At 44.6% G+C, this 288,358-nt stretch overlaps 3 protein-coding genes and 4 pseudogenes across 6 annotated transcripts; 4 read left to right on the forward strand and 3 right to left on the reverse strand.

The window, feature by feature from the left end:
* The first annotated feature begins 12,992 nt into the window (after nt 1-12,992).
* Nucleotides 12,993-165,940, forward strand: LOC147427423 (uncharacterized). Of its 4 annotated transcripts, XM_086497699.1 has the most exons (5): nt 12,993-13,152; nt 13,255-13,381; nt 48,943-49,122; nt 102,650-102,795; nt 160,419-165,940. In XM_086497699.1, exons 4-5 carry the CDS (start codon nt 102,672-102,674, stop codon nt 165,476-165,478), a joined length of 5,184 nt encoding a protein of 1,727 aa, XP_086353825.1. In that variant the 5' UTR covers nt 12,993-13,152; nt 13,255-13,381; nt 48,943-49,122; nt 102,650-102,671; the 3' UTR covers nt 165,479-165,940. The 4 variants fall into 4 exon arrangements, with proteins under 4 accessions (XP_086353825.1, XP_086353824.1, XP_086353826.1 ...); XM_086497698.1 differs by lacking the exon at nt 48,943-49,122; XM_086497700.1 differs by lacking the exons at nt 12,993-13,152; nt 13,255-13,381; nt 48,943-49,122 and adding an exon at nt 88,845-88,984.
* On the forward strand, nt 113,450-114,304 carry LOC147427424 (uncharacterized; annotated as a pseudogene).
* LOC147427425 (uncharacterized) lies at nt 114,011-116,185 on the forward strand. Its single transcript, XM_086497702.1, has one exon. The coding sequence runs from the start codon at nt 115,124-115,126 to the stop codon at nt 115,811-115,813; it is 690 nt and encodes a 229-aa protein (XP_086353828.1). The 5' UTR covers nt 114,011-115,123; the 3' UTR covers nt 115,814-116,185.
* Nucleotides 165,941-197,046: 31,106 nt separating the features above from the next.
* Nucleotides 197,047-200,492, reverse strand: LOC147427426 (uncharacterized; annotated as a pseudogene).
* Nucleotides 200,493-217,490: 16,998 nt separating this feature from the next.
* Nucleotides 217,491-220,268, reverse strand: LOC147427427 (uncharacterized; annotated as a pseudogene).
* A 2,074-nt stretch (nt 220,269-222,342) lies between these two features.
* On the forward strand, nt 222,343-225,065 carry LOC147427428 (uncharacterized; annotated as a pseudogene).
* Nucleotides 225,066-264,000: 38,935 nt separating this feature from the next.
* Nucleotides 264,001-271,386, reverse strand: LOC147427429 (protein MALE DISCOVERER 2-like). Its single transcript, XM_086496707.1, has 13 exons — nt 270,680-271,386; nt 270,109-270,241; nt 267,366-267,437; nt 267,136-267,279; nt 266,889-267,029; nt 266,637-266,756; nt 266,473-266,558; nt 265,969-266,394; nt 265,683-265,876; nt 265,414-265,546; nt 265,126-265,283; nt 264,755-264,970; nt 264,001-264,643 (listed from the first exon to the last, which is right to left on the reverse strand). The coding sequence occupies exons 1-13, from the start codon at nt 270,774-270,776 to the stop codon at nt 264,389-264,391; spliced, it is 2,175 nt and encodes a 724-aa protein (XP_086352833.1). The 5' UTR covers nt 270,777-271,386; the 3' UTR covers nt 264,001-264,388.
* Nucleotides 271,387-288,358: the final 16,972 nt, after the last annotated feature.

The following is a 288,358-nucleotide window of genomic DNA, read 5'->3' on the forward strand; positions in this document are numbered from 1 at the left end:
GTACGTGCAGCATGGCACCGTATTGCGTGGCTTGAAATGCATTCATCAAAGCTAGCTGATGGCATTCAGAGGACGATGAGGTGGGCGAAGGCTAACGCACCACTCAAACAACCACCTGGATTTTCTTGCAGTGTGCATGTGGCTTTCTTCTCTCTTGAGTCGACCCAACGGTCTGCCACGATGTTGTGCTTGGATTTGATGGCTAAGTGTTATCAAATAGCGGTGCCCGACTCCAGTCCCTTTGCAACCACCTATGGCCTCCCTACGCAAGCATGCCATGTAGCTGCAACAATGAATGCCCACTTGTATCGTGTAGCCTCACGAGTCGAACCCAAAACAAAAGGGCAAGTTGACACTAATGCAAAGAATCTCCATCCGCAAGTGTTAATTAGTAACGCCACCTCTGGCAAGCAATTTTTCTAATCCTCCCCTTCCATCAGACCGAAGGAAAATCCTCTCAAAAGCGGCCTTTGACCCAATGCTTGGGCATGCTAACTGATCCTATTCCAACGCGCAAATTATTGTTGGAGTTCAAAGAGATGGAGCTCTAGGATCTCTCTTTCAAGGAAAAACCCCCTCTCCAAGTGATGCAACAGACCACATGATCTGTGAATAGAGCCTCATGACACCCTTCCATCAATGTGCAAGTCTCTTCAATTCTAGAAGCCTCAGATCCCCAAAAATTGGGTGCCGGTACCTTGATGTGGCTGGAAACTAAGATCAGTTCAGCCAAACCCTTCGCATTAACCCACCTACTATTGTGAACGTTGACAGCTAGTTGCTAACCACAATCATGTCACTGCAACAGTGGGACATCTCACCTGATGCCTGAGCTTTGACCACGTTGGTGACAACAGTAGCACCTAGTTCTTCTCTCCTCTCTGTCGAGACTCATGCTCCTCTTGCTCTTAGTACATGTGGATTTGCTCTGTGCTGGTTCTAAACAGCTTGTAATAGTTGGTATGAACAAAGGAGCCTGTGGCTTCCAAGTATTATATTTTGGGGCGAGTAAGGAGATAGCTTTGACTCTCCCTTTATTGCATATTAGTTAGCGTGGCTGTTTCAATGCTTTTGGTGAGGGTGTAGTCAATGGTACATTATGTCTTGGACATATAAGTGGAGGTTTGGGGGCCAATAAATGGTGTGAGATTGGATAGTAACCAATTCATGGGTAGATATTGGGGCTCAGAAGGGTATGTGTACATGGCTTGCAACATAGGATTCAAAGGGCACCTGTGGCATTAAGAACGAGTTGTTGTATCAAATCAATATGCCAATGGATCCAACGCCACATGTGAACAAGGGTCCAATTCCAACCCCACATCCTAGAGGCTAGCCACCTCAAATTTTGCCTTGCCACCAACTCCCCTTCTCCATTTGCCCGCTCCACCACCAATTTCCTAAGAGCCATGTGATATGCTCTTCTTATGTTGTTTCATCAAACCTGCTACTGCATGCTCACATTGTGGTTCAATTTATGCTTCGTATGGGGTGCTTGCAACTATCAGATAGTGGGGTGTTGCTTTAATCATTTATCATGTTGCCCATTTGACTACCCTATTCGTGATGGAGGACTATTGTCTCGAGGTAGGACCACAGGTGTTTTGGTCTTATCGTGCGTGCAATACCACTAAAACCCGACCTTCATGTGCCATGTCTTCCTCTCCCTCCTTCCTTCGCCAGATCTCTCTCTCTCTCTCTCTCTCTCTCTCTCTCTCTCTCTCTCTCTGCTTTCTTGGCAGCCTTGCTCCCCTACACGGTCATTGTCCCCATGCCCCTTTGGTCCTACAATCTACGACAATCACCACATGCTCTACTTCCATTGCACACACATGCTCTTGGAGCGACAAACGAGAGAGAGTGTGCGCCTACACACAGATAGAGAACCTTACCAAAGATCGCCATTGCCCAAAACTAACTCATGTTGCTGTAGCAACGATTTTCCCCTCCTCGTGGAGTACTGCATGGATCGGGACAATGGATTTGTGGTGATCTCTAGCATTCACACTTCATGGAAGACCTGGCTGCAAAGCCACACTTCGTCACAAAAAAAGAGGAGCCAATCTCCACTCTTTGTAGGGACAGAGAGACAGAGAATCTTCTGAGGTTACCTATGTTGGAGCGGACAGACTTCACACCACAGGTTCATTTTCATAAAGAAGAAACCTTTATCTGTGGAGCTATGGAAAATACAGAGGTATGGCTAGATGGACAAGGTATTGATAGTATTGGTGCGGTTGGTACTGGGCTACAAAGTGTAAGTTTTCCACCTCATCAATAGCATGCATTTTCTTGAAGAGACGAGTGGACCAGATGAATGTGCGTTTGGGCCGTTTGGCTATACCTTTGATGGAGGTCTATGTGTTAACCCTCACGGCTCACGGACACCCTATCACCTACAACGGATGTTGTAACCTACAGCGGACATTGTATTATTTATTTGGTAGAGTTAAGTACCGGGCTTGTCGGTCCAATAGGAAAAGGGTAAGAGTGATCGCCGATGAGAGGCACACTCTAACTGGAACATTCAAGGGATTAGTTGGCTAAGCATGGGCGCCCAAGTGTGAATGGGGCGAGCTCATATAAAAGTCAACTAAACCTAAAATTCACTCATTCTCTCATTTGTGCAATAGAAGAGTGCTCTTGCTCCATCTCCATCTTCTTCTTCTTCATCTCCTTGTGTGTGTGTGTATGCGTGCGAGAGAGAGAGAGAGAGAGAGAGAGAGAGAGTGTGCGATCAAGCATTGCGACGACGGCACGACAGCGGCGAAGCGGTTGAGCGCGGCGAAGCGGCAGCTCCTTCTTCTTCGCGGCGAGGAATCCTCCACGAAGCAAGCGTAGAGCGGTGAGTGACACACCATCGCCTTCTTTGAGCTTACTAGTTTAAGCTTGTTGTGTGCTTGGAGCCATTTGTGGCTCGCACACGGTGTATCGGCAAGTTCCTTGCATTGACACGTGCAACATAAGCACATATTTTTGGTGCCATTGCCGGGGAATGCCGTGCATTAAGCTCGAGTAGCACTCTATGCTTCTCTGTGGTGCAATTTCTATTGTAGGAAAGGTAAGGAAGGAGGGTGTGAGTGTTGAGAAGAGGGATTTGGTGTTATACTGTGTGTTTTTTTTGTTAATGGAGTTTTCAAAGGTACTGTGTTTATTCTCTGTGTATTAAGGTTGTTAGTTTTCTTTGTTAATGGAGATTTCAAAGGTACTGTGTTTATTCTCTGTGTATTAAGGTAGTTAGTTTTCTGTGTATAGTAAGTAGGAAGTAGATTAGTGAGAGTTAATAGAGTGTGTTAGTGTGTGAGAGTAGGTGTATTAATTAGAAGTAGGTAGATAGAGTGTGTGTGTGCTCTCACGCAGGCCACGGCGACCTTATCCTTTTTTTAAAAAATTAAAAATTAAAAATTAAAAAAATTAAAATTTAAAAGGTAAGACCGGGATCGAGAATATCTCCCAGACCCAAGCCCAAGCTTACGCTCAGGCCTAGGCCTCAGTCGCCTTTTAAAAAAACGAATTTTAGCTTCACATGTAGCTAAAAATCGATTTTTTGAGGACCAACGGAACGTCAAATGCCCGAAAATTGTGCTGTAAAGCACACAGCGACCCTCTAAGTGATACGCTCGTTTCGAGCTATCACAACACTTTAATCAAAAAAATCAAACATTAAAAACATAAAAAATACGAGTGAAAACGGACGCTTAAAAAAGGTAAGTGGTTAACCTTCGAGATTATTCGCCGACGCTTGTAGGGTGCCAAAGGCACATGCATCTGCGCTCTGGTCGTGTGCTAGAGACGAAGCAACTAGAGAGAATTTCGACTTACACGAGTTCTCAATATCCACCTACTTTAGGTTCCGGGCCCTCGACGGGGACCCAAGGTAGTACAAACCAAGACCCGAACATAGCGGCTAGTGACTCTTCCTCTAACTACGACGTCATGGAGGGTTTCCCAATGCCTAATCCCGATAGCTCAAGCCAAGACATGCATGCCATAGGTCCTCGGTCGGTCCGGCCGAGTGTGCTTAGCCGCCTGAAGGAAACCTTTAGTAGAGCCACTCGCTCCGAACATGGAGCTAATGATGTAAATGAGGGGGGTGGGGAAGTAAATTCTCCATTCGTGACCAACGTAGACCCTATACCGTTAGCGAATGTGCACGTGAATACTTCATTCACTGCAGCTCCTGACTCTTCAGAGTTATTTCCCTCCGAGGTCATATTACCCGATGGGTGGTAGAAGCCTTGCCGAAGTGCAAGAGGTTGAGCGATATATCCTTGCAGCGAGGGAAAAGGAAGTCAAGAGCTTACGCAAGGCGGAGCAACGAAGAGAGTTAAAAGATAAAGCTCCTATGTTAATATCCTTGCTAAGAGAGCAATCAAGTGCTCCTGATTTAGCAACCGCTAAGGGCCAACCCCTAGAAAGCAACATTGCATCTAGCTCAAAGGACACCCCTAGCACCTCAATCCTAGATGGAGTGTTCTTAAATGAGAACTGGGAGTACGAATTACAAACAGAGACTCTGACCGACCTATACACAGGTCACACTTATCATGTGGGTTGGTTAGATGTCCTACAAATCCACAATGGGTGCTACTAGTGTGGAGGATCAACAACAAAGAGTTTGTGACGTCATCCATAGGGTCATTGAGTTAGAGAGACAAAACAAGGGGATCAACATGCCTTCAACGGGTCTCATGAGATTCTTGGATATAGGGAAGGCTAAACAACCGACCTTATCGCAAATGGAGACTCCCTCGGTAAGTCCGATGGATCCCCCATATGTTGTTTCTCCAGGAGTCTCAGTGCAATCTGAGCCCACAAGTGATAGCTTCACCTTTCCAAGTCTAGCTCATCTTTCCCTTGATGACACCACGGCTACCATGCCTACCCCAATGATGGGCATGCCGAGAAACACACCATGGACCTCATTTGTTAGTAAAGCACCACTACATGGTAGCTCAATGCACAACAGTACCTACAAGTGTGTACCAATCGTATGCACCTAAGGGTCATCACACTCATATAGTCCCTACCCCTCCCATTGTTTCAACTACCTATGCTCCACAACCACAATACACAAGTTCTTATTTCCATGGGACTATATCGGCTAGCATTAGTATGTCACATATCGGCTAGCATTAGTATGTCACATCCGATGTCTGCTATGCCTAGGGCCACCCATATGAACTATGGACCACCACATGGCACAACATCGTACCCAACGTGGAACCCAAGGGCTTCCTATGCACCAAGCCCAAGGCCAATACCTACTCCACATATAGTCTTTGGAGCACCTTCACCCACGGTGCCTGCTCACTTAGGTGATTTGGCAACATTTGCTCAAGCTATTGGTTGATCTATTGCTGAGAATATGTGTAACACGCCTGATAGAGAGCTTAGAAGTAAGGCAGTACAAATAGCCAAGCTCACACAAAAATTTAGTGGAGACGGGGATGTGAGAAAGCATATCGAAGTGTTTGAACAAATATGCGATTCTCTAGGAGAACACAATGACCTACATAAGAGCAATGCTTTAAGCCTAACCTTAAGTGGAAAGGCTGGGGATTGGTATAGAACCCTAAGGGTGGAAGAAAAAACGATTTACCCTACTCTTAGGAGACTGTTCTTAAAAGAATACATACGAGAGGGAGTGCTTTGGGGTGTAGCCTCTCAGCTCCAGAAAGCCCAACAAGAGGAAGGAGAGTGGTGAGAGACTTTATAAGTCGCTTGAACCATTTGAATTCTCGTTGTAATCCAAATGAGCGCTTCAACAATAACCAATTGCTTGATAGATTCATTAGGGGATTACGGCATGAGGATATCTACAATGGCCTAGTCATTAGAGGTATCACCACTTGGGAAGCAGTCACCACCAATGCGATCCAATTGGAGGATAATTTAATGATTCAAGGAGAAATAGTGTCTATTGAGTATAAATCTATCAGCTCACAAGCATCGGGGCATCAGTCAATGACCCTAAAGCCTATTGCTAAGGAGCCAAAGATATCTGAGATGACTTTAGCAGATCTCACCAAGGCTATTCAAGAGAGTCTTAGAGACAATCGTGCTCCGCAAAACAATCATATGTATCCAAGAAGGGAGCAGCAATGGTGCTCAGTATGCTATGGACCGCATAGCACCAGTGAATGCCCTACTTTTAGAGTAAAATTCAATGGGAGCTGCAATGCCTATGGGAGGTATGGTCATCAAGCTAAGGATTGCATAGTATTTAAGCACTCGATGGCCAATAGACCAACCTTAGCATGGACAGACACACCTCGAGTGCCTGCATTGATGCCGGCCCCACCTCTTGAACAAACATCACAACACATGGTCCCTAGGGCCCAAAGTGTTGTTCAAACAACACCTTTACCACCTCCAGTGCTAGGACCGCAACCACCACATCCGAGAATCACTTCTGTGAATCAAGTGGGTTGTGAGTATTCTATTTCTTGTTTGGAAGGCTGTGAGGAAGATATAGATCCTAATATCGCCTATGGGATGGATGTGCTTGAAGAAAGTCCACAATACTACATGGAGGACTATTGGGGACAAGTCAAACCTATATATCAAGTAGCTGCTCTTGCGGCAAGAGGCCAAAATATCAATTACACTGCTAAGAGACCACCTCTTCAATGCTATGAGTGTGGAGGTACACATCGTGTAGCCGAGTGTCCTATTAGGCTACAAAAGAACGCCACACTAATGCAAACCAATCAAGCGAGCATGTCTACAATGTCGATACTCATGTGTAATCGATGTGGCATAGATCATTTGATTTCCCAATGTCCAAATAATCCAAATGCACCGAAGATCACGCCATTAAACTTGATTGAAGTTACCGAGGAGCCATCACAAAGTACACCCGTGGTACCAGTAAACGTACTCACACGATCGATGCTCCAAAAACAAAATTATATTCTTGAGGAAAGAGACACGGCATCAATTGCCCAATCTCAGAAAAAGAAGAAAACAGGAAGAAAGAGATCGCAAAAAGCAGCGACGTCAGACCCCAGTTCAAAGACCAACATAGGGACTGGTGACGACCCCGTATATTTGAACGACGCTGAAGAAGATTCTGATTCAGGTGAAACCATGGAGACCAAAACGACCACTAACATAGAAACCAACAAGGAAGATCTTCATGAGCCACAATGGCCAGGATCCAAAAAGAAGATAGGAACTTATCCAAACCCTACAGAGGAGATCGAGCGAGTCAAGCAATTAAGGAGTTGGTAGAATATACCCAAAGGAATCTAGAACCAGCACCTAGGAAGATCCAGATTACAGACACCGTGTTCCCTACGCAACAACAACCTCACCATGTCCATAGACCCTTGGACATACCTAGTGTCATCCAAGAAGAAAGTGACTTAAAGTCATGGGAAAGTGGGCGTACTCACTTATTGATGGAAAGAATGTTTATAGAGGGACTACCTGATCCTATCGAAGAAATGGAGATCCCATCTTCCCCACGTCAAGGGACTCAAGGCCAAAAGGTTCCGTTAAACATTGCCTAATTGATGGATTTCATGTCTTCAGAAGTTAGGACCACCATCATGTCCAAACTATATAAAGACCCTGAGCTAGTCTCAGCTCTTCGAGCCTTCCTCAATGGAGAACTGAAGTTTGGGCTACCACAATTTGCACAGATGGATGGAGCTGGGGAGATGCCAATAGAGAAGGAACACTTAGATCCACAACCCAACCTAGATGAGAACCTTGTTATAGAAATACCTGTTAACAAGTTGGGACAATACTTTGAGCGTGATGAATCCAATGCGACCATACCAATCACTACTAAGGGATGAACTGTGAAGGGAATCCTTGATGGTGGCGCTGGGGTTAGCATTGTGACTAAAAATTGCTGGGAGACTATGGGAAGACCTCACCTTGCGACCACAACCATAGTAGTGAAGATGGCCAATGGGTCTATTGTTAAACCTATTGGGATGCTAGAATATCTCAAGATCAAGGTCTTTGGACATAAAATATGAGTTACCTTCATTGTTATGGATTTCTCCAAACACACTATGGCATCGGAGATGATCTTAGGACATCCTTTCATGAGGGAAGCAAAAATGGTGCATGACTGGTCTAAAAACCATGTCTACTTGCAGTTCCAAGATTCTGTTATTCGAGTGGATCTTGTGACGGGTCAAGCACATCCTCTAGGAAACAGGTTTATAATTGATCATAGATCTGACACCACAGTTCACTCGGCCCCATTGCAGTATTGTTACACGTATAAAGCGGACACTGATGTTGGGGAAGATTCTCCTTATATGGATGTATTACCTGGGATGACTGAGTCGGACAATGTGGATTGGGTCCACCTAGAAGCAACCATAGACACTTGGGGAAATAGGGGGACGACCTGGGTAACACCAGAGGGGGATGAAATGCCCGTACCCTTAAATATGCTACGAGCAATGCATATAGCTTCAGACTCATCCTAATATAACGAAGAAAACTTACAAGTGGGTCCCTAAAGCTTCTTTAACGACCATAGCTAGTGCTAAAAAACAAAATCGTTATAAGAAACGTACCACTCGCTCCAAGAAAAGTAAGAAAATGTTGCGATGGATTCCTAAACGACTATTGGCAGCCCAAGGCTACTATCAAGGAAATGATCAAATCTGGGTGCCAAAACGTAGATTGTGTTCTTACCTGTCACCTGACCCATGCGAGCCCAATCCTGTAGCTCCAAAATGAATCAACGATCGCGGAAAGAAAAAAATCACAGAATGCTACACACCCGTTCCAGAGCTAGTTTGGGTACCGAAGAAAGAACAATTTGTTCCACCTAGCTCAGGAAGGGGGGAGTCCCATGAAGCTTCTAGCTCGTCATGTAATGCATCCATAGAGGTAAAAGCTTCTCCACATCCTCCATCTACAATAGTGGACCTTCATGAAGCTACAAAGGAATCCACACCTCCCAGTGTTCAAGAATCACCTGATGAACCACTTCAAGTTCGATCTTGGGAGAGTACCTTACCACCCTTGCAACTGGATGAGGCACCTAAGGTAATTGAAAACTATTGGTTAAAGCCTTCACCTATAGCAACTTGGAACAACTGGTTTCAAAGGGTGACGACATCATTTCAAACGGTATGATCTACCCAAGGAAGGGGGGAGTGTTTGTTGACATCCATCATTCACTTGCTTCCCTCTCAACCTTCCTCCCTGACCTCTTAATCTCCCATCTTAGGGAATGTACATATAAAGCCTTATACTCACAAAAAACAAAAAAAATAAAGAGCAAGAGCAATTAGCAAACAAGTATGCACAATAAAAGTCAAAACATTGACTCAGACCTACACATTCGCATCCGATACACTGAAACAGAAACTTATGCCATAAAACACCTTTGATCCTCATCACTCGAGTAATGGAGGGTAGGAAGGATGAGTACAATAGGAGTGTTTTTGTTTTAGAGTTGAGTGATTAGCAAAGTTCTTTTTTCCATTGATGTGCCTCCTAGAGGTATTCTTTGTGTTTCCTAGTGTGTACAGGAGCGTGTTGCTGTTGTTAGGATTTGGACCTTCATGGAATCTTTATCTCGACTCACTCTTCAAATCAAGCGCGACCATTAACACAAACAGGTGTTTCTTGTCCATTAGCATTGCCCCTTATCTTTTTTGCATCTATGATTGTCTGCTTTGATTGTGATTGGTAGCATAATATCCAACACATTTGCTTAGTATCAAACATTAAATTCAATGTAATTTTTTGTCATAATCACTTGTCTAGATTTAAAAATCAAGCAGTCCGACTAAGCTAGTTTGACCAAGCTAGGTGTTAGAGATCTTCTCTTAATACCATGGGGAATGCCTTCCTAATAATCAATGGTTACTTAGGTTCTTAATCCGATTTAGGTAGCATTGTGTGAAATGTACTAGGGCTTTCTAGTGGGCTTGACCCTATTGACCTTTAGCTTAAGTATTATAAAGGGAGTTTACTAATGTGATGAGCCTGGGGAGGGTAACAGTGTTATATGACCCCCCAAAGTTACAAAATTAAAATGTTGAAAATGAACAAACAAAAAATCAAAGTGCCACAATGTAAAATCTTAAGCTGGAAGAAAAATCTTAGCTTGATTGGGTACTTCACTCACATGTATCGCCTATGGTACTAGAGCCCTAGAGGTTCCCAGTGTGGGCGCTTTTCCTTGAAAAGCAAAAAACCCAAGCCATACAAAATAAGCACACACATCAAAATTGAATCACTGTGAAAAGACTTTGGGGGGTCAAAGAAAAGGTAATCAGTCAGACGATGATTTCATGAGAAATTCCTTTTATCGTAGCTTAACTACAAGGTCTTTTAGGTATAGCCTCTAGTCAGTCCTCGAACATGAAATACTTGGCTCTCGCGATTAAACAACTTAATTGACCAGAGAAAATTAAGAAGCTTACCCATGGTATTAATAGTCGATCTCTAGTGCCTTTCGACTGTTAAATTAGCGACCCCAGACTTGTTTAATTTTTTACCTTTACATCTGTTTATGCATTTGATTATATTGCAATTTAATGTTTATTGTTAACAAATCGTTTAAAATTCTGTTACCAATCAATTTGTCTGTCTAAAACTTCATATGCTTTTTAATCGCTTATGAGAATGCAATTACTGTGCCAATGTTGTTTGATTTTGCAGTGACTGAAGAAGGCTAAGGACATTCATCTCAAATGCTCTTCCACCTCGACGAACGAGCTTCAACTCAATAGCTTCTGAGGACGGAATCTACATCAGGAAGGGGGGCATGTTAACCCTTACGGCTCACGGACACCCTATCACCTACAACGGACGTTGTAACCTATGGCGGACATTGTATTATTTATTTGGTAGAGTCAGGTACCGGGCTTGTCGGTCCAATAGGAAAAGGGTAAGAGTGATCGCCGATGAGAGGCGCACTCTAACTGGAACATTCAAGGGATTAGCTGGCTAAGCATGGGCGCCCAAGTGTGAATGGGGCGAGCTCATATAAAAGTCAACTAAACCTAAAATTCACTCATTCTCTCATTTGTGCAATAGAAGAGTCCTCTTGCTCCATCTCCATCTTCTTCTTCTTCATCTCCTTGTGTGTGTGTGTACGCGTGCGAGAGAGAGAGAGAGAGAGAGAGAGAGAGAGAGAGAGAGAGAGAGAGAGAGAGAGAGAGAGAGAGAGAGAGAGAGAGAGAGAGAGAGAGAGTGCGATCGAGCATTGCGACGACGGCACGGCAGCGGCGAAGCGGTTGAGCGCAGTGAAGCGGCGGCTCCTTCTTCTTCGCGACGAGGAATCCTCCACGAAGCAAGCGTAGAGCGGTGAGTGACACACCATCTCCTTCTTTGAGCTTACTAGTTTAGTCTTGTTGTGTGCTTGGAGCCATTTATGGCTCGCACATGGTGTATCAGCAAGTTCCTTGCATTGACACGTGAGACATAAGCGCACACTATGTCACTGGACGTTATTGTGGGCCCCGGTTCAGACAGTTGAGCTCTTGGTGCGGTGGAAATTAGGTCGAAAAAGTACCTTGGATTCCGAGGAAGTGGAGAGATCAAATAACAGTTCTACATTAGCTGACATCGCAAGTCAAGTGGAGGCGTATTCTTTTTATCAACAACTTGATTGCAAGCAACCAGGACTGTTGGGGGGTTACATGCAGCAAGGGGAAGAAGGTGAAATTACTTTGGTATACGGGTTGGTGTTGGATTATGTATTGTATTGGGATTTGTGCTGGGTTGATGATGCGACAGTGCGAATCATACGAGCTTTTCAATCCACATTCCACAACAGGACGGTGGCTCTTTTAGTTTTGTACATGTGGGGTTCCTTTGTAATTAAACAAAGCTTCATTTAATAAGATGTAACCAGGTGGAGAGAGAGAGAGAGAGAGAGAGAGAGAGAGAGAGAGAGAGAGAGAGAGAGAGAGAGAGAGAGAGAGAGAGAGAGAGAGAGAGCTAGCTATGTGTCAACAGCAGTGCGAAAGCAGAGGGATCTTTTAGGCATGTGATTGATGGGGTTGACCACGAAGAGATATTGCTCTTTTAGGTGGTGATGGTGTTTGGCAGCCAAATGTGCTTTTTGGTCTCTCTCTGTCCTTGCTGCCCTTTAGGGTAGGCTCCAAAAAGAGCAATATCTCTTCGTGGTCAACCCCATCGATCACATGCCTAAAAGATCCCTCTGATTTCGCACTGCTGTTCACACATAGCGCTCTCTCTCTCTCTCTCTCTCTCTCTCCGAGGCAATGTAGGAATGTAGCATATTGTTCAAATTAAACTAGTGGTCTTTTTTTACCTTTCATTCCTAATCTAAAGCCAAGGCCTCGTGATTTTATCACTTGTTTATCATTGTTTTGAGCTAAGAGAAAAGAAACAACAAATTTTTGAAAAAATCTATCATGTCATATTAATCATTATTTTGAGTTGAAAAAATAACTCACATCAAAACTCATGAATAACATAAATTTTCATTATGCTTCTTTTCAAGGTATCAAAAGAAATCATATGAAAATAATCATTATTTGAGTCAAAAGAGCAACCCATATAAAAATCTCATCGTTATTATCATTATTTTGAATTTTTCTAAAAATTTGTTCCTAACAATGAGATTAGTAAGGCCCCTGTCACACATGAGCAACGAATAAGGCCGTAAAATCAAAACTTGGGTGCTTGGCTTGTCAGACAGCGCGGACAGACACTAAGTATTTACTTTTCTAGATTAGTAGCATCCAATAGCTGTAGCCCAAGTGGTGCGTGCTTCGCGATCTCTGGCTGTCGTGTCGGGTTCAAGTACTTTGGATGAATTTCGCGTTGCTTGTTTTGCGGCTATCCGCCAATGAATGAAGATGGGCGAGGGGTCTGTTGCGAGAGATTTTGAGGAGCTGTGGACGACGTCTTCACCCGATCATTTTTTGTCCCCTCATCCTCACACACATCCGGGCGGACGGACGTGTGTGACAGAGGCCTAAGTAGAACCTCAAAAGTTAAAACCACTTGAGTGTTGAACTTTTACAACACCCACCCCCACTAGCGGCCCCCTTTCTCTCTCTCTCTCACACACACACACACACACACACACACACCACGTGCGCCGCAGACACATGGACAATGCATGGAAAGCTTGCTGGCTTAAGAAATTCAAGCACTGATAACTCAGGGTGGAGGTCTGAACTCAAGGTGAGTCCCTCCCCTACATTAAATTTTTGTTCAATTCCGAGGAGAGTGCAAATAACCCAACGAGACAACGAGCTGAATAAACATTGCCACATTTAATTGCAGCTGTCGTTGTAGACATCAGGGAGGGGAGTCTTGGTCCCATACGCAGAATTCTTGTGTGCGCTTTGCAAGAGCAGATTTGTCTTTAAAGAATCTTCAGCATGTGGGCAATGGATTAACGCCTCCTTTGGTAAGTTTGAGCCCTTCTGATGAGGCTTTGTGTTGTTCAAGGAGCAAGCTGCGTATTGGTCTACCTCTCTATCAGATTGCCACATTAGAACTGCCAATTGCATCATGATATTTCTATACTTAGCTTCATTGTTACAGCATTTGCATGTCTTTTGTTTCAGATTAGGTCTGGGATCTTGGAGCATTCATGCTTACACAGAAGTTTGCCATTAATAGCATATTAGAGGGGTGGAACAATTGAGTTGGTGAGCTTCTGGAAAGATTAGTGATCGATAGCTAAATTACATTGCTAAAATCTGCTGTAGTAATTGGCTCGATAGCTACCGGACTAATCTGGGACAATGCTCCAGAACATATGATATGATGAATGAGTGTAGACAGCCATACAAGCGTCTTTGTGCACAACGGGTATTGAGGAGATCATAGAACGCCAGGCCTATTGGTAGAAACAGGCAATGGAAGACGAGGTGCTGACACGGACCGGCCTTCGATCCGGTGGATACCTCCTCCGATCTTGCTCGACTCGTGTAGGATCCTCTGTCATGTGAGAACACTTGCAGTGCCACATCACATTTGGTGCTACAAACAAAGTTTTTGCCTTCATCCAACAGTTCGATGGCCTTTGGAGATGAGGGCTTCACAGAGTCCTCCAAGCTACGCCATGTAGCTATGTGAAACCGGCCCGTAGGGCGGTAGACTTAGGCTTTTACCCAAAACTTTACTTTAACTGTTCGACACAAAGGAACTTCACGAATAAGCCAATTCAACACTTCAAGACAAACCATGGCCTGGCAGCTAGAGTGCTACCAAGCAGACAATGACACCTTGTTGGCTCCAAAGACTGGCGTCCCTTTCGGTATTTTTTTATTCTAATTATACTTGAGAAAAACCTATAAACTTCTATAAGCTCTCCCACTTTTATCGAGCTGAAATTCCTCTGCTCTAACCCGATTTTGGCAACATAACCAAAGTAGAAGTCTCCACGGACAAAATCCGAAGTACACTTTCCACGCACTATAGAGCACTTTACAAAACTTGGCGAGAAATTACAGCTCACTGAATTCTTTGTTTTGCGCTCTGATTCGCGTGCCGATCACTTCTGTGGATTGCCCTCGAGCTCTCGCATCTGTAGGGTCACTTGCTCCTTGAATTAGATGAGATTCTTCGCGGGAAATCTCTAAATTCTCCTGTACAAGCACTCAATGCTTTCTCGAGGCTCCCGTGGCAAATAAGCGATCTGAACGCTTTCACCTAACCCTCACCAAGTTGTCCAAACCTGTCCATGGCTGTAATTGCAGGTTTTTAACCCAATTTTGCCAGCATAACGGCGCAAATAACCTTGTAGGTCAAAAGAACACGTCAAGGACACTTTCCCTTGCGGTATGAAAGCTTTCTAGTGAGCTGCAGGTCAATTTCAGCATGCTATAATTTTCTGTTTTGCCACTGTTAGGTGCCTACTGCTATGTACATGCATCCCAAGGCCTTTCCGAGGCTCCCCTGGCGATTCCTTGCAGTTTAGGTGCGAAACCCAAACCTATAGGAAAACACAGCAGGCTGTAATTCTCTGTTTTGGACCGTTTTGAGCGGAATATTCTCTGTTTTGGACCGTTTTGAGCGGAATGAGTATGCCTACGCGTGTCTCAGGTGCTCCCGCACACAATGGGACAGATCTCTTTTAAATCGGACGAGTTTTCATGCGAGAAAACTCTCCGTTTTCGCATTCCTTCGCGATGGGACTGTGCGTACCTGAAGGGGATTAGCAATTAGCTAATCTGGTTTTTGCACATAAGGCTCTTGCCTTGGCAAACGCGTATAAAATCCTCATAACTGTACATGGTCATCTGAGAAGCCCAACTAGAGGGGCATTACCATATGTGCAAAGGAGAGAGAGAGATGCACGAGAGCAAATCGTCGCGCTACATAGAGCAAGGAAAAAGGCAAGCTTTCCATTTAAGCTGTGATCACCTGCACCCACTACTCACACACATTGTAGCACACTTATGGGCTAAAATCAGCCCTCTCTCTTGAAATGGGCGTCCCCTATTGCTGATGCTTCTGGCAATTGCATTTGGAGCCGCCATGTGTCCAGTTTGCCTCTTTTGAGTTAATTTCCTAGTATGCACCAACTTATAAGTGTCGCGAGGGGCCTAAACGACTTTGAACTGTGCCTAGACACCCTTTTACTACTCGGATTCGAGAGTCTACAGGCGTGACCATCTCGTGGCGACGTGCCCTTCCCGACTGTGGGTGAAACTCTTGGCTGTTGGCCATTTCACACTGGCCACGCAATGGCCGGTCATTTGCAACTTAAAAAAAAAGGTTCCAAAAATTAAACAAAAATCATCGCAAAGAAACCAACAACTCAAGTTAGCAATTGTCATGTCCTCGTGACATACCGCCCTCTTAAAATCTCAAACGCCCTCAATTGCGTGCCATATATACATGCCATAGATGATTTAGTGTTGTAAGCATCCTTTTATCATCGCATGTATTTGCAAGAAAGATTGTCAAAACATGGGTACAAATGACTTAATGAGACCTTCATAATTTTGTCAAACAATGTACACTGCTATTGCACTGAATCACCATGAGTACATTTGATGTGCTAGTTCTATCATTACCTCTCCTTTGCAGACGTTGGGTTGGGGCATACGTAGGCTGTAACCCAAAGGCCTCAAGGTAAAGTTGCAATACATTTGGTGACTCTGACAATTCATGCTCTTCCATCCACTTTGTATCCATAGGTGGATAGTTCTTGAACTTCACCAAATAGGATCTTGCAACTTGTGTCTTAACTTTTACCTGTGTAAGAGGCTGTTGCCTCTGTAAACGAGCATAATTCCACAACACTGTAGCGTACTACTCATGATCAAGTAAGCTCAAATGTCAAGATGATTTACCAATGCTGCAAAGAATCCAAGCAATCGCCTTAGAGAATCGGTGAGCAGCGTGCCACCTGCAGACCCACATCACTCCGCCAAGAGATCTAGTGGCCAACCTACCACCTTGAGACCTCTCCCTATCTCATCTTGGTTCATACTTGCAAACCTTAAAAACGTAGTAGAAAATCAGCCCTAATTTGATCACTTTTTGGCAGGGCGAACATGCGGAATTTCCTGTCTATTCTGTGAAGAGGAACCCTCTTCCCTGGTGTCATCCATCCTGTCAGCCATAGTGTAATTCCAAGTTCCTGTGTTGTGTGTCTTCACCAAACCAACCGAGGCTCACTTCTTGAGGTAAAAGTGATTCTGTCCTGGCAACGGAACCATGAAACTGGCCCGTAGGGCGGTAGACTTAGGCTTTCACCCGAAACTTTACTTTAACTTTTCGACACAAAGGAACTTTACGAATAAGCCTGTGACTGGAATTCAACACTTCAAGACAAACCACGGCCTGGTAGCTAGAGTACTACCAAGCAGACAACGACACCCTGTTGGCCCCAAAGACTGGCGTCCCTTTCGGTATTTCTTTATTCTTACTATACTTGAGAAAAACCTATAAACTTCTACAAGCTGTCCCACTTTTATCGGGCTGGGATTCCTCTACTCTAACCTGATTTCGGCAACATAACCAAAGTAGAAGTCTCCACGGACAAAATCCCAAGTACAATGTGACTTTCCACGCACTATAGAGCACTTTACAAAACTTGGCGAGAAATTACAACTCGCTGAATTCTCTGTTTTGCGCTCCAATTCGCGTGCCGATCACTTCTGTGGGTTGCCCTCGAGAACTCGCATCTGTAAAGTCACTTGCCCCTTGAATTAGACGAGATTCCTCGCAGGAAATCTGTACAAGCACCCAATGCTTCCCCGAGGCTCCGCTGGCAAATAAACGATCCGAACGCTTTCACCTAACCCTCACCAAGCTGTCCAAACCTGTCCATGGCTGTAATTGCAGGTTTTTGACCCAATTTCGCCCTCATAATGGCGCAAATAACCCTGTAGGTCAAAAGAACACATCAAGGACACTTTCCCTTGTGGTATGGAAACTTTCTAGTGAGCTGCAGGTCAATTTCAGCATGCTGTAATTTTCTGCTTTGCCACTGTTAGGTGCCTACTGCCATGTACATGCATCCCAAGGCTTTTCCGAGGCTCCCCTGCCGATTCCCTACAGTTTAGGTGCGAAACCCTAAACCTGCAGGAAAACACAGCAGGCTGTAGTTCTTTGTTTTGGACCGTTTTGAGCGAAGCGAGCACGCCTACGCATGTCTCAGGTGCTCCCGCACGCAATGGGACAAATCCCTTTCAAATCGGATGAGTTTTCACGCGAGAAAACTCTCCGTTTTCGCATTCCTTCGCGATGGAACTGTGCATACCTGAAGGGGATTAGCAATTAGCTAATCTGGTTTCTGTACAGAAGGCTCTTGCCTTGGAAAACGCGCATAAAACCCCCATAACTGTACATGGTTATCTGAGAAGCCCAACTAGAGGGGCATTACCATATGTGCAAAGGGGAGAGAGAGATGCGCGAGAGCAAATCGTCGGGAGAAGGCAAGCTTTCCATTCAAGCTGTGATCACCTGCACCCACTACGCACACACACTGTAGCACACTTATGGGTTGAAATCAGTCTCCCTCTCTTGAAATGGGAGGCCCCCTCTTGCTGATGCTTTTGGCAATTGCATTTGGAGCGCCATGTGTCTAGTTTGCCTCTTTTGAGTTAATTCCCTAGCATGCACCAACTTATAAGTGTCGCGGGGGGCCTAAATGACTTTGAATTGAGCCTAGACACCCTTTTACTGTGCGGATTCCAGTGCCGACATGCCCGACCATCTCGTGGCGACCTGCCCTTTCGGACTGCGGGTGAAACTCTCGGTTGTTGGCCGTTTCACACTGGCCATGCAATGTCCGGTCATTTGCATCTTCAAAAAGAGGGTCCCAAAAATTAAACAAAAATCATTGGAAAGAAACCAACAACTCAAGTTAGCAATTGCCACGTCCTCCTGACTCTATGCACTTCCAAAAGTTTGCTTGTCAATGGTGGGCTAGTCTCCGTGGGAATGGCGAAGCCCCAAGAACATGGAAAACTCTACGAGTTTCCATATTGAAGCAATTCCTTGCAAGCGATGCCAAGGACAAAGTGCTCACCGAATGGTGAAGTTTGAAGCTACTCTTCAACGAGTCTATCCACAAATATGTAGACAAGCTTTGGGATTTACATCTCAAAGCTACAGTCTTTCAAAGGATAGACTCCGTCGAACAAAAGCAACAATTTTGTGCGGGATTACCTGAAGAAATGGCCAAGTATGTCAACTCACAATGGCCTAGCACTATCACCGATGTCATCCACCACACTATGGTTGCTTCAAGGATGAATTTCCAAAAAGAGTCGAGAAGAAATTTCAAGCCATGGAAAACAAGGATCGAAATGAAGCTAAAGGGAAGAGCAATGCTCAAAACTCTTTCCAAGGCAACACCAACACCAACAACAACAAGGCCAAGGAGATAGGAGCTTATAAAGGTAAAATAAGCTCTCCCGAAGAATTAGAGGCCTTTCGTAAAGACCATAAATGCTTTTAAGTGTGGGGAGCAAGGGCATGCTTATCGTTCTTGCCCCAAAAGAAACGTATGCAATGACATTCTTAGATCTTCCATGATTGAAGCTCCAAAATAGGATACTCATTGCAAAGGCTCATCCCTTTCCTATGCTTGGGGAAGGGTGAGGAAGCATGATGCCCTTATTCTCTTTGACCCTGGCTTTACTCACAACTTTATATCCAAGGAGTTGGCCACAAAGCTGGGCATACAAGCTTTCTAGATGGGAGATACGGTCACTGTTGATGGAACTTTCAAGGGACAACAAGCCTCTGTCACGCCCGTAATTGGGAAGTTGAGGTTTCATTTCCAAAGCTATGTCGACAAAGAAGATTTCTTCATCTCCCCTCTCCAACATGAGGATGCTATCCTAGGGGTACTATGGTTCAACCGCATGGCTGCCAACATAAAGTTCCTTGATAGGAGAATCTACTTCACCTACAGGGAAAAGAGTATGTATATAGATGCTAATGAGTGTGGTCGTACTATACCACTTGTAATTCATCTGTTTTTGATAAGTCAATGAAAAGCTCTGTTTCTACGTACATGATTTTTGTCAAAGAATCCACTAATGACCCTAATGTTTTAGGTAAAGATGAGAGGAATCAGAGTTGTCTAATTTCTTAAATGGATTCCAAGATGTTTTAATCGAAGGCATCCCTGGAGAGCTACCTCCAAAACGAGGGGATGATGACCATAACATAGAGCTTCTACTTGGGAGCTTACCGCCTAATAAGCCTTCTTATAGAGTTTCTCAAGCTCAACAGGAGGAGATTATGAGGCAAGTGCATGAACTGGTAGATAAAGGGATGGTGAGACCTAGTTCCTCTCCCTTTTGTTCACCAGTTCTTCTAGTGCAAAAGAAAGATGGCACATATCGCATGTGTGTGGACTATCGAGCACTAAACCGTATCACTATCAAAAATAGATTTCCTGTACCACGGGTAGAAGATCTGTTCGATAAGCTACAAGGCTCGACCTACTTCAGTCGGATTGATCTAAAAAGTGGCTATCATCAAATAAGGTGTCACGTGTGCACTTCACTTATGCCATGTGGACATGCTTCTGCCATAGTCTAGCGTCAGTCTTAGCTTAGGACTGAGCCTAGCACCTTGTGAGCCTCTAGCAGGACGTGCATGTCGAGGCAAGTCACACTTCCATACCCTCTCTTGCACAAGAACAATCATTTCATCATGCAGGCATTTTATTGCGTGAACCACCTCTTATAAGTAAAAGTGACTTTTGGAATTCTTTTTGTAAGTTTGTTGAAAAAGTAGGTAGGGCAAATTGCTAAAGATATATAAAAGAAACCCATTGGGCACTCAAGAAAAGCAGAAGAAGCAGGGACACAAGGAGGCAGGCACCCAACAGGCAGGCAGCACCTCAGCAGGAGCCCTAGCGTTTTCTCAAGAAGAAGAAGTCCGAGATCAGCCTGGCGTTTTCAGATTTCAACAGACAGCCCAACATTTTCAGTTTTCAGCCTTAACGCAGTCGTCGTTGACACCTTCGACATCGACATCGTCATCATAGATCCCTATCTTGACGACGACACCTTCGTCATCGTCATCGCAGTCCCGGACTTGACGACGACAGCATCGTTGTCATCGTCACAGTCACCATCGTTGTCGTCGTCGACATCATCGTCATCGACATAGACCAGCAGTACCTGTCGTCGATATCATCGTCTTAGAGATAGACCCCGTCGTCGACATCACCGTCTTCGACAAAGAACTGTCGTCGACTTCACCGTCATCGACACAGAACCGTCGTCGACTTCCCCGTCTTCGACATAGTATCGTCGTTGACTTCATCGTCGTCGACAAAGACCCTTAGTACCTCGTCGTCGACTTCATCGTCTTCGACATACACCTCGTTGTCGGCCTCCCCGTCTTCGACATAGAACCTCAATACCTCAGTACCCCTTCAGTACACCAGTACCCAGCATCAGTAGCGTCAGTACCCATTAGCATCAGCATCTCAGCATTTAGTCATTGTATCAGCATTGTGCAAGAATAAAGAAAGTACTTGCTTTGGCAACAGAGCAAGGGGGCCCTTGAGGGTTGGGACCCAACATCCCTGTGTCGTCTCTTTTCTCTCTCGCTCTCGTCTCTCTCTTTTAGTTCAGTTCAGTTCTTTCAAGTGAAGTAAAGTGTCCCTTGTGTTTGTGTGCAAAGTACTAGATCCGAACAAATCCTTATTCTCTTCCGTTGCACCTGACATTGGTATTAGAGCTTTGTGCGTGCTTCGGCTTCGCGAACTCAAGGGAAGAACCATCAAGAACCTAAAGAAGAGCCTCAAGAACCAAGAACCCCAAGGAACCCAAGAAAAACCATCAAGAACCCAAGAACCCAAGAAACCTCTCCCAGTTTTTTTACCCTGAATAATCTTTTTGAGTCCCGACCATGGACTTACCAGTTCCCATCTTCATTGCCATGTCTTTGAAAGAAGATCGACATCGGATACACGAAAACCCAGATCTTGAGTACCAGGATCTCCTAGCCTTGTATGTGGATATGGAAGGAGTTGGAGACAGGATCCCTAACCTCTTCTGCATTCACATTCGCATGTAGCGTGCATCCATTTCCCTCGTCATTGAACCTTTGGAAAGGACTCCGGAACCACACCTCAATCCATCAACACCGGTAATGTTTTCACCACAGTCAGTGTACGGAGAACAGCTCTTGCTACAGCAAGGAGAGTCAGCCCAGGCTGATATTCGGCAATCGTAGTAAGGTTGGACAGTGACCCTTACACGGTGTTTTCATCGCTAGCAGTATCCACAACACCCGCAGTACCACCAGTCTTGGTTCGGAGGAATCTGCTTTTGTTTGTGCATCCACAGCATCAGAAGCATTCATAAGTCAGCAGCAAAAGTACAGATAGAAGTTCGGCAGCTGTGCCTCACTTTTAACAGGGGGGGATGTCACGTGCGCACTTCACTTACGCCACGTGGATATGCTTCTGCCATAGTCTAGTGTTAGTCTTAGCTTAGGACTGAGCCTAGCACCTTTGTGAGCCTTTAGCAGGACGTGCATGTCGAGGCCAGTCACACTTGCACACCCTCTCTTGCACAAGAACAGTCATTTCATCATGCAGGCATTTTATCGCGTGAACCACCTCTTATAAGTCATTTTATTAAAAGTGACTTTTGGAATTCTTTTTGTAAGTTTGTTGGAAAAGTAGGTAGGGCAAATTGCTAAAGATCTATAAAAGAAACCCATTGGGCACTCAAGAAAAGCAAAAGAAGCAGGGACACAAGGAGGCAGGCACCCAGCAGGTAGGCGGCACCTTAGCAGGAGCCCTAGCGTTTTCTCAAGAAGAAGAAGACCCAGATCAGCCTGGCGTTTTCAGATTTCAGCAGACAGCCCAACATTTTCAGTTTTCAGCCTTAACGCCGTCGTCGTCGGCACCATCGACATCGACATCGTCATCGTCATCGTCATCGCACATCCCTATCTTGACGACGACACCTTTGTCATCGTCAATGCAGTCTCGGACTTGATGACGACACCATTGTCGTCATCGTCACAGTCACCATCGTCCTCGTCTGTCGTCGACATCATCGTCGTCGACATAGACCAGCAGTACTCGTCGTCGACATCATCGTCTTCGACGTAGACCCCATCATCGACATTATCGTCTTCGACACAGAACCGTTGTCGACTTCACCATCATCGACACAGAACCGTCGTCGAGTTCCTTGTCTTCGACATAGTATCGTCGTCGACAAAGACCCTTAGTACCTCGTCGTCGACTTCATCGTCTTCGACATACACCTCGCCGTCGACCTTCCCGTCTTCAACATAGAACCTCAATACCTCAGTACCCTTCAGTACCCAATACCCAGCATCAATAGCATCAATACCCATTAGCATCAACATCTCAGGATTTAGTCATTGTATCAGCATTGTGCAAGAATAAAGAAAGTACTTGCTTTGGCAACAGAGCAAGGGGGCCCTTGAGGGTTGGGACCCAACATCCTTGTGTCGTCTCTTTTCTCTCTCTCTCTCTCTCGTCTCTCTCTTTCTTTCAGTTTAGTTCAGTTCTTTCAAGTGAAGTAAAGTGTCCCTTGTGTTTGTGTGCGGAGTACTAGATCCGAGCAAATCCTTATTCTCTTCCGCTGCACCTGACGTAAGGATAGTGAATGAACATATCATAAAGACCGCGTTTCGCACAACGTTTGGTCTTTATAATATCTTGTCATGCCTTTTGGCTTGACAAATGCTCTAGTCACGTTTAACCGCTTGATAAAGAAAATCTTTCGACCCTACCGTATGTTTACTGGAGTGTTCTTCGATGATATCATCATCTACTCCAAATCCATTGAGGAGCATAAGCAACACCTCCCAAGTAATTTTTCAAGCATTGAGAGAGAATAAACTTTTCATTAATCCAAAGACGAGAGAATTTTTTCCTTAAGAGATTCAATACTAAGGTCACATTATCTCTTAAGATGGTATCCGTATGGATCCAACAAAGTTAGAGGTAATAAACGGATGACCTAACCCAAGGAATCTACATAAGCTATGAAGCATGTGTGCATACTATAGACGCTTCATAGCTAAGTTCTCCTAAATAGCAAGACTGTTACATGACTTGACACAGAAGAATGTTAAGTACGTATAGTCTGCCAAGGAGCAAAATGCCTTTGATAAGCTTAAAGAAAAACTTACCTCTCAACATGTGCTTACACTTCCGGACCTCTCAAAACCATTTGAGGTCCAATGTGATGCTTGTGGAGATTGCCTTGGAGCAGTCTTGCTTTAAGAAGGGCATGCCATAACATATGAGAGTCGAAGACTCAATTGCGATGAGTGTGTCTTGGGCATCTACGAAAAGGAGCTACTAGCTGTCCTACATGCCCTTGATACATGGACTCCATTCATCCTACGAACGGATCACCAAAGTCTTAAGTACTTCACGACGCAAACCAAGCTCTCCGACAAACAAATGAGGTGGGCAAATTTTCTTTCGCAATTCAATTTTCATATTGGAGACATTGCTAGCAAGCACAATCAAGTAGCTGATGCACTATCACGACGGTCAAGGGCCCATGCGGTGTCCATAGCAACTCAAATGATCTATCTTCCATGATAGATGAGTATGCTAGTGACCCTGATTTTAAAGATGTAATTTCAGACCTTGCCTTAGGTAAGAAAGAAGAACCATTCACTTTGCAGGATGGTTATCTTCTCCATGGCAATCGGCTGTGTTACTCACTCTCTTCGCGAGAAAGTAAAGTATGAGTCCCATGCTCCTCCCTATGCGGGGCATAGAGGAATTCAACCTACTCTTTGAGGAGTAGAGACGTATTTCTATTGGCCTACCATGAAAGTGGACATACAAGAGTATGTTTCCAAATGTGTGGTATGCCAAAAGACCAAGTAGGATAGGGGGAAGCAACCTGGATCACTCCAACCATTTCCAATTCCCAATTCACCATAGAAAAGCATATCCATGGATTTTATCTTTGGATTGCCCAAGTCTATTCATGGAAATACGGGAATATGGACAATAGTTGATAGGTTTAGCAATTAAGCACATTTCATACTTGTCAAGAAGACTATCAAGGCACACCAAATGGCAACCCTCTTCATATCCCAAATTTTTAAACACCATGGCTTGCAAACATCAATAGTGTTGGATAGAGATCCTCGAATGACCAGTAATTTCTGGAAGGGTCTCTTTGAGAATATAGATACACGGCTAAATTTCTCTTTGGTCTATCGCCCACAAACGGATGGCCAAAGTGAAATAGCCAACCTTACGATTCTCGATCTACTCAAGACTTATGTTACAGAAGTAGATCAATGTGCCTAATGGGAGAAGTACTTACCTCTTGTAGAGTATGCGTACAATAACACTGTCCATATACTACAGGGAAGGCTCCTTTTGAAATCAGTGATTGAAGACCTAAAAGTCCCTTGCTACTTAAGGTACATGGGAAGATCTTCGCCGCTGATGAGTACAGCCGAGACCTACAAGGATCTTTTCAAAAGATTAAGGAGGCTATATCCATCTCTCAACAAAGACCAAAGGCTGCTGTTGACAAGCACAGAAGGGCCTTAGCCTTCAAGGAAAATGATTGGGTCCTACTGAAGTTTCCCAAGGCTCGACTGAGCCAAACTACGGGCAAAAATCCTATGGGCCACCAAAAGTATTATGCTAAGTTAGCAAAAAGATACTATGGTCCTTTCCAAATCTTAAAAGCAATCAACGAGATGGTCTATCAACTCAAGTTGCTCCACCATTGGCTCATTCACAATGCTTTTTATGTGAGCCTACTCAAGCCTTACAAAGGCGAGCCACCAAAAGAATCAATAATTGTGGATCCGCGAGAGATCGAAGATCAAGAAGAGGTGCTGCAGTCCGAATCGATTCTTCGACACGAAGACAAGGTACTAAGACGTGGTAAGATTATCCGACGGTATCTTATTAAATTTAAAAACTATCCTTTTGAAGATGCTAGATGGATGCAAGGAACACAACTTAAGGATAATATGAACCTTGTCAATGCTTACAATGCTGTAACTAGAGCAAGCAAATGTAAATACTTTCTAAATGAACAATGCTTTTGTCTTATAAGACTAATTTTCTTTTGTGCACAAATTTAAATAGTATGCATGTTTAGAATCATGTGTGATGACGACGTCACTCAAATACCAAGTAGAATTTTTCACTCTACTTTGGGAGTATGATATGGACTAAAGAGTAGACATGCTTGCGGCAACTAAGTCTCCCAAGCACCAAATGGACTAGTCATTCATTCTAGAATGATGTCGTAGGGTAAAAAGAGATTCTCTACCCGCTAAGAAACGTAGACTAATGACTAAGACTTTATCTTTTCTACCTCATAGTCGAGGACGACTATGGCTTCAAGAGAGAGGTAATGTAATAAAATTTAATATTTTCCTATTCCAAAAAGACTTTCTCATATTGAACTGATCATTTAATATGGGGGAGATGAATGAGAACAAGATGTAGAATATAGACATGTGCATATAATATGATATGGACTAAAGAGCAGACATGCTTGCGGCAGCTAAGTCTCCTAAGCATCAAATGGACTTGTCACGATTGTGACTATGTTGCAGTATTACATACACTCCTAGTTGCAGATACGCAAAGTGCCATGCCAAGGAGAACCCCTACGCTTGGATGGTCATGACCCTTCGCTCAAGAGACGTACCTCTTCGCCAAAAGCCACACTCCTTCGGCGATTGGTTACACCCCTTCGCTTTACGGGTGCGGCTCTTCGCCCAATGGTTGCAGCTCTTCGCCGAAAGGATGTGTCTTTACATCTAAAGTCATGTCTCTTCACCAGGAGACGGGTCTTTTCATTTGTGTCTCTTCGTCTTCTATATAAGGAGCCCTTGTATCACACATTCAATCAATCAACACAGAGTCTTCTAAGTCTTGTTTCTGAGTACAGTTCAAGTTTCTTAAGTCTTAATCATGAGTTTAAGTACTTAATTAAGGATTAGTAACTAGAATCCTTACATTGGTATCAAAGCAAAATTTTTCCCGGGATCCGAAGGTTGTGAGTCTCTCACCCTGGCCGCTACACTCTCCCTCCCTCTTCCGGCGTTGCATGGAAGCAGAAGAAAGGTGGTATACACACAACTATGAGCATGAGGTAACTTGAATTTTTTTTCAATGTTATGAATAAAACAGAGAACACAGATGCGTGTGTATCGCGTACCTGGTGAATTTAGGCTGGTGACTCTTCACGTGTCCCATCCCTTGGGTGGTAACCCTTCGAGCCCACTCTCACACCCCTTCATGTGAAAGGGCACGGACCTAGCAGGCAGCCACACCTTCGTCCATGCGCACCCTTTCCCCAAGGAGACGTACCGCTTTGCGCACCCCTTTGTGGGATGAATTTCAGACATATGCTGGGCTGAATTCTGGAAACGCTAGGCTGATTGTTGAATTGCACCTCTGCTCTCGCACCCCTTCATGCGAACACACTCACAGCAAGCAGCCTGCCCCCCTTTTCTTCTGAAGCGACGCACCACTCAGTTGAAACGCTGAAACACTGGCTGAATTTCTGCGCTGGAACAATTGGATACTTGACTGATTTCAACGCTGGATAAATTCTTACGCTGGCTGAAAACTTACACTACAGAGTATTTTTACGATGGCCGGAAATTTAGCCTTAGAAACTTCCTTTTAAGTTTTGTCCGCCGGATCTAATTAGGTGCACGGCCAAACTTGACTGACTTACCCCAAAATTTACCCAATTTTTTAAAAGCCCATGTGAACTCACTCACTTGATTATATAAACCCCCAAATAAACTAACTTAAGAAAACAAAGAGAAAACCCACAAGATCAACATGAATTCACGCATTTGTTTATTGCCGGCGTCACTCTCTCTTCCACTCTCCCGTGTTGGCGCCTTGTGTGCACTTTGCGCTCGCGAGACATTTTGCCGTCATAGCCAAAGACGACTTACATATTCCGGCAAAATTTCTTCGGGAACAGAACCCGAGATTATTACCCGACTCCAGAGCTGGAACCTGTTCTAAACATAATTTCCGCTCCTGGAGTACTCGTCCCAGAACTTGTTCCCAGAATTTGCACCTGTTCGTTATTCCCTTTGAGGTGTAACCATGCCGAATTCTCAAGACGGAGGTGGTCAATTTGACGACACCCTTACTCTTATCAAGGAGCAGATGGCCACACTTTCCCCAAGTGTCGCATCACTACACACTCGTTTGTGTCAGATGGAGACGCAAAACAATTCTCGGAATCGTCCTACAACTTCTCGGACTACACATGTTGGTTCAACACCTTCTTCCGAAGCTTCAGTGGACGAACCAAACGAACCAGATCCAACTGAAGAGGTAGACAATCGCGAACTTCAATTACTTTACAAAATTTTTAATGTTGCACAGAAGAAGAAGCTTGATGCTAAACTGCGGGAGCCGTATAATGGTCACCGCGACAAGCGCGTGTTGGACCAATGGCTATTCAAAATGGAGGTCTACTTGTCCAACACGGACTTGGTCGAGAGTAAAAAAGTTGCACTTGCTAGTTCTCTGCTCAAAGACACAGCATTTCTTTGGTGGCAACGACGGGTTGCTGATGGTAAACACTTCTTGGGATAAATTCCGGCATGCTATTCGCAAGGCGTTCGAGCTTGCCAATGTGGATTTTCATGCCCGGTCCTCTCTTCGCCGCCTGAGCCAGATAGGTTCCTTGGTCGCGTACATCACAGAGTTCCAAAGGCTAACTTTGGAGATAGAGACCCTTAGTCCCTCTGATAAACTTCATAGCTTTATCGACGGACTTGAATCCAACCTGAAGGACGATGTGCACAAATACAACCCTGACACCTTGGATGCTACAATTACCTATGTGGAGCGTCTTGGCGATAATCGGTGCCCTACACGGAATTTTCTCCCTGGTGACAGATCGTCAAATAGCGCTCGCTTTCACAAGGCGATCGGAGAGAAATCTATAGCCAAAGTAAGCAACATTAATCTGAGTTCAAACAGCAAGCCACAATACCTTATTCAACTTCAAGGTTCTATTCTCAAGATCAACAATCTCAAAGCAGATCTTCCTTAAATGTTCCTCCACTTGAACGTGGTAAAGGATGTGATTTTTCTCAAGATCGGCATTCCAATACTCAGCAAGGCTCTTCGTCAAATGCATCTTCGATTTCAAAGAAGGAAGGATCATGTACTATTTGCGGTGGTGACCATAGATGGTATCAGTGTCCAAAGATGGTATCAGTGTCCAAAGAGATCACATCCATCCAATTTGAAAAGAAATTCCAACGCGGAAACATCATCGAATGCTGAACAGCCAGCATCTGCTCAAGATAAAGGAAAATCAGTTGCAATACAATTCATGTCTCAGAGGATACGACTATTCTCATGAAGCATGGTTAGTGCAATTCTTCGGTTTTGGAGCCTCTCTCAAAGCAAGCATTGAATCTTCTTGGAACTCTCAACGGTCGTTCCATCAATGTTTTGGTGGACAGCGGATGTTCTAATAATTTTGTCAGCACTTAGATAGTTCAACAGCTTGGTTTGCCAACTTAGAAGACATCTTACTTATATGATGTGGAATTAGGAGATGGATCAATTTTGACTTGTGATCAGACAGTTCGACAGTTGCAGTTTGGTATTCAAGATTATGTAGATCAAGTGGATTTTGAAGTTATGCCTTTGTCTTACTACGACATGATTCTTGGTCAGCATTGGTTATTTCAGTATGATCCCGCAATTAGCTTTTGAGGACATACTACCAATTTGTTCAAAGATGGACGTGAACTGATTTTACACGGGCTTTATCATGCGGAACTAGTGATTCAAGCCTCACATGTACTAGTCAAACGACATGATACAGAGAATTATGAATGAAATATGATCTCCGATGCAGATGCAGAAATTCTGCTGCGGTCTCTAGAGGGGTGAGCCAATCAGTTGGTAAAGCCTCTGTAATATCCTGGCACATGCTCTGCGTTCCCCTCATGCCTCGTAGCTGGATTCTCTGAGCCTCCTCAGTCAAACCTAAAAACTGAAGCCAGTCATCGAGAGTGCAGGCCGGACCCTCTTCCATGGGACCCCAAGAAACATGAGGCCTACCACCAACTAGGCGGCCTCTCTGAGTGCTAACCATGGGGTTCCAAACAAGGGGCTGTATCAAGCGCTCCTCCATGCAAGTGGGCTGATGTTGCTCCAGGCCACTCCTCAACTGCTCCCAAGACCTAAGCAGGCTTGCAGCAAACCGATTCTCCAGCCTCTTGCTCAGACCAACTGTGCGCATCTCTCCACCTGATGGAAGGGCTCCAAGGGCCTCATGTATGAGGAACTTGTGCTCAAAGCTGGTGAAGCAACAACTCCTTCCAGGGCTCCTCCCCTGGAAGCAGTCCTCTGGTCATAAACTTCCGAAGAAGGGCTCTACTTTGCTGTGCTAGGTCGATGATCCCCAACCCCCCTTGAGAACATAGTAAGGTGATAACCTGCAGGCTACTTTGGCCCCGGCCTAAATGTGTGTCGCACCTTGACGAAAGAAAGTTCCTTATCAGCCTCTCTAGCTGGCTGATACAGGAGTTTGAGAAGATCCAGCAAGACGTGATGTACCACATAGGACCCAACAGCACCTGGTTGTCCCTTACAACTCTGCTTGCCAAAGAGAGTCATGCCGAGCTCCAATGCAACAACTTCCTCCTAAAGGACAAGAGGATGGGAGCAGCCTGCTGCTTAGGGGACAAGTCAAGGCCAACCTGACGACCGAGATAACGAATTGAAGTCCTTGGGGGGGGTCCATCTGAAACCCTCACATGGCGACCAATCAGGCATAGGAGCACTGCCAACCCAGAAAGCTACTGTCTTCCTCCAGTTGATCAGTCCTCCTGATGCACAACAAAACACCTCAAGAGCTTGCTCACACCTGTGTAGATTGGCCTTCTGGCCCTCTAGGTACAAGGCTGAGTTGTCGGCAAACTTAGCTTCAAGTAGCTCGTCTCCCCGAATAGGGAGCTCTAAACCACGAAGCCAATCTACTGTGAAGTCAAAAATCTGTTCATCGTCTCAACATAGAACAGAAAGAGGAAGGGGGCTAGAGTGCAACCCTGTCTGACCGAATGTGTGAGCATGAATCGTTCCCCTCTTCCCACCTGTCTGTGGGCACACTTGTGGGAGCTAACACACCTCTAATCCAAGCATCTGAGAAACCATCCTGTGTAGAGTGCCCTCGAAGAAGATCTTTTGTAAGCCTTCTCAAAATCGAGGAGTATCACCATATCCTCTCCTCGAAGACGCGCGAGGGCAAACGCCTCCCAAAAAGTGAAGATATTGCCAAGGATACTACGCTCTTTGACAAAACGTGTCTGGTCCCATGTATAATGCTCTCTTGTAGTGGTTGGAGGGGAAGCTCTAGTCTCTGACGCATCTTCTCAGTAATAAGGCAAGGTATTTGTGCCCAAACCTGCTCTCTGCATGCAACCTGACGCTCTAACGGAGGCTCAGCTGAGAGCAAATAATGGTAAAAGGCAGTAGCAACGACACGCATATCCTCTAGCTCTGAAGAACTGACCCATCGGGTCTCCTCAGCTGGCTGACATTGGTGTGCGCATGGCAGTGTCCCACCGTCTCAAAGAACTCCCCGTAAGTTTGTCACCCACTTGGGTCCATTAAGATGCCTGCTGATGGAAGACAAACTCATGACACCACGCCTCAATGCTTGCCAGCTCTTGTCGAGCCTGCTGCATCTGCTCCTCTAGCCAAGGACTGTGTGGATGATGCTCCTGCATCCTCTGCAAGGAAACAATGCCCCGTCGGAGATGCTTCTCCTCCTCCCTCGCTACAGCCAAGCGAGCTGCAGAGTCATGGAAGAAGAAGCTACTATGCTCAGCTAGTCCAGAGGCCACTTTACCAACAGGGGTGTCCTTCGTGTCCAAGCTCTCTGTCCAAAGTGCGACCGAACGCTGTCTAAGCTCTGGATCTAGCAAGATCCTCTCAGAGATGCGTAGCATCATGCTCCCCCTCGTGTGTTTGTCTGTCACATTGAGAATGACTGGCGCATGGTCGTAGTCCCTGCCAGAATGCAAACGGATCTACCCATGTCACAAATGTGGTCATTGGCGTAGAAGCGATCTATCCGAGATAGATTAACTCCTACTCTGCGGTCAAAGTGAGAGAAGGACAAGCTGTTTGGGGGCCTCACAAAGCCTAAATGCCACCAAACATCAGAAACTCTCAAGGTCATACATAGACGCTCCCAAGTTGCCAACTTGGCCCCGTGCACAATAGCATGGCTGCCTCCAATTGTGTCAGAGGGGTCCTCCAACATGTTGAAGTCTCCCCCAACACACCACTGCTTTGCATGCGGCAAAGGCTCTACAATATGAGTCCAAAACACTGCTCGTACATTTGCCACATTGGGTGCATATATGTTTAGGAAGCCCATGAGGCAACCCTGAACCTGCATAGTAATCCATTGAGCCCTGCTTGGCACAATAATACCTCTGCCCACAATGGCCTGCTGCCATGAGTCTGCAATAGTCACACATACCTCTCCCTGGATACCACGAGGTTCAAATGCAGCCGACCAAAACGTCTCATAGCGACCACGCAAAATCTGACTACATCGTCTAATGCGGCTCTCACAGAGATGATGCTCCTGAAGCATAAGAATATCAATCTCACCACCCACAAGGCATCGTTGAAACTCCTGACGCAACCGACCCCTCTGGCACTGAAACTGGGGCCCTCCTATTCCTTGCAGATTCCATGAGACAAAATCCTCATGGAGTCAGTGAGAGAAAATTGATGCTGCAACAACAGCGAACCTCGCTATCGTTGAGGTTGCCTTGGATGGGAAGTAATCCGCATCCGAGCGACTCCAAGATAGGTGTGACTGTAAAGACTGTCCAACCCAAGACCAAGAAGAGCATGCTGTCTGTCGGGCTACCTCCTCTGTCCAGGAGTCCTCATGTACATATACATACCATGCTGGGCTCTACATGTCAGCAAAAAAGTGTACCACATTGTGTCTACATTCTGATGTGTCCGAAGGTGTCTCCGAAAACTTGGCCAACGGCCACAGAGTCTATACCAAATCTGTAACCCCCAAGTCTCTCGTGGATGAGAGAACTCGAGAGCGTGAGCCTGAAGCCAGTCCATCACGGAGTCTAGAGTCCACTTAGACTGGTCCCTACCACACAGAGGAAACGAGAAACCAACCGCCGTGTCCAAGGCCTCTATCCCTCTAGCTGCAAGAAATAGTTCGTGGACTCTAAAGCAAGCCGCCTCAAAGTCTGGTGAAGGGTCGCCAAGGAATTGTGCGAAGTCGCGAAGAAGTCCCACCGGCGACGGAGGTCGAAACTCGTCAATTCTCGAGGGACTACGACAAAGGGTGACGTGTGTACCAGAAGGGGGGTCCGCAGGAATGTCTGCTTCTCCCTCGCCAGGCGGATGGTGGCAAAAGCGTTGCCAAGAGACCTATGGGGGGGGGGGGGGGGGGGGGGGGGGGAGATGGAGGCGGGGGGGCGGGGCGATGGGTGGCACGGAGGGAGGAGAGGCTGTCTGTGGTGAAGCTTAGGTGGAGGGTGGAACTATGGCCTCGTCCTGTTGTAAGGGGTCAAAACGAAAACCCACTGTTGCTGGCCTAGTGTAGGACGACCACTAGGAGGGCCAAACTGGTGTGGTGGTCCCTGGCGACGACAACCACGGACCTGTTGCCATCCCTCCTGTGCCTGGGAACGAGGCTTGGAGGAGGAACCTGCCTGAGCTTCCTCTGTCTCTGTCTGCTATTGTATCTGGCCAGCCACGGACCTGTTGCCATCCCTCCTGTGCCTGGGAACGAGGCTTGGAGGAGGAACCTGCCTGAGCTTCCTCTGTCTCTGTCTGCTATTGTATCTGGCCAGCCTTAGGAGGCTGGGTCTGGGTCTTTGCCAAAGTCCCTGTCCATTTAATGCAACATTTGGACGCTAAAAGGTGTCTAGTTGAACTGGTAAAGCCTGTGGAACAGGCGTCCTAACCACCTGTTCGTGGACAGAAGGAATTTTTCTTGGAGCCCCAATTGACTCTGCAACATGCGAGTGCTCCCTGCCTTGCTGAGACGCACAAGGGACCTGGGCTTGAGCCTCAACAAACTCTCTTGCATGCGGAAGTTACCTTGTTTGCTGTGACATTGGTGGCGCTTGCAAAAATTTCATAAACCTAGGATTCTGCACCAACCGAGAAAACATATTCACAATAGCAACCAACTATGTCCTGATGCATCCTCTTCTAGTTGCCTAGTCATAAACCCTTGACCTTGTGGAGCATTCAAATCAACAAAAGGTATGACAGGGGTGGCCGTGAACTCTCGCCACGCTCGAACATTGGAGGAGAAACAGCCTGTTTGCCCTGTGAAGAGGAACTCTCTTTCCTGGTTTCATTCTCTCTGTGAGCCATAGTGTAATTCTGAGTTCGTGTGCTTTGTGTCTTCACCGCAAACCAACCAAGGCTCACTCTATAAGGAAAAAGTGATTCTTTCCTAGTGATGGAACCATGAAACGGCCCGTAGGGCGATAGACTTTAGGTTTCACCCGATTCTTTACTTGACAAAATTTACTTCAACTTTACAACACAGAGAAACTTCACGAATATGCTTGTGACTAGAAATTACACTTCAAATTTCAAAGAAAACACGGCAAGAAGCCCATGCAATGGCTTATGAAAGTAGACAACTTAGGATGCAAAATTGCATGTCTCTATCTACAAGAAGAAACTTATGGCCGTGATTTACGCGTTGTCTACCTGGAAGCATTATCTTCTAGGAGTGGATTTTGTGATCAAAAGCGATCATCAAAGTTCGAGTATTTCCTTACGCAACGGAAACTATTAGAGAAACAGATGAGATGGGCCAACTTTTTGTCCATGTTTCACTTCGAGATCCCTTCATACGGCTGGGAGTAAGAACTTGGCTGCGGACGCACTATCTAGACGGCCTAGGGTGAATGCAATTACTTATGTGTATCACTAGGAACTGGAATCAATCCCGGATTTGTATCCGAACGACCCAGACTTCTCCTCCATTTGGAGCAAATTACAGACCGGAGAGAATGAGTATCCCTATTTCATTTGGGATGGTTACCTCTACCACCACCAAGCAATTTGCTTGGCGGTGCCATTGAGGAAGAAAATCATCGATGAAGCACATGCTTCGCCTTATGGAGGTCACCGGGGTATTCTCCCTTCGACCTTCGCACTGGAAAGATATTTCTTTTGGTCAAGCCTTAAAGAGGTAGAGGATCCCTTTTTACCCTACGACATCATTCCAGAATGGATGACTAGTCCATTTGGTACTTGGGAGACTTAGCTGTCGCAAGCATGTCTGCTCTTTAATCCATACCATACTCTCAAAGTAGAGTGACAAATTCTACTTGGTGTTTGGGAGACGTCGTCATCACAAACAAGATTCTAAGCATGCATACTACTTAAATTTGTGCACAATAAAAAGAGAACTAGTCTTACAAGACAAAAACATTGTTCATTGAAAAAAAATATTTATACTCTAGTGTAGCATTGTAAGCGTTAACAAGGTTCATACTATCCTTAAGCTGTGTTCCCTGCATCCATCTAGCATCTTCAAAAGGATAATTTTTTAAGTGAATAAGATACCGTCGAATAATCCTACCTTGTCTTAGTACTTTGTCTTCATGTCGAAGGATGGATTCAGGTTGGAGCACCTCTTCATGATCCTCGATCTCAGGCGGATCCTCAATCATTGGTTCTCTCTTTGCTCAAGATGAGTGCTCCGAACTGTGCTCAAGGTTCCTTTTACTTATGGAAGGGAGAGCCTTCCGTTTTTAATGAGAGAGTGCAATGGACACAACAAAGTGAATGGACACTATGAATGGACGTGCATGAGATTGAGAGATAGAGAAGAGAATATGACACCAGAGATGTTGTGCAACCCTCCTCCGAGGGCCCCACTCTCGATGGCGAGAGTGGTCTACTATTGATTGCACAATCTGATACAATGAGGCTGATGCAAATCTAATGGCTATGTCGATGTTGACGGTGTGGACGACAAGGACGGGACTATGGCTGAAAACTGGATGCTTCGATGCTGATTATGGCTGGATTCTGCTCCCGTCAAACTCTGTTGTACTGCTGAATTTGCCTTGCTGAAAACGCAGGTTTGGCAATGCAAAAACGCTGGTCTGGGCTGCTGAAATCGCCCTAATGCTGTTGACAGAAAACGCTAATGGCTGTGCAAAACGCAGGTTCATGGCTGTCCCAAAACGCTGGTTATTGCAGTGGAAAAACGCTGGTTTGTGGGCTGGAAAACGCTGAACAAAAACGCTGGTTGAGGCTGTCCAAAAACGCTAGGTTGAGGGGGGGGGGGGGGGGTCGTCTTGCTGAGAAGGTTCTCCAGAGGCCTGTTGCACTTGAGTGCCTGATGCTCTCCTTCTTCTTCTGCCAGATAGTGCTAGTGCTAGGTTGCTTATATATTATCTTAGCAAAATTGCCCTACCTAGTTCCCAATAAAAGTCACTTAAAATAATAAGTGAAAAATGTCAAAAATAGGTTTAATGCACTAGAAAATTCCCCTGATGGATTCTGATGGGAATGTTGATGATCATGCTGTGTGCAATCGGAGGATATGCATCTAATTTAAGTGACTGGTCATGCACGGTCTACGAACAGACTCACAGAAGTGCCAGATCACTTCCTATTCTAGATTGACTTGACTGATTGAACCCTGGTCATGCTGTAGCTTGTCCACGGACACATAGGGTTGGATGTGTCACGTGACACATTGTGTATGAGCCAATGATTGGGCAGCTTTAGTTGATAGGCCATCTCGTTGATTGGTTTTAAGATTTGAAAAGGACCATAGTATCTTTTTGCTAGCTTAGCATAATACTTTTGGTGGCCCGTAGGGATTTTACCATCGTTTGCCTCGATCGAGCCTTAGGAAATATGAGTAGGACCCAATCATTTTCCTTGAAAGTTAAGGCACTTTTGTGCTTGTTAGCAGCAGCTTTTTACCTTTGTTGTGAGATGGATATAGCCTCCTTAATCTTTTGATAAAAAAATATTCTTGTAGATCTCGGCTATACTCATCGACAACGAAGATCTTCCCATGTACCTTAAGTAGCAAGGGACTTTTGGGTCTTCCCTCAATGATTTCGAAGGGTGCCTATCGTGTAGTACTATGGACAATGTTATTGTACGCATACTCTACAAGAGATAGGTAGTTCTCCCATTGTGAGCGTTGATCTACTTCCGTGATATAGGTCTTGTGTAGATCTAGAATCGTAAGGTTAGCTGTCTTACTTTGGCCATCCGTTTGTGGGTGATACGTTGAAGAGAAATTTAGTCTTATACCTAGATTCTCAAAGAGACCCTTCTAGAAATTATTGGTCATTCGAGGATCTCTATCTGACACTATGGATGTTGGCAAGCCATGGTGTTTGAAAATCTGTGATATGAAGAGGGTTGCCATTTGATATGCCTTAATAGTCTTTTTGACAAGTATAAAATGTCCTTGTATGCTAAACGTGTCAACTATTGTCCATATTCCCGTATTCCCATGGATAGACTTGGGTAATCCAAAGATAAAATCCATGGATATACTCTCCCATGGCGAATTAGGAATTGGCAATGATTGGAGTAATCCAGGTTTTCTCCCTCTATCATACTTGGTCTTTTGGCATACCACACATTTTGAAACATACTCTTGTATGTCTAATTTCATGATAGACCAATAGAAATATGTCTCTACTCCTCGAAGAGTAGGTTGAATCCCTCTATGCCCCGCATAGGGAGGAGCATGGGATTCATACATTACTTTCTCATGAAGAGAGTTAGTAACAGATAGCCTATTGCCATGGAAAAGATAACCATCCTGCAAGGTGAATGGTTCTTCTTTCTTCCCTAAGGCAAGGGCTAACATTATATCCTTAAAATGAGGGTGAGTAGCATACTCATCTATCATAGAAGATAGATCATTGTAAGTTGCTGTAGACACTGCATTTACTATCGGTCGTTGTGATAGTGCATCGGCTACTTGATTGTTCTTGCTAGCAATATGAGGAATATGAAAATTAAACCGCGAAAGAAAATTTTCCCACCTCATTTGTTTGTCGGAAAGCTTGGTTTGCGTCATGAAGTACTTAAGACTTTGGTGATCCATTCGTAGGATGAATGGAGTCCTCAAAAGATAATGCTTCCATGTGTCCAGGACATGTAGAAGAGCTAGTAGCTTCTTTTCGTGTATGCCCAACACTCGCTCATCAAAATTGAGTCTTTGAATTTCGTATGCTATGGCATGTCCTTCTTGAAGCAAAACTGCTCCAAGTCCATCTCCACAAGCATCACATTGGACCTCAAATGGTTTTGAGAGCATAGTTACCAGGAACGGGAAACCGGAACGGGAACGTGGAACGGGAACGCCGAACAAAATGCCATTCCCTGTTACGGGTACTCACGTTTGAAACACGGAACGGGGATTCGGAACGGGAACTTGGAATGGGAACGGGGAACGGAGACCTGAAAACGGCCATTCCCTGTGACTATGTTTGAGAGATCCGGCAGTGTAAGCATAGGTTGAGAGGTAAACTTTTCTATGAGCTTGTCAAAAGCATTTTGCTCTTTTGCAATCCATGTATACTTAACATTCTTCTTTGTTAAGTTATGTAGTGGTCTTGCTATTTGAGAGAATTTTTCTATGAAGCGTCTATAGTATGCACACACCAATAAAGCTTCGTAGCTCATGTAGATTCCTTGGGTTAGGCCATCCTTTTATTACCTCCAACTTTGTTGGATCAATACGGATACCATCTTTAGAGATAATGTGACCTAAATATTGTATCTCTTGAAGGAAAAATTCACTCTTCTTTGATTAATGAAAAGTTTATTCTCCCTCAAAGCTTGAAAGATTACTAGGAGATGTTGCTTATGTTCCTCGAGAGAATTGGAGTAGATGATGATATCATCAAAGAACACTCCAGTAAACTTGCGGGGGGGTCTAAAAATATTCTCCATTAGAAGGTTGAATGTGGTGGGAGCATTTGTCAAACCAAAAGGGATGACTGACTCATTAGCATCTATGTACGTATTCTTTTCCCTGTAGGTGAAATAAATTCTTCTTTCAGAAAATTTCATATTGGCAGCCATGCGGTTGAACCATGGTGCCCTTGGATAACATCCTCATGCTAGAGAGGGGAGATGAAAAAGTCCTCTTTGTCGACGTAGCTTTGGACATGAAGCCTCAATTTCCCAATCAAGGGAGTAACAGAGGCTTCTTGTCCCTTGAAAGCTCCATCGACAGTCACAATATCTCCCATCTCGAAAGCTTGTATGCCTAGCTTAGTGGCCAACTCCGTTGATATGACGTTGTGAGTAGAGCCAGGGTAAAAAAAAATAAAGGCATCATGCTCCTTCAACTTTCCCCAAGCATAGGAAAGGGATGATCCTTTGCAATGAGTATTCTCTTTTGGAGCTTCAACCATGGAAGCTCTAGGAGTCTCATTGCGTGCATTTCTTTTGGGGCAAGAACGATAGCCATGTCCTTGCTCCCCACACTTGAAACATTTAGGGTAAATGTCCCATATTAAGGACACTCAGATCAGGCCGGCTCAATCAGAGTCTATGCTCTGTCGTTTGAGGCATGGAGTAGTTCATTTGGGAGCTCATGAGGTAGGCATCATGCAAAAGAAGCGCGTCGTCGTACGATGGAGATCCCGTCACTTGCGTGACACAATTTCGACAATCAGTTCAACAAAACAGAGAGCCGAAAGGCGGACACACTTGGGGGAAAAACAAGTACAATTCGACGAGAGGGCTTGATCTCACGATCTGACGGACCACAACTCTCTGTGAGCGTATGAGATAACCACTTTTCCGTACCGGCTTGTATGTCTACTGGTGCACCAACTGTCCTTTGTATTGGGGTAAGGATAGGTCTTGAAAAGGGCGTGTCTCGTAATTGGCCCTTTTACCCTATGGTCTTTGCGAAAAGCTTCTAACTCGAGGAGAGAGTTTATTTTTACCTTTGTAAACTCCTTTCTCCTTGGTCTTATTGTTGTTGTTGTTGCTAGAATTGCCTTGGGAAGAGTTTTGAGCATTGTTCTTCCCTCTAGGTTTATTTCGGTCTTTAATTTTTATGGACTTAAAATTCCTTTTAGCCCCTTGTTGGAAACTGATTTGTGAAGCAGCCATAGGTGATGGTCCTAGGCCTTTGAGAGTTGACATACTCGGCCATATCTTCAGGTAGTCCCGCACAAAATTGTTGCTTTTGTTCGGCGAAGTCTATCTTTTGGTAGACAGTAGCTTTGAGATGTAAATCCCAAAACTTGTCCACATACTTGTGGATAGACTCTTTGGGAGTTAGCTTCAAACTTCGCCATTCGGTAAGCAGTTTGTTTTTGGCGTCGCTTGCAAGAAATTGTTTCATTAGGGAAACTAGTAGAGTTTTTTATGTCTTGGGAGCTTCACCATTACTTCGTAGACTAGCCCATCATTGTCGGGTAGACTTTTGGAAATGCATAGCTACGTGACGTAGCTTGGAGGACTCCGTAAAGCCCTCCTCTCCTGTCACGTGACACATCCAACCCTATGTGTCCGTGGACAAGCTACAGCATGATCAGGGTTCAGTTCAGTCAAGTCAATCTAGAATAGGAAGTGATCTGGCACTTTTGTGAGTTTGTTCGCAGACCGTCCATGTCCAGACACTTAGATTAGATGCATATCCTCTGGTTGCACACAGCATGACCATCAAATTCAAGTCAGATCCCATCAGTAGCATTTTTACACTGCATAGACCTATTTTCCCTATTTTTGACATTTTTCACTTATTATTTTTAAGTGACTTTTGTTGGAAAGTAGGTAGGGCAATTTTGCTAAGTTTGTATATAAGCAAACCAGAGCTAGCACTTTCTAGCAGAAAAGGCAGCAGGAGCACCTTGCTCAACAGGCAACTTCTCAGCAAGACCGACCCCGCGACAACTCTGGCGTTTTCTCTCATCAGAAGGCCTAGCGTTTTTGCACCAGATCAGCCAACATTTTTGCACTTGCAGATTCCCGGCGATAGTAGACAGCAGATCAGCCCTTGCGTTAGCAGATTCCCATAGCAACACAGCAGATTTCCTAGCGTTAGCAAATTTCCCCGCACGGTCAGTTTTCAGCCCTAGCGTTTTTGGTTTGCAGATCAACCTTAGCATTTTTGCAGATCATCTCGACAGAATCAGCCATAGGACCAGCGTTTTCAGTTTTCAGCCTTTAGCACTCGCAGTACAAGTCCCGAACCTGGCAGATCTCACCTTCCCGCAACAGTTCCTCCCCGCACGGTGGGATCCATCGAAGTTTGCAGATTCAGCCCGGAAAACGCAGATTTCAGCATCTGCGTTTGTTATGTCCCGCTCACAGGAGAGGGGATCTAGCCCAGATGCCGTTGGGATGGGCGTCTAGTGTCCGGGCGGACGTAGTGCGAACCCGGCCAGTGTGGCCGGCCATTATTATAAAAGGGAGGCCAAGGCCTCATTTACAATTATCGACCCCATTGGCAGAGTGCCAGTGGTTAGCCCGTGAGGCTAGGAGTGCGTGAGGTCACCTCGAGGAGGTGAGGCCGGGTGGTATGGGACGCTTGGTCTTACAGGTGTACGCCTATGTCCTCGGACGCTGGCCCCAGCACGGGGGAGCTGCCGGATGGTGGCTATGGTCGGGTGGTTTGTCTGACACGTGTGTAGGCGGTCCGTGTAGCCGGGAGATCCTATCCCCTTGTTCGTTTCATGGTATCAGAGCCGGCTTGGCTGCACGAAGGACTGTGTGCACACCTACAGCGTGGTTAGAGTCGGATTATTACCATTTGATGCCATCTTTGATGATATAAATGTTTAATGAATTGTTTTCTTCTCATGAGCATGGTTGCAGGTGAAATTTAATGTGTGTTTTGCTGATATTTGATAAATTTCAACAATTTAGCGGGCGGAAAAGTTGGGAAGTGTAAGTTTTTTATTAAATTTACTGATTTTTGACAAAATTAGTGAATTTCTTATTGAATTGCTGATTTTAGTTAAAAAAATCAGCATACAGTTAAAACTCTCTGTAATGTTCTCTGTGCGAAGGAGAGAGAGAGAGAGAGAGAGAGAGAGAGAGAGAGAGAGAGAGAGAGTGAAATCGTAGGAAGAGAGAGAGGGTTGCTTGATTCTCCTTCTCGAATGTCTCCAATGTGGAGCAAAGGGCGGAGCAAAGAGAGAAGGCTGCTCTCTGTGTGCAGTCCTGAGGTCTTGCGTTGCAAAAGAAGATAGAGAGAGAAATCGTAAGCAGAGGGAGAAAGCGTAGGAAGAGAGAGAAAACGCCAGCGTGTTATTTTCTTGCGTGGTTTGCACAAGCGGGCACACGCCTGGATTTTTCCCCTCTCTCCTTCCATGCATCACCTGCCTGGCGTTCAATTTGCTTCTTCGCTGGTTTTTTATTTACGCTGTTGGTTCAGCTAGCGCTGGATTTTTAAAAAAAGGGGGGGACACCCTTATTTTAAGTTATGGCCAAGCCCTTTTAAATTTGGACCTTTTTTAAAAAATATGTTTGAAACCTGTACTTCATTAAAAAAGTCACTTACAGAGACTTCAAAGTTTACAGAGAACTCATTTTCTCAAGTCTTCCGCTTCTCTCTCGCGGTTCCTCTCTCTCACCTGCTCGCGCTTTGCGCTCCCGCGCTCCCGCCATCACCTGCTCGCGTTCAGATGCTCACGCTGACGCGTAGAGCTCTTCAAACTTCACCTTTTCGCGACCGAAAAGTACAGAAAAGGCTCGGTTTCGCGTGAAATTTCTCGTTTTTTACGCACTTCGCCATGGATTTCTCCAGCTCAGATGTGCAGCGTGACGACGCGCCGGGTAACATCCAAATTCCATTTACGCATGCTCTCTACACATGGATTACAAGCACTTTCTAGAGTTTCGACCAGCGTGTTACCGCTCTAGAAAATGCGAATGTTCAGACAAACCTTCGCTTGGCCTCTCTAAAAGGGGTCGTACAGGGGCTCAGTTCCCGACTTTAGAAAGCCAGAAATGCTTCGGTTGCTGATGCAGTGAAGAAAGGGGCTTGCTTCGGATGTGGCCAGACGGGTCACCAAATCAAGGATTGCCCCAAGAAGAACAAGACGCAGAAACCGCAAGGCCGTCCTTTGGTTCAAATCCACGAGATCTCAGGTAACTCTGATGTTGTTCGAGTTGAAATCCATCATTTAGCGCACAGTTCATGCACTAATTGTGCTTTTAGCACCAAAGTGTTTGATAAGCACGATCTTCTCCGTTTCCTCGGGAAGATCAACGGTCACGACGTGACTGTACTCCTTGATAATGGAAGCTCACACAATTTTGTGGATGCAAAATTGGTGCAGAAACTGAGCCTGCGGCGGGCGGACGCGGGACAGTGACCATGAGTATCGCGTGAAGATGGCTCGTGGCGTGGATACGGATGTATGGAATCGATGGTTCCAGACTTGTCGCTCGAGCTGGCTGATTACAAAGAGAACCTGGATTTCCACATCATGCGCCTGGACAGAGCAGATGTCATTTTAGGAATTCCATGGTTTTATGATAAACAAGACTCATTGTATATAGACTATGTACATCACTCTCTTGTTTTTGTTAAGCAGAACATGCCTCATGTATATGTGTCGCTTTGTAATCAGAAGTTTGTAAATAATAAATTTGCAATACCAATGGTTACTGCTTTGGAAATGTATAAAGAAATAAAGTCTTCTGATGTTGACTTTTATCAATAAGTACCATCTGCTTGGTTTGATTCATTAGTGCTTGGTACTTCTGTCACTGAATTTCGTAAAAATGTTTCATGTTCTTCTATTGAACTTTGGGATTCCGACGAATCTAACCTTATCCGAGAAATCATGATTGGTTTCAAGGATGTTTTTCCTGATGATCTACCTCCTGGCTTGCCGCCTTCGAGAGGAATAGATCATGGCATTGAGTTGGTGGCTGGTAGTCAGTCCTTCTCAAAGCAACCCTATCGGTTTAGTAAAACCGAGGAGGACGAGATTCAACGACAGCTGAAGGATTATCTCGACAGGGGTTTTGTTCGGCCTAGCAAATCCCCATGGGGAGCGCCAATGCTACTTTCTCGAAAGAAGGATAACACTATGCGCTTCTGCGTGGATTACAAGGGGTTGAATAAACTCACTGTTAAGAACAAGTATCCGCTCCTTCGCATGGACGATCTGATAGATCGGCTCCATGAAGCGTTGTATTTACCAAGATAGACCTGCGATCAGGCTATCATTAGATACGGATAAAACTGGAAGATATTCCCAAGACTGGCTTCCATACGCGTTATGGTCACTACGAGTTTTTGGTCTTGCCTTTTGGTTTGACCAATGCTCCAGCTGCGTTCCAGCAGATGATGAATGATCTGCTGAGACCATTTTTAGGCAACTTCGTTGTTGTATTTCTCGATGATATCTTGATCTACAGCCGAAGTTTGCCTGAGCACCTAGTGCATATACGCACTGTTCTCGAAGTACTGAGAACTTAGAAGCTTTATGCTAAGGCTCTAAGTGTGAATTCTTTAAGAAAGAGCCTCTGTACTTGGGTCATATCATTACTCGCGATGGAATTCGCGTTGACCCTGAAAAATTGGATAAAGTGCGAAATTGGCCCATTATGAAGAATGTACGCCAAGTAAAGTCCTTTTTAGGCTCTATTGGATTCTTTCGCAAGTTTATCAAGGATTACTCAAAAGTTGCTGCTCCGCTTACGCAACTTTTAAAAGGAGGGGTGAAAGGGCCGAAGACTTCGGGTCCTTATCGTAAAGGTAATCCCCCTGTTGTCTGGAATGAGCTCGACGAGAGATTTCGGACACTAAAGCACTTGGTGACTATTGCGCCAATATTGCACATTGTGGATCCTAGCAAACCGTTTGTGGTTGAAACGGATGCTAGTGATTATGCTATTGGTGCGGCATTATACTAGGATGGACGTCCTGTTGTGTTTGAAAGTAAAAAGCTTTCTGACGCTGAGAGTCATTATCCAACGTATGAGAAGGAGCTTTACGTCGTAGTCCATGCCCTGAGGAAATGGCGGCACTACTTGTATGGCTCTACGTTTGTTGCATGGACAGATCATCACTCCTTGCGCTATATCTGTGATCAGGGTGATCTCAGAGGCAGGAAGGCTAGATGGGTTGAGCTTATGCAAGAGTTTGACTTTGAGATCCGTTATAGAAAAGGATCGAGCAATCAAGTTGCCAATATGCTCAACAGGATTCCTGAGGTTAATGCCTTGTCTATGGCTGAAATCTCGACGGATTTCTATCTCTCTCTCCGAGGGCTATGTCGTTTCGATGGCTATTTTGGCAAGATATGGAACGAGGTCGAGGCGTGGCATGACTCGTATACAGGCTTGGGTGGTCCGGAGACCCAAGTGAGTCGTGCCGGAGAGACGAGACAGCGACAATATTCCATTAGAGGTGGACTATTGTTCAGAAATGGTAAAGTCTGCGTGCCGGAAATTGATGAGATTCGACAAAGGATTTTGTGCGAATGCCACGATGTTCCTAGCGTTGGGCACCCAGGCATCCAGAGAACTTTGGCTTTGGTCAAGCGATATTTCTATTGGCCAAGGATGCGCTCTTACATAGAGAGCTATGTGAAGAGATGCGCTCAGTGTCATGTCAATAAGGCAGAGCGCCTTAGGAAAGCTAGTCTGCTACACCCATTGGAAATCCCAGATGCCAAGTGGCAGAGTATTTCCATGGACTTCATCGTTGGTTTGCCAAATACTAGTCGAGGCAATGACGCTATTTGGGTTGTGGTCGATAGACTCACGAAAATGGCAAAGTTTATACCAACGAAGTCGACAATAAAAAGCCATGAGTTGGCGGTTTTATTTGTCGATCAGCTTTATAAGCTGTATGGTCTCCCAGAAGATATCGTCAGTGATCGTGATACTAAGTTCACTGGCTGATTTTAGTGAGATGTCTTGCGCACCTTTAGACGAAGTTGAGTATGTTGTTTTCTGACCATCCTGAGTCCGACGGACAAACTGAGAGGATGAATCAGATGTTAGAGGACATGTTGAGAGCCTATGTCTCTCACAGGTAGTTTGATTCGGAAAGGTATCTTCCACAGTTAGAGTTTGCCTATAATAGTAGCAAGCATTCAGCTACTGGATTTAGCCCATTCACGCTGATGTATGGATTTGAGCCTAAATCCCCGATTGCTATTGGCTTAGAGAAAGTCAAGGAACGCCAAGCTCGTGATTTCTTGTATGAAATGCAGGAAATGCTCGAATTGGATAAGGATAGTATAAGAACGGCTCGTGACCGAGTCACTACTTATGCTAATCAAAAGAGGTCTCCAAGGATTCTAGATGTGGGACAATGGGTCTATCTGAAGATACCCAAGGATTCCAAGACTATGCGAATAGGAAAGCATTATAAGCTTTCGGCTAGATATTGTGGTCCGTTTTTGATCACAAAGAAAATTGGCCAAGTTGCCTACAAACTGGCTCTTCCTTCGGATGTTAATGTACATCCAGTGTTTCATGTCAGCTGCCTTAAAGTGAAATTGGGCGAAGCAAACGTTGTTGTGCCTATCGAGGAAAATATATGGCAAGATATGCAAATTGAGTATATTCCTCGAGAACCAGAAGCAGTTTTAGATCATCGTACCCGTCATTCGCGCCAAAAGGCTTATGACGAGTACTTAATTAAATGGAAGGGTCAATCTGAAAGGTTTGCTACTTGGGAACCTGTTAGATCTTTGAAGGCTCAATATCCCCACTTCATTGATGAGGACATCAATGGTTCTTAAGGGGGGAAGTATGTTATGTCCCGCTCTCACAGGAGAGGGGATCTAGCCCAGATGCCGTCGAGATGGGCGTCCAATGTCCGGGCGGACGTAGTGCGAACCCAGCCAGTGTGGCCGGCCATTATTATAAAAGGGAGGCCAAGGCCTCATTTATAGTTATCGACCCCACTGATAGAGTGCCAGTGGTTAGCCCGTGAGGCTAGGAGTGCGCGAGGTTAGCTCGAGGAGGTGAGGCCGGGTGGTATGGGACGCTCGGTCTTACAGGTGCACGTCTACGTCCTCGGACGTTGGCCCCAGCACGGAGGAGCTGCCGGCTGGTGGCTATGGTCGGGTGGTTTGTCCGACGCGTGTCTGTAGGCGGTCCGTGTAGCTGGGAGATGTTATCCCCTTGTTCGTTTCAGCGTTCTCAGCGTGTCGTCGTCATACCGTCGTCATTGACATCGTCAGCGACATAGATTCAGAATTCAGCAGATAAAGATTTGCAGATTCAGCCCTTAGCGTTTTCAAATTTCAACCCGTCTCGTTGTCGTCCTCATCGTCGTCGACATTGTCGGCAAGTCCAAGCATTGTAGAGATTTGTACAATCAATAGTAGACCGCTCTCGCCATAGAGAGTGGGGCCTCAGGAAAAGGAGGGTTTTTACAACGTCTCTGGTGTCGTGTTCTCTTCTCTATCTCTCAGTCTCATGCACTTCCATTCACAGTGTCCATTCACTTTGTTTGTGTCCATTGCGCTCTCTCACTAAAGGAACGGAAGGCTCTCCCTTCCGTAAGTAAAAGGAACCCTTGAGCACAGTTCCGAGCACTCATCTTGAGCAAAGTTCAAACATTCATTCCGCTGCACCTTACATCGCCAAAGGCCGTATCAATTTGTTGGATGAAGGCCAAAACTTTGTCCATACAATCATAGGAGAGAAAAGAGATGCTCTTTCCTCCCTCCTTGAACTTCTTAAGCTTGTAGGACCTTTTCCAAGCAGCATAGGATTTGTGATGTCCTCTCCTCTTGTATTCTCTAGGAGAAAAACCACTGCTTCCATCGTAAGAGGAGGAAGATGATAAAGATGGAGAAGGGGTGACCTCTTTTTGGCCTTTTTCTTCTTTTGATTCCTCTCTTCCTTCTCAGAATTACAAGGAGGACTATACAATGATCTTTTCCTCTTGGGAGGAGTTGGGGATCGTCGAGATTGCCGTCTTTGCGGAGCCACATCTTCCGAAAAACTTGGAGATTCACTTCTTTCTCTTTCACAGGATTCATCCTCTTCTCTCACCGGAGAGTCTTCTTTTGGGAGTCTCAACGTTCTTGGGGAGTTTGGAGAATCCCATGAGTGCGAAGTTGTTGGTTAACTTCGGCTTGCAAAGCAGGATTGTCCATAGCTTGTTGCAACCTAGTAACAAGATAGTTCACATACATGGGGGCATCATTAGTAGCACCTTCATGTGCAAAATCAAAGTTGTCAATATTCATTCTACTCTCTTTATTATTGTTAGCCATGCTAAACTAAATTTATATATATGCTACTTTGTGCTTTGGCAACTTCAAAACTTTAGTTGCTACTCTTCTTAACTTTTGAAAATTAGCTCTCAGGCAGCCACACCCATGGTTTAGAGACTGTTGATTTAAAGAGTAGTAGAGAGGGTCTAATAGTGCTCAATTGATTATGGTTCCTGCTGAGCTTACTAGTAGCCCAATAATGGTTAAGCCAAAGGCAAGCCCTGAAAGACTCTATTATTAAGTCTATAGTTCCCAAGGGTGTACATTGAACTAAGTTCTTTTCAACCTCAATAATAAATCCTTGTCTCACTTACCCTCTTGTAATGAACAGGTCCAACCTTTTATGGACAACTTAAGGACCTCTCTTCTTAAGCAAGAAAAGAGAAACCAATAGCTCTGATACCAATGTAACGGATTTACTTTGCTTTAATATTGATTGTAGCGGAATTAAAGTAACAACAGTGAGCATTTCCTTGAGAGAATTCTTAAAGAGCGTAAAGCGAGTACTTGTTTAAAGGTAGAAAAATGAACATTATACCTAGTTAGCTTGGCATGAACAATACTTGCAAAAGAGAGAGAGAATTAGAGAAATTGACAATAGTTGAGGACCAGATTTACTTGGAGCCGGTCCCTTCTCCAAAAGACTTTTATATTATAGATTCTTCAATGAAGTATGTGCTACACATTTTCAAAAAGAAAAGATTAATGAGCATCATTTGAAGATGCTATCCCACTGGAATTCCAAACAGCGACTTGAAGGCTCTCTCTCTCTCTCTCTCTCTCTCTCTCTCTCTCTCTCTCTCTCTCTCCATTTGCATGCCAGCAACCACGTGTGGCTCTCTCTCTCTCTCTCTCTCTCTCTCTCTCTCTCTCTCTCTCTCTCACACACACACACACACACACACACACACACACACACACACACACACACACACACACACACACACACACACACACACATCAAAGCTCTCTCTGCTTAGAGCACGCACAGGAGCCTTGGGCAAAATCTGGTAGGTTAAAAGTCTCTTCTTCTTCTTCTTCTTCTTCTTCTCTCTCTCTCTCTCTCTCTCTCACACACACACACACACACACACACATCAAAGCTCTCTTTGCTTAGAGCACGGACAAGAGCCTTGGGCAGAATCTGGTGTACGAGGCTAGGGAGAGAGAGAGAGAGAGAGAGAGAGAGAGAGAGAGAGAGAGAGAGAGATTGATACCTCATCTTTGCAAGCACAAGTCAATTGGCTATGGTGGTAGATATGCAGGGCCACGTCCATTTGCCAATTGGAGGAGGAGATGACGAGAAGACAGAGCAGGAAGGTGAGGCAAATGCAAATGCAGGCATGCGCACTGTGGATGATGGCTGAGGCAGCACAACCGAGCGCCCAGAGGGGGAATAAAGGAATCTTGACACTAATGGAATTTCATTTCATTCGTGTGAGTATGTCTGTTTGATACAATACATGCTTTGTGTTCCTTGAGACCTTGTTGATGCAATGAAGATGGTAAATTTCATGCACCAAAGCTATGCCCGTAATTACCTTGCAAAAACATTAACTTGTCCTCGGCCTTAATTCCAAGATCTCAAAACACCTTCAAAGGTGGAGAGAGCTAGCAGGGAGTGAGGGAAGGGAAGAGGAAGAAGATGTAGCATACGATAGAAGTAGTTTCCTCTCATATCCTTACTCATAGAGCATAGCATAGCATAGTAATGAAGATGAAGAAGATGGTAAACATTGTTTGAAGCACGACTCTTGGTTGGATTTGCATTCCATAGCCAAGAGGTGTTGGTGTAGGTTCTCAACTTCTCAAGCTTGAAGAAGGAGATGGAGTTCTTGCTCAACACAATGAGAGAATGTGTGTGTGTGTGTGTGTGTGTGTGTGTGTGTGTGTGTGTGTGCGCCCAAAAGCAACCCCCCCACTTGCCTTGGTCGACCCCTCCTGCTAGCTCATCCTTTCACTTCATTGGACCTTGCCAAGCTTAGCCAATCACATGCTTTAGTCATAATTAGTAATAGTGATAGCATTTGGACAAGTGTCCTCCTTTTCCCTTTGAGAGAGAGGACTTGAATAATTAATTAATTAATTTAAATTCTCATTGGACCTCCTTAAAGGCCATCCATATGCTCGAATAATTAATTAATTAATTTAAATTCTCATTGGACCTCCTTATAGGCTTTAGGCACAGTATGAGGGCAACCTTGTAGGGGCTTGACATGTGTCCTATATACCTCTTGTGGGAAGGGTGTCCCTTGGGTGAGTAGTAGTGTGTTCTCTCTCATCCCCTACTCTTGGGGCTCGTCCCCTCCTTCGTAGGCAACATGTTGACTTCAAGCATCTCAAGCTCCTTGGTCATCAAGTACCTCAAGCACCTTAGTCATGAAGTACCTCAAGCACCTCAGTCATGAAGCACGACAAGCACCTTAGTCAGCTCAAGCACGGCAAGAACCTCAAGCACATGCCTAGCTTGCCTAAGGTCTAAAGTGCCTAAAGGTCCTAGGTCTAAGGACTTTTAACACTAACCTTAGGAGGTCTTTAATGAAGCTAACCCTAAGGTCTTTTAAGCTCCATTACCTACTCATTGCTCTTTGGTAGATCATCTCCCTTTTAGGTTACAAACCTGTCCAATAATTGGTCCTAGGATCAGGGAAGGAGAGAACATGGAGTTAGGAGAAGTCCACACTCCAACAAAACCTCCTTGAACTGTTGTCATTGTTGGCTAAGGGTCTGACACCACATCCTCCACCTCTAAACCTCATCCAGGAAAGTCGGATGATGAAACAAGTAGTGCTGGAGATAGAAGTATCCCCCTCTGTCTGTCCAAGCCAACTCCAACACATGCATTGGAACATGCACGTGAACTGCTGCATACCGGATGAACAAGGGTTAATTAGAGCCGAAAAATCAAAGAACATCCTCTGGTTCAAAGAGGAAAGAAATCCCCCGCTATCATCCATAACTCACAATGTGGTACAAAATTGCAACCGAATCATCAACTTGCTACCCATCGGATAGGTAGCTCCGTCGACAATTCCAAGAAAGACCCGCATTTGCAAAAGGCACAACAAATCTGCCAATCCATCTCCTCGAAGAAAACACAGCTATAGTAACCTGCTCCAAAAGTGTTGAAGAAAATGCTACTGCTGTTCAAACACTTCTCTCTGGAAAAGAAGCTGGAAATGAATAGCTCCCTCTCTAGATCCAACAACCTGACTCCATCTTGGAAAACCAAAGCAATTTAGCACTGCTACACATCCTATAGCCTCCATAGAGTTCCCCTCGGTGAGGAGAGGTCGGGGTAATCAAGGGTAAAGATGGGGAAATCGTAGACGAGGATCCAAGGCTTCCACATACCCAAATTTGTCCCAAACTTGGAGAAAACCAGGAAAACAAGCTCTCTCGATCAAGTCCAAAACGGCACCGGATCAACCGAATTCAAGCATCTAAGGTGGTCGTGACACCTAGGGCTCTGATACGATGTCAAAGGTGGCAATGGAAGATGCAACGAAGACAAGAACTGGCTCGTGATCCGGTGGGCACCTCGACTCCGATCTAGAACACCTCCAATGCTACACATGAACAAGGCACCTGTGGAGAAGAGAGATCAGTGAGGTAAAAAGAGATAGGACATCTGAGAGAGAGAGAGAGAGAGAGAGAGAGAGAGAGAGAGAGAGAGAGAGAGAGAGAGAGAGAGAGAGAGAGAAATGAAATGTTATATTAACGTCTTCAAAAGGCCAAAGTGACCTATGAGACCAAAAAGTTACAATGTGGTGGATCTGATACAAAGTCAGAGTAACAAGATGACAATGATAGAAATGACAAAATGACTGTAGCAGGGCTACAGTGTCACTTCACAAGGCAGACAGTTGGACAGTTGGCTACACTAGGTCTGGTTCACACTGGACGGACTCTCTGGACGGACCTCTGGTCTAGGGAGTGACACGTGGCAGGGTACCTACCCACGGTGGTCTAGTGGACCTAGTGGCCAGGTCACCACATGGCTGACATTTATGAGCCGTTGGTGATGATTGTACATATGAGTAGTCGTTTTGGGCCAGTTCTATTATCTGGTACGTAGTCGTCTATAGTGGGTCTTACACAGAGCACTGCTTCACCATCCGTGCACACCTGAGCCTCGACACCCCCATTTGTACCTGTGAGTCCTGGGCTGGAGCTGAGTGTGCTGCCACGCCAGAGTCTGTACATGGTTCTTTGAGATAGTAGAGTCCACATGTTCTGGTCCACTTTTGTGTCTCTGTTGTTCTGTTGTTATCCATTGTTTCTGTGTTTCATTCTGTTTGAGTGAGTTTCCATCTGTTGAGTGAGATTGTCACGCACATTGCACTGAGGGGCACCCACACTGTAGAGAGCACGACACATTATCCGCGCTACAGGTGCTCTCATTTTGGCGATCACGGTGGGACCTCAACTGAAGTCTCACTCTGTTGAGTAGCTGGTTTCTTCGCTTCGCCTGTGGAGCCTGTTGGTCTGGTCCAGTTTCACCCTTGACAACTTAATCTAGTTGGTCTAGTCTCTCGCCTTGCTGGTTTGGTCCTCTCTCGCCCTGGTCCACCCAGTCCTCGTCCTGGTCTAGTCCTTCCTCGTCCTGGTCCAAGCCAAGTGGTCTAGTCACTCGCCCTGGTCTAGTAGAGTCTAGACCAATGTTCAGCCAAGTGAAGGTTGTCTTGCCCAAGTGAAGGTCTTCTTGCCCAAAGCTTGGTGGGGTTGGCGGTTATTGCATGACACATACAAGGAGGTCATTGGAGCGTCAAAGTGCACTACTGAGTCCTCTGAAGTACTACCACAGACGACGTCAACCCTTGGTGCCTAGTAGAAGCATATTAACCCCATCACCCATACCTACTCATACGGCTACCTCCATTTCTTCGACCGGTTCTACATCCTCCAGGTCACCTTCTTCGGTAAGGCTCTCCCCCATTTTGTTACAGCAAGCTAGTGAGCAACAGACTCAGGAGCAAGAGGCCATGGAGGAGCTCATAAGTGTTCTGGCAAAGGTGAACATCTAGTTCCCTACCTTTAAAGGTCTCTCCATAGCAGAAGCCGCCTCCACGTGGCGGGATTGGACGTCGACTAAGTGCTTCCCAAAAACTCAATGGGGGGACCACGTACGGTTGAAAAACCCTCTCCGTGTGTAGGAGTAAAATCCCAAAGGGGAGGGGGGAGGACATTAGTGATCATAATGCCTTAAAGACGAGTATGAGCTGCAAAGCTAGATCGGGGTGGGTTGAGACTGGGAGAATATGGAAGGCAAGAAGGATGGTCGGACCTAGGGAAAGCCCTGTAAAAATCATCCGAGGATGTCGAACGGACCTATCCAGGGAAAGTTCTGTAAAAATCATACAAGGATGTCGAGCGGACTCAAGGGGGGAACACCCTGAACGCCCAGATACTTTCCGTCGGTTTCCAACCAACCCCCCTAGGTTTAGAGGCTCGGCTTCTCATATTTGAATGCAAGGGGAGAAGGAATGTACCTCATGACACAACCGGTGGCAGCCAAGAGGGACACAATCCCTGGAGGACCGCTTGGGGGGAGAGGCTTTTGGCCGTAATTCCGCACCAACGGTATGAAACACTTACCCAGTGGAAGGGGGGACGGTGACGGCCTGAGACCAGAACCTAGACTGGTGGACTGTGAAACGAGGGACGGGTGAGGTGAGGCGACGAGTTCCCCTGACCCACTTCATTTCACGACCCACCAGCGGATGGGTGTTTCATACAGCTGAGGTTGGTGGGTTGAAAGCGCTCCTTGTGTAACCTTTCCGCTGGTCCCCCCCTTGACTCACGGAGAGAGTAAACTCCAAACTAAAGGGGTGGCGGTGACGTCCTGAGACGGACTAGTGGGTTGTGAAACGGGGGACGGGTGAGGTGAGGCGACGAGTTCCCCTGACCCACTTCATTTCACGATCCACCCTCCCTCGGGGGGGTGCCAATGTCACCCTCCACGGAACAATCAACGCTTGTGGAAGGGTGGGTGTGCCGTGAAACGGGAGACGGGTGAGGTGAGGCGCCGAGTTCCCCTGACCCATCCCATTTCACGGAACACCCTCTACTTCGAGCCAAAATCATGGACCCTCGGGCTTGGTGATCCACCCGCAAGTGTACCAACTACGTGATGAGTTACAGTAGGGTGTGGATTCTAAAGTCTTGCTAAACACGGGACCGTTATGGACCACACCCAGATCAAGGACCCGCTTGTCCCTCGGTCTCGCCCACCGATTGAGAAGCAAAACGTTGTGCGGATTGTACCGATACTTCATGTGAATCCACGAATTTAGAGGATGGAGTTGATTCGTCAACACGTTGGCAGTTGTGACCATGAAATCTTACATGCAGGATAACCATAGTCCGGAAAGTGGGTTGTCGATCCCCCGGGAACGACATACCTAACCCGGACCCCTCCAAATTAAAGGTGAACAACCTGTTCATTAAGTATAGTCGTGCATTTTCTATGAATTCACAACCATATTATATAAACGATCGAAGAGCACCAGTTAAGGGTACTTGGGCTGACGTGGAAGAGGGCTGCTACCAGGTACCCTCGGGGAGGCGGGCGCTGGGAGCTTCCCCGAGTACTGCAAGCGACAGCACCCCAGAAAATGGGGAGCGGGGCCCCGTTGGTCGCTGCTACGGTGAACACGAACTCACAGAAACCGGGAAGGACGGGATGAACCAGTGCGTAGCGGGGCAGCAAAACTCACTAGCTATGGTTGAGACTGGACGCCTCACAGTTAACTCGGAAGGGCAACCATCTGAGGAGCTGAAGGGCGGGGGCATAGACCAAGATGGAACGAACTCAACAAGGGAAGTACATTGAGGTCATGAATGCCGATCAACTTCAAAACAACAGGCTAAGATCCTTGTCGATACCCGAGATTGACCCGGTCGCCGCCCCAAGCAGACCGGCTAGAGAGGAACGGGTAATGATGAGAGGCAGGCTTGGGAGGGGTGTTTCAGAAGGGACGGTTGGCAAGCTGTGCATTTGGGGCGCTAATGAACACACCGAAGTGTCATTCAGCAAGGCCTTGAGACGCGCACTAAGATCAACCTCCCTGTTTGCAAGTATTGAGCTTTTGGATCGATTCCTTAACAATCGGACGGGGAGCACCCGCTTTGATGTTTTCACTTCTAGTAAACAAGCAGCCCTAGATGTCCTCCAGGTCATCCAATCGGAGAGTAGGCTTAGGTGGTTTGCTAAGATCTCGCTTCCTTTCGCTAGGAGAGATAGGAACCGTTTGAGGCCGGCAATGGAAGTGTTGAAATCGCCGATCTTTGCCACGCTTAACATTAATGGACTCCGGTCGAAGCGGGGGGAGTTGGAGTACATAATGTTACAAAAGACTTGGAATGTGGTGGGTCTCCAAGAGACTCGACTATTTCAGGGTGCATGGCCCCTTAGAACGGCAGGGTATTCGACATTCCAAGTGCCAGGGTCTGATAAACCAGGGGCCAGGGGACTTGTGACCCTGGTTTCCCAGGAACTCAGAGCCTTTGAGTTGGGAATGTCGGACGTAAACTCCTTGTTTGTTCAACTCTTTCCTTTAAATATGAAGGATGGTTGGATTTATGGAAATGTTTATGTCCCGTAGAGGCAGTTAGTGGATGAACGAGCAGACGTCTTAAGCGCGTTAGCTTCGAAGCTTCGTAGGTTGGGCAAAAAGGGCCTTCCTCTCCTGATCGGAGGGGATTGGAATCTTAGACGGCGCCCGATGAAGAGATGGCTGGGGAGTGAAGACCTTGATTTTAAGATTGTCCAAACGAGAGGCTCTGGACTCTCGTATCACTCTTCCCGTGGTAAAGGACGATCAGACATTGACTTCTTTTTGGCCAATGATCTGGCCCTTCAGTTCCTCGGCCATGCCAGTGTCCAGAGATCGGTGGATGTTTCGGACCACTGGCCTGTTAAGGTGAAGTTGGTGTGTGATGCGGTGTGTGCGGAGCCTCCCCCACCACCCCCCCCCTCCATTGATGCGACTAGAATTGAGCCAACGGCTCAACTCTTTTTACACCACAACTTCTGGGATTCCCTACCAGAAGCAGCGGAGGAGGGGGAAATCACGCAGGCGGCGGTGAACCGTCAGTCGAAGAGCTTTGAGGAGGCAGCTGAAAGAGTCTCTCGAGATGTTGGTGCGTTCTCCGTAAGGCCCCCCAAGAGGCCTAATAGAGGCTTTAGGCTAGACCCGAGAGCCCGGAGATCCATCAACCGAAGACGGGAAGCTTGGAAGTCTCTGCGGGATGCAGAGAGTGATTCCTCTAGTGAAGATAGGGCGTGGAGGAAGTTTGTTGAATGCCGAAAAGAGGCGCGAGCTGAAACGAAGAGAAGCGAGAGAGAGGCTCTCAAACGATTCATGCTCAAGAGCGTCGAATTGGCAAGACGCAAGGAACGGTATGCTTGGTGGAAGCATATGAAAGCCGTTCTAGGGGGGAGCAGAAAAGGAGGGCCCGCTCAACCCCTAAGAGACCAGAACGGCGAGCTGCAGGCGGACGAAGAGAAGATCCGAGACATTTGGAAGGATCATGCTTCTCGCGTCTTCGCCGATCCCTCCGGGCACAGCAAGGACCCAGAACACTGGCAAAATCATGCTGTGCGACTTTGGCCTAGAATAGAGGACATCAATGACTCTATTAGATGGACTGAAGCTCGAGAGGTATGCCGCAAGATCAAGCGGCATAAAGCAGCTGGGATAGATGGCATTCCCCCTGAATTTTTCAAGATCCTTATGCAAGACAAGGGAACTAGATCGGATCGATTTAAACCAAATACAGACATGGGAAGAGCAGTCTTCAAACTGCTATGTACTTGGTTTGATTCAGGGAAGTTGCCGGAGGCATCATCTACCTCGGTAGTGGTGTATATCCCGAAGAAGGGTGATCTTTCTAATCCGGACAACTACAGAGGGATTTCTCTTATTCCAATCTCTCTGAAGCTCTTGACCTCACTCGTGATCAATAGGATCTCAGTGAAACTTGAGGAAAGAAACTTCTTCTTGCGTGGTCAAGCCGGATTTCGGACTCAGGAGGAATGTGTGGCACAAGTGATTGCCTTGAAAGAGATTGTGCTCAGACGAAAGGTTGTTAAGAAACCGACGTTTGCGGCATATATTGACTTTGAAAAGGCGTACGATACAGTGCCACACGAGGCGCTCTTTTTAAAGATGGAAGCCATAGGGATTGGAGGTCGTTGCTTGAATTTCTTTCGAGCCTTGTACCGATCTTCCAAGGTCAGAGTGCGGGTGGGAGCGAAGTTGAGTGAGGAGGTCCAAATCGCCCGTGGCGTGCGTCAAGGGTGTCCCGCGTCGCCTACTCTCTTTAATATATTCATTAATGACATCTTGGATGAGAGTGCGACTGACCTTGGGGTGGCTATTCCAGGCCTACTCCTGAAGATCCAGGGCCTGCTTTTTGCAGATGATTTAGTTTTATTTGCGGAGTCTAAGGAGGAGTTGCAGGCTAGTTTAGATAGATTGCATAGTTGGGCGGAGAAGTGGGGGATGAAGTTCGGCATAAAGAAATGCCAGGCGACCGTGTTCAACGGGGACCTTGAGGACTTATTGCCTTCAAACCCCACATCAGACCTGAGGAGATTCAGGTAGCTTCGGAGTATAGGTACTTGGGCATCTTAATAGACAGCGAAGTCTCGATCGATACTATCCTTAAGGATAGGATTGAAAGTGCACGTAAGTCTTTATATGCCCATAAACATCTTCTATGCTCTAAGAAAATTCCGATGTGGTCAAGGTTGGCCTTTCTCAAGGCGTGCGTCTTCCCAGTGGCGACTTATGGAGCGGAGATTATGGGCTCACATGACATGAGGAAGTTGAACCCATTAGAGACGCTTATAGCAACTGGAATGAGGTGGGTAGTCGGTAAGGCCGCGAAGTCGAGTTCTGTGGCAGCAGCAACTCTTCACCGGGAGTTAGGGCTCCCCCCCGTACCAGCTTATTGTGCAGGACAGAGGGTACGAGCTTTTACCAAGTACGCAGGTCTAAAGACTTGGATTGCAGATTTGGTTAACAATATACCAGAATGGAACCAATTCAAGAAGTGGACCTGGTGTAAAAGGACAAAGTTTTGGGGGTAGAGGTATATCAACGGCGCTTCTGTTGAAACCGCAAGACAGGAGAGCTGGAAGCTCTGGGAACACTCACATCAATGTGTCTCCCTTGATCCTTATATCGAGAGGAAGTATGAGGACACGCGTGGATACCTCTATAGGCAGAGCATTGGGAAGAACCCCGGTGGGATGGAGGAGAAAGTCTTGTTACTAGCAAGAGTGGATGGCTTAAGGCTTAAGGATAAGATTGAACGGGCACAGTCGAGGACTTGCCCGTTATGCGGAATGGAAGAAGGTTCAAGGTCACTTACGAACCTGTTGGTACAGTGCCCTGAACTGGACAATCTCAGAAGCTCAATACGACCCTGTTTGGAACATGCTAGACGGCTGTTAAACAATCCGAGCGGTGAAGATACCGAAGTGTTACTCCTGGGAGGGGAGATTAGCGGAAAGCGATTGCCAGGTTGGGTTGTCCCCCGTGGGGCCCATAATGGTCGTCGTGGACCGCAGCTGAGGAGTGCCTATGCGGATAACGTTGCAGCATTCCTCTGCGGGGCCGTACCGCGATACTACAATGCTCTGGCCCGTGAGGGTGTTTGAAGCTCGTAGGGCTTGTAGTTATTGCGTACGGTGCGGTCTCGCCTAACATGGTCCTGGGGCTTTCCGAGCGGGCCTTGGTGACCATGGTTGGCCGGATCGGGATGCCTCCTTTGAGCCGACGCCCACCTTGGGTATGGTAGTCCTACCGGACATCCGCTGGACGGGGGCCTTTTTCTACCAGGCGAAAATCTTGGAGTACCTGGGCAAGATTCAATACGGTCTGTGAGTTACAAGGGTTTGTCCCTCTCTCTCAGCCTTGGTTCTTAAATGCATCACTGAATTCGTTTGGTGATTTCCCGACGTTACCCTCGGGTGGCGTGACTAACAAGGGAACATCGATTGACTAACATGGCATGAAAAGACTTTTACTCCCCCGAGGGGGAAACTTGCTTCCATTCCCCGTTGACATGCCACGATACGGCATGGAAGCGCTTTTCCCTTTGTCGGCAAGTCCGCAAGGTAATTTGTCTTTGACTCGTTTGCGTGCACGCGAAGCAAAGGCAGTTCCTTGCTGGCTTGCCGGCTCTAGCCCAAAAAAGTAAAAAGTAAAAAGTAAAAAGTCTCTCCATAGAAGATGCAGACGACCATGCTCGGAGGTTTGTCTCTCTTTGCAGAGGTTGTGGCCTCAACAGAGAAGACGCATACTTGGTGCTCTTTCCGTCCACCTTGGATGGTCTTGCAGATAAATGGTACAGTCAGTTTGCTGAAAACCACTTTACTACTTTGACCATGCTAAGACAGCAGTTCTGTGAAGCTTTCCGACCAGGGGATTATCAAGAGAAGATTCTAGATGAGTTGGCTAACCTGTTGCTCCAGCCCAAGGAGACATTTGCAGAGCTCATGACCAAAACAAAGTCCCTGGTCGCTAAGCTGCCTCAGCAACCAAGGGAATTCATGGTGAAGAAGTGGGTAGAGAAGGCTCTGCCTAAGACTTCTCAACAAAAGCTCAGAGAAAGTCTCCGTCCTGAAGCCAGTCTGGAGGACTTTGTTGCTACTGCTACTAGAATAGAGGGAGCAAGAAGGCAGTTCACTGACTCTCCTCAGTTAGATACTGCCCCTGTACTCGTGGACAGTCCATCAGACCCCTTGTCTTCTTTACGAAGGGAACTGGAAGCCCTAAAGTTACAGCGGGCCCTTCAAGAAGAGAGATCCTTCTCTCTCAGACAGGAGAAGCCTCCACATCAAGAGGCTTATGATCAACTTAAAAGAGAGTTAGAAGAGCTCAGGTCTCAGCAGGAGACTAAGGCTATGTGGGGGAGCAGGAGAGAGAGCCCACTTGCTGTCCTATGCAATGAGAGTGAAGGAGAAGGGGAGAGAGGCGCTGAAGATGCACACGCAGGGAAAGGCGTGAGAGAGAGAGAGAGCTCGTTGGATTTTTGGGAAAAAGCCACGCTACATTTCTTTTGGGCTTCACATTTGAGTATATGAGTAAGTGACTAGGGGGCCATTCACACTTGGGCCCCCTCACTTATAAGTCTTTTAACTTATAAGTTAGTAAATACAAGGCACTTAGGCCTTTATTCCCTAACAACCTCCCACCTAAAGGCAATGTACCTTGGGAGATCAAAGAATCAACTAACTATGATACATCAGCTGATCATGCACTTACTCATCCAACACTCATCATCTGACGGCAATATGCAAACCGCTCTGCTGGAAGACTCTTGGTCAAAAGATCTGCAGGATTGTCATCTGTGTGCACCTTGACAAGTGTAATGCTCTTGTCATCAAGCACACTCCTGATAAAATGATACTTCACCTCTATGTGCTTTGTCTTGGCATGAAAAACAGGATTCCTTGCAAGCATAATAGCACTCTGACTATCACAGTGTAGCACAGGAACCGGTGACTTAATGCCAAGCTCTTCTACCAAACGCATGAGCCACAAAGCTTCTTTGCATGCCTCAGTGGCAGCCACATACTCAGCCTCAGTGGTAGACAAAGCAACACATTTTTGCAGTCTAGAAATCCAAGAAACTGCACCTCCTGTGAATGTAAACACATATCCAGAGGTAGACTTCCTGCAATCTGGATGTCCAGCAAAATCTGCATCTGTAAAGCCATGCACAGATGTCTCACTCTTCCCAAAACAAATGCACAAGTCTTTAGTGCCTTTCAAGTATCTCAAGATACATTTCACTGCTTCCCAATGCTTTTTGCCAGGATTGCTCATGTACCTGCTTACCACTCCCACCGCAAATGCAATGTCCGGACGTGTAGCAACCATAGCATACATCAAACTGCCAACGGCTGATGCATAAGGAATCTTGGCCATTTCAGCCCGCATATCATCTGTGTTTGGGCAGTCATGTGCAGTCAGTTTTACATATGGAGGCAGCGGAGTACCAAGTGCCTTTCCCCCATCCATATGAAAACGATGTAGCACCTTATTGACATAATCTCGTTGAGATAGATACAGACATCTGTTGGTTCTATCTCGAGAGATACGCATGCCCAAAATATGATTAGCATCACCAAGATCCTTCATGTCAAAGCGATTCTTTAAGCTTTGCTGTAATGCATCCAACTCCGTGACATTTTTACCCGCAATAAGCATGTCATCAACATACAAAATCAGCAATAGAAGAGATCCATCACTTGCCGTTTTGATATACAAACAGTGATCAGAATTACTTCTTTTGTATCCTTGAGACCTCATGAATGTATCAAACTTGTGATACCATGCACGGGGAGACTGTTTCAAACCATACAAGCTCTTCAAGAGTCTACATACTTTCTTCTCTTGCCCCTTTGACACAAAACCTTCTGGCTGCATCATATAGATCATCTCAAGCAAATCGCCATGCAAAAACGCTGTTTTGACTTCCATTTGCTTTAACTCCATATCTTCAGAAGCAACCAGGCCTAAAACAAGACGTAATGTGGCAAGCTTTACAACAGGAGAAAAAATCTCATCAAAATCCACACCATGCTTTTGCTTGTACCCTTTAGCAACCAAACGTGCTTTGTATTTAGAAGAAGCATCAGATGTGACCTTGGTCTTGTAAACCCATTTACATGGCAGAGCCTTATGCCCTTTAGGCAAATCAACCAAGTCCCATGTATGGTTTTTCTCCAAAGACTGCATTTCCGAAACCATTGCTTTGAACCATTTCTTACTGTCTTCACGTTGCATAGCCTCTTTATAGCAAGACGGCTCACCACAATCAGTAAGCATGACATAGTCCAAAGACGGTTCATATCTATCGGGGGGCCTTGTCACCCGAGTAGATCTACGCACCCAATGATCCATAACAGGTGGATTTTCAACCTGTAAATCATCAAAAACAGCAGGCTGTTCAGCCGGTTGCATCGCAACAACGGGCGGTCTAGGAGCATCAACCTGTTCCCCTACCTGTGGTGCATCAATGGCAACTTGTTGGGGCTGATTTTCAGCAGCTAATGGCTGATTTTCAGCACCATTTTCAGCATGTAAAGGCTGCTGAACATTGGGCCTTCTTGGCTGTCCATATGTAACATCTTCACGAAAAACAACCCGGCGCACTTCCTCGACCTTTGTGGGCTGTTTGTGCATGCAATTCTCATTGAAGATGACATCATTGCTGCGTATGATTTTCCGTAATGCGGGATCCCATAATCTATACCCCATTTCACCATCCTCACCATATCCTAGGAAAATGCATTTATGAGACTTTGGTTCTAGTTTGGTGCGCAGTTCACTCCGGATGTGAACATAGGCCTCACAACCAAACACTCTTAAATGTGCATATGAGGGTGGCTTGCCAGACCACACCTCCTCAGGCACCTTTCCACCCAAAGCCTTGCTAGGTGAGCGATTAATCAAGTGAATAGCTGTTTGCACAGCTTCTGCCCAAAAACCATGAGGTAATGCAGCATGTGACAGCATACTCCGAACTTTCTCTTGGATAGTCCGGTTCAACCTCTCTGCAACTCCATTCTGAGAGGGATTAAAAGGAGCCGTGAGCTCTCTTTTAATACCTTTAGTAGTACAAAAGTCAATAAATGCTTTTGATACATACTCCCCCCCATTGTCTGAGCGCAAAGACCTAAGCTTCTTGTCAGTTTGATTCTCAACAAACGCAAGAAACTTCTTGAAAGTATCCAAAACATCGCTCTTAGCACGTATTGGATACACCCACACCTTACGTGTAGCATCATCGATAAACGAGACAAAATATTTCTTTCCCCCTAAGGACAACTGTGGCATTTCACATACATCGGAATGCACTAAGTCTAACCTGTCAGACTTCAAAGAAATAGACCTTTTGTGCGGTGTTTGACTGTGCTTACCATAAATACAATGCTCACAATGAGAAAAATCAGTATACCTCAAACACGGCAAATAACCACAACGAGACAGAGTTTCCATTCCTCTTTTACTCATGTGTCCCAACCGGCCATGCCACAAAGAAACACTTGGCTGCTCGGTTACGGCGACAACATGGTCACGCACACTAGATACATGCAAAGGATACAAAGTGTCCGATTTACAACCCTTGGCTACAATCCGGGCCCCTTTACAAATTTTCCACTTGCTATCACCAAAAGTGGTGTGATAGCCTGCATCATCTAGCTGCCCTGTACTAATCAAACTCTTCTTGAGTTGTGGCACATGACGCACTTTGTGCAAAACAAAAGTCATACCATCAGCAAAGGAAAACTGGACACTGCCAATACCTGCAATGTCACATGCATAGTTGTCTCCCAAATAAACAGTGCCCTGCACCTCACCTGAGTACTGTGTAAACCAATCCCTATGAGGTGTTACATGAAAGGAGGCACCTGAATCAAGAATCCAAGTATGCATGTCCACATCAGAACCCATAGCAAGGGTATATGCATCCACAGAAGAGGCATTGAGTACATCAGATGTAGAGAGTTCTCTCTTGATGGAAGAGATGAACAGGAAGAACACCACAGGTGGGTCTTCTAATGCATTGCACTTGAGAGGCAGGTCTCAACAGAGGGAGAAATATGACAATAAGGACAGGGCACGCAGCAAATCTCGTAGGAAAGATGTTGTGTGTCATCATTGTGGAAAGAAAGGGCATTATAAACGGGAATGCTATGAGTGGAAGAAAGAGAAGAACAAGGGTGCTGAAACTGATGCAAAGGACAAGGGAAATGCCAAGAAGAGCACTGTGTTGATTGAGTACATCAGTGCTGCTGTCACTGTCACAACTACTAGCAACATTGATTTCCTCAATCAACACAGTGCTCTTCTTGGCATTTCCCTTGTCCTTTGCATCAGTTTCAGCACCCTTGTTCTTCTCTTTCTTCCACTCATAGCATTCCCGTTTATAATGCCCTTTCTTTCCACAATGATGACACACAACATCTTTCCTACGAGATTTGCTGCGTGCCCTGTCCTTATTGTCATATTTCTCCCTCTGTTGAGACCTGCCTCTCAAGTGCAATGCATTAGAAGACCCACCTGTGGTGTTCTTCCTGTTCATCTCTTCCATCAAGAGAGAACTCTCTACATCTGCATACTTAAGTGACGCACTTGAGTTACTAAGAGCTGTCCGGAATACATCCCAACTCTCGGGCAATGTGCATAGCAGAAAAGTAGCTTTGAACTCCTCATCAATCGTGAATTTCAGCTCTGTCAGTTGGCTGAAAATAGAATTGAATTCATTGAGGTGCACTGACATGTGCGTGCCCTCCTTCATGCGGAGATCCATAAGCTTCTTAAGCCAATACACTTTACTGGCAGCACTCTGCTGTGCATACAACTCGTCTAAACGCTTCCACATGCCCCATGCTGTTTGCTCATTCTCTACATTGAAGAGGAAATTGTCAGACACCGAAAGCATGATCGTGGAGCGAGCCAACTCGTCCACTTCTTCCCATTCTTCAACCTCCATATCAACCGGTTTCACACCCTGTAACTTAATAGGTTTCGCCTGTTTCTTCTGCAACATCACATTATAACATTGCTTCTTCCATATAGCAAAGTTATGGGCACCTTCAAGCTTGCGAATGTGCAACAAATTGCCACTTTCACTGCTAGAAGCCATTCTGAGTGATTGCAAACACTGAAACCCTGTTTTGCCGACCTAAACACGCCCAAATGTGCACAATCGGGCAAAAAACAGCTTGCTGTTATAGAAAAACAGCGAGCAAATTTCACGCGAAATCACCCCAAAACGGCGTACATTCACTGCCAAACCCTTACCAAAGGTTTCCACAAGGTGTATACATCATTTGCTTGCTGAAATTCCCTGTTTTAGGGCAAAAATCAGACCTGTAAACACCTGTTTTGCTGAATTTTCAGAACCTTGTTGGTGGAAACACCTGTAAGATTGACCTGTGAGACTTGCCCTAATGAAATTGCATCAAATTGACCCCGAAATTGGTCAATTTCAGCAGAAATAGGCTGCTGTTCGCCAGTTTTTGAAACCCTAATTTTGGGGAAACTGTCACCGGAGGTCGATTCTACACGGTGAGAGGATCCCTTCGCGACAGAGTTGATCGAAAACGGTTGAATATCCTTCCCGCAGCGAGCAAAAACAGAATTCTGATCTGTGTTGCGAAGATGGCTCTCTTGGAAACCCTAAAGCTCTGATACCATGTGTGGGGGAGCAGGAGAGAGAGCCCACTTGCTGTCCTATGCAATGAGAGTGAAGGAGAAGGGGAGAGAGGCGCTGAAGATGCACACGCAGGGAAAGGCGTGAGAGAGAGAGAGAGAGCTCGTTGGATTTTTGGGAAAAAGCCACGCTACATTTCTTTTGGGCTTCACATTTGAGTATATGAGTAAGTGACTAGGGGGCCATTCACACTTGGGCCCCCTCACTTATAAGTCTTTTAACTTATAAGTTAGTAAATACAAGGCACTTAGGCCTTTATTCCCTAACAGGCTATGGTATGGTGTAGTTCATGCCGCTCTCGAGGACACCCTCCACAGGACTGTCCCCTTCGCTCTTATTGCCACTTCTACGAAAAATCGGGTCATGAAGATAAGGATTGCTACTATCTAAAGGGATTGCACAAAATACAGCAAAGTCTTGGTCCTACTCTCCAACAGGGGTTAGCACCAGCATCCAACATGGTTTCCCACTACGGCCATCCCAACTACATGCCACCTTTGCTCAATACCCCTGCTGTCCAAGGTATGTCAAGTACTTTCCCGACTCAAAGTTTTTATAATGCTAATGCCACCTCAACCCCTCAGAGCTTCTAAACTTCAGCTTCCAACTCCATGCAACAACCACCTCGTTCCCCGTTTCGTCCTTCCAATCGGCCCATACTTCGCTATAGATGCGGAGAATATGGGCATTATCAGAGCAAGTGTCCTTTACTTGAGGGGTCCCCTCCTTGTCGTAATTGCCCTGATTCGAGGGATCACTACAGTAAGGATCGTCCCACGCAAAGGGCATCACGTCTTCAGGCTCGACTCAGAACCATCAAGAATTCACCTCCCCGAAGATAAACTTGATAACTGTGAACACCGTGCCTCAACCATCACCTGCTACTCATGTGGTTAAGCCACTGCAAGTGGAGGAGCCTGCTGGTGTCCTTACTCGGGCACAAAGAGCAGCTCTTGGTCTCAGTCTGCCCACAGGTCTACCTCGCCAGTCCCCACTTCCTCAATCTGGTCTACCTGACCCAAAGGACGAGTCCTTCAAAATTGCTCAGAGCAAACCAACTTCCCTGCTATCTGACATTGATGGAGCCTTCTTGGAAGCAATGGCTGACTTGGAACAGATTAAGGTCCCAAAGGGAGCCCAGTTCGAAGGCGCGAAGCCCACAGCAAAAGTCATCTTGAAAAATGCTTTTCAGCAGGTGTCACTATACGACATGCTAAGGCTTGACGAAACACTCAGAAGTGACACTCTGTTAGTCATTCAGTCTCTGTACCCGGGGGCTGGGCCTAGTGGCAGGCACCTCCCTGTACAGCCCTCAGAGTCTTATTTGATTTCCTATCCAACTGCTCCCCTCACCGATTATAAAAGTCCTCGTCTCACTGGATCTATTCTTGGGCACCAGCTATCCGGCGTCATCGTTGATGGTGGATCTGGCATCAACCTGATGCCCGAGTTCACTATGTTAGCTCTAGGTCTACAGCCTACTCGCCCTGCTCCCTTTACAGTTACATTGGCCGACCAGCGGACAGTCTACCCAGTGGGCATAGTGGACAATGTGCCTCTGCAGGTACAAGACTTTACTTTTTTAACTTGGATTTTGTTGTGGTTCGTCTTCCCCAGGTTGAGGGCGAATTTCCTTTGCTCATTGGAAGACCATGGCTGCGACACACTAAAGCACTTCATGATTGGGGAAACGACACAATGTGGATACATACTTCTGGCTCCTCGATGCAACCCATTCTCTTAGAAGGTGGTATGGATCCCGTGGTGCAGCAAGTTTCTTTGTCAATGGAAACCAAACCTGAACAAGAACAACCTACTACACCTGAAGGGTCAGATGAAGATCTGTTGGAGTGGTTAGAGGCTACCAAATCTATGCCTTGTTATGGAGTCTCTATTCACTCTTTGCATGAAGGTACACCCTCTTCTAATGTTTCCACAGTAACTAAACCCAATGAGCCACCTGAGTCTATGAAGAAGCATAGAAGCAGTAAGAAATCTCGACCACAAGAGTTCACCACCCTTCAAACATCAGCCTCAGAGATGTCTGCTGCTACGACCAGAACGAAGCTCTGCTCTGGGTCTGGCGAACTCCCTTCACAGAGCCCGGCCTGCTTGACGAATTCCTTACTCTTGATAATTATCTTGCTAATGATAGTTCGTTCTGTCCTTGGCCCTTACCTTGCTCATCATGGTCTGCTACCTCTTCTCCCTTTCAAGCATACAACCAAACGCTCCCCAGGCATCGGCCTGCGTCGTTCGGAGGTTTTCTAGCATACAACGGAATGCTCCCTAGGCATCGGACTGCGTCGTTCCGAGGTTCAAACAATACCAAAACAGTATTTCTCACTTCTCCACCCGAGAGTACAATCACCAATCAATGAAACCATTATTAAAAACCAGAGTCAAACAATTCAATCGGCACCAAGACAGGTTCAAAACAGATAGCATCCATTTCAATCAAATTCCAAACAGGATCATCAAACAAGTTCTCAAACAAAGTTGCAGACAAAATTCAAATTTAAAAAGCAATGTCAACATCAACCGAGCTCGAAAAGTCGGTTGACTTTCCATCTTGAAACGTGCACCAAAAATTAGGGTTAGGTTCCTTTCATGAGGTCGTAGCCGAGCACAGCATGGTCCATCAGCTCTTGGACAGAGTGTTTTCGTTGGCGGCGATGGTAGTCCCAAGATAGCAATCGCACTGGATCTCCAAGGTCATCTGCTCATGAAGAGACATCTACTGAGAGATGTCTAGAAATTTTAAGTTATAATTTGCTAGGGTTTCCATGGCAAGCATTTTAGGATACCCCACTCTGCCAAAAGTTGCACTTTGAAGGAAGATGTCAGAAACCATATAACTTCGGGCGATTTTTTTTTTTGAAAGCTTCCAAGTCCTTGGAAGCGTGCTGCTTGGTAGCTATAGACATTTGCATGGTACAGTCTCTGAGAAAAACAGCAGCTCGAAACAAATTTTGGAGCCTTCTCTTGCAAGTGATCTTAATGGTTTATGCCCTGTAATACATGAGCGGTGAAGACGGGAGCGCGCCCGATGCGCGATGAAGTAAGGGTGGGAGTGGCTGATAGGTCCTAAAGCCGATCACAAGAGAAAACCCAAGGGCCTCCAATACCCTCTTTCAACTTTTCTGTGGAAGCAATTGTTATGTGCCTCTGTGTAGTTGTGTCAAATCAGGGACATGGGGGGGGGGTTGATAGTGGAGGAAAAAATGCAGCAACGTTTTAAAACGCTGCCTGCGCGCCAAGGGGAGAGAGTGTTGTCGCTAGCAAGGAAGTGAGGCCAAGCTGTCACCAGCATTTCAAAACGCGGTCAAAGAATGACGTCGTCGCCCAAGCCGCAGAGAGTGTTTCACCACGTTGTTGCATGTGATGATGTTGCCCTCGCAAGGGGGTCTCCAACGATGGCGTTTTGAAACGCTGGTTGTGGTGGCCCAAGTTTGAGTAGTGGAGAGGCACCGCGTAGGGGCAGAGGGCTTTGGAGTGCTCAAATTGGCCAGCGTTTTAAAATGCAAGTGTCACAAACAGGAGTGCATAACAAAATAAAATACATTCGGATAAATAGGATTTATCACTTATTACTGAAGCCAGAGGATATAGAGAGAGAGATAGAGAGTGAGAAGATCGACACAGTACTGGGGACCAGAAGATGGGTTGGTCCCCCCCCGTAATAGTATCTTTATTACTGAGGAGAAGTCTATACAAGCACTTGAACCGAACGTATTACCACGTTCATTCTAGAATAAGACTTGATGGTTCCCGGAAGCCTCAGCTTCCGATTCCTAGGGCAGGACCCTATTCCAAGGAACTTCCGTTCCTTATTCCAATTCCTCGAGAATCAAGGTTCTCGCCTTTGGATCTCACCTTCCAAACTCCGGGCATGGCATCCCTGCAACTCTTTTCCAACTCTCTTTCCAGAGTCCTCTTCCCGCAGAACAACTCTGCTTTCCCGGACACGAAGTCCTTACTTGGGAATCCCAACTTCCGGATCACAACTTGAGAGACTACCTCTCTCCGATCCGTGGTTCTACTTTCCAAACTCGAGTACGAAACCCCTGGGCTGATCTGGCTCTAGTTCCTCAAAGCGCTTTTCTCCTGCAGAGGCTCATACCTTCCTTTGCTCCTACTCCCTCACTAAGAGGAAGTACACTTGCAAACAAATACTCAAAGTTCATAACATGAAAATCGTTACCTTCAAAGTCTCGACGCTCGAAATGCAACTCCGTTTTCGAAAAGCAATTCCCCGGAAGAGATCTCTCCATAGAAAATTCTCTCTTCCAATCCTACACACAAAAGAGGTGTGTTCTCGGGTTCCTTCTCGTAAATCAGCCCCGTCTACGACGTTTATGGGCTGAAAACAGAGAAAAACAGAAACTTGTCGCAATGGAAACACGCTTCGTAGGCACTTCTTCGCGAGGGAACTCGCGCACTGGGTCTTGGCGACATCTGGTACACTTGGGGCAGCCATGGGCATCACCGGCAACGTCTTCTCTACGGCTGAAATTTGCAGCAGCATCTCCTCCTTGCAAAGATTGGTCCTCCTCCTGAGTAAGGGCATGTGATGCTTTTATAGCTCCTAGCCACGGGCACGAATAGCTGCTCGCGTAGAGATCGCGGCCGTTTTTTTTTTTTCTCAAAATTTTCATTTTTTTTTTCACTGCTCTGCCAGAAAAAAAGAGAGAAAACGCTGGCTGATCTGTTACCTTATTTATCAGATGGCTGCCCACTTATTAAGTGGGCGGTCGGTCACCTTTAAAAATGGTCTGAATCTGTCAAAAAACTCAATAAAACCTTATAAGTTAAAAACAATGCTTTCACAGCACTTCCCAGGCGTCCCTGGATGCAATCACATGCACAGTTGCAATGCAGACATAGACTTCCTTGCGAGAAAGCATCTGCTTTCCCGAAAGGCAATCCTGCTCTGTTTTTCCTCAAAGTTTCCTCTGAACCCATCTTCATTCAAGTGCTTGCTTTTTCCTTGTGCACAATTCTAACACAGTTCGGAATTTCCTCCCGACTATGGATATTCCCTTTCCGATGCACCCGTCACCCACCTTGTGACGCATCAGGAATACCCATCACCTAGTCCTTTCCTATCGAATTTATGGTACAATCTCCTTCACGATGCTCTATGTCACCCATCCTATGACGCATCAGAGATGTCCGTTCCCGGATGGTCGGATACTTCTTTCTGATGCTCCCTGTCACCCATCCGATGTGACGCATCAAAAGTACCCGTTCCTGGTGGCCTTACAGATATTCCCGTTGTCAGTGTTCCCGTCATTACTTTAAATGACGCATTACTTTAAATGACGCACTAGGAATACTCTGTACTCGGATGTCTCCAGTGAGAAAAGCCCTCTTACTTAAAATTCCAATAATTCACTTAGAATTATTTTTCCTTGGTGTTCCAAGCGAGAAAACCCTCTCACTTATAAATCCAATAATTCATTTAGAATTATTTTTCTGTAAGATAAAGCCAATTTAGGAACATCCCTCTCACTTATAAACAGTTGTTCTCAACTGTAGAGGTCCAACTGAACTACCCGGGAGAAACCGGAAAGATTCCAAATCTTGCTCAATGGTGAGTTGAGCTAGTCCTTTCTCAAAAGAGAACTTAAAAATTAAATTAAACAAAAATTCAATAATTCAATACTTACCTTACCGGTTCATGTCTTTTCTCTAGGACCTCGAGGATATCCTTCACCTTTCATTAAAGTTACGAGCCATGTAAGAACTCGTCATTCGCGTCTTTCCAACAGATTGGAAGTTTCCTCATCCGAGAATCTGTTAACTCAATTCCACCTTCTCAATTCCGAGAAGAATAAACCTTCTAGAAATCAATCTAGGTCTATGTCCTTGCGCATAACCTTGAGCTATTAGTCCTGAGGATATTAAACCTCTTGTGTCCTCCCGCAAAGGGCATGTCGAGAGCATTAAGCTCATGTGAATCTTCCTATGGCAGAACAAGTGTCATCTTACCAAAGTAAGTTTTTATTCCGGGCCTTTGCTTTGGGTAGGCCAATTGTTCTGATCGAAAGTTTCCTTATCTAAGACTCTGTTAATTTGATTCTGTCTTCTCAAATTCGAGAAGAATAATCTTCCTAGAAATCAATCTAGGATTTGTCCTTGCGCATAATCCTACGCTGTTAGTCCAGAGGGTATTAAACCTCTTGTGTCCTCTCACATAGGGAATGCCCAAGTCATAGAGCATTAAGTTCGATGTCTTTCTTCCACAATTTGCGATCACCTTAAAGAAGGTTCTTGTTCCAGGCCGTCACTCAGCGTAGGCGGACGGTTCTAGTCCGAAGATTCCTTGTGCACTACAACACTTCCTTCCAATTGTTTCCTCTTGCGAGTTATTACCACCAGCAGTGATTTCCCGACACCCATTAGCGTCTCTTCCTTACAAAATCATAAAAAATGATTCACCTTGCGAGCATCAATGACGAATTGCAAAATCTCAGGTAGATAGGATTCTAGCCATAGCATTTTCTGAACGTACGTTCAAACCCGGTTCACAATAGAGCGAACCCTCTTTGAATCTCAAGGATGTTCTCCCATATGTAATTCTTACCATTTTGAAACGGTTGGCGAACTATATTCTTACGAACATAATAGTTCGAATTTATTCCAGCAGCGTGTAAATGCTACTTGACCTGCTCATGGAGAAACATATACCGCAACCAAAAGTTGCTACTGTAATAGTAAAGGCACATAGCGTACTCAATGATCAACGACCATCGGAAAACCTCTTCTTCGTAGAGAAACTCAAATTCCTTCTACCAAACACATCTCAAATAGAGATTCTCGTGTCGGAATATTCTTGCGCGCAAAAAGGCGCTCAAGAGAGTATAACAAACTCTCGTCCGGTTCCTTGGCATAGGTCTGCATCTTCGTGTGTTATCCATGTACTCAAAAGTGTACATAATTTTTAAGCTGTGTTAAAGTTTCGGTGAACCTGGGAAATTACCTTCCCTTCGTAGAGCGAAGACGCTCAACTTGATGATCACTTGGCTCAATCTTAGAGCAAAATCCGGTCATCAAATAATCTAGGATTTTAATCTTTGGATTCCTCAAGCACAGGCCGTAGTCGTCGCTTGTTCCTTCCCTCCTAAAGAGAGTGTTCATTCACTTGTGCAAAAAGCACTACCATATCTTCCCTTACCGTGTAGGGGGTGTGGGCTTAAAGAGTACTCAAGCTTCATGAAAGCTTTTCTTTGCTTGAAAGCTCAGAATGGTTCCTTCATAATTTCCTACCCGCAGTAGCAGGTAATCTGTTCGAGAATTACCTGATACTAGATCAATTATGGACCTTCCGGATGGTTAAGCAAAGTAGTTCATCGTATAAAACAATGTTCCGACTCAACCCTACTCTCATAAGCACTCAAGAGTGATCAGTCTTGGCTAGACTTATGCAATCCTCGTGCGAAAAAGAAAACGCGCTTTGTAACTTCCTCAAAGACGTAACTTTGATCAGACCTGCCCTCTCACTTGAAGTTTGAGGGTCTTCTATTCAAAAAACTCAGGAGTTAGATTGAATTCCCTTACTCCAAACTTTCTCCGGATAGCAATGTATCCTTCGAGGAGAGGTAACAAAAATTCATTGTTTCTGTGTTCAATGGTTCTCGTCCCACTGTGGGGATTAGATTCTATGTACACTGAGGTGTACACTTTCAGCTTGTATTGCTGTCTCCACCATCTACTGCAAAGTATTTTGCAGATGGGTTTACAAAATTTGGGCAAAAGTCTCGTTAAATTTGTTCATCTTTCCTTCCTTAGAGAGGATCAAGAATGGAGCTACCTTGGCAAGAGTGAACCACTGCTTGCTTTGACTTGCTCGTGTTCCTATTGGGAAAACCGATCCCAATCTTCTTAGATGCCTTCCTCAAAGTGTAGAGGAAAAAAATTTTGTCCAAAAATTCAGCCTTGAATTGAATCCAAGTCTTGTTGTAAGTTCCTTGCAGAGCTTTGGTGTACCACCAAGTACTTGCAATCCCCTTGAGGTGTTTGGTCACATGCCTCACCTTCGACGCTTCTCAGAAATTGCGGTTTGCAAAGGCAACTTCAAACTGTCCAATGAAAGCAGTAGCTTTCAGGACATCTTCCCTTCTGTCAAAAGTATCAAACTTGACTGGTCACTGGAGTGTTCCTAGGTCTAGAGACCTTCTTCATATCCTTCCCAAAATGACGAGATTTCATGGCTATAGTTCTGGATTGACATTCATGGATATTTTCTGGATTCTGAAGGATCTCGAGCATTCCGCTCCTTGGATTCTCTAGGTTCTTGAGCATCATGCTCTTGTCACATTCTCAGAGAATCCCAAGTCTTGTGTCGACTTCTTGCAGAGAGAAATTTTTTTTCCAACTCTGCGAGCTTTTCCTGCAGGACTTAGGTTTCCGCCTGCTTACTGCTCTCTTGGCTTGTCATGGCTTCTTCTCGTATCTTCCCAGATTCGTCCTCCTTTACAGAGAAAGAGAGGAGACCATGCTCTGATACCACTGTCACAAACGGGATTGCATAACAATATAAAATACATTCGGATAAATAGGATTTATCACTTATTACTGAAGCCAGAGGATATAGAGAGAAATAAATATAGAGAGAGTGAGAAGATCGACACAGTACTGGGGACCAGAAGATGGGCTGGTCCCCCCCTCGTAATAGTATCTTTATTACTGAGGAGAAGTCTATACAAGCACTTGAACCGAACGTATTACCACGTTCGTTCTAGAATAAGACTTGATGGTTCCCTGAAGCCTTAGCTTCCGATTCTTGGCGCAAAACCCTATAACTTCCGTTCCTTATTCCAATTCCTTGAGAATCAAGGTTCTCGCCTTTGGATCTCACCTTCCAGACTCGGGGCATGGCATCCCTGCAACTCTTTTCCAACTCTCTTTCCAGAGTCTTCTTCCTGCAGAACAACTTTGCTTTCCCGGACACGAAGTCCTTACTTGGGAATCCCAACTTCTGGATCACAACTTGAGAGACTACCTCTCTCCGATCCGTGGATCTACTTTCCAAACTCGGGTACGAAACCCCTGGGCTGATCTGCCTCTAGTTCCTCAGAGCGCTTTTCTCCTGCAGAGGCTCATACCTTCCTCTGCTCCTACTCCCTCGCTAGGAGGAAGTACACTTGCAAACAAATACTCAGAGTTTATAACATGAAAATCGTTACCTTCAAAGTCTCGACGCTCGAAACGCAACTCCGTTCTCGAAAAGCAATTCCCCGGAAGAGATCTCTCCATAGAAAATTCTCTCTTCCAATCCTACACACAAAAGAGGTGTGTTCTCGGGCTGAAAACAGAGAAAAACAGCAACTTGTCGCAATGGAAACACGCTTGGTAGGCACTTCTTCGCGAGGGAACTCGCGCACTGGGTCTTGGCAACATCTGGTACACTTGGGGCAGCCATGGGCATCACCGGCAACGTCTTCTTTACGGCTGAAATCTGAAGCAGCATCTCCTCCTTGCAAAGATTGGTCCTCCTCTTGAGTAAGGGCATGTGATGCTTTTATAGCTCCTAGCCACGGGCACTGTAACTAAGTCAGACTTTGTAAATAATTAATTTATTTACGAAAAAAGAATTATATAATTAGTTGTGTGCACACCAGAATAGACCTAGCAGTTCTAAGGCCTCAGGTGAGCCTAAATGCGGGCTAGAACACCTCAGAGGGACCTTAGCAGAAATTACCTTGAAGCCCTAGTGATTGGGAAATCGGGTCTTCAGAAAGGGGTAAGCAGTAGCCTCAGATTTTAGGCTCAGGAAAAATACGCGCGTCAGTACAAGCACATGAATGAGATGGGGTCCTTAGAAGAGTGACCCTAAGGCTAATAAAGCTAATAAAGCCTTAGGGTAAGTTTCGTGAAATTAAATTTAACGGTCCGTGCCCGGGCGGGCGGCCGGACAAGTGTGAACAGGTAAAGGCGGTGCAGTGCCCGTGCGGCATTGCGCCGACAGACCTTTGGTGTTCTCATAAAAGAATCATTGGTAGCAGTTGTTAGTTAGTTGCACATTTTTTTAATTAATGAGCTAGAAGTTTTTAAAGTCAAAAGTTGAATGGTTTTTAAGTTTTTAAAGTAAGTGTGCCAAGTGGCACACTTACCAATGCAAACTAACTCTCTCTCACTCTCACTCTCACCCTCTCTCTCTTCCTAGCGCCCCCTCTCCCTGATGGCTATTTAGGAGCCCCCCCTCCCCCATTTTCAGGGCTGGCAGTGCACCTACCCCCCCTAATGTGAGCGTGCTCTATGCGGTGGAGCCCTCCATTGAAGCTTGAGAGCAGCCCCTTGTGACATATGTGGTAGCCTTGTGCTCCCATTGTCAAGAACAAGGGATCTCACAGTCATAGACACCTTCTGGTGAAGTTTCATTGCGAGAAGCTGCCGTAGACGCTCTCTTAGCAGAGTGCGGCTGCTGTAATTCTCTGTTTTCAGCCCCTAATCACCTCGATTAGGGCTGTTTTCAGCAGATCAGCCATAGAAATTCTCTTCTCTCTCCTTATCCTAAGTCTACATCAAGTTTGGCGCAATTCCCTCGCGAAGAAGACCTCTGTTTCGGCGTAGGGGTGTGCACAGGTAAGAATTTCAGGTTATGTGCAGAAAATTACAGCAAGCATGTGCGTGTGCATTTTGCTCGTTTCTCTTTTGTGTTCGATGCATGAATGAATGAGCATGAAGGCAACACATAACGAAAGATGGACTCTCCTCTGTGAGAGCTTCCGATGAGCTGTTTCGGAAGATAGACTCTCTTTTCGAGAGCTTCCAACCAGTCTCGCAGAAGAGGGGAAATCCCCTAAGCAGTAAGAAAGTGGAAACACTTTCTCAGTCAGTAGTCAGAACAGAACAGAAGAAAGAATAGAGGACGGGCGTATGCCCCGTTCCTGTGCTTGTAAAGATTCTCCCTTAGTAATAAAGATATTCTCTTCATGGGGGGGGACCAGCCCATCTTCTGGTCCCCAATGAAGTGTCAAGTTTTCTCGCTCCCTCTAATTCTCTTGAGTATTTGAAGTGCAATTAAACGTCAGTTTACGCTTCCGTATTTTTGTGACAGTGGTATCAAAGCAAGGTCCTCTCTCTCTTCCTGAAGGGATTGACGACTCTTGGCAGACTGCAGAAATGGGAGGACGCGAGATAGAGTTCTCTCTCCTTCAACAGCAGGTGGAAGAGTTGCAGAAAGCTCTCTCCCATCCAGAAGTCCAAAAGATTCTCCATACTCTTGAAAAAGGGAAGGAGAAAATGCCGATGGGGTTGGGAGAAATCCTGCAGAACCCAAAGGCGCGACAACCAAGAAAAGATCCTTTGATTGGAACTTCCCGCATGCACGAGAGGCAGAAGAAATCTCCAGAACGTCATGTGCGGTTTGATCCAAAAGTTCAAGAGCAGGATCCCCCTGATTCCCCTCAGTTCTCTTTCATGAAGGATCTGGAAGACATAGTTTCTCCGGAAGACATGTTTCTCGACGATCCGTCGCAGCAAGAAGTACATTCAAGGGAAAGGACTCCTGTCCCCAAGGAGTCTAAGCATCGAAAGAAGGAGCACCATAAGAAGAAGCACCACAGGCAGAAAACATTCAAGTCGGGAGATAAAGATGTGAAATTCGACACCTACAATGGATGGCGTGATAATGACAAAGCTTTGGCTTTCATCCGCCAATTTGAAGTTGCATTTGCTGAAGGGAATTTTAAAGAAAGATCCAAGCTTCGCCATGTTAGTTTGTACCTGAAAGGCCCCGCCAGCAATTGGTGGTTAACCCTTATCCTGGAAGATCGCAAACCCCAAGATTGGACCGCTTTCAAGAAGGAGTTCTATGCACAGTTCCTTCCTCTAGACTATGAGGAAGAGGTAAAGAAAGAATGGGATCGACTTTCACAGTTAGAGAACGAAACTGTTCCACGCTATGTGGATAGGTTTTGGGACGTTCTCTTGAAAGTCACTCCATTCAAGAAGATTGACGATTCGGAGAAGATGCGCAAGTTTGAAGCAGGTTTGCATGAAGCCTTGCAAAAGGCTATGAAGCTTTACCCTCGAGGTAACTTGCAGATACTTATGGAATCAGCCCGCATAACTGATGGAATACATGACAAGGGTACTCCCAGGAAGATGGAGCAAAGCACTTATCATGCTAAGCAGAAGGCTCTCCATGAGCAGCCTACCTCTTCTACTTCTTCTCAAAAGAAGAAAAGAACCGCCTCCGAAGCAGAAACAAAGCCAAATCAGCCCAAGAAAGGGAGATATCTCTCTCTTGCTGAGTTGCGAACATACATTAGTGAAGGAAGATGCTTCAAGTGCGGACAAGTTGGTCATATGAAGGGTGACTGTCCTACCAAACCTCCACAACCACCCTCTTCCAATGCAGTCCCAGATGTACAGGGAAATACAACCAAGGATGGAAAAGAAAGAGCTCTTCTCAAAGCATGGGGTAGTATCAACAACCAGCGGGCTCTTATTTTGTTTGACCCTGGTAGTACAGACAACTTCATCTCTACCAAGCTAGCTGACGACCTGAACTTGCAGCCCAATCGTTTTGGAGTCTCTATTCAAGCGCAATCTGCTTTCAAAGGGCAGAACTCAAACTCTACTCCAATCATAGGGAAGTTGAATCTAAAGGTCGACGACTACAAGGATCAAGAGTCTTTCTTACTAGCTTCACTTGAAGGATGCGATGTTATCTTGGGAATGCCTTGGCACTACAAGATGCATCCCATTCCTGACTATGTTCAAAAAACCTTATCTTTTGCTCAAAAAGGAAAGGAGTATCTTGTACTTGCAGATGCAGGTTATTGGCGTATTCCTATCGCCAACCACATTGCCATCAAGAAAGAAATGAAAAAGTGTGTTTCAGCGTACTTGATTTTTGCAAGAGAGAGAGATGTGTCTGTTTCACAACTTTCTTCCTCTTTAGAGCAAAAAAGACTCAAGTTAATAGAAAGATATAAAGATTGTTTTGCAGATGAACTTCCAAATGAACTCCCACCTTCGCGACCTGAGGATCATACCATTGATTTGATCCCAGGAAGTTCTCCTCCAAATCAGCCCCCTTATCGAGTTAGTCTAATGCAGCAAGAGGAAATTCTCAAGCAGGTTAACGAACTTTTGGAGAAGGGCTTAATAAGGTCTAGTACTTCTCCATATTGTTCACCTGTCTTGCTAGTATAGAAAAAGGATGGCACATTCCGCATGTGCATAGACTATAGATCTCTAAACAAGATCACAATCAAGAATCGATTTCCAATCCCTCGAATTGACGACATTCTTGACAAGTTACAAGGAGCAAGTGTCTTTAGTCGTATAGACTTGAAGAGCGATTATCATCAAATCGGCATAGCTCCTCAGGATGTGCATAAGACTTCATTTAGAATGATAGATAGAATCTTCCACTCATATAGAAGTTTTACAGGCGTTTTCTTTGATGACGTCTTAATCTTCTCAGAGTCGGAAGACGAACACTATAAGCATCTCGCCTTAGTGTTTGAAGAATTACGCAAACACAAATTATTTGTGAATGCTAAGAAGATTGAGTTCTTTCTAAAAGAAATCCACTATTTGGGCCATATAGTATCTCACAACCAGGTGAGAATGGACCCTGATAAGATTCAAGCAGTTGTAGAATGGCCTACGCCAACTACAGTACATGATGTACGAAGTTTCCTCGGCCTCTGTTCTTATTATCGGCGTTTCATTCGAGCTTTTGCCGCGATAGCAGGTCCCCTCCATGACCTGACAAAGAAGCGGATTCCATTCCATTGGGGGTCTGGACAAAAACAAGCTTTCGAAAAGCTTAAGTATCTACTCAGTCAGGGACCTGTTCTCACCGTCCCTGATCTTCGCAAACCTTTCGAGGTATACTGTGATGCATCTGGAGATTGTGTAGGAGCAGTTTTGAACCAAGAGGGTCACGCGATAGCCTATGAAAGTCGGCGCCTTAAAGATGCAGAGTTGCATGCCTCCATATACGAAAAAGAGCTAATGGCAGTAATTCATGCTCTTTCCATTTGGAAACACTATCTATTAGGAGCTGATTTTATTATCAAGACAGATCATCAAAGTCTTCGCTACTTCCTTACACAAAGAAAGTTATCAGAAAAGCAGATGAGATGGGCCAACTTTCTTTCAATGTTTCATTTTCAGATTTTACACACTTCTGGAACAAAGAATGCAGTTGCAGATCCTCTCTCCAGGCGTCCAAAGATCAATGCACTAACAACAATTTATCATGAGGAACTAGAATCTCTCAGCGAGATGTATCCTCAAGATCCAGACTTCGCCACAATTTGGGCAGATCTTCAAGCTGGTCACTCAAAGCCACCTTATTGTATCAGGGATAATACACTCTATCGTCAACAAGCAATATGCATAGCTCAGCCCTTACGACAAAAGGTGATGGATGAAGCACATAATTCTCCTCATGCCGGGCATCGGGGAATTGCTTCCACCACTAGTGCCCTCGAAAGGTATTTCTTTTGGCCAACACTCCGTGCGGACATTGAAAAACATGTACGTGAGTGTTTAGTATGCCAAAAAGTGAAATATGACAGACATAAAGTTTATGGCAAGCTTCAGCCGCTCCCTGTGCCTAACACGCCATGGGAAAGTATTGCCATGGATTTTATTACGGATCTTCCTCGATCCAAGAATGGAAATGATGCAATCTGGACTATAGTAGACAGATTCAGTAAGCAAGCCCATTTTCTTCCAGTAAAGAAGACGATCAAAGCTGATCACATGGCTAGAATATTTCTAGCTCAGATTTTTAAACACCATGGATTGCCAAAGACTATTGTGAGCGACAGAGATCCCCGCATGACTAGTCTATTTTGGTAGGCATTGTTCGAAAACTTGGGAACTAAGCTTGATTTTTCATCAGCTTATCATCCTCAAATAGATGGTCAAAGCGAAATAGCTAATGCCATTGTTTTAGATCTCCTCAAGTGCTATGTTTCGGAACGACAATCCGAATGGGAACAGTACTTACCAATAGTTGAGTTTGCGTATAATAATACCATACATTCAACTGGTAAAGCCCCTTTCGAATTTATGTATGGGAAGCCACTCTTACTTCCTATTATGGTGACCAAAGAAAACATCTTCGCCGTAGATGAATTTGTGCGCAATATTGATATTGCCCATCAACAAGTAAAGCAAGCGATTCTTCGTACTCAAGAGCAACAGAAGAGAAAAGCAGACAAGCACAGAAGGAATCTCAATCTTGAAAAAGGACAATATGTCCTGCTTCGGTTTGAGAAAGCTAGATTGAAAAAGCGGATCGGCAAAGGTAAAGTTGTCAAACTTTCCCATAGATTTTATGGCCCTTTCAAAATTATAGATAAAGTCAATGATGTGACTTTCAGATTGGATTTGCCTTCTAACTGGCGCATCCACAATGCTTTTCATGTCAGTCTCCTCCGACCCTATGTTGGACCTCCTCCAGTGGCGCCCGTACAAGAAGATCCTCCAGAAGTCGAAGAGACTGAGGAAATCCTTCAACTTGAACAGATAATACACCACGCGGAGAGACAACTCAAGTCGGGGAGTCTACATCGAAAGTATTTAGTCAAGTTCAAGAATAACACTCCTTTAGATGCAAAGTGGATGACTGAGTCCGATCTCAAGGACTACCCTGACATCTTGCACAGTTATGTTGACGCTCTACAGTTGAGGTCAACTGTTTAGAACCAAGAGGGATGTAACTAAGTCAGACTTTGTAAATAATTAATTTATTTACGAAAAAAGAATTATATAATTAGTTGTGTGCACACCAGAATAGACCTAGCAGTTCTAAGGCCTCAGGTGAGCCTAAATGCGGGCTAGAACACCTCAGAGGGACCTTAGCAGAAATTACCCTGAAGCCCTAGTGATTGGGAAATCGGGTCTTCAGAAAGGGGTAAGCAGTAGCCTCAGACTTTAGGCTCAGGAAAAATACGCGCGTCAGTACAAGCACATGAATGAGATGGGGTCCTTAGAACAGTGACCCTAAGGCTAATAAAGCTAATAAAGCCTTAGGGTAAGTTTCGTGAAATTAAATTTAACGGTCCGTGCCCGGGCGGGCGGCCGGACAAGTGTGAACAGGTAAAGGCGGTGCAGTGCCCGTGCGGCATTGCGCCGGCAGACCTTTGGTGTTCTCATAAAAGAATCATTGGTAGCAGTTGTTAGTTAGCTGTACATTTTTTTAATTAATGAGCTAGAAGTTTTTAAAGTCAAAAGTTGAATGGTTTTTAAGTTTTTAAAGTAAGTGTGCCAAGTGGCACACTTACCAATGCAAACTAACTCTCTCTCACTCTCACTCTCACCCTCTCTCTCTTCCTAGCGCCCCCTCTCCCTGATGGCTATTTAGGAGCCCCCCCTCCCCCATTTTCAGGGCTGGCAGTGCACCTACCCCCCCTAATGTGAGCGTGCTCTACGCGGTGGAGCCCCCCCTCCCCCATTTTCAGGGCTGGCAGTGCACCTACCCCCCCTAATGTGAGCGTGCTCTACGCGGTGGAGCCCTCCATTGAAGCTTGAGAGCAGCCCCTTGCGACATATGTGGTAGCTTTGTGCTCCCATTGTCAAGAACAAGGGATCTCACAGTCATAGACACCTTCTGGTGAAGTTTCATCGCGAGAAGCTGCCGTAGACGCTCTCTTAGCAGAGTGCGGCTTCTGTAATTCTCTGTTTTCAGCCCCTAATCACCTCGATTAGGGCTGTTTTCAGCAGATCAGCCATAGAAATTCTTTTCTCTCTCCTTATCCTAAGTCTACATCAAGTTTGGCGCAATTCCATCGCGAAGAAGACCTCTGTTTCGGCGTAGGGGTGTGCACAGGTAAGAATTTCAGGTTATGTGCAGAAAATTACAGCAAGCATGTGCGTGTGCATTTTGCTCGTTTCTCTTTTGTGTTCGATGCATGAATGAATGAGCATGAAGGCAACACATAACGGAAGATGGACTCTCCTCTGTGAGAGCTTCCGATGAGCTGTTTCGGAAGATAGACTCTCTTTTCGAGAGCTTCCAACCAGTCTCGCAGAAGAGGGGAAATCCCCTAAGCAGTAAGAAAGTGGAAACACTTTCTCAGTCAGTAGTCAGAACAGAACAGAAGAAAGAATAGAGGACGGGCGTATGCCCCGTTCCTGTGCTTGTAAAGATTCTCCCTTAGTAATAAAGATATTCTCTTTATGGGGGGGGACCAGCCCATCTTCTGATCCCCAATGAAGTGTCAAGTTTTCTCGCTCCCTCTAATTCTCTTGAGTATTTGAAGTGCAATTAAACGTCAGTTTACGCTTCCGTATTTTTGTGACAGGCACGAATAGCTGCTTGCGTAGAGATCGCGGGCTTTTTTTTTTTTTTTCTCTTAAAGTTTTCATTTTTTTTTTCAATGCTCTGTCAAAAAAAGAGAGAGAGAAAACGCTGGCTGATCTGTTGCCTTATTTATCAGATAGCTGCCCACTTATTAAGTGGGCGGTTGGTCAGCTTTAAAAATGGTCTGAATCTGTCAAAAAACTCAATAAAACCTTATAAGTTAAAAACAATGCTTTCACAGCACTTCCCAGACGTCCCTGGATGTAATCACATGCACAGTTGCAAAGCAGACATAGACTTCCTCGCGAGAAAGCATCTGCTTTCCCGAAAGGCAATCCTGCTCTGTTTTTCCTCAAAGTTTCCTCTGAACCCATCTTCATTCAAGTGCTTGCTTTTTCCTTGTGCACAATTCTAACACAGTTCGGAATTTCCTCCCGACTATGGATATTCCCTTTGCGATGCACCCGTCACCCACCTTGTGACGCATCAGGAATACCCATCACCTAGTCCTTTCCTATCGCACTTATGGTACAATCTCCTTCACGATGCTCTATGTCACCCATCCTATGACGCATCAGAGATGTCCGTTCTCGGATGGTCGGATACTTCTTTCCGATGCTCTCTGTCACCCATCCGATGTGGCACATCAGAAGTACCCGTTCTTGGTGGCCTTACAGATTTTCCCGTTGTCAGTGTTCCCGTCATTACTTTAAATGACGCACTAAGAATACTCTGTACTCGGATGTCTCCAGTGAAAAAAGCCCTCTTACTTAAAATTCCAATAATTCATTTAGAATTATTTTTCCTTCGTGTTCCAAGCGAGAAAACCCTCTCACTTATAAATCCAAAAATTCATTTAGAATTATTTTTCTGTAAGATAAAGCCAATTTAGCAACAGCTAGACACGGGGGGGGGGTTGATGCCAGCAACAAGGGAGGGAGTGAGACCTCTTCACAGGTTCTCTTCATGGTGAATCTCCTCTTCACAACAATGTTGCCTTGCTCCACTAGGGTCACGGAGCACGAAGCTTTGATACCATGTCAAAGTCGACGATGCGGAAGCGTAGAGACCAAGGGGAGAGAGAGAGAGAGAGAGAGAGAGAGAGAGAGAGAGAGAGAGAGAGAGAGAGAGAGAGAGAGAGAGAGAGAGAGAGAGATGAAATGATATATTAACGTCTGCAGAAGGCCAAAGTGACCTATGATACCAAAAAAGTTAAAGGGGGGTAATGAGAGCTGATACAATGGTACAATGGGTGATATAAAAATGGTAGGTAGATCAGGGGGGAGAGAGAGAGAAATGAAACGAAGATGTTATATTAACGTCTTCAAAAGGCCAAAATAACCTGTGAGACCAATTTGTTACAAAATAGTGAATCTGATACCATGTCTGCGTACAAAAGAACTAGAACAAAAATACTACTACTACTACTACTACTACTACTACTAGAATCCATCCTCATCTGCACTCTGGATGTCGAGAGAGTATTGCTCGAATCCTCTGCTCTGCAGTCTCCGTCGATGCTGTGTAGCCCCTCTCCTCAATCGTGGCCGTCTAGATCTCCGTAGCTCCAGTGCTCGGTCAATGAGGGTGCCGGTAGTGGTCGAGTGAGTGTGGGCCGAGCTCTGCAGTGGTGGCTGCTCTTCCGACTGTCCCATATCTAGTGAAAAGAAATCTGTAATCTGTCTCTCTCCATCTCTCCCTATTAAAGTGTCTCTATATCTAAGTAACTCAAGTAGATATAGCCCAAGACATCTCTGATCCTCATAACTCATGACCCTATAGAAAGGACTGAAACCCTCTCTGAGTAGTGGAAACGGCCCCGTATCTCATAGTATACTGTGCAATGACATATGTAATGTAGCTCTGTCTTTGGCTCTAGCTAGCATAAGCGGCATATCCTGCTGTCTATTGGTATCCCTCCGAATCTACCAGTCTCAATCTCCAGCTGATGTGAGGATGTGCGTATCTAACCAATGGCACACGGCAAACCATGAGACATATGTGTGTCCATGTAGTTGGGTCGAATCACAAACCCATCTCATGTGAGGTGGAGAAGATGCTATCTATAGAAAGACATCTTCATGTCCAACTCCTGTGGCGGCTCTATCCATGTCCTCCTGTTATCCAACTGAATTATGTCTTGACGAATGAGTCTAGTAATCTCCACCCGTGTAAGAGACATCGAGGGTGCTTGAAGAGAGTATTGGAAAGGGGGCAGCCTGTCCATGGTGAAGCCATGCGTCTGAAACCATGATGTCATCTGTGCATACCAGCATGAAGTGTCCCCGTGAAGAGCTAACTGTCTGGAAGACTCAAGGGCCAGTCTAGCATATCTGTCTCTAGTAGTATCCCACAAGCTGTGCACAAAGGAGAATGATCTGGTAAGTGCCTCAATCTCCATAGGAGGGGCAGCTAGCTTTGCTCGAATGATAGCGTGGGGTACGGAGGCCTTGGCTCTGATCAGTCGAGAGATCATAGATACCAAGGGCCTCTCCATATGTCTCCAACCATCCTGGCAAACAAAAGGTCCCCATATCTGCACCCCATACAACATATTTGAGGCTAATAAAGTATCAAAGAGCCATAACTTTGTCCAAGGTTTCTGGAACTGAACTTGCGAACACATCCTCTCCAAGCCTCCCAAGGCCGCAAAAGCTCTAGTCATTCTAGTCTCTGCTGCTCTACCCAAAGAAAACCTTGGCCCAGTGAAGACAAGCCCAAGGTAAGTGTATGCATTTGTATACTCTACAATCTCCTGACCATATGTGAAAGTCAGTGCTGATCTCCTGATCCGCTGTGGTTTGGTGTTAAACACCATAACCTTGGTTTTACCAAGGTTTACAGACAATCCACTATCCTCTGCAAAACTTTGTAATGCATCCAACTGTCGCTGCATACCCTCTGGTAAGTCAGAGATCAACACAATATCATCAGCATATAACAATGGGATCCACGTCCCTGCCAGCTGGGCACCTCTATCACCCTCTCTGTCAATGTAATCAGACACCTCATCAACATACATACCAAATAGAGTAGGAGACAATGGGCAACCCTGTTTCACCCCAATGGTGGAGTGAACTAAATTAGATATACCCCTCCGGAGTCCGTACATGTCCCATCACTGATCTATATAGAGCCATAATCCCCCAAATCAACACTATGGGCACCTCCATCTCCTGCAGTCTGCGCATCAATTGAGCTCTTGGTACCATGTCAAATGCTTTGCGGAAATCCAGAAAGCTACAAAAAATCCGTCTCCCATGTGACGTGCCCTCCTCAATGATGGCTCTGAGTGTCAAAATATGATCATGAGTGGAGAAACCCCTCTTGAAACCGGCCTGGCCCTTTGCTCGTACACCCTCATCCTCTCCCCAATTACTCAACTGCTTCTCAAGAATGGATGCATACAACCGTGTCAATGTGTACCCAACCATAATAGTGCGATAATTCCCAGGCTCTGTAGGATCACCTGCTTTGAAGATAGGCACAATAGTAGACAACCTCCAAGTCTCAGGTAAAACTCACACATGGCACGATTGAACAACACTGCAAGAACCTCTACCATCATATCTCTAGCATGTGTAAAGTGCTCTGCTACTAGACCATCTTGATCATATGCCCTGCTGGTCCTCATCCTGTCAATGGCTCTCTTTACCATCTCAGTGGTAAAGAAGGTGCTGGTAGGTGGGCATCGCTCTGTAGGATCTGGAAGGGGTCCTTGTCCAGGAACCGTAAGGAACCGTATATAACAATGAGGCATACTGGCCCCACACATCAGGACAAGAAATCAGTGGGGGAGGGAAGTGCTCATGAAAGAATGGCCATGCCTCTCTTGAGTCTCTACTCAAGAACAACTGATACAAGTCTCACTCCATTTGGGCCAAGTAAGCTCGTTTCTTCCGTCGGACAAGGTGCCGGAAAGCAATCCGAGATTGTCTGTAAGTGATGACTTTGAAAAGAAGATCCCTCTGAAGCTGGGCTCTCATCTCTCTGCACTCCTCATCATACCAACTATTATGGGGCATGCTCTCAGAATATCGCCTCCTACCCGGCTGAGTGTGTGGGTATGCTTGTCTCAGTCAAAAAAGTGGTGCACTCCTCCACTGAGAGGCTAGGATCATCTGTGCATAGACGGCTATAACTCTCCTCTGTATAAACCGAGTCAGTCTCTGGTGTAATTGTATAACGGGTATGTGACTTGCCTCCTGATGTTTGGGTTGTACTATACTGAAATGAAACAGACAATGTCAAAAGTGCATGAACCATTACTACGCCCACTGGTTTGGCTCCCACTATAGAATCCTGAATACAAGGAATAAAGCTCGGTTGTGCCATAACGTAATCCACTGTACTGGCCCCGTGTCTGTGTGGAAAGCATGTGAAACCGGCTGCTCCAGGAAATCACTGTAAGCCATTAAGTATGGCTAACCCATGTGTAGTCGTCATCTCCGTGAGGTATCTCCCATACTCCGTCTGCTCTCTGTCATGTGAGCATCTTCAAACCCCAACTCACCCACATCCATCTCTCTAAGCATCTCATCTGAAGTGTCGTAGAAGATTGTCTGAGAGTTGCCCGTTCGGGCATTGAAGTCCCCTAGGAGGATGATATCACCATCCCTAGAAAACTCCCATATATCATTATCTAGTATAGAGAAAGGCGACTGTCCTCTGGATGCAGCATATATTGACGTACTGGGGGGAAGTACCATATGGCAATGTATAGAAATCGGCATGTCTCAGCTCTCAGCCTCACCCACATGTATCTAGTATGATCCTCTCCGTACAATCTGTAGTAGTGGTTGTAACTCCTCCCTAAATAGCACTGCTACTCCTCCTGAACCTCTACTCCCATGCTTAGATCTCATGACTATCCTGTGGGGGACTCCCCCATCTGTATCCCACCACATATGGCATAAGCTGTCCAAGGGCCTGATGAGTCTCTGAGAAGAAAACAATGTCCCCGTCTCTGAAACTGTCCTCAAAGGCACCAACGTCCAACCTCATAGATCCATTACAATTCCAAGTAGCTTTCTTCAGTGTGGTCCCGTAGGTCTCACACCGTCATGTAGAGTGCCACTCTACAATCACCTCTCGACTATCTCTGTAAAAGGCCATCTTTCCCTTCTCCCTTGCCGCCGTAATCTCTAGCATTACCTCTCTCATATGCGTAAGCTGTGAGAGAATGACATTATCACCGAGGAAAATACTTGTCTTCTTGAGAGTAGGCCTCTTTCTCAAGAATTCCTTCTTCTCTTCCAAGGAGGGGGAGCGTAGTATGAGATCTCTCCCTCTTGAAGATTCTCCTGGGCCGTCACATTGTGAAGTTTTCGTCCGAGTTACGACCAGTTGATATTGTGCTAATTCTTTCTATCTTTTGTGGTGCGTATGCCCTATCAACTACCTCATTTTTGTGCTAATTTTTCCGATTTAATGCTTCTTTTAGTGCTAGGCTTCATTATGGCTGAGTCTGCCCTTGATCTCCGGAGTCATGACAGAAACTCAGCACGCTGAACTTTGTGTTGATGTATGCTCATGTGTGTGTGTGTGTGCGTGTGGTGTGTTGTGTTGGGGAGCATATGTTAGTACCTAGTTCTACACCCACTATTGGGGACTGACGACGTTAGTGGGGATGTCGTGGTATTTAGTCAATACTATGCATGATGGAGCTGATGGTTATATTGTCTTGTGGGTGACTACCATGGGTCTATACCTTGCACTTTCCTTCAAGGGTGAATCTGGGCTTATCTTGGATTCATCTACGTATATTCTCCTGGGCCATCACTCTTCTTGCCCACTCTCCATGCCTTTGTGTGTAAAGGCTTGTCCACCCCCATCATGGATGTGAGGCTTGTGACCTCTTTTTCCACATTGTTTATGTCCTTGAGGCCAGTTACCCTCACATGTAGAGCCCGCATCCTCCTCCTTTGTTCCTCTTCGAGGATCATGTTAATAAGAGTGGGTGTACAAGGAGCTTCCTTACCTTTCTCTTTCTTGGCAACCAATTGATTTTTCAGCCTCTTCTACTTTCCTTTGTGTTGCGGAGATGACCGCGGCCCATGATTTCTTCTCCTCACCTACCTTGATAACCCGTATTTCTTCTCTAATGGTATTCAATTCTTCCATCATAGATGGCTGAATTTCGCCTTCATCGAGCCGCCCACTTTTTGCTTGTAGATTTCGCAAAGCGATCCTCCTACACATGCCATCTCTTTCTTCGGTCCATCTTTGAAGAATAGTGCTCCTCTCCTTCTTCCACTCTTCCACTTCGTTTCTCCATTATCTCATTTCCTTCTATTGCCGACATCCTCTTCCTTGTCCACATGAAAGAGGCTTTGTGGGCGGCCGACGAGGGATGCGTCTTCTTACACGTGGGGGAAGCCGTTGGCCCTTCTACGATGCTTCCCATGAGAGAGAGAGAGAGAGAGAGAGAGAGAGAGAGAGAGAGAGAGAGAGAGAGAGAGAGAGAGAGAGAGAGAGAGAGAGAGAGAGAGAGAGAGAGATGAAATGAAATGAATTGTAATATTAACGTCTTCAAAAGGCCAAAATGACCTATGAGACCAAAAGGTTACATGTGGTGAATCTGATACCAGGTCTGGGTACAAAAAGTACAAAGAATTGAAAAGAAATTAGTAGGTAGGGGTGGGGTGAAAGCTGATACAAAGGGAATAGAAAATGCAAAGGGTGAGCTGATACAATAGAGCTCTATGACAATCGAGGCATCATATACATATACATCAGTATCAAGGATGGCTCCGATGTCGCGCCAATATGGTATGGATCCTCTGTTGCGAGAGAGAGAGAGAGAGAGAGAGAGAGAGAGAGAGAGAGAGACTAAAACAACAAAAAAATACAACAAACCCTAAAAAGCAGCAAGAAACGCTCGTGAAACCTTAAAAAATAGCAAAACGAAGATTTGAAACCCTAAAAAACTGCAAAAAACAATGGCAAAACCTTAGAAAACAGCAAGAACCGATGACAAAACCCTGAAAAATAGCAAAAAACAGTGACAAAACCCTAAAAACAACCAAAAAGTAATTTCAAAACCCTAAAAACAGCAAGAAGAAGTGAGGAAACCCTAAAAGCAGCGAGAGACCCATGAGAGAGAGAGAGAGAGAGAGAGAGAGAGAGAGAGAGAGAGAGAGAGAGAGAGTCCTGAACCTACCAACCTTGGCAATGAATAACTGATGTGTATACAATGGGGGCTGAGGGTTGCTTATATAGCAACTTCTGTAACATGCCCTACCTAGACTTTGACAAATAAGTAAAATAAATACCTAAAAGCCAAACTAAATAATGGGATCACATTGGGCAGGTCACTTGAGATGCCAAAACTCTAACAGAGGGGGGGGGGGGGGGGGGGGGGGAAGGACCAACCCATCTTTTGGTCCTCAACGCTATCGATCTTCTCCCTTCTTAGTCTCAGTCAAGTTCTATTTATTTTCAACCTATTTATTTTTCGTGTGCTATCCCGTTTTGTTACAAGAATATCACATGGCATTATGCACCTCCCTAGTGGTTCATTCTACATTCATCATACAGGCAACCGTGATGTTCACATAGTCCTCACTTTGTTATAAATGACTGCAACATTTTGTCTTTTTAATGTGAATCCGGAGTGACAATATTTTTTGCATGTAGACATTTGTGAGAGATTAAAGTGGTGTGGATTGATGGCTAAATAAGTGAGGATGTGGGAGTATACCCCGCGGCTCAAGATTTGGTTCGGAGAGAGAGAGAGAGAGAGAGAGAGAGAGAGAGAGAGAGAGAGAGAGAGAGAGAGAGAGAGAGAGAGAAGAAGACGATTTTTAACATCGTAGGAAACTATCCCAAGAGACCTTAAAGATCTACAGTTAAAGAGGTGAATGCTTATATTGTGGCCCAATTTGTTTTCAATTGTATCTGCTGCTGTTTTGGAGTGCCAGCATCCATACCCCCCCCCCCCCCCCCCCCCCTCCCCCCCCCCCCCAGAAATAGAGCTCCACCCTCCCCCCTTATATACCATGTATCTTGTATCCATAACCCCCAGAAATAGAGCTCCACCCTCGCCCCTTATATACCATGTATCTTGTATCCTAGCCTCCCATGGATCACCCCCTTATCACAACACCACTTTTTGTTACTTAGTACTTTTGTCCTTTCTTGATAGATGGAGGACACACGTGTATATATGATTTGTCTCATAGGCCGACTTCGGCCTCTAATAGATGTTTCTTTCTTTCCTTCTCTCTCTCTCTCTCTCTCTTTTTTGTGGAAAAATCAGGGCTGTATATTACTGAGTACAATATAATCCCCAACGGATGCCAAAATAGCCTATCACGTGGGGTGTACAAGCTGAATGTAAGGGTGAGAGCCACTATAGTGACAACTCGACTAGAACAATCTCATGGTGGTCTTGTGTAATGAGTGGAGGAGAAACCACCGAGGGGGGGCATAATGCCATGTAATCTGACCACCTGTAAGTGTGAAGAAGAGTGGAGATCGGGCCCAACGCCGAAGGAAGGCAAATCGACGAGCCTCGGCTGCTCTAGATGTACCTGAGGAAGAATCCCACTGCCAAATCAGGGTGTGAATGATGTCCAGCCAAATGGCAGTGAGGATATCCGGAAGGAGCTATGGAGCCGCACTGAGAATGTGAAGACAACGAGCTCTCCAAACATTCCATAGTGTAATGCTAGTGATGACTGAGAAGATTTCATCACGTGTCTGAGGATCCCCCTGCCAAGCAATCTGTGGTAACATAGCCAAAGTCCCTGGCCGATAACCAGTCGAGGTAAGCATAAGAGCTGGATCTGTGTCTAAGCCCTCGTAGAAAAGATGCGGTCCGAGCATCGGCATCAACCATGAGACAGATCCCCAAGTGAGAAATCCATGGTGAACACCGGCTCTGCTAAGTAAAAAGCAAACTGCTAGCCACACTACATGTGAAGACGAGCATGACCAAAGACAATGTGCAGGTGACTTAGGAGGTCGCAAAGGACAGCGAGTACATAACGGATCATGACCCATAGTAGCTAGCCAATTCCCAACCAGTGTGACATGAAACGTTTGGTGGTTTCGGTCGTTTTGGGGTTTCGAGGTTTTGAAACGTTTCGTTTCATAGCGTCAAAAACATGAAACAAGTTTCATAAACGACATTAAATTATATATTATTAAAATATAATAAATATGTATACAATGTAGCACACGACTCTAGACTTTAATGTCCACAAGAGAGAGAGAGAGAGACGTGCTCACTACTCAGTGCTCACTGCTTAGAAGCAACTTCAAGTGAGCACGATCAAAGAGATGTTCAGTATTGATGAAAGTTAAAACACAGCCACTAGTTTCATGAATCATAACTGATGCATCATTGATTCATTTAGCAAAGTACTTCTATTGAACAAAGTTTTTGGAAAAAAAGCCCCAATTTTAAACGTTTCATAAAAAATGCCTGTCCTTTTCATGCGTTTTGGCAAAACGTTTCATAGGTTTCGGGGTTTCATCTGCATGAAACGCGTTTTTATGTCACACTGGTCCTAACTGGAAGTCCTGCATGTGCAATCATCCACATGAGAAAAGAAATACGACGAGCCGCATGTAAACCCCAGATGGCTAACCAAAACTGCTGTAGATAGGCATGGGAGAGACCTGAATGTAACCAGAAACGCATACGAGTGGGCTGCTCTGGGTGCTGTCTCATCAATGCTAATCTTCCAATTCTGACAGTGTACTCAAAGAATGATACAGGTGCACCGGTGGGGTTAGAGTGAGGCCAATGCCACTCTCCTGGGTCCCAATAAAGCTAAGATAGGGCACGACCCTCCCACATCCAAAGCCTCCAAAGTGCGGCATCAACGGAAGCGAAATGGGGGTCAACACAACGACGCTTCCCGCGGGAGCCAACTACTCGTATGGCCTCCCATCGAGCGCCGGGGTAGACAAGGTGTGGAGGTGGTAGCATATGTCAATCTAGCATGAATCCCCTGAGAGTAGTTAGTATCAACTGTGAACAGCATGGTGTCTAAACGAACTAATAAGAGAGTGTTTTGAGCAAAGAGACCTTCCCAGCCACTATGTGGAGGCATCTGAACCGTGCCTCGCATGACTGCGTCCCACTGTGAAGAACCGCGTAGTCAATCTCAAGGAGTCTGTCTGTTACCCCGCGACCAATGTCATAATGTTCTGCCACAAAATCTGCATCCAGCATACGTGTCTCATGAAACAACCGCATTGAGGCAGCAGGGCGAGTGTCCCAAGCAACCCAATGAATGCGAGTCCTCTCTCCAAGCTGACGGGGTGGATTAACCGAAGAATCAAGAACTGCATCATTCCAAATGAGAGGTTGGCGCTCACGACATGAGGGAGGTGAGCGTATGATAGCCCGTCGCATGGAAACCCAAATCTGAAGGAGCGATCGGATGAAGGGTGAGAGAGTGCTGGTGAACAAGGGGGCATCCGTAAAGAGAAAACGATACCCTACATGCCAAGTATGACCATCTCTAGTGGCGAGGCGTGGAGTCGCTGTGGAAAGAGCGGCCTGAAGAAGCATCTTCCAAGGTTCTTCGTCGGGAAAAAGACCCCGAACAATAAGCTTGGTAAGAAGGGCGCGGCTCTGTAATTCTGGATCAATTATGCCAAGGCCTCCCTCTGACCTAGGACGAATAATCGTGGACCAGCGAACTCGAGCACGAGTATCAGTAGTCCCATCTGTGCCACTCCATAAAAAGTTCCGCACTAGTCTGCGGAGCTGAGCAATCACACCAGAATGTAGCATCCAACAAGAGGCCGTATACCATACTGTAGCCAGAATGACCTGGTTGGCGACCAATGCACGGCCAGCCAACGACAGATGACGTGAAGACCAATGACATAGCTTCCTGCGAATAGACTGTAGTACGGGTGCAAACTGCTACTATGAGGAAACGTCAAAACCAACCTGAAAGCCCAGATATCTGCATGTCTGACCCGACTGCAGCCATGTGAAACCATCAGTTACCCCCCAAGTAGGTATGTCATCACTGCCAACCAGTAATCCATAAGATTTATGCCAGTTAATGCGTGCACCACTGGCAATGCAAAAAACCTCCAGGGCCTCCCGCATGGCATCAAGAGCTACTAGCAAATAGCGCAACATGAGCATAGTGTCATCAGCAAACTCCTAATCGATAAGGTCCGGAGCTGAAGGTACTGGCATGGTCAAGCCACAAAATGCATGACTGTGAGCACGAAGAAAGTCGGACATAGTCTCTCCTACAAACAGATACAGATATGCTGCTAAAGGACAACCTTGACGGACAGATCGAGAAAGCTCAAAATTGCGACTGACACGACCACCAATAGTAATAGCACTGCTGGCGGTCCTGAAGAGAGCGGAAATGCCTGATATCCATCTCGAAGGGAAACCCATCCTGGCTAATGATCCTTCGAGAAAGTCCCACTCAACACAATCATATGCTTTCTCGAAGTCAAGGATGAAAAAAGCGAGAGGTTCAAAAGATGATCTGGCCCACTCTACTGCCTCATAAAAAGTGAAGATATTATCCAGTATGCATCGATCCATGACAAAGCCTGTCTGAGAAGTATGAATAATATCTGGTAAGAAGGGTCGCAAGCGATGGCTGATCAGTAACGCTAATATCTTATAGACTGAAGGGAGTAGGGTAATAGGTCTCCACTGACGGAGCTGAGTGGTGTCACCCCCTTTCGGAATAAGAGATATGAGACCTGAACAAAGATCCGGATACATATATCCTGATGCAAAGATGTCTTGACAACCGCGAAGCAGTGGTATATGCAATACATCCCAATAAGTAAAAAAGAAAGCTCTAGTGAGGCCATCCTCTCCTAGACAGGAAGATGGATCTAGGCTCTCGATAGTAGCATGAAGCTTTGCAAGTGTGAATGGAGCCAACAAGATCTCTGCCATAGTGTCTGTACAATGACGTCGGGTGTGATGCCAGATCTGCTCACGGGCAAGTAAAACCTCAGTAGTGCATACATCAGCAGTGAACAATGCCTCAAAATAATCTGCAGACATATCAAGAATAACATCAGGATGTATATGTAGTGTTCCCTGAGCATCGCACAAAGTCCGAAGGGTGGTGCCAGGAGGGCGCTCTTTATGCGCAACGAAGAAGTCCTTATTCATTCGATCAGCTTTAGCTATCCAATGAGATACTGAAGCATGATGAGTGAACTTAGACCTAGCCTCCTGTACGCGACGAATTTCCTCTGTGAGCTCTGTCTGTCTAGAGCGAGATAAGCATCCTGAGGCCACTCCTCAAGCAAGCGCTGTGTGGAACCAAGTGGAATATGGAGATCAGACTCGCGTACTCTCAACTGACGATGAATAATAGCGGTCTGATCACGGCAGTAAATACTAGACTGAGTAATGCAGTGGGCAAGGAACTCTCCAGGGGGACCACAATAAGAAGCACCCGTGGACCATAAGTCACGAATCTGCTGCTGCAAAACTTCAGTGGTGAGAACATTGTCAGGGATGCGGCAGCCTCGTCTCTGTGCAGAGGATCTAGTGAAGGAGATAAACAATGAGATGGGTAAATGATCTGAGAGGCTGGTCCCTCTCCAAATAGTAGTAAATCCACCTAGAGCTGCTGCCCAAGGGCCAATGTAAAAACGATCAAGTCGCTTTAATAATCTTCCCTGTTGTCTCTGAAACCCCCACGAGTAATGAAGTGTAGCAGGGTGGTGACCAAAAGAGGGTATGTGCCAGGCGTCAACACCTTGAATAGCTAGAAGAAATCGATCCCAAGCTGGCTGCTCATCGGGAGAAATGGATGATAGAACTGGAGGTGTGATGGATCGCCAGTCAGAGTCGCTCTCGACGTTGTTGAAGTCGCCTCCAACAACCCAAGAGTCTATAGCAGGGAGAACAGCAGCCAAGGAGGACCAAAAAGTAGCTCTCTCCCGAGGAGTAGTGGGTGCATAGACTGACATAAAACCAATGATAGAGTCCAGAATCTGAATAGAAACATAGACTGCTCTGCCAGTGACAAGTGTGCCATGCTGCTGAACTGAGGCCAAGTAACGTGGCCCCACTGAAATGCATACACTGCAACTGTCCATGAATGCCCAGAGCAGGCTCCCAAAAAGTGTGAGCGCCCGAGGGCATGAGATTACCAAAGGGAGTGACAATCTTATGCTCCTGTACTAGTAATATATCCATAGTGCCTACTACATGAGCGTGTAAATCTCTGCGAAGTAAAAGCTTACGTGAACCTCTTACCCGAGAAGTCTGTAAACCATTAGCATTCCAAGAAACTACATGTAAATCCATAGTCTGCATGAATGAATTGGTAAAGCATTTGACTAACTGCGCATCTTCTTGGAGGCAGTTGGGCCATCCAAGGGGTGAGCTTCGGGCGGTAGGAAAGCAACCCGCAAGCCCTCTCTAAAATATGGTGTCTCATTCCACGAACTGCGGACCTCAGCTTGTTTACATTGCATTACCGATGGTGCAGCTTTGACACCCCAAATGCGCATAGACATAGGAAGCACCACATCTCTCTCTCTCTCTCTCTCTCTCTCTCTCTCTCTCTCTCTCTCTCTCTCTCTCTACATTACACTTGCTACATGATGCTTCAATTGACTCTCAAGTGAATGAAGCTTTTCTACAACGCCAATGTATTACGGCTTGGGAGAAATCCGGTGGGTCACGCTTCATACATTACACCACCTATATTGCCCCCAACTACAAAACCATGTTCTTCGCTGAGAGAGGAAACCGTACTCACACTTACATGCTTGAGCCTATTCCCTTGTCCGCGATACGCACTATCGCAGCAATTCGGCTTAGCTCCCATTTCCTTCGATGCGAGATAGGGCGTTGGGGCAATGGAGAAGAGTCAAATCGATTGTGCACATTATGCTCACTGCAAGTTCGAGAGTTTGAGTACCACACACTACTAGAGTGTTCAGCTTTTGATCACATCCGAACTTGCTTCTCTCACATTTTCAGCCATAACTTAGACCTACACACTTTCCTCTCCCAGCCAAAGTGTGGGCTCTCCATTGCAACTCTCATCACTACAATTTTGGAGCATCGAGAGTCACTCATCAGCCATACACATACTACATCACATTTAACTTTGGTCCCATAGGTCATATTTGACCTCCGAGGACGATAATAAAATCTATCTATCTATCTCTCCCTCTCTCTCTCTCGGACCGCGTGAAGGCTCAAGATGAGGAAATCGCACTACTCAAGAAAGAGCTTGCAGAGGTGCGATCGCAGAATGTCCTTGAAGAGGGAGAGCTTTAACTCTCAGTAGTTGAAGAGCTTAACACGATTAAAGAACAAGTGCGGGCCATCAAAGAAGGTGGGGAGCAACAAAACGAAATGACGACCCCGTGGGTAGATGTCATCACAAAGACCCAACAAAAAGCAGAAAAGGCCGAAAAATGGATCGAGATTGTCAAGAAAGGGAAAGGCAAGGAAATAACCCCCACCCCCACACCAACCATCATCAACTTGACACTAGAAGAGGAGCAAAGGAGACGTGTGCGGGCCTTACATGTAAGGATATGTGGCCTCAGAGACCAAGATAATGTGTGGAGGAAGAGGTGAAAGAACTCATGACTCTGATGGGGGTGAACGAACAGACGCATACAAGGGCCTGGAGAGTGGGCACAAAGAAAAGCGGAAGCAACGGAGAAACCTCGAAGGAAAGGGCACTCATTCTCCGCTTCCCATCCATGGAAGCGAAGAAGGATTTCCTGAAGAAGAGACCGACTCTAAAGAAGACTGGCATCTTTCTTGGAGATGACCTCATCCTCTCGCAGATTGCTCATATGCAAGAAGTAATGCCGGAATTAGAGCAGCAAGGGAAAAGGGGAAGATTGCTTTTTACAGAGATGGAAAGGTGGTGATATTGGAGCGACGTCCCGCATGACGGTGCGAGACCCATAAAACCACACTAAAGATGGCAACCTGGAATTGTAACGGTTCACTTCGTCTTGATGTAGGGGCCTTTGAGGATAGCTTCACAAGGAGAGACATCATCTTCTACTCGGAGACGCATCAAGCCCCTGAGCAATCCATGCCACAGGTGAGCAGATATAGATGGGAGACAGCCTACAGACAAGAGACCAGATCGGAGCATCGAGGACGAGGCTTAGGGGGAGTGGCAGTTTTATTTATGGAGGAGTTGCAGCCATTGATATATATAGCGCGCAGGGATGAGTTTGCTAGGTACATGTGGGTGAGGCTCAGGGTAGAGACGGGCAGATACCTCTACATTGCTATCTGTTACTTTCCCCCTAGTACGTCAGTATATGCATCACCTAGGGGACAATCTCCCTTTGCTATTTTGGATAATAACATGTGGGAGTTTTCTAAGGATGGTGACATTATCATACTAGGGGATTTCAATGCTAGGACTGCCCACCACCAGACAATATTTTATGATACTTTCGAGGAAATGATTACGGAGTTGGACGATACAGTGATGGGTCTATGCAGATTATCACAAGATGAGGAATACATGGAATATGGCAGATACTTGATAGATATGGGAACCGCACATAGATTGGCCATTTTGTGCGGATTACTTGCTTTCCACACCGACATGGTGCCAACACAGTGGATTATGTTATGGCCCTCATTCCATTCTTTCAAGATTTCATGGTGGGCACTAGAGCAGTTGATCATGCTATCTTGTCCTTCACCCTGACGTTTCAGTTCAGCACAGCTCCATTAGGAGAGGTCCCTACACACATCCGGTATACCTTCATGAGGGAGACAGACTCTGTGTATATGGATGAGATATATAGGAAGCTATGCACCGAGGAGCCAGGACGGCCACTAGATGAACTCACTCAGATACTGACAGAGACGCTCCATGATGTAGCATCCGAAGCATACCCCCACAACCAGCCTACACGGAGACGATCTGGAAAAATGCCCCAGAACAGTTGGTATGATGAGGAGTGGAGAGATGAGGATCAAGTTATAGAGGGAAGTGCTCATGGGTATTCCCACACATAGACAGTCACGGATTATCTTTCGCCGCCTAGTGCGACGAAAGAAAAGGGCTTATTTATCCCAGCTAGAGCAAGATCTGTATCAGTTATTTATAAGTCAGGACTTGGGCGAAGCATGGAGGCTATTCCACGAACATTCACCACCACCGGCGGTCACCTCCACCGAGACATGGGGGGAATATGCCACATCTCTCTACACAGCACTAGGACAACCACCTCTACCGGACCCACTAGAGACATGCCCGGAGACATGTTCTTTCTTTACTGCCGAGAGGGTAAGGAAAGCTATTGACAGGATGAAGACAAGGAGAACACATGATCATGATGGTCTGGTAGCAGAGCACTTCATCCATGCGAGGGATATGCTCGCAGACCTCCTGGCTATGATGTTTAATCGAGCCATGTATGAAGGCTTCCCTGAGACTTGGAGTATGACCACGATTGTGCCTATTTTCAAGTCAGGAGATTCCATGATTCCCGGGAATTATTGCACCATCATGGTTGGGCACACATTAGCTAGGCTGTATGCATCCATTCTTGAACAAGAGCTGAGTAGATGGGCAGAGCGAGAGGGCATAAGAGCACCAGGGCAAGCAGGTTTCAAGAGAGGTTTCTCCACTCTTGACTAGATTCTGACACTCAGAGCTATTATTGAGGAGGGTAGACACCATGGCAAGAAGATCTATTGTTGCTTTGTGGATGTCCGCAAAGCTTTCGACACAGTGCTGAGAGCGAGACTCATACATAGATTACAGGACATGGGTGTGCCTACATAGCTGATTTGGGGGATTCTGGCTCTATACAGGACAGTGATGGGGCGGGTACGCACCACTGAGGGAATGTCGGACATGGTCCTCTCCAATATTGGAGTAAAGCAGGGATGCCCCCTATCCCCGACTCTTTTTGGGATGTATGTGGATGAGTTTTCGGACTATGTAGAGCGTCAAGGGGACAGGGGGGCTCAATTTGTTTTGCATTGCTAGGACTTGTTATAGTTCATTTTTGGTAGCTTCTGCATGGTGTACACATCTTCCTAATGTCCGCCCAACTCGCCCGCCCTTGCACCTGCCTTTTGATTCTTTGAACTCCTCTCTTTTGCTTTGCTTGATCTCCGCTCTCCACTTTCCCTTGCTAGTTCTTTGAACGGCCTCGGGCTCCCTTCACTGTGGGATCAGCTTCTTCCATGAGGGGGGGAGACAATAGCGAGGTCGCTATTGCCCTCTCTTTTTTTCTCAAAAATTTGGGGCCCCAAGGGCCGCGGGACTCACCTCTAGTGGGGTCCCACGTCATCAATCACTCTGGGTGCAACCGCTTCACCCCCATGTGGGCGCACCACCCCTGTCGCCACCCCATCGGCCAAAAATCCGCCGCCTACGCCCTGCGTAGTACCCACGGCCCCCTGTAGCTCCCACTCGCCATCACCATAGACAACGGCTCACAAGCTCTCCACAGCCCTCTTGTGTACTAATGGGGGCTCATGGCCCACATCATATAGTGCGTTCCCCCAATCCTCCATTGCGCATTTGTTACTATATGCTGATGATATTGTGCTGATCTCTGACTCACCAGAGGGGATGCAACGTCACTTGGATGCTCTGCATACATTTGCTCGTGACAGTGGATTGTCTGTCAATCTGGGGAAAACCAAGGTTATGGCGTTCAACACCACACCACAGTGGGTTAGGAGGTCGGCACCCACATTTATGTATGGCCAAGAGATTGTGGAGTACACAGATGCATATACTTATCTTGGGGTAGTCTTCGGTGGACGGGTGTTTTCACTAAGGAGAGCATCAAAGACTAAACTGACGAGAGCATATGCAGCTTTGGGAGGACTGGAGAGGATGTGTTCGTAGGTTCAGTTTCAGGAACCGCGAACAAAGCTTTGGCTTTTTGACACTCTAGTAACTCCAGCTATGCTCTATAGACTCTAGAGTTCAGGTATGGGGACCCTCAGTAGACCACCATGGGAGATCTGGCAACACAGATGGATGGAGATGTATGGAGAGGCCTCTGGTCTCTGTGATCGCTCGGATGATTCGGGCTAAGGCCTCAGTACCACATGAGATTATCCAAGCTGAGCTACCCCCCCCCCCCCCCGTGGTGGAGGCGTTGACGAGATCAGTTTCTTTTATGCACGGTCTATGGGATCTCCCCAGGGACAGATACGCTCGGCTTGCCTTGGAGTCATCTCGACAACTAGCTCTACAAGGCGATACAACATGTTGGTATGGACAGATGACGGCATGGTTTCAGTCGCATGGTCTCAAGATGGATAGATTACCTCCGCTTCAATACTCTCTGGATGCACCCTCCCTGTCTCTCACACGGATAGAGATCACAAGACTCATACGTGAGGATCTGATTCAACTAAATACCAGGAGCACATGGATACAACCGACACAGGAGTTGGGCACGAAGATGGCCTTCTACAGAGAGCATCTCCTCCAACTCACGGAGGACGGCTTTGTGACTAGGCCTGCATACATGGACACACTCTTATCTCATGGGATAAGATGCGCTATTGGACAGATACGCACATCCTCACATCAGCTCCAAATCGAGACTGGCCGATTTCGAGGGGTGCTGGCAGGAGCTAGGATATGTCACCTATGCAACGTAGAGCCAGAGACAGAGCTGCACTACACATGTCACTGCCCGGCATACTATGAGATACGTGGCCGCTTCCATTGCCTGTTCAGAGAAGGGTTTGGACCTTTTTCTAGAGTCATGAGATACAAGGATCAGAGGTGTCTCGGATTGTTCCTGCTAGAGGTGCGCAAACTTAGGGAGAGCTTGCTGAGAACATCAGAGGAAAGACAGTCTCAGAGATGAATCACAGATTTCTTTCCACCAGCCACATAGGAGAGCCAACGGAGCAGTCATTACAACAAATCTCAGAGCCTACTCATACTAGAGGTACACTACTTGATCGAGCCACGGAACTTGGCAGATCCAGACGTCCACGACCTCGGGGGGTCTCCCACTACAGACGAAGGCTGCAACAAAAGATATAGATCACTCTAGCTCGACATGCAAGACGCCCTACCAGAGTATTGACCATGGAGGAGGTCGATGAGATCCGATAGCGACCAATGAGAAATTTCATCTGAACCCACAAACACACCCCCCCCCCCCCCCCCCCCCCATTTTCTTTCTCCTTAGCGTCTTAGTGTTAGTTCTTTGTACCTTTGTAATTTCCGTACTTAGACATGGTATCAGATTCACCAATTGTAACTTTTTTGGTCTCATAGGCCATTTTGGCCTTTTGAAGACGTTAATATAACATTTCATTTCATTTCTCCGGCCTTTAGGATACTGAAGTCTCTACTATCAGAGAGCTCCATTGTATCAGTCCCCTCCCCCCCCCCCCCCCCCCCCCCCCCCTTTTTATCAGCTTTCAACCCACCCCGTACTTTTTGTACCCAGACCTGGTATTAGATTCATCACATGTAACCTTTTGGTCTCATAGGTCATTTTGGCCTTTTGAAGACGTTAATATTACATTTCATTTCATTTCTCTCTCTCTCTCTCTCTCTCTCTCTCTCTCTCTCTCTCTCTCTATGTCATTGCACAATGTATTATGAGATACGAGGCCATTTTCATTGTCTATTCAAAGAAGGTTTTGGGCCTCTATCTAGGGTCATGAGTTATGAGGATCAGAGATGTCTTGGGCTATATCTACTTGAGTTACACAGGCATAGAGAAACTTTACTGAGGAGAGTTGAAGAGAGACAACCCCAGAGACAGATCACAGATTTCTTTACACTAGATATTGTACACCCAGAAGAACAGACAGAGGAGCAGCCAACAGTGGAGAGGTCTGCCCGCACTACTGGCATTCTCATAGACCGAGCATTGGAGCTATGGAGATCTAGACGACCCTGATGGAGTAGAGGAGCTACACAGTTTCGAAGGAGGCTACAACAAAGGATTCGAGCCATACTTTTTCGTCGTCTAGAGTGCAGATGAAGATGGATCTCTATGAAGACGGGCCTCTACTTCCCTCCCATATTGTCTACACATTGTACTGCTTAGTTCACTTCACGCCTTTCACCTTTCACACCTATCAGCTTAGTCTAGGATTCCGCAGTATTTATATTTTGTTATCCTAGTTTAATTTATTTTGTTAATCTGACTTTGTATCAGACACACCGCATTGTAACTTTCTGGTCTCATAGGTCACTTTGGCCTTTTGAAGACGTTAATATAACATTTCATTTCTGTGCACTTCCGCTGTGAATTCTGGCAACTTTGCTTGTTCACTATTTTTGTCCCCATCTTTTCAGTAACTATTAAAAGAAGGTAATTTTTGGGATTTGTATACCCAGTTCTTTTGTCTGTAATGAGTGCAGATCTCCTTTGGTTGTTGGTGAGAAAATGTCATGTGTCGATTTATCAACTTAGTGAATCAATTGAAAATGTTTCTAAGCTGTATTCTGGAGTCTGTAACAGTGGCAAATGTGACTTCCAAAGTATGGATATTCACGAGTTTTTGGCATCCGTTGGAAAGAGTGCAGTAGCAAAAGTCACTCGGGGATTCTCAAACGCTCGAACTAAGCAGTCAAAGTGCCCTGATACTGTTTTTGTGGAAGACACAGGTAAGTTTGTCCCTTTCATCTCTACCTTGATTTCTGGAGTCATGACGTACGCTGGGTGTTATGTATGCTCAAGACGAAGTTGATGGTTATATTGTCTTATGGATGACCACTATGAGTCTATAGCTGCACTTTCCTTTATAGGTGAATTTGGGCTATTCCTGGTTTCATTTAGGTATATATCTACCTTGGTCCTTTGTGTGAAGGCTTGATAAGAGATCTTTGGTTTGACTGCCAAGTTCTCTCTTAAATTAGAAGCTTTTCAGGCAACCCGGTCTTGTGAAATTTTACTCCTTTGGTGTGTAGTAACTCAACCTTACCACAAATTATTAGGTTAGAAGTAAATTGTCATGTCCTCTACTTATAACCATTTAGAGGTTTAGTTTTGGAACTCAGATTTAGCGTTACCGTTGCATCTGCATATAGATGTCTTGATGCTCACGAGTACTTTAACCTCAGACAATTGTTACTCTAACAAAAACACTTGCTTTACTACTTATTGTCGCTCACATGGATAAGAAAGAACTGGTTATTGTGCTGTAACTTGATATTTTTTTTTTTCCAAGAAAAAGATCCTTCTATTAGTTAATGAAAACTGCCCATAGGGCTACAACCACCTCTGCAAGAGAGGGCTACAACAAGCATGATGGGGAGACTCTCCCAATGAAAAAACAGCATATATACAATGAGGCTAAATCAAGAAATGGGAGGAGGGAAGAGCCACACAGGTGGACAGTAGTGCCATCTGAGCACCCCCTGGACTATAGTGTAGAAAGGCCCAGGGCGCCAGAGTCGAAGGAAAGCCTCGCAGCGCATGCAGAAGAGCCACACAGGTGGACAGTAGTGCCATCTGAGCACCCCCTGGACTATGGTGTAGAAAGGCCCAGGGCGCCAGAGTCGAAGGAAAGCCTCGCAACGCTCCTGCATGCGGTCGGAGCTGCCCTGTAGTCCCTCAAGTTGTCCTATGAGAGTATGGATCAGCTCTAGCCAAAAGTCATGAACAGTCTCTGCTGGTGGCACACGGTGAGCCTCAAAGATGCGGAAACAGCGGGCCCGCCAGATGAACCAAAGTGTTAGGCCACTGATGAGTTCCCAACACTCCTCTCTCTCACTGCACCACTCCTGTGGAGTAAGCTCTGTAGCAGGCTGAAGTGTAGGTCGCCCCCCCTGCATCACTATCATCCTGCTGGTGGAAGATAGCTCAAACTGAAGTGCTGGGCCCGTGAGGGTGGACCAAGCTGCTGCCCCCCAAGTGTATTGTCGAGCCATGGAGAGAGCAGGCATCAGCCGAAGAACTCGTAGCCACACCTGCTGGGCCGAGGGACAGTCCCAAAGACAGTGACGTTGACTCTCCACCAAATGGTCACAAGCTGCACATGTGGCTGAGAGACCACTATGCACTAGCCAGCTCCCTGCTGCTGTGGCTCTATGTGCGACCAGCCACTGAAACAAGGTGACTCGCCTCGGCTGTCTGGAGTCCCACAACCTCTCCCAAAAGTTTGCCAAGAACTCGACTGTGAGACCCTCCTCCTGCCAATGACGTGCTGCAGCGGGGAGGGCCTCTCTCTGTGCTACTAGTATATGACGTCCCAGTCGAAGAGTGTACTGAAAGAACGAGACTCCTGGGTGGTCTGCAGAAGAGAAGGGGTCCCTCCATAGCCACTCACCAGGATCCCACTGTACTTGTGCCAATGGACAACACTCCCAAGCCCATAGCCTCTAGTGTCCTGTCTCAAGAACTGCTAGGTCAGGGTCTATGACGCAGGTCCGTCCACAGATGCCCACTACTCGGATCCTCTGAAAACAGCACTCTGCTACTTGCGGGGCCTCTATTGCAACTCGCTGTAGTCGTCCCCCACCCTGGAGCTCGAAGAACAGGGCTGAGACAGATTCTGAGCAGGCCCTGACTGAAATGAGAACCTCCAGTCGTGTGAAGGCTCCCATCCACCGGGGTGCTATTGGCTCGAGAGGCGTGAGCCACTCAGCTGGAACTGACTCTGAGATGTCCTGACACATGCTCTGCACCCCTCTCATGCCCTATAGCTGGAAACCCTGCACCTCCTTTGACAAACCTGTGAAGTCTAGCCAGTCACCTAGAGAGCACGCTGGACCTGCTGCCATGGGACCCCAAGAAACATGAGGCCGACTACCAACCAAGTGGCCTCTCTGAGTGCTAACCATTGGGTTCCAGACGAGGGGCTGCCGTAGGCGCTCCTTCGTGCACGTCAGCTATCTCTGCTCTAGGCCACACCGTAAGAGCTCCTGCTCCCAAGATCGAAGCAAACTCACTGCGAAGTGGTCCTCCAGTCTCCTGCTCAAACCAACTCGGCGCAACTCTGTAAAGATCCATCTGGTCGAAGGTTGCCAGGGGCCTCTTGACTGAGGCACCCTAGCACGAAGCCTCTGCAGCAAGAACTCCTTCCAGGGCTCCTCTCCTGGAAGAAGTCCTCTGACTACGAACTTCCCAAGAAGGGCTTTGCTCTGCTATGCTGGATCAATGATCCCAAGCCCTCCCTGAGAACAAGGAAGTGTGATGACCGACCAAGCCACCTTGGCTCGGGCAATCTGAGTGTCACAACCTGACCAAAGGAAGTTCCTGATCAGCCTCTCTACTTGGCCGATACAAGAACTTGAGAAGATCCAGCAAGAAGTGATGTACCACATAGTCGCCAACAACACCTGGTTGGCAACTACTACTCTACCAGCCAGCGAGAGTTGTGCTGAGCTCCAATGTAGCAGCTTTCTCCTGATGGACAGGAGAAGAGGAGCAATCTGCTGCTCGGGGGACAAGTCCAAACCAACCTGACAACCCAAGTACTGAACTGCAGTCCCTGGGGGAATCCACCTGAAACCCTCTCCTGGCATCCAATCTGGCACAGGAGCAGTGCCAACCGAGAAAGCCACTGTCTTTCTCCAGTTGATCAATGCGCCCGATGCACAACAGAAGGTCTCCAAAGCCTGCTCACATCTGTGCAGATTGGCCTCCTGGCCCTCTAAGTACAAGGCTGAGTCATTGGCAAACTTAGCGTCCAGTAACTCATCTCCCCGAATAGGGAGTGCTAAGCCCCTTAGACCAACCTGCTCTGACACCAAAAATCTGCTCATCGCCTCCGCATAGAACAGAAAGAGAAAGGGGACAAGAGGACAACCGTGTTTGACCGAGCGTGTGGGCATGAAGCGCTCACCTCTACCTCTTGCCAAAAGCACCTGACTGTGAGCCTGTCTGTACAAAGCTGCTATCCCTCTGATCCAAGCATCTGAGAAGCCCATCCTGCGTAGAGTGCCCTTTAGAAAGTCCAAAAGTCAACTATGTCGTATGCCTTCTCAAAATTGAGAAGAAGAATCACAAGGTCCTCCCCACGGAGCCGTGCGAGGGCTGAAGCCTCCCAGAAAGTGAAGATGTTGTCAAGGATACTATGTTCCTTGACAAAACCTGTCTGAGTCCCATGTATAAGGCTCTCCAAAAGTGGCTGAATCCTCAAACTCAGAGCCTTGGCAAGAATTTTGTAGGCTGAGTTGAGGATGGTGATGGGGCGCCACTGTCGAATCTCATCCAAGGAGCCACCCTCCTTTGGAATGAGGTAAATCAAGCCCTCAGTCATGCTATCAGGCATCACTCCTGTGTGCAAAATGTACTGAAAGGCACTACAAAGATCTGGGCCAAGCAGGTCCCAGTACTCCAAGAAAAAGCTGGGAGTCAGTCCATGGACAGCTACCACGAGGGAGGGCCCTAAGATCCGTGTGCAGCTCCTCAAGCTGAAGTGGCATCTCTAGCCTCTGGCGCATCTCCGCAGTCACAAGACAAGGCATCTATGCCCAAACCTGCTCCCTGCATGCATCCTGCCGCTCTGACTGGGGCTCAACCCCGACAGTAACTCACGGTAAAAGTCAGTAGCAACTGCACGCATATCCTCGGGCTCACAAACAACTGACCTATCGGGTCTCCTCAACTGATTGACCTTGGCATGCGAGTGCCGAGGTCCCACAGTCTCAAAAAAAGCACCTGTCACTCTGTCACCCACCTGAGTCCACTGAGATGCCTGTTGGTGAAAGGCAAACTCATGACGCCTCTCCTCTGTGCTAGCAAGCTCCTGTCGAGCCTGCTGTAACTGCTCCTCCAACCATGGACTGCCTGGATGCTGCTCCTGCATCCTCTGTAGTGAAGCAATGCCTCGTCTGAGACGCTGCTCCTCCTCTCTCGTTGCAGCTCGGCGAGCCAGAGACTCCTGGAGAAAAAAGTGGCTAAGCTGAGCTAGGCCTAAGGCCACTCTGTCTGCAGGTAGAACCTGGCTGTCCATGCCCTCTGGCCAGAGAGCCTCTACCCTCTCTCTGAGTGCTGAGTCCAACAAGACCCGCTCTCGGATGCGAAGCGTCGTGCTCCCTCTCCTCTGCCTGTCTGCCACTGTGAGGATCACTGGTGCATGGTCCAAGAAGGATGTCCCTGCAAGGATGCCCATTGATCCCCCTAAGTCACTGAAGTGGTCACTAGTGTAGAAGCGATCTATCCGCGATAGATTCACTCCTCCCACTCTGCGGTCCGATGTAGAGAAGGCAAGACTGGCTGGAGGCCTCACAAAGCCAGAGTGCTGCCATGTATCCGAAACCCTCAAAGTCATACACAACCTCTCCCAAGCTGCTAACTTGACTCCATGCACAATAGCATGGCTGCCTCCAATCCTGTCAGAAGGGTCCTCCAACATGTTGAAGTCCCCTCCTACACACCAATGGTCAGCCTGCGGCAAAGACTCAACAATCTATGACCAAAACTCTGCACGAGCACTCGCCACATTGGGCGCATAGATGTTCAGGAAGCCCACAAGGCCACCCTGAACCTGCATAGTAATCCACTGAGCCCTGCCTGGCACAATAATCCCTCTGCCCACAATGGCCTGCTGCAATGAATCCGCAATAGTCATACATACCCCACCCTGGATGCCTCCAGGTCCAAAAGCAGCTGACCAAAAGGGATCATATCGTCCACGCAAAATCTGACCACATCGCCGAATGCGGCTCTCACACAGATGGTGCTCCTGAAGCATAAGGAGATCAATCTCTCCTCCCACAAGGCAACGCTGAAGCTCCTGACGCAATCGGCCCCGTTGTCGCTGAAACTGGGGCCCATCTAGTCCCTGCACGTTCCACAAGACGATCCTCATGGGGAGCGAGAGAGAACAGATGCTGCCGCAGCAGCAAGACGAGCTATCTTCGAGGCTGGCTTGGATGGGGAGTAATCTGCATCCGAGCGTCCTCTAGATAGGCGAGACTGCAGTGAGTGCCTAGCCCAAGCCCAAGCAGAGCGAGCTGTGCGTAAAGCAACCTCCTCTGTCCAGGAGTCCTCATGAATGTATACATAGCAAGGCAAACACTGCGTATCGGCAAAGAAGTACACCACAATGTGCCTACATCCTGCTGAGTCTGGGGGTGTCACCGCAAACTTGGCCAGTGGCCACAAAGTCTGCAGCAAATCTGTAACTCCAAGTTCTCCCATGTGATGAGAGAACTCGAGAACCTGTGTATGCAACCATCCCAACGCTGAGTCGAGGGACCACTCTGTCTCGGCCCTACCATAGAGGGGGAAGGAGAAACCAACTGTTGAGTCCAAGGCCTCTGTCCCCCTAGCGGCGAGGAACAAAGCATGGACCCTGAAGCAGGCTGCCTCGTGGTCTGTTGCGGAATCGCCGAGAAAGCGAGTGAACCCGTAGTCGAAGAAGTCCCAGCGGCGTCGGAGGTCAATGCTCGTCAGACCACGAGGGATAGTTGCAAGGGAGGATGTCTGAATCTGCAGAGGGGGCTGCAAGAAGGGCTGACCCTCTCTCGCTAGGCGACTCGTGGCAAAGGCGCTGCCAAGAGATCTCCTAGCCGCCGGCGAGGGACCAGTCTCCTGAGTCGACTGTGGAACTGGAGCAGGAGGGGGAGGGAGAAGGAGCTAGGGGGAGCGGAGGAGAAAAGGAGTGGGGTGGGGTGACAGAGGTATAGGGGCGAGGTGGAGAGGCGACGGGAGCAGAGGGCGGGGGGGAGGATGAGGAGTGAGGAGGGGAACTCTGAAGGGGGAGCGGCTGTCGAGGGTGAAGCGGAGGTGGAGGCTGCCGTAGGGGACTCCTCCTGCTCAAGAGGACCAAAGCGGTTCCCCGTGGGAACCCACTGTTGCTGAGTAGGCAGCTGAGGGCCACTCTGAGTGCCAGGTTGTTGCGCTGTGGCCCCTGGCGTCAACGGCCACGGGCCTGCTGCCACCCCTCCTCCGCTGGAGCCCCAGGCTCGGAGGGTGGCTATGAATCTGTGCTTTGTGCCGCTGACTGTGGCTGCGGGCCAGCCTTGGTAGGCTGGGGCTGAGGCTGAGGTGCAGGTCGTGGCCTCCTCCATGGACAGGCCTTCGCTAGGTGGCCCATCTGTCGGCAAATGAAGCACTGGTTCGGGAGGCACGAGTACTCCACACTCTGTCTAAACCAACCTCCACTCACCCGAGGCAGAAGGATGACCTTCGGGAGCGTGTGGGTATCTCTCACCAAAACTCGAACTGAGGGGATGCCAGCCGCCTTGGCAGCTACTGATGCTGCCGTACGAGGTGTCTCCAGGACAGTCCCGATGGTGGAGCCAATCCTGGAAAGAAGTGGTGGGTACTCCCTCCGTAAACCCGGAAAGCAGACTGAGATGGGGATGTCTGCCTCCTCTACTAGCACATCCGAAGTCGGGTCAAAACCATGTCGCCACTGTTGAAAGTGGGCGCGTGATGCTCGGATGGCCAGTGGACCCATAGCTATGACCTTGGAAGCCATCTCGGAGGTCTCGAACTCGATCTGATAGTACCCCCGTCCGAGAATCTGGACATCCAAGATCTTGCCCACCTCTGCGAGAAGGCGGGCCTGGAGAAGGTCTTGCAGCTCTCCTCTGCTAGGTCGGCTGTCGAGAATTTTGCAGATGACCGAAGTTGCCTGCAATCGCTCTACCTCAGCGGCTAGGCTTGCTTGCTCTGTCGGCGAGAGAGCAAGTCGAATGGTGGGCTGAGCGGGGTTGGGCGAGGGGGCTTCATTGAGTCCCTCTGCGGTGGAGCATGAGCCGCCATCTGTGTCTGCTACCGGTAAAGACAAGGTGGAGGATCGTCGACGAAAAAAGGGGGGGAAGACCTGCTGGACCGAGCACGTCAATGGTGCTGGCGACGCCCGTCAAGCAAGAATGGAGAGGGAGAAGGCTAACGGAAAAAAGCAGGCGAGGGGGGCGGACTGGCGTGGTTAACTGCGGGAACGGCTTCGGGCTGGCAGGGCAACGGGCAGCAGTGGGGGGCAGCGCGGGGGGGGTGGGGGGGGGGGGGAGCGGCTGGGGGCGCTGGCTGAGCTGAGCAGCGGGCTGCCAGGGCAGCAGGCAGCAGCAGGGGTAGCGCGAGGGGCAGGGGGCAGCGCGAGGTGGACAAGCGGGAGAGCAGCGCGAGGGTGTGAGTGAAGGCGATGGCGCAGGGGGGGAGAGGGGGCGGGTGCGAGCAGCAGCGAGCCGGGACAGAGATCTAAATATTGTCGCTGTAACTTGATATTTTCTTGGATAATTTTTTCTTCTGTTTGAAAATTTCAATGTGATTTTCCCTGCTATTAGCTTTGGATCCCACAAAAGCGTAGAACAAAGAGCTGTCTTCAGTTATCATTTGTCGAAGAATGCGAAAAGAGTGTTACACACTTCAATTACTTTTGGTTTCTTAGCTTCATGCGTGCCTTGTGGCTACCTGATTTGTTGGTACTTATGTAGGAGACCTTTCTAGAGGAGCCCTCAAACTTTGACAGTTTTATTGACCTTTGGAAATGAACGACCTTTGTCACCAAGATAGGTCACCCGTGGTAGTCCAAAGTTTGCTTAATTGGACAATCATGTTTGAAACTCCAATTTTTGGTTTGATGAACGCTCGTTGCTCTTCAAAAAACTCTTGTATTATTACAATTTAACTGCATTTCCTGGTACTGATATCTCTGTTCAGAGAACCATGTTTGGACTGCAGTCATCTGTTGGAATAAATGTTGCTCTTTTACTAACTCATATTATTGTCATTTAGGTTCCTTTCTTGAGTTTGTCCTAGTATTCATATCCCCAAGGTATCGATGAGATGCGCTCAACTCTTAGATTTCACATCCGAAATTGCAACAGGTTATTATTATGATAGCTATGTCTATCTATAGTGGTGCATATACCGTGTTGGCTACCTTTCGCTATATTTACATCAGTGCATTTTTTCAGGGCTATGACTTCATCTTGGCTTAGTTTGTCTTCCATCTCCTTAGTCATGGTAGGAACTTAGCACGCAGACCTTTGCATTTATTTATGTGTGGTGGGGTTTTTTTTTGGGGGGGGGGGGGTGTAAGTAGGAAAGCTTATATTAGTATATAGGGAAATGCCCATCACCACATTTTCTTCCCATGCCCTTCTCGGACGAACCCTAGAAGCTCTCTCTCTCTCTCTCTCTCTCTCTCTCTCTCTCTCTCTCTCTCTCTCTCGTCTGCCCTTGCCCGTCAAGTTTTCTCCCGTCACCTTTTTCAACCTTCAATACAAAGGGGCCTCACCCATTGAGTCACCCCCTGTACGGCTATGGCAAAAGGGGCCACAAAGGATGAAATGGCCAAAATGGAGGACAAGCTACATGCCACGATCAAAGAAAACAAGAAATTGACCGACTCCGCCATCACCACTATCATCAACCGCCTCTCCAAACTTGAGAAAGAAGTAGAAGTCTTGAACAAAGAGAAAGAAGAATGAGCAAGGGAGAAGGAAGACAAAAAGAAGGAGCTTGAAGGATGGAAGAAAAAGAAGGAAGAGATGCATGAGCAAATGGCCATCCTCAAGGCCTCAATCGCATCCCTTACCCCCGAGGAAGGAGAAATCAACAAGGACACAAAGGAGGCCATCAAAGAAGAACTCACTAAAGCCCTTATCGAGAGCCTGGAAAACAAGCTTGAAGCCACAAAGGAGGGATGGGTAGAAGTGGTCAAGAAGAACCTCAAGAAAGAAGCGAAAGAGGACGCTGACAAGGAAGAAGCTCTCCTTGTACACATCACCCTTGAAGAGGAGAAGATGCGGAATGCCCGTCGCCTCAACATACGAGTCACCGGCATTGAAGAAAGGAAGGAATCCACCCCCGAGAAAGATGGTAAAACCTTATGCAACACACTTGGTTACAAAGTAGAAGACCCAACCCCCTGCACCAAAGCTTGGCGAGCCGGCAAAGACCTCACCAAGAAGAGGCCTCTTATACTCCAATTCCCATCGGAAGAAGCACGCACCCTTTTCATCCGAAAGAGGGTAATTCTACGAGGTCTCACGGGCACCCCATCTACCTAGATGACGACCTCACAAAAATGCAAGTGGAGCATAGAAGAGCATGCATGCCCCGGATCCAACAAGCACGCAATGAAGGAAAACGAGCCTCCTATCGCGACGGCCGGGTCATCATCGATAGCAAGGCCGTAGCAGAGGGACTCGCGGCCTATGGGACACTATATGAGGAGATACACATGGCAGTTTGGAACTGCAACGGCTCTCTGTGGACACACCCAGGGAGATTGGAGGAGGTGATGCATGATAGAGACGTCATTCTACTCATAGAGACACATGAGAGCTCAGAGAGAGGTCTACCCCGAGTACAGGATTATCAGTGGGAGTCTACACACAGGAAGTGCACACGGCACAACACCACTACAGGATCTGGCGGAGTAGCAGTCCTCTACGGTCGCTCACTCCATAGCAGGATACGGATAGTAGCCCGTGACCCAGGAGCACGCTATATGTGGGTGCGGATTGAGCTCTCTGATGAACACATTCTCTACATTGCCATTTGCTACTTCGCACCCAGTGGTTCTAGATTTGCACAGACAGGCGGAGGAGAGACAGATGAGGCTCATACGCAGGGAGGAGAGGAGGAGGATGATACACTTTCACCATATGCATGTCTCAGGGAGGAGATCATGGAATACTCCAAGCTTGGAGAAGTTTTCCTCACGGGAGACTTCAACGCCAGGACACAGAGCAGACAGTGTGACATCTACGACTTTGACGACCCAGAGCTACTCTCCACCATGGAGAACACAGAGGCAGAGAGGTTTTCCAGAGACACCACCACACCGATACCGTACAGGTGACATCTACTTCGCTTGGGATCACAACACCGTCTCGTTATCTACAACGGGATGGTGCAATGGCCATCATCTGGAGGCCTGACTTGCATACCACCATCAGTCCCCAGCGGCGGCAGTACAGTGGACTACATCATCGGCTTCAGAGAGGCAGCTCGCCTGCTCACATCCTTCACCATCCCACCACTACCTATTGGGGCTGACCATGCATATCTTGCCCTCTCTTTCACTAGCTCACCCATCTCACACATACCACCCACACTCACACCACACACCGCCATACATTTCACACATGAGGTAGCTAGAGTTTACTCATCGCATGTCTACGAGGGGATCTACACTCTCGACCCAGATACACCACTCTCTACACTCACTAGCCAGCTTTCCGCAGTTTTACACACCTCAGTCCTCAGCTGCTTTCCACATACTACCCACATTGGTAGACCTCCACCCTCTGGGACGATGCCCCAGAACCGGTGGTACGATGAGGAGTGTAGGGATCTATACAGGTAGCTACGGGCTCGACGAGCCTTGGAGAAGATCACTGAGAGCGAGGTCCGGCGAGAGATGAAGGCCATCACACGCCGTAAACGGCGGGCCTTCGAAGAGGCACAGGAGCTTGAGCTATACCACCTTCTCATGAGTACAGACTGCGCCACCGCATGGAGGATTCTCAGAGAGCCACGTCCTACCACCCCCTTGGAGGATCCTCAGATCTGGCATGATTACGCCGAGCGCCTATATCAGATACCTGGGCAGCCACTGATCCCGGAGCCACCCGACCCTCGACCTACCACTTCGACTTTCTTCACATCTAGTATGGTGAAGAGGGCTATTCGACGCCTCCAGCATGGCCGCTCAGCAGACCACACTAGACTACAGAGCGAGCACCTCATCTATGTAGCAGACACCCTCTCCCCCTTGATAGCACGTCTCTTCAACTCGCTTTGGTTGAGGGACTACAAGAGGAGTGGACCATGCACACCATTGTGCCGATCCACAAATCTGGCGACACCTTGGACCCAGGAAACTACAGGACTATCATGATTGGCCACACATTGGCCAAACTATATGGGGCAGTTCTTGAGGCAGAGCTCAGCACATACGCAGAGGCATCAGGGCTATGTGCACCAGGGAACTACAGGACTATCATGATTGGCCACACATTGGCCAAACTATATGGGGCAGTTCTTGAGGCAGAGCTCAGCACATACGCAGAGGCATCAGGGCTATGTGCACCAGGACAGGCAGGGTTTCGACGCACTTTCTCGACCATCGATCACATCTTCGTGCTTCGCTGCCTGATCGACGGAGCGAGAGCACGGAAGAGACGACTCTACTGCTGCTTTGTGGATTTCCGCAAGGCTTTTGACACCATCCCTAGAGAGAGACTCTTTCAACGTCTCTAGGAGCTACAGATACCATCTGAGATGATATGGGCCATTCATTCTTTGTATCTGGTCATAGGTAGAGTGCGGTGCCCAGGTGGAGTATCGGACCCCATTGCTAGCACCATTGGTGTGAAGCAAGGATGCCCCCTCTCCCCGACCCTATTTGGCCTCTACATCGACGAGATAGCAGATTACATCCTACGAGCAGGCGGGGCGGGCTTCGACTTGGCAGGTACACCAGTCCATATTATGCTCTATGCAGATGATATTATTCTAGTTTCTGAGACACAGGAGGGACTACAGAGCCACCTACACGCCTTGGATGATTTTTGCACACATTGAGGGCTCACAGTGAACCTTGGCAAGACCAAGGTCATGATCTTCCACACCTCCAGGACAGTTCGGAGTAGAGCAGTGCTCATGGTAGCAGGTGGACAGGTTGAGGTAGTTGATTCATATGTATATTTGGGGGTGACTTTCACTGGCACCACGGGCAGATTTTCCATGACCCAGGCAGCCAGAGACCGGCTTACAAGAGGATACGCAGCATTGGCCACCTTAGAGCGCAGATACCACCAGGCCCACTTCCAGGAGCCCCGCACCAAAGGGTGGCTTTTTGACACTTTAGTTACACCTGCCATGATGTACGCTGCCGTTGTATGGGCACCAGGACTCTCAGCATCTCTCTGGACATAGATAGAGCGCCCACAGATCATTACGATCTCTCGTTTGCTCCATAGCAAACCATCAGTACCACACGACATCATCAGAGCAGAGCTAGCGGCACCCCCGATGCTAGTAGACGCCCTCTTCCAGACAGTTTGCTTCATCTAGCGCATGCGAGAGCTTCCACCAGACAGACTCACACGCAGAGCTTTCGAGGCATCGATACAGCTACATCAGGAGGGGGACACCAGAGCATGGTACTCACAGGTCACAGAGTGGTTCACATCCCATGGCTTGGACATCACAGACTTGCCCCCTTTTCAGTATGATCTTGACTCCCCATACATACGCCTCTCACACCATGAGAGGAATCGAGTTCTCAGACAGGATCTCTGGCAGCTATACATCCGAGAGACATGGATCACACCCAGAGAGCCTCTTCCTACGAAGAGGCAATACTACAGAGACCACTTCCTGACCATCCTAGCAGATGGTTTCATCCAGAGACCTAGATACATGGATGTCCACATGCCACATAGAGCACGGGTTGCCATTGGACAGCTCAGAGTATCATCACACCAGCTAGAGATTGAGGCAGGGAGAGCTGCACATGTCCCCAGGGCAGAGAGGATATGCAGACTTTGCACAACAGACATTGAGAGTGAGGAGCATTTTGTGTGCAGATGTAGAGCATATGAGGGGATCAGAGGCAGATATCCGACTTTGTTTGCAGATCAGCCCACCTTACACCAGATTGTTCAGTCAAGAGACCAACGACTTTTCGGCCGCTTCCTCATAGAGGCACAACAGCACAGGGACTCTCTCCTTCAGACATCATCAGTCGTGAGAGACGAGTGCTAGACAGACGAGCGCTAGACACATCTTACAGATTTCTTCCAGAGGGACACAGTAGTACCACCATCCGAGACTACTCAGAGAGGAGTGACTCTACAGCAGGCTGAGGAGGTCCGAGCTCGCAGACGTCCACGTCCCCATGGGCGTAGGGCACCCTGACTTCACTAGAGAGAGATATAGGAGATCCAGGAGCGCTACTACAGATCTCTAGAGGAGAGACACATCCGAGCTTTCGCAGATCCAGCCGCCATCTTACGGGGATTGTTCACACCTCACTCACCCATGCATCATGTCTTACACCCTGATTACGTGACAGGATGGAGCTAGAGATATGATAGCATTTCTTTCATGATTGTATATACCCCAGCATATAGGATTGCATCTCTCCCCTGTTTTTTAGAACCCCACCCTTGTACCACCTCCCTCTTCCCTCAGTCCTTACACAGGATAGCTATTTTTGCTTTGTACCTTTTCATCCTTCACAGGATATCCAGAGGACACCCACCCCATGTACTTTGATTTGTCTCATAGGACGATTTCGGCCTCCTATGGACGTTAAAAAATCTTTCTTTCTTTCTTTCTTTTCTCTCTCTCTCTCTCAGACAGGATTTGATTCAGTTGGATATGAAGAGGACATGGATACAACTACACATGAGCTAGGTACGAAGATGACTTTCTATAGAGAGCATCTTCTCTAACTCACGGAGGATGGTTTTGTGACGAGACCAGGATACATGGATACTCATCTATCCCACGGCATACGATGTGCTATTGGTCAGATACGCAAATCCTCACATCAGCTAGAGATCAAGACAGGCAGATTTAGAGGAGTACCCGCCGAGTCCAGGATTTGTCAGGTGTGTCAAATAGAGCTAGAGACAGAGCTACATTACATATGTCACTGCCCCAGTATACTATGAGATACGAGGCCGCTTTCACTGTCTATTCAGAGAGGGTTTTGGGCCACTTTCTAGAGTCATGAGATACCAAGATCAGAGATGCCTCGGATTATACTTATTGGAGATTCGCAAACACAGAGAGGACCTCTTGAAGAGGGGCACAATGACAGAGATCCAACGACAGCGGAAGAGTTACAGATTTCTTTCAGTCACAGACAGAGGAGTTCGAGCAGCCCCGCCAGCATAACAACACCAGAGGCACCAGAGGCATACCGCTTGATCGGGCGATAGAGTTGGGGCGGTCCCGTCGCCCACGGATGAGAGGGCCCTCTCAATATCGATGTAGATTGCGACAGAGGATCCATACCATACTGGCGCAATATAGGAGCCGTCCCGGATACTGATGTATATGTATATGATGCCTCGACTATCAGAGAGCTCCATTGTATCAGCTCACCCTTTGTATTCCCTTTGTATCAACTTCACCCCAGCCTACCCACTATTTTCTTTTCAGTTATTTGTACTTTTTGTACCCAGACTAGATTCACCACATGTAACCTTTTGGTCTCATAGGTCATTTTGGCCTTTTGAAGACGTTAATATTACATTTCATTTCATTTCATTTCTCTCTCTCTCTCTCTCTCTCTCTCTCTCTCTCTCTCTCTCTCTCTCTCTCTCTCTCTCAGCAGCTGAGTAGATGGGCAGAGAGGGAGGGGATACGCGCAGCCGGGCAGGCAGGGTTCAGGAGGGGTTTTTCTACTCTTGACCATATCTTGACACTTAGAGCCATCATTGAGGAGGGTAGATCGCTTGGGAGACGGATCTATTGTAGCTTTGTGGATTTCCGCAAAGCATTTGACACAGTGCCTAGAGCTAGATTGATGCGCAGATTACAGCAGATGGGAGTACCCACAGAGCTCATTTGGGGGGTCATGGCATTATACAGGTCAATAGTGGGGCAGGTACACACCTTAGAGGGTCTATCCACACCGATTCACTCCACTATTGGGGTGAAGTAGGGCTGCCCACTCTCTCCTACTCTATTTGGTATGTATGTGGATGAGGTTTCTGACTACATCGAGAGAGATGGTGATAGAGGTGCACAGCTGGCAGGGACATGGATTCCATTATTGTTATATGCTGATGATATTGTGTTGATCTCCGACTCTCCGGAGGGGATGCAACGTCATCTGAATGCTTTGAATAGGTTTGCTCAGGAAAGTGGTTTGTCCGTCAACCTTGGTAAAACCAAGGTCATGGTATTTAATACCACCCCACAGTGGATCAGGAGGTCAGCGCCAGCACTCACATATGGCCAGGAGACAGTGGAGTATACAGATGCGTACACTTACCTTGGAGTGGTTTTTAGTGGGCCAGCATTTTCATTGAGGAGGGCAGTAGAGACTAGACTGACCAGAGCCCATGCAGCATTGGGTAGATTGGAAAGGATGTGTTCACAGGTTCAGTTTCAGGAGCCTTGGACGAAGCTCTGGCTCTTTGACACTCTGGTGCCTTCTACATTGCTTTATGGAGCTGAGATTTGGGGACCTTCATTGGATCATCACGGGAGGACAGGCCGCAGTGATGGATGGGGGGACATGGAGAAGCCTCTGGTCTCTATGATCTTGCGGCTCATTAGAGCCAAGGCTTCAGTACCACGTGCTATTGTCCGAGCAAAGCTAGTTGTCCCCCCACTAGTGGTTGAGGCGCTCACCAGATCTCTCTCCTTCATACACCGCATGTGGGAACTTCCCAGAGATAGATATGCCCGCCTTGCACTTGAGTCCTCTCGACAGTTAGCCATGCAGGGAGATACAGCATGCTGGTATGGGGAGATGACATTATGGTTTCAGGCGCATGGGTTTAGCATAGACAGATTGCCTCCCTTCCAGTACTCACTGGATGCACCCCCACTGACTCTTACATAGTCCGAGATCACCAGGCTCATCCGCCAGGACTTGACTCAGCTAGACACCAGGAGGACATGGATACAGCCAGCAAAGGAGGTGGGCACGAAGATGGCTTTCTACAGAGAGCATCTCCTCCAGCTTCCGGTTGATGGTTTTGTGACGAGGCCCAGATACATGGACACTGACTTGCCTCATGGGATACGATGTGCTATCGGCCAGATACGCACATCTTCACACCAACTGCTACAAATCGAGACTGGGAGATACAGCGGAGTACCAGCAGAGGCCAGGACATGCCCCCTGTGTGACATCGAGCCTGAGACAGAGTTGCACTACACATGCCACTGCCCCGTCTACTACGAGATACAAGGCCGCTTCCATTGCTTGTTCAGAGAGGGTTTTGGACCATTCTCCAGAGTCATGTAGTACGAGGATCAGAGATGCTTGGGTTTGTTTTTGCTCGAGCTACGCAGACATAGAGAGAGCCTGATGAGAGGAGAGGCTAGCTAGTCTTAGAGACAGATCACAGATTTCTTTAGAGCTGCCACTGGACACCGGGAGGAGTTACTACCACAGTAGAGCTCGTTGCCTCACACCAGAGGCACACTGATGGACCGAGCGACTGAGCTGGGGAGATCCAAACGCCCATGACTGCGGAGGACTACACAGCATCGACGGAGGCGGCATCAGAGGATTCGGATCACTTTGGCTCGACATGCACGACGCCCGGTCAGACTATTGACCATGGAGGAGATTGATGAGATCCGCCAGCGACCGATGCTGGATCTCTTGTGATCTAGCTATCCCAGCTAGCTGCTTAGCTTACACCTAGCAGTTTAGGATTCCATAGTATTTTATTTTGACATTTGTCATTTCATTTTTGTCATCTTGTTACTCTGACTTTGTATCAGATCCACCACATTGTAACTTTCTGGTCTCATAGGTCACTTTGGCCTTTTGAAGACGTTAATGTAACATTTCATCTCTCTCTCTCTCTCTCTCTCTCTCTCTCTCTCTCTCTCTCTCTCTCGTCAGTTCGTCACTTTGTCAACGAAGGGTCACAGGCAACAGAGCCTCATCACGTGCACCAACAACAATTTAGGGTTCGCGCAACAGGCCCAGCCTTCCTGAACAGCGCTGTTAGGGTTCACACAAAGCTCGCAGTTAGGGTTTGTGCAGGGCTTACTTCACAAGCAAGGCGTATTCGCCAGTTACCCGCAATCCATCAGGGTCGAGCTCAAGTCAATTGTGGCTGGCACGCGTGTGTAGTTGCAGCATGTGCAAGGTAACCGGGACAACATGGACTAGCAGTTGTAGCTTGGCGTCTGAGCAGGAGGAGCTGCACATTGAAGGCCGATTTGTGATTCATTTGCGAAAGTTCTGCCAAGACTAGGTGCAACAACTGCACAACACAGTTGTGGGGGAGTACATAGGTTTCAATGGGGCAGCCCGACACTGCTCTATGGTGCCAGCAGGTCCCATGAGGTGGCAAAGGCCTCACACAAGGTGCCTAAGGATGGACCAATCAGTTGACCTCGGAGGTGACGATATCTATGAAACCCCGCCTAAATCGAAAGCGCCATGTAGGCGGAGGATTCGAGAGAGCACACTATCGCCTGGTTCTGTGAGGGCAGAGAAACTTTCTAGAGTCAAAGATGATCTAATGTTTGAGAAGGTACAGGTGATGATTAAGGCGGAACTGAGCCTTTTGAGGGGTGACATGGAAAAAGAGATGTATGCAAATGCTGAGACTTACAAAAAAGCTATGTATGTAGATATGAGGAAAGAATTGGACAAAGAGCGTGACGAGATGTGCACATCTTTGAAGGCAGAAATGCAGACGATTGTGAGGGCAGAAGTAAATGTAATGGAATGTATGATGCAAAAAAGATTAGAGGATGCACTTGTTGCGTTTGAATCTTGGAAACAAAAAATGGAAGAACGCATGAATGAAAAGGACACACTGATCGCAGCACTCAAGGGAGACCTCGCAACTTGCAAAAATAACCCTGCAAAGGAAGGATAAAACCAATCCTCAATGATAAAGAAGCTCGAAAGCATTAAGGAGTGAGGTGAAAACTCTACGGGAAGAGGAAGAGCAGAAGGCACGAACAACCGCTTCATGGGCGGAGAACCTTTTCAAAGCACAAGAGAAGGTTGATAAAGCTGAAAAGTGAATCGAGGATGCAAAGAAAGAAAAAGATACGATGCCTGAAGCCACACGGACATCCACTATCATCAATATGACAATTGAGGAGGAGCAAAACAGAGAGACTAGAGCGCGCGTTACAGGTCTCAAAGACACTGGAAAAGTAGAAGAAGAAGTGCAAGAGCTCCCGAAGTGCATGGGTATTTTGAACCCACACACACAAGTGCTTGGAGAGTTGGCAAGAAAGGGAAGCGCGAGAAAGAAAGGCCCAAGAAAAGAGCACTCATTATACATTCCCTACCCTGGAAGCTAGGAAGGAATCTCTGAAGAAGAGACCAGCACTCAAGCAAACTGGGATATTTTTGGGTGATGACCTTACTCTAACACAGGTAGCACACATGCAAGAGTTGATGCTAGAGATCAAGTCAGCGCGGGAGAAAGGGAAAATTGCTTTTTGCAGTGGAGAGAGAGTAGTGGTGCTGGAAAAACGCACCGCATGACGGTGCGAGACCTGTGGGACAAGCCTTAAAATGGCAGCATGGAATTGCAATGGATCAATGAAGCTGGATGTAGGCGCATCTTAGGAGAGCTTTAAGGGAAGAGACATTATTTTTTACTGTGAAACGCATCAAACTCCAAGCAGGACATTACCTAGAGTGACGTGATACCATTGGGAGACTACTTGTAGGCAGGATGTGAGATCGACGCATAGAGGACATGGGTCAGGAGATGTGGCAGTCCTATTCAGGGAGGAGCTTCAACCCCTCATTCAGATTGTTCGGAGAGATGAGCAAGCCAGATATATGTGGGTCAGAGTGAGAGCCGAGATAGGGAGGCCACTCTACATTGCAATATGCTATTTTGCCCCCAGCTGTCACAAACTGCTGTGTGACAGCTGACGAGTCAAAGCCCTGAAGAATGGAGCCAACTTGCAAATCCTAGCCGAGGGGCCTAAACCCTAAGTAACAGGAGGAGTCCTACCAACTTAAGGGGACTCCGTTTGATGGGGCCCCAGTGACATAAAGGAAGTAAAATAAAGCAAGACCCACACACACTCACACAAAAACTGATGACGTGGCAACTGTACGGACGCTCCGCATTTTGTGCTGACTGTTGACGTGGCAGTTGTACGGAATTCCGCAAAACGCGCTGGCAGGTTTTTGGCATTGCTTTTGGACGAGAAGCTTTTGAGTTTTGAAGGCTTTTCACTGTAACTGCTTTTCAGGCCAAGGGCCTTTAAATATGAGGTTAGGGCTCATTCTTTGGCATGCTTCCTGGAGAAGGTGCAGAGTCTGGAGTACTGGCTTGTACTTTGTTGATGCAATATAAAGAAATACTGAAAGGGATGCGAAGGTTTGGGGCCAGTACTCTCTAGGATGGAATTCCGCCACTCCTTGTTCCGTCTCTCTCTCTCTCTCTCTCTCTCTCTCTCTCTCTCTCTCTCTCTCTCTCCCTCTCTCTCTCTCTCTCTCTCTCTCTCTCTCTCTCTCTCAGTTCAGTTGTTATTGAAGTACTAAAAGTCTGTTAAGTCTGTTTATTTCTATTGGCACGTGGTGCGTGTCACCAGCGTGTGACTACTATCTATCCTTTTTGTTGATTTCTTTCTTATTATCTATTTACTTTCACTTTTTGGAAACACCCCTCGGGAAATCTAACTGCCCTGCATTGCATAGCTAGTGTGGAATTGTCCAGAGGGAGTCCAGGCCTGAGGGCAAGAGAGCACTAAGGTTGGACAAGGACTATGGTTAGCCAAGTGGGGTCATTGACTAGCCAAAGTGGAATCCTTTGCTACAGAGGCTACATTTCAGTTTTGGATGTGGCCGCAGTGTACAAAGAGGGTCGGATGACCTAGAAAGATACAATGGCAGCATCTCCTAAAATTTAGGGAACTGCTATTTTGGGACCTGAAAATGTGTTGGCGTCATTACCTCCGGAATGACAAAGGGAACATTTTCTTACTCTGCCGTGAAGTCAACTGGGCAACCGGTTGGGATATTTTTAGGCGGCAACCCCGAAACGGGAAAATGCTTGTAAATGTGCCAAGTGGCACATTCTGGTGCAGTTTCTAATGCAGGAGAGAGTTGGCGCTGAATTTGAAGGGAAGAAGGGCTCATTTGCTGATTTTGTCACAGGTTAAGAGCTATGGAGTGCTTGCTTTCCCTCTTATGCACAGTGCGGTGCCAGGAGTGATGCCCTGCACGCTACGCACTGCCCTCTCTCTCCCCTTTGGCAGTATGTTATGCCCCTCTAGTGGGCTCTTCATTTGACCAATGTACAGTTGTGTGGGTTCATGCGCGATTGCCGAGGCAAGAGCCTCTTGCACAGGTACTGGATTAGCTAGCGGCTAATCCCCACGCAGGTACAGGTGAATTCGGAGAGGTTTCACGCCAGAAATCTCGTCCGATTCAAAGGGCAAGTAGCCCTACAGGTGCGGGAGCTCGAGGACTTGCTAGGGATGCGACCGGCACGCGGAACGGAGCCCGAAACAGTGAATTACAGCCTGCTGTGTATTTTTGCAGGTTTAGGGTTTTGGCCCTAAACGGACCCTAATACCCCCAGGAGGTTCGGGGACGCAAGGGGACCGCTGTACAGGCGATCTGGCGCATTTTCAGGGCTGAAAACAGAGAATTCAGCGTGCTGCAGATTCTCGCCAGGTTTTGCAAAGTGCCCGTATGCGTCGGGAAAGTCGGTCAATGCGTGGGAATACTGACCGTGAAGGGTTCTAGTACAGTTATGCTGCCGAAATCGGGCTGGAACAGAGGAAATTCAGCCGAGTTTGTGCGGGGCAGCTTGTAGGAACCACAGCGTTTATTCCCTCTTTTGAACAATAAAGAAATACCGAAAGGGGCGCCTAAGTTAGGGGCCAATCTGGTGTCTGTCCACTCATACAGGTGCAATCTAGCAGCCTGTATCCCTCTCCCCTTGGTTGTGTCTTGAAAGTACAGGTAAAATAGACGACTAATAATGGGTGAAAGCTAAATCAAGGTTTAAAGTAAAGTCTACCGCCCGGGCAATGGAACCATGAAACCGGCCTGTTCAATCCAAAAAGGGCGGTAGACTTTACTTTAAACCTTGATTTAGCTTTCACCCATTATTAGTCGTCTATTTTACCTGTACTTTCAAGACACAACCAAGGGGAGAGGGATACAGGCTGCTAGATTGCACCTGTATGAGTGGACAGACACCAGAACGTGCGCGTCTTGTGACATTGGTATCAGAGCATCAGGCGTGTGCTTTTCTGAAAGCACACCGGTCCTACAAAAGAGCAGACAGAGCTATTCGAAGTTTTACTTGAAGTATCTTCGGGTTCCGACCCTGGACTTATTAGTCACTCCCACCCTTACTTCATCGCGCATCGGGCACGCTGCTTTCTTCGTCGCTCTGTCTTACAGGGCATAAGCCATAAAGAACCCAATACATAGAGTTCATGGATTCAACAGAATATTTGCAGTTTGTGTTCAACGAGCTTCACGACATTCTTTCGCGGCATCCTCAACAGAATCTTCTGATGCTGCAAAGTTCTCAACAATTTTTGAACTACATGTTACCCTCTCTGATACCCCAGATGGTACCTCCTCCGGCGTCAGAAAGTAGGAGAGCTTTCTACCGGCAACCTTCTCAGCCGTCTGTTCCGATCGGGGGAGTCTTTAGGAATATGGTGCAGCCATCTGACCTTGATCCGGTGCAACCGCCATTGTTGCCACCTCCACCACCATCGCCACCAGGCTACATGTCACGTGACACATGTGTCCATGGACAAGCTATACCACAACAGGGATCAGTCAGTTCAGTCAAGTCTAGATTAGCAGTGATGTGGCACTTTTGTGAGTCTATTCGTAGACCGGGCATGCCCAGTCACTTAGCATAGATGCATATCCTCCGGTTGCATACAGCATGATCATCGGAATTCCCATCAGAATCCATTAGCATCAGTTAGGGGAATTTTCCAGTGCATTTAGCCTATGTTTTCAGCCACGAAGTCGCCGTCGTCATCACCGTCGTCGTCATCGGCATAGTTCCATTGCATCAGTCCATTGCATAAGCATTGTACACCTTTGTGCAATCAAAGTAGACCACTCTCGCCGACGAGAGTGGGGCCTTCGGAGGAGGGTTTTACAACCTCTCGGGTGTCGTATCTCTTCTCTCTCCTTTTCTCAGTCTCATTCACTTGCACGCACAATATCCACTCACTTTGTTCGTGATCATAGCACTCTCCATAAGACGGAAAGCTCTCTCTTTCCCTAAGAACTAAAAGGAACCTTGAGCAATAAAGATCACTAATCTTGAGAAAATACAACATTCATTCCGTTGCACCTTACATTGGTATCAGAGCTTTGGAAGTGTTCTGCATTACTCAAGGATAGAACCACAGGAACCACAAGAATTTTTTTTTGCTTGTTGCGATCGCACGAACCCAAGTTTACTTGGGCGTGGCGATTCCTAATCGTGTTTTGTTGAAGAGTGACAGGAATCCCAAGAAAGAAGGGCTTGTCAAGCCTCCCCTCGTATCTCTTTTCACTCATTGAGAGCGGACCGTGCACTTAGCGGCCGGCCAATCGACGTGAGGTGGGAAAAAGCAACCTTGGTGTGAGCGCAAGGCCGCCAAGGGGTGTGCCCACAGAAAGGAGTAGAACTCGGGTGAAGAGGAGATCCTTCTCCGACGTGATTTGCAAGCGAAAGAAACCTCAAGAACCTCAAGAATCCAAGAACCTCAAGACTCAAGAACCTCAAGAACCCAAGATTCTCACGAATCAAGGACCTCAGGAACGTCAAGACCCTCAAGAACCCAACTTCCTCGCGAGCTTAAGACCCCAAGATCATAGTGCATGGTCGTCACCCAAAGCGGAATGGATACTTCGCATACAAGTGATGAGCATGAGAGAGGCGACGAAGACTCGTCCCCACCCGGAGATGATTTCTTCAACCCTCCCCCTTCGCCATCTACGCCACCAAGTGTATAAGACCCTATGGAGACAATGGTCAAGCAGATGATAGCCATGATGGATAGATAAGAAGACAAGCGCCTTGCTTTAGAACGCGAGCGTCTTGCTCAGGACCGTTAGGGCGACGACAGAATTGCAAGGATGGCCGCAGACCAAGCAGCCAAGGACCGCGAGCGTGACGACAGAATTGCAAGAATGGCCGCAGACCAAGCAGCCAAGGACTGCGAGCGCGACGAAAGAAACGCAAGACTTGCCGCACAACAAGAAGAAAATCGACTTGCTCTCGAACGCGAGCGCGATGCACGAAATGAACGAAAAGGACGCTGAGCGTGAAGCTCAAAGGGTGCTTCGCAATTAAGAATTTATTGCCCAAATCCTAGCCTTGAAGATCGAACCACCCAAAGATCCTGGGAGTTCGTCAAGTGGCGCAAGCTACGACGCGGATTCCAACCATCCAGTTACAGAAAAGTTGACTTTCAGTAAGTATGACGATAAGATGGATGCTACAGTTATTCATTCTTGGTTGCATCAATTTAATGCTTATTTTGCGACAATTAAGAAGACCGGAAATAGCAAAGTTTTGACGACAGCTATGTACCTTGCCGGTGATGCCATTAACACTAGGTTGGTAACCTAACAGGACATAAAAGTGTCCTTTCAGGGTTTTGAAAAAAACCTCCAAAACCATAGTAGATCCACTCATTTTGTAAAATCCTTTCATGAGGTTATAGTTCAAGGCCTACTAAACATGGAAAAAATAAGAAACTTGTAAAATTTCTCATCTTTTGGTCACACCAAGCCTCCAAAGTTGATGGACCAGTGAATTTTCATCAAAACAGTCATTTCTTACGTTTTGTTGCATAAAAATAAGATTAGGGATTTTTGTAGAACTTGAGATAAATTCCCTAGTCAACTTCAATGGGTTGGTGATGAGAACATATGGTTGATTCTCACTCAATATTTTTTGTTTTGCCAAAATAAATAGGTACAAAAAAGTTGATTTTTTACCATTCTGCAAACCTATCATCAAAGTTTTTATAGCCACGCTCAATACAAATAATATATGCATGTTTTCTTAGTTTCCTATTGTCCTTTATGTTCATAAGGAGCCATGGAGCATGTGAAAAGAATAATACATCTCTTACCAAGGGAAATCTTGGGGACAAAGATGAAGTGTTAAATACAGCAAACATGAAAAAACTGGGTTCAACATTATGAGTTGTAGAATCCCATAGAAACTATTCAATATCTAGCCAAATTTGATACTTATGACTAGATATGGTTACTACGTACAAAATGCATGTAGTTGTCACAAGAAACTAACAATATTGAAAAAGCTATACTTGATATACACTGTTTCGTTTTCTTCTATAATTGAAAAAATCAACCATCGTTGTGTACTATGAAAAATAGGGTATTAGGTGTCCCAAAACTCAAGGAATGTTATCTTTATGTTACAATATGTGACATAGAAAATAAAAAATGCATTTGGATATCATGAAATCCACCAAAAAAATCATAGAAGAGCTAAAATTGGTTAAAAAACAGGATTTGACAATTTTTGTAATTTGGTCATAATTTACAACTTTAATATTTATTTCTCCCTAGAAGCATCAGGACATGTTGAGGACTACTAAAGATAGTTCTCTAGCATTATAAACCTCACAAACATGAACTCTAGAGTGGTATAGCTGCAAAAAGTTTAAAATAGCCAAAAACAGGACCCGTTTTTTCACACAGTTTAGGTTGTGAAATGTTGTGCAAGGACAATGTTAAAGATGGAATTGATATTCCAAAAAAATGTCGAGTTTTTTTCAGCTAATGAGACAACTTTCTAGATAGATAGCACCTCAAAATCCATTTTGAAACTCTTGACATAATTCAAGGAAAATGGTCACTTAACAGGACATAAAAGTGTCCCAAGACATAAAAGTGTCCCATTACCAACCTAGTGTTAATTGGTACCACGCATGGCAAGAGGCACAGCTAGCCGCGCACCTAGAGGCAGCTGATGATTTCACGCCCCTCTCTTTAGTTGGGCTGATATCCAAGACAAGCTCAAGGCGCGGTTTATGCCACCTCAGTACCTTGCACGATTGAAGGACGATTGGCGCATTCTCAAGCAAAATGGTATGCCGGTTATGTCTTTTTCTAATCGTGTTTTGCAGCTAGGTATCCAATTATGCATGTCGGATGATGAGCGCAAAGAGGCTTTTCTCTTTGGATTGGACGAGTATATCAAGTACGATGTCGAGGTATTCGATCCAATCGATCTCAACAAGGTGGTAGCGATTGCTCTCGCACAGGAGATGAAGCACAACAAGGGAAAGCCTAAGGAGAACAAGGCTTCCACAAGTACCTCGCAGACTTCTCAGAACCCTCAGAAAAGTAAGAACGGTAAGAATGATAACTCTTCTAACCAATCTTCCAACAGTCTTTCATCAAAGAATTTTTCCAATGAATCTAAGGGTAAGGCTAACACAACTGCTAAACCTAAGCTTACTCCAGATGAAAAGGTAGCACAAGGAATTGTAGGAGGATACATCACGTCGGAAGAACAAAGCACTAATTCTAAGGAAGGTCGTTGTTTTCTGTTAGGTGCAGCGGAATGAATGTTGTATTTTCTCAAGATTAGTGATCTTTATTGCTCGAGGTTCCTTTTAGTTCTTAGGGAAAGAGAGAGCTTTCCGTCTTATGGAGAGTGCTATGATCACGAACAAAGTGAGTGGATATTGTGCGTGCAAGTGAATGAGATTGAGAGAAGGAGAGAGAAGAGATACGACACCCGAGAGGTTGAAAAACCCTCCTCCGAAGGCCCCGCTCTCGTCGGCGAGAGTGGTCTACTTTGATTGCACAAAGGTGTACAATGCTTATGCAATGGACTGACGCAATGGGACTATGCCGATGACGACGACGGTGATGACGACGGCGACTTCGTGGCTTAAAACTGTGATCTTTTATGGGCTGAATTCGGTGGCTGTTTCGGGGCTGAAAATGACTGTTTTCTTGCTGTTTTAATGGCTGAATCTGATGGTTGTGTCGGGGGTCATGCTAGAGACAAAAACGCTGATGTATTGTATCTTCTAAGCTGCGTTTTGATGCTGAATTGCACCTGCTGAAAACGCTGCCAAGGCTGAGGAATAACTGCTGAAAAACGCCACAAAAACGCTAGACTGTGCTCGCTGCCTAGTGTTAGTGAAAATGCAGGGGCTGGGCTGAGCCTGTCGCAAGAAAAGTGCCCAGAACGGGAGGCTTATGGCGATGGCTGGCTGTAGGGAGAAAAAATGCCAAGGGAGGGGTGGTGATGGCGAGGGTCTACCGTTGGGGGGGGGTTCCTGCTGAGAAGTTGCCTGTTGAGTGGGAAGCTCGTGTTGCCTCTTCTGCCAGATAGTGCTAACTTGGGTTTGCTTATATATAACTTAGCAAAATTGCCCTACCTACTTTTGTTGGAAAGTCACTTAAAAATAATAAGTGAAAAGAACCAATAAATAGGAAAATAGGCTAAATGCATTGGAAAATTCCCCTAACTGATGCTAATGGATTCTAATGGGAATTCCGATGATCATGCTGTGTGCAACCGGATGCATCTATGCTAAGTGACTGGGCATACACGGTCTACGAATAGACTCACAAAAGTGCTAGATCACTGCTAATCTAGACTTGACTGGACTAACTGAACCTTGCTGTGGTGTATCTTGTCCACGGACACATAGGGTTGGGATGTGTCATGTGACATCCCCTCCTTTTCAAAGTGAGGTACTGATACCGAACTGTATGGCGTCGAGGGAGATCGCCAACAGCATCCGGAATCCTGGAAGGGACTCTTCGCCGGCCCACTCTGATGTGTGGGTCGTGCGGTACTTGAACTTCATAAAGGTCTGCAACGCTTGCTTCTTTGGGCCGCACCGAAAGCTACTCAAAGTCTTCTGTGGCTCCTTTGATGCTTTAACTATGTTTAGAGATCTGCTTCTTTCGTCTTCAAGAATCTCCATGGCTGAAAATTCTTGAAACCATCTCCAAAACAAAACCATGAACATACCCATTCCATGTAAAGTGAACGAAAAAAATCTTGTCTTATCGAAAGACTGTGTATGCAATGTAGATGAACAAATAGATGAAGTGACAATCCGTTCATCAAACACATGCTAGCATTGATGAACATAGAGACGGAGTGACAACCCGTTCATCAAACACATGCAAATAATGCGATCGAATCTTTTCTGTGTGATCCAAATCAATCAACTGTGGCAAATCACAATGGAAATGCCCATGCTTGGTGCTCAAACTATCATGTGCTCTTTCGGAAACTGTGTCATGCCAAGGAAGAGACATGGAATGCGACTTCCTTACATACAAACTTTTCAGCTTTTCATGAACAATCCACATACATTCGTGCTCATCCATGAGAGAAACGTGCTCAACATACAATATGTCATGCCTAGTAAAAGGGATCACATAACGATGCTGACTAAAATATAGGAAACCTTCACGAATGAAACACTCGAACAATGCGTGCGTATCAATCATGCGAACACACAATACTTCCTATGATGGTTCTTTGGACCAAGGCTCGAGAGCCAAGATCGGTTCTTCTTGAATGATCGAATCGTCTTGTGGGGGTTCGTTGGACCTTGACTCGAAAGCCAAGATCGGATCTACAACGAGGTTAGCTTCGCTAGGAAAAGCATCCACTAACACATCATGCTTGTGAACAATCACATCTTCAACATGCAAATCATCATGCTTGTGAGAAATCACATCTTGATCATGCAAATGATCATCATCATGCAAATCATTATCCTTCAAATCATCATGCTTCTCATAATCATGAAAATCCTGTGTATCATGCTGTGGAGAAAACGAGATTGAGAGAATCTCCTTATCCCATATCCTTTCAACCTTGTCCTGCATAGTAGCAATGAGAGATGGAGAAGGAGCAATGTCCTCTCCATGAAAGACAATAGGAGAGTCACTGTCGGCATTGATAGTTATAGTCTTAGCCTTAAATTTCATGAGAACGTCATTATCACGAAACCATCGAATACCCAAAATCATATCATATCCTGAGAGAGGAGAAACAACAAATCTTCTAGTGAAGGCAGTCTGTTGAATTGCAAACAACACATCAAGGCATTTCTCGGTGATGAGAGCATCCATACCAGGACGAAAGCAAGAGACCTCGATAGGAGATCTCAGACTAACTTCGAGGCGGGCTCTCTCAACAAGAGAGGAACTGATCACATCATGCATACTACCTGGATCAAACAATATGACAAAACGGTGCTCCGACGTACGACCATAACATTTAATGAAAGAATCATCAATGGGAGGGTCCTGAGAAACTTTGGGCACAATCGTGTTATCATTCATTGCATTGACAGATGTAGTGGGTGTTGTGGGTTTTTTAGATTCATTCGATTCAAGCTTAGGACATGTTCTTTTTATGTGACCCTTAATGTGACAATGAAAACAACGACCTTCCTTAGAATAAGTGCTTTGTTCTTCCGACGTGATCCATCCTCCTACAATTCCTTGTGCTACCTTTTCATCTGGAGTAAGCTTAGGTTTAAAAATTGTGTTAGCCTTTCCCTTAGATTCATTGGAAGAATTCTTTGATGAGATATTGTTGGTAGATTGGTTAGAAGACTTATCATTCTTACCATTCTTACCGTTCTGCGGGTTCTGAGAAGTCTGTGAGGTACTTGTGGAAGTCTTGTTCTCCTTAGGCTTTCCCTTGTTGTGCTTCATCTCCTGTGCGAGAGCAATCGCTACTGCCTTGTTGAGATCGATTGGATCGAATACCTTGCCTCGACATCGTACTTGATATACTCATCCAATCCATAGAGAAAAGCCTTTTTGCGCTCATCATCCGACATGCGTAATTGGGTACCTAGCTGCAAAACGCGATTAGAAAAAGACATAACCTGCATACCATTTTGCTTGAGAACGCGCCAATCGTCCTTCAATCGTGTCAGGTACTGAGGTGGCATAAACCGCGCCTTGAGCTTGTCTTGGAAATCAGCCCAACTAAAAGAGAGGGGCGCTGCCGTTAAAACTTTGCTATTGCTTGTCTTCTTAGTTGTGGCAAAATAAGCATTAAATTGATGCAACCAAGAATGAATAACCGTAGCATCCATCTTTTTTTTTTTCCGAGAAAAAGATCCTTCTATTAGTTAATGAAAACTGCCCATAGGGCTACATCCACCTCTGCGAGAGAGGGCTACAACAAGCATGATGGGGAGACTCTCCCAATGAAAAAACAACATATATACAATGAGGCTAAATCAAGAGATGGGAGGAGGGAAGAGCCACACAGGTGGATAGTAGTGCCATCTGAGCACCCCTTGGACTATGGTGTAGAAAGGCCCAGGGCGCCAGAGTCGAAGAAAAGCCTCGCGGCGCTCCCGCATGCGGTCGGAGCTGCCCTGTAGTCCCTCAAGCTGTCCTCTGAGAGTATGGATCAGCTCTAGCCAAAAGTCACGAACAGTCTCTGCTGGTGGCACAGGACGAGCCTCAAAGATGCGGAAACAGCGGGCCCGCCAGATGAACCAGAGAGCTAGGCCGCTGATGAGCTCCCAACACTCCTCTCTCTCACTGCACCACTCCTGTGGAGTAATCTCTGTAGCAGGTTGGAGTGTAGGTCGCCCCCCCTGTATCACTATCATCCTGCTGGTGGAAGATAGCTCAAACTGAAGTGCTGGGCCCGTGAGAGTGGACCAAGCCGCTGCCCCCCAAGTGTACTGTCGAGCCGTGGAGAGGGCAGGCATCAGCCGAAGAACACGTAGCCACACCTGCTGGGCCGAGGGACAGTCCCAAAGACAGTGACGCTGACTCTCCACCAACTGGTCACTGGCTGCACATGCGGCCGAGAGACCACTATGCACCAGCCAGCTCCCTACTGCTGTGGCTCTGTGTGCAACCAGCCACTGGAACAAGGTGACTCGCCTCGGCTGTTTGGAGTCCCGCAGCCTCTGCCAGAAAGCTGCCAAGAACTCGACTGTGAGGCCCTCCTCCTGCCAATGACGTGCTGCAGCGGGGCGGGCCTCTCTCTGTGCTGCAAGTATATGACGTCCAAGCTGAACAGTGTACTGAAAGAAGGGGACTCCTGGGCGGTCGGCAGAAGAGAAGGGGTCCCTCCATCCGTAGCATCCATCTTACCGTCATACTTACTGAAAATCAACTTTTCTGTAACTGGATGGTAGGAATCCGCATCGTGGCTTGCGCCACTTGACGAACTTCCACGATCTTTGGGTGGTTCGGTCTTCGAGGCTAGGACTTGGGCAATCAATTCTTGAGTGCGTAGCTCTCGTCGAGCTTCACGCTCGGTCTCCAAAGCCAATCTATGAGCGGCACGATCGGCCTCCAATGGTGCGTTTCTTGCTGCCGCTCCTCCCTTCCTTAGTTCTTTTCTTTCTTTTCTTGCGTCGCGCTCGTGTTCTAAAGCAAGGCGCTTGTCTTCCTGTCTATCCATCATGGCCATCATCTGCATCATCATTGCCTCCATAGGGTATGGCATAGATGGCGAAGGGTGAGGGTTGAAGAAATCATCTCCGGGTGGGGACGAGTCTCCGTCGCCTCTCTAATGCTCATCACCTGTAGTCGAAGTATCCATTGTGCTTTGGGTGACGACCATGCACTATGATCTTGGGGTCTTAAGCTCGCGAGGAACTTGGGTTCTTGAGGGTCTTGAGGTTCTTGAGGTCCTTAATTCGTGAGAATCTTGGGTTCTTGAGGTTCTTGAGTCTTGAGGGTCTTGGGTTCTTGGTTTTCTTTCGCTTGCAAATCGCGTTGGAGAAGGATCTTGTCACGTGACACATCCCAACCCTATGTGTCCGTGGACAAGCTACACCATAGCAGGGTTCAGTCAGTTCAGTCAAGTCTAGATTAGCAGTGATCTAGCACTTTTGTGAGTCTATTCGTAGACCGTGCATGCCCAGTCACTTAGCATAGATACATATCCTCCGGTTCCACACATCATGATCATCGGAATTCCCATCAGAATCCATTAGCATGAGTTAGGGGAATTTTCCAGTGCATTTAGCCTATTTTTCTATGTATTGGTTATTTTCACTTATTATTTTTAAGTGACTTTCCAACAAAAGTAGGTAGGGCAATTTTGCTAAGTTAATATATAAGCAAACCCAAGTTAGCACTTTCAGGCAGAAGAGGCAGCAGGAGCTTCCCCCTCAACAGGAAACTTCTCAGCAGTACCCCCCAGCGTTTTTGGACCTCCTTCTTCGCGGGGATTCCCAGCAGAACCATCGCTGTGAAGCTTCGCTCTTCTAGCACTTGTTCCCCTTGCAGATCAGCCCCATCCTCGGAGTTTTCCTGCGACAGAGTCACCTCAGCCTTAGCGTTTTTGACCTACATCATCAGCCCCAAAAGACCAGCGTTTTTGGATTGCAAGAACCAGCAGACACCAGCGGCTTCTTAGCCTTGTAAAAACGCAGCATTTGGTAGCAATTGAACGGCAGAAGTTCAGCCATTTACTAACTCTAGGTATCTGCAGCAGTCAGCGTTTTTGATCAGCAAATTCAGCCTTGAAGAAAACACAGATTTTCAGCCTTATGCACAGCAGCAGATCCCCCCCAAGTTGGTTGCAGATGCTCCCCCATATTCAGCCATCAAAACGCAGCCAAAACAGTCATTTTCAGCCACCAAGAAGACCATGAAAATCAGCAGATAAAAGATCCGAGATTTCAGCCATCAAGTCATCGTCGTCACTACCGTCGTCGTCGTCGGCATAGACCAAGTTGCATAGTCCATTGCATTCGCATTGTACACCTTTGTGCAATCAAAGTAGACCACTCTCGCCGACGAGAGTGGGGCCTTCGGAGGAGGGTTTTACAACCTCTCTGTGTCGTATCTCTTCTCTCTCCTTCTCTCAGTCTCCTTCACTTGCACGCACAATATCCACTCACTTTGTTCGTGATCATAGCACTCTCCATAAGACGGAATGCTCTCTCTTTCCCTAAGAACTAAAAGGAACCTTGAGCAATAAAGATCACTAATCCTGAGAAAATACAACATTCATTCCATTGCACCTTACAAATCTTCTCTTCACCCGAGTTCTACCCTTTTCTGCGGGGGTGCATCCTTGGCGGCCTTGCGCTCACACCAAGGTTGCTTTTTCCCACCTCACGTCGATTGGCCGGCCGCTAAGTGCACGGTCCGCTCTCAATGAGTGAAAAGAGACACAAGGGGAGGCTGGACAAGCCCTTCTTTCTTGGGATTTCTGTCACTCTTCAACAAAACACGATTAGGAATCGCCATGCCCAAGTAAACTTGGGTTCGTGCGATCACAACAAGCAAAAAAATTCTTGTGGTTCTTTCCTTGAGTAATCCAGAACACTTCCAAAGCTCTGATACCAATGTTAGGTCCAACAGAATGAATGTTGTATTTTCTCAAGATTAGTGATCTTTATTGCTCAAGGTTCCTTTTAGTTCTTAGGGAAAGAGAGAGCTTTCCATCTTATGGAGAGTGCTATGATCACGAACAAACTGGGTGGATATTGTGCGTGCAAGTGAATGAGACTGAGAGAAGGAGAGAGAAGAGATATGACACCCGAGAGGTTGAAAAACCCTCCTCCGAAGGCCCCACTCTCGTCGGCGAGAGTGGTCTACTTTGATTGCACAAAGGTGTACAATGCTTATGCAATGGGACTATGCCGATGACGACGGCGACTTCGTGGCTGAAAACTGTGATCTTTTATGGGCTGAATTCGGTGGCTGTTTCGGGGCTGAAAATGACTGTTTTCTTGCTATTTCAATGGCTGAATCTGATGGTTGTGTCGGGGGTCATGCTAGAGACAAAAACGTTGATGTATTGTATCTTTTAAGCTGCGTTTTGATGCTGTATTGCACCTGCTGAAAGCGTTGCTAAGGCTGAGGAATAACTACTGGAAAACGCCACAAAAACGCTGGACTGTGCTGGCTGCCTAGCGTTAGTGAAAACGCTAAGGGCAGCGCTGAGCCTGTCGCGGGAAAAGTGCCCAAAACGGGAGGCTTATGGCGATGGTTGGCTGTAGGGAGAAAAAACGCCAAGGGAGGGGTGGTGATGGCGAGGGTCTACTGCTGTGGGGGGGGGGGGGGGGGGTTCTTGTTGAGAAGTTGCATGTTGAGCGGGAAGCTCCTGCTGCCTCTCCTGCTAGAAAGTACTAACTTGGGTTTGCTTATATATTAACTTAGCAAAATTTCCCTACCTACTTTTGTTGGAAAGTCACTTAAAAATAATAAGTGAAAAGAACCAATAAATAGGAAAATAGGCTAAATGCATTGGAAAATTCCCCTAACTGATGCTAATGGATTCTAATGGGAATTATGATGATCATGCTATGTGCAACCGGATGCATCTATGCTAAGTGACTGGGCATGCACGGTCTACGAATAGACTTGCAAAAGTGCCAGATCACTGCTAATCTAGACTTGACTGGACTGACTGAACCCTGCTGTGGTGTAGCTTGTCCACGGACACATAGGGTTGGGATGTGTCACGTGACATTTTCATTGTCACATTAAGGGTCACATAAAAAGAACATGTCCTAAGCTTGAATCGAATGAATGTAAAGAACCCACAACACCCACTACATCTGTCAATGCAATGAATGATAACACGATTGTGCCCAAAGTTTCTCAGGACCCTCCCATTGATGATTCTCTCATTAAATGTTATGGTTGTACGTCGGGGCACCGTTTTGTCATATTATTTGACCCAGGTAGTATGCATGATGTGATCAGTTCCTCTCTTGTTGAGAGAGCCCGCCTCGAAGTTAGTCCGAGATCTCCTATCGAGGTCTCTGGCTTTCGTCTCGGTATGGACGCTCTCATCACGGAGGAGTGCCTTGATGTGTTGTTTGCAATTCTACGGTCTGCCTTCACTAGAAGATTTGTTGTTTCTCCCCTCTCAGGATGTGATATGATTTTAGGCATTAAATGGTTTCGTGAGACTGATGCTGTCATAAAATTTGCGGCTAACACTATAACTCTCAATGCCGACAGTGATTCTCCTACTGTCTTTCATGGAGTGGACACTGCTCCTTCTGCATCTCTCATTGCTAATATGCAGGACAAGGTTGAAAGGATTCGAGATAAGGAGACTCTCTCAATCTCTTTTCCTCCACAGCATGACACACAGGATTTGCATGATTATGAGAAGCATGATGATTTTAAGGATAGTGATTTGCATGATGATTCCGATGACAATGACAAGCATGATGATTTGCATGTTGAAGATGTGATTGTTCACAAGCATGATGAGTTAGTGGATGCTTTTCCTAGCAAAGCTAACCTCGTTGTAGATTCGATCAATCACCAAGAATCGATCTTGGCTTTCGAGTCCAGGTCCACAGATCCCCCACAAGAAGATTCAATCGATTCCGAAGAAGCGATCTTGACTCTCAAGCCTTGGTCCAAAGAACCATCACAGGAAGTATTATGTGTTCAGCACGAATGTATGCGGATTGTTCATGAAAAGCTGAAAAGTTTTTATGTAAGAAAGTCGCATTGCATGTCTTTTCCTTGGCATGACACAGTTTTCGAACGAGCACATGAAAGTATGAGCACCCAGCATGGGCATTTCCATTGTGATTTTCCATAGTTGATTGATTTCGATCACACAGAAAAGATTAGACCTCAGTGTTAGCATGTGTTTGATGAACGGATTGTCACTTCATCTATTTGTTCATCTACATTGCATACACAGTCTTTAGATAAGACAAGATTTTTTTCGTTCACTTTACATGGAATGGGTATGTTCATGGTTTTGTTTTGGAGATGGTTTCAAGAATTTTCAGCCATGGAGATTCTTGAAGACGAAAGAAGCAGATCTCTAGACATAGTTAAAGCATCAAAGGAGCCACAGAAGACTTTGAGTAGTTTTCGTGCGGCCCAAAGAAGCAAGCGTTGCAGACCTTTATGAAGTTCAAGTACCGCACGACCCACACATCAGAGTGGGCCGGCGAAGAGTCCCTTCCAGGATTCCGGATGCTGTTGGCGATCTCCCTCGACGCCATACAGTTCGGTACCAGTACCTCACTTTGAAAAGGAGGGGATGTCACGTGACACATCCCAACCCTATGTGTTCGTGGACATGCTGTTGGCGATCTCCCTCGACGCCATACAGTTTGGTACCAGTACCTCACTTTGAAAAGGAGGGGATGTCACGTGACACATCCCAACCCTATGTGTTCGTGGACAAGCTATACCACAGCAGGGTTCAGTCCGTTCAGTCAAGCCTAGATTAGCAGTGATCTGGCACTTTTGCAAGTCTATTCGTAGACCGTGCATGCCCAGTCACTTAGCATAGATGCATATCCTCCGGTTGCACATAGCATGATCATCGGAATTCCCATCAGAATCTATTAGCATGAGTTAGGGGAATTTTCCAGTGCATTTAGCCTATTTTCCTATTTATTGGTATTTTCACTTATTATTTTTAAGTGACTTTCCAACAAAAGTAGGTAGGGCAATTTTGCTAAGTTAATATATAAGCAAACCCAAGTTAGCACTTTCTGGCAGAAGAGGCAGCAGGAGCTCCCCGCTCAACAGGCAACTTCTTAGCAGTACCCCCCCCTCAACACCATCGCCTTGCCTCTAGCAGACTTGGCGTTTCCTCCATAGCAAGCCATCGCCATACAACCTCTTGCTTGGCGTTTTTCCCGCGATAGAATCAACCCAGCCATTGCGCTTTTACTAACACTAGGGAACTGCAAGTAGATCCAGCATTGCCAGCGTTTTTTCCCAGATCAGCCCTAGCGTTTTGCTAGCGTTTTTGCAGCAGGTCAGCGTTTTTGTTTGCAGCCTTCATCTACAGCATATATACAGCAATTTCAGCCTATGACACCGTAGCAGACCAGTCGGTTGCAGAAGTCCCCCCAACTCTAGCCCAAGAAACGCAGCCAAAACAGTCATTTTCAGCCACCGAAACAGTCCCCGAATTCAGCAATTTAAAGATCACAGATTTCAGCCATCAAGTCACCGTCGTCACCGCCGTCATCGTCATCGGCATAGTCCATTGCATACTCATTGTACACCTTTGTGCAATCAAAGTAGACTACTCTCGACGAGAGTGGGGCCTTCGGAGGAGGGTTTTACAACCTCTCAGGTGTCGTATCTCTTCCCTCTCCTTTTCTCAGTCTCATCTTTGTTCGTGATCATAGCACTCTCCATAAGACGGAAAGCTCTCTCTTTCGCTAAGAACTAAAAGGAACCTTGAGCAATAAAGATCACTAATCTTGAGAAAATACAACATTCATTCCACTGCACCTTACACTACAATGGTTGGAGCCCATATGGATACCCTTATTATCCATACCCGGGATATGTGCTAAACCAACCCAAAGATTTCAAAGATGGCGGCACGACAGTCAAATTTTTCACTTTTTCCGGGGTGAAAGATCGCAAGAAAGCATTGCAGTTCCTATAGAATTCAACAACATCTATGCTTTGGGGAACTATACAGAAGAATCCAAAGATTTCTCAAGCAGCGGGATTTTTTAAAGATAATGCTATGCAATGGTGGAGTTCAATTGCAACACAACCGCATGCTCCACGGACCTGGCAAGCTTTCAAGACAGTTTTTGCACGTAGTTACATGACTTCGATCTTTGAAGTCCGGATTTTGGCAGAGTGGGGCTACTTGAAAATGCTTGCCACCGAAACCATGGACGACTATAACCAAAGGTTTCTCGACGTGTACCTTCCGGTGTCCTTCTTTAAGTTTATTTCCTTGGAGGACCAATGCAAGCGCTACACCATTGGACTACCATCACCATTGTAGGAATATTGTCTCTCCAAGCAAGTCTCTACCATGCAAGAGCTTATGGACCATGCCGCGGTCGGCTACAAGCTCATAAAAGGAAAGTTGGAGTTTACCACAGAAGAACCTCCGGCCACTAACCAGAGCTCCCAGCAACAACGAACAAATTCTTGGGAATCCCGTGAAAACCAACCTTAACGGCTTCGTCTGACACAACGTCAACAAGACGCCTTGTTACAAGAAGGTTGATGCTTCGAATGTTTCCAAACAGGGCATACGTTCAATACATGTCTTGAGCGAGCCTCGACATCCTCAGTGCAACCTTCTGCTCCCATGTCAGACAGATCCCCGGGGCCACCTCCCTCCAAGAAGGCTAGACTTGCTATTGGACTAGTACCCGATATTTATGGTATACACCTCAAGAGTTTTAATGAATTATGCAGAGCTTATGGAAAAGTCAACGGCTTGAAAGCCCTTATTTTCTTTGACCTCGGAGCTATGGAGAACTTCATCCATCCAGAATTCTTGTAGCAGATGCACTTTGATTATGATGCAAAGGGTGAAGAAATTGGAGCTGAGCTAGCCACGGGGCAAATTCAGAAAGTGGTATCGCCATTGGTGCACTTCCAGTGACTATACAAGATTATCATGGAAAAGCCGATTTCCACATTATGAAGTTGGGCAATTGTGACGTTCTCTTGGGCATACCCTGGCACGACAAGAATGATGCAACTGTCTAGGTCCGGAACTGAACCATCACCGTGATGCAGGAGGGCAAGCCAGTTGTCCGAACAAAGCCCTCAATGACCTCTCTAGTTGTTTTCTAGTTAGATACTTTTGAACATTGTTTAAGAAAATATTGTTTGAAATGGATGCTATCTGTTTTTCTTGCTGTCGATTTGAATTATTTGATTCTGGTTTTAAATACTGGTTTTAATGATTGGTGATTTTACTCCTGGGTGGAGAAGTGAGAAATACTGTTTTGGTATTGTTTGAATGTAAGTGCAGCGGAAGTGAATGTTGAACTTTGCTCAAAATGAGTGCTCCGAACTGTGCTCAAGTTTCCTTTTACTTACGGAAGGGAGAGCCTTCCGTTCCTTTAGTGAGAGAGTGCAAGTGATCACAAACAAAGTGGATAAACACTGTAAATGAAGGTGCTGAGACTGAGAGATAGAGAGAGAAGAATATGACTCTAGAATGTTGTCAAACCCTCCTCCGAAGGCCCCACTCTCTATGGCGAGAACGGTCTACTATTGATTGCACAAATCTCTACAATGCAATGGACTTGTCGACGATGAGGACGACGACGAGACGGGCTGAAATCTGAAAATGCTAAGGGCTGAAATCTGCAAATCTTTATCTGCTGAATTCTGACTCTATGTTGGTGACGATGTCGATGACGACGATGTGAGGACGACGCGCTGACAACGCAGTTGCTGAAATCTACGTTTTCCGGGCTGAAACTGTAAACTATGCTGGATCTGACCGTGTGGCGAGGATCTGCTGCGGGAAGGTGAGATTTGCGAGCTTTGGGGGTTCTATTGTGGAAACTGACTGCTAAAAACTGAAAACGCTGAGTCTAGGGCTGATTCCGTCGCGAAGATTTGCAAAAACTCTGAGGTGTCTTGCAGATGCAAAAACGCTAGGGCTGAAAATCTTCTGCTACGGTGGAAATCTGCTAACTGCTGTAGAATCTGCTAATGCTAGTGGATGTGCTGTCTGTTGTGGTCATCGGGGCTGATCTGCTGTGCAAAAACGCCCGGGCTAGTCTATGGTGCAAAAACGCGAGTGTTGATGCTGTGTTGCAAAAACGCTAGGCCTTGCTGGGGGGGTCTTGCTGAGAAGTTGCCTGTTGAGCAAGGTGCTCCTGCTGCCTCTTCTCAGAAAGTGCTAGTGCTAGGTTTCTATATATACAAACTTAGTAAATTTTCCCTACCTAGTTCCCAACAAAAGTCACTTGAAAATAATAAGTGAAAAATGTCAAAAATAGGTCTATGCACTGTAAAAATGCTGTTAATGGGTTCTGAAGGAAATATGATGGTCATGTTGTGTGCAACCAGAGGATATGCATCTATTCTAAGCGTCTGGACATGCACGGTCTACGAACACACTCACAAAGGTGCCAGATCACTTCCTATTCTAGACTGACTTGAGTGAACTGAACCCTGGTCATGCTGTAGCTTGTCCACGGACACGTAGAGTTGGATGTGTCACTTGATATCCCCTCCTTTTCAAAGTGAGGTACAAGTACCAAACTGTATGGCGTCGAGGGAGATTGCCAATAACATCCGGAATCGTGGAAAGGACTCTTCGCCGGCCCACTCTGATGTGTGGGTCGTGCAATACTTGAACTTCATAAAGGTTTGCAATGCCTTCTTCTTTGGGCCGCGCCGAAAGCGACACAGTCATCTTCAATGCTTCCACTTCGTCTATAGTCATGCGTACCTTCGTCAAGAATCCCCGAGGTTGAAAATTCCTGAAACCACTTCCAACACAAAAACATGAACATACCCATTCCATGTAAAGTGACTGGAAAAATACTAGTCCTTCGAAAAAACTGTGCATGCAATGGAGATGAACATAGAGACGGAGTGACAAACTGTTCATCAAACACACGCAAACCATGGGGTCGAATGTTGACTTTCTGATCTAAATCAATCAACTGTGGCAAATCACCATGGAAATGCCGATGCTTGATGCTCAATCCTTCTTGTGCTCTTTCTACGACTGTGTTGTGACAAGGAAGAGACGTGGAATGTGACTTCCTGGAATGCATACTTTTCAGCTTTTCATGAGAAATCCGCATACATTCGTGCTCATTCATGAGTGAAACGTGCTCAACGTACAATATGGCATGCCTATGAAGAGGGATTACATAAAGAGCTGACTAAAATACTGGAAACCATCACGAATGAAACACTCGAACAATGCGTGCTAACTAATCATTCGAATACATAGTACTTCCCGTGGGGGTCCAAGGCTTCGAGAGCCAAGATCGGTTCTTCGTATTTGATCGAATTTGGAAGAGACGTGGAATGTGACTTCTTGGAATGCATACTTTTCAGCTTTTCATGAGAAATCCGCATACATTCGTGCTCATTCATGAGTGAAATGTGCTCAACGTACAATATGGCATGCCTATGAAGAGGGATTACATAAAGAGCTGACTAAAATACTGGAAACCATCACGAATGAAACACTCGAACAATGCGTGCTAACTAATCATTCGAATACATAGTACTTCCCGTGGGGGTCCAAGGCTCGAGAGCCAAGATCGGTTCTTCGTATTTGATCGAATCTTCCTATGCCGGTTCTGTGGGCCTCGACTCGAGAGCCAAGATCGGTTCTTCGTGATTGATCGAAGCTACAATGAGGTTAGCTTCACTAGAGAAAGTATCGACTAACACATCATCCTTGTGAACAATCACATCATCTTCATGTAAATCATGATGTTTGTGAGAAATCACATCTTGATCATCATGCTCATGATCATGCTTATCATCATCATGCAATTCATCCTGCTTATCATCATGCAATTCATCCTGCTTATCATCATGCAAATCCTGTGTGTCATGCTTTGGAGAAGAAGAGACTGAGAGAGTCTCCTTTTTCCGAATCTCTTGCATCTATGCCTGAACTTGAGAAAAGAGTAGCAACATCTCTTGCATTCTTTCTTTGTTCTCGCGATCAATTTTGCTAGTCTTGCTTTGTTCTCGCGATCAAATTTTGCTTCTCTTGCTTTGGTTTCCAAGCATGCTTGCTCGCTCTCACGCGCTATGGCTGCCATTATTTCGTCGCTTTCTAACTTCCTGTCGATCATCCTCTTGTCGAAAGCCTCCATAGGAGTTAGTGCAATCCTTGTCGTAGATGGGGAAGGGGAGGGTCGGGAAAACCTCCTGGTGGGGAAAATTCTTCTTCGCCTCTCTCATGCTCATCACCTCCAAGCGAAGTATCCATTCCGCTTCCAGTGATGACCATCCATTGAAGTCGTGGGTTCTTGTGGTCTTGGGTTCTTAAGTTCACGAGGAACTTGGGTTCTTGTGGGTCTTGGGTTCTCGGGTTCTTAAGTTCACGAGGAACTTGGGTTCTTGAGGGTCTTGAGGTTCTTGGGTTCTTGTAGTTCTTCTTTTGGTTGCAATCTGTGTTAGAGAAGGATCTTCTCTTCACCTGAGTTCTGCTCTTTTCCGCGGGCGCACCCCTTGGCTGCCTTGGGCTCACACCAAGGTTGCTTTTTCCCACCTCACGTCGATTGGCCGGCCGCTAAGTGCATGGTCCGCTCTCAATGAGTGAAAAGAGGCACAAGGGGAGGCTGGACAAGCCCTTCTTTCTTGGGTTACCTGTTACTCTTCAAAAACACGATTAGAAATCGACACACCCAAGAGAACTTGGGTTACGTGAGACCGCAACAAGCAAAAAAAAAAATTATGTGGTTCTTGTGGTTCTTTGCTTGAGTGATACAGAACACTACCAAAGCTCTGATACCAACGTAAGGTGCAACGGAAGTGAATGTTGAACTTTGCTCAAGATGAGTGCTCCGAACTGTGCTCAAGTTTTCTTTTACTTAGGGAAGGGAGAGCCTTCCGTTCCTTTAGTGAGAGAGTGCAAGTGATCACAAACAAAGTGGATAAACACTGTGAATGAAGGTACTGAGACTGAGAGATAGAGAGAGAAGAATACGACACCAGAATGTTGTCAAACCCTCCTTCGAAGGCCCCACTCTCTATGGTGAAAGCGGTCTACTATTGATTGCACAAATCTCTACAATGCTTGGACTTGCCGACGATGAGGACGACGACGAGACGGGCTGAAATATGCAAATGTTTATCTGCTGAATTTTGAGTCTATGGCGGTGATGATGTTGATGATGACAATGCGAGGACGATGTGCTGAAAACGCAGATGCTGAAATCTGCGTCCGGGCTGAAACTGTAAACTACGTTGGATCTGACCGTGTGGCGAGGATCTGTTGCGGGAAGGTGAGATCTACGAGGTTTGGGGGTTCTGCTGTGGAAACTGATTGCTGAAAACTGAAAACGTTGAGTCTAGGGCTGATTCCGTCGCGAAGATCTGCAAAAATGCTGAGGTGTCTTGCAGATGCAAAAACGCTAGGGCTGAAAATCTTCTGCTACGGTGGAAATGTGCTAACTGCTGTAGAATCTGCTAACGCTAGTGGATCTGCTGTCTGTTGTGGTCGCCAGGGCTGATTTGCTGTGCAAAAACGCCGGGGCTGGTCTATGGTGCAAAAACGCTAGGCCTTGCTGAGGGGTCTTGCTTTTGAGAAGTTGCTTGTTGAGCAAGGTGCTCCTGCTGCCTCTTCTCAGAAAGTGCTAGCACTAGGTTTCTATATATACAAACTTAGTAAATTTTTCCTACCTAGTTCCCAATAAAAGTCACTTAAAAATAATAAGTAATGTCAAAAATAGGAAAAATAGGTATATGCACTGTAAAAATGCTTCTGATGGGTTCTGATGGAAATCTGATGGTCATGCTGTGTGCAACCAGAGGATATGCATCTATTCTAAGTGTTCTGACATGCCGGTCTAGGAACAGACTCACAAAGGTGCCAGATCACTTTCTATTCTAGTCTGACTTGATCGAACTGAACCCTGGTCATGCTGTAGCTTGTCCACGGACGCACAGGGTTGGATGTGTCACATGACATTGAACCTTGGAACGACGCAGGTCGATGCCTGGGTAGCGTTTCGTTGTATGCTTGAACCTCCAAGCGGCGCAGACTGTGGTCTAGGGAGTGTTTGGTTGTACAGTCATTCTGAGCTCATGGCCCAGACCTTTTTAGGTTATTTGTGGGGGGAGTGACGAGTTAGTCGTTGAGTAGCTTCATATCGCAGACCGTTTGTCTCGGGGGAGTGCTCAGCGGCGCTATTTGTTGTGTCTTGTAACATACATATGTAAGCATTTGTGTTATATTGTGATGTGCCAACTATTGAATATTCCTAACTGGATGAGATTGCTTGGGTATGTAATTTTAGTGCATCAAGACACCCATGGAAGATCAATGCGGTCTGGGTGTGATGGATAATTTTACTATGCCAGCATATCAACAGTTCCGATTTGAACGAAAGGAGAAGCCAACTCCTTGATCAAAAGAGCCGAAAGGAGAAGCCAACTCCTTGATCAAAAGAGCCGAAAGGAGAAGCTAACTCCTTAACAAAAAGAGCAAACTGATTGTCCCTCGGAAATTTTTGAGCTAAATTGAGTTGTTTTGCAGATATGCTATAATCGCGGACAATTACTTTCTTTCAAGAAGGGGGGATGTCACAAATTGTTGACGTGTCAAAGCCCTGAAGAATGGAGCCAACTTGCAAATCTTGGCCGAGGGGCCTAAACCCTAGAAGAACAAGTAACAGAAGAAGAAGTCCTACTAGCTTATGGGGACCCCGTTGGATGGGGCCCCAGTGATATAAAGGAAGTAAAATAAAGCAAGACCCACACACACACTCATGCAAAAACTGATGACGTGACAACTATATGGACGCTCCGCGTTTTGCGTTGACTGCTGACGTGGCAGTTGTACGGAATTCCGCAAAATGCACTGGTAGCTTTTTGGCATTGCTTTTGGACGAGAAGCTTTTGAGTTTTGAAGGTTTTTCACTGTAACTGCTTTTCAAGCCAAGGGCCTTTAAATATGAGGTTAGGGCTCATTCTCTGGCATGCTTCCTGGAGAAGATGCAGAGTTTGGAGTACCGGCTTGTACTGTGTTGATGCAATATAAAGAAAGGGGCGCCAAGGTTTGGGGCGAGTACTCTCTGTGGTGGAATTCCGCCACTCCGTGTCGCATGTCGTCTCTCTCTCTCTCTCTCTCTCTCTCTCAGTTTAGTTGTTATTGAAGTGCTAAAAGTCTGTTCAGTCTGCTCTTTTCTATTGGCATGTGGTGCACGTCTTGTTACACCAACACATCTCATTATGCATCGCCCACGGGGCAGTCACCCTACATGATATTGGATGAGGACATATAGGAGTTCTCTAGGGATGGAGATATCATTACCTCAAAGGAAATGTTGAGAGAATTGGATGTTAGTGATATGGGATTGGCCAGGCGTTCCCAGGATGAAGATCGGCCTCCAATGATTTCCATCGTCGAGTGGGTTCACTATAGACATTGGGCTAGCATAGTGGATTATGTTTTGGCTCAACCCAGTTTTATACCCTCTATTCATGACTTTACAGTTGGACCCAGCCTATTGGGATAGAAGTAGACCATGCCCTCCTCACGTTTACCGTCTCATTCCAGTTAAGCACAGCGCGGCTGGCACAGACATCTACCCATACCTTTGGAGACTGGTTCTGTCTACATAGATGGTATCTACAGACGCTAATGCACAGAGGATCTGGGGAGACCTCTCGAGGAGCTCACTTATATATTGACAGAGACATTACAAGGTGCAGCAGTAGAGGTATACCCACACATTGAGCCTTGGCAGTGATGACGTTTTGGGAGCACACCCCAGAATAACTGGTATGATGAGGAGTGCAGAGAAACCAGAGTCCAATTTCAGAGAGAGGTACTTCTAGGAGTCATTACTCACAGGTAGTCACGGATTGCTTGTTGGCATTTGGTAGGACGGAAGAAGAGAGCGTTTCTAGGTCGACTAGAGCAAGTGTGCCAGAATTCAAGCGATCGCATGGCGACTCTTCCATGAGCACTCTCCCCCACTAGTCATCACTTCTACGGAGGTATGGGGTCAGTATGCATCATCCCTCTACATAGTCTCAGGGCAGCCACCTCTTCCAGATCCACCAGAGCCATGCCCACACACATGTGCTTCCTTTACCGTCAAGATGGTAAAGAAAGCCATTGACAGGATGAAGACCAGGAGAGCATATGATCACGATGGCCTGGTAGCAGAGCATTTTATACATGCCAGAGATCGCTTGCAGAGCTTCTAGCAATGATGTTCAACCGAGCCATGTCCGAGGGCCTACTTGATACTTGGAGTTTGTCCACTATCATACCTATCTTCAAGTCAGGGGACCCTATGGAGCCTGGGAACTACCGCACTATCATGATTGGACACACATTGGCACGGTTGTACACATCCATCCTTGAGCAACAATTGAGTAGATGGGCAGAGAGAGAGGGTGTTCGAGCAGCAGGGTAGGCGGATTCAGGAGAGGTTTTTCTACTCTTGATCATATTCTGACACTCAAAGCCATTATTGAGGAGGGGAGATCACGTGGGAGACGGCTCTATTGTTGCTTTGTGGATTCCGCAAAGCCTTCGATACAGTACCCAGAGCTAGATTGATGTGCAAATTGTAGGAGATGGGGGTACCCAAAGAGTTTATTTGGGGGATCATGGCTCTATACAAGTCAGTAGTGGGGCATGTGTGCACTCCAGAGGGGATTTCTGCATTTGGTTCACTCCACTATTGAGGTGAAACAGGGCTGCCCGCTATCTCCTACACTATTTGGCATGTATGTGGATGAGGTTGCTGACTACATTGAGAGGGATGGTGATAGAGGAGCACAGTTGGCAGGGACATGAATCCCACTATTGTGATATGCTGATGATATTGTGTTGATTTCTGACTCCCAAGAGAGGATGCAGCATCATTTAGATGCGTTGTACACATTGCCCACGATAGTGGATTGTCTATTAACCTAGGGAAAACCAAGGTTATGGTGTTTAACACCACACCACAGTGGGCCAGGAGGTCAGCACCCACTTTTGCGTATGGCCAGGAGACAATGGAGTATACAGATGCATACACCTATCTTGGGGTAGTCTTGAGCGGACCGATGTTCTCATTGAGGAGAGCAGCAGAAACTAGATTGATGAGAGCTTATGCAGGCTTGGAGGGGATGGAGAAGATGTGTTCGCAGGTTCAGTTTTAGGAACCTCGAACAAAGCTGTGGCTATTTGACTCTCTAGTGGCTTTAGCTATGCTGTATGGGGTTCAGATTTGGGAACCCTCAGTGGACCACCATGGCAGATCTGGTAGCACTGATGGATGGAGATGTATGGAGAGGCCTCTAGTCTCTATGATCTCTTGGTTGTTTCGGGCTAAGGCGTCAGTGCCACATGAGATTATTCGAGCTGGGCTAGCTGCCCCCCCTCTTGTGGTCGAGGCCCTTACTAGATTAGTATTCTTCATGCATAATTTATGGGACCTTCCTAGAGATAGATATGCTCAACTAGCCCTTGAGTCATCTCCACAGCTAGCGCTACAGGGGGACACAACATGTTGGTATGGGCAGATGACATCATGGTTTCAGTCACATGGCTTCAACATGGATAGACTACCTTCGTTCCAGTACTCCTTGGATGCACCCTTCTTATCTTTCACACCGACAGAGATCACTAGACTCGTACGTCAGGATTTGATTTAGCTAGATACCAAGAGCACATGGATACAACCGGCACGGGAGTTGGGCACAAAGATGGCTTTCTATAGAGAGCATCTTCTCCAACTATTAGAAGATGGATATGTGATCAGACCGGCCTATATGGACTCTCATTTATCCTATGGGATACGATGTGCTATTGGTCAGATGCGCACATCATCGCACCAGCTAGAGATTGAGACTCGCAGATTTAGGAGAGTACCAGGAGAGGCCAGGATATGCCAATTGTGTCATATAGAGCCAGAGACAAAGTTGCATCACATTTGTCATTGTCCGGTATACTATGAGATATGAGGCCGCTTTCGTTGTCTATTCAGAGAGGCTTTGGACCATTGGCTAGAGTCATGAGATATCAGGATCAGAAATGCCTTGGGTTGTTTTTGCTAGAGCTGCACAGACACAGGGAGAGTCTCTTGAGGAGATCAGGCAATGGGAGACATTCACAGAGGGAGATTACTGACTTCTTTAGAGCAAGGACTCAACAGCCAGACGAGCATGCTCCACAATAGACTTGAGAGCCCGCTTATATGAGATATATTAGTTGACAGAGCCATTGAGCTCGGGAGAGCTAGATGCCCAAGTCTACGAGGGCGACCACGACATCGACGAAGGCTCCATGAGAGGATCAGGACTATTCTAGCAGGACATGTGAGACGCCTAGTACAACTATTTACAGAGGTGGACATGCGAAGCTCTTCAGCGACCGATGCAATACTTTCTTGGACAATGCCGGATGTTGGGCATCCTCGGGCACTGATGATGATGATGTTTTTAGTCTCACACTTTACTTCACTTTGTTTTTATTTTGGTACCCAGACATTGGATTAGAACCACCAAGATTGTATCAGTTTGGTCTCATAGATCATTTTGGCCTTTTGAAGATGTTTAGTTTCATTTCATTTCTCTCTCTCTCTCTCTCTCTCTCTCTCTCTCTCTCTCTCTCTCTCTCTCATGGAAAAGGGGTTGTATTCTGTGTACATAAGAGACCTCAAGAGATGCTCAATGGCCTATCTTCCAGAGGAAGTACAAAAGAGGAGAACCAATGTGTAGGCTATGTAAATGTCAAGGTGGTCTGTATAATGAATGTAGAATGAACCACTCTGGGGGTGCATAATGCCATGTGATGTGACCTAGATCTCGACGGAAGAAGACTAATGACCGCGCCCGTGTGGAGAAAGAGGCATGGGTGCTGCTCCGTTGCCTTGGAGGAGCTGATTGAAGAATCCCACTGACTGCGAAGAGTATGCAGCAGCTCTGTCCAGATGGATGTCAAAATGGTGGACGTAGGGGAGGACTATGAGCCGAGAATGCGGGCGCATCGAGCCTTCCACATGGTCCAAAGTGTGATGCTGCATATCATGGTGAATGTTGTGTCGCTGGCATAAATCCAGCTGATGACGTGTATTGGGATCATCTAAAGAGTGCCCGATATATAATCCAAGGGAGTAAGCAGGAACACGGGATCTGTGGGCAAGCCCTGGAAAAAGGTGTGTGACCTTGCAATTGCCCCCACGTCACGAAGCCATCGTGGACGCCCACTCGAATTAACAAACAACAAACCGCCATCCACACTGCCATCCACACTGGCTGCGCAAAAGGACAAACCCAGAAACAGTGCCTCAAAGACTTAGTCTCTGATGTACATCTCTAACAAGTCGGGTCATGACTTAGTGATTGCCGACCAAGTACCAACAGGCAATCTTGCATGTGCTATCATCCACATGAAAAAACATATCTTGCGCCGCTGATCCGGAGCGTCCAAACGCATGACCAAAAGTGTCTCTGGAAGGCGGGGAGGATGCGTTGCTCCTGCCAAACCTCGGTCTGGCGTGGACGGTGAGGAGGGCGTCGAGTCTACAAAAGAAGTGTCGTCCCAAGGGAAACAAAGTACTCAAGAAAGGATAGAGAGACTCCGTCATGGCTCAACAAAGGCCACTGCCACTCACCAGGATCCCACTCGAACTGATCAAGTGGCTTTCTTTGCCAAATCCACAGTCTCCAAAATGGTGCCTCCTCAATAGTGAAAACAGGGTCAACACAGAACCTCCTTCGAAAAGAGCCTACCAACACGCTGCTGCCAATGGGGAGTCAACTGTTGATTAGGCGAAATCTCACCTTGAAACTCCAATATGATGTGACGTCCATGATGGCCAAGTCTCCCCAATGCTAAAGACGAGATTCTGTTGCTGAGCAGCAATCGGGTCTCCCAAGTGAGGACCGCAATACACTCACCATCCGTATGAGAAGGTAAAAGAGTCTCTCCCCCAATGAGAGGGTGCCAATCGGGTGGAATAGCCTCTTCAATCTTTCTCATACGAACAACCCCTGTGCGGATCCCGTAGGTAGCTCCAATAACCTCTGCCCCAACCAAGGAAGCTTCTGACCAATGGTGTAAAGAGCGTGCAACCCATCATCCCATCTAGCCTAGTCAATGTGTGTCCTCTCGTCTAACTGACGGCCTTCTAAATTTGTCACATATGCATTCCATACAAGGGGCTACCTCACTACCTCCTCGACACACCAAGGCGGTGGCAAATCAAAGCAAGACGTAATTCCTTCCAAATCCGCAACAAGGAGCGTGTAAATGATGACAAAATGAGACGTATCCAAGGGTGCATCTGTAAAGATGAATCTGATGGTCGGGTGCTAAACACCAGAAGTATCTAGAGAGCCAAAACGAGATGTATCGTTCATTTTTGCATCGTAGTAAGTTTATTTTCAATGTTTCTTCCTTTGGAATGTTCAAAATAATCAGTAGTAAATTCATTAAAAGTGGGGAGCTTAAAAGCCACTTATTGTTTGCCTTAGTAACACACTATTTTGGATGTTTTGATCTTAAGCAAGCCCGCACCTACTCTTGGGCACTGACGACGTGAGTAGGGATGTCATAGCTGTTGTCCAAGCTATGCATGATAAAGGTGATAATCTTATTCTTTCTGTTTGGACAAGCAGCGAAGTTAAGGACACATATTGTCAAGTTTGGATCTTTGCACTTCTTTGGTTATTTTCAGCCTCTGCTATCAGCTTCACAAGCAATGCCTTGCTTTGCATCTCTAGATCAATAATCCCCAATCCTCCCTCCTCTCTAGGCAAAATGACTGTGTACCAATGGACTCGTGGTCGAGTGTGTGTAGAGCCATCTAGGTCACCCCACAATGTACAAGGTGCTTCAAACATGCCATGATGCATGAGTGACGAGTCATGCAAGATGTAATGAACCAAGCCGCCACAAGAAGAACTTGATTCACCACAAGGGCTCTGCCAACCAGAGATAAATGCAAGCAAGACCAATGGCCAAGCCGTCGCAAGAAGAACTTGATTCACCACAAGGGCTGTGCCAACCAGAGTTAAATGCAAGGAAGACCAATGGCAAAGTTTCTTCTTGATAGACTATAGCACGTTTGCAAACTGTTGCTCATCTGACACATTGATGCCAACATGGAAACCCAAATATGTGCAAATCTGCCCTCTAGGTTGCCATGTGAAGTTATCCTGCACACTCCACTGACAATCTGCATCCACTCCAACAAGAAAACCAAAAGACTTGTTGTCACGTGCACATCTATCCCTATGTGCATGTGGACAAGCTATCCCAGGTCTAGGGTTCAGGTTAGCCTAGGAAGTGTTACTGGCACCGCAGGCCGTGCATGTTTAGGCACTTAGAGTAGTTGCATATCCTCTGATTGCACAACCCAATATCACCCACCATGTGCATTGTCCAAGCAGTACACCCAAATTCCATGACAGTTTGGGGGAAGTTTAGTTGCTGGCATTTTATTTATTTATTTATTTATTATGCCATTTTCAAGGTCGTTGGGCTGTTGGGGAGACTGCTCGACCTAGTCTTGTCTTGCTATAAAGGGAGCATGTGGGGCGCCAGTAGAAGGCAGAAGAGCAGCAAAAGTTCAAACAACTTGTAGTGCATCTTCTCAGCAAGACCGGCAAATAGCCTTAGCGCTTTCAGCCATCAAGAGAGCTAGCGTTTTTGGAGCTCTAGATCAGCCAATGTCTTGGAGATTCCAGATCTTCTAGCGTTTTCTAGTTGCAGATCCACCTAGCGTTTTCAGCATTCCACAGCTCGATCCAGCCATACAGGTTAGCGTTTTCAGTTTTTAGCCCTTAGCCCTTGCAGATTGACCCCTTAGCTTCACAGATCTCACCTACCCATAGCAAATTCTCACCTTGTCGTCGGATCAGCCAGCGTTTCAGTTTCAGCCCGCTGATTGCAGATTTCAGCATCTGCGTTTTTAGTGCATCGTTGTCGAGTCGTCGCCATCGCCGTTCCTCGCCGACACAGTGTCAGTATTCAACAGAAGGTCAACGTTTTCAGATTTTCAGTCCTCCGTCGTGGTCGTCATCATTGTCATCGACATTGTCGGCAAGTCCATTGCATCTAGACCATTGTACCAGATTTGTGCAATCTATAGCGTAGACCTCTCTCGCCATAGAGAGGGGGGCCCTTGGAGGAGGGTTTGAGAACCGTCTGGTGTCGTATTCTTCTCTCTCTCTCTCTCTCTCTCTCTCTCTCTCTCTCTCTCTCTCTCTCTCAGCACTTTCATTCACAATAGCATTCACTTTGTTTGTGATCATTGCACTTGCACTCTCTCTAAGAAGAACGGAAGGCTCTCCCTTCCGTAAATAAAAGGAACCCTTGAGCACAGTTTGGAGCACTCATCGTGAGCACTATCAACATTCACTCCACTGCACCTTACACTTGTGCCAATTGATGAGAGTACCACTGGCCAAGCAAAAGGTCGCAAGAGCGTCTCGTAGACTGTCCAAAGGGGGTGTGCCATATCCGACAAAGAGCATAGTATCATTTGCATACTCCTGATCGAGCAAGTCTGGCAAGTCTGCCAAAGGCATAGCAAGACCTCCTAACTGTGGTGTTTTGCTACGCAAGAATAGAGACATGACCTCAACAAAAAACAGAAAGAAGTAGGGTGCCAGGAGACATCCTTGTCGGACTGAACGAGACAGATGAAAGCGCCCAGGGTCTAAGCAGTGGGAGACTCTTAGGCTGATCTTTTGCCACATGAGTGGCACTGTACATCGTGGGTTATTTTATCCCAAATGGTGGTCATTTTCTCTATATTTACATGCTTTTGGGAGTTAGATTATGCCGAATGCTATGACACTAATATGCCTACAAGTGGTTTTTGCTTCATGCTTGTGGTAACTCATGCATATCGTGGTTGAGCGAGGAGTAGCCCTATAAGGCAATTTTCACAATTGCGATTGAGTATGTTTGATTTAGATCCCTTATGATTGATCTCGGTACTAGAACATAGTCTACAACCACCATCTTCATTGACAATCATAGTAGTGAATTGGTAGTTATGGGTAACCCCGTCTTTTATGCTTGCACCAAGCACATTGAGGTGCATTACCATTATGTCAGGGAGAGACTCTCTATGGAATAAATTATTCTAGCTAATGTGTCTACACAGGACAACCATGCCGAACTTTTCACGAAGGCTTTGCTGTGTGAGAAATTTGAAGTTTTTTGCAAAGTTTTTGGCTTACTTCTATTTGTGGATTGATCACATTTCACAGAGCCTTGCTTTTCTTTATACACGAGTGCCAGCTCATTTCACTCTAGCTCATATTCACTTCCACGAAGATTTGCTAGTATGGTATGGTAGTGATGTGTTTGAACACACCTAGTACCACTGAGGCACTTTTCCCCTATATAGGTTTTTACCCTGGCTTGTGTATATGTGCATAACCCTACAGCATCTCTTATCTTCATACTACTTCTTGTGTTGTGTGCCCTTTAGCTTCTTCTTCTTCTCTAGGCTTTGTGTGTGCATATTGCACCCTTGAATTCAACAAGCATGAGATAGTAAACATATCTTTGTGATGGTCTTTTTGTAAGGTGAAGTGGAAGTGAATGTTGAACTTTGCTCAAGATGAGTGCTCCGAACTATGCTCAAGGGTTCCTTTTACTTACAGAAGGGAGAGCCTTCTGTTCCTTTAGTGAGAGAGTGCAAGTGATCACAAACAAAGTGGATAAACACTGTAAATGAAGGTGCTGAGACTGAGAGATAGAGAGAGAAGAATACGACTCCAGAATGTTGTCAAACCCTCCTCCGAAGGCCCCACTCTCTATGGCGAGAGCGGTCTACTATTGATTGCACAAATCTCTACAATGCAATGGACTTGCCGACGATGTCGACGACGATGAGGACGGCGACGAGACCGGGCTGAAATCTGAAAACGCTAATGGCTGAAATCTGCAAATCGTGTATCTACTGAATTTTGACTCTATGTCGGTGACGACGGCAATGGCGACGACGTGACGACGATGCGCTGAAAAACGTAGATGCTGAAATCTGCGAATAGCGGGCTGAATCTGCAAACATAGGCTGATCTGACCGTGCGGCGAGGATCTTCTGCGGGAAGGTGAGATCTGTGAGGTTTGGGGGCTGCAGTACGGAGTCTAAGTGCTGAAAATGCAAAACGTTGGTGCTCTATGCTGATCTGTCGTCGAGAATCTGCAAAACGTCGCCAGGCTTTATCTGCAACTGCAAAACGCTGGACTGATCTGCAAATGCTGAAAACGCTGGCTTCTTTGGTGGCTGACAACGCTAGGTTGCCTACCGGGGAGTCTTGTTGAGAAGGTGCTCTGTTGGACACTTGGTCCCTGCTGCCTCTTCTGCCAGAAACTGCTAGTGCTAGGTTTTCTTATAGATTTGCTTAGCCAATTTTCCCTACCAAGTTTCCCAACAAAGTCACTTCTTAATAATAAGTGAAAAATGGCTAAAATAGGAAAAATAGGTCTGTGCACTGTACAAATGCTCCTGATGGGTTCTAATGGTAATCTGATGATCATGCTGTGTGCAACCAGAGGATATGTATCTACTCCTAAGTGCTTGGACATACACGGTCTGCGAACAGACTCACAAAAGTGCCAAAACACTTCCTAATCTAGGCTAACTGAACCCTTGTCATGAAGTAGCTTGTCCACGTACACATAGGGTTAGATGTGCACGTGGCATCCCCTCCTTTTCAAAGTGAGGTACTGGTACCAAACTGTATGGCGTCGAGAGAGATCGCCAACAGCGTCTGGAATCCTGGGAAGGACTCTTCGCAGGCCCACTCTGATGCGTGGGTCATGCGATACTTGAACTTCATACAGGTCTGCAACGCTTGCTTCTTTGGGCCACGCCGAAAGCGACACAAAGTCATCTGTGGCTCCTACAATGTTTCAACTTCGTCTATAGTCATGCGTCGACCTTCTTCAAGAATCTCCGAGGATGAAAATTCCTAAAACCACTACCAACACAAAAACATGAACATACCCATTCCATGTAAAGTGATTGGAAAAATTCTAGTGTTCTTTAAAGACTGTGCATGGAATGTAGATGAACATATAGATAGAGTGCCAAACCGTTCATCAAACACACGCAAATAATGAAATTGAAACTTGTCTTTTTTATCTAAATCTATCAACTGTGGTAATCACAATGGAATTACCGATGCTTGATGCTCAATCCTTCTTGTGCTCTTTCTGAGACCGTGTCGTGCCAAGGAAGAGACATGGAATGTGAATTCCTTTAATGCAAACTTTTCTTCTCTTCATGAGTAATCCGCATACATCCGTGCTCATTCATGAGTGAATCGTGTTCATTGTACAATATGGCATGCCTATGAAAAGGGATCACATAAAGATGGTGACTAAAATACAGGAAACCATCACGAATGGAACACTCGAACAATGCGTGCTGACTAATCATGCGCACACATAATACTGCCTGTGGGGGTTCTTGGAACCTCGCCTCGAGAGCCAAGATCGGTTCTTCGTGATTGATCGAATCTGCAATGAGGTTAGCTTCACTAGACAAAGTATCCACTAAACCATCATCCTTGTGAACAATCACAAATCATCATGCAAATCATCATGCTTGTGAATAAACACATCTGTATCATGCGAACCATGTGTGTCGTGCCTTGGAAAAGAAAAGACTGAGAGAGTCTCCCTTTCCTGATTCTTTTCAAGCTTCGCTTGCACATTAGAAATGAGAGACGAAGAATGAACAACTTCCTCTCCACGAATGACAATGGGAGAGTCACTTTTGGCATTTAAGGCGAACGTAATTTTTGCCCAATCAATGAGAGGGTTATGCTCACGAAACCATCGAATGCCCAAAAGCATATCACATCCTGAAAGAGGAGATACTACAAATTTCCTGCGGAAGGACGCTTGTTGAACAATGAACAACACACCAAGGCATTCTCCTGTAATGAGAGAGTCCATACCGGGAGCGAAGCCCGACACCTCGAAAGGAGATGTCTTGCTAACCTCCAAGTGGGCTCTTTCGACAAGAGAGGGACTAACCACATCATGCATACTACCAGAATCAAACAAGACCACCATGTGTTGACCATTCACATGACCATAACACTTAATGAGAGGCTCATGAATGGGAGGATCATGAGAAACTTGGGACTCATGAGTGTTCTCATTTATGGCATTAACCGAGGATGTGGGTTCTGTGGGTTCTTTAGATTCATTAGAGTCAAGCTTAGGACATGTTCTTTTTATGTGACCCTTGATGTGACAATGATAACATTGACCTTCCTTAGAATAAATGCTTTGTTCTTTTGATGTGATGTATCCTCATAAAATTCCTTGTGCTGCTTTTTCATCTGGGGTGAGCTTAGGTTTAGCAATTGTGTTAGCTTTACCCTTAGATTCATGTTGTGAGTTCTTTTCTGAGAGACTAGAGGAAGATTGGTTAGAAGAGTTACCATTCTTACTGTTATGAGGGTTTTGAGAAATCTGAGAGGTACTTTGAGAAGTCTTGTTTTCCTTTGGCTTTCCCTTATTGTGCTTCATCTCCTGTGCGAGAGCAAACGCTATCGCCTTGTTGAGATCTACGGGGTCGAGGACGTCGACATCAACCCTGATATAGTCGTCCAACCCGAAATGAAAGCCTCCTTGCGCTCATCGTCCGATTTGTGTAATTGGGTGCCGAGCTGGAAAACACGATTAGAAAAAGACATAACTGGCAAACCATTTTGCTTGAGACTGCGCCAATCGTCTTTCAACCGTGCTAGGTGCTGTGGTGGCATAAACCGCGCCTTGAGCTTGTCTTGAAAGTCGGCCCAATTGAAGGAAAGGGGCGCGTCTCCGTCGGCTTCCTCTAGGTGCACGGCCAACTGTGCCTCTTGCCATACGTGGTACCAATTAATGGCATCACCGGCAAGGTACATGGCTGTCGTCAAAACCTTGCTATTTCCTGTCTTCTTAGTTGTCGCAAAGTAAGAATAAAATTGATGCAACAAAGAATGAACAATAGTAGCATCCATCTTACCGTCATACTTCTAAACGTGATCTTCTCTGTGACGGGGTTGTTGGAGTCTGAATCTCTGCTCGTGCTACTTAATGAACTACCAACATCTTTGACCGGCTCGGGCTTCGAGGTGAGTACTTGTAGGACCAACTCTTGCATGCGTTGGTCTTTCTGTGCCTCACGCTCTAACTCCAAGGCCGCTCGTCTTTCTTCGATCGCCAAGCGTGCTTGCTCGCGCTCACGCTCCAAGGCTAACCATATTTCTTTGGCCGCCAAGCGTGCTTGCTCACGCTCACGCTCCAAGGCTAACCGTGGTTCTTCGCGCTCGCGCTCCAAGGTAGCACGTTGCACCTCTTGTTGTAACATCATGTACATCATCGACTTGACCAAAAGCCTCCATAGGATTTGGTGCAACCCTTGGCGTAGATGGGGAGGGTCAGAAAAACCTCCTGGTGGGGAAAATTCTTCTTCTCCACCTCCATGCTCATCACCTTCACGCAAAGTATCCATTTTGCTTCAGGTGATGACCATATACATTAAGATCTTGGGTACTTAAGTCCATGAGGAACTTGGGTTCTTGGTTCTTGAGGTTCTTAAGGTCTTTCTTTAGCTTGCAATCTGTGTTCGAGAAGGATCTTCTCTTACTCGAGCTCTACCCTTCCTTGCGGGCGCACCCGTTGGCGGCCTTGCGCTCACACCAAGCTTGCTTTTTCCCACCTCACGTCGATTGGCCGGGCGCGAAGTGCACGGTCCGCTCTCAATGAGTGAAAAGAGGAACAAGGGGAGGCCGGACAAGCCCTTCTTTCTTGGGTTTCCTATCACTCTTCAAAAACACGATTAAGAATCGACACGCCCAAGTAGACTTGGGTTACGTGCGACCGCATCAAGCAAAAAATAAATAAAAAAAATGTTGTGGTTCTTTCCTTGAGTGATACAGAACACTGCCAAAGCTCTGATACCAATGTAAGGTGCAGCAAAAGTGAATGTTGAACTTTGCTCAAGATGAGTGCTACGAACTATGCTCAAGGGCTCCTCTTACTTACAAAAGGGAGAGCCTGCCGTTCCCTTAGTGAGAGAGTGCAAGTGATCACAAACAAAGTGGATAAAAACTGTGAATGAAGGTGTTGAGACTGAGAGATAGAGAGAGAAGAATACGACACCAGAATGTTGTCAAACCCTCCTCCGAAGGCCCCATTGTCTATGGCGAGAGCGGTCTACTATTGATTGCACAAATCTCTAGAATGCAATGGACTTGCGGACGATGTCGACGACGATGAGACGGGCTGAAATCTGAAAACGCTAATGGCTAAAATCTACAAATCTTGTATCTGCTGAATTCTGACTCTATGTAAGTGACGACGGCGATGGCGACGATGCGACGACGATGCGCTGAAAAACGCAGATGCTGAAATCTGCGAATAGTAGGCTGAATGTGCAAATGCAGGCTGATCTGACCGTGCGGCGAGGATCTGCTGCGGGAAGGTGAGATCTATGAGGGTTGGGGATTGTCGTACGGAGTCTAAGTGCTGAAAATGCAAAATGTTGGTGCTTTATGCTGATCTGTCGCCAGGAATCTGCAAAACGTTGAGGTTGGTCTGCAATGCAAAAACGTTGGGCTGATTTGCTGCTTGATGCAAAAACGCTAGGAAGTCTGCTAAGATCTGCTGTCGCCAGGCTTCATCTGCAACTGCAAAACGTTGGATTGATTTGCAAATGCTGAAAACATTGGCTTCTTCGGTGGCTGAAAACGCTAGGTTGCCTGCCGGGGAGTCTTGCTAAGAAGGTGCTCTGTCGGACACTTGGTTCCTGCTGCCTCTTTTGCCAGAAACTGCTAGCGCTAGGTTTTCTTATATATTTGCTTAGCCAATTTGCCCTACCTAGTTTCCCAACAAAGTCACTTATTAATAGTAATTGAAAAATGGCTAAAATAGGGAAAATAGGTTTGTGCACTGTAAAAATGCTCCGGATGGGTTCTAATGGTAATCTGATGATCATGCTGTGTGCAACCAGAGGATATGCATCTACTCTAAGTGCTTGGACATACATGGTCTGCGAATAGACTCATAAAAGTGCCAAAACACTTCCTAATCTAGGCTAACTGAACCCTTGTCATGAAGTAGCTTGTCCACGTACACATAGGGTTAGATGTGCACGTGACACTTTTGGTTGTTATTTTTTGTTGTTTAGTACTTCTGTTGTGAAAATTGCGAACTTTTTACTAAATGTGACGATTTAAGTCTGAGACGTGTTTCTGTTTTTTTTTAGCTTTAATATGATTGATGGGCTGCAGATGAATATGCACATTTGAATAATGATGGTGGCTTCATTGGTGACGATGACAAGGGGTTGGCTTCTGGTGATGTTTGGAAGACAAGGAACGACTCGTATAGATTTGGTGCAAAGAAAAAGAATAATCCTGGCATGTGGGGAAACACCACACTACCGAAAGACAATGGTGGTTGGGGAGAGACGAAAGAAGATACTCAGAGTGGTGGATGGGAAACTAGCGCCTCAATTGAGACGAATTCTGGTTGGGGAGAAGAGAGTGGATCTGGACGTGGATGGGACAAAGGGACACACCAGAAATCTGATGATGGATGGGGAGAAAAGGGAGACAAGCAAGACATCTCTTGGAGATGGAGGCAAGGAACAGATGGGGATACGACCTTTGACATGGGATGGGGAAAAGAGGAAGAGCGTCGCAGTTGGAAGAAAGGAATCAAAAAGGAGGGTAGCCAAATTGGTCGAGGACGCAGCATGCAGGAAGAAGAGAAGGGCTGGGGAAGCAGCTTTTTCAAGGAAGATGTTGGTGGATGGGGAGATCGCACTTGCAAGGGATTGGCAAGAAAGAAATGTGTTTCTGTTCCTGGTGCTTGGGAGAGGAACTCTCAAGGGGGAGGCATTCAGAATGGCTGGGGAGGCAGGATAAGCCAAGAAATCAACGATGGATGGGGGGGAAACAAAAGTGCTCCTCGAAAATGGGAGAGAGGCTCACAAGAGGAAGCTACTAGAAATGGAACGGGGAGAAGCACACATCAAGGCAATGACTTTGGATGGGGGGAAGGCAAAAGCACTGCTGGTGGATTGAAGGGTACCCTTAACAAGGAAGGAACTCAAGAAGTTTGGGGAAGCATCATAGATCAAGCAAATAATGGTGGTTGGGAAAAAGACAAAACTGCCTGTGAATGTGGATGGGAGGGAGGGGCACAACATAGAGATACTAAAGAAGGATGGGGAACTGACCTACATCAAGACAATTCGGGTGGGGTTGGAGAAGACCAAGGTGCTGCTATTGGATTTGGAAAGAAGAAAGAAATTTCTTCTGGTGGATTGGAGAGGGAGACAAACGAGGAAGGCACTCAAAATGGATGGGAAAGCAGTGTGCCCCAAGAAAGTACAGGTGGGTGGGGTGAAGACAAGAAGGGAAATGATGGTGGATGGGGAGAAGACAAAGGCGCCGCTGGTGGATGGGAAAAGAGGAAAGAAGTCTCTTGTTCTGGTAAAGACGGAAGTGCTGCTGGTGGATGGGGAAAGAAGGAAGAAGTTTCTGCCCTTGATGGATGGACGAGGGAGGCAAAAGAGGAAGTCTCGCAGAATGGATGGGAAAGCAGTGTACCTCAAGAAACTACTTGTGGGTGGGGAGACGACAAAGGCGCCACGGATGGATGGGAAGTCTCTGCTTCTGGTGAAGTCAGAAGCGCTGCTTGTCGATTGGGAAAGAAGGAAGAAGTTTCTGCCCTCAGTGGATGGGAGTGTGAGGCAAAAGAAGAAGGCACTGAGAATGAATGGAAAAGCAGTGTACCTCAAGGAACTTCAGGTGGGTGGGGCAAAGACAAAAGAGGAAATGATGGTGGATTGGGAGAAGACAAATGTGCCGCTGGTGGATGGGAAAAGAAAAAAGAAGTCTCTGCTTCTGATAAAGAAGAAAGTGCTGCTTGTGGATGGGGAAAGAAGGAAAAACTTTCTGCACCTGGCGGATGGGAGAGGGAGGAAAAAGACGAAGTCACACAGAATGGGTGGGAAAGCAGTGGACCTCAAGAAACTGTTTGTGGGTATGGAGAGGACAAAGGTGCCATTGATGGATGGGAAGTCTCTGCATCTCGTAAAGGCAAAAGTGCTGCTGGTGGATGGGAAAGGAAGGGAGAAATTTCTGCCTATGAGTGGGAGGCAAAAGAGGAAGGCACTCAGAATGGTTGGGAAAGCAGTCTACCTCAAGAAACCACAGGTGGGTGGAGAGAAGACAAAAGAGGAAATCATGGTGGATGGGGAGAAGACAAAGGTGCCACTGGTGAATGGGGAAAGAAAAAAGAAGTCTCTGCTTCTGGCAAAGAAAAAAGTGCTGCTCGTGGATGGGAAAAGAAGGAAGAAGTTACTGCACCTGGCGGATGGGAGAGGGAGGCAAAAGAGGAAGGCGCACAGAGTGGATGGGAAAGCTGTGTACCTCAAGCAGCTACTTGCGGGTGGGGAGAAGACGAAGGTGCAACTGGTGAATGGGGAAAGAAGAAAGAAGTTACTGCACCTGGTGGAGAAAAAGGTGCTGCTTGTGGATGGGAAAAGAAGGAAGAAGTTACTGCACCTGGTGGATGGGAGAGGGAGGCAAAAGAGGAAGGCGCACAGAGTGGATGGGAAAGCTGTGTACCTCAAGTAGCTACTTGCGGGTGGGGAGAAGACGAAGGTGCCACTGGTGAATGGGGAAAGAAGAAAGAAGTTACTGCACCTGGCGGATGGGAGAGTGAGGCAAAAGAGGAAGGCGCACAGAGTGGATGGGAAAGCTGTGTACCTCAAGTAGCTACTTGCGGGTGGGGAGAAGACGAAGGTGCTCTTGGTGGATGGGATGGAGGCAACAAACCAGATGAAGGGGCTAAAGATGGATGGGAAAGGAGCATAAATAAAGGAAATGATGGTGGATGGGGTGATGACAAAGGTGGATGGGGACAAAAGAAGGGAGTTTGTGCTTCTGGTGGAACGAAGAGGGGCTCTCAATATGAAGGCACTCGAAATGGATGGCAAAGCAGCATACCTAAAATAAATAGTGGTGGATGGGGTGAAGACAAAGGTGCTCCTGGTCGTTGGAAAAGCAGTTTACACCAAGGAAATAGTGAGGAAGACAGGAATGTTGCCGGTGGATGGGACAAGCCTAAAGAAATTTCAGCTTCTAGTGGATGGGAGTGGGGCGCTCACGTGGGAGGCAGTAAAAATGGATGGGGAAGGAGTGTGCATCAAAAAAATGAGGAAAAAGGTGTTTCAGGTGGCTGGGCAAAGCACACTCAGACAGAAGATACTTCAATGCGATCCGAAAGCAGCACACTTTGGAAGGCTAATGCTGGCTGGGGAAAAGAGAAACATGCCACTGCTAATGGATGGGGAGAGGAGAGGAAGGCTGTGTCCAGTAGATGGAGCGAAGGTACTCAGAGGCCTGCTGCCAGTGGATGGGGAGGGAAGAACTTTGATCCTGGAAGGTGGAGGAATGACACGTGGAAAGAAAGGGCTAATAGTAGAGGGAGACCAAATAATTGTAATAGTGGATGGGGCAAAAGGATGGATGGTACTACAGGAGGGTGGGGTCAAAGCACACAGCAGAAAGTTGATGACGGGTGGGGAAGAAGCATAGGTAAGAAAGTTGAATCTTGCTGGGCGAAAGGAAAGGATTTTAGTTGCTCTGGATGGGAGGAGGAAAAAGGTGGTGGTACATGTGAGAAGATTGGTGATTGTTGGGGAGGGGAACAAGGAGCTCCTGTGCCTGGTGGATGGGAGACTGCTGCACAAGAGGAAGTTGATAATGGCTGGGGGAGCAGTATCGAGAAGAGGATTGATGCCAGATGGGGGGAAAATAGTGGAGCTCAGGGATCGGGAGACAAACGAGGTGAATGTCAGGAAAGCATGCGAGAGAAACATGCTAGTTCTGGCTGGGGAAATGAAAGTGGAGTCTCCTTGCGTGAGTGGAAAGCTATCGATAACGTTGATTCTGCTAGTCAGCAAAAGGGTGTCACTTCTTGCAATCCTGGGGAGGACAGGACGGAGGAGAAAACAAGTGAATCGGACAAAGCAAGGGAAGGTGCTGTAGCAGGATGGGAACAAACTACGTGTGAGGAGGTTGATGGCGGATGGGAGGAGAAAGCACGCGACGGATGGGGAGAAACTGTACAGAAAGACATTGATATGGGGTGGGGAAAAGATACAGATAGCGCTACTTGCGAATGGAAAGAAAAGGGAAATAATTCTAGTGGATGGGGAAAAGGAACAAAGGAGAATGGCTCTAATATTGGATGGGGGAACAAGATTAATGCTGGTAGATGGGAGAAGGGCACACAGAAGGACACTCATAATGGATGGGAAAGCAGGATGCCAGCAGAAAGTAATGCTGGATGGGGAGAAGCAACAACTGAAGGTACTTCAGGAGGTGGTGATGGATGGGGGGAGTGCTCAATTGAGAACAACACAAATTCTGGTTGGGGCTCAACGCACACCTCTAAGGGGAACAATGATAAAGTACCTCAGAGTAATCCTCATTTCTGTGATGAACAGACGGTTTCCATGGATGACAGTAATGGCTGGAATTGCACATCCAAGAAAGGCAATGGCTGGGAACCTAGTACGCAGGAGGAAAATCCTCGAAACCGACATTCAGGCAGAAGTGCTTTTGACTGGTCAGAGAATGCGGATGCTGATAAGCGACGAAGTGGAACCTTTGGGCCCTCAGGATCAAACACTGTGCCACTAGGAAACAGAAAGGGCATCTCAAAAGGTAGTGAGACTAATGATTGGGACCAAGGTCCTAATTATAATGGGTCTTCTAATCAACTCAATAATCAAAGAGCTAGCAAAAGGTTCAATACTGGCTATGGTAGTAACTCTTGGAGAGATTCTGTATGGAGTTCTCCTTTGAATCACAACAGACGTCCTCGTCTACGAGCCCTCATAAGCTTGCCAGAGTACGTTGAGATGGATGAGCTGTACAAGACAACCAACAAAATCCTGCATCACAGTGGATATCAACCAGGAGATAGGCTGAATCCTGATGATGCAGCGTTTGTTCTTGATGAAGTTCTAGCTCATCATCGAGAGAAAGAAGCCAAGCTGGGCTGTGGGGTCGATTATATCATGATCGATTCTCATGCGGATCATCAGGTGAACTGCTTTTGGGTGGTGCGCACGGATGGCTCGAAGACAGACTTCTCATATTGGAAATGCTTGGAGCATCTATTTGAAGTGAAGTACCCACAAGCTGCGAAGGAGGCATTTAAAGGAGGCCAAGATGGCTGTGTTGTAATTGACAGCTTAGAAGTTAAAGTGAAAGATAGCAAAGAAGAGGCCAACGATTTTGTGACTCAATTGGGAGAGAGAAGCTGAAGAGAACGTAACCAGGCAAGAGGAAGATGATGGCTGGTAATCAGTGTAGTAATAGTAGCATCCATAGTGTAAACTAATGAGAGTTCTGTAATATAGTAACAGTAACAACATGACAACCTCAAACAATCAAGTAAAATCGATGCACCTTGAGCTTCAATTTCAGTGTGGGCTTCCTTTGTCATACGGGTTTTCTCCACATGATATACATCACTTTGAGTCTAATTTGATTCAATTCATACAGGGAATGCCTGTGGAGCATATAGGCTTTTGGAAAGTGGGATGACAGGCGGCCTAAACCCTAAACCTTAGACCCTAAATCCTAAACCTGCCTTGTATTTTTCAACTCGACATCTTGGGAGAAAGATTGTTGCATAAGAGAGTAACCAAATAAGATAGCAGTGCGGTCTATGTTATGTAGAGAACCACCCTATGGAACACTCCAAATGCATGTTCATTACTTAAGTGTTTGCTCAAAACCCTCCAGCTAGTAATTACAAGACATCGAAACTGCAAAAAGAAATGCTTAAGGAAATAAAATATATCATCAATGCTTCAACTAAGTTGCAATTATACTGGAATATTAGGAATTTCTACCTACACATGTGGTTATTATTTATGAGACATATCCATCACCTTGAGTTGTGCTTTTTAAAGTTTGTTCAAATTAAGTGAACCTTCTAAAGTCTCACATTGAAGACATTTATTTGTTGATATGTTGGAATAAGCATGTGTGCTACAAGGGAGCTACCTTTTGCACTCCTTGCACCAAAGAACACTCCAGCTGCTCCCTTTGAAGTCATGAATGAGAGAGAGAGAGAGAGGTGGCGGACGCGGACTCCCATGCATATATACTAAACTCACCGTCGTTTAATATATAGAGAGGAGGAGGTACCTTGACATCTCTTTTAGCACCACACCAACTAAAGAATACTACCCTTCAAATAAAAGTAGGGATCCCCCTATGAAAAGCCAAATCCTCCCAAAACTTGAAACACCCAATCATGAAGCTATAAAGGGACCTCAAAGCGAGCCTCTTACTATTCATGCTTTAGATAAAAGTGCTTCAAACCTTAAAGAAAGCAACAAGCTCTATACTCATTGAAAATTCATGTTCTCATACAATTTTTGGCGGCCATTTCATCAAGCTCTTGAAGAAAACCCCCCCCCCCCGGATCACTTGGAAACCTAGCACAATTGGCCAAACACACAAAAGCCAATGAGGATGTTGAGGTTCCAGCAAGTAACCCAATTGTAGGTGAATAAATTTTCCTTGAAAAAACGAAATTCAAACAATATAGCTACACTTCGTCTCACGATGAAATTCGAACTCTCTACAGCTTTGAGGGTCTCTTGAGGTGACTAGCTCTTCTAGTTGCTAGTTGAATCCCATGCCACACTTACAAAATTTTCCCAGTGATCAAGTTGGAGCAAGACATTTTCTAAGAGATTCTACAAAACATAATTGTAGTTGAAAACTACATGACTTCATGTAGCGAGGAGTATTTCATCCATCCAGTTGGTCGGTCGCCAACCACAAGCAATAGTAGCCCGTAGACATCTTGTGAGGGCCCTCTCTATAACTAGCCTATAGGTATCTATACTTCTAATTAGGTCCTCAATCAAACTAATAATACATGCTTGAAGCTCTCACTCTTAGCGAGGGCTTGTTGGGTAATCGTGCATTTTTCAAATAGTATCAATACCAGTGTTCGGGAAAAATCATTTTTCCAAACATACAAAATTCATTTTCTTGAATTTGCCAAGAGGAAATTTTAGAAAATTAGGTTTATTTTTGGGGTTTTTACAATATTTTTCTCTATTTTGGGACAAAATTTCCCCTTATTCCCTTACCCATGAAAGGTGTTGATCAGTGTTCATGGAAAATGCGTCTCAGCTTAATATCGTGTCGTTTTCAATCTCAAAAATGCCAGTTGAGCTCGTATCAAAAAATTTAACATGTGAGCAGGAAAAAGCTTGAGACAGTTGAAACTCGTGGAAATTTATATAGAATAAAAAAGAACCTACATTCATGTTAAGTTGTCAAGTAGTAGGTCTTTCAATTTGTGGCATTGCCATAGCCTAAATGTCTTAGACTTCACTTATGTTTTTGCTAATGAAAAATACCCAAAAAATTTAGAGTCGTATTTTTGAATGCTTAAAACAAGGTGAAGACTTCACGATGGCTTCAAGAAGGCAACATTTTTTGCTGTAATAAATTGAGTGATTATTAGAACGCATTTGACATGTTAATGGAGCAGTGATCGGGAAAAATGTGTCAGCTTAATATCGTGCCGTTTTCAATTTCAAAAATGCCAGTTGAAAGGGCTCTCTCTCTCTCTCTCTCTCTCTCTCTCTCTCTCTCTCTCTTAGGGCTTATTATGCATTTGAGAACATGTGCAATGCTGGAGAGATCAAGTGTTGGGCTCTCAAAAAGTACCTCTTTGACGCGTTGGTGACACCGGTGCTTCTTTATGGAGTGGATGTGTGAGGTGGTAGCATCGAGAAGTCTACTTGGAAAGAGTATGAGAATGTCCAAAAGCGTTTTCTCACTAACTTTCTCCAAGTCAAGACACAAACACCCCACATGCTCTTACTTCTTGAGTTCAGATCACTTCCCATTGAGGTCTTGGGCATGCAAAGGGTTGTGGAGTACATGCTTAAGACACAATGTAGCCCTTTGTATCGACTTCAAAGAATCGCATATGAAGCAAGTCAAAAGGTCCAAAAGACATGCAAGAGCAATACTCAGTTCGGGGTGGATGCTTGACATCAAGAAATGGTTTGGAAGATGGGATGCATGTCACTTGGTCAAGGATGCATCGATCGACTCCCAAGTTAATGAGGCTTTCTTACAACGCCAATGTATCACGGCTTGGGAGAAATCCGGAGGTTCTCCCTTTAGCCATTACACCACACACTTTGTCTCAAACTACAAATCTCTCTTCTTCTTTGAATGAGGTAATTGAACCTATCCCTACATCCTTGAGCCCATCCCGTTGAGTGCGATCCGCACCATTGCCTCCATTCATCTTACTCCTATTCTCTACGCTGTGAGACAAGATGTTGGGGCACTGGCAAGGAGTCTCATCGACTTTGCACCTTATGTCCTCGTCAAGTGCAAGAAAGTGAGTACCACACACTACTTGAGTGCTCATCTTTTGACCACATTAGGTCCTCTTTTCCCCATATATTTAGCCATGAGCTCTCCCTACATACCTTCCTCTCCCAACCACGATGTGGACTCTCTATTCGACGCTCATTTCACCCATTTTTGAGCATCGAGAGTCACTTATGACCTCCACTCACACCACGTGACATGTTCATTTGGTCCCATAAATCATATTTGACCTCCGAGAACAATAATAGAACTCTCTCTCTCTCTCTCTCTCTCTCTCTCTCTACGCATGGGTGTTGTTTGTATCTCTCTCTGTCTTACCTTCACTACCAATGAATCCTGTCTAGGAAGTAGTTTTGCGTGCTCATTTGCTTGCGACAAAGAAGCTTTTGAAGGTTCCATGACCGAATGATTCTACTCTTTGCTACATAGCAGTCCTTTAGAGAGAGACATTGGGAAGATTGAAGAGCCCGTTTTCTTGTAAAACTCTCTACACAGATCTCCCTGCTTTGGTGTACCTTCGGGAGCTGCACATTGTGAGAAGGGAGAGGGGGACAAGGTTGTGCAGAGGCGGAGATGGAAATTCATGAGGGCTTCAGAGAGTTGATGATAGCGACAAGGCAAAGCTCTTTTCCTTTCAAATTTGCAAATTCCATAGAATCTAGGGTAGGCGTGTTCAATCTTAGCAAATGGTTTCATTAAGCAGAACCTGAACAGATGATTCCTTTCCCTTTGAGAGGAAAACGAGGGAAAATGGAAGAGAGAGAGAGAGAGAGCGGAGAGAGAGAGAGAGAGATTCATGCCATGTGCAAGCTCGAAGTTGAAGGAAGAGAGATATACTTTTCCTATGCTGATGTGAGGATCTGCGATGGTGTTGGTATTGCCAATTGCTCCTTCTGCAGGTTGCAGCTCGGTGCTACACCTCAAAAATAAAGAGGAACAGATAGAGATGTTGCGTGTGAAGGCCCACACACACACACATAGAGAGAGAGAGAGAGAGAGAGACGCAATGGCGGGCTTCGGGGAATGAGGATGACGGCAACATTGGTTTTCTTTCGCTTTCAAATTCAAAGGTGCCTTCAAATCAAATGGATGAATTAATTGAAATTTTGTAGCACTACCTATGCCCTCTCATCCTCCCTATCCTCTACTCTCTCTTCCTCTCAATGCCTCCAAACCTCTTCTTCACTTACCTCTCTCTCTCTCTCTCTCTCTCTCTCTCTCTCTCTCTCTCACACACACACACACACACACACACACACATCATATCCACGCCTTTGATTTCACTCACTCCCTCGATCTCACTACCAATGTTATCTTGCACGTGCCGTAGAGCATATATATATATATATGGAGGGAGAGAGAGAGAGAGAGAGAGAGAGAGAGAGAGAGAGAGAGGGACAGAGAAGGATGCTTGATTGGAGGTACTTCCTGCAAGGAAGACATTAAAATACCAGGCTAAAAGTGTGCTCCATACACCATTGAAGTGTTCATCTTTGCAAGATAGTTATGCCCAACCCAAAAAAAGGTAACAAAAATCTATGCCTTTGTTGAAAAATTATGCATGAGGAGTATTGGGAAGATGTTAACCACTTACGGACACCCTATCACCTTTGACAGACGTCTTATCACTTTATTTGAGTCATGGACCAGGCTTGTCGATCCTATAGGTGTGTAGGTGATCACCGATGAGAGCGCACCACTTATCTCATTTTTACATTATTTTTGCTATGACCAGCCATTGTGGGCGCCCATGATCGAGGAGCACTCAGTGTTGCCTCGTGAAGTCATTCACTTCTGGTTTTTGGTTTTTTTTTAGTTTGGATTAGGTCTGTTACACCCTTGGACTTACTAATTTTAGTCTTCTCCCCGACTAGAAAAATATTGTTTTTAGGATTTTGAGGGCCTTAAGTAACCAAATCGGGGGTTGTAAAGCACGGCACATCTCTCTAACCAAGACGCTCCTTTTAAGCTATCACATGCCATATTCCGTGGCTTGGTAAAAAAAAAGGACAAAAAATAAAATAAAAAAATTAAGAGTAAATTTGGGTTGCAAAACACCCAAAAAAGTAGGTGAGCGGCCTTCATGGGTACTCACCAACACTTCTAGGGTGTTGAGGTCACATGCACCTATGCTCTGGGCGTGTGCTAGAGGACGATCATATAGAGAGTGTCTCCGTTTACGTGGGCACCTATTATTCCTCCACATTAGGCTCTAGGTCCTCAACAGGAACGCAAGGTAGTACCACGCAGGACCCACATATTGCATATAGTGACTCTTTCTCTAACTACGACGCCATGAAAGGTTACCCAACATCCAATCCCGATAGTTCAAGACCATACATGCATGCCATGGGCCCACGGTCCAAGCTGAGCGTGTTTAGCTGCTTGAAAGAGACTCTTAGTACAGCCACTTGCTCCAAACATGGAGTTGGGAAGTAAATTCACCATTCATGGCCAACGTAGACCCCACGCTCCTGGAGAGTGTGCACGTTCACTGCACTCCCTGACTCTTCGGAGCTATTCCCCTCCGAGGTTATATTACCTGATGGTAGAAGCCTTGCTGAAGTGCAAGAGGTTGAGTGATATATCATTTTGCAGCTAGGGAAAAGAAAATCAAAAGCTTACGCAAGGCGGAGCAACGGAGAGAGCTAAAGGCGAAGGCTCCTATGTCAACATCCATCCTAGTCGAGCAATCGAGTGCTCCTGAATTAGAAACCACTAAGGGTCAAACCATAGAGAGACATGTTGCATCTAGTTCAATGGACACCCCTAGCACCCCAATCCTAGATGGAGCATTTCTAAATGAAAATTGAGAGTATGAACTACAAACGAAGACTTTAACCCACCTATACATAGTTCACACCTATCATGTGGGTTGGTTAGATATCCTACAATCCACAATGGGTGCTACTAGCGTAGAGGAGCAACAACAAAGAGTTTGTGATGTCATCGATAGGGTTATTGAGCTAGAGAGGCAGAACAAGGGGATCTATATGCCTTCAACGGGTCTCATGAGATTCTTGGATATAGGGAAGGTTAAGCAACCAACTTTATCACAAATGGAGACTCCCTCGGTAAGCTCGATGGATCCTCCATATGTTGTTTTCCTAGGAATCTTAGGACAATCTGAGCCCACAAACGATAGCTTTACCTTTCCAAGTTTAGCTCATCTTTCTCTTGATGACACTACGGCTACCATGCCCACCTCAGTGATTGGCATGACAAAAAACACGCCATGGAGTCTTTATATTTATAGTAGTGTCTATAATACTGAGGATTGAGGCATGGGCTTGGGCTTGGGGAATGATCTCGATCCCTCAAATTAAATTATTTATAAAAAAAACTTTTTGTGGATAAGGTTGTGTTGCGTGGGCGTCGAGCTCACGTACACAACGCCTGCCTAACACGCACAACTGTACCTTACAGCAGCTACAACACACTGCACACTAACTAACACTGTACATTGCAAAAAATCTCCACATTGCATAGCTGCTAACACTAACAAACATGCTAAAACCTGCACATTACAGAGCTTAACAAATCTAACAAAACCTACTAAAACCTGCTAGCAAAGCACTGCTACATGGTGGCCCAATGCCTACAACAATACCTACAAGTGCGTATCAATTGTATGCACCTATGGCCCTCATGCTCATGTAGCTCCTACCTCTCCCATTGTTTCAACAATTTATGCTCCACGACCACAACATCCAAGCCTTTATTTCAATGAGACCATACCAGCTAGCATTAGCATGTCACTTCCCACGTCTGCTATGCTCAAGGACACACATGAAGTTTGGGCCACTACATGGAACAACATCGTACCCAACTTGGGACCCGAGGATCATCCGTATGCCTAACCCGATGCCAACCCCCATTCCACATGCAGTCCCTGTCCCCACTATACCTGCTCACTTGGGTGACTTGGCAACATTTGCTCAAGCTATCGGTTGATCTATTGCTGAAAATATGCATAACATGCCTGATAGAGAGCCTAGAAGTAAGGCAGTACAAAGAGCCAAGCTCACAAAAAAAATTAGTGGAGACGGGGATGTAAGAAAGCATATCAAAGTATTTGAACAAATATTGATTGCCTAGGAGAACACAATGACCTGCATAAGAGTAATGCTTTAAGTGTGACCTTGAGTGGGAAGGTTAGGGATTGTTATATGACCCTAAGGGTGGAAGAGAAAACGATTTACCCTACTTTTAGGAGACTGTTCTTGAAAGAGTACATACGGGAGGGAGTGCTTTGGGGTGTAGCATCTCAGCTCCAGAAAGCCCAACAAGAGGAAGGGGAGTCAATGAGAGACTTTATTAGTCGCTTAAAGCATTTGAACTCTCATTGTAATCCAAATGAGCCCTTCAATAACAACCAATTTCTCGATAGATTCATTAGGTAACTACAACATGATGATTTCTACAATGGCCTAGTCATTAGAGGTATCACCACTTGAAAAGTAGTCACCATCAATGCGATCCAATTGGAGGACAATTTTAATGATTCAAGAAGGCGGAGTGTTTGTTGGGACCTCGAAAGCATCGACGAGGCATGAGCCAATGACCATAAAGCCTATTGCTAAAGAGCCAAAGGTATCTGAGATGACTTTAGCAGATCTCACCAAGGCCATTCAAGAAATTCTTAGAGACAATAGTGCTCCACAAAACAATCATATGCATCCAAGAAGGGAGCAACAATGGTGCTCAGTTTGCTTTGGTCCACATAGTATCAGTGAATGCCCTATGTTTAGAGTAAAATTTAATGGGAATTGCAATGCATGTGGGAGGTATGGTCATCAAGCATGGACGGACACACCTCGAGTTCCTACATTGATGCCGGCCCCATCTCTTGAGCAACAGTCACAACACATGGTCCCTAGGGCCCAGAATGTTGTTCAAACAACACCATTACCACCTCCAGTGCTAGGACCGTAACCCCCACTTCCGTAAATCAAGTGGGTTGTGAGTCATCTATTTCATGTGTGGATTGCGTGGATGAGTTAGACCCTCATATTGCCTATGGGATTGATGCACTTGAAGAAAGTCCACAATACTACATGGAGGACTATTGGGGACAAGTCAAACCTATCTATCAAGTAGCTACTCTTACGGTAAGAGGCCAAAATATCAATTTCACCGCCAAGAGACCACCTCTTCAATCTCTATGAGTGTGGGGGTCCACATCGTGTAGCTGTCCTATTAGACTACAAAAGAATGCCACACTAATGCAACCAATCAAGCGAGTACAACTACAATGCTGATAATCATGTGTAATCGATGTGGCATATATCATTTGATTGCTCAATAACCTAATAATCCAAATGCACCAAAGATCACGTTATTGAACTTAATTGAGGTTACCGAGGAGCCATCACGAAGTACACCTGCGGTACCAGTAAATGTACTCACACGATCGATGCTCCAAAACCAAAATTATATTCTTGAAGAAAGAGACACAACATCAATTGCCCAATCTTAGAAGAAGAAGAAAACACGAAGGAAGAGATCGCAAAAAGTAGCGAAGTCAGCAAACACCAACATAGGGACTGGTGACGACCCCGTGTATATGAATGACGTTGAAGAGGATTTTGATTCGAATGAGACCATGGAGACTAAAACGATCACTAGGAAACAAACTAACAATGAAGATCATCATGAGCCACAATGACCAGGACCCAAGGAAACCAAGAAGAAGATAGGAACTTACCCAAACCCTATAGAGGAGATCAAGCGAGTCAAAGCAATTAATGAGTTTGTTAGGAGAGACCCAACGGGATCTACAACCAGCACCTAGACAGATCCAGATTACAGACACAGTATTCCCTACGCGAAATCAACCTCACAAAGACCATAGACCACTAGCCATACCTAGTGTCCTCCAAAAATAAAGTGACGTTAAGTCATTGAGAAGTGGGCGTACTCCCTTCTTGTTGGAGAGAATGTTTACGGAGGGATTACCTGACCCTATCAAAGAAATGGAGATCCCATCTTCCCCATGTCAAGGGATTGAAGCCCAAATAGTGCAGTTAAATACTACCAAATTGATGGATTTCATGGCTTCAAAAGTTAGAACCACCATCATGTCTAAACTATATGGAGACCCCGAGCTATTCTTAGCTCTTCAAGCTTTCCCCAATGGAAAATTGAAAGTCAGGCCATCACAATTTTCACAGATGGATGGAACCAATAGAGGAGGAACACTTAGATCCACAACCCAACATAGATGAGAACTATGTTGTTGAAATACATGTTAACAAATTGGGACATCACTTTGAAGGCGATAAATCCATTGCGACCATACCAATCACTACCAAGGGATTAACTGTGAAGGAAATCCTTGATGGTGGCACTGGGATTAGCATTGTAACTAAAAATTGTTGGGAATCTATGGGAAGACCTCACCTTGGAACTACAAACATGGTGGTAAAGATGGCCAATGGGACTATTGTTAAACCTATTGGGGTGCTAGAAGATCTCTAGATCAAGGTCTTTGGACACAAAATAAGGCATACCTTCATTGTTATGGATTTTCCCAAGCACACTATGTCATCTGAAATGATCTTAGAACTTCTTTTCATGACGGAAGCAAAAATGGTGCATGATTGGTCTAAAAACTCTGTTTACTTGCAGTTCCAAGACTCTGCCATTCGAGTTGATCTTGTAACTGGCCGAACACATCCTCTAGGAAATAGATTATGATTGATCATAGATCTGACACCACAATTCACTCGGCCCCATTGCAGTATTGTTACAGTGTAAAAAGGACACTGATATTGGGGAAGATTCCCCTTATATGGATGTTCTACCTGGGATAACCGAGTCTGACAATGTGGATTGGGTCCACCTAGCAGCAACCATAGACACTTGGGGAAATAGAAGGACGACCTGGGTAACACCTGAGGGGGATGAAATGCCACAACTCGTACCTTTAAATATGATAGGAGCAATGCATATAGCTTTTGATGACCTACCAAATGAAGTCTGGATTGACATTGGAACCAGTAGCGTCTCAAAAGACTATAGCCCACACGATTCGGATTCGGGATCATCAATTAAAATTGACTCTAAGAAAAAGAAATCTGAGTTAAATCTTGGTGAAAATGTGGAGACAAACCATTCAAGGCCCATTGGTAACTTAGATGACAATCTATCCTGGAGAGGAGAAGACACAAGTAGCGATTCATCTAGCGACTTTGCACTAGAGATCGCATAATAAAAAATTAGACAAGAAGAGTAAGCAATATAAGAGGCAACGATATCGAGCGAATGTACATGCTAGGATAAACGAAAAGAAATCTACCGAAGAATGGATCAGTTATATGGGGGCATGTGATGCTCATCGAAAGTTGGTAAATAATTGGGGTGAATACCTTCAAAGCGTCATGTGGTGCAGTCCACAACCCATTGACATCGCACAACTATAAGCTACAGAAAAGCCAAAGTCGAGTTGTACTGTAAGGAGACGACAAAATCGAGAGCTAGCTTAACAACAAAAGGAAGTGGAAGAGAAATCACAGTCCACAAAACAACAAGGCCCCAGTGACATGCATCCCACGGAGGAGCGTAAGGTTGTGTATACAAAGGCCAAGAGAGCAGCTATCGATGGAAGTAATGGAGTCTATGATGGTCCAATGACAGTTAAGGAAATACATTAGCATACCCAGGTGAGGAGTCTAAACCTGTTTTCATTGCCCAAGATCTGACAGAGACTGAGAAATATGTACTTAAGGAGCTTCTCAAGGAATACAATGATATATTTGCTTAGACATATCATGTTATGAAAGGTGTTCCACCTTCCATGGTGCAACACACAATTCCCATGAATAATTTTCATAAACCAATCTTGCAACGACCCTACCCAATGAATCCTAAGTATGCAAAGATTGTTCAAGAAGAGATTGAAAATCTTGTCAAATGCGGATTCATATACCCTATTGAGCACTAAGAATAGGTGTCTCCAATAGTTATTGTGCCAAAAAATAATGGGAAACTCAGAGGGTGCGTGGATCTCAAGAAATTCAATGCCACCACTAGGAGAGACCATTACCCCTTGTCATATTCAAAACATGTGCTTGAAAGAGTTGCAGGGAAGGAAGGTTATAGTTTTTTGGATGGATACTATGGTTACAATCAAATCACAATTGCACTAGAGGACCAAGCTAAAACTGCTTTTATAACCAAATTTGGAGTGTTTGCATTTCATGTTATGGCTTTTGGCTTAACCAATGCCCCTGCTACCTTCCAAAGATTAATAAACACTGCTTTAGGGAGTATTTCAGGGAGTTTAGAGAAGATTTCTTAGATGACCTTTGTGTTTATTCTTCTTGGAAAGAACATCTATCATGTTTAAGAAAAGTTTTTGAAAAGTGCATATTGTATCGCATCTCATTAAACCCTTTCAAATGCCAATTTTGGGTTAAACATGGAGTCCTTTTAGGGCATATAGTGTCCAAAAATGAGATTTCCCCACATGAGAGCAAAATTATAGCCATTTCCAATTTGCCACCACCTACAAACTATAAAGGAGTTCAAAGGTTCATAGGCCATGTTGATTATTACCGGCGGTTTATTTTAAACTTTGCCAAGATAGCTCGTCCATTGCACAAGCTTCTTATTGAGTTCCACTGGTGGACGGCGGATTGCGACCATGCTTATGAGTTATTAAAAGAGCCTTGACAAGTGCTCCCATCCTATGAGTGTCCAATTGGAATGTTATTTTCCATGTGCATATTAATGCATCAAACTTTGCTATTGGATGTGTTCTAGCTCAACCAGGAGAACATAAATTAGACTACCCCATCAGCTTTGCAAGTCGTCAATTAAATGATGCTGAGAGGAATGACACCACTACAAAGCGGGAAGGTTTAGCTATGATTTGCACGGTAAAGAAATTTCACTACTAACTTCTTACCACCAACAAGTTTGTTTGCTATGTGGATCATCAAGAGTTGTTGTATCTAGTAAAGAAACCTTGTTCCACGGGAAGAATTACACGATGGTTATTAATTCTTCTTGAGTTTGATTTTATCGTTGTGGTGAGACCCGATAAAAGATATGTCATGGCGGATCATTTGTCTCGCATACCCAATGGTGAAGACCCTATTGGAATCGCTGATGAATTGCCCGATACTTCCCTATTCCTAGTCGAGACCATGCCTAAATGGAGTGAGAAGATTGTGAAATTTTTAGTTAATGGTTTTTCACCCAAAGAGCTTCGTAAGGATATAGCTCGAAAACTATTAAAGAAATGTGAACCTTATTCTCTAATTGCAGGAACTCTCTACAAGCAAGGGAAGGACAATATTCTTCGACATTGTGCTCGTGAGGATGAGTATTTATACATACTGCAAGAAGCCCACATGGGTATAGCCAGAGGATATTTTTCAGGGGAACTAGGCTATTGGTGGCCTACCTTATTCAAGGATGCATCACTTTTTGCAAAAGAGTGTGATGAATGCCAATGTTACAAGATCACACAATGAAAGGATAATATACCCTTACATCCTATTAAAGTGACTCAACCATTTGAAAAATGGGGTTTAGACTTTGTAGGCCCAATTAGGCCGGCAGCTCGTAACACTCAATATCGATATATTATTGTTGCCACTGACTATGTGACAAAGTGGGTGGAAACCAAGGTCACACGCAACGCTGATGCAAGGTCAATTGCTACGTTTCTCTTTGAGAACATTATTACATGATTTGGTTGTCCCCTTGAGATTGTGAGTGACAATAGTACTCATTTTATAATTGGAGTGAGAAAGGAACTCTCGACAAAATTCATGATAGCCCACCATAATTCTACGCCTTATTATCCACAATCAAATGGCCAAGCTAAGAGCACTAACAAGACTTTAATTTCTATCTTGACCAAAACAGGGGAAGCTCATCGCATAAATTGGGATTTGAAGTTGACGCCAGCTCTATGGGCTTATCATATTGCTTACAAAGTGACTATTAATTGTACACCATTCAAAATGGTATATGTCCAAGAAGCAGTTATGCCATGGGAATTTGTAATTCCTAGTCTGTTGGTAGCTTCACAGAAGGTTGGGATGGTAATCCTTTAGTTGAGCATTTATATATCCTTGAGAGGTTAGATGAAGAAAGACAATTGGCTGTGCAAAATGAACTTGTGGAAAAAGATAGAAGAAAGAAATGGTTTGATCGTCATTTAAAGAACAATGATATCAAGATAGGGGATAAAGTCCTTATGTATGGAGTGCGTAACGAGAAAAAAAAGTTGAAATATGCGGGAAATATAGAGTATGCAAAATCACCCCACAACGTACCATTCATGTGGAAAATCTTGATGGAGTTGAAATCATTGGATTTCTCAATGGGAGTAAATTTAAAAAATACTATGATCCTTTAAGCCAAGAGGAGCTATGTGTCATCCATTAAAAAAAGGCAGCCAAGGCACAAGCAGAATTGAAAAAGATACAAGCTCAAGCTGATGCTATGGAGCGACAGCAACGTATTAGACGCCAACGAGAGGCCAACCTTGGAGTCACATATGCATTTCAAGTTGAAACAAAGGATGATTTGTTGGACTTTGACACACCTCTACGATACCCTATTGAGTTAAATAGGGCCTATGGGAAAGTGCTATATAATGTCTTATTGGACACAGGTGCTAAATATAATCTGCTATCATATGAAGTGTGGTGTCAGTTAGGAAAGCCGTCTCTATCAGAGAGTACCATCTAAGTCAAGGGTATCAACAACAAGAAAAAAACTACTGTTTCTAGAACTTGGCACACTTCTGTCAGTTATGAAAAAATGGAGTCGTAGCTCAAGACTTTTTGGTCATGCCGTTGGAACTATGAAAGGCAATATATACCTAGGATGGAAGTGGATGTTAGCGACCAAATGCACTATTGATTGGGGGACTGGGAGTGTCACAACACAAAAACAAACTCTTAGCCCTTCCACTCAAGGATTAGTCCTTGAGATATCATCTCTTGAAGAAATACAACCCAAAACATTGCATGTCCAAGAGGTTGATCCATCTATACCTATAGCCCAACTCTCTAAAGCTTCAAATTCTATAGCTAAAACAAAGCATGAGACACACGAGTCATTGTAATATAACAAAGGAAACATACAAATGGGTCCCTAAAGCTTCTTTAGCAACCATTTTTTACGATAAAAAACAGAAGCCTTGTAAAGAGACGTCCCACTCGGTCCTAGAAATGTAAGAAAATGTTGCGTTGGATTCTTATACAACTATCCCAAGGCTATTATGAAGAGAATGATCAAATCTGGGCTCCTAAACTTAAATTGTGTTCTTACATGTCACCTATATAGCCATGTGAGTCAAGTCCTGTAACGATTAAGTCGATTGAAGTCCGTGGGAAGGGAAAGATCACAGAATACTATACACATGATCCGAAGCTAGTTTGGGTACCCAAGTGAGAACGACTTGTATCACTTGGCTCAAACATAGAAAAAATAAATGAAGCTTCTTGCTCTTCATGTAGTTCTTCTATAGAAACACAAACTTCTTCACAACTTCCATCTACCACCAAAAATGTACAAAAAAACAAGGAAAGAATAGCACCTCTCATTGTAAATTCATCACCTAAAACAGCGTTTCAAGTAAAATCATGGGAGAGTACCTTACCACGCTTGCAACTAGATGAAACGCTTAGGGTGGTGAAAAACTATTGGTCAAAGTCTTCACCCATTACAACTTGGAACAATTGGTTTCAAAAGGTGACAACATCGTTTCAAAACATATGATCTACCCAAGGAAGGGAGAAATATTTGCTGATATCCCTGACCTCTCAATCTTAGGGAATGTATATATATAGTCCTATACTCAAGAAAACAAAATAAAAAAGTAAAAGAGCAAGAGCCACCAAACAAAAAACTAAAACAAAATAAAAAAGTAAAAGAGCAAGAGCCACAAACAAAAAACTAAAACATACAGATTCTAGTACATTACCCAAAAATCATAATAACACATTATGAACAAGGACACGGCCATTTTTGACATGACCCCTTTAATATTTGCACACTAACCAAAATCTATCTGTGTGTACAGATATGGATAGTACGCAAGAGTCATCCACTCCTACCTTGGGTGATAAGTACCCTCTTTACTTTTCACAAGTGTTTCACATAGTTTACCTGGTCCTTGCCTGTAAATGGGATTTGGTAGATACACTAGCGTGTGAGAAAAACTTTGAGGAATTGGAATGGTTAATACGTCTCTTGACCACGATGATCCCTACTTAGTAGAGAATGTCTCTCCGATTGCACAAGCTTAACCTTTTGAGCAAGATGACTATGCACGCCTACTGACATTCTTAGTAAACATATGTGCATCTAATGATGAGAAAGATTTACATGATTACACGGATGACACGTATGGTCTCACTGATGATGACTTTATTTTTCTTGATGATGACAAAGATAGGGGTTTAGACTGAGGGCTACCCGCCCATCTATACAATATCATGTTCCATTGACCTTGTAAGGGGGTGCAAATACATAGGTTAGGGTTTTTTATGTTGTTTTGATTGTGTTCAATAAAGGCTGGTGCCTCTTCCCACTGATCCTAGAGGTATTCCTTATGTTTTTAAGTGTGTATAGGAACGCATTGCAGTAGTTGGAATTTTGAACTTCATGTGATCTTCACTCTTCGAATCGAGCGCGATCATCAACATGAATAGGTGTTTCTTGTCCATTACCATTGCCTCTTGTCTTTTTTAGCATCCATGTTTTTCTGCTTTAACTATGATTGGTAGCACAATATTCATCACATTTTCTTAGTATTAAATATTAGATTCAATATAATTTTATGTCATAGTCCCTTGTTTAGGTTTATGAATCAAGAAGTTTGACTGAGCTAGTTTGACCAAGATAGACATTAGAGCTCTTCTCTTAATACCATGGGAAATGCCTTCCTGATTGTCAATGGTTACTTTAGGTTCTTAATCCGATATTATGAAGCATTGTGTGCAATGTACTAATGATTTCTGGTGGGCTTAGTCCCTCTTGACCTTTAGTTTTAAGTATTTTAAAGGGAGTTTACTATTGTGATGAGCCGGGGGAGGATAACAATGTCAATATGACCCCCCAAAGTTACAAAATTGAAAGGTAGTGAAAAACAAACAAACCAAAAAAACAAAAGTGCAAAAAATATAAAATCTTAAGCTGGAAGAGAAATCCTCACTTGATTTGGTACTTCACTCACCTGTATTGCCGATGGTGCTAGAGCTCTAGAGGTTCCCAGTGTGGGTGCTTTTTCTTGAAAAGCAAAAAGGTCCAAAATAAGCACACACGTCAAAAATTGAATCAATGTGGAAAACACTATGGGGGATCAAACAAAGGGAATAATTCAGGAGATGATTTCATATGCATTAATTCCTTTTATTGTAGCTTAACTAGAATGTTTTCTAGGTATAGCCTTTAGTCAGCCCTCGGACATGAAATACTTTGCTCTCGGGATTGAACAAGTTGATTAGAGAGAATTGAGAAGCTTGCCATGGTATTAATAGTTGGCCTCTAGTGCCTCTCGACCGTTAAATTAGCGATCCTAGACTTGTTTCTTTTTTGACATTTACAAGTGCTTATGCATTTGATTATATTACAGTTTAATATTTACTGCTGAGAAATTGTTTAATATTCTGTTACCAATCAATCTGTGTGCCTATTCAGTGCATATGCTTTTTAATTATGTATGTTCTATGAGAATACAAATACTGTTCCATTTTTGGTTGATTTTGTAGTGTTTGAAGAAAGCTAAAGACATTCAATCTTAGATGCTCTTCTACCTCGACAAACTGGTTTCACTTCACTAGCTTCCGAGGACGGAATCTACATCAGGAAGGGGGGCATGTTAACCACTTATGGGACACCCTATCATCTTTGACGCACGCCTTATCTCTTTATTTTAATCATGGATCGGGCTTGTCGGTCCTATAGATGTGTAGGTGATTGCCGATGAGAGGCGCACCACTTATCTCATTTTTACATTAATTTTGCTATGACCGTCCATTGTGGGTGCCCATGTGTGAATGGGTCAAATTCATATAAAAGGTCCATTTTGACCTAAAAATCCTCATTCTTGAGGTGCACGCTAAAGAAGTGCTCTTGCTCTACCTCTATCTTCTTCTCTATCGTGTGTTCACGAGTATGTGTGTGTGTGTGTGTGTGTGTGTGTGTGTGTGCGCGTGCGTGTGTACGTGTGTGTGTGCGTGTGTGCGTGTGTGTGTGTACTTGAGAGAGAGAGAGAGAGAGAGAGAGAGAGAGAGAGAAAGAGCATTGCAGCGACATCGGTGACGGCAAGGTGGTTAAGTGTGACGACGCCGGCTCCCTCTTCTTCGTGGCACGGAATCCTTCACGACGGCAAGCATCGAGCGGTGAGTGACACACCATTGTCCCCCCCTTTGAGCTTACTAGAATAGCCTGGTTGTGTGCTTGCAGACATGTCTAGCTCGCACACAGTGTTCGGCAAGCCTCCAGCCTCCGACACGTGTGGTAGAATCGCACAGAAGACATTAAACTACCAGGCTAGAAGTGTGCTCCATGCATCATTAAATTGTTCATCTTTGCAAGATAGCCATGCCAAGCCTAGGAAACGGCAACAAAAATTTATGCTTCTGTTGAAAAATTATGCATGAGGATTATTGCTTGAATGTGATAGATATATAATATGAGCTTTCTTTTTTGTTCCACGACGCGCGTGGACGCACATAGTGTTGCTATATTCTTCTACACGCACCATGGGACAAAATATTGAGATATAGAGGAAGTTCTCATTTTCTTCCCACGGCGCACGTCTGTAAGGTCTCTGACCCCAACCAAAAAGAGCACCCTTGTACCATGAAATGATCATAATGAAAAAAAGTTACTATTTTTAGCAGTTTTCCGAATTCTGTCAGTGCCATAATGTTTAGAATGTTATAAAACTTTGAAATGTGAATTAAAATAATTTTTGTGAAAATTTTCCAAATATAGTAATTTTTTGGTCACCCGACCCGTCTAGTTTTGACCGTCTCGAAAATCTGCACCCGTACCCCGAATTTGAAAAAAATGCATTTTCGAACCCTGGGGGGCTGCTAAATATGGCAGGTACTCGGTCCAGTATGACTTAGTTAGAGCTCAGTATAGCAATTTACGGAATCAAAATCCGACTCGTATGACCCGTTTTAGCCTAAAATCAATTTTTTCCAAAATTGTCCGGGGAGGCAATTGGGGGCCCGAGGCTGTGTGGGAACAGGTTCCAGGCCACTCCAGACCAGTTTTAGTAGCTAGGGGGCGCCCTCTTGCCTTGTGGGAGTCTTTGGGAAGTTTCCAAGCTTGCAACTAAGTGTGAGAACCAGTTAACTAAACCAACAGGACACTTGGTGGGTAGGCAACTAGACTTGCCATGCAAGGACTGAGTGCTCACTCAGATGCTTATAGCAGCACAAATCAATTTTCAGCTTGAGGAGTCCTATTTAAAGACATGCACACACACACACACACACACACACACACACCCAGTACACACACACACACACACCTACACACACCTTGGGGAGGTGCTGCCGGTACACACACAATTTTTGAAGGAGAAGCAAGGAGGGAGGTGCTGCCGAAATTCTCATCTTGAGGATTCATTGGATCAAAAAAATCAGAGGATAATCACGGTAATCATGGTTTAATTGCTGCTCTTCTTAATTCTCATCTTTATTCTCCAAATTCCTTAGCTACTATGCTTAATCCTGGCTATAATTCCCTATAGCTGCTCTCTAAATCTCCATAGCTATACTCCATTACATAATCATCATTCAATTAGCTAAATTATGCAGCCATTCATCATCCTTAACCAAGGATTAATGCATGATTAGGAAAGATTCTCTCTCTAGGCAGCATAGTTAATAAATTGTCAGCCCAGTAATAGTGTAGATTTGATGAAATTCATTCTTTTACCACTCAATAGTGTTGTAATTAAATTAGACTCAATCTTCTCCCACATTAAAATGTGATTAAGGCTGAAAATTAATCCGTCATTAGGCCATTAAGAAGAGAATTTTATGTCACATATGGATGCGGTAATTCTGCATCTTCATATTGCTCTAGGAAAATGAATGAGCTTGCTTACTTCATCTCTTTCGTGAATCAATTAGTAAAATTCTGAATTTCTTAATCATCTAAGCCAAGTAATTAACCTTAGAGCCATTTCCCATAGGGTAAGTAAGGAATTACCCATAAAATTGCTAGGTCTCGAAGGAAAAATCTAATCTCTTGCCTAAGGAGGATTCTTTAATAATTCTAATCTGCCAATTGGTTGTTATGATGCTCTCGGACTTTAGCTCTTTTCTTCAAGTTTATCATTTAAAGTAGTGAGTAAAATGGCCCCGGTTAAGAGAACTCGCTTCGGTGGTGCCCACGACCACCAGGCGGGAACGAGCAATACAAATGGAAAAGGAAAAGCTCCCATGGTCGAACAAGCACCGGCCATCTCACGACCCAATGACGAAGAAATGGAAGAGGTAAATCACAGTTTTATTCAATTTGTTTAATTTAACATTGCATACGTTTAGCTAGGAACGAACATATCCCCAAACATGTTGGAGAAATCCGATGGAAACCTCGGCAATTGAATTCATTTGTATATTAAAGTCTAAAGTAGGAAAGAAATGATTGACGGATATACTGTTTGCAATAGGAAAGAATGTCTGCTAGGAAAAATTTAGCTCGGCATGTTCATTCTATTTCCAATGTTGAATTAGTCATGAACCCCCTCCTGATCACAGGGGGCAGAGTTCCTGGTTAAGGGCTCTTGAATCCACGACTGCTGGTTAAGCGGTGGATACCCACGAAAGCTGGTTAAGCGGTGGGAACCCACGTCTGCTGGTTAAGCGGTGGGAATGTCCATGTCGTGCTTTCTATGCGGTGGACATACCTAGTTGTATGGGCAGCTAGGCGACAACGGGAGGAGTAAACTCTCGCTGGAGGGGGGATGTTGTACCTCCAGAACATTGGAATTTTAATGAATAAGTTTAAGTAGAATTTTTACCAGAATACTGTCTTGGTGTTGTTTGCAATACTGGTTGAAGGGCTGTCTTAACAAACAATGTGATTCGGAATTCATCAAGGAATGTTTATGTTGAACAACCATTGTGGTAGTAATTAGGTCACACAAGGAAGTGTGAGTGTGGGGGTGGAAAGTGGGGGCTTGGCTCAGGTTGCCAATGCCTATGAGATGGGTGGTCCCGATTGGTCGGGAACTCTCTGTCCCCATAGTGCTTACTTCAATATTAGTAATACTCATTGCCCCTAGAGCGGTGAAATCTCGAGAGTACGTGCCTCTGAAACATGGGGAAAAAGGCACTCGGGGTTTCTCTCCTCTTGGAAGGTGGGTCTTAGGATCGCTAGATGGTTTAAGTACGCTTCCCCTACGAGGTGGAGATAGATCTCATTGCTAGTAGGCTCGAGCTCGACTTACTTTGTGATGAGAGATCGTCCGCTAGCTGAACCCTAAACCACTTTGTTTGATTCCGCTATAGATCTAGTGGCCACCAGGTTCACCATCAGATCCGTTGTTTGATATGGCGGGGTGGGGACCTCACAACGTCGATGCGTTTTCAAACCTTTGGTTGACTTGCGTGCACCTTAGAGCATGGGGGGGGGGGGGGGGGGGGGGGGGGGAGAGAGAGAGAGAGAGAGAGAGAGAGAGAGGGATGCCATGCCCACCTGATGTATGCGAGCTTTTTTCACTTAGTCGAGCTCCTGTGAAGAAAGAAATAGCAAAACTCTATGTGAGAGAGGTCCCTGAGGCTACAAATATAGAAATAAAATTTTTTCAAGACTTGAAAAAAAAAGGGCTTTGAAGCACTAGTGCTAGCGCTAGTCCTCCCTCCCTCCCCCCCCCCCCCCCCCCGCCCCCAACATCTCCACCGTGGGATAAAATATTGAGATATAGAGGAAGTTCTCATTTTGTCATAGAAACTAATATCTAATTCTCCTAAATGATTTTCTCACGTTAAACTGATCATTTAATATGGGGAAGTGCCAGAGGAGAAAAAGCTAGAATATTGGTTAAGCTGGCAGACCGGCCCCACAGTAGGGATCCAAAGGAGGAAAATAGGGATCCAAAGGGGGGGGGCATCTGCAAAAGAGCAATGTGCAACAATGGGCTTAAAAGACCTAAGGTTCGGCCCATTAAGACTTCCAAAATGCTAAGGTTTCAATATTCAAAGGTTGTGTCCAAAGGTCAAACATTAGGAAAATCGGATGCTTTGTGTGTGCCCCAAAAGTCTTCATGCATCCCTACATAGGAGAGGGCGAGCCCTAGTTGTAGAAGATGAGAGAAACTCTCACACACACACACACACACACACACATACAAGCTCCCTTTACACAAAGGGAATGAGGGACACATGTCAGATCCCTAACCCAGATGCCCACAAGGTGTACTCAAATCCTATTGGATGACCTTGGAGGTGGACCAATGAGAATTAGGCTAGAGTAAATCTAGTTTAATCAATTTAAAAACACTTAATAAAAGAACCAATAAGAATTAAGCTCTCTAGAAGACTATTGGACAGTCTCCCAAGGGGTCCAATGAGCATTCAACAGCCTAATGGCTTGCATGATTCCTATTGGCCAGGAGACAAAGGGATCCAATGAGAGTTTAGTTGCATTAATTAATTAGCAAAAGATCTCACAAAAGGGGAAAGGGGGACACATGTCAGAAGGCTATCACTTATGCTCCTGAAATCCTATTGGCTAAGCCTAGGGTGGTCCAATGGGGTGTCTGCATGAGCAAATAGCAAGAGGGGTCGACCAAGAGAGAGAGGGGGGGCTGATTTTTCAAAGGCATTATTGACTTACACACTCACACAATCTATGTGTGAAGCAAGAAGACTCTCTCTCTCCTTCTCAAGTTTTAATGCAAAGCTTATCACCTACTCCAAGCTTGTGAGAAGGGAGGCCTATACCAACAACTCTTGGCTTTGTGATGCAAATCCAACCAAGAGCCAAGCTTCAATGCATTATGTGAGGAGATGCACATCTTTCTCGTAAGACTACTCCTTCTCAATCTACTCTCATACCCCGCTAGCTCTCACCATCTTCGAAGGTGTGTGAGGTCTTGGGTCTGAGACCGTGAGGGATTGATGTTTTGTTTGATAATTGTATTGCTTAGTGCTTGAAGTTTACATCTTCATTGCACTAGCTAGTATTGAAGGAACACAAAGAATTGTATTGTAAAATATCTCTCTTGATGGGAGAAACCATAATACAAAGCCTTTTGGAGGGGGGACCGTCTCCATGCAAATCCGGTCCTCAACTGTTGTCAATTGCTTAATTTCTCACTCTTTTGAAGTATTGTTCATGCTATCTAACTAGGTGTTATGATTTATTTTGCTCTCTCCACCCAAGCACTCTTGTTATTCTCATTAGGAATCTATTCTAATGAAATGCTCACTATGTTCATGCTATTTTCCGCTACACACAAGTTACTAGACCATTAAATGTTACACATTTTCTTCCCACGACGCGCGTCGATGCATTTACAAACCTTTGGTTGACTTGCGTACGCCTTAGAGCAGAGAGAGAGAGAGAGAGAGAGAGAGAGAGAGAGAGAGAGAGAGAGATGCCATGCCCACCTACTATATGCGAGCTTTTTTCACACAGTCGAGCTCCTGTGAAAAAAGAAATAGCAAAATACTATGTGAGAGAGGTCCCTGAGGCTACAAATATAGAAATAAATTTCTTTAAAGACTTTATTCTTTCTAAAGGGCTTTGAAGCACTAGTGCTAGCGCTAGTCCTCCCCCCTCCCAGTGCCTCCAATGCTCCATTTTGAAGACATTAATATATCATTTTAATTGTTTTTTTCTAAAAGAAAAGATGGGAAGCACTAGCACGAGTGCTAGGCCCCCCCCCCCCCCCCCCCCCCCCCCCTCTCCCTTTTTTTTGGTCCTTTCTACTATGTGTTTCTTTCCCCTATTCTCCCTTTTGACTTAGTTAATGCATCATTTCAATTCATTTTTTCTACTTAATCGACCTCTCTCTCTCTCTCTCTCTCTCTCTCTCTCTCTCTCTCTCTCTTTTGTTGGGGTATAAAGCCCAATGTGGTCGCCTAGGTAAGTGGGCGGGCCGCCAGGTATGTACACATATTCTTTTGTAAAAACCTAATAAGAACTCACTATGCTCTACACATTACAGTAGAGCGAGTTCACCATATCGTCGTGCTCTTCTTCTCGCACTCTCTCTCGCGTCGCACTTCCGCTCGTACTCCTTCAACTGGTATCGGAGCTCAGATCGAGGCTCGGGGCAGCATTTGTAGGTAGCCAGAGTCACCTGCTCAGATTGGAATGAGATTCGACAGGCGAAGACACGGCCCCAATTCCTGTGGACAAGGCCAAAGGGCTTTGTGTTCTCAAAATTTCATTCTGAGGTCATCTCGGCCACCGTTCGGCTTCGACAAAGATCTGCGCAGGCCATTTTCGACTATGTGGTCTCGGCGGGTGCAGATCCGACTCTACAAATTTGGGGTTTCGGCCTACGACTGCAAGTGCTGAGGATATCTGAACTTCCAGAGTGCTGATTTGTGGCTATCTACACAACGAAGGACGGCTTACAGTTCTTGGAGGCGTGTCACATACGACACGGGCGCATTTACACACAGACTGTAGGCGACATCCACTAGTTCATCAGGTAGCTTGTGTTTGCTGCTTGATATTCCAGATTTCATCCTGACATTGCAGGTACTTCCACATGGGATGTATTGTCAGAGATGATGTATGTCTGTTGAGGGTTTGCTAGCTCTAAGTCACGCAGCAAACAACCACCGTAGCGGTTACAGCATACAGTGGGAAATTTGTGGATGTATGACTTTGTGGGAAGTCTATGTATTGTTAGATTTATTGCAGCCTTTGTTGAGGGTTGAGTGAGGTTTTATTGAGCTGGGGGATTCTCGAATGTTGAGATCCTTTCGGTGATACAGGTCTTGGAGCGATCCCTCGAGCACCCTTAGATAGGCAGCTAGGATGTCTTGACTGTGAGTTAGACAGTTGGGATTGCATCTTTGCTTTACTACCGTTGAGGCATTGTCACAGTCTATGCTTACACGACAGTGACAGGACAGTGAGAGACAGTACAGGTTTACCCACAGCTTACAGTGTTAGAGAGACAGTGGTTTTTTGAGCTGTTTTTGGTCTGTTTTTAGTACACCAGAGCCATTTTACAAAGGAGACTCTGCCGAAATTTCTGCAGAATCTGAAGCTTTATTGGTTCATTTGATAGGTTGATATTGGTTCACAGGTCAGTTTACAGGAGAAACTCTGCCGAATTTTTCCCAGGAAAGTAAACTACTGTGAAGCGTAGCTATGGCTGGATCACAGGACACTGCTCTTTACAATATCAAGAAGCTGGATGGAACCAATTTCCCATTATGGAAGAAGCAGATTTGGCAGGTGTTGGTACAAAAGAAGAAGATAAAACCTATAAAGCTCAAGGGGATAAAACCACAAGATATGGACGAAGATGAATGGAGCGAAATGGATGAATTGGCACTTTCTACCATTATGCTGACTTTGGTAGAAAGCGTTTACTTCAATGTAGTAGACGAGATGTCGGCTTATCAAGCATGGACAAAGCTGAGTGATCTTTATGAGAAGCAGAGTGCAGCTTCACAGGTATACTGGCTTAAGAATCTTGTTGACTTGAAGATGAAAGAAGGGACACCTATGTCCAATCATCTGAATGAATTCAACACCATCTACAGTCAGTTGTCAGCTCAAGGTGTCAATTTTGATAAACCTGTTAGAGCTATGTTCCTATTGATCACATTGCCGAAAAGTTGGGACAGTTTTCGCACAGCTTTGAGTAATTCTGCACCTCCAGATGGTTTGACCATAGCAGGTGTAGAAGGCAGTTTGCTTACTGAAGAAACCAATAGAAAAACAATGGACAAAGGTAAAGGAACAGCCTTAGTTGTCAGGGGAAGGACCAAAGAAAAGTACAAAGGTGGAAAGAGGGATCAGTCTCGTAGCAAGTCCCGCAGTGCTAAAGGCAAGAGTGACATAGAATGCTACCATTGTGGCAAGAAGGGTCACATGAAAAGAGACTGCAAAGAATGGAAAGCAGAAAAAGGCAAAGAGAAAGCAGAAGACCATGGTGAGAAGAACAAGTCCTCAGTGAAGATTCAAGAAATAAATGTGACAAACATTGTTGCAGAGGATGACAGTCTAGTGTCAGGAGATACCTACTTCTTGAAAAATACAATGGACTCAGCTCTTCTTACAGCATCTGGTGGAAATGCACTGAGTGACTGGATTATAGACTCAGGGGCATCACTTCATGTGTCTCCAAACAAGGAGTGGTTTACCTCTTATGTGACCACTAAAGATCATGTTCGGCTAGGCAATGGGCAGCAGACATGTGAGATCTTAGGTGTTGGAGATGTTCAATTGAAGTTTCACAATGGCTCTTCTTTCACGCTGAAGAATGTGAGACATGTTCCCGCAATTACAAAGAGCTTGATCAGCACAAGTTTACTTGATGATGCTGGCTACGTCACCACTTTTGGACAGAATATGTGGAAGATATCCAAGGGTTCTATGACAGTAGCACATGGAGTAAAGTCTGGAGGACTTTACATGATTTATGTATCAAATGTCTCTAAAAATGTAATCAATGTAACTGAGCAGCCGAACGTTTCTTTGTGGCATAGCCAGTTAGGACATATGTCCAAGAAGGGAATGGAAATCTTGTCTCGTTCTGGTTATTTTCTTGGCTTGTAAATTCTGTGAACATTGTTTGTATGGTAAGCAAACACAGCAGCCACATAAGCATAGAAGCAGTAGAAGAGATACACAGTTGGCACTTGTTCATAGTGATTTGTGTGGACCTATGCCTAACCTATCTCTAGGGGGAGCTTCTTACTTTATGACATTTATAGATGATTACTCGAGGAAAGTATGGGTTTACTTTCTCAAGCACAAGGATGAAGCGTTTAGTGTTTTCAAAATGTTTGTGACACTTGTGGAGAATCAGAGTGGCAAGAAGCTTAAATGCTTACGCACTGACAATGGTGGAGAGTATGTTTCAAAGGCCTTTCAGGACTTTTGTGAGTCAAAAGGTATAAAACGTGAACTTACTGCTCCTTACAATCCTCCTCAAAATGGTGTTGCTGAGAGGATAAATAGGACCATACAAGAGAAGGTCAGAAGTATGTTGTCTAATGCACAACTGCCAAATGGGTTTTGGACTGAAGCTGTATCAACATCTGTTCATCTTATAAATAGATCTCCTAGCAAGGTTTTGCAGAAGGATTCAGTGGCAGAGATGGTATGGTTAGGCAAAATGTCCTCATACAAGCATCTCAGAGCCTTTGGCTGTGAGGCATATACTCATGTTCCAAAGGAATTTAGGAACAAACTTGAGCCAAAGAGTAGAAAGTGCATCTTTCTAGGCTATGGTAATTCTGGTGAGATGGGGTACAGACTTTGGGATCCCGAATCCAGAAAGGTTCTCCACAGCAATGATGTTCACTTTAATGAAGCCAAATATCATTCTAAACCAGAGAGGGTTGAGGAAATTAGAAGAGTTGTCTTCCAAGAAGATGGACCTGCACGTGCAAGACAAAATGTCAAGGCTCAAGAGGAGCAAGGACAAGATAGAGTGGAACCACAGGTTGTGGCTGAGCCTGAGCCACCTATTTTTTTTGCGTAGATCTGGACGTATCACGCGAGCTCCTAATAGGTTTGTTCCATCTATGAACTATGTCATGTTGACTGATTGCAATGAGCCTTCATGTTACAAGGAAGCAGTGCAAATGAAGGACTCTGGGAATTGGCAATTGGCCATGCAGTCAGAGATGACAGCTCTACATAAAAACTAGACATGGAAGCTAGTTAAATTACCACAGGGAAAAAAGGCTCTACCTTGTAAATGGGTTTACAAGTATAAGATCACCGCTCATGATAGTCTGCCAAAGTACAAAGCAAGGCTTGTTTCCAAGGGCTTTAAGCAAGAACAAGGCATTGACTTTGATGAAGTCTTCTCTCCGGTGGTCAAGATGACTACATTGATATGCTTTCTTGCATTGGTTGACATATTAGATTTGGTGTTGCACCAAATAGATGTCAAGACAGCGTTCTTGCATGGTGATTTAGATGTGGAAATTTACATGCAGCAGCCAGAAGGGTTTGTTGAGAAGGGCAAGGAAGATTTGGTATGCCAGTTGTTAAAGAGTCCTTATGGCTTAAAACAATCACCGAGGACATGGTACCATAAGTTCCACAAGTTTATGCTTTCTCAAGGCTACAAATGTAGTGAGTTCGATCACTGTCTATATACAAAGAATGCTAAGGATGGCAGTTGGCTGATCCTTATTTTGTATGTGGATGACATGTTGATTGCTGGTAAGCACTTGGAAGAAATTTCAGCTTTGAAGTCAAAGATGGCAAAATCGTTTGACATGAAAGACATGGGTGAGGCAAGTCATATACTTGGTATGCGCATTGAGAGAGACAGATCAAAGAAGTTGATTTGGTTATCTCAAACAGAGTATATTGACAAGGTTTTGCAAGGTTTCAATATGGAGAAGGGAAAGGCATTGAGTGTTCCATTGCCACCATATGTGAAACTTAGCAAACAAGATTGTCCTGTGTCTGAGGAAGAACAGGCTGAAATGGATAAGATTCCATATGCATCTGCAGTGGGTAGTTTGATGTATGCAATGATTTCTACTCGCCCAAACATTGCATTTGCAGTGGAAGTAGTAAGTCGATACATGTCAAACCCAGGCAAGAAACATTGGGAGGCAGTGAAAGGAATATTGAGATACCTGAAAGCTACAAAGAGTATGCGCATATGCTATGGGAGTCAGGAGCTAAGTGTAAAGGGTTTTACAGACTCAGATTATGCAGGTGACTTAGACAACCGAAGGTCTACGTCAGGGTATGTCTTTACATTGGCTGGTGGAGCAGTATCATGGCGTTCTAGATTACAAGATTGTGTTACTCAGTCTACTACAGAGGCTGAATATGTTGCAGCATCAGAGGCATGCAAAGAATCAATTTGGCTTAATCGACTAGTAACAGATTTGGGAATCAAAGAAGAGATGTCTATGTTATATTGTGATAGTCAAAGTGCTATACAATTGGCTCGCAATCCAGTTTATCACTCAAAGACAAAGCATGTGGATGTGAAGTATCATTTCATCAAGGAAATGCTCGAGGATAAGCAACTTCAGCTTGTCAAAGTTCACACCACCGAAAATCCTGCTGATCTATTTACAAAAGGACTTCCCTCAGAGAGCTTTGCGCATTTTCGCAAGCAGTTAGGTGTAGGGTAGTACATCACTTCTCTACATCTCTTGTATATTAGCTTGTATAGTAGCTTCTCTCATACTTAAAGTACCACATTAGACTTTAAGTAGGAGGTTGTTGGGGTATAAAGCCCAATGTGGTCGCCCAAGTAAGTGGGGGGGGCGCCAGGTATGTACACATATTCTTTTGTAAAAACCTAATAAGAACTCACTATGCTCTACACATTACAGTAGAGCGAGTTCACCATATCGTCGTGCTCTTCTTCTCGCACTCTCTCTCGCGTCGCACTTCCGCTCGTACTCCTTCATCTCTCTCTCTCTCTCTCTCTCTCTCTCTCTCTCTCTCTCTCTCTCTCTCTCTCTCTCTCTCTCTCCCTCCCCTTCCTTTTGAAGATGTTAATACATACTTTCAATTTATTTCTTCAACTCTAATGACCTCTCCCTCTCTCTCTCTCTCTCCCTCACCTACTCTTAAGGATACTCATTCTCTGCCCTCTCACTTTCTCTCTCTCCTACTTTCAGATACTCTCTCTCTCTCTCTCTCTCTCTCTCTCCACTTTATTTAATGATTGTGTTGTGGAAAAGGAGCCTTGGAAGACGGGCTGTGTCAAAATCCCAACCCTCAGGCTCCTTTTCCACAACACAATCATTAAATAAAGTGGAGAGAGAGAGAGAGAGAGAGAGTTGAGAAGAAGAGTCGTGCGAGAGGGCTATGGGTGGGAGGGGTAGAAGAGAGTGTGATGGGAATGGGCGGCACTGAGCTACAGGTGGAGGAAGATCTGGGAAGCATTGACTGGAATGTGGGTGGCTCCGAACGATTTTGGAGGGCATTGAGCGGAAGGTGAACACACACACACACACACACACACATAGAGAGAGAGAGAGAGAGAGAGAGAGAGAGAGACATTGATGAGAACAAGAGTCTTGTGAGAGTGCTATAGGGTAAGAGGGTGTGATGAGAATAAGAGGCACTAAGCTATAGGTGGGGGAAGCATTAATTGGAATGTGGGTGGCTCCGAACAGTTTTGGGCGACATTGAGCGGAACGTAAACGCGCGCGCACACGCACACGCGCACACACATACAGGGACAAAGTGATTACACTATAAGAGAGCTAGATTAGCACATCACTAAATGTTTTGCATGCCTTGGGCACCACCTCAATGGCGGTGGTACACGCACGCGCACGCGCACGCGCGCGCGCACACACACACATAGAGAGAGAGAGAGAGAGAGAGAGAGAGAGAGAGAGAGAGAGAGAGAGAGAGAGAGAGAGAGAGAGAGAGAGAGAGTGGTGAGATGTGAAAAGCTTGAGAGAGAGAGAGAGAGAGAGAGGGGGGGGGGGGGGGGGGAGGGGAGGGGGGGGGGGGGGGGGGATTTATGCTATAAGAGAGAGCGATTGGTGCACCACTAAATTTTTGGCCAGCCTCAAGCTCCACCTCAACAGTGGTGGCAGAGAGAGAGAGGGAGAGAGGGAATTGGTCTCTAAGAACGAGGTAGAGAGCAAGAGAGAGAGAGAGAGAGAGAGAGAGAGAGAGAGAGAGAGAGAGAGAGAGAGAGAGAGAGAGAGAGAGAGAGAGAGAGAGAGAGAGAATGGGAGGTTGAGCTAGAAATGTGGGGGAGGAGGAAAACTGGAGGAGGATCATAGGTGGCAAAGGTGGTGCATGGGCAACAAAGGTGGTGCATGTGGGTTGGGGGGGGGAAGCTCGCTCCAAAGCTCGCTTTTTCCCCTCCCCCTGTTTTCTCGACCACGCTCCTATAGCCTTCTTGGCCAAAATAACACTACATGTAATGATTGGGTTAGCTCAAAATATAATGGTGATAAATTAAGGCAGAGGGAAGGTATGGGTAAATATATATATATATATATATATATATATATATATATATATATATATATATATATACACTTACAATGACATTAAGAAGATTTCTTTATTGGTAGCTTCGAGAATGCTTTCGCTCTTCAATGTGACCTAGCTCTCTTGCAATGAGCACATGGGCCGACCATATCGCCGCAGGGCCCAGGAACCATGGCTCAAGAAAATCTAAAATCTCAACAAGTAAAATATCCCCCTCAATCTAATCCGAACTGGCTTCATCAAATTTGAAGAAGCTGAATCCGTTTCGAACTGAAATGAACCGGATTTTTTCCTCTTCAATAAATTTTCAAAGATCTTTCTTGTGAACAAGAAGCCGACTTCTAAACTAAAACTAGGTTTTAACACACCCACAATCCACTATTGCGTTAACTCATCACTACAACTCAATATTTAAGACTACTTGAAGATGCTCGATACGATGAAGGGAGGGAGGAGCTCTTAACAGTAGCTGAAAGCACAACAATCTCAAGGCTCATAGTAAGGTGAGCACCCGCGACGCTTGCAAGGCGCACCTCTTTCCCAACTGGCTCAAGATCACAGCCACCTCATAGTCTCCAACACTACCTAGACTGGACCTTACTCCCCTTGCTGAGAGAGTGCTGCCTCCGAACATCACAGCACCGTTGGCACTCGCTTCCCCCCATATGTTCGCTTCCCCTCACATGTTAGCTTCCGCCCTTGCATTAATGTTAGGGCCCCTTGTCTCACACAACGGGGAACCCACAATGCTCCAGCAAAGATCAATACAGGAGGGCTTCTCGAGCCCGAGAGCAAACCATGGCCAGGTCTATAGTGGCCGGCGTCACTCGAGGAGCCAACTCGGCTCAATCCAAAAAGGAGATACAATCGGGTTCGGAGCCTCAGGCTCACCCGTATGGCATACAAAAAATTGGGCTCAAGTCTCTGTCGAGAGACCAGCCGAAAGCCTCTGAACCGGCTCGACACTCTGGCTCAGCAGAGACTAGGTGGATATGCAAACATGCCTCAAAGGGCCTCGATGCTCTGGCTCAGTGGAGACCAGGCGGAGAGCAAAAGATCCACAACCCACTGCGGGTAAGTTCAATTCCACAGCCCACTGCGGGCACCAGCAACAGTCCAATAGTAACGTAGGGGCCTTGCGCCCGAAGACCTGCCAAACTCTCGTGCGTGCAATAAACAGCCCCACGGGTCTGCTCCCTATTCCAACCTGCTGTAAAAATAAACACCCAAGCGTGCTGCCCCCAACAGGGATTACCTGCGGCTCCAATAGGCCCACTCAATGGCGCTGATTCTCACCTGCGCGCAGCCCTCACGGGGGAGGGGGTCTGCTTACTGCCTGCATGCGTAACCTGTAATGATAAGGGCACAACCCCTCTGTGGGCTGTCCCGCGTGCTGTACCTGTGTGTGCTGAGCACAGCCCTGTTCAAGTCGTTGTATATGGTTTCCGAAAGCAGCCCCCAGCTGATTAGGAGGCCTTCTGATTGCGCTCGAAGCCTGTGCTGTAGAAGGCGAGACTCTGAGGCCTGCTGCCCCGATCCTGTTTCGCTGAGGGTGCTCTCGGCTACCCCGCATCCCATTCCTGAGCAGTGATGAAAGGGCTCGTGGCTCCCACTCTCGGGTAGGCTCACGGCCAAGGCAACCCCGCAGGGTGCTAGCAATGCCCGCCTCTAAGCAGGCGCGATAGAAGACGGCCCGGCGCGCGCTCTTGCGGCCTAGGCGATGGAGCCTGCCCTTTTCTCTGTGTAGCGGCCCTTGAACCCGAAGGTTCGTTAACCCCTGCTTATGCATGCCTTTGGGCATTAATCGCCTAGGCGCCTGTAGATTGCTTTCACATCCAGCCTTATTACCTAACCACCTTAAAGCCACCAAAAGGCGTTCTTGCGCATCAGCCCCATTCGAGCACTCAATGCCCCTTTCCACTAAAGGGCCTTCCCACACCGGGGGCCTCTCGTCGGCTCGGAGCCCTCGAGGCCTCGGAACATGAAATTGAGCTCGTCTGGAGAGGCCGAGGAGAGGTGGAGGCTCCCGAAATGCTCTCCAAAAAGGGGACCCGTAACACTCTCCCCTCCCCCAAAAAAGTTCGATGTCCTCATCGAGAACATATACCTTACCCAAAAAGCAATGTGCTTCAGCCTCAGTACTTGGCTTACATCGTCCAGCATCACGCGCATGTATGAATCCCAAACTACTTCCTGACGTACTCGTCATCCAAGCAACCAGCCAAGGGAAACCATTTGCCCCCTTTTTGCGTTGAACAGACGTATCTCCTGTCTTTGAGCCGTCCCCACCATCAGTCCTCATCGAACTATCAAATATCTCCTGACCTCACGGAGCTGTCCCTTGCTCCTCTCCGAACCTTCACAGTTAGTGCAGCATGGAGGAATCCACCGCGCATCTATGGCTGTTGGCAACGTCACCCACTGCGCATTTGTCTCCCCTTCGGATATTCCCTGTGTAACTCTCAGCAGCATTTTCTCCCCGCTGAACTTCATTCCCTTGCATCGATTTTCCTTGCAACACTCCTCGAGCGCCAACCATGCTAGTAGCATGACCATAATCAGTGTCACCCCACTCTTCACTTGGGAGCCCCACGCCCGTAGCCCTGTTAGCATTCCCGTCCAAAGATACCTGGCGTACTGCCCACTGTTCAGTGTCCCGTGAGCCCACTCGAACCAACAGCGGCTAAAATGTAAGAGCCTGAGCTTAATCACTCGGCCAGCCCAGTTACCCAAATGAAAGGCGGGTTGGTGCTCACCGGAGCCCGCCTTCTCGCGCTGTGTATTTTTGTTGCATTCGCTCTCGGTGGACAGCCCACCTCGTCAAGGGGACAAACCTCGGCCATACGTATCTTGCCTCAACATGCTGTTTTTCTTGCACCTACATATCTCACCACGCATTTGAGTCATTTGCTGGTCCTCCGACTCAGCCCGATACATCCTGATTGTGATACATCCCCGACTACTCGCTTTAGTCCCTGGCTGTCGAGGTGGGACCCAACAGCCATCCGTGGACTGCATTTGTGCCAGCCCTTGTTTTGCTACATCCTGTCTATCAGAACCAGAAAACGGCTCCAACTCTTCTGACTTAACTTTGCCTCGGCTCTGTATGTCCCAGCATGCTGTTAGCTTACATCTTTAACTTGTTAATAATCACAATTATTGATTCATAATAATTGTTGGTTTGCTTTGCTCACTGCCCTAGCAAATAATCGTTGGTTTTTGCTTTGCTCGCTACCCTTTAGTTGACCTTAGTCTTGAGAAATAGGGTAAAGGGGCCAATAACGAGACGGGGTCCAATATTGGAACACCTTAAAATTAAACATCAAATATCTTTAAGAATCTTGATAATCATGATGCAAATAGCATTGGGAACATGGAGTGCATTAGATGAGCTATCTTTTCATGGCACTTTTGTTCAAAACAATTCATCTTATCCCAAGATTGAATCATTTCATTTTAAAATGTCCCACTATTGACTAGTACGTTTTAAAGGTTCTAATACTGGCCCCTTTACCCTAATCCTTTTTTGGAACTTATGCCTTAACATTCCATTGTACCACTCCTTATTGCTTTTGGAAGGGGAGTTTATTGTTCTTTCTTTTTGTGTGCCACTTGGTAATGGAACCCGACGCTTTAGTCGTAGACGAAGATATTGTAAAATTTTCACAGATATTAGTGGCGGGTAAATTACCCAAAATGGAATTAGCAATGCCGATAGATGAAGGGGATGGATCGTTCTTGAAACCCTTATATGATGCGGAAATGTCGAGCCCCAATTCGCCAAAGGCTTCAACCATGAAAAAGGACAAAAACTCTATCAATTGGAAAAGTGCCTTCTGAGGAAACAAGAGAGAAAATGGGCTCACCTCAAGGGTTTAAATTCGAGGTTAAAACCCTCAAAGATGGGGTTCCTCAGGGTCCCATCTGTACGAACGTAAATAAGGCGTCATGTACATCTGCAGTTCATAGGCCAAGCATCTCGTTTGCTAGCATACTCAAGGGGCCTAACTCTAAGGATTGTGAAAAAGGCTCAGTAGAAGGGTTGTCGAGTGAAGGAGATATCAAAAAACTGCAGAATACAAGAGCTAGACTTCAGCAAGAGCTTCAAGAAGTCAACAAAATGATTGAATCCGGCCCTAACAACAACAAAAGAACTAGCTCCCAAACAGATTACAGTGGGCTGCTGGAAGACGGGTTGGCAGATAAGGTCTTTTCCGCTTTAAAAAAGTCTTTGCCCCAGCAGGTGGAGGTTGTCGAGGCTATTGATGTAGCAATTCCACCAGCAATTATCAAAAAACAGTTAGCCAGGCAAGCTAAGCTAACGCTTGTATTTGGGTTCAGTGGAAGAATCTCGAACAGGTTTGAGATGATTCAATGGCTTCAAGGCCCTCAAATTCTTGGTCATGGAGGAGCAGTTGAAAGTACTGTTGACCTAGCTAAAGGGTTCTGTTCAATGAGATTCAAAGAGGCCTCCGATGTAGAAAAGATCCTTGACAAAGGGCCCCTAGTATTTAATAGGACTACTGTTTGTGTGGTGCCTTGGGAGCCAGTGTTCGACTCAGCTGAATCTTTACAAGGGTTTCATCCGATCTGGATTGAGCTTGTGGGTCTGCCTAGCTGGCTGTGGGAAAATCTCAGGATGCTTGCTAGTTAATTGGACACTCCCTTATTTATACCTAGCAAGAGACGGTTTGGCAGAACCTCAAACATGGTTTGTATAGACTGGGATGTGTCTAAAACGCCACCTAAGAGCATGGTTATCAATGTCGGAGCATGGCTAGTTACTATTCCGCTAAACTTTGGAACATACTTTGGCATGTTTTGAATGCAACAACTTTGGACACTTCGCCAAGGACTGCCCCTTGAAGTCTAATGATACTGCAGCTCCGACAGCACAGACCCCCAGTAAAATGGAATCCCCGATAGAAGGGCTGGAGAAGCAAGGAGGCAATAATAAAGGGGTAAATGCAGAGAAGGATAAAGGAGGTATGGTATGTGAGAAAACGGATATTAAGATGCAGCATAAGATTGTGGAGGAATGGATTCCCATACAACAAACTTATGAATATGCAGACAATAATAATAGGATCATTACTCCCGCTGCTACCCCAAAATTTGTGACAGTGACAACAGTGACGATTGGCCAAGTCCCTAGTCTAAAAAGAGCCAGAAGAGTGAAGGCAGTGGCAAGAGACTCCAAAGTGCTTCAAGTCATGAGAACACTTGAGGTGAAAGAATCTAATTCATCCTCCACCCCTTCGAAAGGAGGGGGGTTCACTGTCCCACTGCACAATCCATTTGCAGCACTTTGTTAACCCTCACGAACATTCCTATCACCTACGACGGACATTGTATTATTTATTTGGTAGAGTCAGGTACCGTGCTTGTCGGTCCAATAGGAAAAGGGTAAGAGTGATCGCCAATGAGAGGCGCACTCTAACTGGAACATTCAAGGGATTAGTTGGCTAAGCATGGGCGCCCAAGTGTGAATGGGGCGAGCTCATATAAAAGTCAACTAAACCTAAAAATCACTCATTCTCTCATTTGTGCAATTGAAGAGTTCTCTTGCTCCATCTCCATCTTCTTCTTCTTCATCTCCTTGTGTGTGTGTGTGTATGCGTGGGAGAGAGAGAGAGAGAGAGAGAGAGAGAGAGAGAGAGAGAGAGAGAGTGCGATCGAGCATTGCGGCGGCACGACGGCGGCAAGGCGATTGAGCGTGGCGTAGCGGCGTCTCCCTCTTCTTCGCAGCGAGGAATCCTCTACGACAACAAGCATAGAGCGGTGAGTGACACACCATCGCCATCTTTGAGCTTACTGGTTTAGGCTTGTTGTGTGCTTGGAGCCATTTGTGGCTCGCACAAAGTGTATCGGCAAGTTCCTTGCATTGACATGTGCGACATACGTGCACATTTTTGATGCCGTTGCCGGGGAATTCCATACACTAAGCTTGAATGGCACTATGTGCTTCTTTTGTGGTGTAATTTCAATTGTAGGAAAGGTAAGGAAGGACGGGGTGTGTGTTGAGAAGAAGGATTTTGTGTTGCTACTGTGTATTTTTTTGTTAATGGAGTTTTCAAAGGTACTATTTTTTTGTTAATGGAGTTTTCAAAGGTACTATGTTTTTTCTCTGTGTAAGGTGTTAGTATTAAGGTTGTTAGTTCTATGTAATATAAAGTACAGTAAGTAGGAAGTAGATCTATGACAGTTAATAGAGTGTGTTAGTGTGTAACAATAGGTGTATTAGTTGGAAGTAGGTAGGTAGAGTGTGGGTGTGCTCGCGCGCAGGAGGCGGTGACCTTATCAAAAAAAAAAAAAAAAGTAGGACCGGGATCGAGAATATCTCCTAGACCCAAGCCCAAGCTCACGCTTAGGCTCAGACCTCAATCTCCTTTAAAATCACATATTTTAGCTTCACACGTAGCTAAAAATTGACTTTTTTGAGGACCAACGGAGCTTCAGGTGACCAAACGTTGTGATGTAAAGCACACTGCGACCCTCTGAGTGATACGCTCGTTTTGAGCTATCACACACTTTAATCAAAAAACCGATCATGGTCGTGTTCTAGAGACGGAGCAACTAGAGAGAATTTCAACTTAAGCGAATTCTCAATATCCACCTACCTTAGGTTCCGAGCCCTCGACGAGGACCCAAGGTAGTACAAACCAAGACCTGAACATAGCGGCTAGTGACTCTTCCTCTGACTACGACGTCATGGAGGGTTTCCAAATGCCTAATCCCGATAGCTCAAGCCAAGACATGCATCACATGGGCCCACGGTCCGGGCCGAGCGTGCTTAGCCGCTTCGAGGAAACCTTTAGTAGAGCCACTCGCTCCGAACATGGAGCTAATGATGTAAATAAGAGGGGTGGGGAAGTAAATTCTCCATTCATGAGCAACATAGACCCTATTCCCTTAGAGAATGTACATGTGAATACTTCATTCACTGCACCTTCTGACTCTTCAGAGTTATTTTCCTCCGAGGTCATATTACCCGATGGTAGAAGCCTTGCCGAAGTACAAGAGGTTGAGCGGTATATCCTTGCAACGAGGGAAAAGAAGATTGAGAGCTTACGCAAGGCGGAGCAATGAAGAGAGTTAAAATCAAAAGCTCCTGTGTCAATATCTTTGCTAGGAGAACAATCGAGTGCTCTTGACTTAGCAACCGCTAAGGGCCAAGCCCTAGAAAGCAACATTACATCTAGTTCAAAGGACACCCCTAGCACCTCAATCCTAGATGGAGCGTTCTTAAATGAGAACTCGGAGTATGAACTACAAATGGAAACTCTGACGGACCTATACACATGTCACACCTATCACGTGGGTTGGTTAGATATCCTACAATCCACAATAGGTGCTACTAGTGTGGAGGATCAACAACAAAGAGTTTGTGAGGTCATCCATAGGGTGATTGAGTTAGAGAGACAGAACAACGGGATCAACATGCCTTCAATGGGTTTCTTGAGATTATTGGATACAGGAAAGGCTAAACAACCGACCTTATCGCAAATGGAGATTCCCTCGGTAAGTCCGATGGATCCCCCATATGTTGTTTCGCGAGGGGTCTCAGTGCAATATGAGCCCACAAGTGATAGCTTTACCTTTCCAAGTCTAGCTCATCTTTCCCTTGATGACACCACGACTACCATGCCTACCCCAATGATGGGCATGCCGAGAAACACGCCATGGACCTCATTTGTTAGTAAAGAACCACTACATGGTAGCTCAATGCCTGCAACAACACCTACAATTGTGTACCAATCGTATACACCTATGGGTCATCGCACTCATGTAGCCCCTACTGCTCCCATTGTTTCAACTACATATGCTCCACAATCACAACACCCAAGTTCTTATTTCCATGGGCCCATACCGGCTAGCATTAGCATGTCACATCCGACGTCTGCTATGCCTAGGGCCACCCATATGAACTATGGACCACCACATGGCACAACATCGTACCCAACGTGGAACCCAAGGGCTTCCTATGTGCCAAGCCCAATGCCAATACCTACTCCCCATGTAGTCTCTAGAGCACCTTCACCCATGGTGCCTGCTCACTTAGGTGACTTGGCAATATTTTCTCAAGCTATTAGTCGATCTATTGCCGAGAATATGTGTAACACGCCTGGTAGAGAGCTTAGAAGTAAGGCAGTACAAATAGCCAATCTCACACAAAATTTTAGCGGAGACGGGGATGTAAGAAAGCATATCAAAGTGTTTGAACAAATATGCGATTCTCTAGGAGAACACAATGACCTGTATAAGAGTAATGCTTTAAGCCTAACCTTAAGTGGGAAGGCAAGGGATTGGTATAGAACCCTAAGGGTGGAAGAAAAAACGATTTACCCTACTCTTATGAGACTGTTCTTGAAAGAATACATACAAGAGGGAGTGCTTTGGGGTGTAGCCTCTCAGCTCCAGAAAGCCCAACGAGAGGAAGGAGAGTCGGTGAGAGACTTTATTAATCACTTGAAGCATTTGAATTCTCGTTGTAATCCAAATGAACACTTCAATAATAATCAATTGCTTGATAGATTCATTAGGGGATTACGACATGAGGATATCTACAATGGCCTAGTCATTAGAGGTATCACCACTTGGGAAGCAGTCACCACCAATGTGATCCAATTGGAGGATAATTTAATGATTCAAGGAGAAAGAGTGTCTGTTAAGCCTAAATATATTAGCTCGCAAGCATCAGGGCATCAGCCAATGACCCTAAAGCCTATTGCTAAGGAGCCAAAGATATCTAAGATGACTTTAGCATATCTCACCAAGGCCATTCAAGAGAGTCTTAGAGACAATAGTGCTTCGCAAAACAATCATATGTATCTAAGAAGGGAGCAACAATGGTGCTCAGTATGCTATGGACCGCATAGTACCAGTGAATGCCCTACTTTTAGAGTAAAATTCAATGGGAACCGCAATGCCTATGGGAGGTATGGTCATCAAGCTAAGGATTGCATAGTATTTAAGCGCGTGATGTCCAATAGACCAACCTTAGCATGGACAGACACACCTCGAGTGCCTGCATTGATGCCGGCCCCACCTCTTGAACAAACAACACAACACATTGTCCCTAGGGCCCAAAATGTTGTTCAAACAACACCCTTACCACCTCCAGTGCTAGGACCGCAACCACCACATCCGAGAATCACTTTTGTGAATCAAGTGGGTTGTGAGTCATCTATTGCTTGTTTGGAAGGTTGTGAGGAAGATATGGACCCTAATATTGCCTATGGGATGGATGTGCTTGAAGAAAGTCCACAATACTACATGGAGGACTATTGGGGACAAGTCACACCTGTCTATCAAGTAGCTGCTCTTGCTGCAAGAGGCCAAAATATCAATTACACTGCTAAGAGACCACCTCTTCAATGATATGAGTGTGGAGTCCACATCGTGTAGCCGAGTGTCCTATTAGGCTACAAAAGAACGCCACAATAATGCAAACCAATCAAGCAAGCACATCTACAATGCCGATACTCATGTGTAATCGATGTGGCATAGATCATTTGATTGCCCAATGTCCAAATAATCCAAATGCACCGAAGATCACGCCATTAAACTTGATTGAAGTTACCGAGGAGCCATCACAAAGTACACCTATGGTACCAGTAAATGTACACACACGATCGACGATGCTCCAAAAACAAAATTATATTCTTGAGGAAAGAGACGTGGCATCAATTGCCCAATCTCAGAAAAAGAAGAAAACATGAAGGAAGAGATCGCAAAAAGCAACGAAGTCAACCCCCAATTCAAAGACCAACATAGGGACTACTGACGACCCCGTATATATGAACGACCTTGAAGAGGATTCGGATTCAAGTGAAACCATGGAGACGAAAACGACCACTAAGATAGAAACCAACAAGGAAGATCTTCATGAGCCACAATGGCCAAGATCCAAGAAGAAGATAGGAACTTATCCAAACCCTACAGAGGAGATTGAGCGAGTCAAGAAATTAACGAGTTTGGTAGAAGATACCCAAAGGGATCTAGAACCAGCACCTAGGCAGATCTAGATTATAGACACCGTGTTCCCTACGCAACAACAACCTCACCAAGTCCATAGACCCTTAGCCATACCTAGTGTTATCCAAGAAGAAAGTGACTTAAAGTCATGGGAAAGTGGGCGTACTCACTTCTTGATGGAAAGAATGTTTACAGAGGGACTACTTGATCCTATCAAAGAAATGGAGATCCCATCTTCCCCACGTCAAGGGACTCAAGTCCAAAAGGTGCTGTTAAACATTGCCAAATTGATGGATTTCATGTCTTCAGAAGTTAGAACCACCATCATGTCCAAACTATATAAAGACCCTGAGCTAGTCTCAGCTCTTTGAGCCTTCCTCAATGGAGAACTAAAGTTTGGGCTACCACAATTTGCACAGATGGATGGAGTTGGGGAGATGCCAATAGAGGAGGAACACTTCGATCCGCAATCCAACGTAGATGAGAACCTTGTTATAGAAATACATGTTAACAAGTTGGGATGATGCTTTGAGGGTGATGAATCCAATGCGACATACCAATCACTACTAAGGGATTAACTGTGAAGGAAATTCTTGATGGTGGCACTGGGGTTAGCATTGTGACTAAAAATTGCTGGGAAACTATGGGAAGACCTCACCTTACAACCACAACTATAGTAGTGAAAATGGCCAATGGGTCGATTGTTAAACCTATTGGGATGGTAGAAGATCTCAAGATCAAGGTCTTTGGACATAAAATAAGGATTACCTTCATTGTTATGGATTTCTCCAAACACACTATGGCATTTGAGATGATCTTAGGATGTCCTTTCATGAGGGAAGCAAAAATGTTGCATGACTGGTCTAAAAACCATGTCTACCTGCAGTTCCAAGATTTTTTCATTAGAGTGGATCTTGTAACTGGTCGAGCACATCCTCTAGGAAACAACTTTATAATTGATCATAGATCTGACACAACAGTTCACTCAACCCCATTGCAGTATTGTTACACGTGTAAAGCAGAGACACTGATGTTGGGGAAGATTCTCCTTATATGGATGTAATACCTGGGATAACTGAGTCGGACAATGTGGATTGGGTTCACCTAGCAGCAACCATAGACACTTGGGGAAATAGGGGGACGACCTGGGTAACGCCTGATGGGGATGAAATGCCACCATTTGTACCCTTAAATATGCGAGAAGCAATGCATATAGCTTCTAATAACCTACAAGATGAACTTGTTTGACTGGCATTGGAACCAGTAGCACCTCACAAGACTATAGCCCACACAATTTGGGGTCAGAATCATCAATTTAAATTGACTCTGAGGATGAAGAATCTGAGTTAAATTTTAGTGCAAATGTGGGGACAAACCATGGAAGGCCCAATGGTAACCTAGATGACAATCTATCCAAGGGATCAGAAGACACAAGTAGTGATTCATCTAGTGACTCTTCACTAGAGATCAGCCGTAATCGAGAATTAAAGAAGAAGAGTAAGAGATATAAGAGGCGACGATATCGAGCAAATGTGCGTGCTAGAATAAATGAAAAGAAATCTACCGCAGAATGGCTTAATTATATAGGGGCATGTGATGCTCATCAAAAGTTGGTAGATAACTGGGGTGAATACCTTCAAAGTGTTATGTGGTGTAGCCCACAATCCATTGACATCGCAGAATTAGAGGCTACAGAGAAGCCAAAGTTGATCCGTACCATAAGAAGACGACAAAATCGAGAGTTAGCTCAACAACAAAAGGAATCGGAAGTGAAATCACAGTCCACAGAACAACAGGACCCCACAGACTTACACCGTGCACTTGAACATTTCAAATCCTATACCACAGAGGATCGTAAGGTTGTGTATACAAAGGCTCAAAGAAAACCTATCGATGGGAGCAATGGAGTATATGACGGTCTAGCGATAGTTAAGCAAATAGACTTAGCACACCCAGGAGAAGAGTCCAAACCTGTTTTCATTGCCCAAGATCTAACAGAGACTAAAGAGTGTGTACTTAAAGAACTTCTCAAGGAATTCAGGGATATATTTTCCTGGACATACCATGATACAAAAGGTGTTCCACCTCCCGTGGTGCAACACACAATCCCCATGAATAGCATGGCTAAACCAGTTCAGCAACGACCCTACCCAATAAATCCTAAATATTCAAAAATCGTTCAAGAAGAGATTGAAAAGCTTGTGGAATGCGGATTCATATACCCTATTGAGCACTCAGAATGGGTGTTCCCAATAGTGATTGTGCCAAAGAAGAATGGGAAACTCAAAGTATGCGTGGATCTCAAGAAGGTCAATGCCGCCACTAGGAGGGACCATTACCCCTTGCCATATTCAGAACATGTGCTTGAAAGAGTTGCAGGGAAGGAAGCTTATAGCTTTTAAGATGGGTACTCTGGATACAATCAAATCACAATTGCGCTAGAGGACCAACCTAAAGCAGCCTTTATAACCGAATTTGGAGTGTTCGCATTTCGTGTTATGGCTTTTGGCTTAACCAATGCCCCTTCTACCTTTCAAAGATTAATAAACACTGCTTTTAGAGAATATTTGAGGGAGTTTTGTGAAGCTTTCTTAGATGACCTTTGTGTTTATTCCTCTTGGAAAGAACATCTATCATGCTTACGAAAAGTGTTTGAGAAGTGTAGATTGTATCGCATCTCCTTAAACCCTTTCAAATCCCAATTTTGGGTTAAACATGGAGTCATTTTAGGGCATATAGTGTCCAAAAATGGGATTTCCACAGATGAGAGCAAAATTAAATCCATTGGTGAATTGCCACCACCTACAAACTATAAAGGAGCTCAAAGGTTCATGGGCCATGTTGGATATTACCAATGGTTTATTTTAAACTTTGCCAAGATAGCTCGTCCTTTGTACAAGCTTCTTATTGAGTTCCAATGGACTACGGAGTGTGACCATGCTTATGAGTCATTGAAAAAGACCTTGACTAGTGCTCCTATTCTACGAGTGCCCAATTGGAATGTAATTATCCATGTGCATATTGACACATCAAGCTTTGCTATTGGGTGTGTTCTAGCTCAACCAGGAGAACATAAATTGGACTACCCCATCAGCTTTGCAAGTCGTCAATTGAATGATGTCGAGAGAAACTACACCACTACAGAGTGAGAAGGTTTAGGTATGATATATGCAGTGAAGAAATTTCGCTACTACCTTCTGGCCAACAAGTTTGTGTTCTATGTTGATCATCAAGCCTTGTTGTATCTAGTAAATAAACCTTGTTCCACGGGAAGAATTACACGATGGTTGTTAATTCTCCTTGAGTTTGATTTTACCGTTGTGGTGAGACCTGGTAAAAGACATGTCATGGCGGATCATTTGTCTCGCATACCCAATGGTGAAGCCCCTATTGGAGTCGATGACGAGTTGTTCGATACTTCTCTATTCCTAGTCGAAACCATACATGAATGGAGTGAGAAGATTGTGAAATTTCTAGTTAATGGTTTTCCTCCCAAAGAGCTTCGTAAAGACAGCTCGAAAATTGTTAAAAGAATGTGAACCTTACTCTCTCATTGCAGGAACTCTCTACAGGCTAGGGAAGGATGATATTCTTAAACATTGTGCCCGTGAGGATGAGTATTTATACATACTGCAAGAAGCCCACATGGGTATAGCTAGAGGACATTTCTCAGGGGAACTAACAGCTAGAAAGGTATTGCAATCAGGCTATTGGTGGCCTACCTTATTCAAGGATACATCACTTTTTGCAAAAGGATGTGATGAATGCCAACGTTACAAGATTACACAACGAAAGGATAGGATGCCCTTACATCTTGTTAAAGTGACTCAACCATTTGAAAAATGGGGTTTGGACTTAGTAGGCCCAATTAGTTCGGCAGCTCGTAGCACTCAATCTCGATATATTATCGTTGCCACTGACTATGTGACAAAGTGACTATGTGACAAAGTGGACGGAAGCCAGGGCGATACGTAAAGCCGATGCGAGGTCAACTGCCAAGTTTCTCTTTGACAACATTATTACAAGATTTGGTTGTCCCTTTGAGATTGTGAGTGACAATGGTACTCATTTTATAAATGGAGTAATAAAAGAACTCACTACCAACTTTATGATAGCTCACCATAAGTCCACACTTTATTATCCGCAAGCAAATGGCCAAGCTTAGAGTACCAACAAGACCTTAATCTCTATCTTGAACAAAATGGTGGAAGCTCATCGCATAGATTGGGATTTAAAGCTTACATCAGCTCTATGGCTTATCGTACCGCGTACAAAGTTGCAATTAACTGCACACCATATAAGATGGTGTATGGCCAAGAAGCGGTTATGCCATGGGAGTTTGTCGTTCCTAGTCTTCGAGTAGCTTCTCAAGAAGGTTGGGATGGTAACCCCTTAGTTGAGCGATTATATATCCTTGAAAGGCTAGATGAAGAGAGGCAATTAGCTGTGCAAAATGCACTTGGAGAAAGATAGGAGGAAGAAATGGTTTGACCATCATCTAAAGAACAAAGATATCAATGTTGATGATAAAGTCCTTATGTATGGAGTGCGTAACGAAAAGAAAAAGTTGAAATATGCGAGAAAAGGACCATATAGAGTATGTGAGATCACCCCACAAGGAACCATTCATGTGGAGACTCTTGATGGAGTTGAAACCATTGGATTCCTCAATGGGAGCAAATTTAAAAGATACTATGATCCTTTAAGCCAAGAGGAGCTACGTGCCATCCATACAAAAAAGACAGCCAAGGTACAAATAGAATTGAAGAAGATACAAGCTCAAAAGCTGAGGCTAAGGAGCGACAACAACGCATAAGACGAAAACAAGAGGCTAACCTTGGAGTCACACATACATTCCACGTTGAAATAGACGAGGATTGGTTGGACTCTGACACACCTCTACGATACCCTATTGAGCTAAACAGCACCTATGAAAAAGTGCTATATAATGCCTCATTGGACACGGGTGCTAAATATAATCTGCTATCATATGGGGTGTGGTGTCAGTTAGGCACACTTCTGTCACTTATGACAATGGGGTTGTAGCTCAAGACTTTTTGGTCATGCCTGTTGGAACTATGGAGGGTAATATAAACCTAGGATGCACGTGGATAATAGCATCAAATACACTATTGATTGGGGGACAGGGGGTGTCACAACACAAAAACCAACTCTTAGCCCTGCCACTCAACCCACAGTCCCTGAGATATTTCCTTTTAAGAAAATAAAACCCAAAACATTGCATGTCCAAGAGGTTGAACCATATGTCCCCATAGTCCAACTCTCTAGAGCTTCAACTGATGTAGTTGAAATAAAGCTTGGGACACACAAAACCCATCTCAATATAACAAAGAAAACATACAAGTGGGTCCCTAAATCTTCTTTAGCGACCATAGCTAGTGCTAAAAGACAGGAGCCTGGTAAGAGACGTCCCATTCGCCCCAAGAAATGTAAAGAAACGTTGCGTTGGATTCCTAAACGACTATTGGAATCCCAAGGCTACTATGAAGGAAATAATCAAATCTGGATGCCAAAACGTAAATTGTGCTCTTACTTGTCACCGGGCCCATGTGAGCTCAATCATGTGGCTCTAAAACAAATTGAAGATCGCGGAAAGAAAAAAATCACGGAATGCTACACACCTGCTCCAGAGCTAGTTTGGGTACCAAAGAAAGAACGATTTGTTCCACTTAGCTCAGGAACAAGGAAATCAAATGAAGCTTCTTGCTCCTCATGTAGTTCCTATACGGAAATAGAAGCTTTGACACAACTTCCACCTACTATTGTACATATCCATACAAGCAAGAAAGAGTTTGCACCTCCCGTTGTAAGTTCACCACCTACAACAATGTTGCAAATAAAATCATGGGAGACTACCTTACCACCCTTGCAACTAGATGAAACGCATAGGGCGGTCGAAAACTATTGGTTAAAGCCTTCACCTATAACAACTTGGAACAACTAGTTTCACAGGGTGACAACATCATTTCAAACGGTATGATCTACCCAAGGAAGGGGGAAGTGTTTGCTGACATCCATCATTCACTTGCTTCCCTCTCAACCTTCCTCCCTGACCTCTTAATCTCCAATCTTAGGGAATGTATATATAAAGCCTTATACTCACAAAAACAAGATAAAAAAGTAAAAGAGCAAGAGCCATAACACAAAATCATAAAAACACATTATGTACAAGAACACGACCCTTGTAATAACTTATACTCACAAAAACAAGATAAAAAAGTAAAAGAGCAAGAGCCATAACACAAAATCATAAAAACACATTATGCACAAGAACACGACCCTTGTAATATTTGCACTCTAACCATCATCTATTTGTTTGTACAGATATAGCTAGTACGCTAGAGTCATCCACTCCTTCCTTGGGTGAGAGGTACCCTCGTTACTTTTCACAAATGTTTCACATGGTCTTTTCAGTGCTTGCATGTGAATGGGATTTGGTAGGTACGCTATCATGTGAAAGGAATTTCGAGGAGTTAGAGTGGCTGATACGTCTCTTGACCACGACTGATCCATACTTAGTAGATAGCGTTTCTCCCATTGCACAAGCCTACCCTTTTGACCAAGATGACTATAGGTGTCTAGTGACCTTCTTAGTAAACATGGGTACCTATGATGAAGAAGAAGATTTACGTGACTACATGGATGGTACATATGGTCTCATGGATGATGACTTTGTTTATCTCGACGAGACGAGGATAGGGGTTTAGCCTTAGGGTTTCCCCCCAATCTCTACAATATCCTATTCCCTTGACTCTCTAGGGGGAGTACAAATAATTAGGTTAGGGTTCCTTATGTTTTTTTTAATTGTGTTCAATAAGTGTTGGTACCTTTTCCCACTGATGTGCCTCCTAGAGGTATTCTTTGTGTTTTCTCGTGTGTACAGGAATGTGTTGCTGTGGTTAAGATTTGGACCTTCATGGAATCTTTCTCTCATCCACTTTTCAAATCAATCGCAAACATCAACACAAACAGGTTTTTCTTATCCATTAGCATTGCCCCTTATCTTTTTGCATCCATGTTTGTCTGCTTTAATTGTGATTGGTAGCATGATATTCAGTGCATTTTCTTAGTACCAAACGTTAAATTCAATGTAATTTTTGTCATAATCACTTGTCTAGGTTTAAAAATCAAGCAGTCCGACTAAGCTAGTTTGACCAAGCTAGGTATTAGAGATCTCTTAATACCATGGGGAATGCCTTCCTAATAAACAATGGTTACTTAGGTTCTTAATCCGATTTAGGCAGCATTGTGTGAAATGTACTAGGGCTTTCTAGTGGGCTTGACCCTATTGACCTTTAGCTTAAGTATTATAAAGGGAGTTTACTAGTGTGATGAGCCTAGGGAGGTGTAACAGTGTTATATGACCCCCCAAAAGTTACAAAATTAAAATGCTGAAAATGAACAAATAAAAACAAATCAAAGTGCCACAATGTAAAATCTTAAGCTAGAAGAGAAATCTCAACTTGATTTGGTACTTCACTCACATGTATCGCCTATGGTACTAGAGCCTTAGAGGTTCCCAGTGTGGGCGCTTTTCCTTGAAAAGCAAAAAACCCAAGCCATACAAAATAAGCACACACATCAAAATTGAGTCACTGTGAAAAGACTTTGGGGGGTCAAAGAGAAAAAGGTAATCAGTCAGGGATGATTTCATGAGAAATTCCTTTTATCATAGCTTAACTACAAGGTCTTCTAGGTATAGCCTCTAGTCAGCCCTCGAACATGAAATACTTGGCTCTCGCGGTTAAACAACTTAATTGACCGGAGAAAATTGAGAAGCTTACCCATGGTATTAATAGTCGATCTTTAGTGCCTTTCGACCGTTAAATTAGCGCCCGAGACTTGTTTAATTTTTTACCTTTACAGTTGTTTATGCATTTGATTATATTGCAATTTAATGTTTACTGTTGCTGACAAATGGTTTAAAATTCTATTACCAATCAAATTGTCTGCCTACAACTCCATATGCTTTTTAATTGTTTATGAGAATGCAATTACTCTACCCCTATTGCTTGATTTTGCAGTGATGGACTGAAGGAAGCTAAGGACATTCATCTCAAAAGCTCTTCCACCTCGACGAACGAGCTTCAACTCAATAGCTTCCGAGGATGGAATCTACATCAGGAAGGGGGGCATGTTAACCCTCACGCACATTTCTATCACCTACGACGTACATTGTATTATTTTGTCGGTCCAATAGGAAAAGAGTAAGAGTGATCGCCGATGAGAGGCGCACTCTAACTGGAACATTCAAGGGATTAGTTGGCTAAGCATGGGCGTCCGAGTGCGAATGGGGCGAGCTCATATAAAAGTCAACTAAACCTAAAAATCACTCATTCTCTCATTTGTGCAATTGAAGAGTGCACTTGCTCCATCTCCATCTTCTTCTTCTTCATCATCTCCTTGTGTGTGTGTGTATTCGTGAGAGAGAGAGAGAGTGTGTGTGTGTGCGATCGAGCATTGCGGCAGCACGACGGCGGCGAGGCGGTTGAGCGCAGTGTAGCGGCATCTCCCTCTTCTTCGCGGCGAGGAATCCTCCACGACATCAAGCGTAGAGCGGTGAGTGACACACCATCGCCATCTTTGAGCTTACTAGTTTAGGCTTGTTGTGTGCTTGGAGCCATTTGCGGCTCGCACACAGTGTATCGGCAAGTTCCTTGCATTGACACGTGCGAGATACGCGCACAGACTGCAAGAAAATAAATCCTCTTACTTGGAACCCCCGGATTCTCTTGTGACCAAGGGAAGGGGGCGGGGGGAGGGGGGGGGGGATGATCTGGATGCTAAAGAATTTGTTCCTCTATCCCAATGAACTTTCATTAATGATGGAGTCTCTCACTATCCAATCTTGAAACGTAAAGGTGTTGAAAACCCGTAAGAAGAGTACCCTTTTCTGGGAGGAAATAAAAAAGGAGAAGACAGCGAATTGCTGGGCCATCCAAGAACACCACTTAGATTCACATAACAAGAGAAAACAGTTGGTAGGAAAGAAATTGGTATTCTATGGAGAAGGAAGTAACGGTTTCAATGGTGTCCTCAGCATTGCAGACAGAGAATTGGAGCCTAGGTTGGTTCTTAACCACCCATCTGGCAGAACCTTGGGGATTAGAATCAGATGGGAAGGGAATGCCTTCACCGTTGTGAATGTGTACAGCCCTTGCAATGCAAAAGAAAGAGCTAAACTATGGATGCATCTTAGAGATACTCCTATTGAAGGGGAGTGGCTACTGGTTGGCGACTTCAATATGGTAGAAAAGAGCAGGGATAGAACAGGATTCTTCAGTATGTTGGCTGGCTGGAAAAGTTTGTGCGAAAAGTGGGCAATGATTGACTTATGGGAAGTCGGCCCATGGAACAGTACGCCTAGTTTCACCTACACAAGCCTCCAGTATGCCCGCACTGCCTCCAAGCTGGACAGATGCTATTTCTCACACCAAGCTGACTGGATACTGTCGTTGATGGAGATGAAGATAGTCCCAATAAAAAGCCTTTCAGATCACATACATTTTAAGAAGAGTAAAGGGGAGGAGCAGACCCCAAGAGGTGAGAAAAAACTATTAGTAACAGGGGCACACCTATTCAAAGACCCTCTTTTTAGGAATCTAACCAAGAAAGCACTCTGTAAGCTCAAAAAAGATGTCGACCTCAACAAACACAATGCGTGGGACCTCTTTGCTTGGAGCATCCAGAAAGCAATCAAAACCTCGGGCCCCCAATTCAAGAAAGCTAGGGAGGTACACCTTCTGCATCTTACTGCGGAGGTACAATTGCTTACCTCCATAAAGGCCAATGGGCATGCTACCGAGGAGGAGCACAAACGATGGCTCGAAGCCAAATCTAACCTTGCTATAATGAGCAGTTAGAAGATATCAGAAAGGCAATGCTTCTCTCGAGGGAGACTTTCCTTCAACCTGAAGCCTCCAATCAAACTCAGTTTTTAGGGCTTTAAAAATCAAGAAGAGTCGGGGCCACATCCGCTCGCTCTATGATGAGAAAGGGACAACAGTTCATAACCTGGATGAGATGGTTGGTCTGATGTTGAGCTATCTTAGTCAAATCATTGGACGGCCAGAGATCCAGTCCCAAGAAGTGGAAGAAGCCAAAGGGACCTTACTGCAGAGTGTCAAGAAGGAAATTCCCCACTCAGAAGCTAATTGCTTGGAACGGGCATTCTTCGAAGACAAATGTTCACTAGCATTGCAAGCCCTTGGCAAGGAAAAGTCCCATGGTTGGGGTGGGATGACGGTAGAATTCTATAGAGAATTTTGGGATGATCTCAAGGCCCCAATCACAAGATTGGCCAATAAAGCCATGGTCGAAAGGTCGTTGGAGGTAAGTGTAAAGAGAGGGCTTATCAAACCCATCCCAAAACAGATCTGCTTTTCTCAAGTGAAAACATTGGCGCCCTATAATACCCTCAGATTAGCCCCCTTACTAACCAAGATCATCTCTCCCCATCAACATGGGTTCATAAAAGGAAGGTCCATTTACGATAACATCTTGGCAGAAATGGTGGGCATCGAATACGCAATTGTCACAAAGCAAGAGTGCATTCTGCTGCAGTTGGACATGGACAAGGTTTATGACAGAATAACATGGACATATATAGAATCCGTATGGAAGCTCTGGGCTTTGGGCCTCACCTATGTCGGTTGGTACGCGTACTAGGAGCTGGAAGCTAGTCAATGCTCCTGTTCAACGATAGAATTGTGGGCTCTTTTGAGGTCAAAAGGTCTGCAGGGATGCCCTCTATCCCCCCTACTTTTCATCATAGGATCACATCCTTTAATCACGACGCTCAAAGCTAGTGCGGAATGCCTGGAAATGGCCCGAAAGCAGTCTCTTATGGAAACCCCATCCTAAAAGCATTTATCAGACAATGATGTATAAGAAGAATTGGTCTATCCCCCTTAACAAGCTTGGAAAAAGCAATGGCTGGAGGAAAGGTGGGAGCAAGTAATGGAGAACACATGGAAGCCAAAGGTTCCGCAGCACATGAAGGTCTTTCTATGGAAGGTAATTTGGGGTGCTCTACCGACGGGGGTGAAGATTCAGGAGAGAGGGATTGGGTCAGATCGATGCTTGGGGTGCAGGATGGCTAGTGAAGATCTGGCCCACCTATTCATGGACTGCCCAACTATTAAAGGCCTCGCAGGGAAAATATGCAAGTGGGTCCGAAGAACATGGAAAATTAGTTTCTTCAAGACTGACCTATTCCTTGGAGGCAAGAATTCAGGAAGTCCTTCCCTCCTCGTCAGCACCCAAATTGTCAGATACTTCTTCTTACATAATGTATGGCAGACAAGGAACCACCGTGTGTTTGAAGGAGGTTTTGAGGTGGCAAGCTTCGCAGAAATTACTCAAGAAATCAAAGTGCTAATATGGACACTCGGGGGCAAGCAATACTCGGAGGATTGGTCTAGGACTACTTGTGCCTTGTTGTCAGCAGATGGAATGCCTAGGACAGGGGAAAATCTTGTCCATTGGTAAATAAAAGATCTCATAAGGACAAGTTTATGGACCTTGTGTATCGAGGAGGAGGCGACGGGTTGGTGGGGGTGGCTGCCCTGATAGCCAAAGTAATTATAGTCCCTGGATGATGTCACGACTCAACAAGAGCATGACAAGACCTTGTAATTTTTTGGGCTGTTCAATATAATTCACTCACAATTGTGAGTTTTGCTTCTTCTTTTTTTTAACTACTTTAAAGAGTTGAATATCCAACCAAAAGATTGACAAAGCTTTAAAAAACTATCAAAGAGTTACAAGCAACACAATAATAAAAAACAAAGATAACCTGTCGCAATAAATCAAGCACTTTTGAGCCAATCTGAGGACCAAGATGTCTATAGTGACTTGCGACAACCGACTTTGATAGATGCTGCAAAATTGCAAATTTAAAACAAAGATATTTGTAAGAATAATAAGATGCATATTTATTGCCATGCTTGAAAAAGCTTGAATTTGACCTTTTTGGTAGAAAATTGAGATTCATATTTGTCGTTTCCTCAAACCGCAAAAGAATCTGCAAACTTTAAAGAGACATTTATAAAAGCACAAAGTAGAACTAGTTGGCATAAACGAGAGAGTAGGAGGATCGAAACCCATTACCATCAATGATGATGGCTATGCCAAGCTCTCTTTGGGGAGGAGAGGAGTAAATACACTCAGCCACGACCAATGGCAGATTGTATTAATTACTCCTCTCCCCCCCTTTCAAAATTAGTAAGGTAGATGGAAAAGAAATAATCAAAAGTAACAAATAAAAGCAATAGATAGCCATACCTTGTTTACTATAGAATCAAGCTGCATATACCTTGTGACGTGAACAGATGTCGATGCACCTTAGCACCCCATAACACGATGCTCTCCTCCAACTCTGTTTTAGTTAACTTTGAAGGAACTTCTATGTTGATCTTCAAAAGCGCATCCAAGGATTGTAACTCCATACCGTTTCGTAATTTTGTCTTAATCCTTGTCCGTGCGCTAAATCCTCTCTCACATATAGCATTAGAACAACATTGCATTAAAGCAACCTGACAAATGGTCAAAATATTAGGATACGAGTCTCGCTATGATGCATTGCAAGCGATTGCAACTGTAACATCTGGAAGACTAAAATGTGCCCAACTAATGGCAGCATGTTGCTTGAAACTACGAAATTCACTGATAAAATCATCCTCATCAATCGAAGCAGCAGAATTTATAATCTCTAAAGACTTCATTTTACCATAAAAGGATGCTATTTCTTTTGCCTCTGACTTACCATAATCTCGTAGAGATTTCTCTAATATAGGATGTTGTGTTGGAACCAAAATATCTAGCTTACCCAAAATGGAATTATCAGCAAACCGTTCTTGAAGAGAGGCAATAACCTTCTTCGAAAAAGAAACCTGAAACTCTAAAGCACACATTAGATCCATGCCAAAGATATCTCTCTCTATCTCATTATCAAAAAACTTTTTGCCACGAGTAGCTCCTCGCAAGTAAAACAAAAAACCTTTATCTGACCCGTATTCTCGCAAAAATATATAACCACTTGCATCAAGAATAAATTCATTCTCATCAACAATCAAGAGGATCAATGTAATACTACTGAATTAAATTGATCTCTTTTTGAATGATCGCAGACACGGTAGTAGCATCTACAAATTCTTTTTGAAATAACTTATTGACTATAGACATACCTTTCAGAATGTCTGCTAAGAAAAAAAGACAATAAATATTTTCAAACTTAGACAAATCAGCAAAAAGAGTTGGAGCTTTTTCTTTTGTCTCCAAAAGAATGGCATCAAGAGAAGAACATACCTTGCCTATTGTAGATGCACGACTTAGCCACCTAACATCAGATGTGTGCTCTAATCTCAAGATCGGGCACGCCAAATCCTTTTGAGTAATCCTTAACTCCACGAGCCTCTTGTTACAGTGATTGAAATGTGTGGCAATCGAATTAACAAGCTTCTCTAATGTTATTGCAATCCCAAAATTCTTTGCACAACAGAAGATCCAGCCAAAGCTGTCCTATGAGCAACACAATGAATAGATGTTAGAAATGGATTTACATGTTTTTAAAAAAGCGTTGAAACACCATTCTCTGACACTATCATGGTTGAACACCCATCAAAACCAAAAGCGATTAGCTTTGAAAGATCAAAATCGTTTCTTTTCAATTCATCAAGAACGGCATTAAAGATAGATTTGGTAGTCCCTTCACTTACACGAACTATGCCATAAAGCTATAGGTGGGAATACAATCATCAATGAGGTAGGACAAATAGATAATCAAGTGTCCATGCTTACTAATATAATTAGACTCATCAATCAAGACACCAAAGAAAGGACTTCAAGACACTTTTTTCAAAGTGGAGTTCATGAGACACCTACCAATACAATAAACCATCTCCACACAAGCCTTGTCGTCATTGTACAAGGATGTGGAACATGGCACTCGACAATCTTGCAAAAGAGAAATCATGTCAGTAAATCCAAAAAATGCATAATTTTTCTTTGCCATATGATAGGCAACCCTAAAGAGAGTAAAGAGAGCCTTGTCTTTAAAGTTTTCTGCCCTCTTCATGTTGTTTTGAAGCTTTCCTTTCCTTCTAAGAGGAAAGCGTCCATTGCATTCACAGGACATTCATTTCGACAATGAGCTTTCAAGTTACTAAGCTTAAAATTAACTGAACCATCTCTTGAATAGGCACTATGGTGACGAGGATATTTTAGACAAAACTTACAATACAAATTAGCTTCTTCTTCATTGTATACAAGACAATCAAACTTTTGTAGCCAGTCATCTTGGGAATCAGCACGCGCCTCAATCCTTCTTTCCAATTCTAACCTGTCTGCTAAAGACAATGAAGAAATTTCATCAGTAGAAACTGTCTTTGGTAAGTTAGATGAATCTCCTTTCGTTTTCTTGGAATTTATCTTAGAAGGTTCAAGCCCTGCCCATTGAAGAAGAGTACCTTGTCATTTCTTATTACCTTTTTCACCCCCTTTATTACCCTTTCTAGAATTTTTGAAATCCATTTAAAATAGGCTATAAAAACCATATCCACACACAAAATAAAGTTTAGGTTCACAGATGCCTAAATCTTTAAGCACGAATATGTAGCAAGCGAAAAATGTAGGGACATATTTACCAGATTTGATTTGTCGACGTCAACATCAAGGTGGGCTGCCCAAGAACAAGTTGCACTCCATGGACAACGGCAAGCTTTGTATTTCTTACTACTCGAGAGTCAAGACTCGAGACTCGAGTTTTTGTCTCTTCTTTTGAAGCTTCGAAAGGTAGTCCGGACTCAACATGTATGTATGATGCCTCGTGAGTCACAAGTACACGCCCTTCTACCTTTTGGCGCATCCTATCCTTGTCCGATGTCAAAGAATAGAAGCCTTGATGCTCTCGACTCTCGAGTCTGGACTCTGTAATATGTATTCTTTTCCTGGCAGGCCGCAGCAAGTCTTGGCTCTTAAACTTTAAAGGTTCAAACTTCGAACTCAAAGGCTAAGTTTTAGGCCTCTGGCAGCTCAATGCTCACGAAAAAAGAGGCTGTTGCGCAGCTGAAGTCTGCACTCAACTCTCGAGTCTCGAGGCTTTGGATACTTGCAGGCTGTGCCCCCAACATTCAAGCCAGAACGGATTCTACAGACTGCACCCGGGTCCCGGCACCATGTATTGTGTATGGTCTAAGGCTTGAGCACTGAGGAGCGAGCTGCAGCCTGCGAGGTGTATGCACGCAAGAAAGACAGGCTCAGACAACAAGAAAAGCCTTGGCCCTCGAAGTTCGAACTGTGAACACAGAGAGTCGCTCGGTCGAAAGTTGAAACAATTTGTTTTAGGCGAATTAGAACTTTAGGGTACAACCTAGTACATAGTACAAATCAAGCTGATTATACATATCTTGTTTTTTCATTGGGAGAGTCTCCCCACATGCTCATGTAGCCCTCTCTAGTAGGGACAGACTGTAGCCCTTTGGGCCAGCTCTCAGAAAGGTGTCGAAGTTGACACTCCCAATGAGATTCTTAGAGACTCAAATGGTGCATGGGACCGTGGGCTATGCCAATAGACACTACAACAAGCATGCGTAACCAAGACAAGGCTGTAAACGGTGGCAAGACCTGCCTCTCACTCACACTTCATGAGCACTTACACAAACCCTAAGCTTGGAGCTGAGATTGGGCATTCCGATTGGGCATTCCATAAAGGTGAAGGACTCCACGAAGATTGAACACCACAACAAGAATTTCAAGACCATAGACGAGCTTCATCTACAACACGAAGGAGAACAAAGATCATGAAGACTATAGGCATGAAGATGAAGATACGAAGAAAGAAGACATCAACCAAGTGGACACAGCAACGATTTGAAGACCAAAGACAAAGATGACTATGACACTAAGGGCATCTCGACATTGAGAAGAGGCGACATTCCTCTTCACACACATTATGCTTTTGAGTAGATGCGACTCTTCCCTCTACACACACACATACACACTCAAAATTCATTTTCGCTTTGTATAAATCTTAGAATGTCATGAGACCCTACATGTTGTATCCGATTGAACCATGGTCGTTGAATTCGTTGAGAATCACCATGATGTATCCAATAGAGTGTTAAATCCAGTGAGAATCCACCATGATATATCACGAGAACCTTGTAGATGTATCCAACAAGAGACCAAGGCACTATGATTTGATCACTGGAATAACTAAGCTTAGGAGGGCGATTGTTGGGGTAAGCTTAGCTTATGCCCTTAGTATGGAGACTCTCCCTAAGTCCACATGCATGATTACATATCCAAAATAATTCCCACATATGTATACATGACACATGGACTTTTGTAGCACCTTTCCACTTGCATATGAAGCCAATAGATAGGTCAAAAACAGCCCCAAAATGGTGTGCACAAATTTTGCCACTTGAATACTTTCCTCTTGGGCTGATTTGAAAGATCTCCACACCTCATTGATGATGTCACTCAAGCTACAATTCCTTCTCCTATATATTGAGCTCATTTTTATGCTCACAATATATGTAACTTTATGTGCAATGAGAGCTTGACCAATTTCCATAATCTTGTGTTCTTAAGCATTTTTTCATAATAATTTTTTATCTGAGAAAAAGATCCTTCTATTAGTTAATAAAACCTGCCCATAGGGCTACAAACCACCTCTACAAAAGAGGGCAACATCAAAAGCATGGGGAGACTCTCCCCGTGAGTGAACAAAATCTATACTATATATTAAGGAGACTGGTTTTTCAGTGCCACGTGTCGCAATTTGCGAGAGAGAGAGAGAGAGAGAGGCGGCCGGCCACACTAGTATGTACAATGAGGCTAAATCACAAAATGGGAGGAAGAAAAAGCCACACAGGTGGCCAATTGTGCCAACTGGGCGCAACCTGGACCATGGTGAAGAAAGTCTCTGGGAGCCAGACTCGCAAGAAAGCCTCTTTGCCCGCATTGATGATTGGGATGTGACAGAGAGTAAGGTTTCTAAGGCAGATAATGCCAACTCGAAGGGAGCTTCAAAGGTAGGGTTCATGTATCCAAGCAGGAGAAACACTGATGATGACTTGACAGATACTGTTGTTGACGAACGAAGAAGCGGAAAGTTTGGGCCTTCAGGATCAAACATGGTGCCACTTGGAAAACGGAAATGTGGCACAAAGCCAGGTTTCAGCCACAATGTTGTGCTGAAGGGCACAATGCTGAAGGACCCGCAGGGTTTTCAGGATAAAGAGAAGCAAATGGGTGGGGAATGTCTAAAGAAACTACAACAGAGGACAAGGGCTGTTGGAGCAATACCCTCCTTCAAGAGAAAGGATGGGCTCATGAAGATGTTCAAGGGAAGAAGCTGGGTGGAGATGAGTGGGTGTCTAGCACAAATAAGGGAAACGTATCTACGAGTTGGTAGACTTACCAGGAATTGACAAATGATGGTGATCAAAAGGGTACTTGGAACTCTCCACCCAGTGGCAAGGCCTTAGCAGGCTGGGGTGCTGATTCAAATGAGCAGGGAAAAGATACTGGTTTGGCCCATGAAGGAGGATTGGGGTAAATCGAAGCAAAACAAGAAGCACAACTTGGGAGTGTTCAAAATGGCGACAACTGGAGGTCTCAACCTGACAGCCAACTTAAACCGTCTAGTTCTCATGGCTGGGGCTCGGCGGACATGCAAATTGATAGTGATAGTGCTGGAGTTCAAGGGTGGAATGATATACAAGGAGAGTGAATTTTTCCTTCAAGAGATTCAATACTTAGTTCATTCTTGAGAAGATTCTTGTGCATCATTCATACAAAGAGGCAAAGTTGGGATGTGGGATCGATCATGTCATGATAGATTCGCATGGAGAACACCAAGGAGCTGCTTTTGGGTTGTTCAAAAGGATGGATCCAAAACAGATTTTTCATATTGGAAATGCTTGGAACAGTTGCTTGAAACAAAGTATCATGGTGGCACGAAAAAAGAATTAGAGAAAGGGGAGGCCAGAGATAGGTGAAAGACTGGGATGAGCTCCTTGTCTCCTGCCAAAAGGAGGCCAAAGACAGTTGGAAAACTGGGGTTATCGACATTGCTCTCAAGGGAGGTATTTCTGATCAAGGAAGCTGGGGTATGGGAGTCAAATCTGTGGCTCCAAGTGAGACTGCCAACTTCAGAAAGGTGTGGAAGTTGACACGTGGGCTACGCCTGTAGACACTACAAGCAGCATTCGTAACCAAGACAAGGCTGCAAACAGTGGCTGGGAAATGTGAACTGCTGGAACTGCATCTCCCTTGTATAAAGCTTTTTGTGGTGGTGAAGAGGGAAATATAGATGGAAAGTCTTCAGTGGCTATTGATAGATAGCGAGGCTATTGAAAGTATCAGAAGAGGAGGCAAAAATTGGATGTTATAGTTTGATTTCAGTAGTGTTCTTTGTGATTTTCCATCTGTATTAAGAGCATTGGGTCGATCTCCCCTCTCCCAAATGGAATGAGATGGAGTGCTTGCTGCACCCTACTTATAGTGAAACGTCCTTATCGTCTAATCAGTATGCGAAGACAAGGCAAATTTGTCCATTGAGCAGCAACATGTTTAATCAGCAAGCCCAGCTAAGCAACTTTTGTGAAGGATTTGTTTCGAATTTTAGTAGTAAGAATCAAATCAAATAGCCATTGCAATACGCAGAACTGACTGAAAATTTTGGAAAACAGAAAAGTGGATGCATTCTTGAATGGTGTCCCACAATCCATTTGTAGGGTTTGTTGTGGCTTCAAACTGTAAAGCCCCCCCCCCCCCCCCCAAAAGAGCATCATGGGAGTGGTCCATGTGAACAAATCTCCTCCCTTGATCTCGAGGGGAATCAAGGGGCTCCCCCAAACGCCCCGTATGGAGGGCCTTATACTACTCAGAGCCCATAAACCCTTCAGCAGCAGAATAGTAGTGATGCTTTAGAAGAACTTTTGCCCTCCGCTAACCTGTTCTAGCTTGTCAAAAGGCACTTCTCTTGTGTAGGAGGTACTTTAAGGACCCGAGCGAAGCTGCCGCAAGCGGATGGATTCAATTTGAGGGCCGCCAGCTCTCAAGACGATATGGAGTTGCTGTTTTGCTTTTCAAGGGCCCTCCAAAGGCGCCATTGGCGGGCCTGTGGGGGAGACACCTGGAAGTTAGCTTGCACGTTGGAAACTAATGAGCAAGACCAGAGAAACTACAGCTTGCGATCGCCTCACCAACCATGTCAAGCTATGGCACCCACATCAAGAAGACTTGAGAGCTTCTTGCAAAGTTCAAGTACGTCGAGAGCTGTCGCGCATGCTCTGTAAATTCCCCTGCTATACCCGATGGGCTCATCGTCTCGTCCTTTGGGAAGATGGGCTGACATTCAAGACCCTCAGATGAAGTGCAACTATGAGGGAGCTCAGATACACCAACAAATGTCGTCCAGAAGCTTGGCAGAAATCGTATGTCGAAGCCCTGGGTCGGGGAAAGCTTCAAACACAGTCTACATATTATGGCATTTGGCCAAACCCATTCCACCGTCTTCCGAGATTCTTTTGATCCCTGTAGGTGCTTCTGCGCATTGCTTGATTGATCGACACAAGTGATTGTCCTATTTTATGCCACTGAGCCTTTGTGTACTTTTGATTTTACATGGATCGTTTTGGGATTGCTATAGTGGCATAAATCGTTGCTAACAAGGATCCGAAGATGTTGATTTTGTCTCTTCTTTCTTTATACTTCCAAAGTTTGAATTATCAATTCGGTGTTTGTCTTTGCCGTAAGTTTTTCCTTGCTTTGTTTGCATTTATCTAAATGAGCTTGGTTGACTTTGCTCAAATGATTGATAATTTTTTTTGTGGAAAAAGTCTCACATGCACGGCAAAGCTTACTCGAGGATAGCCCATGAAAAGGTTTGTTTACCAAAGCATTTGGGTGGTTTGAGAGTTATTGATGCACAATCTCATGCATCAGTCATGTTGGGTAAGTTATGGGAAAAATCCATGATGGCCGCAATCATGGACACATGTATTATTGTGTTATCCAATATTGTATGTTGGTGGGTTGGAAATTGTTTGATGTACATGCTAAGTTATTTGCATATGCTTTGATGAAGGTGCCACATGTGGGGGGACGGGTACGGAGAGAGGTTTTGAAGGAAGCTTTTGAGGGAGCTTCTTCATGTTTTTTTACATGGGTGATATATTCTAGCAAAAAGCTGCCTCCTCTGTTGCTGGAAAGAGCTTTTTGGAGAGAGCTTTCGTTGTCATTTATCAATCCCTCAAAATTTTCAAACTATGGATATCTTTGATAAAACTTATGCTACAACCATATTCAAAGGACAATTTAGTACAATCCACACTTTCAGGACATGTGAGTCACGACCCAGACCATAATTTTAGTTTAGTATACATCATCTATTAGCAAAGCAAACGAACTGCAAAACAACTTCAACCCAACAAATAGCATATATAAACAAAGCAATATGGTAAGCCCCAAATAGAAAAACTGCAAGACCTTTAGTGCAAACCAACAAAGAGACATGTTATGCATAAAGTAAGCGATTTTTTAAAAATTGAGATAACATCATCTTGAAGATGAAATTCTCATTAAAAGAGTTTCAATGCAAAATCAATCCACAATTACATACAAAGTCACAAACGCTCAGTGGCAATTATATTGCACGTCTACAACTGAACAGATGCAGTAGATCTTCATTGTAAACTTGCTCTGATAGACAAACATATTGTGGTTCATATCCAAACCAAAATAGCGTAGGAAAATGTAGTATATGTGTTTACAGGCCATATATGGATTACTTTGCGCCACTCGATCTGCAAAGTCTCCACATGTACACATCGAACTACTGACAACGTGCACTTCGTATCTCTCTCCTCGAACTTGAGAAGAAGACGTCTCAACCATGAATTTTTCATGCATGCCTGCCTTTACAACAATGTGTTGAATAACATGTGCTTCCATGATTATGGCTGATTCAATTCTCTTAGAGGCTTGAATTGATATAACTGGCCGATAGTGCACATTGCTGGTTGTCCTTGCTGCAATCTTATTTATTGTAAAGCCCCCTGTCTCCAAATCCAACAGCTCCAAGGAATTTATGTTTGTTCCCTTCTCCACAGACCAAGTTGTAGGTACTCTTGCAGGGCTTTGAGTGATTGTGTTGCAGATTTTCCACGTGTGATCCACAGTATCATTGCAAAACCACATGAATTGTGCCTTCGAAGCACTTACTTGACCAGCGGAATCACCTCTTCCCCATGTACGAATCCCCCAAAAGGATGGTGCAACCGCAGTTGCACCAGTGTTCTTTATGTTTTTCTTGCATTTACCAAATCTAGAACCTAACCACCCTTGACATTGAACTCTACTACCCTTTGGTATACGACGCAGTGCCCACATTGTCTTATGTATACCTGTCTCTTCTACTACCAGACCACTGTCGTTATCTTCGACCTCATGAGCTACCATTGTAAAAGTTGTTTGTGTTCCTCGACGATTGCGAGGAACGTTCTGTGTAATATATTCAGGTCCGTGCGACACGTTCTCCTTCTCACAACGTATTGTACTAGCATTTTTGCACCTTCTGGTTATAGTAATATTATCTCCATCCATTGTTGGTCTTTGATATAGGAGCGTACCTCACACCATCTTCAATGTCTTTAGCAATGGTTGTTGGACCTGGTGCTTTTCTGTTATGCGCGTTGACCAAGTTTTTATGCCGATGGACCTGCTCCCTGATATCTACCTTCGACAAAAGCAAGCATCTTCACACTTTGCAACAATGAGTTTGATAGATCGGAAATGCATGCATCGTACAAGCTTAATAACTCTTTGCTTCCCTCGCCGCCTAGCCAGCTGGCATGCTTTGTTTCCGCAAGATCTATAGTTGGAATGTATGACAAATCATCTACTTCCTGCAAATTTAAAAAAATATAGTTAATGCATTGAAGTAATTAATTTTACTTGCCACTAATTCATATTCTACATAGTTTTACCCCAACAAAGTGCTTTCTCTAGCAAGAGTAACGCATGTGCCACCAATTGAGCCAACAATCCATCTGGGACAAGTTACTGTCGGATACTTTACCAGTTGCCCACCAGGCTCGAATAGTCCTCTACAAGCTTGTTGCCTCATCCTCGCTCCGTGCACATCGCCAAAGTTCACACAGACGCTTGTGTTCGTCCTGGAAATTTTTATGCACGTATTGCATGGTGTGAATTTGCAAACTTTGCTCCCAATGAAACAAGCAGGGACGTTCTCTTCCCTCCATAATATTGTCAGACCCTCCGTTGAATACAGATCAAACAGCTCTCCAATTTGCCCCAGTCTCATCTGCCATGAATCCTATAAAATCTGCTGGAAGGTGCCCACTTTCCAAAAGCATTGAACTCATCATTTCCCAAAACATGGTTTGGCATGTGTGTCTTCTTCTTTCATCTCGCAAATGGCTATTGTTTGCATTTCTTGGATTTTATATAGTGCATTGATTAATATTTGTTACAAACAAAAGAAAAAGAATAGGGTCAATATGTCAATAGGGCTTACGTAGGGTCGTATACAAGGGCTGCCATTGTTGTCCATCTTGCTACTCTACGGGCGTGATCAAAGCAAACCCAACTTTTTCGGAGGTCCCCACTACCGTCCTGCCGCATTCTATTTACAAGCTCAACACCAGATCCTAGGCCATTGACTAACATTTTGAACACATGACATCTTTTGTTTTGATATGTGGATTGTCCTGGAAAAAGTAACAGTGAAAAAACTTGTAGCCGCAACTGTTTTTGAGCCGAATCGATTGGGACTCTGCACCGACACCAATACGTGTCATTGTAGCTTCTCGCATCCAATGTTTGAATCTGAGTCACAAACCACAAAGATGCAGGTAAGAACATATAGAGGGAGCACACATGATACATATATTAGACATGAGAGAGCTTCACCTTTGTGTATGAATTACTGGCCGCATCTCCTCTAGCACAGAGCGCAACTCATTACTATTCAATTGTTCCCCATTTCACGCACCACTGCTCCCATGACCATCTACTTTGCAAGATTAAATTGCAAGTGCCTAGGTCCCGTCACTGCGCTTTCAGACAGCACACGTGACACAAGCTCTCTAGTTTGTATAATTGATGATCGCATAACTCCCTTGGCCACGGGATGATTATGCCTTTCAAGATGTATAAATAAACGGGTCCAATTGTAATCAGCCAGTAGGTAATAGACAGTGCACTGACACTCTCGAAGAAGAACTGGACAATTGCCACAATGAAAACAACTAAGTGTTCCATTTTCGGAGATAAACATACCAACAAAAGCAATTGATGTTAGTAACTTTCCATTCCAAGAAATCTCGTTTGGCAACCCGTTTACTGCATTTATCGATCATGAGCTATTCTTACAAATGAGGTGCCCACCACATTTACTTCTCTTCAATCAATGTTGGATACCTCATTCCAAACTGAACAGGCTTAACTTCACAGTGGCCATCATACTTCTGATCCATTCCCATCATTTTTGAAACGCCATCTAGCACCGCATCTAGCTCATAAATGCAGTCCCCGTTGTATATTTGAGGAGCTTCATCAACATGCTTCTTGATTGAACATCTAGGGATCATTCCGCTTAATTTGGGGTACTTATGACTATTCAATACAATATACTCTAAAGTACTCTGTGTTTTTTCCAATTGCTCAGATTTTACTCTTTTTTCTGTCTTTTTGTTATGTTCCTCACCTAAGTTGCCTGCCTTTTCTTCATCATACGCATGAAAGAAACCATCAGTCTTACCAGATGAATTTTTGGTAGACCTTTCTCCTTGTTCTTCAATGGAATTGTTAGACAATTCTACAATTTCCACCTTTGGTGTTGAGGATAATTTCACACAGTCGTGCGAGACCAACAGAAACCTTGAAGACAAGGTTGAATCCAGCACAAAGTGAAACTGTTGATTTACTTGCACACCATCTGCCACCTGCGTTTGAATGTCTCCGTCCGGAGTTGAAATGATGGCAAACAGCTTACTGTCACCACAACCTCCATAGTCCGCAGGATTCACCATCGAATATCTTGCCAGGTAATCAATCAACAAGGGGACATTGCCGATAGTATTTAAAAATAAAATCACTTTGCTCAAGGATGACGAAGCCATTGCCCAACAAATCAAGCAGAAGCAATTGCATATATGTGAATTTCCAAGCTTACCCAATATCATATATTTATAGGCATCCAAGACACTCTATATATCTATCTCCCTCATCATTGCAATCATGAAAGACATGGTTGTCATAAAGCCCATGTGTCCATGTTAGCTAACTTTCTCTCTAGGCTTGAACTACATGTATCAAATGAGGTGGAAAAGGCAATCGCATCTGATTGTTGGAGATGAAAGTAGAGCAGTGTCCACGGTCCATGAAGCTAAGGCAATGGGTTGTTGGCAATGGGCTGTATGGCATCAATCCATACGGCACTAGATTTGTGCCTCAAGCCGCGAGGCAAGCAGCTTCTCTGACCGCACGCCACATCGGATTGTAACGCCACTTGTGGCCTAGGAGTCATGACCTTGCTTGTGACCCTTCCACTCGACCTAGCTCAATGTTAACGCATGGTTACGTCACCTAGCCACCACAATAGTAACTTAGAAGTTCGATGGCAAAGGCCAGCTGGAGAAATTCTAGGAGTAGAGCCAGAGATGGCGCTAGAAGAAGCTAGCGATACAGTGAATTCAATTCATGGCGTCACCCTGCACATGCCGAATGATAGCAGGCCAAGTGCTGCAGTCTATAGATGTCGAATGAGGATTGGGCAATGGGGGGTGTGTGAGAGGGTGGATGAACTGACCAGATGCCGGGTACTGATGGAGAAGGAGGTCCCATAGGAGGTATATGCTAAAAGGGCTAATTAGGGAGCACTAGCTCGCGCAACCCGCAAGTGGCAAAATGGCTTGAGGTTAAGACTAATCGAATACATTATTGAGGCCTTTCTGGAATGTCCCTAGGATATTATTAAAACTTATGTTTGCTTTCCTTCTTCTTCTACTCTCTCTCTCTCTCTCTCTCTCTCTCTCTCTCTCTCTCAAACTCCTCTCTTTATCTTTGAGGCCTCTTTGGATTGTTCCTACTTCAACATGCAATATTTGTTTGCAAATGATTGCATTGCACATACACAAAGAAACACTTTCAAAGAAGATTTTCCTCAAAGTCTGTAAAGGAAAGTCATTATCATCATTGAGGAGGTAGTGTCATGGAGGAGATTGCTAGCTAGTGAGTTGTTGCATGTGTGGATTCTTTATATCGCAAGTGTGGTGGATTTATTTTTTATTTTCCATTGCATACGAGGCTTTGAGTTCAAGTATCCCGCATGGTCTGTTTCAAGGGCATGTTGAGATTGCTCATATAATGCTTTAAGTTTCTCCTCTCTTTGTCTCTCTCTCTAGATTGTTTCTACAATGTTGAAACGTCTGTTTGTGGGTGCGTGAGTGTCACATGTGTGAAGAAAAGAGGAAATTGAATACCGTTTCTATCACCCAAGTGTGGAAGATAGATTAGTTCCTACGATGCTAAAACTTCTCTTCTCTTCCCTTCTCCTTCTTTTTCATCTTCTTCCTCTCTCTCCCTCTCTCTTTTGGGGAAGATGTTTTATCGAAAATGAGTTAAATTTGTTGTTCTTTCTCATAAAATGATTCAAAATAAATAAAATATAAATTTTCAAAAATGTTGTGCATGCAAAAATAAATAAATTCTCTTGCAAGGTCCGTAGTCAAGCTCGCCGGGTCGCCGCTATCAATAAATGACAATCTCTCTCTCTCTCTCTCTCTCTCTCTCTCTCTATTGCTTGAGTGCCGGACAGTCACTGTAGCCCCTTCCCCCTAGCTGCTGCAAGCTGGTGGCTTGTCTTTGCTCTTGTTGAGCGACCAAGTGGCATGTTCAGTGTTCTTGCTCTTGATGGTGCGAGGTGCTCAGAGCGATCGCATCACTATGGGCATGTGCGCGTGCGTGCGCGCGCGCACACACACACACACACACACATGCACACAGAGGAGGTAGTTGCTTCGGCCAAAGCTACACATCCTGAAGAGAGAGAGAGAGAGAGAGAGAGAGAGAGATATGCCAGGAGCAGTTCCCCTCCAGCTTGTTGATTATTTTTTGAAGATGAAAGCAGGAGATGGTCCAATGGTCCAATTAGTTTCAGGTTGCGAAGGGTTTGCTTGGGAGAGGTGCCGTATATGTGGTATTGCTACTTTACAAAGCTAAAGCCAGAAATAAGCTTATATTCCCTAGCCCAAAACCTTCCAGAGACTTGCGGTGGATGAATGGGTGCAGGGCAAGCAGCTGGAGATCAAACAACACAGGCTGTATATTTGGGAGAAACATTGATTATGAGAACAGAGAGTGCATCAGGATCGGTCCCACATGAGTTCAAGACTCCTTGAAACTCTCTCGCAGCTGTCCTCCACCAACTCGACTCCCATTCGCAGGACTTCGAAACTCTTCTCCTTGCATCCTGCAATGGCTGTGCCTGAAACTACACCAGAACACTAAAGTTAGGTTGTCCCATGCCAGGCTCTCGTTGTTGTTAGCTTGCATGGAGCACTCGATTGCCTAAGTTGTGCTCAATGTACTGTGCATGTATGTTGATGTGAAAGAGGCAAGAGGGGGGCATTATTGCCTAGTGAACTGTAGCAGTGGAAAGCAAAAACAAAATGAAGAGAGCACAGAGAGAGAGTACTTGATCTCCTGAGAGGGCGGGCTACGCGAGCTTGCCATGTTGCGCAAAACAAAGCTGGTGCCCTCACCGACATGCTTCTTTTCACCTCGTTCACCAGAATGCCTGACTGTCCAACTCCCTACGTCATGCCCGTTTTCCTCCCTCATTTTCCAGCCAAGCTCTTTGCAGCAGCTCTTCTTTTGCCGCGTGGTGGACCGGAATCCTTGTCCGCTTAATAGATAGTAGGGGGGAGGGCGGCCAGGTGGCGACCTCGCGCTCAGGCCGGCCATGCATGGGTGAGGCGGCATTATCTGGCCGCGTCATACAAGAACGAGCCAAGCTTGGCACGTGTGAGAAATTAGGCGTCAAAAGCCTACAGTACAGTTGCAGCAGTTATAATCAGCTCAACAGCATTTAGCTTTTGAAAGCTTCCCTCCCATGGAGAGCTATCGTATTGCACACTATAACCCACTGTCAGCTTGCCCTGGGTAAGACGGCCTCGCTAACCGGCCACCGAACGCTTGTTGATGTGAGGCGCTAGTGCTCAAGATAGCACAGCTGGAATCCTCTCCCCTAGCCTTTTTCCAAGTGGATCCTGTTCCGTGTCTCCTATGTCACCGTGTCGGCTATGGATAAATTTCGGCTAGCTTGCATGCGTGTAGGTGAAGCTGACCTGCACAGCCGGTAACAGCACTTTTTGGGGGGCACCACAAGCTGTTAAAATATCAAGTGCAGGTGACAATGGGATCGCAAGTGCACGCATCTAGCGTAGTGGTGAGGGCCTCTCATTTTGAGCTAGAGGTCCTGTGTTCGACCTGGCCGTGTGAAGTCCGTGTTGACCTTTTGGTCAAACCTTGCCACTAGGTTGTTTTCAACCGGCAACCGGCTTCACTTGCTTTGCCACGAGGGCTAGCAGGCCGAAATTTAACGAAAATCCACCGTGTCATCGTGTCAAGCCAATCTCCTCTACCACTGTGTCAAGCCAATCTCCTATGCCACCTTGTCACCATGTCGAGCCAATCTCATTGCACCCCTGCTGCCCATGGCGGTGCTCACATACAAACCCAGGTCACACGTTTAAAAGGTGCTAGCACCAAAGCCTCTTCCTCTCCCAGCAATCATTCCTTGCTCAAGTATAACCTGAGGCGCTAGCGCTCAGTCCCAGCTGGTTTTTTCAGCCCACTTGAGCTCCTCTCCATCCGCCCACTTGAGCTCCTCTCCTATACATGGTGTTCCTCCACCGCATTCCTATCCGAAGGAACTCTCCTTCATATTGGTGGATTTAATGACAATGTTCGTGTAGTCCGTCAATTCCTGCCATGCTTGCTGCAAAAAAGAAACATAGAGTCCAAGGCCGGGATAGATCAGTGGCAACAGCAGCTTTTCGTCAATGTCGCTAGCCAATCAATTGATGAAGCACCTACACCGAAGCTGGTAGAATAGAGTGTGAAGCTTGATATCAAATTGGCCGGTTAGTACTTGCATAATAAGGCCATCCTGCAACAATGAATTTCGTAAAAGTTTGTTTCTGATATCATTGATCGAATCGCTATTATTGTGTTTTTCCAAAAGATGCTCCAGATCATACTATATAGCTTAATAGTATTGGTGTTATAAAGCTTAATTTGAATTGGTGTTGATGTGCCTATAACTCGGCCTATTGGTAGCAAGCATTGTTGTTTAACCATGCTCGGTAGTGATGGCATCAAATTTTCTATAAATAGGAAATGATTTTAAGATTTTCAAGAGTTGCAAGAGAAAGACAAACAGTAGCATATTAAGTGTTGGTATCAATACAAGGTAAGTTTTCAGAGAAACCCTTTGACTTCACCCCGGATACCTCCTTCTCCCTCTCTCTCCTTCGCTTTCCTTCTATCTCACCATACATGTCCTGCATGAGTTAGATAGAGGTAAAACAGGAGTGAGAGTGAGTGAAGTATGTGTTCTTGTTGAACTTTGGTTAGCAAAATTTCCTATAAATAGGAGATGACCATAAGGTTTTTAAGAGTTGAAAGAGAAGGTAAAACAAGATTGTTGCATAATATTAAGGTAAAGATCTATTGCTAGCTTTTGAAAGTTTCCCTCCCTCCCTGTCCCACCAGGTTCTCTCTCTCTCTCTCTCTCTCTCTCTCTCTCTCTCTCTCTCTCTCTTATATTCAATATACGAGAGAGAGAGAGAGAGAGAGAGAGAGAGAGAGAGAGAGAACCGGGTAAAAGAGGGAGGGATAGATAGTGAATCACGGAAACACTGATAGCAATTTAGTTTAACAATAGCCATGTCTTGTAAACAAGCATTGGAAATACGCTTATTGGCATGCATGCCAACTGTGGTAGCCTAGAAGATGTAAATATTATCTTTCACAGATTACCGGGACAATACCTTACAACTTGGAGCATAATGATCTAAGGTCCTCTTCCTTCCTAAAGCTCTACATTAAGGCTGAGCGTGAGGAAGGAAGATAGTGAGAGAGCCCAGCATATACCAGAGATAATCAAGTTATTTTCTTTTTGGTTGAAATTACAGAGTTGTCTATCTTTGCATTACTATATAAGGTAGAAGATGGCCAAGAAAAGTGATGTCGGTGCTACTGTTGAATTTATTTACAATGGAGAAGCTATTGGAATTGGAAAAATAGACAAGACTTCAAATTTGGCCAAGCTTTATGGCAGCAGAATGCCAGCTGGATGCTTTTCCATTGATGTGCTTGAGGTGTACGAAGGGAAGGGTGTTCCTTTGCCTCATGTCCCTTCAATGAGGAGATGACTACTTTGAAAAGGGCAAAGAACAGTTTTATTGCATGGCCTAGAAGTGAGTAGGTAATTTTCTATTTTACTTTTCTAAGGCCTTATCATCAATATCTTTTAAGTGGAGAGTGTTGTTTCTACATCTGAAATGAGTTAACTTGTTGAATGATCTTGGCTTTGTATATTATTAAATAGCGGGTCACCAAGACCGCAAGAGCAAAACCAACACAAATTTCACCATCAGCTACTGTCAGTCACTACAGTAGCCAACCGGTTAGTGTTGTCCCATCTCCACATGTTTCAACGGTGGAAAAAGCTAAGAAGGTTGCGAAGGGTAAGGCGAAAGTGCAGGAAGGGACATCTTCTCGGTTTGTGAAAGATGTGAGATCGGATGAGTATATCAATGACAAGGAGATGGAGGCTTACATGACAGCAAGGGCCAGTGCCCGTGGGGAATTTTCAATTAACGAGGATGTCACTATACGACAGGATATGTTGTCCAAGCATCTTGGGAATTTGAAGGTGTGGAAATGATCTTTGTATTAAATTTATGCAACAACTAATGCGGAACAAGGATTTGGACATAATTTTTTGTTGTTTTAGGTAGAGCATGAAACTTCGTTGCCATGGGTTCCTCTTTGCCGATTGCTGAAACTTGAGAAAGCAAGACAAGTAAGCTGGGATTCCAAGCGTCTTCAGCCACTAGCAGATACCTTTTTGTTGGAGGGATATTATGAGTCATAGGGATCCTTCATATGCTCTATCAATGCACCAGGCCATCCTAGCATGGATGTTGACGACACAAACATTCGAACATGGGATCCATTGTGGCGAATGGTCAATGAAGAGTTTGAGGCTGAAATCAAAGTCACTTGTTGGGGTGACCTTTGTGGAAAAATGTTATATACATGGGATGGGAACCATAGGTTGGCCGCTTGGATGGAAGCTCTTAAACATAGTAAGTTTGGTTCTCTATATGGTTAACTTGAATGCGTGTTTTAAGATTAATTGGTGAGTAAATTCCTTGTGATTGCAGGTATCGACTACGAGAAAGATATCGATTTGCATCCAAGGGTTCGTGTCGAGCTTGTGGTGGTAGACTCTACAAATGAGGCTGACATGCTGAGCATAGTGATGCGTATAAACAAGTAAGTACCTTAAGGCAGGTTCGCATCAAGTGTTGACTTTATAATCACATAATGATGTCTTCCTATGCTGCCGATCTAATGTAGATTCAATGAGACGAGATTCGTGGCAACATCTTACATTGATATCTTATGGATGGTGCGAGCAATGGGGCTTGCCTCGAAGGAGGAAACATGTAGAAATTGCCATGTGTTGTCTACAATTGGATGCAAGCAGACATTGATAAAAAAGTAGGAAGAAAAGCATGGTATAATGTGCATGTGGCTCTAATGTCACAACCACTACATCCTACGAGTGCCAATGTGGTTTTTTTGCACAAGTTTACGTTAGATATTGCATCTCGTAAAGTCTATTTATCAGTAATGCAATACATGCAAGAAAAGTGCACTCTTGCATTGAAAAAGATCATTGCGGAAGGATAGAATGCTTCCTTTAGAATTTCAAAGCAATTACGTATACAAAAAGGCATTCTTTGAAACAGATGCACCGTCCAGAAAAATAACAAAACATGCATTGGCCATCGTTGATACAGAGTTAGGAGATGATTGATGGAGGTATGTTGTTTTGATTTGTCATGCACTAAAGGATGTAATTGATCCTTGTTGGTCTCAATGCAGGACATTGCAAACAAGTGGACCAGCCGCCCAAAGTGGCTAACGGAGGAAAGATTGTATGGGCTGGCATGTACAGATCTTCTACCTATGAAGAAAACATTCATTCTCCGTGCAATGGCTTCAACAGACCAAACAGACGTTAAGAGTTTAGACATACCACAAACAGGTGAATACATTTGACCATCACCTTAACAGTCTACCTATTTGGCTTCGCATGGGGTTAAATTGTAATGATAGATGTTTTCACAACCCAGGAGAGTCAGGTGTGTTTAGGGAGTGGTTGCGGATTGAGTTTTTTTGGGCGTCAATTGCAAGAGAAGCATGGAAGGTACAAAGCAGCATCTGGAGTATACATTTGAGCTCTATGCTTGGTCTAGACCTTGATTCATTCATCGATGATGCCAAGCTTACTCATAGAGGAAAGAGCTTTGCTTATGAGCTGGCTCTAATGAAGAAGCGAACTCAATCAGAGGTAATCAAAGCATTGGCAGATGCAGGAAAAAGATGCCTTTGCAAGTTAGATCAATTTATTCGGCTGCTTTAAAAAGAACTTACTATTAAGAACTTGTGATTTTGAAAAATGTATCAGATGGTTGAGAAAGCGTAAATTCAACATCAGAGGTATTTCTAGCTTGCAAAGAATGCTGGAGATCAGTAAACCAGAGCACGTGTTCAACCCTTTGCAAGTTGCCCTCAACTTCAAGGGAAGAGTCTACCAAGACCTGCCTTGGTTCTTGGAGTATGATGAGGGATGTTTCCCAATAAGCAAGGAAAAATCACACAACGATGTAGTGCGAGAAAGAGGAAAAAGAGCACATGCAGGTGTAGAAGTGACCACAGCAGTAGAGTCTAGTGTTCAATTGCCTCACGGGGAGGGGTTTGGTACGACTGCACAGGTACTATCATTCCGTGATTTGAGAACACTCTATTTATAAGCATTGTCACCGTGGTGTTAGTGCAATTTCACTAAACAATTTTTCTTTGTTATGCAGATAGAACAGTCTGTTCGCTCCTTTGGCTCTCACAGAGAGGCTAGAATGAAAGAAAAATGTGCGTTCTATTGATGTTTGTAACAATCATAGTCTTGATTGTTCAACTTGTTAATGTGGTCTTGTTGTTCAGAAAAAAGAAGTGAGATGTCTGCAGAGGAGGTGGTAGATTTTTCCACGAGTCTAGAAACAAAAATATTGCATGTCTCGGACTTGCCACTAGTTACAATACCTTCTACCGGTAATTTATGATCCAGGTTACATGGTTTTTCTAGTATGATTCAAGAGCCTGTTGCTAAGTTCATGTTTTTGTTTTGCAGCTGGCGGTGGTGATCATCTTCAGATTCTGCATCTCGGATGGGACAAGACAGAGGATGACTTGATTGAATGCACTATTAAGCAATGTCAACCCTCACGTGGTGGAGAAGTGTCTGATGCCGTTGCGAGATGGGTCATGCGCTGATTCATCGATGAACGCATCTAACCTTTTTTCTTGCCATTAAACGTGCCAATGTATGGGTTGTCTGAAACAAAAGTCCCGAATTGGAACAAGATGGAAGCATGCCATTTTGGACAACTCGCCCATCTTGCATTGGCAACAACCGATGACAGAGGTGCTTTCATGGTTGTTTGTACGTTAGATAATTATGGAATGGTGCATGAAATGGCATCAGCTGTTGGATGGCGAGAATATCACTTGAATGTGGTTGTGTGTAAGACACCTGTTTGCAAGACAAAGAGTAGAATTGTGCACACATTGTTGGTGTCAGCTATGAGAAAAGAGCAGACTTAGACTACAGAGGCCATTGACATTCCATCGAACGATGCTTGGTACGATTCTCTACAGGAAGATGATTGGACACGAGAGGAGGATGAGACACCAATGCGAGGTACAGTCTGTCTCTTTTTGGCTCTAAGTATGGTTTTTGTGTTTTAGGTTACTAAATCCTTTGACATAAAATTGTTGTGTAGGGGGTATGGAACGTGGTCCTTGGTTCCTTTGGCAGTTGCTTACACAATACACCAATGAGAACGACATTGTCGTTCAATACAGGGGTGATTGCAATGCATTAGCCTTAATGGGTAGCCAAGTGGGCCGCATGATGACAGTGTTTGAGAGCAATGAGCCTGTCTCCAACAGACTGAACAATGTATTGGAGATGCAAGCACATCGCTTGAGAGATATTCAAGAGTGAGATAAGAGAGTAACAGATGAATTCGAGCGTTCCTGAAGGCAGCATTTCTTGTGGAGCCGCATCCAAACATTGTGGAACTAGATCCGCCAGCCCATCCCATATAGTAGCCTAGCAATAAGATACCTCACATTTTGCAGCAAATGTTGTTTGTGGTCAGCCACTGTATTTGCATGCTTTGAACAGTCTAAGAATTATTAAATGTGTCCTGTTTGCTCGTAAATACTTGTAAAGAATGCTTTTTGCTTGTCGCAACATAGATCTTGTGGAGTGAAAGCGGGTGTACAAACTTGTCTATTTTTTTCCTTGGGTATATGATGCTGATTTTGATTTTGTGATCATAAATAAATAAATATGGTCTTTCTAAGTAGGTGCTACACGTAGAGAAAAAAAGAGAGCTTTTCTATCTTTTTGCCTCAACACACTAAGACATTTTGTTGACAATGTTGTTAGTGGTCAGCCACTCTCTGCACACCTATGAAAAGTCTAAAAATAAATAAATGTGTATTGTTCGCTTGTTGTCACAGAGCAAATCATATATAGTGAAAGAGTGGGTAGAAACTTGTTTGTTTTTTGTTTCGCTGATTTTGGCTTTTTTGTGAACATAATAATCACTATGCTACGAAGTGCAGAGAGAGAGCTTATTCGTCTTTTTGCCTTGACACACTAAAACAAGAATAGAGAAATCTTTTCCAAAATATAATCATTTGCTGAGTTTTTTTGTCAAAAGCTCCCTCATAAAGCTTCCTCCAATCCCCTACTCCGTTTCTTTACTAGCTTGGTGCTCATGTTGAAAATCCATTTTGAGTATTTTATCTAGGCATGGCTAGGTGCAATATACTAGTAATGGTGCTTTGGAACATTCCTTATATTGGGGCTTGATGTTTTTGTTACCATATACATGTGGTAGTGATGTGTGTGAACACACTAGGACCGCCGGGGCATTTTTCCCCTCTTTAGGAGGTTTTTTCCCCCGAGCATTGTATATACGCCCATCACTCTAGGGCTATCTATCTTTCCATTACACACTAAGTAACACACTATGTATTGTGTGCCTTGAGCTTCCTTCATCTTCTCTAAGCTATGTGCGTTTCTCTGCAACCCTAATTCCAACAATTGGTATCAGAGCAGGTTACGTCCTCCTGGGCTAAGTTGCCAGCTGCTCTAGCACACCCCTGCTCACTTTCTCCGATTACAGTGAAGTTTGGCGAGTGTTCGCAGGTTGACAAATATTTCGGGTGTACTCATAGAGCTCAGTCTGCTTAGATTTTTTATTCGGGCTCATTTCGGCCTCCGTTTCCATTACAGGCAGGTCTGCACAAGCAATTTCGTTATTTTGTACAGAATTCTTGTCAGTGCCAATTTTTGCATAACAGGTGCCTTACAATCTTCTACGTTTTGTGCTATATAGCACGTGTTGTTCCCGCTCCATTTCTCCTATTTTCGAGTAGTTTTCACATCAGGTGCAGCATTTACCATGGCTGACAACAACACAGATGTCTTCAAGATGTTTGCTGCTGAGAACAGGTTGGATGGGGATAATTACCCTATGTGGGCTTATATGATGCAACACGTTCTTGTGTCAAAGGGCGTCTGGAATATTATGCAGGGCATTCATGTACGCCCTGGTTCTGAGGATGTAGGCGATGTTGAGGATGTTGCAGGTCTTGCTACAAGGATTGCTGCTATTAGAGTTGTTTTGCCTACGACAAAACAAGCTCGTTGGGATGTAAAGGATGCGTGGGCTCATGCATTGATTGCGTTGTCTTTGAAGCGCACCATTGTTCCTCACATCCCTTCAGCAAATCTGCAAAACAGGCTTGGGATATTTTGGTTGGTCTTTATGCAAGTTGCAATGAGGCTAAAATTGCTTTGCTGTGTAAAGAGCTAGAGTCGAAGATTATGCATGAGGAAGATGATATGGACACTTTCCTTGCTAGTGTCAAGGATATCAATGAGCAACTTATTTGTGCAAGTGAAGTCATTTCAGACAGTTCCCTTGTGCAGACTATTCTTGATGCCTTACCAGATTCTTACCAGACTTTTGCTAGTACTTGGAGACTTATGACCCAAGGAAATCCTGAAGTTATCAAGTTTGATGCATTATGCACATTGTTGTTGCAAGAGTCACTTTCTAGAAAAAACAGGACTAGGCAGCGTGCAGTTGAACATGCTTTTATTGCCTCTCAGAGAAAGGGTGGTAACAGCAATACAACCACTTCTTATGGTTCTGCTGTGAGTGGAAAAAATTATGTTCCTAATGGTTCTGCTGGCAGCAATTTGTCTAGAAATTTTGGTGATAAGGGCAAAAAGAAAATGCGTAGCCATTATTGTACAGGTAATGATCACTTGATCAAGTCGTGTCCTAAGTTGAAGGCCAAAGAGGCTAAGAAGAAAGAGGGTGGTTCCAATACAAATGTTGGTTCCACTACAAATGTAGTCATTGTTGAGTCTTCTGTGAAAGGAGACTGTGTTGCTCATGTTGATGCAGAATGGGCTTTTAGCAGAGAGTGCACTTACAATCCTGTTGTCCATGATGCATGCTTGTCAGTTGATGCAGATTCACATGTGTGGTATTTCAACAGTGGTTCTACAAAGCACATTATCTCACATCGTGAATTGTTCACCTCTCTCGAGTCTGTCCCTCATGGAAATTCAGTCACTTGTGCCAACAATGCCTCTTATCCGGTTCAGGGAGTTGGAAAGATTGTGCTTACTACTGCAAATGGCAATTCCTTCACACTTGTTGATGCACTTTATGTACCTGGGATCAAGAAGAATCTCTTGTTTGTATCCACACTTGCTAGACTTGGACTTGTAGTCAAATTTGTGGATGATAGATGTACAATTCATGATCTCAGTTTTGGTGATGAAATTGTTGCATCTGGCCTTTTGTGCCGTGGGCTGTATAAGCTCACTTTGTATGACAAGTGTGGACAAAATTTTGTAACTGCTGTTGCAGATTCAAGGGCTATTTCACATACAAAACTTTGGCATGCATGTTTTGGTCATCTGAATTTTGCCAATTTGCTATGTTTGCAGAAATCTGATATGGTTGCTTCTTTGCCGCCTCTTGAAGCACCTGTCAAACATGTTTGTGAATGTTGTATTTTGGGTAAGATGTAGCGTTCTAAGTTTCCAAAGGATGGTCTAGTTCGGGCCACATGCAGGGTGCAGCTTGTGCATAGTGATGTTTATGGGCCCATGCAAACTCCGTCCTTGGGCAATTACCTTCAATTCGTGACTTTCATTGATGATTACTCCAGGAATGCATGGGTATTTCTGCTTAAAGCGAAGTCCAAAGTTTTTATGGGCTTCAAACAATTTCTTGCTATGGCTGAAAATGTCTCGAAATGTACTATGGGCACCCTCCGTTCCGATCGAGGGGGGGAGTATATGTCTCATGAATTCAATGCATTTCTGGCTAGTCATAGGATAAAACACCAATGTACACTGCCTTATACAACTCAACAAAATGGTGTTGTTGAGAGGAAAAACAGATCACTTACGCAAATGGCACGATATATGGTCAAAAGTCAACCTTTGCCGCATTCTTTTTGGCTTGAGGCCATCATGCGTGCCACTTATGTACTAAACGGGTGTCCTACAAAAGCTTTGTAGTCTATTACTCCATATGAAGCATGGCATGATAGAAAGCCTTCTATTGAGCACATGCATGTTTTTGGCTGTTTGGCAAATGCTAACACAGCGCGGAAAATTGGATGATAAGGCTGTCAAATGTATTTTTGTTGGTTATAGTGCTGAAAGCAAAGGTTACAGGTTGTATCATCCGCAAACAAAACATATTCTGGTTTCACGGGATGTAGTGTTTGTGGAAGATTCTGTCCAACCCTTGCTGTCATGTACTAGAGACAGTAATGTAAGCTCGCAGGACATTTATGACACTTTGTTGCCTCTTTTCAGTGGTGTAAATTCGAATGTAAGTTCCAATGAGGCAAATGTACATCCTATGGGGGTTTCTGAAAATGTTACAGATCAGCCTATTACTGATGCAGATGTACATGATGTACTTGATGAGGAAAGGGTTGAAAATGAGCAGGCTAGAGGTATGCCAAAATGGCTGGTGCACACTTTGCGTGACAGTAAATTGGATGCACCTCTGTCTAGTCGTACTCGTTCAGGCTCTCGCCATGCATCTTATGCATCAGATTGTTATGCTCTGGCTGTGTCTAGCTTACCTGATGTTGAGGAGCCTCTCTCTTTTGATGAAGCACAAAATTCAAAAAATTGGATGGTTGCCATGCAATTAGAATATGATGCACTTATAGAAAATGACACATGGACTTTATGTGATTTGCCTCCTAGAAAAAAGGCCATTGGTACGAAGTGGGTTTACAAGTTGAAACGCAAGCCGGATGGTGATATCGATCGCCATAAGGCTCGACTTGTTGCAAAGGGTTATGCACAGCAAAAAGGCATAGATTATGAAGAGACTTTTGCTCCCACTTGTCGTATGGCTACTGTGCGTTTTCTATGTGCATTGGCAGCTCATTTTGGTTGGGATGTACATCAAGCATACATTGTTACTGCTTTCTTGAATGGTGACATATTTGAGGAAGTTTATGTAACGCAGCCTCGCGGTTTTGTCATAAAAGGACAAGAGAACAAAGTGTGCAGATGTAAGAAGTCTTTGTATGGGTTGAAGCAATCTCCTCATGCTTGGTATGAGAAAGCTGACACTCATTTGGTCAAACGAGGCTTTCGTAACAGTCCAACAGAAAGCACATTGTATGTAAAGCGTGAGGGTGATGTACTTCTCATTGTGGTTCTTTATGTCGATGATTTGTTGATCACTGGACCAAATGAGAGACATATTGCTGAATTTAAGGCTGATTTGAATGCTACTTTCAAGATGAAAGATTTGGGGCTGTTGCATCACTACTTCGGTATACGGTTTAAGCAGTGTGATGGTGGTATTGCCTTGTGTCAGAAAAGTTACATAGAGACATTGCTATGTAAGTTTGGACTTGAGGATTGCAAACCTATTGCCACTCCCATGGAAACAGGTTTGAAGTTGAGTCTACATGATGCTGGCGATCCTGCTGATGTCACTCTTTACCAAACTGCTATTGGCTGCCTCATTTATGTATGCAACACGAGGCCAGATATTTAGTTTGCACTCTCATAGGTCAGCAGATTTAGCCCAGGGTCTAAGCATTGGCAGACTGTCAAAAGGATTTTCCGCTACCTTAGTGGCACTTTACATCTTGGCTTGTTTTATCCCAAGGGGGGATCATTGCCACTAGACTTACATGCTTTTACGGACTCAGATTGGGCTGGTTCTTTTGACACGCGAGTGTCCACAAGTGGTTTTTGTTTCATGCTTTGTAGTTCATGTATATCATGGTTGAGCAAGAAGCAACCTACTGTGGCCACTTCGAGTTGTGAGGCTGAGTACAGGGCAGTCTTCACAGCTACGGTTGAGTGTGTATGGCTCAGATGCCTTATGGCTGATTTGGGTGTTGGACAGGACACTGCCAACACTATCTACATTGACAGTCAGAGCGCATTGGCAGTTGCAAGGAACCCAGTTTTTCATGCTCGCACAAAGCACATTGAGGTGCAGTACCACTATGTCAGGAAGAGGCTCTCAGCAGGAGAGATCAGCTTGGCTTATGTGCCAACTCAGGACAACCTTGCAGATCTTTTCACAAAGGCATTGTCTCGTGAGAATCTTGAAGATTTCCGCAAAGCTTTGGGCTTACTCCCCTTTGTGGACTGATCATGTCCTCAGGGCACTTCCCTTTACTCATGTGCCAGCTCTCGTTCACCGCATCACTCCAGGGGGGATTTGTTACCATATACATGTGGTAGTGATGTGTGTGAACACACTAGGACAGCCGGGGTAATTTTTCCCTCTTTAGGAGGTTTTTTCCCCCGAGCATTGTATATATGCCCATCACTCTAGGGCTATCTATCTTTCCATTGCACACTAAGTAACACACTCTCTATTGTGTGCCTTGAGCTTCCTTAGTCTTCTCTAAGTTGTGTGTGTTTCTTTGCAACCCTAATTCCAATAGTTTTCTCCTCCTTTGAGCAAGGACGTTGATACTATTTGCATAACAAGGGGATTATTGTTGTGGCTGATTTGTGGGATGGATTGTTAGTTAGTTGGAGATTATTGAATAATTTGTGGATTGTGTTTTGCTTTGAAGTCTTTTTGGATGTGGTTGTTGGAATGTTGCCTTTTACTATTCTTGATGTATTTTGTGTTTACAATGATTTGTTTTGGCCATTTTAAACTCCATTTGCTTGGTTGTGTCATAGAAAATCTATGTGTTTCTTTGGAATTTGACTAATTTAGCTGAATGATTCAATCACATTTGGAATGTACATTGGTCACAACCTTCTTTGATTGTTTTGTGCAATCAATCTGGTTTAAAGGATTGCATCTGAGTCAAAAAACGTTTGTTTGGAAATGTATGACTAGGGCCCTTATGGTTTGAAGCCCATTTGAATCGTTTGTAGAGGAATATTTTGTTTGGTATCTGTATTAGATGTAAGGTAGAAGTGGAATCTCTTCCTTGCTTGTTTTTGTTATGTTCACCTTTTTTATTTTTTGGATCCGTTTATTGCACTTATTTTTTTCTTTTACTGCACTTATGTTTTTGGATGCGTTCACTGCACTTATTTTTTGCTCTTTTTCATATATGCCTATCAAGAATTGGCAAGTTAACTGGTGGTTCTTTACAGCATTTGCATCAAACATTTTTACCCATAAGGATTTTTTAGCTTTGCCGTGCTCAAAGCAATTTTGTTACATCGAAATGCGCTTATTTTTAATGGTTGCTTGTTAGAGTTGTTTCTATATGTTTTGTTTCAATGTATTGATATGTTTGAGGAGAGGTTTTGATAAATGAGGTAGTTAAGCACAACTCTTACTCAACCGTTGGTTGATGTTTCTTCATGGTTTTTTTGGTAGATATTATATGTCGATAGCTTGTTTGGGATTGATGTTGGTAGCCTCTTTCTCCTTAAGGAGGATTGGGCAAGCGAATGTGGTTCAATTCTCTTTGTACACTTGTCCTATGTTGTATGATATAAATTTAATAAAGCTAAAAATACTTGAGAGAGGTTCTTAATTTTCAAATAAGATTTAACTTAAAATAAGATTAGAAACATGACACCTACATCGAAAAGGCTTGAGAGGTTATAAATTTTGAACTAAGAATCAAGGGTAAAATAAGGGTAGACATGTTCAAAGTTTTCACTTTCTTTGGAATATTTGATTTCATCAAGTACAGACAATGGTAGCATGAGAATCTGGGATTCATTGGCTGCTAGAATTGCTTAGTCACGCTCTAGAATACATCGTATAAAAAGCACTTTTTGTCTAGAATGGTGAGTTCGCAACCACTAGGAACATGCTCATCATGGGAGTTACTTTCAAGGTTGGATTTAATTTTGTCCATATTTTGGCCTTGGTTAGCATGCAAGTTTACTATAGAGACTTTTTCATAGAGGCCCCATAATGAAGCTACAATATCTTTGTCCTTCCAAATGTCTCGGACAGTCTGAGATATGCAACAACGACAATGTTGTCCAAGCAGCAATAATGTTGCAATGTGTTGATATCGCTGATACAGTGATAAAAAAGGGGAGATGATGCCGAGGCAAAGATCGACACTCGTGAAGCTGGCTATCCATTTGTGCGAGAAATGGATCCATCACCGGTGATTTGGACTCTAACCGTTTGTTGATAGAAAATGTGTCATGAAGTAATGCAGGAGGCTGGATTAGGCTAGCATTTTGGCTAAGTGAGAACTTGATGGACACAAAGCAGATGAACAAAACATATTTAGAACTTGATTAATCAAATTTTACAAGATTGCACCTTTTATAGGGCATCAAGTGTTTAGTACAAGGTGTGGTATAAGGGCTTATGAGTCCAGAACACCTAGAAATATAGCACCTCGGAATATGGGTCCATCCTTCTTTAGATGGGACTAATTTGGTTTCATCTCCACTTCATTTGACCTCTTCTCCACCTCACATGTCCTCTAGTTACAAGAAGAATAACCATAGAAAATTCCACAAATTCCAACAATCATTTCATTGGTTTTTAGGCTATGACAAACGAGCAAATAAGGTAACATCCGCAATCCAAGAGACCATCCCCAATGTAGGAGACAAAACATCACTAATCCAAGAGAAGAACAAAAAACACCTCCCTTGAATTGCAATGGTATTTATTCATGATGAATCAACACACATTTTTTGTATTGCCCACATGTGTAAAGAAATATATGACGTTGGTCTATCTTTGAAGATCTAACAGTGGATAACAGATGGTCACGGATAAGCTCTCTATTTATAAACTCTCTTTTCTTGTAATACTTTTGGTATTCACTCTTTTCTTGTAATACTTTTGGTATTCATAAATATGTTCACATGGGTTCATTGAGGGACCCATGTTGGGGACTAGACTTTTTCCCCTTATGGTGTTGGTCTTCTCTCCTCTCCTCTTCTCTCTTGCAGGTTGCGTATCACTCCATTGAGTCCACTCTAGGAGGTGTGTATGCACGCGCTTTCATACTCTTGACGTTATCTATCTCTCTCTGATGTGTATTGTGTTTGATTGTGTGTATGTACAATTTGCAAAGTATGTTATTTCAAATATTTGCAAGGACCCCACATATTCATCTATTATATAAACAATTTAGACAAGACAAAGATGAAGTTAATTCAAGCTATCTCCAACACGACTGCACTACAAGAGAACAAGGTAAAATAACGTGAGAGTATGGTCATTGTCCCTCATACAAAAAATACATGGTGTTTCTTTTTTCCTTTTGCTTATCATTCTTGTTCTTCTACCTAAACCAATGCTTTGGATTTGTTGCTTCTTTTGCTACTACCCTTGTCCTTTTGAAAGCATTTTCCTCCCACAATGGGTACAAGCTTTGGATGAGAAACAATTTAGCTATATGCCCTTCTTTTGCACATTTCAAAACAGCCTTGTTACCATTATTGGATCTAATTCAATAGAGTCTTCCTTTAAAGATTGATCTCTTTTTTGTTTTCTCTCTTCTTTCTATAGGAAGCTAATGGCATTAGAAAGCTTTGGTGCAGGTTTTCTATCCTACAGAATGGCTGCAATGTGATCATGGTTTTCAAGCAAGGCACTAAGAAGAAATACTACTTTCCCATCTTTGGGAACTTTACATTTAATAGAGGATAGTGGAGTGAATGATTTTTTGTCCATTGACAAAGCTATAGCTTCACCCCCTTCCATAGCGAGGTTGTACAATTCTTCTTTTAGGCTAATTTTGGACGTTTTGGTTGTGGCCTCAATTTTCTTCTCTAAGAGTATCCAAGTATCACGAGCACTAGTACACTCGTCAAAAAAATGCACAAAATTTCATGTAGAGGTTTTGAGAATTCCTAGGGTGGCTTGCTCGTTTTTAGTTAGATTCCGTGCACTCATGGAACATGTTTGTGCACCTTCACTATTAGTAGGTAGGTCAGTCATGGTTTGATTTACAATTCCCTAGAGACCCCTTTCATAAGATAACCTTTATCTTTCTCTTCCATGTGTGAAAGCCGTCGCCAATGAATCTCTTAATCCCGTTTTCCCCCACCATGCTTATGGAGAGGTCCTAGCTATTGGATACTATTGAATGTCACTATTTGTCTTTTTACGATTGCACAAACATTAGGATATCATCCCAACACACCAGAATTATGACATTCATTGCAAATTTTTTGGTGTGCTTTGTTATAATTATTTTTAATGCAATTGTGTGTGTGTGTGTGTGTGTGTGTGTGTGTGTGTGTGTGTGTGTGTGAGAGAGAGAGAGAGAGAGAGAGAGAGAGAGGTGTGGAGAGTGAAATGTGGACATTGTGTGTGTATGTGTAGCTATTTTATTTAAAATAAATAACACACCAATGAACAAGATGTTCAAAAAGACGACTAGCTAAAGATGTCTAGGTAAAGATAAGTACAGAAACAACTCGGTCTTTGATTCATAATTGTACAACATAATAAGAATGAAGTATCATTCCAAATGAATTTGTACAAAGATATTAGAACTATCCTAATTGAATCATCAAGTGTTTTCAAAGTCGGACTGCAGCAAGCTAAACCTCTTTAAGCCAAGATAGAATTCTCACCTGCATCCATATAGTCAAGACAACAGATATGTTAGACTTGGCTACATATGGCAGGCTTCAAAGAACCTATCAGTTGTTATCCATATCAAACTTAAAAATTATGAGACTAGCTACTATCCTATACAAAGTAATCCTACCAGAATTGCTTCATATGTTTTAAAAAATCTTCTTTTTTAAAATAGCCTTTTACTATGAGAAGAAGTCGACTACTCCATATCATTCTATGCAGTTCTTAAGTTTAAACATTGTATGAAAAAAGACCCAGGTTTAGGTCAACTTTAGTTAAACCAGTAATCATTTACTTTTGCAATAGGCCTGCTTACCTATCAGCACCCATTTAAGTACCATACATACATATTTTTGGTATCAAAATAGCAGTTGGATTAATCTGCCCAGGAAGTATCAGCCAGAGTCACAAAAAATGGAGCTCATTCTCAATGGTAAAAAATTCTTTCAAGTCATCCTTTAATCAATGTCACAACGAACCATCAATAAGGTATAACACCAAAAAGTCTTTAGATAGATTTTCACTCAAGCATTAGTGAGCAGGCCTGAAGTATTATTATTAAGCCATAGTTGGCCAAAAAATACAACCAGATGTAGTGAACAAACTAAGTATCAAGCAATAGGTACAAAATCTGGCTACAACCAGTTATACTCAAACCATACCAGTTCAGTAATCACCAGATCAGTAACGAAGCTAGATCAAAATTTTAATCCAATTATCTTTAAAACCAGATTATGTATATAGTGAAACCAGAAAGAAGCCAAACCATACTCCTAGTAAATGGCAGCAAGTTGTATGTCAGATGTTTTGCATGTCAAGGTCAGTATGACAAAGCCCAGCCACGTCAGTAAGGAGAAAAAAATCTTAAAAACAGCCCAAAGCTGTATAAGCGAGAGCCAATGATGTACCAGTCAGAACTAGAGCCAGATCCAACTAACTCCAACCATACCCAGATACAGCTAGTTCATGAGAGTAAGAACTAACTAGAGAAAGATCAGGACTAAGCCAGAAATCCAAAAAATCCATCTAGTGAGCAGGCCATAAGTCCAACTCGACCAGAATTATGTCAAAATTAGCATGAGGACCAAAGCTAATCATAAAAAATTCCACTTTTTTTCTGTTTAGGCCATAAATTAGTTAATATTTAACTCATGTTACACCATATAGGCCAGGTGAGCAGAGCTCCCTGAATATAAAAGAAATATTCTCAAAATTTCTCAATAAAATCACAGCTCCTCAAGCCAGAAAGAAGTAAAACCACTAGCCCAAGGAAGTGTGTCTGAACCCCACCTTTATTCCATAGTTTATCAAGGAAAAAATATCATTTTGCAGATAAATCATGCTAAAAAGTTTTTAAGCCATTATCCAAAAAAGTCTTAAAAACCAGAGTGGCTCAACATTAGTTATGTAAGCAAAACCCAACTCATCGAGTATGACCATTCTCCAAGTACTTCAAGCACCATCATAATAAGTAATCTTTTAATATGATGATATCCTGAGAAGTAATCTATCAAAGCAAAACAAGCTAGGGAAAAACAAACATTACTATCAGTTAAGAGCTGCTTTATAACAGCTAACTAGAGTCCTTTCCCAAAAAACCACAATGTAACTAGCTGTCAGATTATGATTCTCCACATAACCCACCAAAATATGAACCATAACATTTTGGCAGCATAACCAGTAATGCCACCAGGCTTTTCGAATTTAAGCCAATGCTTTTTTTAAGAAAACCAGATTATGTATGAAGCCAAACCAGGAAAAAGCCAAACCATGTTTTAATCCTGCTAAACCATAGAGACCAGGTGAGCAAAGCTCCCTGGAACATATAAGAAATGTTCTTAGATTTTCCATGCTAAGTTTCCATAAATCTCCTCATAACACACCAGAATATGAACCATCACATAATATTTCATAGTATCAACCAATAATCAGTGCACTCAAATCAGTTTCCCCATATTACCATAATATATCACATTTAGGTAACAACCTAATCAGTAATCATAGAATTGATGCCACTTTTTTGTCAACAAGTAACAAAAAACTAGAGTGAGTAAGTATGTAAACGATACCAGGCAGGAAGCAAAAAGAAACCATCTATTGATGTGCAATTAGCAGTGCCAGGGTTATCAAACATATGCTCTAGCTAAAGAAAATCCCAAATGTACAGTTCTGCCAAAAAAAAATTAAGAGCAAAAATGTTCGATTTAGAGCTTTATTCCAAAACCCTGCAACATCGGATCAGGTATACCTTCTATTAACATTAGTAAAAGACTAAAAAAGCCAGTGTGGTAGAATGCTTAGTATACATTAATGGCGGTAAATAAAACCTTTGAAGTGAAGCCATCGTCACAATAGCAGTGGATACAGATTATTGCAAAGCCAAGCAACAAACTGACCTTACCCGTCCACTCATAACGGGTCTAAGTGAGGGAGTTCCCCTCACCTTATATAGTGGAAGAGGCTGCAGACGCCACAGTTGTGGAGGTGCCGCAGACACCTAGCATAGGGGGGGAAGGATGCCTTTTGAATTATACCATGCTGTTGAAGGCTCAGAGTCGTGTCAAGCCACCAATCCTTTGATCGAGATGCAGCGTGACGCTTCATGAGTGGAAGGGGAAGAGACTTGCCTCAACAAAGAAAACTACCAGTAATGTAGAGCGTAATCAAGAGGGGAGCACTTATAGGTATAGAGAATTTTTTTAGGGAATGCTCCCATCGGGACCATGTTCCAAAAGACTGGTTCAAACTAACCCAAGCAAACCAAGTATGGTTACATCCACAAGGGGTTGCACTCACCAAGTTAGGTTTCTTTGGGGTATTCATTTAGCCATGCTAATCAAGATAGCATAGTATGCCAGCAATAATGAAACCAAGTATCATTTTCGAGTTTTCCTACCCAAGGTGGAAATCTTTATGCTATGAGTAGGCTGCTTGTACTCGAGCAACAGAGGCTTAGTCTAACTGTCAGAAATGTGTTGGGTACAGTGTTAACCAATGTACATGGTTAGGGTAGTAGAACCAATAGGTAGAGTTAGTGTTACCAGAACTAGCTACACTGATTAGTTGTAATGACCAAGTGTGTGTGTGTGTGTGTGTGTGTGTGTGTGTGTGTGAGTGTGTGTTCACCATAGCAAAAGATAGCAGTTAATTATTATGTAAAGCATAAGGAAAAACCCACATAAGGCAAGAACTCAAAAACAAGTTTGAGTGTAGCTGGTTGGATGCCATATTTTGTAGCCAGATATAGTGATTCATACACAACCAGAGTTCCCCTTGATGCTATCAGGGTCAGATGTTGAGATTCTGTGACCATGTGTGCGTGCGTGTGTGTGTTTGTGTGTGTGTGTGTGTGTGTGTGTGTGTGTGTGTGTGTGTGTGTGTGTGTGTGTGTGTGTGTGTGTGTGTGTGTGTGTGTGTGTGTGTGTGTGTGTGTGTGTGAGAGAGAGAGAGAGAGAGAGAGAGAGAGAGAGAGAGAGAGAGAGAGAGAACTTTCCGTTTGTGAATTAAAGCCTTGAATGATTTTCTATAATAAAAAGTTGATTAAGTACTCTTTTGAAGAGCTTTTAAGAGACCTAGGTGTTTGCTTAAAAGATTTATATTTGTTGTATTGCACAACTCTCTCATAATTGTAATGAAAATGGGAAGTGCCAGGATACTATGCATGGAGAAATTATGTAGTTTGTATATCATATCAATGAGTTATCCTATGGAGTGTGGTGTCAGTTAGGAAAGCCGTCTTTATCCAAAAGTACCACCCAAGTCAAGGGTATTAACAAGAAGAAAACTATTGTCTTTGGAATCTTACACACTCCTGTTACTTATGACAAAGGGACCATGGCTCAAAGCTTTTTGGTCATGCCAGCAGGTGCTATGGAGGGCAACATAAACCTAGGACTTAAGTGGGTGTCTACAACCATGTGTACTATCGATTGGGGAACGGAGAGTATCACCTGACACAGAAACAAAATCTCAGTCCTGCCACTCAAGTGACATTCCCTGAGTTATTGCCTCCTGAGGGAACACATAATGGAACATTTCATATTCAAGAGGTTGAAACATCTCTCCCTATAGCACAAACCTTTAGAGCTTCAACTTTCATGGTTGAAAAAAAGAATGAAGCACCAAAGCGTGAATTGTCAAGAGAAATATACAAATGGGTCCCTAAAGCTTTGTTAACAACCACTTTCGATGCTCAATCTGGTTCAAAACAAAACCCTCGCAAGAGACACCCCACTCACCAAAAAAAGGTAAATAAAAGCTACGTTGGATTCCTAAATGACTATTGGAAGCCCAAGGCTACTATGATGGAAAAAATCAAATCTGGGTACCTAAATGTACCTTGTGTTCTGCCCTGTCACCTACTAATGATCCATGTAGGCCAAGTCTTGTAACTCCAAGCGAAAAGCAAAAGATCACAGAATGCTACACACCCGTTCCAAGCTAGTTTGAGTACCGAAGAAAGAACAATTTACTCCACCTAGCTCAAGAACAAGGAAGTCAAATGAAGCTTCCAACTCTTCATATAGTTCATCTACAAAAATACAAGCTTCGACACAACCTCCACCTACCATAGTAAATATCCATAAAAACAAGAAAGAATTTGTACCTCCCGTTGTACGTCACCACCTACACCAACGTTGCAAGTAAGATCATGGGAGTGTACATTACCACCCTTGCACCTTGATGAAGCACCTAGGGTGGTGGAAAACTATTGGTCAAAGACTTCACCTGCTACAACTTGGAATGATTGGTTTCAAAAGCTGACGACAACCTTCCAAAAATTATGATCTACCCAAGGAAGGGGGGATATTTACTACAACCATTATTCGCTCGCTTCCCTCTTAACCTTCCCCCTTACCTATCAACTTTTCAATTGAGGGAATGTATATACATAGTCTTATACTTATACTAACAAAAAAAAAAAAACAATAAATGAGCAAGAGCGACTAGCAACAAGACTGCACCCTATCGGACCCAACACATAGCCCAAATTCGCATGTCACATCAAGAATCACAAGAAACAACACTCATGTTTTAGAGACCTAACCAAATCTATTTGTGTTCCCAGAGATGGCTAGTTCACCAGAGGCATGCGCTTCTATTTTTTATGAAAGGTACCCTTTTTATTTTTCTCAAGTGTTTCACATATGCTACCCTGTACTTTCTTGTGAATGGGATTTGGTAAAGAGACCCGCGTGTGAGAAAAATTTTGAGGATTTAGAATGGCTACTAATACTTCTATGGACTCCTAGTGATCCGTACCCAGTAACAATGAATGTTTCTCCAGTGGCACATGCCTATTCTTTTGCACAAGATGAGTATCCACGCATAGCGAAGTTCTTGATTGACATATGTGCACACGAAGATGATAAAGAATCTGAGGAAGACTATGACCTCACTGACAATGATTTTGTTTATCTCGATGATGAGGATAGAGGCCTAGCCTTAGGAATGCCAACCGGTCTATATAATATCCTCTTCCCTTGATTCCATAAGTGATAACAAATAGGTCGGTTAGGGTCTAGATTTTGTTTCAACTTGTTTTCCATGAGTTTTATTCTTTTCACACTGACATGCCTCATGGAGGTATAGTGCCTTGTTACTTGATATTGTTGTGTAGAAGCATTAAGAGAACTTATATGGATTTCCATCCACATGGTTAAGGACATCTCCTTCAACAAAATGAGCAATTCCATACCTTCAGGTGTACTACTTTCTATGGTTCATGCTTGTGATATTTATATTTTCTACTTGTGGTTTTACATGGTTTGAATAAGTGCATTTAGTTATGTTTTGTTATCTTCCATTATAGCTATATAAATTTGTCTTTGCTTAGGTTGATGAACTAGAGTTTAGTCTTATGGATGAGCCTTGAGGTTAGCAGGCCGTGACTTTAGGTTAACTCATTTACTTGACCACTAGTTCTAGTTGGTAAAATTATCTGGGTGTTTGAGACCTTAGGAGTGTTTTAGGCATAGAGAAGCTTGCTCACTTCAACAACGAAGACACTAGTGAGAATACAAAGGACATGGAAGAAAAAAGAAAAAGTACCATAAAGGTAAAATATTAAGCTGGAAGAGAAATCTCGGCTTGATTTGGTACCTCACTCACATGTATTATCTATGGTATTAGAGCCCTCAAGGTTCCCGTGTGGACTCTTTTCTTTGAAAAGCAAAAACGCCCCGGACATACAAAATAAGCACATACGGCAAATAATTTTGAAAGAAAAAAAGAAAAAAAAAGGTAATATGAAAGATACTTCCATTAAGCTTAAAAGTGAAAAATTCAAGCTCTTGTTTGGAGTTGTGAGAGTTAGTTGGCTAATCAAAGCTAAAAGGCACAATTGGGGAATCTTGCATTTAGATAATCTTCATAACTTTGCTACCAATAGAGAAGTTGTTTTAACCTTAGGCATACCTACCTCACTGGTAGATTCATCTATAAGCCCAAAACTCTTGATTGATTAACTTCATCAAAGTGAAAGTTATTCGTCCTTAATGACAGTGTAGCATTTCATAATTCTTTTCAATTACTCATGTTCTCATGTACTTTATATGTCCCTCATGCTTTATTGCCATAAAGTTCCGCTTGCATACTCTCACGGTGAATTTGTTGTGCAGACAATCTATCCCAGATGCTCTACCACCTTGACAAACGAGCTTCACCTCACTAGATTCCGAGGAAGGAATCTATGTCAGGAAGGGGGGCATGTTAACCCATGATACCGTCATTATTCTTTTGTGCATATGTTTAGTCATGGGCCGGGCTTGTCAGTCCAAGAGGTTTATAGTAAAAGGGTGGTGATCGCGGATGAAAGATACACCATACCCATTTAGCACTGACTGACAAAATATATGGGTGCTCGTATGTAAAAAGGATGGCAAGCCCTAGATAAGGCTGTAAACTAGGGTTTTCAAATAATTCTCAACGTGCAAGCTTTGCTCTTGCTTCACCTCTTCTTGCATGTTTGTGAGCGTGAGAGACAGAGAGAGAGAGAGAGCACGACGGCATGAGAGAACGACGAGCGGTGATGTGGCGGCTTCTTCTTCTCTGCGCACACACTGAGTCCCTCGGTGGCAACACTGTAGGAGGTGAGTGACACACCACCCTGTAGACGTAGAGCTTGTTTGCATATGTAAGGTTGTGTGCTTGTAGCCTTGTAGCTTGTACACGACGTATAGCAAGTCCCTAAAAGTAGACTTCAGCCTTTCATTGGCTGTGCACTTAGAGATCTACCCATTTGAACCTATATAATGCTTTGGTATGGGACAAAGTAGAGGAGATATCTCATTTTTGCTACAAATTAGCAATTAAATCCCCTTTGAGGTGTCGTTTTGGGTGGAATATAGACTAAAACTTTGCCACTTTGTTGTTAAGAGAGAGAGAGAGAGAGAGAGAGAGAGAGAGAGAGAAGGAGATAGCTTGAGCTCTTGCAAGCGCGCACGCGCACACAGACACACATAGATGGAGGCAAACCCTATTCTTCTTCTTCCTCACTAACTCAAGATAAGAGGTCTACAAAAAAACATAGGGGAAAATAACAACACAAAGAAAAACTAATACAACGATCTAGTGTGAACCGCTGGTGAGTGAGTGAGTGAGTGAGTGAGGTGAATGGATAAGTGTGCCATCACTCTGGTAGGTATCGGTGTAGTACAATTGTAGAATCACTAGTGAAGGTATGCATATCCACATTAAGGCATTCCAGTGATGATGATTGTCAGTGATAGATAATCTTATTATTTAAAAGTATTAAACATAGTCATCTAGAAGTTGTACATGTAGAGCTTGACATCTCAACACTCTCCCTCAAGCTCAACGCCATCTCTCGTATGACAAGCATCGCTCAAAGTTGTTGTAGCTTCTCCGCTCGAAGGGCCTTCATGAATAAATCTCCAACCTGCTCATCTGTCGATATGTACTCAAGTTGATGTCCCTTGCTAAGAACTTTCCTTTCATATTAAGAGAGAGAGAGAGAGAGAAGGAGAGAGCTTAGTCTCTTGCAAGCACTCACGCACTCAGATAGATGGCTATACCATATGTCATAAACAATGGTACATTCCTTGTATGCATAATGGGATGTGTAGTATCATACCCAATCTCTTTATAACCAAGACTTTGCAAAGTTTGCATTTCCTTGAACTACTCACCATGACAATTCATGTGAATGGTACATTCCTTGTATGCATAATGGGATGTGTAGTATCATACCCAATCTCTTTATAACCAAGACTTTGCAAAGTTTGCATTTCCTTGAACTACTCACCATGACAATTCATGTGATTTGATGCACCAGAATCCTTATACCACACATTATCACTAGATTTTTCCACATTTATAGGCATAGTATTTAGCATGTGTTGCACACCACAAATAGCCTCTCAAGCTCATCTACATTCCTACTAGTGATTGCATAATTACTTTGTTATCTCCTGTTTAGAAATTTGCGTTCAAAGTGACCATGTCTCACACAATTCTAGCATACTACATTTCCATGTTGACCTGTATTGTTACATTGTGCACTTCCATAACCTCTTGGACTCCTCTTCCTGCCTTGAAAGTTTCCTCGATCACATGTGTTTATCTCTGATTGTTATCCTATTGTTGTGCTCGGTGGTTGCCTCTTCCTCGATCTCCTCCATGACCTATACCACATGTTATTCCTCTATTGTTGAAGAGCACCTGTTCAAAACTATTTCTACCTTGCATAGAGGAGTCTTCTTCAAGTTCCTTCTCTTCCACAATCAATAAAGGACACCAAATTTGTAGATGAGGAAATGTTCTCTTGAAGATGGATACCAGTTTTAAACTGTTTGTATTTTGGCCCAAACCTCACACACATGCTTCCACTTTATCATCAACATCGACTGTAACACCAATTGATGCAAGAAAATCACATATGTTCTTGATCTTCAATGAATAGTCATTGATAGACATTTTTTACATTTTTTTCTTCTTCACTGTGTTCATCTCAATCTTCAATTGTAGCTTCCTTGCTTTTGTGTTGGTCACATCCAATGACCGTAAGGTGTTCCAAGCCTCCTTAGGGTTGTGAGAATCTTGTTGTGCCCAATCATAGTGTTCTACACACTCACAGAAAGCCAGAACATTACCTTTTGAGCTCTCTAGTTCCAATCTTTAAACATTTTTAGAACTTGCACCTTCCTTTGGTAACATTGGTGTTGTATCATGCTCTCTACTCCCAATAACCTTTACCCATAAGAAATTTGGTCATTATGAACTTCCAAGCATGAAAGTTGTTCTTGTCCAGCTGAAAATCTGGTTAAGTCCATCATTGTTGGACGACATGTTTTCAACAACCCTTTATCAACTCTATGAGCAGCCTTCTAAAAATATTCAATTTCCACTTGTAACCACAATATATGTACATACACTTGTTTTACAATACCAAACAATATATTTGAACACTATGGCCAAACTGGAGCTTTTTGTATCACCATAATATAGATATGTAGAATCCCTAGCCTTAGAATTTCTATAAAAAGAATCACCTCAATTGGAGATCGTTTGATGATGGCTCCACGGAATTTTGAGACTGCTTCCTCTTCTTCTCCTGGGTCATCATCCCCTCGTTTCGGAGGTCAGTCCATAGGGATATCATCAATGAACACACCTTGGAATTCTTTTAGAAAATTAGACAAGTCTAACTCTTCTTGATTCCTACCATCTACTCCAAGCTCTTCAAACACAACCAAGCTTTGATACCATGTTGAGAGAGAGAGAGAGAGAGAGAGAGAGAGAGAGAGAGAGAAGAAAAGAGCTTGAGCTCTTACAAGCACACATACACTCATGTAGATGGAGGAAAACCCTATTCTTCTTCACTAACTCAAGGTAGGAGGGCTATAAAAAAACATAGGGGAATACAACAACATAAAACGAAATTAGTAAAACGATCTAGTGGAACCGCTAGTGAGTGGGGTGAATGGATAAGTGTGCCATCACTACTCCGGTAGGTAGACCAACTCGGTGTAGTACATCTATAGTATCACTGGCAAAGGTATGCGTATCCACCAAGGCATGCCAGTGATGATGACTATCAGTGATAGTCATCCAAGAGTCGTACATGTTGAGCATGACATCTCAACATTTGCCTCTCGTATGGTTACCCACTAGAAAGACACCATTAGGGGTGGTCTATGTGGTCTACGGATGGATTGTTGTAGCTTGAAATATCCTTGATCTATTGATTGGGCTAGCTTTGGAATTCCTTGGAAAGTTTATCCGCAAGATGAGGTTGGATCATATAGGTTTTGACTGCCTGATTGACAACACAATTTCTCTCCTTCTCTCCTAATCATTCAGATTTCTACCTTCACAATTGTCTACACTCAACCTGGATAACCTTAAACATACGCATCCCTCAACCTAGGTTGATCTGATCTCCCATCTTGGAAAGAGGATAGCCACTCTGACTTGCAATCTCATGGCATTGTTGGCATGGATGGTGCTTTGGAGACACTAGAGCATTGGAGGCAAGAGATGCATACATGATGGCTTAGACATCTTGCTCTACACATCCCTCTTCTCAAGGGATGATTTTGGTGTAGACATCCCAGTCTAGCCATCCCTCCTTTGAGAGGACGACCCTAGTGTAGATTGAGTAGTATTACTTGTAAGACTATTTACCTTCTAACATGACACCATCCAATGGTGATCAGTGAAATTTAGCGATGACTCCTACATAATACAATCAAGTTTGTGGTGCAAATGTATTCCTACGTACATGGCACCATCCATTAATGGTGGTTCTCCATGCAATTTAGCAATGACTCCTCTAACACACAATCAAGCTTGGAGTACAAACTTCTCGGTATGACCTTCTTGGAATTGTTGTGGATCAGCTACATGACTGTGATGGGTTGTAGATGCTTCCTATTTTCTTGAGATGAGTGACCCCTATATCACACAATCAAGTTTATAGTACAAACTTCTTAGTATAACCTTTCTGGAGTTGTTGTGGATCGATTGCATGACTGTGATGGGTTGTAGTTGCTTCCTATTTTCTTGAGATAAGTGGCCCCATATCTTCATCGGCAGGATTGAACATTTATAGGCGTATTGACAATCCTTTATGACTATTGATTCTACTACAAGAATTGTTTCTACACACAAATTGGAACATCTTTCTTAGAGAAATACACACACTTAGCAGTGGTGTACAGCGATTCCCTACATTGTTCGTGATGACATCTACTTGGATACTTCTTGGCAAAAGTCCCATGTTAAGATTTATGGATCCAAGAGAGCTAGGGTGGATGATGCCTAATCATAATGCATAAGTGAGAGAGACATGTGAACTAGTAATATGACTTAAGAAAATTAGATTCCAAGATAGATTAGCTTGGACTATTAAACACGATCTTGAGCTAAGTGCAAGAAGCACGGCACTTCATGTTCACAAACTTGGATGATTTTCCATTGAGAAATGAGCCTCTTTTATACTAGACCATACATTATCACATTGTATGTGGGTTTTATGCCCCTTTCTCTCCTTCACTCTCCACCAAACTCACCACAAACTTCAACACCCCCCCGCAAAAATACAATCTTTGCACTTTCCTGATCCCTTTACTCCATAATGAGTAGGCCAAAAAAGGTGTCCCATACTTCTATTATCTAGCCCGAATTTCCTATACCTATAGATTAGCCCAAGTCTTGACATGTGCATAGATACATGGGGTTCTACAATAGATTCGAAAATAGATTTCCTAGCCCTTCTCGTAGGTTCCTCCCTTGTTGGTGCCTCTTCTTCTTCTTCTTCCAATAAAATTTGCCTCTTGTTGAGGGCAATCCCTAGCAAAATGTCATGGTTGTCCACGTCTATGACAGATAAATTGTCCTCTTCCGCCACCTTGACCTCATCCTTTTCCTCTTGTCATGGTTTCTCTTCCTCCTATGAATCCTCCTTGATTGAAGAATGCGCGATCTCTCGATACTTTTGTTGGAGTCACATCTTCTAGCTCAGTCTTGTGCTTTGAATCAAACTCCGAGAGTGCAACAATTACTTCATCAAGCTTCTCCTCCATATTTTGCAAAGTAGACACTAGTGTGTCAAGTGGTGCCTTGTCAACACTATTGAGTAGAACTGTTATGGCTTCATCATTAAGAATTTGCTTTTGTACTCCTAACAGTTGATGTTTCAATGCTTTGAACTTGTTAAGATGAGCCATAAGTGTCTCACCATCCTTCTTCTTAAACTTGTAGAACTGCATCACAAAAGATTGGTCTTCGAACTCTTTGATGCGGTGCCAAACTCGTAGTTGAGAGCATCCCGAGCCTCCTTTGCATCCTTGGTTCCAACAATATGTGAGATAATGTCATCACCGAGTGACTGTGCTATAAGTCCTACTGCTTTTTGATACATAGTTGTGCTGACTGTTGCAGATGCATCCTTATGCGGTTCTACTAAGTGCCAAAGCCCTTTGCGCATCGACAAATACATTGGTTTTCTTTGCCAAGTGAAAAAATTATCGCCATTAAAGGTAAAAAGGAAATATAGAATTGTAAAACCAAGTTGGTGCTCTTCATGAGAGCGTACAACCTCACGCGGATTACAAAGACATATCAATCATATATAGCAGTCGATTGCTCGCATGGTTGCATGAACTTCGGATTTTCTGAGCAAGGAACCGGATTTTTGTGGTGGTAGTTTGCCTTTTTGCAAGACGTTGACCAAAAAAAAAAGCCCATGTGACTGCGAACAGCAAATGACTCATGCACTGAACTTGCAGGCCTGTGATTTCCACCTCTGATGTCTCCGAAGCCTAACCTCGACTAATCAAGCTCTTCATCTGGCTTCAAAATAAGAGTTTTAGAGTAGGCACCCGTGCAAGAATCGTTTTTTGTCTTGGGTAGGAGACTAAGTGACGTAGTCAATGAGCTACTGTGAAATTTGTCGTGCATCAAATGTAGGGTGGGGACCCACCTCAATCAAGTGAAAGAAAACAGCTTTCTTCTGTTTGGAATCTGGTGGGGCCTCTTCCACCCGCTTGTGGACAAGCTTGTGGTGAATGGGTCACGGCATGGCTTACCCACTTGTTGATAGCAACTATTGAACGCTCCATGTCAAAGCTTGGAAGCGACTCCCACCACTTGAAGCGACTCACACAGATACAAGACTTCAGCTTGACTCTTAAAAAATAACCCTACCACTCTTCTAGACCAAAGAGTTTTATGGAGAATCCTGGTTCTTATTAAACTACTTCCCAAATACGAGGGATCTTGATAAAGGGTTCAATCAAGGGATGTTGAAGAATGCTTCTTCCCCACAATATTGTGCATAAGATAAAGATAGCAGCACCCCTAATCACACATTAACTAACCTTTACTAACCATAGTGTGGAAAGCGGCTCACTATCCAACCGTAGAGTGACTAAAAGCTAATTGAAACTCCCTAGTCCTGATCTAATGATTGCCAAAACCCTAGCTACCACACCATGGCTCTGATACCATGTTAAGATTCATGGATCCAAGAGAGGTAGGGCGGATGATGCCTAATCATATTGCATAAGTGAGAGGCGTTTGAATAGGTAATGTGACTCAAGCGAATCAGGTTCTAAAATACATTAACTTGGACTCATAAACGCGATCTTGAGTTAAGTGCAAGTAATCTCAAGTTCATAAGAAGCGATGGCACTTCATGTTCACAAACTTGAGTGATTTCCCTTTTGAGTAATGTTTACCCCTCTCTCTCCGTCACTCTCCACCAAACTCACTACAACCTTCTACATCCCCTAGATTGTTACCACACTTGTGACTATTGTTCTCTTCTAGACATTGTAGCAAACATTTTCATTCAATGCCTCAACTTTGACTTTTTTTCAATTTGTTAGAGTGTATCATCGAGCTGCTTCACTTAGGGTTAGGCATAATTCTATGAAAAAATTAGTTCTTACAAGAAGATGTGACCTAATATCCACTCACAAATTTACTCATCCTTGCAGACACACAACCTTGCCTACACTCGACTAGGTTCCCTTCCCTTCCCACCACACTTAAATGGCACTCAAAGAATCAAATGAAACCAATGAAATCAAAGAGGAAATTTGAGAAAAAAAGATGGAAATGTATGCACTTTTGAAAACCAAGGGCTTTACTCATTCTCAAACAACGTTCTTCCATGTGCTCTCATATATACACATAGTTTGATATGTGTTCTTCCATATGTGCTCTCATACATACACATAGTTTGATAAAAATCCATTCTAAGAATATGCATTCTGAGAATACCAAGGGCTTCTCTGATTCTCAAATACCCTTCCATGTCCTATTAGGGACTCCATGTGTGGTCTTATATATACACATAATTTGATAAAAAACCATTCTAAGAATACACATTCAAAGACAGACAACAAAAGAACTTGGAGAAATTGATGGGAAACACACAGATTTTGTTCCAAATGCAATGGAAGTGTTATTCCACCCATTCCAAATCACTTCACAACACCTTAAATGCCCTTCCAGACTCGGACATAAGGGTTTGGCAGTCTCTAGAGTCGATAGGCTCAGATGTTAGGCTTATCCAAATTTCTCTAACAGCTGCCATATGGAACACGAGGCTAACTGCAGACTAACTGCAGACTCGGACATAAGGGTTTGGCAGTCTCTAGAGTAGATAGGCTCAGATGTTAGGCTTATCCAAATTTCTCTAACAGCTGCCATATGGAACACGAGGCTAACTGCAGACTAACCCCTTCACTGCCTTTTAAAGAGAAAAAGCGATTCCTTGTATGTATATCTAGCTGAATAATTCTTACACAAGCAGGTGCTGCCCTGATTCCAACTCTTACATGAGATGGAACGGCAACAAAAAATTCAGGAACTGTTATGTTACAATGGCAATAAATATGCATAAGTCTTAAGAGCCCAGCAGCTATGCAATCAAAATTCTCAATAAACTCCTCTCTTGATACTTAAGAATGAAACAGATGGAGGTGCCCATCATACTTCATGTGGAGCCCCATTTCATGCGTTTCCAAGAACAAAGGACATGTTCGACAGGGCCACCCGAAAAGACGTCTTGAACTCCGCAAACAAGGAGACAAATGGGCAGGAAAAGCCTTCACATTGAACGAGGATGCAAATGGAGCACTAGTCTTGCGAAAGTATTTGCAGCTCCGCCCACAACAACGGTGAAGATTTTGGTACTATGGGTTCTTTGATAGATGAAAGGGAAGAACTCAGAGTGAGAGAGATTTGCCTCATTGTAAAAGCCCTTGAAGTATCAGACTGCAAGCAATCATAAGCTGTTCTACTGACCAGCTCAAGCTCGCCGGCATTGTAAGATTGAAGGCTAGGATCCACAATACAAGCAGCTTGCCCAGTTGGGCAGATGGAGCTCCAGGCCTGCACACATCAATATAGGCCTCATAAATATCCCTCCCAGAAATTGGCATCGCCCACAATATCATCATGGAGACATCACACTTCACAAACAATTTTAAACTATAATTTTACCCATTCTGTTAGAGATCCAAGCTCCTTAGAGTGAGATGATCTGCCTGTCATCATTTCTAGAAGAAAAACTCCAAACTCATAAATGTTGGTCTCCAAATGCGGTATAAGCCTGTCAGATAACTCCAAATCATCATGGCCTAGGTCATGTGATCTTTCACTGGAGGCCTTCAAATCTTTGTGAGTTTTCGACGCTTTCCATACTCCAAAATCAGCCACCTGAAATTAAATTTTAAGACATTATAGCAAACATCAATGATCAATGATAAGATATTGTCAAGTTAGAACCCTTTTTAAAACTCAAACCGACGTAAACCCTGGCAGAGATATTAAACACTTCAAATATCAAAAAACACACTGACAAAGTCACTAACCTTGGGAGAGAAGTCCTCTGTTAAGAAAACAGACTTCGCATCTAGTTTTGTGTGTGTGACCGGAGAATCAAATCCATGATGCATGTAATCCAAGGCATTAGCTACTCCCATTATTATTCTCATGCGAGTCTCCCAGTCCAGATGCTCAGAATCTTTATCTGCATAACAACCATTCCATACAACGTCAAACCAGTGCAATGTTTCCAATGACTACAGGAGTGCACATTCATAATAATTGTTTGGGTACAAGAAGAAAGTAAGCAGCATTCAGCAAGAGAAAAAAATTACTGTGGAGGTGCTCATGCACTGTCCCATTAGGAACATATTCGAAGACCAGCATTCTAATGAACGGCTCCTCCTCCGCACAGTAGCCCAGTAAATTCACAAGATTTTGGTGCTTCATTTGTGACAAACACTCCACCTGCATATACAACAGATATTCTATTGGTGAAATATATAAGTTACTCTGCCTCACTCTATGGTGTGCATCTGTGTCTGTGTGTGGTGGTGTTTTTTTTTCTTCTTTTTTTTTTTTGGGGGGGGGGGGGGATTTGCACCTTTCGCCAAAATATCAATTCTGAATTGCTGGACCAACTCTTAGCAGATTTTCTAATGCTTGTCACAGCTATTTCAATGCCATCTGCATTGGGTAATGTGCCCTTGAACAGGACAATATCAGGGGAGGATCCTATTATGTTGCTAAAATCCTCACAAGCAGCCTCCAGTTCAGCTCGACTAAATGCAGGCACACCTGCACACAGTAAGATTATTGAGTTCTTACACTGGTGGATGCTCTTAGCATCCTCTTTAGTACTAAAAAAGTGATGGGGCAAAGAAGCTAACCTTTTGTAAATCCTTTATGAAGTTCACCACTCATACTACCTTTCCAAGGTCTCACTGCAGAACTTTTACGCCGATAGCGTAGCCACATAAAAACACCAGCCATGGCCACACATACCACTATAGTGCTGACTACTACCAGTCCTATAACAGTAGATGTCCTTGTACTGGATGATGAAGAAGAAACAATGGGAGGAGTAAGAGACCCTGATGATGGGCTTGGAGCCATTCCAGGAGAAGGCACAGGTGAGTCAAATGACGTGGGTGCCGAGGCTGGTGAGTTGATGGAAGTGGTAGTTTTTTGAACAGGTTCTGAGGGAGAAGGTGCCGGAGAGCCAGTCGAGATGCTGAGTGGAGGCCCTTCAGTAACATTAGTAATAGTTTGATTGGTTACTACTCCATCACTTTGAAGAAGCCGCCGCCTCGCAACTGTTAGTTGTGCATACACAAGCGAATGGTCAATTCATTAAAATTTTGCCACAAACAGCAGCTAATTCAGGACCTTACCAGAATAAAGCTCTTGTGAGCATTCTTGCACAGGCCGTTGGTGCGGTAAATGTTCTCGAGATAGACAATTGAGGGTAAAACTCGCACTGCAATAACCCACACCCAGTCACAATGGTCACAATTGAGGCAAAGTGAAGTTGAATGCAAAACTGCCATGTACAAACCTCGGAAGGCGCTGCAAGCACAGAGGTACACGTCCTTCAAAATAATTGCTAGAAAAATCTGCGACCTGTAAATATTTCAACTTACAGATCCCTATCTCGAAGTCATCCCCATCATTGAAACTGCATCACAAGGAAGCACGAAAAATCAGTGAATTTTATTTAGCCTTCACTCACAGGTTTCAAACTTCTAACACTTCTTTTAGCATGCATCATGCACCTACCAGAAGGCAGCGATGAAATAACACTACTTACAGACTATTAGCACTAGGAATCGAGAGATCCCCTGGAATGATGCCTGTCAACTTATTCACACTGATAATCAGCTCACAAAGATTTTCCAGCTCTCCTAGCTCAGCTGGTATGACTCCTTCAAGATTGTTGTTCTCCAGATAACTGTTATAATACAGTCAACACAAGAAACTCTAGGTTAGGAAAAGAAAAATATATAAATTGCAGCTTTCTTCTCTCTCACACACACACCAAAAAAACAGAAGCTTACAGCCTGCTTAAAGTTGAAAGGTTTCCTAAATCCTCAGGAAGTTGTCCAGAGAACTGATTGTGGGCTAGATCGAGAACCTCCAGTTTTCCCAACTCACCCAACTGAAAAGGGATGACACCAGTAAGTTTATTTCCTCGCAAAACCCTACACAACATTTTCACACACATTAATGTACGACCAAAAAGTGTATGTAGAGGTGAGAGAGCAACTCGGTCAGAACGGGGACTTACAATTCTCGAAGATCGACTAGCTTGCCGAGTTCTGGAGACAGAGTTCCCCTTAAGGACAGGCCATCTAGGTTACTGCAATGACAATTTCATTCAAAACAAGTTGCTAAGCATTTTGACGAGAATAGTAAAAATATGCACTATATTTAGCAGCAGAAACTAACTTGGCAAACCCATTCAGCATAAAAAGTTTCAATCAACTACTGTACTTTTTCTGATGTGAGCTTTCAACATGAGTTATTTTTTCTCATCTCCTTCAATCAAATGACTTTTGTCAAATGATTGAACACACTCAAACGCAATTTACAAACATCTGTTGTTAGTTTGAGTTTCGAACATACAAGCGGGCCATGGCCCACGGGCATGGTTGATACGTCCAAGCTAGTACCGTCCGGTGACGGTATGTACAGAATGGACTAAGCCAACGCTGGTGCAAAACAGACATGGGGAAAAGAAGCACTGGCTAGTTTTTTGGGTCTCACAAGTTAAACTCAGCAGTAATTTAGCGCCTCATGAACATTGAGACTTTGCTTCAAAAGCAGTTCATGAACATTGAAGCTTTGCTTCACATTGTAATATACAGAAGAGTCACAAAATTGGCTAGAAGCATTCGAGGCATAGGAAAGAGCTCTAGAGGTCCACTAACTAAATCCATCACAAGCCATTGTTCTACTTGTACGGCAATATGCTAATCGTACTAACAGTCGCGTGTATGGAACAAGAACAACCTTGGGGCCTAAGGGCAGATGCAACTTGTCCTATGCACCTCAGATAACCCTCCTGTCAACCTTGACCACTTAAAGAGTCATTGTGGTTTAAACTTCATATGCGGTGTTTGCATTGAGGAAAATCAAATGAACACGCCTCATAGTTTGACACCTCTTTCTAGGGGTTCTTAAACTTTGTCTTCGTTTGGGTTTGGACCTAGAGTTGATGCACGGAAGAATAAAATTGACTTTCCATTGAGACTTGTCATGGCAAGTACATGCCTTGAATGCCATGTGGCCTAGCTTTTCCACACAATCTAGTACCATCATCTACCTACATGCGAACATCCTCTAGTCATAGGCTCACAAAAAGGGACTATCCATACCGATGTCGTACTGCATAGCATGCTTATGTGCCTGCATGCCTTAATTTTTCATAATACTTTCTTGCCGCAAATAGTTTCAAAAAATTGGGATGCCCATGTGTATGTTGTCTGCTAACACCTTTTGGTGACTTGTGAACGGGTGATAAGTATAGCCCTCATTTAAGAATGAGAAAATCCTAGTACCCGAGCCTCATGGGACCAAAAAGTCACTTAGAACATTAATAAAACAGACTAATTTTTAAGTGGACATAAAGGACTTAAACTAAGGCCTTTTGACCTTGACAAGTGGCAAGTCTAAAGAGACTTACTAATAAAAGAATTTGTGAGTTTGAGCTTCTAGGGAACTTTTCGGGGGCTAAAAACTCAAACTTTGTAACATTTTTCTGCATTTTTGTGATTTCCATAGCCATATCCAGCCTTGGAGGGTCTCTTTTCATCATCCTGCACCACTTTTCTCATTTATATGGCTGTTTTTCATAATGTACGGACAAGGCTGATGTGGCACCTTTGCTTTTGGGCACCAGATAATGAAAGCAGTTTGCTTTTTCTGCTGTTGGGTAGAAGTTAACGATAACAAATGATTTTCGGTGCTTTATGCACTTTTTTAAAAAAACTTGTGATTTTGAAAGTTGCTTTTGGGGATTTTGAGCCGATAAAAGAGAGGGCAAGACGTCGTTAATCCTGAGATTTGCAACAATGTGGAAGACTCAAGAGGGATCAATGAATAAGGAAATACAGCCAGCGACGCCTAATTAGGGGCCAATACTCTCAGCCTCTGCCATATCGTCTTAGAGTCAGTACGTGGTGTAGACTGGTTACAATGGTATCAAAGCTCAGCAGTCTGCTTTCTCAGCAACAGATTGCTTGTACTACTAGACCCTTGAAAACATGCAGACAAAGTCCAGAGCTATGCTATTAAGTCTTGCCTCTAGGTCTGTGGAGGAAACTTCAGAGAGATGAAATCTACCGGATTGCCCTTTACCCACTATTTAGGGTCTGTCAGAAACTCCTTAGATTGTGGGGTTTCCTGATGACTCTGTGGAGATTGCTGTAGTTAACTGTCTATCTCTAATGTATTTTCCAAAAAGGAGGAGCAAATTCTCAAATTCTAAATCAAGCTAGAGACTAAACTGAGATTCTCAACGAACCCACCTCAAAAAACGAATACACAACCAAATTAAACACGACCTTGGAAACCTCGAAAAAAGTGATACACAACCTGATCAAACGAAGTCTTGAAAACGTGACAAGATGTGAAGATGTGGTCTTAACTTCACTACTTGTCCAATCAGAAAAAGTGAGATCAACACCTTTACCATGCATAGGTTGGACAACAGCTAAGACATCCCTACTGACATCATCAGTTCCCAAGAGTAGATGCAGGTTTGTATGAAATTAGTTCATAATTATAATGTCCTCTATCAAACCAACGAACAGAGTTTCTACTGGCATATCTACATGTAAAGACGCTTGCGAGGCTGTTTGTTCAACTAAGCTTGTGCTTTTTTTAAAAGATAAATAAACGAATTACAAGCACAAAGATTGCATACACAAAACTTCAACAAAAAAGTGAAATAAGAGAGCAATCGAGATGCTGTGTGGACCTTCCTGATATACAATAAATGACAGGAGGTCTAGCAAATATTTTCTTACAGGCTTGTGACTTTCCCACTCTCGCATGAGACTCCAAACCAGCTGCATGGATCCTCATCATACACGCTCCAGCTTACCAATGCCCGTCTTGAATCATCTTCAATATTGGACCGAAAATGAAGTAATGCCCAGCCTGAAAATATACAAATAACATTCGATCAAGAAACTGAAATATGCAACAAACTGAGCATAAAAGCTTCCCAGCTTATGCCCGTTTATTTTTTACATAAAACTTGATGTTACTGTGTAGCATGATTATAGGCTCTTGAATTACATGGCACAAGGAAAACCATTACTATCCCATTTGCAGTTCATAAACAACATTCTTACATACATGAATTTAAAGCGAACTAGATTATGGCAATTGTCTGGAAAGTTATTTCCATATTCCTTAAATCCTAAATGGCACATGAAGACACGGGCCCCTGCTGTCACTTCAATTATTTGAAGTGATACCGTCTCCGCCAGGTTTGCAACCCTTTTTAATAGCATTAAACCAAGATTATTTTCGGACACCCCAGTGATGGAAGCAGTGGTAAAAGCTCGGAATATGTGAGACAAGCGTACTTACCGTCTGATGATAGGCTTGCAACAGAACTCAAAAGAGCCAGGAGTTGGACGGCCACTAGAAGAAAGACCCCCATTGCGTCCAGGGTAGGTACATGCATTTCAAATAACCTTCTTTTTTGTTCCAATGGCTATCGTGAGTTCGATAGTTTCTACAGTGATCTTAATGTACAATCTCGATATAAGGCTGACCTCCACCTTTGCAGGCTGTCGAAGGTTTGAGCTGTACAACCTGGGTTGTCCTGTACAAATGTCTCAAATGGCGTTGACCTACTCCTTGCACAACCGGTCCCTAAGAATCAAAATCTTCTCACTTCAGATTTGAAGGTCCCTCCGGCAACTGTGAGATCCTACGACAAAGACTACGAGGAAAAGCAGAGAATGATGGGGGCTTGTTAAACACGGCAAATGCTCAATGCAAACGGTCTTGATGGGCTCTGCAGGAGCCTTGTTTGCACTTGCGAAAGCTCTTTGACAAAGCCAAAGTAGAAGCTTGACGTTGTCGGTGATGGGGCCGAAGCCCTATAGATACGAGCGGTTGTTAAAATGTGCTGAAGGGAGGACCTGAGAGCAGCTAGCACGGGAAGAGCCGGCGAGGGCGGCTATGGTGTGGAGGAGAAGGAAAATACATGCACAGAGAGAGAGAGAGAGAGAGAGAGAGAGAGAGAGAGAGAGCTCACAGGAGAGAACGTATACTATAAACGGGTAAGGGATTGGGACGTCAAACAACTCGCCTGTGATCAGATTCAGCCTTTTGAAGGAAAAGTCTTGCACAGCTTGGTAGCCTAGCTTTTAGCAAAGCTCCGCTATTTCTTTCTCCTTTCCTTGCATTTGCCCTTTCTGACTTGGACTTCATTTCCTTTCATAAAAATAAAATAAAATGAAACCCAAATTCACCTATGAACTTTGAAGAAGCCAAACCAACCTTAAACTATTAACAACTAGAAAATAGAAAATATTCAGTGACGGCATTAACTTCATGGAGTAGGTCAAGATATGCTTAGCCCTACCCCATGGTTTTAACGTGTGTGCAAATATATCAACCCCCACATCAAGTGCACACTGCACACCAAAAACCATTGAAAGAAGGTCCTCCCTACTTGCTTCACAATGTGTATGTAAAAGAGAGAGAAAGAGAGAGAGAGAGAGAACTTGCAAGGGGAAAACAAAAGAGAGAGAGAGAGAGAGATACATTGCGCACATGCAGTGGTGTCGTTCTGAGAAGTGGCTGGAGTGATTGGTCATCGAGCCACTTGAGAAAACGTGCACATGCAAAGTGTTGTAGAGAGAGAGGGAAAGAGAGAGAAAATTCTAAGGACGTGTCGAGCTGTGCATTGCCAATCAAACGGCTACAATCGCAGCTGATGGTGAAGGCGAGGTGAGTGACGTTCTGATGCAAACAATGAACTAGGCAATAGGATTTTGGCAGGGGCGTGAGAGGATTTTGGTGGGCCAACGACACTTTGTCACTGCTTTATGCTGACAAGAAGTAACCTTCTTCAAGAATGGCGGAGCCATGGTGCCCAATAAACTAATATTCAAAGAGTTGGCTAAGGAAGAGCATGACTACTTGGGAGTTAGGGACACATCTACTTGCACACTCTTTAAAAAGCTACTTGACCCCTTTCTCCACTCACAAACCTCCTATGGAGATCTCTACTTAGCTTTCCTCATAAATTCTATGTTTTTCCTATGCACGTAATTAATGGACGTCTATAACATGTGGGTAGGGCCCATGACACCTTCCTTCCTCAACATTAACCCATCTTCTGATTTTGTTTGTGATGATGGAAAGTAATATACCCCACCCATCACCCACCTCATCACTATATCACACGAGCATGGTCAAATGGGATCAATGGTGGAGGAGAAAAAGGCGATGCACGTCAATTATGGACCATCAGATTTGAAGTTGCCTCGAATTTACTAATCGGCCCACATTTACAATATGACATACTCGAATCGCCTATATTTCAACGTACGCATGAGGACATAGTGGTTAGTGCACATGGCTCATGGTGGGGAGGTCGGGGATTAGAGACATGGGGTGCGGATCAACCCGAATTTACAAGCCTGTCCGAATTTACTTTTCTTCCCGAATTTACCAAATGCGCATCCGACGGCCCAGATCACCTCAACCGTCGATCCCATTTGAGCATGCACGTGCGAGATAGTGTGGAGGCCCCACCCTTCCCTCTTGCATGAATAGAAGTCCATGGAAAGTTAAAGCTTAGCTCACTTCCCCTTTTTGGCCATAGATTTTTACCTCATTGTTAATCAACAAAGTGTTCTTTTTTGGCTTCTATATGGTGTCTAATCCCTCACCGCTCTTCCAATATCTTCCAATATACTCTCTGGAAGAAGAAGAAAAAGCTTTCAACTTCCATGTCCATTGTTGGATCTTTTGGTCATGTGCTTATGTTCTTGCATGAGCTCAAGTTCTATCCTTCTCTATCTCTTTACATAATATCTCTCTGAGCCTGCTTGTGGCTAACAAGCTATGAGCGGGAAGCAAGAGCAATGAAAGAAGTGGTTGAGGTTAAGGGTCCCTTGATTCTTCTCCCTTGTGTGTGGGTACTACACTGACCCCCAAGATTCTTGGAAGGCATATGGGAGATTTGTTACCATCTACATGTGGTAGTGATGTCTATGAACACACTTAGGATTGCCGATCTATTTTTTCCCTTACTAGGAGGTTTTCCCCCTGTGAATTGTATATACGTCCATCACTCTAGGGTTAACTTATCTTTCCATTGCACACTAAGTACTACTAGTCTCTATTGTGTGCCTTGAGCTTCCTTCATCTTCTCCAAGCTGTGTGTGTTTCCTTGCAACCCTATTTCCAACAATTGGTATCAAAGCAGGTTGCGTTCTCTTGAGCTTCGTCACCAACATCGCAAGCACATGCCTGCTCACTTTCTCTAATATTAGTGAGCTTCAGTGAGCGTTAGTAGATCAGATTTTTCATTTGGGCTCATTTTATCCTTCGTTTCCACTACAAGCGGTGTTGCATAGGCTATTTTGTTAATTTGTACAAAATTTTGTCAGTGCCATTTTTTGCATAACAGGTCCCTTACAGTCTTCTTCAGGTTGTGCTATATAGCACATGTCATAAAATCTAATAACTAACCAACGCAAATGATTTTCTCATATTAAACTATCATTCAATGTGGAGAATAAACGGGAACAAGGGTTAGAATATAGACATGTGCTTACAGATCTATCTCAACACGGGGCCAATGGTAAAGGGATACAAATGAGAGATGGTATGTCAAAGAGCAAGGCTGACCAATGGTGCTTAAAAGACCTTGGGGAGGTTAGCTTCATTAAAGACTTCCAAAGGTTAGTGTTAAAAGTCCTTTGACCTTAGGTAAGCTAGGGTTGAGCTTGAAGTGGGAACCCGGCCCAAGCTTGAGGTGCTTGTCGTGCTTGCTAACTAAGGTGCTTGAGGTGCTTATCGTGCTTGCTGACTAAGATGCTTGAGGTGCTTGTCGTGCTGTCGACTAGGGAGCTTGAGGTGCTTGTGGGAACACTACCCTAGCTTGAGGTGCTTTGTCATGCTTGCTGACTAAGGTGCTTGAGGGTAAGCTCTCTCCACCTTCGAAGGTGTTTGGGGCCTTGGGACTGAGGCTTGGGATAGTTTAATGCTTTTTGCAAAGTTTCTGTTATGCTCGTGATGCATGAAGCTTTCCATATTCATTGCATCACCTAGGTCACAAGGAACACAAAGATTGTATTGTACCAAGTCTCTCTTGATGGGAGAATCTATAATACAAATGCCTATTGGAGGGGACCGCCAGCTCCACATAAATCGGGTCCTCAACTGTTTTCATGTTCTCTAAACTCTCTCTCTTGGAAAATTATTGTTCATGCCAAGTTAACTAAGTACTATGTTTATGTTGCTACCATCAATTGAGTTCACCCTCTATGCTCTCAAAGTAGTCTCACAAAAATGCTTTCTCTAATTTTCCTAATGCCGCTACTCTCAATGTTCTTAGGCCATTTTCAAGCCATTTTCATTACACTAGTATCAAAGCATTTGGTTTCTCTTTTCTTCCTTAGGAAGAGAGGTCCTTAAGTATCCTATTAATGGTTAATTTTGTTAATTATATTAGGGTAAGTGGGACTAGATCTATTATTGGTTTTGTTGAGCCCATTATGTGGCATATGGTGCACACCTCGGGAGCTTTGGTCTTAATAATGGGGTCTTTTTAGACTTTCCTACGGCTTTACCATTATTGAGCCATAAGAAGTCCGAAAGGAGCTATCCCTCAGCAACTCTGCAATATTAGACCCACTCCACTACTCTCTATAATCAACCAATTCAAGCCATGAGTGTAGATACTTAAGTGCTGATTTTCAAAGGCTAAGAGGAGTACCAACTAAGGTTTTGGATTGCCAAAGAATATACTAAGTAAACACATAAGTTTAATTACATGGCTGACAATAACCAAGAGAGTAGAATGAACATTGATAACTTTGATTTTGCACATGAAGGTACTAATGATGATGCCCCCATGTTTGTCAATTATCTTGTTATTAGTTTGCAGCAAGCTATGGGCAACCCTGCTTTGCAAGTCGAATTTACTCAACAAGTTCGCGCTTATGGGATTTCCCTTCCTCTCCAAGAGGAGAGAGAGCTTAGGAGGCCTCTTGATGAGACCCCCAAAAGAAGACTCTCTCCCATACGAGGAGAGGAATCCAAAGAACAAGAAAGTAATGAATCCCTAAGTTCCTCTGAAGATGTGGCTCCGCAAAGATGGCGGTCTAACTCTTCCCAAGAGGAAACGTTCAATCCACAGTCCTTCTCCTCGTCACTTCGAAAGGGAAGAGAGGAAACAAAGGAAGAAAAGGGCAAGAAAGAGGTCACCCTCTTCTTCTCCTTCTTCTTCACCTTCCTCCTCTTCCGACAAAAGCTATGGCTATTCTCCTAGAGAATAAAAGAGGTTTGATGCGGCCTTTGGAGACGAGAGCTTCACGAAGTCTTCCAAGCTACACCATGTAGCCATGAACTTCCAGAAAAATTGGCTCGTCAATGGTGGGCTAGACTTCGTGGCAACGACGAAGCCCCAAAGACGTGGAAAACTCTACGAGTTTCCATCATGAAGCAATTCCTTGCAAGCGATGCAAAGGACAAAGTGCTTACCAAATGGTGCAGTTTGAAGGTTCTCTTTCATGAGTCTATCCACAAATTGTTAACCCTCATGGCTCACGGACACCCTATCACCTACGACGGACGTTGTAACCTACGACGGACATTGTATTATTTACTTGTAGAGTCAAGTACTGGGCTTGTCAGTCCAATAGGAAAAGGGTAAGAGTGATCGCCGATGAGAGGCGCACTCTAACTGGAACATTCAAGGGATTAGTTGTCTAAGCATGGGCGCCCAAGTGTGAATGGGGTGAGCTCATATAAAAGTTAACTAAACCTAAAATTCACTCATTCTCTCATTTGTGCAATAGAAGAGTGCTCTTGCTCCATCTCCATCTCCATCTTCTTCTTGTTCACCTCCTTGTGTGTGTGTGTGTGTGTATGTGTGTGTGAGAGAGAGAGTGCGATCGAGCATTGCGGCGGCACGACGGCGGTGAAGCGGTTGAGCGCGACGTAGCGACGTCTCCTTCTTCTTCGCGGCGAGGAATCCTCCACGGCAAGAGCATAGAGCGGTGAGTGACACACCATTGCCCTCTTTTGAGCTTACTAGTTAAGCTAGTTGTGTGCTTGGAGCTGTCTGTGGCTCGCACACAGTGTTAGGCAAGTCCCTTGCTTCGACAGTGCAGCAAGGAGCGCACATTTTTGGCGCCATTGCCGGGGAATCGCCCTGCACTAAGCCCAAGAGGCACTTTTTGCTTCTCCTATGAGTTGTTTGTAGTAGGAAAGAAGAGGAAGAGGAAGAGGAATGAGTTATTTTTCTGCAAGTTGTTAATTTCTGTATTGTCTGCAAGTTCTGTGATTTCTGCATAATGTTGTGTTTTCTGTTTGCACACAGTCTTTGCACAATTAGTAGTCATTATCTTGTTCGCAGTGAATGAATAAGTAGGTAGACAGCTAGCAATTTCTGTTTGCACACAGTCTGTACACAATTTTTTGTCAAGGTTTGCCTGCACACAGTCTTTGCACAGTAAGGTAGTGAGAGAGGAAGTAGGTGGACAGTTAGCCCACTGTCAGTAAGCAGTTAGCAGAGTGGTTAACAGATTAGTTAGTGGTTAGCAGCACTGTTAGTAAGTAGATAAGGTAGTGAGCTGTCCGTGAGCTGTTGACAGAGAGGTGAGGTAGGTGTTAACAATGTGTGTGGCCAAGAAAGGGTCACCTAAACCGCGCGCGGTCGTCGCCTCAAAAAAAAAAACACTAAAATTTTGATCGGGATCATTTCCCCAAGCCCAAGCCCAGGCCTCAGTCCTCAGTCTTATGATATATACTAGACTCACTCTTATATATATACCCTACCCCCTCAAGAGGGAATGAGAGCATGTGGGGCAAGTCCTCCACTCTCCTCCCTTCTCTTCCCACTTGCACCCTTAGACTTTCTAATTTGGGCCTAGTTCCCTAATACTAAAAATTGACGGTTTTAAGGATTCCGAGGGCATAAAGTGACCAAACGGAGGGCTGTAAAGCACGGCACGTCCCTCTGACCGAGATGCTCGTTTTGAGCTATCATACGTTCTATTCTATAGCTGAGTCATAAAAAAAGGACCAAAAAAAAAAAAGACTTGGGTTGCAAAACACCCAAAATTACTAGGTGAGCAGCCTTCACGCGCACTCACTGATACTTTTAGGGGATCCAAGTCATATGAATCTACACTCTGAACGAGTGTTAGAGCACGAGCATATTGGTAGTGCCTCCATTTACGCGGGAACCCATTATTCCTCCACCCTAGGTTCTGGACCTTCGGCCGGGACTCAAGGTAGCGCGACCCAAGATCCTCATATCACGTCTAGTGATTCTTCCTCTGACTACGAAGTCATGGAGGGGTATCCTACACCAAACCCTGATAGTTCAAGTCAAGACATGCATGCCATGGGCCCACGGCCCGGGTCCAGCGTGTTTAGCCGCTTAAAAGAGACCCTTAGTAGAGCTACTCGCTCCGAACATGCGGTTAATGAAATAAATGAAGGGAGTGGGGAAGTAAATTCGTCATTCATGTCTAAAATAGACCCTATGCTTCTTGAGAGTGTGCATGTGAATGTTCCATCCACTGCACCTCCTGATCCTTTAGGACTATCTCCCTCTGAGGTTTTTCTACCCAATGGTAGGAGTCTTGCCGAAGTACAAGAGATCGAACGCTATATGCAAGCAACAAGGGAAAGGGAAATTGAGAACATACGAAGGCTAGAACAAAGTCGAGCCCTGAAAGCAAAGGCTCCTATGACAACAATCATGCCAGCCTAGCAACCGAGTGCTCCCAAGGTAGCAGTCACGGAGGGGCAAGCGATGGGGAGCAATAATGCTTCCACTTCGAGGGAAACCTCTAGCACGCCAGGCTTAGATGGGATATTCCTAAACGAAAATTGGGAGTATCACCTACAAGCAGAAGCTTTAACTGATCGATACACAGGACACACCTATCATGTGGGTTGGTTAGATGTTCTACAATCCACATCGGGTGCTACTAGCATAGATGAGCAACAACAGAAAGTCTGTGATGTCCTCCATAGGATTGTCGAGTTAGAAAGACAGAACACAGGGATCAACATGCCTTCAACAGGCCTAATGAGATTCTTGGATACGGGAAAGGCCAACCAACCAACCAACCCTATCACAAATGGAGACTCCCTCAGTGAGCCCCATTGATCCTCCATATGTTGTTTTGCCAGGAGCCTCAGTACAATCTGAGCCCACAAGTGGCAGCTTTACCTTCCCAGATCTAGCTCATCTTTCTCTTAATGACACTATGGCTACCATGCATATCCCAGTGGTGAGCATGACAAGAAGTACACCATGGAGTTCATTTGTTAATACTGCGCCGATGCCTAGTAGCACAGTGCCCCCAACTATACCTACATGTATGTATCAATCATGTGCACCTGTCGTACCTCAGCCTCATGTAGCTCCTACACCTCCGATTATTCCAAGAGCATACAATCCACAATGGCATTATCCAAGCTCTTATACAAGTGGGGCCATGCCATTTAATAATAACATGCCATATCAGGCACCCCCTATGCCTAGGGCCACGCTTGTAAACTTTGGACCACCGTCTGGTACACCACCATACGAAATATGGGACCCAAGAGCCGCGCGTATGCCAAGGCCAAGGCCAACTCCCATCTCACATGTGGTTCCAGGAGCACATACACCCATTATACCTGCTCAAATAGGAGATTTGGCAGCATTTGCTCAAACTATCGGTCGTTCTATTGCGGAAAACATGCGTAGTGCACCTGATAGAGAGCCTAGGAGCAAGGCAGTTCAAGTAGCTAAGCTCACACAAAAATTCAGTGGAGATGGAGATGCTAGAAAGCATATGGAAGTCTTTGAACATGTGTGCGATTCCTTGGAAGAGCACAATGAGCTACATAAGTGTAAGGCTTTGAGTTTGACCCTAAGCGGAAAGGTTAGAGATTGGTATAGAACCTTAAGAGTAGAAGAGAAAACGATCTACTCTACTCTTAGGAGACTGTTCTTAAAAGAATACATACGAGAGGGAGTACTTTGGGGTGTAGCCTCTCAGCTCCAGAAAGCCCAACGAGAAGAAGGTGAATCCGTGAGAGACTTCATTAGTCGCCTAAAGAATTTGAATTCTCGATGCAATCCAAACGAGCAATTCAACAACAACCAATTGCTCGATAGATTCATTAGGGGACTACGACATGAAAGTATCTATAATGGCCTAGTCATTAGAGGTATCACTACTTGGGAAGCAGTCACCATGAATGCAATCCAATTGGAGGATAATTTAATGATTGCAGGAGAAAGAGTGTCTGTCGAGCCGAAGTCTAGTGGCTCGCAAGCGTCAGGGCATGAGCCAATGAAGATAAAGCCAATCGTGAAAGAGCAAACGATATCTGAGATGACTCTGGCAGATCTCACCAAGGCCATCCAAGAAAGCCTTAGGGGTAATCGTGCTCAACAAAACACTCATATGTGCTCAATTTGCTTGGGCCCACATACTACGAGTGAATATCCTACTTTCAGAGTAAAGTTTAATGGGACTTGTAACACGTGTGGTAGGTATGGCCATCAAGCGAAGGATTGCCTAATGCTTAAATGCATCATGGAAAATAGACCGCCTATAGCTTGGGCAGACTCACCTCAAGTTCCTGCATTGATGCCTACCCCACCCATGGAGCAACAATTACCATTACAGCACATGGTCCCTAGAACCCAAAATGTGGTCCAAACCACACCGTTGCCACCTCCAGTGTTAGGACCGCAGCCCCCTCATCCAAGAGTTACACCTATGAACCAAATAGGTTGCGAGTCATCTAGTACTTATGTAGATTGCGAAGAGGACATAGACTCTAGTATCACCTATGGAGTCGACATGCTTGAGGAGTGTCCCATGTACTATATGGAAGACCATTGGGGACAAATCAAACCGGTATATCAAGCTACTGCGATAGCAACAAGAGGCCAAAACATTAATAGTTTTGCCAGGAGACCACCTCTTCAGTGCTACGAATGTGGTGGACCACATCGAGTAGCTAAGTGCCCCATTAGAATGCAAAATAATGTTGCACTAATACAAACAAGTCAAGGGAGTGCATTGGCAATGCCAATACTCACTTGTAATCGTTGTGGCATAGATCATTTGATCGCACAGTGTCCTAACAATCCAAACGCGCTGAAAATCACACCATTGAACTTAATAGAGATTGTTGATGGGACACCACCAACTATAAACATAGCACCAGTGAATGCACTCACACGGTCGATGCTCCAAAAGCAAAATTACATCCTCGAAGAGAGAGATGCTGCATCCATTGGCCGAGCGAGAAAGAAGAAAACACGAAGAAAGAAATCCCTTAATGCTTCTAGCTCAAAACCTAGTTCAAAGACTAACATAGGGACAGGAGAGGATCCCGTGTATATGAATGACCCTAAGGATGACTCAGATTCGATAGAGACCACGGAGACCAAAACTGTTACTACAAAGGAAAAAGCCAGTGAGGAGGATCACGAGAGGGAATTACGACGAACACCAAAAGAGTATTCAAAGTTAAACCACCCAGTTGTGAACCCCCAAGATAAGCCACGAGAGACAAAAAAATGAGGATTGCAAGAGAAAGATTGGAACCTATCCAAACCCAACAGTGGAAATTGAACGAGTCCAACAACTGAGGGGTTTGGTGGAAGAAACTCAACGAACATTAGAACCTGAACCCAAACATATCCAGATGTCGGACACAGTGTTTCCCACACAAGTTCAACCTCACAAGAACTACAGGCCGTTAGCTATACCCAATATCATTCGGGAAGAGAGTGAGGGTAGGACATCTGAAAGTGGACACACACCTTTCTTACTAGAGAGAATGTTTGGTGAGGGAATGCCCGACCCCCTTGAGGAATTGGAGATTCCATCTTCACCATTCTCTTGTCAAGGTCCTACGTCCCACAAGATGCCATTAAATGTTGCCAAATTGATGGATTTCATGTCTTCAGAAGTTAGAACCACCATCATGTCCAAACTATATAAAGACCCCGAGCTAGTCTCAGCTCTTCGAGCCTTCCTCAATGGAGAATTATAGGCCGAATTACCACAGTTTGCACATATGAACAAACATGACTCGGTAATGAATGATGAGGAACATTTAGCACCACCATCTAACCTAGCAGGACATGAATCTGTAATTGAAATACCCGTTAACAAGTTGGGGCAATACTTTGAAGGTGATGAATCTAATGCTACTCTACCAATCACTACTAAAGGATTAACTGTAAAGGGGGTCCTTGACGGTGGTGCGGGAGTCAGCATGGTGACAAAGAGTTGTTGGGAGTCTATGGGGCGACCTCACCTTGAAGCCACAAGCGTAGTGGTAAAAATGGCTAATGGATCTATTGTTACGCCTATTGGAATGCTAAAGGATCTCAGGATCAAGGTCTTGGGACACAAGGTAAGGCAGACTTTCATTGTTATGGATTTTTCCAAGCATCCTATGTCATTTGAGATGATCTTAGGGCGTCCATTCATGAGGGAAGCAAAAATGGTGCATGACTGGTCCAAAAACCACGTCTACTTACAGTTCCAAGACTCTGTCATTCGAGTTGATCTTTTAAGTGGTCGAACGCATCCTCTAGGAAATAAATTCATCATTGATAATCGATCAGACACAACAATTCACTCAGCTCCATTACAGTATTGTTACATGTGTAACGAAGACACAGATATTGGGGAGAACTCTCCTTATATGGATATCCTACCCGGAATGGCTGAGTCAGACAATGTCGATTGGGTGCACCTAGCGGCAACTATAGATACATGGGGAGCTAGAGGAACAACCTGGGTAACACCAGATGGGGAAGAGATACCACACATTGCACCAGTAAACATGTTAGGTGTAGCGCATGTAACATCCGATGATAAGAAAGAGGCACACCTACCTGAGAGTGAAACTGATGATTCCTCAAAGGCTTCACGCCAATACACATCAAAAATGGAATCTCAGGGAGAAATGGATTTAGAACCTGAGGAAACATCGAGTGAACCAAGTATAGAAACTAAACACTCAAGGCCTAGTACGACCATCTATGGTAATTTATATGAGAGTGAAGAAGATACAAGCGAAGACCTATCAGGCGAGTCGAGTTCAAACATTTACCAAAATCAAAACCTTAACAAGAAATAAAGGTCATATAAGAGACGACGATATCGAGCAAATGTGAGAGCTAGGATAAACAAGGAAAGATCTACTGCAGAATGGCTTAGCTATCTAGGGACATGTGATGCTCATCGAAAGCTAGTAGACAATTGGGGTGAACATCTCCAGAGTGTCATGTGGTGCAGCCCGCGACCCATTGACCTCGCTCAATTGGAGGTTACAGAGCCGAAATTGAGTCGAACTATAAGAAGACGTCAAAACCGATAGTTAGCACAACAACAAAAGGAGGCAGAACTAAAAGAAATGTCTCTGTCAGGACTAGAGCGTGCTAACTTACATACGACTCCTGAACATTTTAAATCTTATACCACGGGGGAGCGAAAGGTTGTGTATGCCAAAGCCCAACGAATACCTACCAATGGAAGCAGTGGAGTCTATGATGGTCCAGCGGTAGTTAAAGAGATAGAATTAGCAGAACCAGGTGAGGAGTCTAAACCAATCTTTATTGCTCAAGACCTTACCGAAACTGAAGAGGCTGTACTTAAGGAGCTCCTCAAGGAATACAAGGATATCTTTGCTTGGACATATCATGACAGGAAGGGCGTTCCACCTTCTGTGGTGCAACATACAATTCCCATGATCAACATTGCTAAACCCGCCCAACAACGACCCTATCCAATGAATCCTAAGTACGCCAAAATTGTACAAGAGGAGATTGAAAAACTTATCCAATGTGGATTCATATACCCTATTGAGCACTCAGAATGGGTTTCTCCAATAGTCATTGTGCCAAAAAAGAATGGGAAACTAAGAGTGTGCGTGGACCTCAAGAAAGTTAATGCAGCTACTAGGAGAGATCATTATCCCTTGCCATATTCAGAACATGTGCTTGAAAGAGTTGCGGGCAAGGAAGCTTATAGCTTTTTAGATGGGTACTCTGGTTACAATCAAATCACAATTGCATTAGAGGACCAAGCTAAAACTGCTTTTATCACAGAGTTTGGAGTGTTTTCATTTCGTGTTATGGCTTTTGGCTTAACAAATGCCCCTGCTACATTCCAACGATTAATAAACACTACGTTTAAAGAATTTCTAAGGGAGTTTTGTGAAGCTTTCCTAGACGACCTTTGTGTTTATTCTTCTTGGGAGAAGCATTTGTTATATCTACGAAAAATATTTGAAAGGTGCAGATTTTATCGCATCTCATTGAACCCTTTCAAATGCCAATTTTGGGTTAAGCATGGAGTCATTCTAGGGCATATAGTGTCCAAGAACGGGATATCCACAGATGAGAGTAAGATTAAAGCCATTGCCGATTTGCCACCACCTACTAACTATAAAGGAGTTCAAAGATTTATGGGCCATGTTGGTTATTATCGAAGGTTTATTTTAAACTTTGCCGAGATAGCGCGTCCATTGTACAAGCTTCTTATCGAGTTTCACTGGACGGAAGAATGTCATCAATCTTATGAGTTATTAAAGAAGGCCCTAACAAGTGCTCCAATCCTGCAAACACCTGATTGGAATGTACCTTTTCATGTGCATATTGATGCATCAAATTTTTCTATTGGGTGTGTTCTAACTCAACCAGGAGAACATAAATTGGACCACCCTATTAGCTTTGCAAGTCCCCAATTAAATGATGCTGAGATGAACTACACTACTACAGAGCGCGAAGGGCTAGCTATGATTTACGCAGTAAAGAAATTTCGCTATTACCTTCTTGCTACCAAGTTTGTGTTTTATATTGATCATCAAGCATTGCTATATTTGGTAAACAAGCCGTGTTCCACAGGTCGAATTACACGATGGTTGTTAATTCTTCTTGAGTTTGACTTCACCGTTGTTGTGAGGCCTGGGAGGAAACATGTCATGGCGGATCATTTATCTCGTATCCCTAATGGCGAAGCTCCTGAGAGTACCAACAAAACTCTCATCTCCATTTTGACAAAGACAGTTGAGGCTCATCGCACTGATTGGGACCTAAAGCTTACATTAGCTTTATGGGCTTATCGTACTGCGTATAAAGTTGCTATTAATTGCACACCGTTTAAGATGGTGTATGGCCAAGAAGCAGTTATGCCATGGGAGTTTGTCATTCCTAGTCTTCAAGTAGCTTCTCAAGAAGGTTGGGATGGTAACCCCTTAGTGGAGCGATTATATATCCTGGAAAGGCTAGATGAAGAGAGGCAATTAGCTGTGCGAAATGCTCTAGTGGAGAAGGATAGGAGAAAGAAGTGGTTTGATAGCCATTTAAAGGATAAAGACATCAAGGTTGGTGATAAAGTTCTTATGTATGGGGTACGTAATGAAAAGAAGAAATTGAAATACGCTGGTAAGGGACCATATCGAGTGTGTGAAATTACCCCGCAAGGTACCATTCGTGTGGAGACTCTAGATGGAGTTGAAACCATTGGATTCCTTAATGGGAGTAAATTCAAAAGATATTATGATCCTCTAAGCCAGGAAGAGTTGCAAGCCATCCATCAAAAGAAGGTTGCCAAGGAACAAGCAGAGCTTAGAAAAATCCAAGCAAGAGTTGAGGCTCGAGAACGACAACAACGTCTTAGACGCCAACGAGAGGCTAATATGGGAATCATGCAAGCATTTTTCGAGGACACAGATGACGACTCATTAGAATCTCAGCCACCCCTACGATACCTAATTGAGCTAAATAGCCCCTCTGGGAAAGTACTATACAATGCCTTATTAGATACGGGAGCTAAACACAATTTGTTGTCCTATGGAGTTTGGTGTCAATTAGGGAAACCGACCCTATCCCCGAGTACGATGCAAGTCAAGGGCATTAATAAAAAGAAAACTGCTATTCTTGGAGTCCTTCAGACCCCTGTTGTCTATGACAATGGAAGCATAGTGTGCAGAGGTTTCTAGTCATGCCCGCGGGAGCTATGGAAGGAAACGTAAACCTGGGACGCACGTGGATGTTGGCAACCAAATTCACTATTGATTGGGATACTGGTAGTGTCACGACGCAACCACCGACTCTTACCCCTATCATTCAAGCAAAGTCACCTACGTTGCAAACTCTAGCAAAGTTGAAGGATAGCCAACATTCACAAGCCAAGGTGGTTAACTCGTCTTTGCCGGCTACCCATGAACCTAGCACTTCAACACTTGTAGTTGCAGCAAGCAGTAATATTGCAAGTACTCAACCTGCACGACCTAAGAGTACATATCAATGGGTCCCCAAGGCCTTACTTCCAACTACCTCAACCCTCCCATCCATTCCAAGAAAAAATTTCCCCGGAAAACCAAGAGCGCGCCCTAGGAGAGTCAAGACCAAATCACGATGGATTCCAAAACAACTATTAGAAGCCCAAGGCTACTATGATGGAAATGAGCAAATTTGGGTACCTAAACGTAAAATGTGTCCTTCCCTATCGACAACAAACCCATATGAGTCAAACACTGTAACACTAAAGTCAATGGCAGACCGTGGGAAGGGAAAGATCACAGAATGCTACACACCTAGTCCGGAGCTAGTTTGGGCTCCAAGGCAAAACCAATTTATTCCACCTAGCTCAGGAAGGGGGGAGTTCCATGAAGCTTCTAGCTCCTCATGTAATACATCCCTAGAGGTAAAAGCTTCTACACAGCCTCCACCTACAATAGTGGACCTCCATGAAGCTACAAAGGAATCCACACCTTCCAGTGTTCAACAATCACCTGATGAACCACTTCAAGTTCGATCCTGGGAGAGTACCTTACCACCCTTGCAACTCGACGAGGCACCTAAGGTAATAGAAAACTACTGGCAAAAATCTTCACCTATAACAACTTGGAACAACTGGTTTCAAAGGGTGAGGACATCATTTCAAACGGTATGATCTACCCAAGGAAGGGGGGAGTGTTTGTGGACATCCATTATTCACTTGCTTCCCTCTCAACCTTTCTCCCTGACCTCTCAATCTCTAATCTTAGGGAATGTATATATAAAGCCTTATACTCACAAAACAAGATAAAAAAGTAAAAGAGCAAGAGCCATAACACAAAATCATAAAAGCAAATTATGCACAAGAACACGACCCTTGTAATATTTGCACTCTAACCATCATCTATTTGCGTGTACAGATATGGCTAGTATGCTAGAGTCATCCACTCCTGCCTTGGGTGAGAGGTACCCTCGTTACTTTTCACAAATATTTCACATGGTCTTTCCAGTGCTTGCATGTGAATGGGATTTGATAGGTACGCTAGCATGTGAGAGGAATTTTGAGGAGTTAGAATGGCTGATACGTCTCTTGACCACGTCTGATCCATACTTAGTAGAGAGCGTTTCTCCCAGTGCACAAGCCTACCCTTTTGACCAAGATGACTATAGGCGTCTAGTGACCTTCTTAGTAAACATGGGCACCTATGATGAAGAAGAAAATTTACAGGACTACACGGATGGCACATATGGTCTCATGGATGATGACTTTGTTTATCTCGACGACGAGGATAGGGGTTTAGCCTTAGGGTTTCCCCCCAACCTCTACAATATCCTATTCCCTTGACTCTCTAGGGGGAGTGCAAATAATTAGGTTAGGGTTCCTTATGTTTTTTGTTGTGTTCAATAAGTGTTGGTACCTTTTCCCACTAATGTGCCTCCTGGAGGTATTCCTTTTGTTTCCTAGTGTGTACAGGAGCGTGTTGCTATTGATAGGATTTGGACCTTCATGGAACCTTTCTCTCGTTCACACTTCAGATCAAGCGCGATCATCAACATAAACATGTGTTTTTTGTCCATTAGCATTGCCCCTATCTATTTTGCATCCATGTTTGTCTGCTTTAATTGTGATTGATAGCCTAATATTCACCGCATTTGCTTAGTATCAAACAGTTAATTCAATGTAATTTTTTGTCATAATCACTTGTCTAGGTTTAAAAATCAAGCAGTCCGACTAAGCTAGTTTGACCAAGCTAGGTGTTAGAAATCTTCTCTTAATACCATGGGGAATGCCTTCCTAATAAGCAATGGTTACTTAGGTTGTTAATCCGATTTAGGCAGCATTGTGTGAAATGTACTAGGGATTTCTAGTGGGCTTGACCCTATTGACCTTTAGCTTAAGTATTATAAAGGGAGTTTACTAGTGTGATGAGCCTGGGGAGGTGTATCAGAGTTATATGACCCCCCAAAGCTACAAAATTAAAATGATGAAAACAAACAACACAAAAAAATATCAAAGTGTCACAATGTAAAATTTTAAGCTGGAAGAGAAATCTCAGCTTGATTTGGTACTTCACTCACATGTATTGCCTATGGTACTAGAGCCCTAGAGGTTCCCAGTGTGGGCGCTTTTCCTTGAAAAGCAAAAAACCCAAGGCATACAAAATAAGCACACACATCAAAATTGAATCACTGTGAAAAGACTTTGGGGGGTCAAAGAAAAGGTAATCAGTCAGGCGATGATTTCATGAGAAATTCCTTTTATCGTAGCTTAACTACAAGGTCTTCTAAGTATAGCCTCTAGTCAGCCCTCGAACATGAAATACTTGGCTCTCGCGATTAAACAACTTAATTAACCAGAGAAAATTAAGCTTACCCATGGTATTAATAGTCGATCTCTAGTGCCTTTTGACCGTTAAATTAGCGACCCCAGACTTGTTTAATTTTTTACCTTTACATTTGTTTATGCATTTGATTACATTGCAATTTAATGCTTATTGCTGACAAATTGTTTAAAATTCTGTTACCAATCAATTGTCTGCCTAAAATTGCATATGATTTTTAATCGCTTATGAGAATGCAATTACTGTGCAATGTTGTTTGATTTTGCAGTGACTGAAGAAGGCTAAGGACATTCATCTCAAATGCTCTTCCACCTCGACCAACGAGCTTCAACTCAATAGCTTCCGAGGACGGAATCTACATTAGGAAGGGGGGCATGTTAACCCTCACGGCTCACGGACACCCTATCACCT

This window comes from Adiantum capillus-veneris, chromosome 23, assembly GCF_014529385.1.
Source record: "Adiantum capillus-veneris isolate H3 chromosome 23, ASM1452938v2, whole genome shotgun sequence".
Classification (NCBI taxonomy): domain Eukaryota; kingdom Viridiplantae; phylum Streptophyta; class Polypodiopsida; order Polypodiales; family Pteridaceae; genus Adiantum; species Adiantum capillus-veneris.

Excerpts from the sequence above, each read along its gene's own strand:
- LOC147427423 (XM_086497699.1), top strand. The coding sequence starts at position 102,672 with ATGGATATTCACGAGTTTTTGGCATCCGTTGGAAAGAGTGCAGTAGCA. Across the intron at positions 102,796-160,418 it reads TGTTTTTGTGGAAGACACAG|ATGAATATGCACATTTGAAT; the intron begins GTAAGTTTGTCC and ends GATGGGCTGCAG.
- LOC147427425 (XM_086497702.1), top strand. The coding sequence starts at position 115,124 with ATGCGAGAGCTTCCACCAGACAGACTCACACGCAGAGCTTTCGAGGCA.
- LOC147427429 (XM_086496707.1), bottom strand. The coding sequence starts at position 270,776 with ATGCATGTACCTACCCTGGACGCAATGGGGGTCTTTCTTCTAGTGGCC. Across the intron at positions 267,280-267,365 it reads CTAGTCGATCTTCGAGAATT|GGTTTTGCGAGGAAATAAAC; the intron begins GTAAGTCCCCGT and ends AATGTTGTGTAG. Across the intron at positions 265,284-265,413 it reads AGTGCATGAGCACCTCCACA|ATAAAGATTCTGAGCATCTG; the intron begins GTAATTTTTTTC and ends GTTGTTATGCAG.